The following is a 214,013-nucleotide window of genomic DNA, read 5'->3' as shown; positions in this document are numbered from 1 at the left end:
ATTATTAATTCTGAAGCAGCAATGTTAGAGCAGCATTTTACTGTTGTAGCTTAACTAGTTTTAAATACTCTATAATGTACGCTGGTTTAGTCCAGGGCTTCTCAACTACATTTCTCAGAAATGACATTTCAAAATCACTGTACAACAAACAAGCAGAGAGTTTCCTATAAATAACAAAATGCATTATTCTTTGTCTCTCCCACAGGAGCAACGCACAGTTAGATGGTGAGTCTCATATTTATTAATTTAATTTCTATGCAAACAGAGAAGAGTACGGGTTTCTGCCGGGGTCAGTGAGGGAGCAGAGGAGGAGCCACCACTGGTTTCCTCTGCTCTCAGGACAGGCAGTTAATTATGAACTTATTTTCTTTTTGACAGCATTAACGCTCTGAATGCTGGATATGCTGCGGTGACTCTCCTGAGTTAAGCATTTTGTGGATTTCGATTTCTCAACGGAGGTTACAAACACCTCTGCCATCTGATTTGAAGTTCAATGATAGTTGTTGTTTCTGCTATTTTCGAATATTTCATTAACAAAAACGACCAAAAAGCAGCGATTAAAAGCCATTTAGCTTGGCGAGATGATAAAAGTGGCATCGGTTGGAGTATTTAGGATTTTCTAACCTGAGATAAGAGAGGATGAAGTAAGATAAGATAGGATTCCTAAAGTTAGTTCGGATTGCTTCTGTAATACCAAATTGAGAAAAATCCTATTGACTCTTAACTTAAGACTTAAGATAGGAACTTTCTGTAATACGCCCTGGTCGTAAATATTTTCACAGTTTTTACTCTTCAGACCTTTTCCTCTTTGGCTGTTTCTCAACCATTTCTCTTCTGGACAGAGCCTAGTCCTAGAGCCCAGCCGTGAGTCCTGCATGTTTGAATGACCAGTGTAACGTTAGAGAACTCTCCTCTCCCACTGCTCCTGTGCACGACCACCACCAATGTTGCTGTCCCTTTTAAGTGTTTCACTATGTGCATTTTGCAATAGTAATGCAGCTACTCCTGAAGATTTCCCATCATTTTATTAGAGCTCTAAGTGTAGTGTGCATTTGTACAGTCAAGGGTGCCTTACATTAGTAAAAAGCGCCTCTATACAGACAACAACCATTTCTACAATTCCACAGGAGAAGAGAAACTTGGCAGCACTGGTTTGTGTTCAGCATGCCACAGTCTTACAGACCGCATGGGCTAGCAAAAGCAGCATACTAGTCATAGTCAAATTTCTGAACACAAATGCGAAACAACTACAAATACAATATGACCCACAAACGCAGACAAATCATTTTTGCATTTATTCAAATTCTGTTTTTTAGTGGTGTCTTGCGCTGTAGTACAGGTTACTCATTTCTATTTGTGGATCAAGAAGAGTTTCTTTGTGGATTTCAAATCTATCTGTTTCTATTTTTGTTTACAAATTGCATTGTATTATTTGTGACCTAGTCTGTATTTACAATAATATTGGCATTGATTTTCCCCCATAAGGATGCCACTAAATCTTAGTGGACCTTTAAAACAGAAACATAGTCCACACATGACAGACATCCAGACAGATGATAGCACCCAGAAAGAAACAATACAGCAACAAAAACAGCACCTGCCTGCAGCGGTTACATGAATTCTGTCTCCCTCCAGTTTGTGGCACTGCGCCGCTGAACACCAAGATCGTAGGAGGGGAGGATGCTGTTGCGGGGTCGTGGCCTTGGATGGCCAGTCTGCACTGGAGCACTGGATCTCATTTCTGTGGAGGCTCGCTGATCAACAACCAGTGGGTCCTGACTGCTGCTCACTGTTTTGAAAGGTGAGCTCTGATCCTGTCACATGACTCAGCACCACATTGAGCTTGTATAGTGTAGAGCTGTGATTTCTGAGACTGAATTCTGACTTTTCATGAATTTAAAGAAACAACAAAAACACTTTATTTTTAATCAAAGATTATTGTCATTCTACAGTGCACTGTAGGAAGAAATTACGTGCAAAGTTCAAAGATTATGGATGGATGGATGGATAGCAGCAAATAATAAACCTATTGATGATCTTAAGAAAAAAAGGCGATTCATAAATTGTAAAATGATTTAGAAAATGATTTAAACCAGTACGTTAAGTGGAAGAAAACAGGTGCCAGGACTCTCCAGTATCAGCTTCAACAATTCAACCGTTTCACAATAAAAACCGTTTTCTGATATTAAACCACTGTGGTTAAGGTTTTAGTAGGGCTAAACTTAGTGTATTCATTATAATTTCCGATAATATTTTAGACTACTATATATCTTACCACTGCTACAACATTAATTCCAGTTGGAGAAAACAGTCGTTTCATTTTCAGTGTTGTTTTCATTCATTAAATTATTGTGCAAAAAAAAAAGCTCTACATGGTGGTCAGCCTCTGATCTGTTCATGCTGAGTGCTAACTGTCAATAATCATAACATTTAGACGATAAGATTTTAAAACTATTTGGCAGAAATAGTCAGTGCTGAAATACACGAGTGGGGGTTCTGGGTGTCCTCCCCCAGAAGATTGGTGAAATGTCTTTATTATATGAAGGAAACACAAAATGGCAGGTGACAATTCAAAATATAAAAATATATAACAGAACTTTTTCAGAAGTTATTTGTGTCATTTTCCTCAGCAAGTCTTAATTTCACAGCGGGCTCTGACATTGCTACACTGACATTATGAAATTGGGACAATAACAGCACAAACTGAAGAATAATGAAAATTTAAAAAATGGTAATTTTATAATAACACAATGAACTCCAATAAAACTTTCTTACAGAATAAAGAACGAGAAAATGTTTACAATATTTCTCATGGTGACATATATACATTTTGTTAATAATCATTAACAGTCAAAGCAGTGTATATTATACATATATTAATATTTAATCATGTTTTATTTTCTGTTTCTCAGCACCAGCACATTCGGCCTCATCGTTTACCTCGGACGTGACTCCCAAAAACTCCCGAACCCTCACGAGGTGTCCCGGACTGTGTCCAAGATCATCAAGCATCCCAACTATGATACCAAGACGAACAATAACGACATAGCCTTGCTGCAGCTGTCCTCACCTGTTGCCTTCTCCAACTACATCAGACCCGTGTGTCTGGCGGCGGACGGCAGTGTCTTTAAAGCTGGGAGAAACTGCTGGGTTACCGGATGGGGAGACATCCGATTTGAGGGTAGAAGTCATGATTTTTAAATACGTTGTTAATTGTGAATGATTTTATGGATTAATTACATTTTTATTCTTGTGATTTGCAAATGACACCACAAATTTATATAAACCAGAACCACTGCAGAGGAGCAACGAGATGACCTCATTAAAGTAGCCCAAGTATAACCCAGTGGTGAGGCGTACTCAGACTTTAAGATGTTAAGTAAATATACAGGACTGACACAACATCATAATGGCCATTTTATAATAAGTTTAAAGGTCTGTAATTTTCTTTTTGTCGACAAATCTCCCGAAAAGACTCAAACCAAAAACATGTCAGTCCATCTCTCAGTACTGTCCTACTTCCTGTCTGTGGCTCTCCGGTCCGAGCCCATTGGTACCAGCTTCTTTCAAACGACCTTACAAACATACAGTGTAGTTTATTTTATTTACTTAAAAGTTACAATGTGCATTAACCATCATGAGTAAATGTACCAGATTTAGCCATACAAGCTCATTTTCTTCGGCACTCCCTGGCAGGTTGATGACATGACAGAAAACATTAAAACATACACAGGAACATAAGCACAGCCAGAAAACTCAGGAGCATAGATAAAACCACATAAATTCAGAGCACATGACAACACATACAGAGCACATGACAACACATACAGAGCACATGACAACACATACAGAGCACATGACAACACATACAGAGCACATGACAACACATACAGAGCACATGACAACACATACAGAGCACATGACAACACATACAGAGCACATAAAAACACATACAGAGCACATAAAAACACATACAGAGCACATAAAAACACATACAGAGCACATAAAAACACATACAGAGCACATGACAACACATACAGAGCACATGACAACACATACAGAGCACATGACAACACATACAGAGCACATAACAACAAATACAGAGCACATAACAACAAATACAGAGCACATAACAACACATACAGAGCACATAACAACCAATACAGAGCACATAAAACAAATACAGAGCACATAACAACAAATACAGAGCACATAACAACACATACAGAGCACATAACAACATATACAGAGCACATAACAACACATACAGAGCACATAAAAACAAATACAGAGCACATAACAACACATACAGAGCACATAAAAACAAATACAGAGCACATGACAACCAATACAGAGCACATGAAAACAAATACAGAGCACATAACAACACATACAGAGCACATAAAAACAAATACAGAACGCAAAAAAACAAATACAGAGCACATAACAACAAATACAGAGCACATGACCATACTGATGTCTCCTATTTGTCAGAACAATATGACACACAAAAGATATCAGCATATAAGGACACACAATTAGAAAAAAAACAACACAGAAGCACTGCTGCAAATTATGACATCATATTTGATTATCCAGTAACTACTGCTTTATGGCTTTGGGGAAGGAGTTGAGAGATATAATGTTCCTTAGTTTTGTGGGTATAGTGTTCCCAGGTATGTGCTGCTCGACAGGAGAAGGCTGACTGCCCAAAGGAAGTGTTTCTATAAATATTTTGCCTGCAAGTAAGTTTTCAATAATGACATGAATTTGATTTTTATCCAATGTTTTCAAAGCCTGAGGCCCCATCTACACTACTCTGTTATAGCTTAAAAACTGAGTTTTAAAACCAATACCATCTCCGTCCACACCAGCATTTTAGCTGAGCTGATCTCAGCCTACATTAAAATGACTGAAAACGCACATCTAGCAGCCGTTCACGTACACTGGGCATGCACGTGCTGGTGTAAACATGAAGCAGATTGTCTCTTCCGTAGTTACAAAAGATTTGACGAAAGAATAAAGTACTACAGACAAAGAATCACACCAGATTTTTTTTGCATGGACCAATAAAGAGCTGGGACTGTTACTGAATGTAACACGGGAGTTTAAAGCGGCCGTGGCGGCGGAAAACAGACTGGGAGTTGTCGCAAAGTAAATACGCTGACATGCACAGTACAAGTGTAGGCAGATAAGTGTTATTTGCACAGTAGAGAATATTTTAATAAAAATACCAATGCAAAAACTCGCATCGTGTTTCTTATGAGACCACAACAGAGAGCAAGTCCTCCGTTTTTGCCCGTCTTCACTAAAACGTCCTCCGGAGTTTCAAAACGAAAAACAGGGTCGGCAGCATTTACATACTTCTCCATTTTAGGTCTTTGTTTTCGTCTTTTTAGTCTGGACACTAACGTGCAGCTTCTTCCTGGACGCTGTGAGGTTTATATACTCCCTGGCTAAGAGCTCCTTTGTCCTTTGCTCTTTTGGACGGCACAAGGCACTTTAATGATGCTGTATGGTTTTAATTATGTGTTTATTATAGTTTTAGGTTATTTAAAATATGTTATAATAGTGTTTATCTTAAATTGTTATTTTTTCTGTACGCTACTGGACTGGGAAACGAATTTCGTTCCTTCCTGTCTGACATGGTAAATGACAATAAACTGAACTGAAACAAACAGAAGGAAATAGTGCATTAGTTGGGGACTATTTTCAGCGGTGGATGAATCCACATGTGGTGCTGTAGTGAGTTTTTGGGGCAGTAGGACTGTGTATGTGGGACTAAATCAGAATAAACTAGTGTGTTCATAGTGATGAAGGAACATGTGACCCAATGCAGCAATGAGGCACACTGATGGGTTTAATAGTATCTGGACAAGAATGGAGCTCTATGGCTCAGAGGAAGAAGAGTCACACACAGTGACAAAAAGAAAATTACAGATTCAGCTTTAATACTCTCTTTTTCATTTTCAGTTCCACTTCCTTTCCCAGAGAAGCTGCAGCAGGTGAGTGTTCCCATCGTGTCCTACAAGGATTGTAATGATGTCTACGGGATCATCACAAGCAACATGATGTGTGCCGGTCAGCCCCAGGGAGGAAAAGATTCCTGCCAGGTGAGTCTGTCTGCCAAACACTCCTCAATCAACTGATAACACACGTTTAAAGCTGCACTAATCAATAGATCTGTCGCTGGTTGCAGATGTGTTTATCCCCATCTGTATCCACGTTAGTCTCAGTCCCATGGTACCTTGGGGCTAAGTTGAAATCTCTCTCATGTCTGTTTGTCAAATACATTTTGCAGCATTTTGTATTTTATACACTGTGGTATTATTATTTACAGTGCCTTGCGAAAGTATTCGGCCCCCCTGGAACTTTTTGACCTTTTGCCACATTTCAGGCTTCAAACATAAAAATATAAAACTGTAATTTTTTGTGAAGAATCAACAACAAGTGGGACACAATTATGAAGTGGAACGAAATTTATTGGATATTTCAAACCTTTTTAACAAAGAAAACACTGAAAAATTGGGCGTGAAAATTACAGTTTTATATCTTTATGTTTGAAGCCTGAAATGTGGCAAAAGGTCGAAAAGTTCAAGGGGGCCGAATACTTTGGCAAAGGCACTGTAAAGGTTTCATATTAAACAAAATCTACTATTTCATATCTTTTCAACTTAAATATGTGTCCCCGGTGTGTCTAAAGACCCCAAACTATAAGCACAAACCATCCTCTATCTTCTGCTCCTGCTCAGTCTTTCAGTTAACCTGTGTGCTAGCATGCCACCATATGAATGGGGAGCACTGGCACCGATTTATTTCCATTTTCAAGCACTGCCGGCCGCTGAATTCAACGCTCTGAGTCGACCTGTTTAACAACACCAAGCAGTCGCTCCATCGCTGAGATGCAGTTTGTTCAGTGTGTCTCAGAGAGAAGGTGCTTTAATGGTTATGAAGCAAGGTTTTTATCGTTAACGACTGAAATAACGTTGAAAAAACTTTGTCGTTACTGAAATAAAAATAAAAACAAGGCTTTACAAAAAAACAATAACTGACTTAAACTGTATTGTAGGTTTGCAAAACTACCTGAAATAAACTAATGAAAGAGTAAATGTCTTTAGTTTTCATCTTTGTCAGTTTATTTCATACGGCCTACATAAGGCTATATTGGATATGTGGATATGAAGCTGCCTCCTGTACGCAGGATAAGCGGTTGACGATGGATGGATGGATGGATGAAGCCGGGTGCTTATGTTGAGGGGCAGGTGGTCTGGTCGGACTGTTCAGCGGTGCGGGCAGCGAGTAGCTGATAGGCTTTGTACAATTGTACAAAATAATACAAATGCAACAAATGTATAGAGTTAGCTGGTAATATGTTTTATTTAAAATGGGTTGCAGGTAGTGTGGCACTGCCTTAGTGGTTTTCTTTTCATTGCATTGTTTTTTCTGGTTTAGTGCTCATCCTTGTGATGAACTTGCCCCTAGTATATCGACAGTGAGCTCCCAGGTAAACGTGTCTGCTGGTCATTATATTTACTGCATGTCAGCTAGTGTGTGTTTTGTGGGGTCATTGATATCTCAGCCAAACTGTCTCTTTGTGACATGGTGCAGCGGCAAAGACTAAAACTAACACTGAATCTACATAAATATATATATACACATACATATATACATATATACACATACATATATATATATATACATACATACATATATATATGTGTGTGTATGTGTGTGCACATAACCTTTAAAATTGTACTTAAGTACGATTAACTAATTATAGTTACTCTCCACCACTGTTTGCTGGTGATATAACTGACATGTCTGATCTCCGCAGGGGGATTCAGGCGGCCCGATGGTGAGAAAAACTGGTGCTCAGTGGGTCCAGGGTGGAGTTGTGAGTTTTGGATATGGCTGTGCCCTGCCCCAAACCCCAGGAGTCTACACCCGAGTATCCGAGTATCAGTCCTGGATCAACAAACAGATCAGCAGCAACAAGCCGGGCTTCGTCTTGTCTGGAACCGCTCACCTGGTTTCCCTCTCGGTTCCTCTGCTGCTGTCCATCATATATGTTCCCTTCTCCCTCTTTGTCCTTTCATAGGACGTTTAATTAAAGTACTTTTAACTCATATGCAGAATTTTCACTTTAGTGGAAACGTTACAATAAGTAGAAAACTTATTGGAGTCGACCATCTTTGACGTGCTAAAATTTAACAATTAAATTATATGTATGAAGCCTGGAGTGTCATTCTAAGCTTTTCAATGTTTAATTATAAGCAGTTAATAAAATTAAACCTTTTAAAAAGCAATTAATGACTTTAATTAATGCTTTAAACTTGAAGCAAAAAAATACAACAAAAGATAATTAAACTGACCAGTTAATGACTCTATTTACTTATTTTGTATTTAATGATACATTTATAATTGAAATGCAATTGCAAAATTCATTTTAAAAGGCTTGTAAATTGAACTAATTGAACTAATTGAACAATATATAATCTCACAGTTTATTTGTTTCCTTTCTTTAATATTTAGTTTCTATTTTTGTGATCGTTTAGATTTACAGTCTTTAAAAGAAAGATCTGTGAGCACCTTAAAATGAATGTTATTTTACTAAACAAATTAAGTGTAAGGTTGTAATATGTTTGGCTGACACATTAGTAAAAATAATATTAAATTTGAAAGCCTTAATATTCTATATTAAAATCAAATTATTAATTCATTATTTAAAGACAGAATGAAATAGCATTATTAAATCAATGTTCTTCTCTTTTTACACTGCATCATTTAAATATTATTTTAACAAATCAATTTAACAATGTTGATCAATTTAACTTTGTTAAAATGTAACTTTGTTGAAGTCTTGGATTTATTAACATGGTTATGATTAAACACTGAAAGTTTATAATTACTCCAGACTCCCATCAAAATCTATTAAAGTCAATACTGATCAAATATATAAACAATAATGGTTCTTTCTTCAGTTTGTACGTGATTTATTTCTGTAAGTTTGTATTTTCTGTATTTATGAACTCAAATAACATTTTCTCTGATGTTGAATATCAGAACTTTAAAAACTTGAACGTGGCGATGTGGCAGGAACGACGATGACTACATGTTGCTTTTATTCATTTGTTATTAATTCATTCCTGTAATTAATGCCTTCACTTTTTTCACACTGAGCACCTGCAACTGCGATTTACTTTTTAAGGAGAGGGTACATGAAGAACATTCAAATTATATTCACAATTACGAACATTTTCACAATTATACATTTGCATTAACGAGGTTAGTCAAATGTTAGAAACACCTTTCAGTGTGTTGGGTTCAATAAGACAGGATTTATAGCAGAGCTGTGTAACTGGATCACATTGTACAGGTGTTATATACTATTACTGTATACAATATACTATTACTATATTCTGAAATATGCGTGTTATGTCAGACTCCTTTAATACCTCCACCTCCATGCTGCTCTCTTATTATATGTTACCAGACAGACCCCTTGTTTCTACCTACAGAACATGTTTATATAAGGATGATAACCGTTTAAGGTTAAAAGGAGAGGGTCTTAAGTAAGTTGAGGATGCCATGAACTGTGTGTAAACTGTGAGAATTTGACTGTAATTTGCTGGTCTGCTTCCCAGCTGTAACAATAAAATCTTGGGTTGGACTCGGGCGCGTTCAGTGTTCTTTCTTTCTTTCTTTCTTTTGTGCATCGGCACTTATCACAACCTGCCGGTACTTGGAGTAGACGGAGTAGGGAAGAGATCAGGTGCCGATGCACATGCCAACATGTGAATGGGAAGCTGTGGTCACAGAGCTGACAAATGAATGCTGGTAACCATGGACATTTGTAACACATTAAAGAAGTGTTACAACCCACCCCACCCCTGTCAGCCACTGTTTAGCAAGCTTTTTTGGCATAGTGATTTGAAATAATGAGGGTAAAAATGCATCACATGTTGCCTATGAAACTACATTTTTATCTGATATAAGTCAAACAATTTTATCTGCAATAGTATGGATACTAAACAAAATATAGTCTTGGTCAAAAAATGACTTTCTCACCTCAAAATCTGTTTTTACGCTATATATTCTGAATGTAACTGTTTCCAACCACCATGCCTGATCGGGGATGAAGTAGGAAAATACTGAAACGATCACATGACTCCTGCTTGAAGTCACCAATGACCTTTTAATGTCGGCTGATAAAGGCATGTGCTCAGTCCTGGTACTCCTGGACCTTAGTGCTGCTTTTGACACCATTGATCACAACATCATGTTAGACAGACTGAGGCACTGGGTGGGGATCTCTGGTACTGCCCCAGAATGGTTTTCATCCTACCTGTCAAATAGGAAGTTTTGCGTGTCTGTAAACAACTATGTCTCCTCATTCTGTCCAGTTAAATATGGTGTGCCTCAGGGGTCGGTCTTAGGACCCATTTTGTTTTCCTTGAATCTGCTTCCCCTTGGACATATTATCCATAAACATGGCATTTCTTTTCATATTTATGCTGATGACACACAGATGTATTTGCCCGTCAGATCCACAGACCCTGGAATGCTGAGTTCACTTAACAACTGCCTTTGTGAAGTTAAAAATTGGATGTCAAATAATTTCCTCCAGCTGAACTCAGACAAAACAAAATCCTGGTCATCGGGTCCCAGCAGATGGCAAATCAAATACTGCCATCTGCTGGTTCCCTAGTAAATCACATTAAGCCTGTGGCAAAGAACCTTGGTGTTTGGTTTGATAGTAATTTAAATTTCGAGCAGCACACCACAAAGCTTGTTCAATCATGTTTTTATCAACTTAGAAATATAGCAAAAATTCGATCTATGTTAACTTTTAAGGACACCGAGACCATTTTACACGCCTTCATCTCATCACGCCTGGATTATTGCAGCAGCCTTTTCACCTGTTTAACCCAAAAATCTATTGATCGACTCCAGACTGTCCAGAACTCAGCTGCCACGCTTTTAACCAGAACAAAGAAATATGACCACATTACTCCTATTTTAGCTTCATTACACTGGCTCCCAGTATGTTTTAGAATTGACTTTAAAATTCTATTGATCACTTTTAAAGCTCTTCATGGCCTCTCGCCTTGTTATATTTCTGACCTTTTAGTCCCATACGCACCAGCACGTACCTTGAGATCCTCGGGCAGAGGTCTGTTGTCTGTTCCAGAGTCTCGACTGAAAACTAAAGGGGACAGAGCGTTTGCTGTCAGGGCCCCGAGGCTCTGGAACAGCCTGCCCGAGGAAATCAGGTCGGCTGAGTCAGTGAACTCTTTTAAGTCCCTTCTTAAAACATACTTTTATAGGAGAGCCTTTCCCGATCTTATTTGACTTTATTTATCCCTTTTATTTTATTTATTTTATATTTATCTTAAACGTGTATTTTAGTCTTTTCAATGTTTTCATGCTTTTATCTTGTATTGTTATTGTATTATTGTCTCTTGGGTATTATTGTCTTTACACTTGTTAAAGCACTTTGCCCTGGGGACGCCGAATCAGGGAGCAGACCTGCTGTTGAGGCAGGGGCTGAGGCCCGGGGAATGGAGACTTCACCCCGAAGTGGTGGAGCTCTTGTGCGAAGAGTTCGGCCCCATAGACGTGGATCTGTTTGCATCTCAAGAGACTACGCACTGCCCGCTATGGTTTCTCTCGTTCCTCCAGCCCCGTTGGGTCTGGACGCCATGGTACATTCGTGGCCGAGGCTACGTATGTACGCTTTTCCCCCAGTCGCTCTGCTCCCGGGGTTCTGGAGCGGGTCCGCCAGGACTATGTCGGCCTACTGCTCGTAGCCCCGTTCTGGCCAACCCGGGTGTGGTTCTCGGACATCATGTCGCTCCTGGACGGCCTGCCGTGGCGGGTCCCTCTGAGGAGAGACCTGCTGTCCCAGGCGCAGGGCCGGGTTCTTCACCCTTGCCCCGCCATATGGCAACTGTGGGTCTGGCCCCTGAGGGGCACAGTACCTAGAGGCGGGTCTAACAGCCGGAGCAGTCGAGACCCTCCTGAGCTCCAGGGCCCCGTCCACACGTAGGATGTACGGCCTGAAGTGGAGTGTTTTCTCCACTTGGTGTAGGGAGCGGTCGGTGGACCCTGTTACCTGCCCGGTGGTTCAGGTACTTGAGTTCCTCCAGGACCGGTTTTCTGCTGGTCTTTCCCCTTCCACCCTCAAGGTGTATGTGGCAGCTATTTCATCTTTCCACACCCCTCTGAGGGAGGGGTTCTTGGGGAAACTTCCCTTGGTTGTACGTTTCCTCCGTGGTGCCCGGAGGATGAGACCTGCGACTCGGTCCAAGGTTCCCACTTGGGATCTGGCAGTGGTTCTTGGGGCGTTGGCTGAGGCCCCCTTCAAACCCCTGGAGTCAGCTGAGGCTAAGCACTTGACCCTCAAGATGGCCTTTCTCCTTGCTATCACCTCTCTGAGGAGGGTGGGGGAGCAGGGTCCACAGTGCTGCAGGCATTTCATCCTCCACCTCATGTGACGGCGGAGGACGGGAGACTTCATCTGCTCTGCCCTGTCAGAGTATTTACACTCTGAGGTCCTCCCGTTGGAGGAAGGCTGACCAGCTGCTAGTGTGTTTTGGGTCTCCCAGGGCCGGGCTCCCTGCATCCAAACATACTATTAGCAACTGGATTGTTCAGACTATTTCCCTGGCCTATCAGGTGCGCGGTTTGCCTTCACCTGTGGCTGTGAGGGCTCATTCTACCAGAGGCAAGGCGGCCTCTCGAGCCCTCCTTTCCCTTTCCGGGGCCTCTTGCAGGATGTTGTTTAGCGGCTGGCTGGGCCACTCCGCACACATTTATTCGGTTTTACAGTCTTGACCTTCCTTCGGCACCTGGCACTCGTGCGCTCTCCTCTTAGTTGTGCCACTTTATTGCACACAGGGGCAGGCGGGGTTTTCGGCACGGTTTAGTGGGTATCTCGTTCCCATAGTGTCGTAACCGACGCAGTTCGAGTTCCCTCGAAGGGGAACGTCTCGGGTTACGTATGTAACCCTGGTTTCCCTCGAAGCGCCTGCTTCATAGTTTAAGCTAATAATGAGTGTGTACAGGTGTGCTTTATACTCCTCCGGTTATTCCGTCATACCTTACCGTTCTAGCAACAGGCCAATAGGATTGGAGTGATTTCATTCACGTTCAGACCTGCTTCGCCTAGAGGCGTTCCCATAGTGTCGTAACCGACGCAGTCTCTCGTTCCCCTTCTCGGGGAACCAGGGTTACATACGTAACCCGAGACGTTCCCTCCTAAACGCCTGGTTCCTGAATTATTAAATTAAAAGTTTGCAGCCCTGGTGAAACCAGCTTCCATTATGAACATGTCTGAACGGTTCTAGTCTGGAACCGGCATATCCAGTTTGCAACAAGTAATCTGTTACTGGACTAAAATATCCCTTTAATTCATCATTATGTTAAACTAACCTGTTAAGCAAACAGCTGTGTGAGAAGGTCAGGTCAGGTAATGGATACAAGATAATTTCCAAGTCCCTGAATGTCCCTTTGATTACAGCTCGGTCAGTCAGTAAGAAATGAAAAAGCACTGCATTAGTCACTGTGGGTAGTTACTTTTAGTTTTGATAATTTAAATACTCACTTTTGTTGCCAGTGGTTTACACATCAATCGCTGTGTGATGTGTTATTTTGAGGGGACAGCAAATTTACACTGCTCACTATTTTACATTGTAGCAAAGTGTCATTTCTTCAGTGTTGTCACATGAAAAGATATATTCAGATATTTACACAAATGGGAGGGGTGGACTCACTTTTGTGAGATACTGTAAATACCTCTAATCGAAGTGATGGATTTATGGTGTTACCAGTGTTTACTGGTTCATCTTGTTCCAAATTAAATTAATTTGTTCTCAGGAAGCCAGAGGCTGTTTAACCAGTTCGTTCCTGAGCAGGCAGCAGGAGTCTTCAATGTCTTGGTCCAGCTGTCAGTTTAGACACTTACAAGCATGGACTTCAGTAGGCCTATTTTAGGGGGGCTGAAACTACCCTAACATGATCCTAAGCCCCCCAAATAATAATAAAAAAGATAATTGTTAGATTGAGACAGTGCAGACATGTACTCAAAGAGAAACAAGAATATTGCTAAATATGATATGAATAATACAAATATAATTTGTATTTATTTATTAAAACAATCATTCTGGTTGTTTTTTCTGCTTCACAATTTAAATCCCTACTGTGAGGCACTAGCACCCTGAGAGAGGCTGCTTTTGTGTGGGGTGTTTTGTTTTTTTCTAACAACAGGCATTTGTTGGCAGATCTAGGCACCGGGGCAGAGCCTAAACTAAATTATTTCATGTAATTTATTATATTTGCTTTATTCTGACCAACTTAACTTTTTGTATTCATGCTGTAATAAGTTAAATAAAATGTAGACGTTGCTTAAATGTAGGTTAGGTTATACATGAGCATATACACACACATGAAAAATATAATAAAATGAATGCAATCATATATACATGCATCCATATAGTAATCACTACTCCAAATCTTTTATTTCTTCTGCCACCAGGTAATTAAAATCAGACAGTAGCCACTTTAAATAGGATCCTTATCAACAGCTTACGCATGTATGTTTGTATGCAAGCCAAACTACAGAGCAAAATCAAACTCTGATTGAACAGTGCAGTAACAGTAATTAGTGTAATTAAATAGCCTTTGGGAGGAATTATATGTAGCGCTCCTACCCTCTACCAAGTATGTACGGGCAGGGCCCTGAGTTCTTTAGATTATTGTTTCTTAATATCAACACTGAAACCCAGCGTCAACTATCTTAGCTTCCCTTGTAATCAACATGTGAAACCCAAATATGATAACTGGCTTTGAAATAAAATACTCGAACACCACTCTGGTATATGATTAACGAAGGTCTCTTATTATTTAGAAAAATATTAAATAAAATAAATGCAAAATAAACAATTGGTGCAATATACAATAAATCAAATATCCACACAAGATCCGCAGTGATTCAGTAGTTCTGTTACAAGATAATACCACACCACGAATGCACTTTAACTGCAACAAATATCAGTGGGCCCACACTATAACACTCACACATACAGCCGGCAAAACCACTTCAAACAACGATGCAGGCCTGATGCGTGGCTCGTGTACGTTGAGACCCAAAACCAAATGGTCGTTTCACTCAGTTTATGAGCAGAGAAATAAAAGGAATGAGTACCTGGTAACTGGTGCACTTCTGTGAGTTTGTTGTGAATGGGTCTACCGTCAGTCACTGTCTACTGGAGCGAAGCGTCGATTCCCGTGAGCGGGGACAGACTCCTCCGGAGCAAAAGAGATGAGCCTTCGGCGTCCTTTTCCCACGTGGCCAGAGGAACTCTGAGCAGCCTGGTAGCTCAGAGCGCTATCTGGTTTTCTTCAGCGTTTCCTCGTTGAAAACGTTGTATAAGTCCACTTGATTAGCTTTGCTAGCTAACTGAAGATATACTGTCCGTTCACTTTTCCAATGAATGTACTATGTAGCTTACTGTGCTACTTTATTTAGCTAGCATTACATACCCCCGTGAAACAGTCAAGCAAGACTCCTCGGTGGATTCTTCGACTTCCCACGAACTAGCAGACATAATCCCAGCACAGAATGTCGAGTAGACAATCCCGAAATTAGTCCACAGCTTGGTATGAACGTTAGTTAAGCCTTCTCACTTTACTTCGTCTGCAAAGCTAACACAGTTCTCCGAACTCTTTTTCCCTCGTCTCTGTCCATCACTCCGCTCACTCACTTCACCTCGCCCCTCCCGCACCTGCTCATGCACTCCCCTCATGCCCACTCGAATCACCCAATCAAAACCGACTCTTAGACTCCAGCACAATTACCACAGATAGACAAGTTGCATATACAACCCATTAACTCGTCATAACATGTTTTTTTAACTAAACAATATCTTTTAGTTATTTATCAAATAACATGTGCAACATACAACAGTTTTAACAAAAATACATCACCATATTTTTACCATCAATATTCCATGACTTTTAATATCAAATTTACTTATAATAAACTCTTTTAACCCAGTATACTATTTATTCTGGGTTACATATATATGGTATTTCTTCAGATAGCATTGAAGTCACAGCCTACAGAATAACTCAGTCTGACCTCAGTAAAACCCCCCCCTCAACAGAGGAGAAATGGAAGAAATAACAATTTTTGAAACTATATACTATTTTTGCAAAACTCCAGACACTCACCATAAAACCGTACCCCAAAAACATTACACAACTCTTAAAAATTGTGTTTTTGCATAAATACATTACACACAAACGTCTTTGAGTAAGCACACAAAGCAGCCGTTATACACTGAAAGTAAAAAATAAGAAACACTTGTGGCTTTTGCTCTTTCTGTGTGTAAGGCAGAGCAGTTTGCAATAAAGATTTGTTATGCATATAGTGCAGTAAAACTCACACACAGGTGCCCAAATGTGTAAACTATGGATGCGTGTCCCTCATTTGTTTTACACAAATTAAGTTTATTTTGAGGGTGGCTTTTCTGTGTGGAGTTTGCATGTTCTCCTTGCGTCTTATTTAAAAAACATTGTCCTTAGGTGTGAGTGTGAGCATGAGTGGTTGTTCATCTACGTGTGGCCCTGCGATGGACTGGCGACCTGTCCAGGGTGAACCCCGCCTTTTGCCCGATGTCAGCTGGGATTGGCTCCAGCCCCCCGCGACCCTGTACGCAGGATAAGCGGTTGACGATGGATGGATGGTTTTACAGTAGTGACAGATCCTTGTCTTTACAGTACATATTACTGAACCAATACAGCACCTATACAGTTATTTACCGCTTCTCATTTCAAAATAACCAGATGATACCTGCAACAGTATAGCGGCTCAGATTTGGTTGAATCTGTTGCCCAGCCTCCCTCAAGCTCATCCCGTGGTTGATGGGAAAATGGTCAACCGCAGTTGCTCTGATTCCATCAGTTATCATGTTCTTCTCCCCCATCCTGTTAGATCCTGCCCTCTCCTCATCTTACTTCTTTACCTCCTCATCCTCTTCTTCTTTCATTACATCCTTGTCCATGTCTTCCTCTTCCTCATCTAATTCGTACCCCTCTAAAGACTCCATTGTTGGTCAAACCAAATATTAACCCGTGGACACTTGTAGTGCTCAAGCTCCGATTGGTAAATGAACTAAAAATCTGTGTTTTCACACTCGTCAATATAAAATGCCAATGCAAATTAGTGAAGCAAAAAACAGTAATGTTTACAGTTTTGATAATAGTGTGTAATAAAATTACAAACTGAGTGTAAAGAAGAGAATTTGCATTCATTTTGGCACAGCTGGCTTCAGATATAACACTTCATTCCTGAGCAGGGAGGACTCCTCAGTGACTCGCCCCAGCTGTCATGGAAGGAGATAAAAGGTAAATCAGCTTCATTTAGCCGCTCTGCGTCATCTACAAGAACACACCTGTGGTGACATGACAGCCTCCCTCGAGCCCATGACACCTGTGGTGTGTTCTTCCTTCATAACTTTATGATTAATCAGATAAATAAATAAAAGCGGTGTCATCATTTGAAACTTGTATAGCAGCTAAAATTATCTCAGCCTCGATCCTCTACAACAGGGGTCCCCAAACTTCTTCTGTGAGGGCCAAATCATTTTTCCTTCATTCCTGTCACAAAGTCTCACAGACTGACTCAAATGCTCATCAGTGAGTCTTGATCTCATCTGGGTTTTCATCAGTTTCATGCGTGAAATGGTTTTCTCACAGATATACGTGCTTCCAACAAGTGTGGACATCTTCATTGCATGCCTTTTGATGTTTGGGTCTCGTCAAGGAGGGCAGAATAGAATTCAATGAGACTGTTGGGCTTAAATGTGTCTTTCACAACATCACAAGTCTGTAACTCCGCCAATTCAAACTGATAAGAAGGCAAGGCCTCATCAATGCCGGCAGCAAAGGGGTTCCGGAAAAGCCGGATTTCTTTAGTGTGGACATGTAGCTCATGGAATTTCACATCAAACTCCGCCTTCAGCCTTTCCAGCACGTCCACGGACTTTTCAGCTGGGAATGGGGCCACTGGTTTCTCAGCTGAGAGGCTTTGGGTAGCAGGGAGATGGGTGGAGTCTGTACCGGTCCCACGAGCAGTGCTAGTTTCATCTCAAATGCTTTTTATGTGGGAATGCATGTCACATATTAGTTTCCCCTTGCCTTATAGCTGCAAATTGAGGCCGTCAACATTTCTGTTAAAAAGGTGAGGTCCCGTTTCCATACTGTGTTGACAGTTTTGCCCTTTGTCAAAACAAAGGCTTTGATTTTGAGTAGCAGTATGTAACAACGCCTCAAAACTCTGCTGCGGCTTAAACATCTGTGAGCAGACTCAAGCTCGGAGAGGAAGGCTTGGAACTGCCTGTGTTTAAGTCCGACTGCTCTGATGAAGTTTATACATGACACCACCACCTTCATGACAAATTCCCACTTAAGAACTTAGCAGCACAGTGCTTGCTGGTGAATCAGGTAGTAGACCTGTAACGGGGGAGTGACAACTCTCTCCTCCATTTCAATTCATGCGTCCTATAAGCCCCCTCGACACACCAATCATACTAGAAACCCCGTCAGTCGTGATGCTGACATGTTTAGACCAGTCTAAATCCAGCTTTCCCATCGTTTGGCACACTTCATCAAAAAATCCTCTCCTGTCGTAGTACCTTTATGACTTTGAGGGATCGCCAGCTCCTCGGACACTTCAAAGTCTGACCCCTTTAGCGTTGTTTTTTGACGTTTAGAGTTCCGCAGTCAAGTTAGAAATGGTTAGCAACAATAAATATCCAACATCCGGTGAAGTTTGCAACAATAAATATGCAAAGTCTGATAAGACTTTCAAAGTAAAACGTTGCAAAACATCACCATTTTGAAATGGCACATTGTTAAAAGTTGTGAAAAATTGCAATTTGGTTAGGTTTAGGCAACAAATGTACCTGCCTAGTAAAAGTCTGCGTTGATAAATATCCAAATTATAGGCTAATTATGGGAAACACTGCTTTCCCTACCATCCCACTTCACCCCCAAACAAAGCATCTGTCCCGAACATCATATCCATAACAGCAGCAAAGAGTATGGTTTTTACAAAGCATATAGCCTAGGCCTGACGTTTCTTAACGCCACCGGCTGAAATAAAAGAATAAAGCAAGTAAATCCCGACTTTTAAAAAGCGGTTTTACTGCACATGTAGCCGTTTATAAGAGCAGTATACAGTAGTTACAAAACATTGCATTAACACCACTCTTTCCTGACGAGTCCAAGCATCAGTGACAGCAGGTCCCAGAGTTTCTTTCTGTATGTTTCACGTTGCTGTGCTGCTTCAGCAGACACTTCAATAAATCAGATGTAGAATTGTTCGCAGTTGAAAGCTTTTTGCTGGTTGCACAGAGTTTACACTAGACAACAATGTTCTTTACATCTTAAACTGGGACACAATAATGTCAGCAGCTACTTACAGCTGTGGACAGAACGCCTCTCTCCCTCGTTCTACTTTCTTCATTTAGTGTTTTGCTATCAGCGGACTTGAACAACAAAGTCAGGTGCCGCTGAGCTGTCATGGATTTACGTCAAGGATGGTGCATTCAGTTACTAGTAATGCAGCGTTACTTGCCTTAGTAACTAGTAATAATATTACCGTTTTAAAAAAGTACACTACTACATAGTTACTGGGAAAAGTAATATTATTACAGTGCCCAACACTGTTAAACACAATTCATGAAATTATGCCTCCTTATCTTGAAACTAAACACATGTGGATAAGACCTTGCCTTTGGTGTGAAAGACCCGGGTTCAATCCCCCGCTGTGACCCATCCACCATTGTGTCCCTGAGCAAGTCACTTAACCTCTAGTTGCTCCAGAGGCGTGCGACCTCTGACATGAATAGCAATTGTAAGTCGCTTTGGATAAAAACATCAGCTAAATGAATAAGTTTAAAAGTAAATGTCTCACCCAATTCCCCAAACATCCTAATTTCAGGTCAAAATGAAGCTCTCCACTTAAAACCATTCAATCTTGCTGAAAAACCAAACTTTTCCCTCAGACATAACACACAACCCCTCTAAAACACAAGCACTACAACACAGTTTTACACACTGTTGAGATAAATTCAAAACAATACCAAAAGGAAAAATGGTTATTAGTAACGTTGCTTGTGTTTTTCCCCCTTGAACACATTTTCACAAACACAACAAAGACACAACAAAGGTTAACATTTGCACATTTTTTATTCCTTAATGTACTGTATAGAACAATTCACCATAAAACAAATAAAAAAATCATTCTGCTCTGGCACCATGTCTTTTGTCTGGGACAGGCCAGAGAATCTCGTCCACCACCTCCTGTATCCATTGTTCCAAAACTGAATGAACTGACTCTGGACCTTTAATCTAGCTATTGAAGCTTCTGATTGGTGTATTGTCAATTATGACTATGTGTTTCCACCTGGGTAGTTGTGTGCTAATTGAGCTCAAGTTTGCTCAACTGAGTGAACAATATTGAATGTTAATGCTTTCTAAATTACCACATGGTGTAGGCAATGAGAAATGAAGGGATTTTTGTGTAGCGTTTAGGGAAATGGGTGTGCATTTCGATAAATGGTGTTATGGTTTTGAAATTTTAGTTCAAAAGCCTGGTTATAGTGTTTAAGCAATTGAGAAAAACTGTAACTTCACTAACAGAGACCACGCCTGCGAAGATGTAGATTTAAGATGGTTTATTGCTTATAGCAGAGCTGAGATGGGATTGTACGAAAAGAACGGTTAGAGTGCCCGGAGGGAGAGGGTTGAGAGATGAGGGGTAGGGGTCGAGGTGTGGTAGATGAAGGATCGAGGGGAAGACAGGTGAGGGATGAAGGGGAGGAGTCGGATCCATAGCTGATGGATGTGGGAGTGAAGAGGAGGCCGGTGTCTGCTGGCAAGAAGGTGTTTGGGAACCGCTAGGAGTTGAGACTCTGAGTGGGGAATCGTCTCTTTGTCGACGGACGTACGGAAACCCCCAAAAGAACTTCAGGTGGAAAAGTGTTTGTGGGTGTTTCTGATGTCGTTTCGATCGTTGCAAATGTAGGTGAGGTATGCTGGCGAGGACCAGCGGCCAAGGATTTTGATTATGTTGTCTGGGATTCCTTTCCTGGAGGCAGTGGAAGCGGCTCCGATGTGGAACGAATGCTGAGAGTACAGATATTCCAAATTTGGATAAAATTTGGTGAAGGTGTTGGTAAAACCAGAAGCGTGTGGCTACTTTCCTGTCTCTGTGACGATCTTGAGGGGAAGCGTGGCAAAGTAGCTCGAGTCCAAATAGAGACATATGGGTTCATACGTACTGTGGTAAGAATTGAGTCAGAAGAGGTAGATGGTTTGTGGTAGACCAGACTGGTTGGTTTTGCTGTGTTTGAAGTGATAAATGAGTGTGTTTGCGGATTGTATGGACGGCCATGGTTGCGTTTCGACTCGGATGTTAGTGGAGGCTGAAGGCGGTGAACTCTGAGCATCGCAAGAAGCCAGAAAATGCCAGTAGAAACATGGATTCTACAACTAATCTGGATTACAGACACATTACAGGCCTTCATTTAACTCCTGCCACCTGTTGGTAGAAAGGGGAAACAGCTTGGTTCATTACAGTGGGAACCACATTAAATATTTATTTAATATTAAAAATATAGCGCTGACAGCTCTGCACACACAATCATTTCTTAGGTTAACCTATATTAGCCTACCAACTATACTGCACCAAACAATGCGCTTAAAAAAATGTGACTCTTGCTGTTTACATGAATAAATGCACAATATCATAGTGCATGCAATCAAATGCTGTTGCGTATTTGTTTCGGTCCAGGTTTATTTCTTTTTAACTAACATCACCCTGGTATAACGTTAGTGCTGCATAATGCTACAGATCTGACCGTTCTAAAAGCTTGGCTTTCATTTTAATATCTGTACTCTTACTTCCGGGTCACCTGGCCCACCGGTCTTTTTTTTCTTAACGTCTATCTTCAAAATGAAAATGAAAACAGGAATTTCATAAAACCAAAATCGGACCATGATTTGAAATTGGTTTAGTCGTTTTTCGTTTATGGATTTAGAAACCAAAAACAGGAGAACGGCTCTTTTTTCCGTTTCTTTGTTTTTGGTTTGAAACGAAAAAACAAACTATCAGAACGTACACGGACCGCCTACCTTAATGACCTTGAAGGAGTATGGGGCTTCAACAGATAAGTGATATAGGCTCCAGCTAGTCCATGAAGGACTTTAAAAACAAACAATAGAATCTTAAAATCAATCCTAAAATTAACAGGTAGCCAGTGAAGAGAGGCAAGAACAGGGGTGATATGATCTTGCTTACGGGTTCCAGTAAGGAGACGGGCGGCAGCATTTTGAACCAGCTGTAGTCAAGAGAGGGAGGCCTGGCTAATGGCTACATACAGAGCATTACAATAATCAAGGCTTGTTGTGATAAATGCATGTATGACCCTCTCGAAGTCGGTGAAGGATAAAAAAGGCTTAAGCTTAGTAAGAAGCCTAAGTTGAAAGAAACTTGCTTTCACAACAGAATTGATCTCCTTCTCCATTCTAAAATCACAATCCATTTTAACTCCCAGGTTTGTTACAACAGACTTAACATAAGGTTGCAAAGTGCCCAGGTCTATTTGTGAGACATCAGAGGTGCCATTGGGTCTAAAAACCATAACCTCAGTTTTACTTACATTGAAGTGTAAAAAATTGAAGGCCATCCAGGCTTTAATATCATTAAAACAGTCAACCAATCTTTTTAAAGAACTACCATCTTTTCTTTTGATGGGGAGGTAGATTTGCGAATCATCTGCGTAGAAATGGAAGCTTATGTTATGTCTTTTTAAGATTGATCCAAGGGGAAGCAAATAGAGTGAGAAAAGAATTGACCCGAGAATCGAACCCTGGGGAACTCCACATGTGAAGGATAAAGAAGATAAAATAGAGCCACCAAAACAGACTCTAAAGTCTCTGTCCAACAAGTATGACCTAAGCCATTCTAAAGCAGTTCCCTTAATCCCCACGCCATGCTCGAGGCGAAAAATGAGGATGCTGTAGTCAACTGTGTCAAATGCTGCTGTAAGATCTAAAGGCATAAGAATTGCATAATCTCCAGAGTCAGTTGAGAATAAAAGATCATTTAAAAACTCTAAAAAGTGCGGATTCAGTGCTATCAATTGTCTTAAAACCTGACTGGAACACCTGAAGAACACCATGTGTATCTAAACTGCAACTGTAAAAGAACTGCTTTCCTAAAAACTTCAAGACAAAAGGGAGTTTAGAGATACGCGATAGTTTGAAAGTACTGACCTTTTTGATGAGTTTCTGCACCACTGCTTGTTTAAAATAGGCTGGTACAGAACCTGAAGTAAGGCTGCTATTTATAATTTCTTGGATGTTAGGTCCAATAGTGTCCCACAAGGTGAGACAATATCTGTGGGACAAACTGAGGGTTTCAAATGTGTAATAACAATATTTTTGAGAGTAGAGATAGATACAGACTCAAATTGGGTGAAAACAGAAAGCAGAAAGTGAGATGCTTGCTCTAATTGAGGCTATCTTATCCACAAAAAAGTGAAGAAAATTTTCACAGGCCTCTGAGGATGCTACGTGATAGACGGATTGAGGAGTATTAAGAACAAAGTTAATTGTTTTAAAAAGAACATGAGGTTTGTGGCAATTATTCAAAATTAAAATCTGAGAGGTCTTCTCAGCTTTAACAGTTCTCTGATAATTGTGCAAACTTTCTCTAAGAACGTCATAACAAACCTGCAGATGATCTTTTTTCCATTTGCGCTCAGCTTTCCTACACTCTTGTCTAGCAGCCCGAGTTGTCATTTATCCAAGGTTCAGATTTGGGTTTTAAAAACATGGATTTAAATGGTGCAATGATGTCAAGAATGTTGCAACAAGTGGATAAAAAAGAAGAGATTAACTCCACTGCATTTTGACAAGCAGAGGATTACATAGCCTCCCTAGCTCCCTAATATTAAAAGCAGAAATGCACCATCACTGTCTTTGGCAGGCTGAACTTCTTCAGCTGCTGCAGGAAGTACATCCTCTGCTGGGCCTTCTTGGTGAGGGAGGTGATGTTCAGCTCCCACTTGAGGTCCTGGGAGATGATGGTGCCCAGGAAGCGGAAGGAGTCCACAGTGGTGACAGGGCAGTCACACAGGATGATGGGGGAGGGTGGGGCTGGGCTTTTCCTGAAGTCCACGACCATCTCCACTGTCTTCCGAGCGTTGAGCTCCAGACTGTTCTGGCTGCACCAGGTCACCAGATGGTCGATCTCCCACCTGTAGACGGACTCATCCCCACCTCAGATGAGCCCAATGAGGATAGTGTCGTCTGCAAACTTCGGGAGCTTGATGGACTGGAGGTGCAGCTGTTGGTGTAAAGGGAGAAGCGAAGGGGGGAAAGAACGCAACCTTGAGGGGAACTGATGGTCCTGGAATCAGAGGTATGTTTTCCTAGCTTCATGTGATGCTTCCTGTCGGTCAGGAAGTCTGTGATCCACCTGTAGGTGGAATCAGACACGTTCAGATGGGAGAACTTGTCCTGCAGCAGGGGCCTGGATGATAGTGTTGAAAGGAGAGCTGAAATCCACAAACAGGATCCTGGCGTAGGTTCCTAGGGAGACCAGATGCTGTAGCATGAAGTGAAAGGCCACGTTTACTGCATCATCTGCAGACCTGTTGGCTCTGCAGGCAAACTGCAGGGGGTCCAGGAGTGGGTCTGTGATGGATTTAAGGTGGGACAACACAAGGCGTTCAAAAGACGTCATCACCACAGAGGTCAGGGCAACGAGGTCTGTAGTCATTTAGTCCTGTGGTCCTTGGCTTTTTGGGGACAGAGATGATGGAGGAGGCTTTGAAGCAGTCTGGCACATGGCATGACTCCAGTGATGTGTTAAAAATGCCTGTGAACACCGGAGACAGCTGATCAGTACAGTGCTTTCAGGGTGGGAGACACAGTCCGGCCCAGCTGCTTTGCGGGGTTTCTGTCTCCTAAAATATAATAATAAATAATAATAATAATAATAATCCTTATTTGTAGAGCCCTTTTCAAAAACAAGTTACAAAGTGCTTTAACAAGTGTAAAGAATAATACAAAAAAAAGATAAGAGCATGAAAATTTAATATAAAATGAGTAAAATACTATAAAATAAAAGGGATAAAATAAAGTCAAATAAGATCGGGAAAAGCTCTCCTATAAAAGTATGTTTTAAGAAGGGACTTAAAAGAGTTCACTGACTCAGCCGACCTGATTTCCTTGGGCAGGCTGTTCCAGAGCCTCGGGGCCCTGACAGCAAACGCTCTGTCCCCTTTAGTTTTCAGTCGAGACTCTGGAACAAACAACAGACCTCTGCCCGAGGATCTCAAGGTACGTGCTGGTGCGTATGGGACTAAAAGGTCAGAAATATAACAAGGCGAGAGGCCATGAAGAGCTTTAAAAGTGATCAATAGAATTTTAAAGTCAATTCTAAAACATACTGGGAGCCAGTGTAATGAAGCTAAAATAGGAGTAATGTGGTCATATTTCTTTGTTCTGGTTAAAAGCCTGGCAGCTGAGTTCTGGACAGTCTGGAGTCGATCAATAGATTTTTGGGTTAAACAGGTGAAAAGGCTGTTGCAATAATCCAGGCGTGATGAGATGAAGGCGTGTAAAATGGTCTCGGTGTCCTTAAAAGTTAACATAGATCGAATTTTAGCTATATTTCTAAGTTGATAAAAACATGATTGAATAAAGCTTTGTGGTGTGCTGCTCGAAATTTAAATTACTATCAAACCAAACACCAAGGTTCTTTGCCACAGGCTTAATGTGATTTACTAGGGAACCAGCAGATGGCAGTATTTGATTTCACAAAGGCTGTTGTTAAGTGAAATCAGCATTCCAGGGTCTGTGGATCTGATGGGCAAGTATATTTGTGTGTCATCAGCATAAATATGAAAAGAAATACCATGTCTCTGAATAATGTGTTAATGGGGAAGCAGATACAAGGAAAACAAAATGGGTCCTAAGACCGACCCCTGAGGCACACCATATTTAACTGGACAGAATGAGGAGACATAGTTGTTTACAGACACGCAAAACTTCCTATTTGACAGGTAGGATGAAAACCATTCTAGAGCAGTACCAGAGATCCCCACCCAGCCTGTTGACTTCCCCCTCTGTGATGGAGAGAAGAGGGGAGGGGGCATTTGGTTTACTTTCTTTTCAAACAGTGGACTCCAAATTAGTACCTGGGTCATCCCATCTTGTGTGTGTGTGTCCCCCTCCAGCCAGCAACGTCACTACTGAAGAGGGATGCCCCTTCCTGCAGATCGGTTATAAAGGGTGGAGCTCCGGTGTCCCCTTTCCTCCGGTACACAAGCGTTGTGTGAAAGTGCGTTTTTTACCCACCAAACAACTTCAGCTTTAACAAAAGGAATGTCAGGTTCACACTGAGTTAAATTTCGCTTTGTAGCTTTTCTGTCATGCCTTTTCTTCATGCAGTCAATACGTATTATTATTAATGAGGGGCGTTTCACTGACCATTTATAGGCAACTATCGACGTTTGAAGGTTCGGACATGGAGCTCCCTCAGATGCGGCACATTTCAAGTTGAATGTGATTTATAAAGGGAACTTGCATACAGATTTACGTACCTGTGGTTTAATGAGTCTGAATATTTTTGGTGTACGCCATTTTTGGCTTTTGGGTGTACGTACACTTTTAGTGAGGATTCTCGCACAGTTTTATAAACTACAGCCCAGGTCCTTTAGCCTGAGTACAGTCGTTTAGCTTCTCGCACCTCCTTGCTAAACCTGTACTTTAACGCCCTGCACCTGGTTTGGTCCCCACTTCTAAATGCCTCTTCCTTTTCCAACCATAGCTGTCTGACTTTGGCTGTAAACCAGGATTTGTCATTGTTATATATTGGTCTTGACCAATACTTCAGAGACTAATGTGTTATATTCTCTACTCTCTGTCCTATACTGCAACTTTTTAGGGTTTTTAATACATTCCACCTCAACACAATCAGTACTCATTATTATTTCTACTATTTATCATTACAATTCAATTCAAGTCATATACTGTAAAGTAATGTATTTTTCACACTTTTATTTATAATTTTTTATTTCCATATTTCTTTAAATCCTACTTACCAACTTTCTATTATCCTTTACTTTTTCTTTGAATGTCTTCATGTGAAAAGTGAGCAACTGGGACACAATAATTTTTCCTGTGCAGAGATGAAGAATGTTGCCAGGTGAGTTAAAGCCTGCAGGCGTTGTTTCTGTCTTTGGGAAGGGAAACGTCAGACTTTTTAACATGAGTAATTCTAAGCTAAATGATCCTTCCTCTTTATTTCAGCAAGCTGGAAAAGAATGTCAAGATTGACTGATGTTTAAATAAAACAATGGCATTAATTTAATTGTTTGAACTCCTGAAATGGTTTAAAATGTAGGGGACAAGTAAAAGCACTAATACAGTAATTAACCCTGTAAGAATCACTTGCAAAATGCAAATAATAGTCAGCAAAATGTACATAAAGTATCAGCAGTAAAGTACGTAGCTCTGCAGTACAATGTCTCCTGTGACAGAAATCTGATTCTATCTGAGATAATCAGACTGATACTGAAGCACATTTTTATCTTTAACTAGTTTTAACTAGTTTAAACAATTAGCTAGTTTTAACTAATTTATACAGTTAGCTAGTTTTAACTAGTTTAAACAGTTTTAACTAGTTTATACAATTAGCTAGTTTTAACTAATTTAAACAGTTAACTAGTTTTAACTAGTTTATACAGTTAGTTAGTTTTAACTAATTTAAACAGTTAACTAGTTTGAACTAGTTTATACAGTTAGCTAGTTTTAACTAGTTTAAACTCGTTAGTTAAACTAGCTAACTGTTTAGTTTAAATAGTTAACTAGTTTTGACTAATTTAAATAGTCAACTAGTTTTAACTAGTTTATACAGTTAGCTAGTTGTAACTAGTTTAAACAATTAGCTAGTTTTAACTAGTTTAAATAGTCAACTAGTTTTAACTAGTTTATACAGTTAGCTAGTTGTAACTAGTTTAAACAATTAGCTAGTCTTAACTAGTTTAAATAGTCAACTAGTTTTAACTAGTTTATACAGTTAGCTAGTTGTAACTAGTTTAAATAGTTAACTAGTTTATACAGTTAGCTAGTTTTAACTAGTTTAAACAGATAGGTAGTTCAAACTAGTTTAAACATTTAACTAGTTTTAACTAGTTTAAACAATTAGCTAGTTTTATCTAGTTTAAACAGTTAGCTAGATATACACAGTTAGTTTTGAGAAATCTCGTCACACCCACAGTCATGATTGGATATAAAAATAGCATTCGCCAAAGGTTCACTCTTTGCAAGTAAAGAAGGGTCGTGGCTCACCTCTTTTTGCCAAAATAAATAAAGGGTTACAATTCCCAATGCAAGAGAGAGAGAGAATTTAGGTCTATCAAAATCAACTGTTCATAGTATGTGTGGGAGCTGCCAACTCCCACGCATTGAGAGTGAGACTCACCCAAGTCACACTTTTCACACACACCTTATCAGCAGAGCAATAACGCAGGCTAATCCACCACACATTATATGGCAGTTAGACTTTTACAAAACACTATGAATTAAATGATGACATTATTCTCAACTGTTTTCTCGACATGTCAGAGAACACAGATAAGTGTTTTGAATTTGCAGAATGTTTTGAATATGAACAGAAAAGATGCTGAAATACAGGAGTTATTTGGAGCAGCCTGTTCTTATCTCAGGCGTCATATACCCACACTTGACAAGCATAGTTATTTCATACAAAACGTTGATTCAGCGTATGCAGGAGACGCCCCAGGCGTGTCTGTATACCTAGCTAGTGAAGTCACTACGTGAGCGGCAGTGTCACCCGATGCTGGTCAATAAAACACACTTGAAATGTGAAACCTACAAACAAAACAGCTGTTGTTTGTTATTATAAAGAAAGCAATTATAAATACAAAGAATAATGGTGAAAGGATGGATTAGCACACTCAGGTAGCAGGGATTGAGTCAGACACTCTGTCTCTAAGTCAGTAACAGAACTTGTTGTGCAATACTTCAGAGACTAATGTGTTATATTCTCTACTCTCTTTCCTGTGCTGCAACTTTTTAGGGTTTTTAATACATTCCACCTTAACACAATCAGTAGTCATTATTATTATTATTACTACTATTTATCATCTAAATTCAAGTCATATGCAGCGGCCGTGTCACCCTACGCTGGTCAATAAAACACAATTGAAATGTGAAACGGGAAATGACGGAACCTACAGACAAAACAGCTTTGTTATCATAAAGAAAGCAATTATAAATACAAAGAATAATGGTGAGAGAATGGATTAGCACACTCAGGTAGCAGGGATTGTCTGAGCTACAGAGAGAGCTGGAGGGGAGTAAAAAGGGTTTTGCGGTGAAAAAGTAGCTGCCTGCTCTCATTGGCTGGATGTGGATGTAGAGTTGGCCGACTTCCCCAGATATTTGGCATGTTAAACTCAGATAAAACTGAAGTTATTGTTCTGGGGCCTAAGCACCTCCCTGACGCATTATCTAAAGATATAATTTCCCTTGATGGCATCGCCCTGGCCTCCAGCACCACTGTGAGGAATCTTGGAGTTATCTTTGATCAGGACATGTCGTTTAAGTCTCACATTAAGCAAATTTCAAGGACCGCCTTTTTCCACCTACGTAATATTGCGAAAATCAGGAACATCCTGTCTAAAAATGATGCAGAAAAACTAGTCCATGCATTTGTTACTTCTAGGCTGGATTACTGCAATTCCTCATTATCAGGCTGCTCGAAAAAGTCCATTAAGACTCTTCAGCTGATCCAGAATGCTGCAGCACGTGTTCTGACAGGAACCAGGAAAAGAGATCATATTTCTCCTGTCTTAGCTTCTCTGCATTGGCTTCCAGTAAAATCCAGAATAGAATTTAAAATCCTTCTTCTTTCCTACAAAGCTCTTAATGGTCAGGCACCATCTTATCTTAAAGAGCTCATAGTACCTTACTACCCCACCAGAGCACTGCGCTCCCAGAATGCAGGGTTACTTGTGGTTCCTAGAGTCTCCAAAGTAGACTAGGAGCCAGAGCGTTCAGCTATCAAGCACCTCTCCTGTGGAACCAGGTTCCAGTTTGGGTTCAGGAGGCAGACACCATCTCCACATTTAAGAGTAGGCTTAAGACTTTCCTCTTTGATAAAGCTTATAGTTAGGGCTGGCTCAGGTGAGTCCTGAACCATCCCTTAGTTATGCTGCTATAGGCCTAGACTGCCGGGGGATTTCCCATGATGCACTGAGCTCCTCTCTCCTCTACTTTCTCTCCCTCTGTATGCAACCTCATCCCATTATTGCATGTTACTAACACAACTTCTCCCCTTTCCGCTAGTCTTGTGCTTTCTCGTCCGTCTCCTTCACCCCCAACCGGTCGAGGCAGATGGCCGCCCACCCTGAGCCATGGTTCTGCTCGAGGTTTCTGCCTCTTAAAAGGAAGTTTTTCCTTGCCTCTGTCTCCTAGTGCTGCTCTTGGTGGGAACTGTTGGGCTTCTGTAAATAACATCACAGAGTACGGTCTAGACCTGCTCTTTTATGAAAAGCGCTGTGAGATAACTGTTGTTGTGATTTGGCGCTATATAAATAAAATTGAATTGAACTGAATAGATATCAGGCAGACATCGGCGATGTGTCAGAAATGTGTCGGGGAGCCATTTTGATGCATCGTTGAGTTGTTCACACATAACGACTGGCGATCGCCGATCGCCGATCAACAGCTGATTTACTCCCGATCATAGCCTAACGGTCGCCAAGCTCGCTGAGCAGCAAATCAGGCTAAAAATCGTGTTGTGTGAACTAGGCTTTACCCTAACCTTAACCAAGTTTGTGGCTAAACGTAAGTCAGTAAATATACAGTCCCCTCCAAAAGTATTGGAACATAAAGGCAAATTCCTTTGTTTTTGTTGTTCACTGAATGAGACAAGAGTTCAGAATTTCAGCTTTCATTTCCTGGTATTCACATGTAGGTGTGTTAAACAACTAAGCACATATCACCATTTGTATTAGACTACAGCATTCTTAGGTGAGCAAAAGTTATGGAACAAATAATCTTAAAGTAAATAACATTTAATATTTGGTGGCATAACCTTTGCCCAACATCGACATCACCAAACTGTTGCATTCTTCATTTGTGATGCTATTCCAGGCTTTTACCACAGCTTCCACTTTTTTCCCCTGATGAAGTCCTTTGTTTTGTTGGCAGTGTGCTTTGGCTCATTGTCCTGCTGCATGATAAACTTCCTCCCCATTAGTTTCAATGCATTTCTCTGTAAATTGGCAGAAAAAAAGTATTTATATTTTTTTACTTAGTGTTTCAGCCCCTATGTACAAGCTTCAGATTAAAAGGGTTGAAAGCTTAAAAAGGGTGTCATTCTTTGTGAAAAAACTAAACTGAACTGAGCTTGGCATCCTGCAGCAACAAAGACTAAAACTAACACTGAAACTAATTTAATAATGTAATTAATGTAATTTGAAAAAATTACTAACTAAAAACTTTAATTTTCAAAATATACAAACTAATTTAAACTAGCAAAACCAAGTTAAAAACTAATTAAAACAAACCTGACAATGAAAACAAAAAGTCAAACGATATAAATATAAGAACTTTGTACCTTGGTAAAAAGTCTGGAGGAAAAGTCTGGTAGAACTGATGACTACTCACAGACATCTGACACATACAAAGAGACTTCTGTGTTTAATCTGTAACAACTCATGTTTGTTTTTAATTTGAAGTCCTAAACTAAAACATTACCTGTTCATACAGGTGTTAAATGTAAAAGGTACAACATTTCCCTGTAATATGTTGTACATAAAGTGTAGAAGTATGAGGTAGCATGAAATGGAAAACCTCAAGTACCTCTATATTGTACTTAAGAATAATAGCAGCTTACTGAAGGAAGTAGTAGTGCAGTGTTACGCTGGCATGTTGTGTGTCACCTGTGAGCACGTGGTAGGTGAGGTGTTGGGCTTCATTGGAAAGGTGTGTTTGTGGTGGAGGTAGACAAGGAGGGAGGAATGGGAGAAGAAGAGTATTTAGGCAGGTGCATTTCTGAGGATCGCACCTTATGATTCTGACTTCAGTGATGGCTTTCTACAAAGTGATCTGTGTGGCCACTCTGCTGACTCTCCTGACACAAGGTAAGAACCCTCCCCAATGGACACACCTGCCTAATTTACAACTTTACCGGGATGCATAAAAGTGAAATAACGTACTGTACATTTGTGACATTGCCAACGACCGCTTCTCTGTAATTGTCGTACGATATTAAATAACTTTGTTCTATTCATAGCTGATTATCGCAAGCACAAGAAGCAGCTGAGTGAAATATCTGCATTATTTCCAATCACTGTTTGCATTAAGAGCGTTTTTCCATTTAAAATCATTTTCTACATCATCAAGTTTCAACATTTCCGGAATCAGCCCAACCCTTAGCTCTTATTTAACAACTTACTGTGAAAATTATAATGAGGGATATTCGAGCATTAAAAAATTACTATGAGCTTTGTCAGCCCAACGAGAAAATACCCGGTCCTCCCAATGGCCAGTCCGCACTTGGATCACAGCAACTGTAACATTTTTATTTTAATGTTTAAGGTTTTAATGTTTAATGTTGTTGTACCAACATTGTGTGACTATAGATTTTCACCATCTTGGCTCAGACAAAGATGTACAGCAAATGTGTTTCAGGTTAACATGGAGCAACAAATTGTTATGTCCCTGAATGCAAAACCTTTATTGGAGAGAAGAACATCTGTTCACTGAACAGTTAGTTTTCCAAGAGTAGAGGGAGGCGTCCTCCATGTTGCATCAAATCATTTTGTGGCTGATTTTGGCAAAAATTGTGGAAAACGAGGACTCAATCAGGTCATTCGTTTAGATTCTACAAATCTGACCAACATAAACATTTACCAAAATCATTCAAGTCAAATCTAAAACAGATGCAGGTCAATATACACACCAATAAATGTTTTATTTTATATATGATATATTTGATATGATATGGAACTGTTTTGTTATTCATATAAAATAGGCTATTTACTTATACTTTTCATCAATTAAGTAAGAAAGTTTTACAAACATTATGGTTAGATATCAAGGGCACGGAGAGACTTTTCAATTTATTCATCCATAAAAACATGGGAAATATAAACATAGAATATAAATAAACGCAAAGGAGAACCACCTGTAAAAACAATAAAACTATTTTCTTAATAAAAGCACACATCCCAACAACATGAAGCAGATGAAGGTTAAAATAAATTAAAATCCAAGTTTACATCCTCTATATAAAGTTGTGGTGTTGAATCTGGAAGAAACTGCTGCTCGTTGATCTGGGAGTAGAACCAAAAACCTTCCCATCACCAGCCGACTTCATTAACCTTTAATCCCTCTTTTTACAGAGTGACTTCAGCTGATCCATTTCTAAAGACTTTGTTAAAAAGCAAACATTGTGATGTGTTCACTTCATGTTGTACGTAGTAAAGTGCATTTGAATAATTATAACTTACATACTTATATAAGCCAGTAGTTCAAGAGGCTTAATGCAACCCATATTTACATTTTTTGTTAGGCTGCGACCCCTAGTGGTCATACGACTGTAACGGAGGAAGTCAGCTGACATTTACATTTTAGTCATTGAAGCCTGTCTTGGTCATAATGATTTCTGGGAATAAGGAAAACATCTGAAAACTTCTTTTCTGTAACTGGAAAAGGATTTTATGTTAGCTGAGAGGGGGGCAGGATTGAAAGTGTTTCACTTATCAAAACATTTTGTGTTTAAATGAGTTTATTAACAATTTTAGAGACAACCACACATTTCCTCCCATGTAAATATCACATGTCAATACAGCACGAGCCATCAGTAAATATAAATACTAAATTTTAGTTTCAAATGATTGTTTGTTTTCTATTTTCAGAGTCTCACTCACAACTAGATGGTAAGTCAAAGTTTTATGCTCACTTTTTTACTTCCTGTCCATTGGTAATTTTAGGACATAAACATTTTGTTTATAATTTCATTGTCGATAGTTTTGCTGTCAACCCCAGGAGCTCACTCTGTCTTTATTGTCTCTGTCCTCAGTGTGTGGTCAGCCTACCCTCAACACCGAGATTGTTGGAGGACAAGAGGCCTCTCCAGGCAGCTGGCCCTGGCTGGCCAGTGTGCAAATCTATGGGTCAACCTTCTGTGGAGGATCTCTCATTAACAATCAATGGGTGCTGACTGCTGCTCTGTGCTGCTCCAGGTAAAAAGTGAGCGTAGGTCCGTGACAAAAAACAACATGCCGCACAGTGGCACAAACAGCCTGGCTAAGACAGTGGTTTCCAACCGAGGGGTGGGATAAATCTGAGGGGTCTCGAGATGATAAACAAAATCTGTGTTGTTTCAACCTGTGATGATGGGTAGAAAGCAGACAATGCTTCATTTAGAGGTATAAAAATGGTTGGGAACTACTGCTCTTAGAGGCAGATGAGAAAATGGCTGTCTAGCAAAGGTTTAGTGGTCATTTTGGCCCCAAGTAGATCTAGAGCTTCTCACAAGAGTATCTGAGTGGACCAAGAGCCCCTCTGCTGTGACAGGGGGCACAGACATATCCTGGATAAAGCTGCTTTAATTGTTATTTTCATAATTAAATATGTAAAAATGTGTGACAATACTGACAATCTGAATAGTGTCTGGAAAGTATAGTAGTGACTTTGTGATCTGTCCGGCCACAACTTCACTGTTCTGGTTCACTCTCAGTGCTCTCATAACATAAAACAGAGTTTCTTTCAACTGTCATAATAATCACATCATTTTTGTATTTAAATAAGAGAGGATTGAAATGGTTTAGTGATCACTGTGAGTTGTGGAAAAGGAATATAAGTAAAGCTTTTGATACGTTTGTTGAAAGTAAACAATGGAGAATAATTGTGTTAACTCTGGATCAATTAGTCTTTAACTGAACTGAATTGAAAGCTTTCGGTGAGTGATTTTTAGTAGTGAGTCGAAAACCTATAGGCAACAATAAGAAGTAGAAAACTAGTAAGGAGTCAGATTCGAATTGATGAAAGGGATGTCTGGAGAACTCTTTAGCAGAGAGATGGGAGGTAAATTCAGGGTCCTGACTACATCAGTGGCAGAGATGCTCACAAGTCTTTGAGCTCGAGTCCAAGTCAAGTCTCAAGTCTCTCGTGGTTATTACGAATGTTGGATCACCTGCTGCGTTCAATCCAGGTTGCTAATAAAACTTCATAGCTATAAGGAATACTGTTTTGAACTTATAGAGCACAACCATGTAATGTGTAATGCAATTACTGACAGCTTATTAAATACTGTAAGTCTGTGACGTTGCATAATCAACAAAAAATCTGTCTCTAACTCGAGTCCCCATCTCTGATCAGTGGCCGACTGCTTTAAAACTGTGCAATGTTCTTGTGTAAAATTTTCACAAGTATTTTCCAGCTCTCATTATCATAGAATAAAGTTTCCATGTTGTGGAAAGAATTTATGGTGGTTCCAGTGGCCAAGGTTCCATCACCAAAGGGTCTGAACAACTATTGCCCCGTCTCGCTTACTTCAATATACATGAAAGGTTTTGAACAAATCTTGAAAAGGAGTTTACTGGCCAAGACACAGACTGTAACTGACCCACTCAAGTTTGTTTATCAAGCAAGGAAGGGTGTAAGGATGTCACAGCAACACTGCAGGATTCTGCTGTTGGGCACCTGAAGGACAAGAAAACGCGTGTGTGCTTATGTTTTGTTGATTTAATTATCAGTGTTACGTCCCAGCTCACTAGAGGAAAGGGGACGTACGCATAAACCAGATGTACTTGGTATGGTGGAAATTCATACACACACACACACACACACACACACACACGAGAGTTTACAAGGTTTAGACAACTAAAGTTGGGCAAGTGGGTGCTGCAAAAACATAAACACAAGATAACAAAAAAAGATCCCTCCATATACAGGGATTACGAACTCAAAAACCAAAATGAAAACAAAACCTCTCCATTTTGGGTTTCTCAAACAAAACACAGGGAGCGCAGCACCCCTAACCTAATGTGCTAAACAAAGGGAAATCCTAAACATGTAGAGAGGGTGTCAGGATTTACTCTAAAGCCTAGACCCATATTCTAGCTCACAGGTTTTCTGGAATATCTGCCATTGACTTTAGCAACTTACAATGAAGTCATAGAGAATCGGTGTTAATGACACTTTGTCTGAGGCCCTGACGTGTTCTACACAATCACCCTGGGGGTGCGTCTTGTTGTCTTTATTATTTGTGCTTTACACCAGACCACTGGCTCTGACTTGATAACTTGAATGATCTTGACCATGTTTATAAAGTGAGAGCCACTCAGAGGTCAAAGGTCATTCCGGCAGATCCTCACCACCCTCTTCTTGCAGAGTTTTGACTTGCTGTCAGAGCATAGGTACACTTTCCAAAGGAGGCTCCAATCACACAGATATCTGAGCTCATTTGTTCTGTCAGCCTTTGGGTTTTTAAACAAACTGTAAGTCTATTTGCTGTCTCCTTACGTGCCGCCAGGATTGGTCAGGATCTAATGTAACGGTAGGGTTAAAGATCCATAGAGGTGCATATCTCTAAATCTGATAAAATAATTAGTTTGGGTGGGTGCTGGGTGGAAGATCGATGCGTACATGCGGATTCAGATAATAGTGAACCAATCCGTTAAAATCGATAGCGCAAACAGCTGCTGCTGTCAAATTGTTAGGCTGTAATATCATAACGCTGACATAAAGCTGTTACTGTGATCCAACGAAGGTTAAAGGCAGGGAAACTCAGCTTTTTAACCTCAGTGTTGTCGTTTGCCAGGATCATCGATACCGCTGGTTCGTTAGTGTTCCTTGTTGCTGTGACGACAGTCGTTACAGTCGTTAAAACTACCTGTGGCCAAGACTGAACGACCATCGTTGGCATCTTCACCTGAGGCCAATAGGTTACCTTTGTTGAGTTTCCTGGGAAGTGATGAAAGGACAGCATTGTAAGTGGGGGATAAGTGGTGGCGTAGACCCCCTCCCCTGTTCAATGACGGCTTCTCAACCCTGGTGTAGATGCTTCCTTGACACCTCTTTCAAACCATCCATCTTCTCTGTCTAAAATGTGCACCTGGTGGTCCTCAAACGAGTGTCCTCTGTCCTTCAGATGTAAGTAGACTGCAGAGTCTTGACCTGAGGAGTTGGCCCTTCTGTGTTGAGCCATGCGTTTGTGTAGTGGTTGTTTAGTCTCCCCAATATACAGGTTATATACAAGTTACTGTGATGTAGAGACAGTTAAAATGTTACAAGTGAAAGATCAATTCCTTACAAATTTACCACTCTTGCTCCAGTCTGGGTTGTGAAGCTGGTTGGGGAACATGTACAGTTGAACCAAAGCCCTGGTTCCCGGCTACTCTGCTTCTGATTGGCTATTAGTCCTTAACTAGGTACTGCGCATGTGTAACTCCCTATAACGATCGAAGTGAGATGCTTCACTCCGTAGCTAAAACGGAGCGTTCAACACACACAGGGTGAGAGAGTTGCCAAAAATGTGCAGTATGACATAAATACGGACCTCATTATTTTATAGGCCTCTACAGCCCTGGCTCTAGTACCTACTGTAGAAGCTGTTGAGGTGTCATATAAACCCCTATGTATAAGGGCAATTGCAAAGGTTTGTGTTGGCTGTTATTGGAGAACGTTATATATCTGCTGTCCAATTCCCATTCAGCTTTTACGTGAAGATCTTTATTGTACGTTAGGCTCACAAGTAGCGGAGGCAGAGTAGAGAGAAGATCGGGTGCATAAAGTTGCTCAACAATGTCACTTTTCGCAAACCAACCAATCACAACCTGGATGGGGCGGGACATTAAAAAAAAAGGTTGACGGGTACTACAGCAAACTTTCAAAATTTTAATTTTGTTACGCATAACTGGCTATTATTATCGACAAGTTAGCACTAAGCATCAACAAATTAGAGACTAACCACCATGTAGACCATTTTCTTGCACAAGGATTTAATGAATGAGAAGAACGTACCATAATGGAACTGTTCTAACTGGAATTGATATTATATTAGTGGTAAGCTATATATGATACTATTATCTGAAATTATGCTAATATTGGCCCTAAACAAATCCTAAGCCTGGGCTCTATTTAGCCAGAGCCAGGTTGCCAGTGTACGAATAACTGCTCCTTTTTCCCACATCTATCAATCTCCATACAAACTAGACTAGACGTGTTCTTAAAATGGACTTAGTGTCTGCTAAAGTACTCTTGACTACAGTTCTGCTTTTGATGTATTTGCATTGTTTTGTTTCTCTTGTCATTACCTCAGCACAGACACAAACAATCTGACTGTGGTTCTGGGTCTCCAGAATCAACAGGAATCAAACCCCAATCAAGTGTCTCGGACGGTAACACAGATCATCATTCATCCCAACTATAGCAGTTTAAGTTCTGACAATGACATCTGCCTCGTGGAGCTCTCCTCGCCGGTAAATTTCACAAACTACATCCAGCCTGTCTGCCTGGCAGCTCAAGGCAGCACCTTCAACAATGGCACTGTAGCCTGGCTTAACGGCAGGACAGACCTTGGAGGTGGGTCTATTTAGCACTAAAAAAATACAACGTCAATATTTGGGTTAAAAACAAAACAAAGAAAACTCATGTAAAATTCCATTCCACGCACTTTACAACCTAATACTACATAGTTATTTTAGACCAGGGGTCCTCAACTACTTTTTGTTCAAGGGCCAGAATTTCTCCAAGCAGACACCGCAAGGGCCGGACCAAAAAAAAGTTTTTGTTTAGGCTTAATTAGCATACTAGTGACATACAGTGGGTACGGAAAGTATTCAGACCCCTTTAAATTTTTCACTCTTTGTTTCATTGCAGCCATTTTCCAAAAATCAAAAAAGTTCATTTTATTTCTCAGTAATGTACACTCAGCACCCCATCTTGACAGAAAAAAAACAGAAATGTAGAAATTTTTGCAAATTTATTAAAAAAGAAAAACTGAAATATCACATGGTCATAAGTATTCAGACCCTTTGCTCAGTATTTAGTAGAAGCACCCTTTTGATCTAATACAGCCATGAGTCGTTTTGGGAAAGATGCAACAAGTTTTTCACATCTGGATTTGGGTATCCTCTGCCATTCCTCCTTGCAGATCCTCTCCAGTTCTGTCAGGTTGGATGGTAAACGTTGGTGGACAGCCATTTTCAGGTCTCTCCAGAGATGCTCAATTGGGTTTAAGTCAGGGCTCTGGCTGGGCCATTCAAGAACAGCCACGGAGTTGTTGTGAAGCCACTCCTTCGTTATTTTAGCGGTGTGCTTAGGGTCATTGTCTTGTTGGAAGGTAAACCTTCGGCCCAGTCTGAGGTCCAGAGCACTCTGGAAAAGGTTTTCGTCCAGGATATCCCTGTACTTGGCCGCATTCATCTTTCCCTCGATTGCAACCAGTCGTCCTGTCCCTGCAGCTGAAAAACACCCCCACAGCATGATGCTGCCACCACCATGCTTCACTGTTGAGACTGTATTGGACAGGTGATGAGCAGTGCCTGGTTTTCTCCACACATACCGCTTAGAATTAAGGCCAAAAAGTTCTATCTTGGTCTCATCAGACCAGAGGATCTTATTTATCACCATCTTGGAGTCCTTCAGGTGTTTTTTAGCAAAATCCATGCGGGCTTTCATGTGTCTTGCACTGAGGAGAGGCTTCCGTCGGGCCACTCTGCCATAAAGCCCCGACTGGTGGATTGCTGCAGTGATGGTTGACTTACTACAACTTTCTCCCATCTCCCGACTGCATCTCTGGAGCTCAGCCACAGTGACCTTTGGGTTCTTCTTTACCTCTCTCACCAAGGCTCTTCTCCCCCGATAGCTCAGTTTGGCCGGACGGCCAGCTCTAGGAAGGGTTCTGGTCGTCCCAAACGTCTTCCATTTGAGGATTATGGAGGCCACTGTGCTCTTAGGAACCTTAAGTGCAGCAGAAATTTTTTTGTAACCTTGGCCAGATCTGTGCCTTGCCACAATTCTGTCTCTGAGCTCTTCAGGCAGTTCCTTTGACCTCATGATTCTCATTTGCTCTGACATGCACTGTGAGCTGTAAGGTCTTATATAGACAGGTGTGTGGCTTTCCTAATCAAGTCCAATCAGTATAATCAAACACAGCTGGACTCAAATGAAGGTGTAGAACCATCTCAAGGATGATCAGAAGAAATAGACAGCACCTGAGTTAAATATGAGTTTCACGGCAAAGGGTCTGAATACTTATGACCATGTGATATTTCAGTTTTTCTTTTTTAATAAATTTGCAAAAATTTCTACATTTCTGTTTTTTTCTGTCAAGATGGGGTGCTGAGTGTACATTACTGAGAAATAAAATGAACTTTTTTGATTTTTGGAAAATGGCTGCAATGAAACAAAGAGTGAAAAATTTAAAGGGGTCTGAATACTTTCCGTACCCACTGTACATGGTACATGGTAACAAAAGAAAAAATAAGGGCTAACGCTGCTAAGGATGCATGGGAGATTCAGCTCAGAATAACAGTAACAATATAGCTATACAATAAGATAGTTTGGCCTCTCTGCACTCCGTATGCCCTCACAATTCACCTTCCTTACAAAGCTATAATCAGATGTAAAGAGGTATGCTATGACAGTCCTGTAATAAAATTGGAATAGACTGTGTGGGCTACACACATTTCATCACTTGTGTTGTTTACTAAACTGAATTTGTTTCTCTTTAGAGGCACTTCTAATCCCAGAAAACCTAACGGAGGTGGAGCTGCTGATTCTGGGGAACAGACAGTGTGATTGTGACTACACAAATGGCAGTCTCACAAGCAGCATGTTGTGCGGCAGGGTAAATGATGGAGAGGAGATCTCCTATCAGGTGATCAATTTTACGCCTTTGTATGATTCAGATTTGACCTTCTGCAAAGATTCCTTCTCCTAAATGTTTCTCTCTTTAAAGTTGTATATTGGAGATCCACTGGTGAGCAAGCAGGGTGGTCGCTGGATCCAGGATGGAGTAAGTATTTTGACTTTTTTTCCTCAGCCTAATTTCCCAGCATTGTTCACCAGAGTTTCCCAGTATCAGTCGTGGATCAACAACCAGACCACCAGAAACCAGCCAGGCTTCGTCACCTTCATGTCCAATGGGACTGACAGTGACCTCAGTGTCAGCTGTCTTGTGGTGCCACCTCTTCCAACAATCCTTGCTCCAACCATCCTCTCTTCAACCAGCTTTACTACGACAACCCTCAATTCAACAACCCTCACTTCAACCAGCCTCCCTCCAACAACCACCCTCGCTCCAACAACCCCAGCTCCAACCACCCTCACTTCAACAACCCCAGCTCCAACAACCCTCACTTCAACAACCCAAGCTCCAACCACCTTCACTTCAACAACCACCCTCACTCCAACAACCCCAGCTCCAACCACCCTCACTTCAACAACCCCAGCTCCAACAACCCTCACTTCAACAACCCAAGCTCCAACCACCTTCACTTCAACAACCACCCTCACTTCAACAACCCAAGCTCCAACCACCCTCACTTCAACAACCCCAGCTCCAACAACCCAAGCTCCAACCACCTTCACTTCAACAACCACCCTCACTTCAACAACCCAAGCTCCGACCACCCTCACTTCAACAACCCCAGCTCCAACAACTCTCACTTCAACAACCACAGCTCCAACAACTCTCACTTCAACCACCCTCACTTCAACAACCCAAGCTCCAACCAGCTTCACTTCAACAACCAGCCTCACTCCAACAACCCAAGCTCCAACCAGCCTCACTTCAACAACCAGCCTCACTCCAACAACCCAAGCTCCAACCACCTTCACTTCAACAACCACCCTCACTTCAACAACCCAAGCTCCAACCACCTTCACTTCAACAACCACCCTCACTTCAACAACCCAAGCTCCAACCAGCCTCACTTCAACAACCAGCCTCACTCCAACAACCCAAGCTCCAACCACCTTCACTTCAACAACCACCCTCACTTCAACAACCCAAGCTCCAACCAGCCTCACTCCAACAACCCAAGCTCCAACCAGCCTCACTTCAACAACCACCCTCACTTCAACAACCCAAGCTCCAACCAGCCTCACTTCAACAACCAGCCTCACTTCAACAACCCAAGCTCCAACCACCTTCACTTCAACAACCACCCTCACTTCAACAACCCAAGCTCCAACCACCCTCACTTCAACAACCCCAGCTCCAACAACTCTCACTTCAACAACCACAGCTCCAACCAGCCTCACTCCAACAACCCTCACTTCAACAAGCCCAGCTCCAACAACCCTCACTTCAACAAGCCCAGCTCCAACCAGCCTCACTTCAACAACCCCAGCTCCAACCAGCCTCACTCCAACAACCCTCACTCCAACAACCCCAGCTCCAACCAGCATTACTTCAACAACCCAAGCTCCAACCACCCTCAATTCAACAGCACAAGCTCCAGCCACCCTTAGTTCAACAACTCGAGCTCCAGCCACCCTCACTTCAACCAGCCTCGCTCCATCAACCCTCACTTCCACCAGCTTCGCCCCAACAATCCTCAGTTCAACAACCCATGCTCCAACCAGCCTCACTTCAACCAGCCTCACCCCAACCACCCTCACTTCAACAGCTCTCGCTCCAACCACCCTTACTTCAACAGCTCTCGCTCTAACAACAACATCCCCACGTAAGTGCCTGTCATGCCCAGACTTTGATTACTCAACCTACATTTCATTTTGGAAGGCTTGAACATTTTATATTTTTCTTCCACACAGTATAACAGTTTCATATATATTATGTAACAGCTTGTTCCAGCTCTTCATTGAAGCTGTATGAATTTTACAATGATGAAAATATTCAAACCAAAGACTGTCTATTCTTTATTGCTGCACTTTTTCATCAGGATGAAATATCCCAGATGTGTTTTGTATCATTTTGTCCAAATGTCCTCAAACATTCAGCCTGCCTCTCCACTATAAATATAATAAGGTTATGTAGGTTGTACAAAGGTTGACTAAACAACATGACGTAATGCTGGATCAACAGTATCTGGTCTGAGATTATAAGGCTTTACACTTTGGATTTGATTGTCTACCTTTTGCTTTTCTTTCCAGCTGTAGTCTGTGGCCAAGCCCCACTGAATTCACATATTCTGAGAGGAAGCAAATTGGCGACAGCTGGTGTTTGGCCATGGATGGCGAGCCTACGGAACAATGGAAGTCATGCGTGTGGTGGGACTCTGGTGGCTTTGGACTTTGTTTTGAGCAGCGCCAACTGCTTCTCAAGGTGAGACACCTGCAGTGATATAATGGATGGCATAATTCTGTTTAATGGTTGAGCCATTTAAGAACAGAAGGATTTTTTAAAAACACTCAATAGGAACAAGACTTTCAAGTCAACAGCCAGCAGCTCTGAGACATTGTACTTTGAGCTAAACGCTAACATCAAGATGCTACCATGCTCGCAATGATAATGCTAACATGCTGATGTTTAGCCAGTAATAATGCTATGTGCACCATTTTATTTTAGCATTTTAGCAAGCTAGCATTAGCACTAAACACAAAGTAAAATTGAGGCTTATGCGAAAGTTCTTTCTTTTGCAGTATGTTATCTGACACAGGAAGTTTTTAAGAACTGTCCTCTGGGGAATGTAAATATCCGTTCATCTACTAGATGTTGAGAAACTGTGCACAAGATAAGTGGGAAGTTTGACCTGCTGGTGGTGTTAGAGGAAAAGAAAGAACATGCCCAAAGTTGAATTAAGTTTGTTTGTTGTTACCTCTGGGAACCGTGAATGTCTGAACCAAATAACATGCCAATCCATCCAAGAGTTGCTGAGATATTTCAATCTGGAAAGCCAAGCTCAGCCCATTCACTTTTAACATAAACATGCTGTTGTCATGGAAATCATATATTTCCCAGTGCAGAATTGAAGCAAACCCTTGTCATATGGTTGATTTTTTTAAAGGAGAAAACACAGAGGAGTACATGAAAACAAAAACTCAGCTGGGTCAGTGTACCACCTAGGGCAATATCAGACATCTGGCCCTGAGCAGATGCCAACATAAAATTTAAAGCAGGAAGACTGCTCCCTAACACTGTGACCTTAAGAACTCCACTTCCCATTGGAATGGAGAAGCATAAGATCACAGATGTTCATAGACACAAATCCCGGAATGTCCTAATGGAAAGTATAATTTCAGAGTCACCATGAACACACACACTTTAGATTAATCTCGGTCACACATACACTGCCCTGCTGCCCCAAAATACTCACTAGAGCACCAAATGTTGATTCATCCGCTGCTCAAAATAATCCCCAATAATTGTACGATTCTGGTTTGTCTGATAAAACCTACAGTAAGTGACTGAGCCACAGATAGGAAGTTAGACAATGTTGAGAGAAGGACTAACATGTTGTTGGTTTGAGTCTAAACAACAGGTTATTGTTAATGAGAAACAGTCCAAGGTTCAGTCCTTGTTTTAAACTAACCAGAGATTTTAACGTTTTGAGTTCTCCTCAGTCCTTATTAGTTATTTCATCTCCCACAGTTCACCCATACCGTCTGAATGGACTGTTGTTTTGGGTCGTTTGAATCAGAATGGATCCAACCTCTTTGAGGTGACATTAAATGTGACAAATGTCACTCTGAGCCACTTCACTGGGTCTAATGTAGCAGTGCTGCGTCTGGCAACCAGACCCACCCTGTTCAACTACATCCAGCCCATCTGCCTGGACAACGGACAAACCTTCACTGTGGGCTCGACGTGCTGGGCTGCTGGCTGGAGCGCCGGGCAAGGAGGGGGTGAGTCCATAACACAGTTTGACACAGTAATGCTAACTCTGCATCATTTCACCTCTTTAGATTAAACACTGAGGTCATCGCACATTTGTTATGGCACTAACAAATTGGTAAAAGTACGTTTGCCCATTTAGTTTAGGTTCTTGCTATCTAGGCTTGATTCAGATGTTTCACTTTAAGTCATTTTTTTATTTTTCCAAACTCTAGTGGAACAAGTTCTGCAGGAGGTCCAGACCTCGGTGGTAAACTGTGGAAACGCATCAACAAGTGACAGCATTTGTACGAGCTCTTTCACACTGGGGCAGGTGAGTAATGAGAGCAGGAGCTTATTCTACTTTCATGTGGCTTTCTATTTTATCAAGGTGTTTGTGGATCCTTTAACATTAGAACTTTTATTCTTGACCTTTGAATCAACAGTTGAGAGAACAATCTCAAAACAAGCTCCATTTAATAGCTGCTCTGAAGCTTTAGATTATAGCTATTTTTGTGAGACTTCTCGTCCATGTTCAGACATACTGTATATGCATGAGTATATGCTTTCCCCTCTCACCTTTTACTTGATGTTGCAATCGCATAGTATTGCTACATCACTACTGCTTTATTCTGCAGTTTGTCTATCATCACATGATATCTGGTTGGTTAGCCATCACCAGTTTGTCAGTCTGGATCTTGAAGTCCCACAGGATCTTGGCTCGGTCATTCTCAACTACCTTAGGAGGTGTCTTCCATTTTGACCTTGGGACTTCCAGCAGCCGGCATACTGGCATTCATGGAACATGGATCATGTCAGGGCCTGGTGCTGTCCAGCTCCTCATACCTGATTCTTTCTTGGATGTCGGCCATTATAATTGTTACTGGACTTGGTGTCTGAGTGTGGAGATGATGAAGACATCTCCCTGCTGACATGTCGTCCTGGCTTGTTGTACCTCATCAGTCTCTAGTTGTGATAGCAGTTACCGCTTGTGGATGTTAGAACAATGAACTAGGAGTTGTTTCTTTGTCAGTGTGATGGATTTTGAAGGATCCATATATCCCACAGTCTCTAACCGGGATTGTTTGTACATCCTAATAGTTAAATTATTTTTCAGTTTTCAGATAAGTCTGAAAAACTGGTTATTAGGAAACGAAAGGATTGTGGTGACCATGGAGGAGCTGATGTTAGTAAAGCAAGTTAGGGATGTAAACTACTACTGAAGAGAGGTTTCTTTTGGATTTTAATGTACAAATTAAATGCTTAGTAATTATACATAAAGGGGTGAATGAATATGCTGATACGTAACATGTTACTTATTTTTTATGTTACTTTCTACAGATAACTGTCAAAACCAATAAATTAAGTAACTAAAAAAAGGGCCACTTGAATGATCCAATCAATAATGATTCTGAGGTCATACTAACAGGGTTGTCCCTGCCATTATGAGGTTTAGGTGGTGAAGCCCAAAACAGTTTGTGTGCTGTGCCATGAATGTAAAATCAAGTGTAAAATTGTAACTTGAGCTTTTGAAATGCCGCTTCTAATCAGCAGCATTTATATTTTTACCAATCTGTTTATTTTTAAGGGACAATGAACATCGATCAACATCACTTTAATTGTGGCAGTTTTAGCTAAAAGGCAGATTTTCATCCCATAGCCACAAGTTAAATTAGCCATTACATTTACGAAGCAAACATGAGATAGGTATCAAATGTCTCATGTCACTCTTAGCGAGACAGTGAAAAAAACAAACGACCCTTTTAAGTATTCCTATCAGCCATAAGGATTGTCTGTAAAGCACATTTGGTGAAACTTAGAAAAATAGAACATTACTTTCTGTAGTTTCACGAGAAGTTGGACTTGAACATTTCCGTCTTGCTTGTTTGTTCAGGGTGATGCTGGCGGTCCAGTGATGTGTAAGCAGGGCGGCTCTTGGTTCCAGGCAGCAGTGTTGTCAGTTGAAAACAACAGCACCAGTCAAACACAAGCAGATCCAGTGATGGTCTTCACCAAACTCAGCCGCTTTCAGACCTTCCTGGCTCAGACAGTGGGGACGTTCTTATCTCCAGCCTCCAACACCAGCAGCACCACAGCTGCCACCAGTACTCTCACCACCAGCAGCACAACTGCCACCAATACACCTACTACCAGTGGGGGCGCTCCTGCTCACTCCCCCTTCTTCATCTTCCATCTCCTCATCTTCTCTGTGTGTCTCCACCTCTTCTTATAGATGCAACAAGCACAAAGTAATGTCAACAAGCTTGAATTTAAGAGACCCTGTAGGCTTAAAGCTGCATTAACTAATCTATGACTTGATTCTGACTCTGTTGGTGACCACTGGAGATCAAAACATGGATTATGGACGCTAACTAATTTTAGTTAGTTAACTCTTGTGCTTTTTCTTTACTTTTTAAATAAATGCTTGTGTATATGTCACAGCCTCCCTTTAATGACCCCTCCTATGTGACAAACTGTGAGTGTTTGTTTTTTTTTTTTTCTTTGTGTATTTCTGTTTTGTCTGGTTTGCTCTCTCTCTGATCAGACGCCCGTTCCCCACTGGATCCTTAAGACATCTTGTGAAGAGTTGTGAGCTCGGATTTGGTATCATCTGCCTAGCCCCTGCCCTCTGACTCCATGCTTATCACTCTACTGAATCTCTGACAGTATATACATGCTGGGATGAATATATTGCTGACCTCTTCTACATAGAACTCCAAATCCTTTAACACACTATCTATTAATATTCATTACATTTTTAAAAAGAATTCCAGACAAAAGTTTAGTATATTTAATGAAAAGGAATTAGGTAAATCAGTTTTGTCTTGTTTCAAGAGTTGTGCCCTGAGGTGAATATAACTTTAAGTTATATTCTATTATTCATTATTAATATAATAATAATAATTACATTTTTAATATAAATCTTGATGTCATTTGAACCCTAATCTCAAGCACTTCTTCTAACCACCTGCTTATTGGGCATGACCTCGTGTTGTGTTCTTTTTTTCTTTTTTCAGGCTTAGACTCTGACCCTGACTCTTGTACACCTTTTTCTGTTCTGGGCCCTTTTCTGTTCCACCAGTTCCACCAGTGGGCGCAGTTTCCCAACACATCTCCTGCCATGAGCTTCTGTGGAGCAGCCAGTTCACCCTGTCCTCTCTAACCAGGCACTTCCTCTTAAACATTCTAATGATTGCTATGATTTTTCCTATGGTCTCTTTATTATTGTATTGTATTGTTCTCCATTTGTTCTATTATTGCCAAAAGATCTTCATTGATATCTACACTGACCCTGTTTTGTTTTTTCCTAAGATTTTTTTCTACTACTAGTCCTCTTCTGGAGTCTCTACAGAAATGCCAGCAAAGCTTCCCACCAAAGGTTTGTGCTACCTCTGTTTCAAAACCTCGTTCTTCCTCTAACTCAGTTAATCTGTTGAGGAAAAACTGGATGTTTTTCTGAAGTTAGTGGTTCTTATGATGATGCTTTTCACCAGAAATATGTTTTGTCCTGGAGAGCTTAACTGCTTTACAAGTTCTGCTTAGCCATTCACTTTTAGCAGTGACTAATGTGTCTTATGTGTTACGGCTATGTCCACTGTTTCAATCCCACATTGCACTTATGGTTCATTCAATGTTGTTATCCTATTTTTTTTATTTACAGAGGGGAGGACTTCACCTCCTCTCCTCACAGCCAAGGTTATTCTTTTCACTTCATTCCTTCTTTCCTTTCCTGCTTAGAGCCCAAATCTGTGTTTGACTAATCTCCACCACAGGTTGAAATGGCTGTCCCCACCACTTTTTTAAAGCGTAATTTGTTAAAAAGAACATTCTGAAATATAGCTCGCAGTTGAACAAATGAAAATGCCCTTAGAAAGGTTTATTTTCACAATAAAAAAACATGTAGTGCAATTAAAATATAGAAGAATCAAATGTGCATTGTCCAAAAAAAGTAACTTAAGCTAAAAAAAAAAACACAAGCTACTGATTATAAGATGACCCAAAACGTGCAACACCGATCAGTAACTTTAGCAACTTCTATTTGGCCAAGTTTTCCGTTCTCTCCCTGTGAACATGACAAAAGAGGAGGGAAGACTAAATCGTGCCTACACGTGTGTTGCCTCAGCAGGGATGATATTACATGAGAAAAGTTGATCTACAGGAGAAACAGACCTGAAAGCAGCACAGAATGACTGAGAGCTGCACTGACTCAGATTCTGTTATATTTATATATTTGGAAATGTCACCTGCTACCTGAATTTTGTGTTTCCTTTTACATAAATAAAAACATTTCCACCATAAATAGGTGCAGAAAATTTCACCAGAATGCAGGAAATCAAGTGTTCAATGATCCAACACCATCCAACTGACTGGCAGGGAAACTCAGCTATTTAACCTCAGCAGGGTCGTTGGCCAGTTGGTGTTCCTACTGAACGACCATCGTTGGCATCTTCACCTGAGGCCAATAGGTTACGTTGAGTTTCCAGGGAAGTGATGAACCAGCGGTATCGATGACCCGGGCCAACGACCCACTGAGGTTAAATAGCTGAGTTTCCCTGCCAGTCAGTCAGAACTGAAGAAGTCCTTTGGATGAGGGACGAAACGTCTTCCAGTATCTTCAACCAAGTCCAGTTGCCCTTGATTGTAACCTTCGTTGGATTGGTGTTCCTGGTTGCTGTGACGACAGTCGTTACAGTCGTTAGGACTACCAGTGACCAAGACTGAACGACCATCGTTGGCATCTTCACCTGAGGCCAATAGGTTACGTTTGTTGAGTTTCCAGGGAAGTGATGAACCAGCGGTATCGATGACCCTGGCCAACGACCCACTGAGGTTAAATAGCTGAGTTTCCCTGCCAGTCAGTCAGAACTGAAGAAGTCCTTTGGATGAGGGACGAAACGTCTTCCAGTATCTTCAACCAAGTCCAGTTGCCCTTGATTGTAACCTTCGTTGGATTGGTGTTCCTGGTTGCTGTGACGACAGTCGTTACAGTCGTTAGGACTACCAGTGACCAAGACTGAACGACCATTGTTGGCATCTTCACCTGAGGCCAATAGGTTACGTTTGTTGAGTTTCCAGGGAAGTGATGAACCAGCGGTATCGATGACCCTGGCCAACGACCCACTGAGGTTAAATAGCTGAGTTTCCCTGCCAGTCAGTCAGAACTGAAGAAGTCCTTTGGATGAGGGACGAAACGTCTTCCAGTATCTTCAACCAAGTCCAGTTGCCCTTGATTTTAACCTTCGTTGGATAACTATGACCTGGATGACTGAGAATCTTCATAGACAAATGTTCAATGATCAAAATTTCCTGGGGGAGGTCCCCCCAGACCCCTCCGCTAATATCTCAGCACTGAGGATATCTTTAAAATGCTGTTTAAGAAACTTTTCGTCTTGTTCTCGTGAACCTAATATCGCATATCATGATTTCTCGCAAGCTAAGTGTCTCTTCACACCCCTAATCTGAGCCCATATGTCCTCACAACTTTTCAACACAAAGTGACACCCTTGATCTCCACAATATTCCTGTGAACAACACCAGGAATACTAATGCTGCGAAGCTCTCTCTAGTGGCCGTACAACGCGAACACATGACAAAAACGGTCACGTCTTAAAAAATAAATAGCCTGAATTTTTTTTTCGGGGGTGGTGGGTAGGGTCGATGTATATAGTAAGTTAGCTGCTTTTCACCCAGGAGACTGGCATTCAGTTCCCATGTGAAACAAGACTGATTTGTTTTTTAATTAATTTACGTTGTAGCATTAGCTATGTTAGCTTTGTGGAGTTAGAGCTTTTGCTTCACAGGGGTGTGTGCTTAAACGCAAGTTGACTGGCCGGCCGGCTGATTATCTCCCCCCCGCCAGCGGCTGGTGAGCTTCTCAACTCTGAAAACTTCTGAGCAGATTTTCGATTCGCCATCAATTTTCGTAAAACTGCAAATATTTGAAATCGAGTGAATGCACTGATGCACTCAAAATCACAAGTGTAAATATGGAAGGGTACAAATTGAGACACACCTCTAGTCTTGCATAGCAGGCCTTGATTCAGTCAGATTTAGCATGGTGAAAATAGGCCCCGTCCCTCTACTGTGCTTGGGGAAGTTGGTCAAAGGAAGTGGGCTTTCAGGGAGGGGGTCTTAAAGAGACAGGAGCTAAAACTAAGTGTTCAGAAAGAGGATGAAAAGAGGTCCAACGAAGTTTAAAGTCAAGGGCAACTGGACTTGGTTGAAGATACTGGAAGACGTTTCGTCCCTCATCCAAAGGACTTCTTCAAAGGTCCCAAGCGCCCAAGCCAGAGAGGAGGAACAGAACCAACTGAAGGGGGCACTTACAGCCTGTGGATACCCTAAATGGACCTTTGTGAAAACAGCCACAAGATCCAGGAAGAACAAAACTACAGGGGAGGAGGAAAAGAAGGTCAAACGCAACAACATTGTGATTCCATACGTGTCTGGAGTATCAGAGAAACTCAGGAGGATTTTCAACAAACATAACATCCCTGTGTTTTTTAAACCCAAGAACACACTAAGACAGATGCTGGTCCACCCCAAAGACCGCACACCCAAACACAAGAAAAGCAATCTAGTGTATGCGGTCCAATGCAGTGAGGAATGCACAGACCTGTATATTGGGGAGACTAAACAACCACTACACAAACGCATGGCTCAACACAGAAGGGCCAACTCCTCAGGTCAAGACTCTGCAGTCTACTTACATCTGAAGGACAGAGGACACTCGTTTGAGGACCACCAGGTGCACATTTTAGACAGAGAAGATGGATGGTTTGAAAGAGGTGTCAAGGAAGCATCTACACCAGGGTTGAGAAGCCGTCATTGAACAGGGGAGGGGGTCTACGCCACCACTTATCCCCCACTTACAATGCTGTCCTTTCATCACTTCCCAGGAAACTCAACAAACGTAACCTATTGACCTCAGGTGAAGATACCAACGATGGTCGTTCAGTCTTGGCCACAGGTAGTCTTAACGACTGTAACGACTGTCGTCACAGCAACCAGGAACACTAATGAACCAGCGGTATCGATGACCCGGGATAACGACCCTACTGAGGTTAAATAGCTGAGTTTCCCTGCCAGTCAGTCAGAACTGAAGAAGTCCTTTGGATGAGGGATGAAACGTCTTCCAGTATCTTCAACCAAGTCCAGTTGCCCTTGATTTTAACCTTCGTTGGATAACTATGACCTGGATGACTGAGAATCTTCATAGACATGAAAAGAGGTGCTAAAGTAATTGACAGTATGAGAAAATAAACTTTTTTCAAGTAGAAACCCTAAATACAAGTAGCAACATCAAAATATGTTTTCTACTGTACCTTTAAAAAGAATGTTTACATATTTACCATTAATTGCCAATTGACGATGATGTCTGCCTTCCTTCCCAGTCTGTAAAAAGAGGTAGAGTGTGTGAAATGTGCATCATACATACTGGTCTGATAAATTTGGTATAATGCTCCAGAGCCGAGGGTGATAGTTAGAAGTGATAGTAGTTTGCACCATATTCACTGCAGCAACTGAAGCAAAAAATGTCAGCATATGAGTTTTATCACGTGTGATCCGTAGAATAGGTTTTGTACACCTGCAATGAAGAATTTGAGACTGACATATCTGAGCCTCACAGAAACACCTGTCAGGATTGCTTTATAATGTTTCTATTATTTTTTCCACCCCATTTATGTCAATGAGGGTAGGCTACAAAAACCCCTCAATGTATAAAGTAAAGCAGTTCAAATGGAATCACAAACAGTTGAATCAACACATCTCCAAAGGTCTTTCAATAGAAACTGAACATCATAACCGTCAGAAAGGAGAATTTACTGCAGGTCTGTTGGATTAGACTGTTGCCCCAACTAACACAGTCCAATCAGAATTGTAAAGTCTTGCCTATGGTCGAATGATCGTCAAAGTTATGTCCCCGACATTGACTTGTTATGGAGTATTTTTACACTGTAGTATTGTTACTTTTACTTAAGTAAAGGATCTAAGTACATCTTCTAAAAGCGATGGATGCACAGGGATTGCGATAAAAAACTGTGACATTTGGCCTTTATGGTGCTGACATCGTTTCTGGTTCAACTTGTCCCAATTCAAGTTCATTTGTTCACAGTAATCCTGAGGCTGTCTGATCAGTTCATTCCTGAGCAGGGAGGACTCGGTGTCTCGGTCCAGCCATACGTGTAAATGGATGGATTCTGATTGGCCATTGTCTAATGTGTTTACCAGGTTGCTGCAGGGATAGGTCTGCATGTTCCTTTGTGGACGTGACCAGCTTTTTCTGCCTGGAGCAAATGACCATATTTGGAAATCCGGCTCGGAATGATACCAAGCCATTAGTAGAAAAAAAACAGTTCAAAACAGAGTGTTTGGATCAGGGGGATATCTGAGGGTTTGGCTCACACGGATTTCTTTTTAAATCCTTTTACCTCATCATTTGAAACGTTGGTCATGTTTAATATGAACATCTGTCTTAGTGCTGATTTATGACACTTTGCTGGGCTGCAAACAGGATTTTGGATGACGATGTAGCCAAAGACCAATCACTGAATAGATATTCTCAGATAAATTCACATTGAATGGTGAAAGGAGTTTATATTCAACGCACATTTAACAATAAAGAATATTCAAGAGAATACATTATGATATAGGCCTACACTTTAATAAATGAAAGATAAAAAAAGTTTCTTTATATGAGCGCCATCAAATGCGCCTACCACTCCTGTGAAGCCGGCTATTTGCATGAACTGTGTTTGCTTCTGTCGGATTACGGAGGGTGTTGTTGGGAAGTCGATGAAACGCGTGACAATGTGTTGAACTGTAGCCTAAGTAAATAATCGTTTCCATGACTATTCGGCTTATTGATGGTTATGACAGGCCAAAATAATCAGCATTGCTGCATTTGTCCTGTGGCAAAGAAACCCACTCATAACCCCACAGGGCATTGGTTTTTGAGTCCTGCAACAAAACTGCACCTGCCCCAACATGACTAGCGTCAACCTCCAATTTAAAACGCTGGTCCAGGCGTGGGGCAGAAAGAACAGGAGCAGCGCACAACAGAGTTCTCACATTGTCAAATGCCACCTGACAGAAAGCAGACCAAACAAACTTTGCTGAACCCATCAGAAGATCCGTCAAGGGTGCCACCAATGTTGAAAAGTTTTTACAGAAGGCACGATATTAACCAACCAGACCACCGGACGAACTTGCCCCTGTCCAACAACTCGACCAAGGTACGTCACCGTTGCCTTTGCAAACACACTTAGCCAAGTTCACCGTCAGATGTACCCCAGCCAAGCGACTGAACGGAGGCTCAATGTATTGAATGTGAGCAGGCCATGCATCACTAAACACAACCACGTCATCAAGATAGACGCAACCCTCCAAACCTGCTACCACCTGATTCATCAGGTGCTGGAATGTTGCAGGCGCATTATGTAGGCCAAAGCTCATCACTGTATACTCATACAGGCCAAAAGGTGTAACGAATGCTGAAATTTCCCAGGCCCACTCTGTATTATTCCAAATTTTTTCTAATTCCAGAAGCTTCTCAACCTCAAGCTGCCTTTCCTTCTCTCTATCCTGCTGACGAAGTTTTTCAATTTCCAATTGCATAACAAAAATCTCCCGCTGTTCAAATGACAAACCCGACATTTTAACCGTTTCTGCACAGACATAGGCTCCTCTGCTGCCGAGTCACTTTTCTGCAAGACCCCCTGCTCAAAGAAAGATGATAGTATTGATCTGCTATCTTGGCTAACTGCTCCTTCTTACAACCATTCATAAACGCTGCTGTAGGCGCACCAAAAAAACAAAGTCAAAGAAGCCATACCTACTGCTTACCAATCAGACAGTAACGTTAACTGCAGATACACACCGCCCCAAACAGGAACATTTCCCCCTGACTGCCTAACACAAACTACTTCTCACCCCTAGTCTTCATGCAGCTTGTGGTGGGTTTTATGCACGCAAAACCAGCAGATCTGTGGAGCAACCTGCACGTAGGCACCCAACAAAATCACACGGATGTGCCCCCGAGACAGCTTGTCTGAAAACAGCTGACACTAACCACATCGCCACAACTATGAAAACAACAAACGACTAATGACTAATCAGCAGTGCAGTGACACCAGGCACCCTGATGCACCAAAAAAGTTTTACTGCACTAATTTTTAGACGAGCCCCCATTTGTTATGACCTGGCTCAAAAGGGAGACACACCAAGGTAACCGGTTAACATATGTTTATTTAACGAAAGTAAGCCAAATCAATATTTATGGTTACTTCAAATTAACATAATTAGACAGAGAGAGAGACACCACACCCACTCATAACCCCACAGGGCATCACAGTCAGCACATTTAATCCACATTTTGTGCGTGGTAGGTTAGTTTTGTTTAATGGAATTTGATTAAAATAAAAACAGAATATCACCTGACTTATTCTGTATTGTTAGAAAGTGTTAAAAGTGATTAAATAAGCTTTGTGCTGTTATTTTACTTATTTTACTGCTTTTGAAATGTGTATTCAATTCTGAAATGTTTTCACATTTAATCTGTCAGTTTGAGTAAGTATCTTTATACTTTTTAAATGACGATTTCCATGTTGTTATTTAATTGTCTCTCTTCTTGTGGTGTTCTGTTCAAACTATTGTGGTTTTAATGTTTTAATTGTTACAGGCTCTGGTCCAAGATATATTTAACTTAAAGATGTTGTTCTCTAAATAAAACACATGCAGCCAATGTGCCACACTAAATTAAGGTTTGTGAAATCATGGCTGTATTTTTGCCCTTTTTTGTCTGACGCTGGGACTTTATGGCACCACTTTGGTCCACACTGAAGCATTTCAGCAACAATTGGATGTATTGTGATGAAATGGGGCATGAAGTGTAATGAGCACCTCTGACAGAGGAATTTGTAGTAGTAGAAAAAAGTCACATGTGTACCAGTAAATTTGAAGTCACAGAGAAAAATACTTTTTACACCTGCTTATTTAGCATTGATTGAGTTATCAGTCACAGTGGGTGTGGTTAATTTTAGTTTTGGTAATCAAAGTACATTTAACTGATAATACTAATGTACTTTTATTTAGAAGTGCAGTAGGATTATGAATAGAGGATTTTAACTTCTAATGGAGAATTTCTTTATTATAGTATTGGTACTTTTACTAAAGTAAAGGATCTAGTATTCCTTCCGAAAGTGATGGATGCACATGGGGACTGACATAAAAACTCTGACATTTGGCCTTTATGGTGCTGACATCATTCCCTGGTTCATCTTTTTCCAATTCAAGTTCATTTGATGGCTGTCTGATCAGTTCATTCCTGAGCAGGGAGGACTCCTCAGTGTCTCGGTCCAGTTGTCAGTGTAAATGGTTGGAGATAAAAGGTGAATCCATTTCAGTCAGCAGCTCTGCATCACCTACAAAAACAGATCCGGGGTGAACATTTCCTTCATACCTTCATGATGAAGCCTCTTGAAGATACAAAAGCTCATTATTTGAAACATCCGTGTGCAGGATCCTACCCAACAGGATATACTGCAGTTCCACCTCAACATTAAAAAGCTGCTTACAACTTAATACATCACTAATAATAACCCAATAATATAATCTACTGTTGTGACTGTGCATAATGAGTAGCCTACATTAACTTTTGATTGCATTTTAGTATTTTTAGTATAAAGTTATTCTGTTACTGCCATCAGACGGCCTCCCTCTGTAAAGTTAAAAAGTACTGAACAGTAAACTACTACTATCCCGCTTTCGCAAGTTGAAGGCTGTATTAAAGTTGCTGCTGGCAGGTTTTTTCTGCCATTGTTCACTATCTTTAAATTTGACTCTTTCATACCAAATTATTCAGTAGGCGCTGGTGATATGGATGAAGCCCTCTATCACGGTATGTGTATCATGATATCTACAATGTATATGCTGATACATTTTCTGGAAGATTAATTGAGTTAATGGATGAACTAATTTATTGGCCAATCTAGGAATTTAAAAACCTGACAAATCAAGGTATTTCTAGAAACTCAAGGGATTCAATGTGACCATAAAACAGTTCTGCTCATTGACTTGCAACATTGCCCTCAATGGTCTAATTCCCAAGGAGATATTAAAGCATTAAATACCACATTACATTAAGACGCTCCCTGTAAACTACTATTATAATAATATTATATACATTACACAAAGTACAAAATTGTTAATATCTCTGTACTTAATGAAGAGCCAGTTTGGGGTCGAAACATTGTTCTTTTTCTAATGTAATGAAACAGTTATTTCAAAGGGAGCGTTCTTCAGAGCTGTTTATGAGTACATGAACGAGAAAGTTGTGTGTGTGTGTTTAGCTACACGATTGCTTAGATAACACAGTTAAATCTCTGAACTTTGACAGATCGCCTCACAGATTATATTGTCACATCACACAATCCCAGTTCCAGTGTTTAAATTTGTCACAGAATGATTTAGAGGCTTTTTGTTTGATATCTTTTATTTTTAAGAAATATTGAAATTGACTGCAGCTTTCAGTTTTCATATCAACATTTTTTAAATTGTCACCGAACACTAAAACTCAACATAAAACTAAAAAAACATTTCAACACCGCCTGTTGTGTTGTGTAATTGTGAATATAAGGCTTTTTGTATATCTTTTTATTTTTGAAGAAACTGACTGCAGCTTTGTTTCACAGTTGTTTCATTTTCACTTTAAACCAGTGTGATCAAACTAAGACGTGGTTTTCTTAAAGATCAGGGCTGGTGTTTGTTTGTCTGACTTCCTGTCTGTGGCCATCAGCTCCAGGTGGCTCCTGCTGAAGACATAAATCTGTAAAAACAGCTCACAAATATATAGTTTCATTTTTAAATAAAATTCAGTAATTTCCTAAAACAGCTGCTCACTGTGGTTTATCAAACATTACAGGAGGGGATTGTGCATTTGTTGGGGTTTTCAGCTGTGGATTAATCCACATTTTGTGTGTGGTAGGTTAGTTTTGTTTTATTGGGGAATACTGTTTAATGGAATTTGACTAAAATAAAAACAGATTATCACCAGTCGTATGTTAGAAAATGTTGTACATGTAAAAATGATATTTAAGACATTCTGTTTTTTTAAAATTTGCATTAATGTTTTACATTTTGATCCATCAAATCTTTGGTTCCTTTGGCTTCAGCTATTTTCTAATGTGAGAGACTTTTAACTTTATAAATTACATTTTACTTATTGTTATTCTGTTTACTGTGTTATTAATTCTGTTCAAATAATTGTGCTTTTAATGTTTTAATGGTTACAGGCTCTCCCCAAAGAAGCCTTTAAGATGTTGTTTTCTATACAAAAACACATGCAGCCAACGTGCCTCAGTAAAAACAGGTTTGTGAACAGGTTTCTGTTTTATGCCCTACTGACGCTGTGACGCTCCACCACTTTTGTGAGCATTTGTTTACAGTCTTTAAAGTACAGAGTTTGTAAGAAGTGCTGTAATGTGTTCCAGATTCAAAAAGAAAATAGTAACGGTTTAAAAAAAAAATCTCCTTACCGTAAAACGTAAAACCAGCCCATCAAGCAAGCAACTCTGTGAGTCAGGTAATCAGTCACAGTGGGCGTGGCTACTAGTTTTGATAACTTAAGTACATTTAACTGATAATACTAAGCATCATCTAAGTACTTATAATATTTCCATCATACTTCTTACTTCATGATGAATCTGGAAAAAGCTGTATCATTATTGGAAACATGTGCAGGGTTCTTCCCAGCAGGATATAAAGAAGTTGAAATTAGCTCCACCTCATCCATCTACAACATTTTAATTCTGCTTACATCTTAATACATTAATAATGGAATTTAGTGCATTTTACTAGTAGGTATTCTGTGGCAGTTCCCATCACAGGGGCCGGGGTCATCACTCTTTAATCCTCAGAAATTTTGCTTAAAAAGTTGAGTGGCCACATTCCCAATCTTAAAATTGGGAATGTGGACACTCAACTTTGATTGGCTTGGATGAAAAGCTATGCCAGTTATCACGATGGTGATGCCAGTTATCACAATGGTGATGCCAGTTATCATGATCAGATCAGTGTGATCAGCACACTAGCCAACCTCCAGACATCATAGCCTAAATTGGTAGACCAAACCTGACTTGGTATCTGGGAGTGAAGCTTATCGTTTAACAAAGAAGGGAAGGGGACACTTATTTGGAGTGGGGTTTGGGGCACTCTCCCAGAAATTCTTGAGCATTAAACACCTAATTTTACAAAAGAAAAGCGTGGTAACTTCATGGACAGTCAGCAAGTTTTAACTACTTTATGTTCAATCAGCTGTTTTTTTTTTTTTTACTGCTTTAACTTGTTTTAAGTACTTTATATTCAGTTAGCTAGTTTAATTAGCAAATTTTAACAACTTTATATACAGTTATATCTGCAAATATACAGTTGAATCTGGGGGGTCGGGAGATGATTAATGGGAGAGGAAAGATAAAAAATCTAAGTTATGATAATCAAATCTGAATTTTCTCCAATTTATGACTTTAAAAAATAAATTGTCCTCTTTGGGCCTCACAGTTATTGAAATGAAACCATGTGAGAACTTTAGAGGGGAAATGTCTGGTGGAACTGATAACAATTCAGAGACTGAATGGTGACAAAGAGACTAAATTCAGATTTCAGTAAGGGTTCACAAAACAAAAAAGTTGATTCACCGCAAAAAGTATATTTTAATGTTTGTTTTTAGTGTAAAATCTTAATCTAACAAAGTTACTAGTTACTACAGGTGTTGAATAAATGTAAAAGGTTCAACATTTCCCTCTAAAAGTTAGTAAATCTGATATTCAATATAGTAGCACGAAATGGAAATACTCAAGTACTCAAGTATTGTAGGACAAAGTGTAGAAAGTGGAAGTGTAGTGTTAGCTGTAAAACAGTGAGATGTTGTATGTCCCATGCTGTGCACAGGTGATAGTTGAGGGGTTGGGTGTATAACTGGACAGGTGTGTTGGAGGTAGACAGAAAGGGAAAGAGACAGAGGGAGGGGTGAAGAAGGTTATTTATGCCGTTGCAGATCTAATGGTATGTACTTTCAGTTATGGCTTTGTACAAAGTGATCTGTGCGGCGACTCTGCTGACTCTCCTGACACAAGGTAAGAACCCTCCTCACTGCGCACACCTGAATCAATCATGTTTGAGATCTGATGACTGCTGTCTGAGGAGGAAGTAGAATCTTTTAGATAATTAAGAGTAGTTTTTAGAGTAAAATTGTATCAGATCCTGCATTCAAATTAAACTTTACAAAACTGTAGCAATAAAATATACAAAAAGCAAAGTGCTCGGTGGATCCTGTCACACTGAGTCAAATGTGCATGAATACAATTTATAATTAGGAGAGAAGAAGAAATAAAGTAAGATAACTCTTGTCCTGCAAAGTGAGCAGTAACTATGGTCATCAGATAAACGTAGCAGAGCCTGATTTAAAGCGAGCATGAAACATACTCAAAATCTTCCACTTGCAGAACCTGCTTAAACAAATATGAAATAGTTTTAAGTTGATCCAGAGCTGAGATGTGCTAGTAAGTATGATTATAAGTTAATTTAAATGATTAACAATCTCCCCCTTTTTATACCTCCTTCAACTAATTCCAAAGAGGTTTGGCATTAATTAGTTTATTTGAATGAATATGTGGTTTGCAGAAACTAACTTAATGTGACAAAAACCATTCAGTCGATCCAGGAAACAGAGTCAATGAATTGTGAAAAAAATAAGATTAACATGAAGGTGACATGTGAATGAGATAAGTCACTATAATGGGTATAGTTGTATAATTTACCTACACACTTTTTTGTTAACCGCTGCAGAAACTCGCCCACTCGCTCACCTCACTTTGCTGATACAAGATGCATGAAATGTATGGCATGCACATGTACGTGCTGCTTTAAATAGAGGAGGCAGGCTTTAAGTTGTTGATGTCGACATGAGCAGCAACGTTTTTTCATTTACCCAGAGAAAGATCTGGCTTGTGGTTACCAGTCTCCTCCTCCAACCTGTTTACCCCTATTTCCAGGAAAAACGTCTAGAATAACACACCCGAAATGAATCAGGATTAACTCTTAAACCATTAGGCCTAGATGCATAATTCTCCTTTTATCAGAAGCCAAGTAAGGAATATTAATCCAGTGTTAATGAACTTATTTATGTTGCCATTACAATGTAAATAGAGATGCAATAAAGGAAAACATGACATTTTAATCCTAGTACAAAATCAATATTTCAAAGCCCATATCACCATCATAACCATCATCTTGCAGATTATAATGCAACTGAATATCTTCTACTAAACCTGGACTACAATTGTAACTGTACATTGTGATGAAATTAAACTAAAATACAAAAATAAGGATACAATTTATAAAGATAAACCTAGGCGGTGTCCATCTTTTGGCCATATTTACTGGTTTACATGTTGACTTTTTCTTCAAAACACTTTATTTTCATACAACCATATTAAAAATAACATGAATAGATTAATAAATACAATGAATATTGATCAATATTCCTACAGCTGAAGAACTGTTTACAGCAGATGGGTTTCAGGTTAACATGGAACCTTTTGTTACTGAATGTGCCGCAATTTGTGGAAAATGAGGATTTATTTTAGATTAAAGTTTGCAAATCTCCAGAATGATTTAACAAAAAGTTAAAACAGAGTCAATATACACAAAAAAAATCTTTATTTTTATATGATTTTATAGTATTTACTAATATTTTGAGTAATGAAGTGTTGCACGCTTACTCAAGAAAGAAAGTTTTACAAACATTTCTGCCCTCTATCAGAACAGAGAGATCAGCAGGTTTAGGGGACCTCTGCAGTGGTGATGAGGCAGAGACATGGTTCAATTTATTCATCCTTAAAAACATGGAAAATATAAACATACATGTGGTCCTGATCAAGCAAACATAGGAAAAAAAATATCCACAATATAACCTTCGATAAAAACAACATAAAAACCTTATTTCATAATAAATAACTGCATAAAAACAATACATCCACAAAACATAAAGCAGACTAAGGTTAAAATAAATTAAAATCCCAGTTTACCTCTATATAAAGTTGTGGTTGTGCTGTAAACATGCGTTCACTTACTGAAGTCCATTTGAACCTAATGCGGTCACTTACATACTTAAAAAGCCTGATTGTTCATTATTGAAACCCATATTTACATTTATTGTTAGGCTGCGACCTCTAGTGGTCATAGGACTGTAGTAAAGGAAGTCAGCACACACTAACATTTGAGTATTGGAGCTTGTCTTGGTCATAATTGTTTCTGAGAATAATGAAACCAACTGCAAAATCCTTTTCTGTAACTTGGAAAATAATTTTCCAGTCTGCCAGCTGAGAGAGAACAGGGTTAAAAAATTTAAAAACTATTTGTGTTTGAATGAACAATGATTTAGTTATAAATGTTAGAGATAATCACAACTTAATTAAATATCCAATGTCAATATAGCATGAGAGATCAGTTAATACAAAATTGTTGTTTCAAATATTTGTTTTCTATTTTCAGAGTCTCACTCACAACTAGATGGTAAGTCAAAGTTTCTATGTTCACTTTTTTTACTTCCTGTCTGTCCGTCATTTAAGACGTTTTAAACATGTTTTTGGGAGGTTTATAGTTTTATTATTGTGACTATTAACCCCGTATTGTTCACTCTGTGTCTTTACGGTCTCTCTCCTCAGTGTGTGGTCGGCCTCCGCTCAACACCAAGATTGTTGGAGGACAGGAGGCCTCTGCAGGCAGCTGGCCCTGGCTGGTCGATCTGCGATTCTCTGAGGTCCACTTATGTGGAGGATCCCTCATTAACAATCAATGGGTGCTGACTTCCGCTCAGTGCTGCTCAAGGTAAACAGTGAGGGTCAAGCCGCGCCAAAAAAACAAAATGCCACATAGTGGCATAAAAACACTATCTGAAGAAGTGGATCCCAACCCGGGGGTTGCAGGATAAATAAGATGGGTCTTGATATGATAATCAAAATCTGTTCTGACCTGTGAGGATGGGTCGGAAGCAGACAATGCTCCATTTTGAGGGGTCACCAGCCAAAAAGGTTGGGAACAAGAGCCCCACTGGTGTGACGGGGGAACAGACATATTCTGGTTAAAACAGCTATAATTTTTATTTTCATAAGAACAAATGTAAAACTGTGTGAAACCACTGTGATAAAGTGAATGGTGTCTCTGAAAAGTATAAGCTGATCTGCAGCTCCCCTCAGCTTTATGGATATTTATATTGAATTTCAGCTCATTGTTTATCTATCCAGCCACAATTTTACTGTTCTGATTCACTCTCAGCGCTCTTATAGCGTAATTTTCAGAGAAAAAGCTGTAAAAAGCCACTGAATGCTACCTGCTCAGCAGCAAACAGCAGACGAACACAGAGACGAGTTGGTGAAAGTAGTGGACCATTTAGCTGCTAAAGAGACAGATATTTATATCAGGTAAAAAAAACAAAAACTACTTTGACACTCAAGAGGTAACAGAAACTAATGTTTCAGGAAAAAAACACATGCTCTTTTACTTACTGTACTTTTAAATCACTTAATTTGTTCCTTAAACTTAATCTCTACAAACAGATATCCTCATATGAATGCAGAATCTGTAGGCAAGATACAGGTTTTGGGTATCGGAAGAGTTCTGGTTTCCATTTGTAATCCAACTAGTATTAATCTCAACTGTAAAAACAGTTTGGGACTGAGACACAGGGTTAGACCTCATATTTTGGCTGGGGAAAATATATTGTTTTGCTGTAAAAAACTACCTTGGATGAAATTGGGCATTTGTGGTGTGCCATTACGCGTTGTGAAATGCTGTGCGGGGACCGCTTTATTAGTTCTCTGGGCAGCTGGTTCTGTGCTTGGTGGTACCATATGGACCCAGCGTGGCACTGACTAACCCACTAGTGACAGCCTATTCAATTCAATTTTATTTATATAGCGCCAAGTCACAACAACAGTTATCTCACAGCGCTTTTCATAAAAGAGCAGGTCTAGACCGTACTCTGTTATTTACAGAAGCCCAACAATACCCACCAAGAGCAGCACTAGGCGACAGAGGCAAGGAAAAACTTCCTTTTAAGAGGCAGAAACCTCGAGCAGAACCATGGCTCAGGGTGGGCGGCCATCTGCCTCGACCGGTTGGGGTGAAGGAGAGAGAGGGCGAAGCCTGTACAAAATAGAATGATGTTATTTTCTGTAGCATAGGCGCAGCCCTCTAAGCTGTGGGCCTCACTAGTGCCCAGAATGGCTGAAGAAAAAAAGTGTTTTGGGAGCCAATGGTCAGGTCTCACTCCCATTGATACACAAGGTAAGATCATGGTTGTGGCCGTAGACAAAGCGGTCTTCAGTGCTGAAAGTGCAGGACACAGCCTATAGTGACAGCCTTAGAGGGCTGCCCCTATACTCATAAAAACTGGAGTTACAGCACGTAACTATCTTTTTTCCCGCATCATTTTGAGACAGGATGTGCCTTATTTTTGCAGAACTACATGGGTGAAAAAGGTGGTCCTTGTTCAATTTGTTTAAAGTGGAAGTTAAAAGGACATGTCCTGATCAAAGATAACTAAGAGATTCCCTACAGTGGTGCTGGAGGCCAGAGCAATGCCATTAGATAATGCATCTCGGAGGTGTTTGGGACCAAGCACATTAAGTTGTCTGAGTTTAGCACCGATTTTTGAGATTTTGACTCTAACACATTTAACTGGGTTGAGTTTAGAGCAGCAAAACTGCATTACTAACACACAAACACCGGAAATGAGTCAATTCACTTACCGCAGCTCATCAGCACACAGGGAATGATTTTTAATTTACTGAGGATACTGTTAGTTTCAGTGCGTGGGCTGAACGCTGGTAACAAGATCTTGGACTCAAAAGCAGACACGGAGATAAAACAGGTAGAGAATTACACACACAGGTGAAAACACTGAGATAATCAGACAAGCACAGGAAGTAAAACATGACAACACTACAAGCAGACTTAACTACAAACTAAAACAGGAAGTAAAGCTCACTGAATACAAATTGATACAAATGACTAACTTGTGGGAAAGATATCTTCCTGTTGCTAGGAAGCTCCATACATACAAGACTAGATATGGTCTTAAAATGGACTTGCTCAAGCTCTCTTGACTACAGTTCTGCTTTTGATGTCTTTGCATCGTTTTGTTTCTCTTCTCATTACAGCGAAGGTGTAGGCCCAGACAATCTGACTGTGGTTCTGGGTCTCCAGAATCAACAGGGATCAGGCTCCAGCCAAGTGTCTCAGACAGTTACACAGATCATTGTTAATCCCAACCATATCTCTGGAAGTTTTGACAATGACATCTGTCTCGTGAAGCTCTCCTCACCGGTAAATTTCACGAACTACATCCAGCCCGTCTGCCTGGCAGCGCAAGGCAGCACCTTCTACAACGGAACCGACTCCTGGCTTAGCGGCTGGGGCGACACTGCAACTAATGGTGGGTCTATTCAAAACAAAAACAAAAATACAAGGTCAATATTTGGGTTAAAACATAAAAAGAAAAGTATACTTCCATTATTCCATGCACTTTACAGCCTAATATACTGTACATGGTTATTTTAGACACCAACATTTTCAATGTCAAAGATTGATCACTGCTTCCATCACATAAATTAAACGCTTTTGTGGCACAGAAGTGATCAGCTGAACTCACAGAGCCTCCGGCTGCAGCTGCTTCAGGTGTAGTTGGTTTGATCAGCCTCTCTTTTCCTCTGTTTGTGTGTCTGAAGTTTTGTTAAGTGACTTGTTTAAACAGACTCCTTTCTCGTTTTATACTTGTGACTGTAGTTTTTTCTATAGGAAAAACACTTAACAAGATAACGAGATTGTCGGCGTTCACTTCACTTCACCTGTCAGTGGTCATAATGTTATGGCTGATCGGCGGAAATGTCCAGTAAATAGTGAAGCAAAAATCCAGCAAGCAAAAAGGTCGATGAAAAAGAGGATTGCAAACAGGCAGATCACAAACAGGTTGAACTGACAATAGGAAAGAAAAGGGACCAGGTATATGTAACCTCGTAGCCATGGGTGGGCCCAATCAGAGAACTTCCTTTTTTACTGATCAATCATCCAGTGCAGTCAACAAATTTAGTTTCTTCCTTCTTTTTTGCTATTTGATGATGATAGGTCAGATATTTTGAGTGGAAGTGTATTTGCTCAAATTTGTCACAAAAAGACTTTGTGAGGAGCAGGGGTAAGAGATTTCTGCTCAAGTTCAGCCACCATTTTCATCCCAGATACCTACTCCTGCGCCAATTTCTCCGCAACAATTTCCAAGTAGTCGCCATACACTAATTTAGACTTTCCACCGACAGCAGCACCACTTGAGTTTCTAACCACGGCATCAACCAATCCATGTCAAAGTACAGGTAGGCCTAAGTACAGTGCTGAGGAAGTACCAGTCCCATCAGACCTTTCCAGTATACAGCACACACAGTTTAACACCCAGTAGCACATGTGTGCTCCACGGCGGCCTGTAAGATCCACCAAATCCCTTGAAAAAGCACTTATTATTCACCTAATTGAATGGTAGCCGACGAGCCATGGCTTTTAAACAAAATCCACAACAAGCTTTGCAACTCCCTCCTCCTGTTCTTTTGTCTCCTCTTGCAACCAATTTTATGTTTGGGTAGCATGACTGCTAGCTTTGCGTTTCAACTAGCGGGAGTCTTGTCACAGGAACAAATAGAAACTTAAGATCGGGCAACATATACACATTTTACCCAGCAATCATCATTGCACATGTAGGCTTAGTGACACAAATACCAAAGAAAATAAGAAAATATTTATTGTTTGCTACAGACTGTCCGTCAGTGGGCCTTTCCAAAACTGCTTGCTCCTCCCTCTCTCTACCTACTTCCACTCCGTTGGCGCGTTCATGCGGAGGGTCCTCCACATTGAGTACAATCCGAAACCAATGAGGGTGGAGTGGTAGTGGGTTGTTAAACCCTCCAATGCTGACTGAGCACCGATGTCAGCTTGTTGAAGGTGTGTAACACCCTTTGCTGCACGATGGGAGACCTTTCTTTCAAATGTGAGTTCCGTGTGACTTCGCCGATTAACTTTCCAAAACTACTTCCTAACAACATTCCTATTCACATTTTAACAACGTCCAAAGGTTATATTGTGTTTAATAAAAAAACACTCTTGTCTGATAAGACAATACAAACGTTTTTATTGAATCATAGGCTATTCATCTCATAAAAAAATCTTCAGCCAAAACAAAATAGCCTACAGTAAACGACAGAATAATAGAACATGGCACAACTAGATACACAGGGGGACCACGTAACAAGCAACAAGGGCATTAAAGAAAAATAATTAAGTCTTTATAAATTTTAACTTTTAAATTCTTCAGAATATATAATAATTCAATATAATGTTTGATTCATTTGTGAATGTAATTTTTTTTCATATAAGATAAATGGGTTCAAATATAGACTTTTATTTTACAATGAATATCAATCTTTTCATGAAATAATATACTATTTCTTCATCTCCTCTAATCTTAAAGAAATATTCTAAATCTAACCTCAATAATTTGGTTCATAAACAAACACAAAAGAAATGATTTCAGTTTCGTTATTGCAAAAAACAAAGTTTTCCTCAACATCAGTCCTGAATCTTCATACAACTGTTTCATACGTATTACGGAAGTAAGGAACGTCAGATCCTATTTAGGCTGGGGAGAGGGTAGTTTGTTCGAAAGTCGGCCGCTGTATTTAAACCCCACGCGGGTTAGAGAGCTCGATTTCGCTCCAACCAGAGTTCATTCTGTAATGGAGTGGAAGTGACGAGGGTCTAGTTTTCGAAAAGGCCCTATAACTCCGTCCTTGGCAAGAGACTGATGAAACTGTGAGAGGGGTGAGTGTGAAGTAGAGGCGCTGTTGGGCTTTCTTCGCCACTGATGCAGCGTTCATTGTCCAGGAGAAGTCCTCTGTAATGTGCACACCCAAACATTTGACACTGCTAACGCTCTCCACAGTAGAACCATTGATGCTCAGCGGGGATGTTGTGTGTGTGTGTTCTCCTGAAGTCAATTACAAATATCTTTTGTGCTTTCCACATTTAAGAAGAGATTGTTGTCGCTGCATCATGTGGCCAGTTTTTCCACCTCATTCCTGTAGTTTGTCCCATCATTGTAGTTGATGAAACCCATAGTTGTGTCTTACGCAAACCTAATGAACACGTTGGTGTTGTAATTTGATGTATAGTCATGAGTCATATGCCTCACTTATGTTTGACACATCTTAATTCTGCATTTTTGTACTCCCTCACCAATTCACCTCCCATTTAAAGGTATTATAAGATGTAAGGAGGTATGCTATGACAATCCTGTCACAAAATTGGAATTATGTGGGTGGGCTGCCACTTGTGTTGTTTACTAAATTGAATTTGTGTCTCTTTAGTGTCCTCAAATTCCCCAGGAAACCTAACAGAGTTGGAGCTGTTGATTCTGGGGAACAGACAGTGTAATTGTAGCTTTGGAAGGGGCTTACTCACAAGCAACATGATTTGCGCCGGGTTAAATGCTGGAGGGCAGGTCTCCTGTCAGGTGATAATTTTTATGCCTTCGTTTGCGTCAGATTTTACCTTTTGCAAAGATTCCTTCTCCTAAATTTTTCTCTCTCTTTAAAGGGGGATTTAGGAGGTCCATTGGTGAGCAAGCAGGGCGGTCGCTGGATCCAGGAGGGAATTGTGACTCTGGGAAATGACTGTACTGGGCCTAATTTCCCAGCATTGTTCGCCAGAGTTTCCCAGTATCAGTCCTGGATCAACAGCCAGATCACCAGCAACCAGCCAGGCTTCCTCACCTTCATGTCCAATGGGACTGACAGTGACCTCAGCTTCACCTGTCCTGTTCCGCCACCAACAACCACAGCCCCACGTAAGTGCCTGCCAAGCCCAGACTTTGTAAACACTGATTACTAACCCTACATTTCTTGTTGGAAAGTTTTCTTCCACACAGTATAACAGTTTCATACATATTCTATATCAGCTTGTTCCAGCTCTTCATTGAAGCAGATGACACTGAGGGAAATATTCAAATTATAGACCACATATTGTTTTATGGCTGCATCATTCCATCAAGCTTAAATATCCTAGATGTTTTGTGTATAATTTTGTCCAAATGTCCCCAAATATTTAGTGTGACTTCTTTGGTGTGTTTGGAAACATTGAGATATCCACTATAATTTAGAATAAAGCTCTGTGGTTTGAACAAAGTTTGACTAAACTATGTGATGTTGTGATGGTGGGTCGTCAGTATCTGGTGTGAGATTAAAAGGCTTTACTTAAAATTTTTTTTTTGACTATCTACCTTTTGTTCTTCTCTCCAGCTGTGGTCTGTGGCCAAGCCCCACTGAATTCACGTATTTTGGGAGGAAGCTCTGTGGCGACAGCTGGTGTTTGGCCATCGATGGCGAGCCTACGAAACAATGGAAGTCATGTGTGCGGCGGGACTCTGGTGGCTTTAGACTTTGTGTTGAGCGACGCCAACTGCTTCTCAAGGTGAGAAACCTGGAGTCTGGAGTGGAACCTGATGTCCTGGATGGCATGAAGTCTGTCTAATGTTTGAGCCATTTAAGAACAGAAGGAAATGTTTTTTAAACACTCAATAGGAACAAGACCAGGTTCAGACTGCAGGCTAAAGAGACCCAAATCCAATTTTTTTGCCCATATGTGACCCAGATCTGATCTTTTTATGACAGGGTGAACAGGCCAAGTCACATGGAATCTGATCTTTTTCTGGTCCAATTTTGGCCTCGTGTGTGGGCCAAATCCGATACAGATCGGATCTTTTTAAATGCGACCTCAGTCTGGATTCTCAGGTCGGAATTGATGCGACTTTGACGTCACTCTAGAGCAGCTGTTCTGCTGTAGATGGAGTCGTGGTGAATGAAAAAGCTCCACAAAAGCCATTATTACACATGTTGCTCTCTTCCTCCTCTACCTCGCTATCATCTCACAAAGATGCGAGCTTTCTTCTGAGTTGTGTGCATGCTATTTGTCCGAGCGGACACAGTGGGGAGAGAGAGGGGAGGGAGTGAGTTGTGGGGCAGCGCCAGAAACCGTAATGAAAAGAACAGAAAGTTGTGAACACTTGTCATAATTCAGGTGAAATGTGACCCGTGAGTGGACAATGAATGTCAGTTCTTCTGACAACATCTAGTAGATGCTGAGATGTTGCACTGGATCAGTAGAAACTTTTCATCAGTGCTATTTTGCAGCATCTGTTGGCGTCACTTGGGCATTGTTTTGAACACACTTTTTCATTTGTATGCTCTTATTCACGGATTTTTCCAAAACTGTTTTATCAAAATTTACATGACATGTGTTTACATTAGGCCTTTAACTTAAAAGTGTTCATTCTTTTAGACAGTTAAATTTACTCTTTACTCTAAGACACAATTATATCTTAATGTTTACATTATTAAAAGTTAGGAGTGTCTGATTACATTTTAGCTGAGAGCCACAGACAGGAGGTGAGAACTTACTGAGAGATGGATGTTGTTGGTTTGAGTCTGACCATCAGATTTATTGTTAATGAGAAACAGTCCAAGAAGCTGAATCTGTAAAGGTTCAACCAGAGATTTTAAAGTTTTGATTTCTCCTCAGTCCTTATTCAGTTCATTTTATCTCCCACAGTTCACCCATAGCGTCTGAATGGACTGTCGTTTTGGGTCGTTTGAATCAGAATGGATCCAACCCCTTTGAGGTGACACTGAAAGTGACAAATATCACTCTGAGCAACTTCACTGGGTCTAATGTAGCAGTGCTGCGTCTGGCAACCAGACCCACCCTGTCCAACCACATCCAGCCCATCTGCCTGGACAACGGACAAACCTTCACTGTGGGCTCGACGTGCTGGGCTGCTGGCTGGAGCGCCGGGCAAGGAGGGGGTGAGTCCATAACACAGTTTGACGCAGTAATGCTAACTCTGCACCATTTCACCTCTTTAGATTAAACATTTAGACTGTTGCTTATTGGTTTTAGCACTAACAAATTGGTAAATGTGTATTTGCCCATTTAGTTTAGGTTTCTGCCATCTGGGCCTGATTCACATGTTTCACTTACTATATACTAATTACTATAAATTATTTTATCATTTTCTTATTTTTAGTTCTGCAGGAGGTCCAGACCTCGGTGGTAAACTGTGGAAACGCGTCAACAAGTGACAGCATTTGTACGAGCTCTTTCACTCTAGCGCAGGTGAGTAATGAGAGCAGGAGATTATTATACTTTCATGTTTCTCTTTGTTTTATCAAGGTGTTTTTATATCCTTGAACATTAGAGACTTGTTTTTTTAAAACATAAATATTATCCTAATTATATAGAACAGATGAAATAAAACATCCTAAATAGGATTTGGGAAAAGAAAAAAAGAAGAAGAAACTTGAGTTTATTCTTGACCTTGTAAATAACTGTTGAATAAACTCAAATCTCAAAACAAGCTCCTGCTGCTCTAACACTTCTAGATACTACTGCTACTACTAGATCGTATTGATTTTATTTGAGATCAGAAGGACGTCTCGTCCATGTTCAGATATACAGTATAAACACTCTATTAGGTACATCTTGCTAGTACCTAGTTGGACCCCTTTTGCCTTCAGAACTGCTGTAATTCTTCATGGCATACTTTCAACAAGGTGGTGGAAACCTTCCTCAGAGACTTTGGTCCATATTGACATGATAGCGTCACAAAGTTGCTGCAGATTTGTCGGCTGCACATCCATGATGCGAATCTCCCGTTCCGCCACATCCCAAAGGTGCTCTGTTGTATTGAGATCTGGTGACTGTGGAGACCGCTGGAGTCCAGTGAACTCATTGTCATGTTCAAGAAACCAGTTTGAGATGATAAACTAAAATGTACAGCTCTGACTTGTACACAGACTGTACATCCTGATCCTGCTTGGTAAATATACAGAACGATGTTAATAAATATGCTTGTTCTTATAATTTGCCTATTTTTCATTTCCACAGATAAATGTCAAAAGAGTAAATTAATTACATTAAAACAGAATGATCCTATCAATAATAATTCCCTGCCATTATGAGATTTAAGTGGTGAAGCCCAAAACAGGTTGGGTGATGTGCCATGAATGTAAAATCATTGTGGAGCATCAAAACTAACTGGATGACATTTTCCAGATCTCTATTGTAATTCCTCCCCAGACAAATTCTTTATCATTTGCATATGTTTTTGCAGGGCGAAACGAAGGTCACTCCAGCTCCGCTGCTACAACTCCACAACACCATAGAGGAAACACTAATATATATATTTTTTATTATTATTACTACTACTACTAGTACTATGTGATATCCTTTTTGTTTAATCCATAAAAAAACTGAAGCGTAACCTGAGCTTTATAAGTGGATTTTAATTACTTTGGACAGAAGCCAACTTTCCCTGTTTCCATGCTTTATGCTAAGCTAAGCTAATCAGCTTTTGGCTGTAGCTATATATTTATTTTATTTCATCAATTTATTGATATCAGCCATAAGGAAGTATTGTCTGTAAAGCACGCTTGGTGAAACTAATAACAGTATTTTACATAAATTTGGACTTGAACATATCTGTTTTTCTTGTTTGTTCAGGGTGATGCTGGCGGTCCAATGATGTGTAAGCTGGGCGGCTCTTGGTTCCAGGCAGCAGTGTTGTCAGTTCAAAACAACAGCACCAGTCAAACACGAGCAGATCCAGTGATGGTCTTCACCAAACTCAGCCGCTTTCAGACCTTCCTGGCTCAGATATTGGGGACGTTCTTATCTCCAGCCTCCACCAGCAGCAGCACAGCTGCTACCACTACACCTACTACCAGCGGGGGCGCTCCTGCTCACTCACCCATCTTCTTCTTCCATCTCCTCATCTTCTCTGTGTGTCTCCACGTCTTCTCATAGATGCAACAAGCACAGATGAATGTAAACAAGCTTGAATTTATCAGTGGAGGCATAAAGCTGCATTAATTAATCTATGACTTGATTCTGCCTCTGACGGCTAGAGATCAAAGAAGAACTTCTTGATGCCAACTGCTTTCCGTCTAAAATGAAGGGTGTAAAATGAATAAAAATTGATTGTTTAAGCAGCACTGACCAAATGTATGTACATGTTTCCAGCAGTTTTCCAGCAGTTCATGGTTTTGAAGCTGTATAGACCAAAAGGACATATGTACCTGTTTAATTTTTTTTCATTTAATACAATATGTGAAATAATAAAATACAATATGTGAAATAATAAAATATGTGAAATCTAATCTACTAAATATTTTTTTCCAAAATGAAGATTATTTTTATGAATGGATGATGTTAAATGGGCTCCCTAAAGTGCACTCATTATGTCATAGTAAAAAAAAAAAAAAGTATGCATGTAGAAATTATGATTTTTCATTTACATACTCTATGGACTTTTGGGTAGGTTACCGCTGAAATGGTAGGCTTCCGTTTCAGCAGTTACCTACCCAAAACTCCACAGTGATGGCTTCTGCCCCCCGACCACTTAAATTAATTAAATCAGTAGTAGTGTTGCAGTTCTCGAGAGCGGTCTTCACACTCCCGCACCTGTGGCCTCTTCTCTCTAACAAGGGGGCGTAACCCCACGCTGCTTCAAAACAGACATTGACGTCCCCAAAGTCACCCCTCTGGCAATAACAGACAACTTAAAAAACCTTCACTGGAGTTGGGTTTCATTTGCAGAAACAAGAAGAAGAAAAATCATCTTTCAAATAAATGCTACCCTTTACATACAGACATAGAGCCAGCACATTTAATCAATAATTGTGTCCAAGCCCTCAGTATAAGTTTGTGGTTCAAAGGCATGTTAGCCTAAAAGCAAAATAATTAAAACTTTATAATGCTGATAACAATTTATGTTCTAGTTTACAATGCAAATATGGCTCAAGCTAGAGTCCTCACTGACTTTCAATCTAAACTGCTGATATTAGCTTAAAGAGGTAACTGCTTTTTGGCTTTTCACCCCAAAAGTAAAAAGAGTTATAAACCTTTTTAGTGCATGTACTAGGTTTGCAAAGTGAAAAAGTCCAGCCCAAAGGGAGTTCCCGTCTCCCACAGAAAACTCTGCTCTGAACTGCCTGAAAACAGCTCGTTTGTAGTCCAGCAGCTTCCCTTTTATCCCTGTGACGACACAGTAAAATGCGCATCATAATGCTTGCTGAGCGACTAGTCCGACACGCCCTCAAAAACACTGGTGGAAAAACACACTGAGCTTCAGCACAGAGTGACAAGACGCTCGCCTGCTGCCTCTCCTCTCCCTTCCAAACACTAGCAACCCTCCAGGCAGTCGATGGACATAAAGTTGTTCCTGTGATGTAGAGACAGAGCTCAGTTAAAACTTTATGGATGAAAGATGCTTTTGTTACAGATTAATAACTCACCACTCTGAAACTCTCGCTCCAGTCCATGTTGCCAAGCTGGTAAGTGCAACTGAACGAAGCCGTGTTTACCGGCTTGTCACGACCCGCCCTTCTCTGCTTCTGATTTGGCTAGTAGTCCTTAACTAGGAACTGCGCATGTGCAACTCCCAACAAAGATCTTGTAGAGGCAAGATGTATCACTCCATAGCTAAAACGAAGCCTTCAACACAGGGTGAAAAGAGGAGCTGCAGCAATGTGCAGTATGACACATGAGTCGTGTTTTTTGAAAATGAAACCACATAAACCTGTTCTGGCACAACCCCTAAATAAGATTTTGAACCTGAAAATGAGCATAATATGACTACTTTAAACCATTCTTTAACTGCTAGTTGTGCCCACTTTTCTTTTGAAATAAATTAAGTAGCAGTTGTTTTCCTTCACTTTTCTTTTTTTCTTTTCATTTTTGGTACCTTGATTTCCGTTATGGGCATGTTGATGCTCCAGCTTCAGCAGTCACTCTGCTTGATTAGCCCATTCAGAAATGAATCTTAGGGCAGGGCGGACTAAACCATTTAGCATCTGGGGGGATACAAAGTTCAGTATCTCAACCAAGTATGTGGGAAAATTTCACTACTGTTACTACAAAACTAATCACAATTGTAAAACAGCCAGTCTCATTCAAAACTTGCCATTTTGCATTCATTTGGATTGTAAACATCTCTCACCACAAAACCATTGATTCAAAATAGAGGTTTCTCATGAATTGTCATGAGAACATGTGGTGTAATCACCAAAACAAAACATACTGATATCTTTTACCAAGGAATCCTATAACAATTCAAGGTCAAGGTCAAGGTCAAGGTGTCTTTATTAGTACCCGAGGGTAAAATTTTTGTGCAGACAGGAGACTTTCGGCAATCCATACATCAAAACATCAAAACAAACAATAAGCATAAAACATTATAAAATATCCAAGGCATAAAACTAGCACAAAACATAAAAACAATACAAGACAAATGTTTCAAATCACCTTAGAAGTGCTGAAAGCAGAATGCTACAGTACTGTAAAACACAGATTACAGTTTTCACATTAGGCAATAAACTTACATTACCCAACATTTGCAGAATCTATCAGTTCCATAATATCTATCCTATATGTAAGTCGAGTCAAGATCAAGTTGTGATCAATGAAGACATTCTCTATAATCGTATGGGACAAATTTATTTTTATTTTTCGAATATAATATTACAAAATGTCTACTCTCTATGATGAAATGTACACAGTTACAGTAAATAAAACAAATAATAATATTTAGCACACATTACATTAATTTGAATCAAGCCTGTCTTGAGCATTTGGCCATACATTCTTGTCTACATTACAATGAATCTTGTCATTGTTCGTGCACCTAAAGAAAAACCTTTTGGCATGTCGAATCCATGCTTGACATTGGTCTACACCTCATCCGTGACCTGAGGGACAATGGGGTGTAATGGGTTTGGTAATCATAGACCTTCCACCTCCATGCTGAAAAAAACTTCATCAATAGGATTGAGGCATGAGAATATGGGGGCAGGTAGAGGACCATGAATCGGGGGTTGGGCGGAAACCATGCTTGAACCACCTCTGCACGGTGAAAAGAGACGTTGTCCCACAAAGCGTGTGGGAAGATGACCACTTCACCTTCACAAAACGGCTTGATTTCATTCAGAAACTAAATGAGATTTGCTGTGTTGTAGGAGCCAAGTAATGGCCTACGTCCTGCCACACCTTCTTCAGAGATAGCTGCACACAGGAGATGTTTCCTCCACATTGTCGGGGCACCTGGACAGTCGTCCGTTGGCCAATGAGGTTCCACCACAGCGACGAGTTTTGGTCAGATTACAGCCAGCTTCATCAACAAATATATATATAATAAATATATTTTCATTAGTTCTTTTTACAGTGTAGTAATAATATACATCAGTAGGCTTTGCATCAAATAGTAACATTAATACAGTATATAGTGCTGTAGCTGAATAATTATGACATTTTTATTTAAATCTCGATGCCATTTGAAACCTAATCCCCAACACCTTCTTCTGACCTGCCTATTGGGTGTGTCCTCTGTTAACCTTCTTAATTCTGCCTCAGTTTCTTTCAGGGTTTTTTAAAATTATTATTTAGGCTGAGTATCAATCTCATAATCCCCTAAATAGCTTTTTCATTACTGTGAGTTGCAGTATGATGGTGACTTGCCCTGCTTATGTATTTATCTTCTTTGGTTGCTGCTCTTAGACTCTCACCCTGACTCTTTTACACCTTTTTCTGTTCTTTCTGTTATCATTGGGTTTATGTTGTTGTTTTTTTTGTTGATCATGTCTCCCTCAAGTTATGCTGATTTTCTAGTAAGTTTCTCTCTCGTTCATAGGATAATTCTTTGATCTTTTTTTGCCACCAGTGGGTCCTGTGGCCTTCTGCCATGAGCTTTTGTGGAGCAGCCAGTCTTCCCTGTCCTCTCAAATCAGCCATTTTCTCTTAAATATTCTAGTTATTGCTATGATTTTTCCTATTGTCTCTGTATTATATATGATTAAGGCACTTCATACTGATAAAGGTAAGGTGTTTTACATTCCCATCAGTTCAGATCACAGGCAGTTCCTTGGGTTTGCCTTTCAGGGCAGGGCCTACGAGTACAACGGCATCCCTTTTGGTCTGTCCCTGTCACGTTCACAAAATGCATGGTTTGCTGCACTTTTCCTCTGTGGCCGAAGGGCATTTAACTATGTTCAACGACTGACTGGTGTGTGCTCTATCAGAGTTTCTGGCACGAAGCCACACAGAAACTGTGTTGGCACACCTGGCTGCTCTCAGGTTTCGTTTGAAAGCAGTAAAGAGCCGCCTGGCTGTCTCTTGTTATGTCTCTGTTTTGGTCGATGCCGAGTGCTCGCCCATGAGTTTGAGCACGGGCAGGAGCATGCGCTTGGAAACATGGTTGCTACCTGAAACCTCACCGCTAGAGGTCACTGAAAACGGCCCCTTAAAGCATAAGGCTGGTGTTATTCCAGGGCCAGGGTTGGTAGATTAAATTGGTGCATACATTTTGAAAATCTTCTGCACCAATTTATGGTTTATCTAAAAGGAAACACAATATTCAGGTGACAATTCAAAAAATAAAAAAATTATAGAATATAATGCAGTAAGGTTCTCAGGCATTCTGTAGCTATTGCTTTTAAATATGTTTTCTCCTGTAGATCAACTTTTCTAATTTAATAAAATCCCTGCTGAGTCAGTACACATGCTTAGCCTTCCCTCCTCTTTTGAGTCTCTGCTTGGGGAAATAACCTCTTTAAATACATGGCATCTTTTGACCTCAGTGATAAATTAATTAATTTTAATTCAGTAAAATAATAAAAATAAAGTCCAGTAATAAATTCCTGGACTTTAATAGCTCCTGTGTTTCAGCAGGTTTTCTGCTCATGTTCAAAACAGAAACGATTGCGATCGAAATATTATGAGACCAACATCATCATTTAATGAGAATTGATAATATTTTTAATTCTACCTGCCCTATTTCCTACTCTGTTGTGCATTACATTATTGCTCCAGAAGGCTATCCCCTTTAGACCGACACAGTTTGGGACTGCGAGCTGCATATGAAACTGAAACCAACCAAAAACACGTGTGATCAGGTAGAAATTTCACCAAAAATCCACACGTTAACTTCAGCAGCTCAAGTAAAGTGCAGCTCAAAGTCCCAAACAGAGCAAGGATGCGCTTCAGTTTTTAGATTTTTATACTGCAAAACTCTACCAGTTACTCTACCAATATTCAATATTCCAGTATAGAGCCAAACCTACAGTCCGTCTGTCAATACTTTCTGACCTCCTGTCTGTGGCTCTCAGCTTCAATTGGCTCCTACTGAGAATGTAAATCTATTCAGCTCACAAATATATAGTTTCATTTAAAAAAGTATGGCCTAAAACATCTACTGAGCAGCAGATTGACATTTGGTGCGTGGTAAGATCAAGTCATGTTTGGGTCTTTTCATGGAATTTGTTGAATAAAAACAGAATATTTACCAGACTTATTCTATAATGTTAGAAAATGTTGTACATGTAAAAATGACATAGCTTTGTGCTGATATTTTGTGGCAGTTAGTAGCCATGCTACCGCTGTGGCTTTGTGGTTGACAACGTTAGTTCCTCCATCATGATTACGATTACGATTATTTAACTTAACGTCTTCTGACGCAGAGAGTACAGAGAGGAAGGGGAGGGGCTGGCCCAGTGAGAGCTGTAATTATGCCAGCCATTGTGTCATTATAGAAAATTAACCATTGGCCTATGTGGTCGTTAGAAATAAAAAAAATATATATATTGCCATGTTACTGGCCCCCAAGGTGCCTTGGCCAACCGGGGAAATGTTCACAGATGGCCTACTCAAATAATTTGTCAACATCACCAATACTGAATCTCACTCCTAATGAAATGGAAAAGTTTGCAGCCCCAGTGAAACAAACTTTCATTATGAACGTGTCTGAATGGTTGCAGGCTCTAGCTGGCAGATCCAGTTTTTAACAAGTAATGTGTTCCTGGAAAAAACACAAATAGTAACCCCCCTAAAAAATCCCCTTAACTATTACGTTAAACCAGACCGTCAAACGAGCAACTGTGTGAGTCAGGTAATGGATACGATACCTTGTAGTACAGCTCAACCAATCAGTAAGAAATGGAAGGACGGCATCAGTCACAGTGGGAGTGGTTACTTTTAATTTTGATAATTAATGTACATTTAACTGATAATACTTCTGTACTTAACAAGTAGATCCGTACAAATATAGACTTTAGTATGTAATGGAGTCTTTGTACATTGCTGCATTGGTACTTTTACTTAAGTTAAGGATTTAAGTACTTCTTCTGTAAGTGATGCACAGACTGCAATAAAAAAAACTTGACGTTTGGCCTTTATGGTGTCGACACTGTTTACTTGTTCATCTTTGTTCATAGGGAGCCTGAGGCTGTTTGACCAGTTCATTCCTGAGCAGGCAACAGGACTCCTCAGTGTCTCGGCCACAGGACACCTCAGTGTCTCGACAGCAAGACTCCTCAGTGTCTCGGTCTTGCTGTCAATGTAGATAGATGGAGATAAAAGGTGAATCAGTATCATTCAGCTGCTCTGTGTCACCTACAAGAACTCGATTTGTGGTGTATGTTTCCTTCATAACTTCATGATGAATCCTAGGGAAGAAATAAAATATGTGACTTTCAACTTCCGTGTGCAGGGTCCTACCCAACAAGATATAAAGCAGATAAAATTAGTTCCACCTCGTCCATCTACAACCTTAAAAGCTCAATAATATAATGTGTATAATAATATAAAGAATATGATTCTGCATATAGAGGACTTTTACTTTTGATACCTTAAATATGTTTAGGTAAAAATACTTCTGTATTTGAATGCACTTTTACTTGTAATACAGTATTTTAAACTGCTATCAATAATTCTGCTTATTAAGAAGGGTTCTCCTTCTACTGGTATGCAAATCTGAAAAAAATAAAATCAAACATCATGTTGCTGAGTTTTACTTAATTTTAATTTAAATGAACTGAAATCAAAAACTACCTTGGCGTGAGAGATCAGTCTAAATAGTGATGTCTAAGTGATGCTTGTGATAGATGAGCCAGAATACATGTCACTCCTGTAAGGTGACAGGAGGTTAGTTACTAAAAGTAGTCAAGTAATGTAGCCTACTCTATTACAATTGTCCTTTATTCAAAATGCTAAGAAAGGTCAGCTAAATGTACCTCAATACCTCAGTATCAGTAGTTAAAGTAGTGGTTACTGTAAGATGTCTCCTGAATCTGTCATTAGATTGTTAATACTGATGTATCTTTTTACACAGTCAGTTAGTTTTTACTACTTTATAGAGTTAGCTATTTTTAACTACTTTACATACAGTTAACAAGTTTTAAGTACTATAAATGGGCTGTTTAACTACTTTATCTAATTTTTTCTACTTTATGAAGATAGTTAGCTAGTTTTTTTTACTACTTTATTTACAGTTAACGTATTTTAACTACTTTCTATCCAGCTAGCTAATTTTAACTAATTTATAAGCAGTTAACTAGTTTTAAGCTAGTTTTAGCTACTTTATATAACTAGTTATAACTACTTTATATAGTTATCTAGTTTTTACTACTTTATATAGTTAGTTGTATTAGCTTTTAACAACTTTATGTACAGTTAACTAGTTTTACTTTAAATACAGTTAGCTAGTTTAACTACTTTATACAGTTCTCTAATTTATAGCAAGTTTTTCTGCCACTTTATTTACAGTTAACTTGCTTTAACTATATATACACAGCTAGCTAATTTTGACTCATTTATATACCGTTTTAACTACTTTATACAATTAGCTAGTTTTAACTACTTTATATACAGTTGAGTTTGCTAGTTTTTAGTACTTATTATACAGTTATATGTACGGCCCCTCCAAATACCAAATAAATCTGAGGGGTCATGTGATGATTAATGGGAGAGGAAGGAGATTGTTTTCTTTTTTTGTTTTTTTTCCCAGTCGACTTTTCGTTTTTCGACTTTTTCTGATCTTTGACTTAAAAAAAAAATTGTGGGTAATTTGACCTCTTTGGGACTCAATTATTCAGTTGTTGAAATGAAACCATGTGAGAAGTTCAGAGGGGAAATGTCTGGTGGAAGTGATAACAACTCAGAGACAGGCAAGGAGACACAACTAGATACAGATTTTTGTAAGAAGTCACAAGACAAAAAGGTTTAATCTGTACCAATGCATAGTATTAAACTTGTCATGTTTGTTTTTAATGAAAAATCTAAAATGTTACTAGTTACGACAGGTGTTAAAGGTCCAACATTTCCCTCTAAAGGGTGGTGCATTTGGAGTACAAAAATAAGATAGCATGTGATAGAAATACTCAGGTAAAGTACCACAATGTTGTGCTTAAGAACAGTACTTGGCTTAGAGATGGTGTCATGTTTGATGTACTGTGAAACAGCTGATTGGTGAGGTGTTGGGTGTGTCACTGGACAGGTAAATACAGAGAAAGGTGTCTTTGTGTTGCAGGTAGATCGATAGGGGGAGAAAGAGGGAGGGGAGAAGAAGGTTATTTATGCCGATGCAGGTGTGATGATATGGACTTTCAGTTATGGCTTTGTACAAAGTGATCTGTGTGGCGACTCTGCTGACTCTCCTGACACAAGGTAAGTACACACCTGAACCATTCCTGTTTGAGATCTAATGTAGTATGAGGAGGAAGATAAGTATGAGTAAAGGAAAAATCTCATAAAAGTGCAAATCCTTCATAGAAATTTTTTAGAATTTTTACAAAATTCTTTCAATAAAATGTACAAAACCAAAATGCTTAGTGTGTTCCATCACGCTGAAAATATACATGAATAAAATTAATGAAAATGATCACATCTAGGAGAACAGAAATGAAATAAATAAACACAACCATATATATGTATTGAATGTTTAAAATTAAATCAATAGGCAAAGTGAGCAGTAACTTTAGACGTCAGATAAATGTAGAGGAATAAAAACAGTTTTGCACTGAACTAATGGGTTCATTTAACCTAATTTACAACTTTGTTGCCAATAAATTTTCACTGTAATTGTCGGACATATGACAATATAACTACTCTGCTGCCTTCTGGGAAGAGATATAGAAGTTTCTGCTGCTGCACCACCAGACTGCAGAGCAGCCCCCCCCCCCCAAGCCATCAGGCTCTTAAACTCTAATTCATCCTCAGCACTGCTCCAGTGATAATAGTTAATTTCTGTTTACCATTTTTCATAGTTGATTTTTTATTAATGTAAATTCTCTGCTATGACAAACAGGCAGTCTCTAGCCGTTTCTAGCTCAAACCTGTGAGAAGTGACATTATAACACCATATTTGAAAATGCATATAGGCTTGTGGGTCTCGGAGAATTCAACTGTACAGCCTCTAATTTTGTCCGTCACTATGAATCACAACATCCTACACTGTATCCACACCCTCAATAGCTTCACACAGTCAATCATGTTTTTAAGAGATTTGTTCATGACTTGGCTAAGAATTTGGCAATTTTTTGACTTGACAGGTAAGAAATCGAAAAGAAAATGTTTTACTTCAAATTTGATTTGCATGTGTGTTGTTTCTTAACCTCCCTGTTTAGTTTTCTGAACATCATGTGCAGCCTATTGGATGGCTTAAATGTTCTGTAGTCATTGCAAGACTGTGTGTGATGTGATTCTAATTTAGTTTCACCACAAAATGTTTATGGAGCTTTATCTACATACCCTATGTGATTTGTTCTTGTGACTGATGAGGCAGCATGAAGAAAGTATTGGTTGTTTAAAGTAAAATGGTTTAACATGAATGTGTTCCCCCCTTTTATATTCCTACATTCCCTATTCAAAGAGGTGTGGCATTAATTATTTAAAGGAATATGTGGTTTGCAGAACTAACTTGTGTGTTATGTGAAGATTTAGTCAATCTAATGAAAAGAGTGCATTCATTTTGCAACTTAAAGCCACCTTAGAAATTACATTAACATGAAGGTGACATGTGCATAGGATAAGTCACTTGAATGGGTATAGTTGTGTAATTTGATCCTAATTAGACCAAAAGGAAACTGTCCAATTCTGTTCAGTCTGTCCTTGTAGCAAGCAAATTTGTGGATTCAATCCAATAAAGTGAACTTTTCATTTCTATTCAGAAATATTGATTAGATAGAAGGATGGATCACAGAAACTTTAACCTGTTTTAAAGTGTTTTAGTTTTAGTGGCATCTAGTGGTGAGGGTTGCAAATTGCAACCAAAGGCTCAGTTACTGCTCATTCCTCTCTTTCCAAGCGTGTACTAGAAGCTACGCTCGGCGACACGCTCTGTCGGCTCTTGTGGTCCTCCATTTGTCCAAATTTCACTTCTCGTCTTACTTCTAACAAACCAGACTACTACTTCTTCCATGTAAGAAGACCCGCGGTGTATGTAGATGGAAATGGCCCATTCTAAGGTAAAAAAAACATAACGGTTCATTACGCAAGGTCTTTATACACCACTGGAAACATATTTATGGATATTATATTGCATTTCTGTCGTGAGATCCTCCTAAATGTTGCACACTGGACTTTTAAGGTGTACAGCTGATGGCTTTCAAGTTTAAATGGAGCCCAAAATGTCCTAATACATAAACGACAAAATAGTTTGTTTAAAAAATGCTTTCCGAAACGACACATTTGAGTGTTTCATGTACCAGTTCAGTGACTGGACCTTAACTATGTTGCGCAACTCACAAGACCTAAGTCACATGAAAAAAAAAAAACAGGAAACAGTCACATTTTGGTTAGGTTTAGGCAATGAAACAGCTGGATTGGGTTTGGGAAAACGCTGTGATTTGGGATAAAGAAATCAACTTAATTCATGTGACAGATTCAGTAACAGTATTTAACTTAAAACCAACTCAGTATAACTCAACATTTGCTTGGTGTTCCTCCCATGTAAAGGGGACACAGCAGTAAATGTGAATACAAAATTGTTATTTTTTGTTTGTTTTCTATTTTCAGAGTCTCACTCACAACTAAACGGTAAGTCAAAGTTTAAATTTTTAACTAGTGCTGGTGTGTAGTGTGTGCTGTCAACCCTGCATTGCTCACTGTGTTTTTTTGTCTCTCTCCTCAGTGTGTGGTCAACCTACGCTCAACACCAAGATTGTTGGAGGACAGGTGGCCTCTGCAGGAAAATGGCCCTGGCAGGTCAGTCTGCAAACCTATGGGTTCCACTTCTGTGGAGGATCCCTCATTAACAATCAATGGGTGCTGACTGCTGCTCACTGCTTCGCAAGGTAAGCACTGAGGGTAGGGCGATGACAAAGCAGCGGCTTTTAACAGCCTGTTTAAGGCAGTGGTTCCAAACACAGAGGGGTTGCAGGATAAATGTGAGTGGTCTCAAGATGATTGACAGTACTGGAAAGAAGAAAAGTCGCTCTAGGGCCCAAGGGCCCCTCTGGTGTGACAGGGACCCAGCCATTTCCTGGTTTAAGCAGCTATAATAGTTATTTTCATTATACCAATAGTAAAACAAAAATTGAGAGAACACTGTGACTCCATTACTCAATCACTGTACCTTTGAATCATTTAAATGGTTCCCTCAACCTAATCTCTATAAACAGATATCTGCATATGAATGAAGAATCTGTAGGATCTGGAAGAGTTCTGTTTGCAGCCCAAATAGTTTTGGCTAATCACATTTGAGCAGGCTTTGGTTGCATGCAAACAGTATACAGTCCCTGTGAAGAGCAAAAGAGGTAGCACACATTGCCGTTAATGGATATATGGATAAATTGATATACTGTATGCTGGCCACACCAGAAGGACTGAAACAGTGGCCGTTGGTCCCAGAGGATAAATCATCGTCAGAAGATGGCCGCTGGGTTCCGAGATTGCCTGCAACCTAACAAGTTGTGTCCATTAATCAATCATACCATCCAATTAATACATTTGTCTTTGTTCCCTCTCCTTTTTGAGCTAAAACCATTTGGACTGAGATCCAGTGATAGACCCCACATTTGTATTATCTTTGACATTTATGCTGGGACGATTGTTTTGCTGTTAAAAAGAATTTACTTAAAGTGGACTTCGTGTCTGCTAAAGTGTTCTTGACTACATGTCATGTTTTTCATGTTTTTGCACTGTTTTGTTTCTCTTCTGATTACAGCACAGGCATAACCACACGCACTCTGACTGTGTCTCTGGGTCGCCAGACTCTACAGGGATCAAACCCCTATCAAGTGTCTCGGACAGTATCACAGATCATCATTCATCCCAGCTATAACGCCTACAGTAGTGACAACGACCTCTGCCTCCTGAAGCTCTCATCAACGGTGACGTTCACTACCTACATCCAGCCCGTCTGCCTGGCAGCCACAGGCAGCACCTTCTACAAAGGCACTGAAGCCTGGGTCACCGGCTGGGGCACCACTGGATCTGGAGGTGGGTCAGAAAGCACCTTGATTACATTTTCAGAGATAGTGTGTCACGGCCTGGCAACGGTACCATTAATGTATTTACAACAACTTAAATTTTACATTTACTTAACATAATTACTCAAAATAAGGCAGTGAGGTATTGGCAGTGTAGTATGGTAATCAGTAAGTCAGTAGTGTCCACATGTTTGCATGGATGAAATTATGAGTGCAATGATGTGTTAATAAAGAAAGCACAATAATGAGGAACGAGGACTAAAGGGAACTGTGTTTCCCTCCTCTCTATCTCCTAAAGTGCAACAGGTAGAATCTGCTTTACATAGGAAGAACACCGGGCCCCAGGTGGCTCCAACACCAAACCCGCCTACTGACACCTACAACAGAACACACATGAACACTCAGCAACCTGACACAAGGACTTCTCGGGGACGTCACAAGCGTGACTACAACGGTGGCAACAACTGTGTTTTCTCAGCAAAAATACTGCTTTACCCATCAAAAGCAGCATCAAAACCTTTCCATTAACTTCCTCTGTGTAGGGATACTTTTATCAGTCTGCCTAGGACATTAGCGAACAAACAGTTTTGTAAATAATTTATATTTTATATTACACCCCACAATACAAACATGTTTGACAGAACAACGTAACAGTAATTGATCTTTTCTTGGAGCTTTTGTGGTAAGCAGTTTATTTTGATGATGGCGCCAGGGGAAAGGTCATTAAAAGTGACATGTGGAGTTTTCTTTAAACAAAGAAAAGTTAATTTACATCAAGAGTTTATTAACATTAACAGTTTCTCACCAAATAACATTGTGTGTATCCTTCAGTCCCAGCAAATGTGTTGAATGTGTATTATTCATCATAAAACATTTGCAAAGCAGATTTTTAAACATTTTAAATTACGCATTGTTTAAAACCACGTTTGGTTGCTAGCATTCTTCTTCTTCATTGTCTTTGTCGGTGCATTTCTACACTAGGGGCCTAGATCAGTCTGCCAAAGCTCAGTATAGAGAGGACATCTCAGTCACTGTGCAGTTCCATCCTCACCACCAGACTGGCCTTCTTCACCAGCTTTCCCAGTTTGTTGACCGCAGGATGGTGCACACATTGAAGGACCTGAGCCTCCTCAGGAAGAACAGTCTGCCCTGTCCTTTTCTGTAGAGGGCCTGTGTGTTATCTGTCAGTCCAGATGGATGTTTAGTTGCACCCCGAGGAATTTGTAGTTTTCCAGCATCTCTTCCCCCAAGAGAGACCAGACAGTCCTGAATTACCAGCAGTTGTCCCGACTCATGTCCTGTTTGTCCCAAACATTAGACTAAACAGGAGTTTTGATTAGTTATGGTCCAACCATCCATCAGCAACCGCTTATCCCGTCAACCACTTATCCTGTGCACAGGGTCGCAGCCTATTATTATTATTAGACTATTTATTATAGCCTAATAAAACATTAAATTCTGATCATTATGAAACATTATTTTGGTGTTGCCCACAGATGGTATTATTCCATCGGCTGCAGCAGCGACAGGGTATCATGAATATGAGTCAATGGAGTTGTTATAGCTGCAAAGTAACACACGTGCTCCTTTCCCGCAAGGACAGGGGAAGTATAGCTGCAGGCAGCCACAGAGAAGGAGAAGTCTGATACCGGCGTTTGGCAGACAGATATAACAATGTCACTTGTGTTGTTTACTAAACTGAATTTGTGTGCCCCTCAGTGCCCCTTCCTTACCCAGGAAACCTAATGGAAGTGCAGGTGCCGATTGTGGGGAACAGACAGTGCAACTGCAACTACAGAGTGGGCACAATCACAAGCAACATGATCTGCGCCGGGTTAAGTGCTGGAGGGAAGGACTCCTGTCAGGTGATCATTTTTACCTGGGTGTTTGTGTCAGATTTCACCTTCTGCAAGGAGTCCTTCTCCTAAATGTTTCTCTCCATAAAGGGGGATTCAGGAGGTCCTCTGATGAGCAAGCAGGGCGGTCGCTGGATCCAGGAGGGAATTGTGAGTTTTGGAATAGGATGTGCCCTGCCTAATTTCCCAGGGGTCTACACCCGAGTGTCTCAGTATCAGTCCTGGATCAACAGCCAGATCACCAGCAACCAGCCAGGCTTCCTCACCTTCACGTCCACTGGGACTGACGGTGACCTCAATGTCACCTGTCCTGGCCTGCCACTACTAAAAACCACAGGCTAATGTAAGTACATGCCACGTCCAGACTTTGATTTTAACCCTACATTTCGGCCTACAGGCCTAGGTGTTCTTCTGCTCCAGGTGTCACAGCCTAACGGTGGATTGTCGAAGAATTTGCATCCTCTGTGGACCGATTGTTTCTGTAATCAAACTGTAATCGATCTAGGTTTGCAGGGAGACAGTTTTTGATATGCCGCATGACCAGCTGCTTGAAGCAGTTCATTAAGATGGGTGTTGTCGTTAAGGCAAGCTGGGTTTGGCTTCTTTGGGATTGGAACGATGGTAGCGCATTTAAGTCACCTGCGTACTGTTGCCATGCTGAGTGAGATGTTAAAAATGCCTGCAAAAACGTCTTTCGGTTGCTCTGCATATTCCTTTAAGACACGTAAAGGAATGTTGTCCGGTCATGCTGCTTTGCGTTGGTTGACACTGGCAAAGACCGTTTTCAGTCCAGCTGCAAACAGCTGGAATACCTGGTCTCTGGACAATGGCAGGGGACTCTGTGTCTGGAAGGTGTTTTTGGCCTCAAAGCATGCATTAACATTGTTTAGTTAATTTGGTAGAGAGGGGTCATTCTGACATATCCCTGTCTTTTGTGAGGTGGCTGTTTTTGTGTATACAGCCTCTTTACTTCCTTGATCCCCTTGGTAAAACTAAGGGAAAAAAGAATATTATTGTCTGTATTTTCACAAAAAGTCTGACTTGAGCATATTTGTCTTGCTTGTTTGTTCAGTTTGATTCTGACGATCCAATGACGTGTGAGCAGGGTGGCACTTTCAAAATAACCCCGCCAACTCACCACCAGTCGACCACGAGTTGACTCATTATTAGTCTACACCAAACTGAGCTGCTTTGAGGCCTGACCGGCTCAGACAGTGGGGACGTTCCTATCTCCAGCCTCCACCAACATCACCATCAACAACTCCACCTGTACAGCTGCCTTCAATATTCTCACCGTCAGTGGCAGCGCTCCTGCTCACTCCCCCATTCTTCTTCCATTTCCTCACCTTCTCTGCGTGTGAGATTCTGGACACCAGCTACTGTCTCCCTAAAATTAAGTGTGTAAAATTAAGAATTGTTGAAGCAGCACTGTAGCCAGCATGTCATGGATTTTGAAGGATATCTGCATCTGTTTTATTATGATTCTCTGTTTTCAACACAATTACACAATATGTGAAATCAAATCTATTAAATAATCTTACAAACTACAGACTATTTTGATAAGCGAATGTTAAATGGGATCCCCAAGTGACACTCATTATGTTATAGTTACAAAAATATGGATCCAGAAATTATGGACATAATTTAAATGATGATTTGTCATTTACCTAAAACTTCCCCCTCAAAAAAAGGATGGATAACTGGAATGGGTATTTATTGATCACATTAAATATTGGACTAAACTAATATGATGGAATTTCCTACAGTGGTTAACAAAACTCAAAGAAGCATATATTAGAGGTCTGAGGAACAGTGACATGATCATCTTGTTCATCACCTACCTCATATTATCAGAGCTGCAGTACCATAATGTACATTTCTTAATATCTGAAATGACCACACAGCATTTGTTCCAAAAAGATGCACTTTACATTGATAATAATTTGATGAGAAAGAAAAGAAATGTCTTTCAGTCTTATGGATTTGCCATGAAATACTGTCCTGTAGATGTGAAAGTGCTGAACAACTTCCACCTTTGTCTTTTTGTCATAATAACCTGCTTTTAAATGAAGTAAAAATCCTTTCGGTCTACTTGTTCCTTTTATGCTTTAAGCATATGTGCTACTGCTCTCAGTTGTATTTCTACAGCTCACATTATTGGTCATTAGTTGTTCTGGTTAATATCTACAAAATTAAAGAGACGGAAAATGTATTGTATGTGTGTTTTCCCCGGTACATAGCCTGCATTTTTACAGTTGAACCTGCAAAGCATGAATGTAGCGTCTACATACAGCCAGTTCATTAGATCCACCTAACTCAAACTAATGCAGTCTAATCCAACTGTTCAGAAGTAAATCCTCCTTTATGATGGTTATAATGTTCTTGTTGAAATAATTTTAGAGACGTTGATTCAACTGTTTTGTTAATTGCACTGTACTGTATTGCTTCATACAGAAAGGTGTTTTTGTAGCCTTCCACCATTGATATAAATGGGGTGGACAAAATAATAGCAGAAAACTGTCGAAATGTTGAACTTGTGGTTCTGCATGAATGAACATGATTATTGACTTACTTAGAATTTACCACGTAGAACATTTTTTATTGCACAAGGACTGAATGAAAATAGCCTAAAAAATTTGGCTGTTTTCCAACTGGAAGTATACTATTATCTGAACATGCCAACTTGTGAATGGGGAGTGCTGGCACCTGTTTTTTTTGCGCTGCCAGTCAGGTTTGAACTAAATAAATTTTTCCCTGTCAGAATTCCCAGATATGATGTGAGATTTCTGACAGTTAAAGGTGTCTTCTCAGATCGAGACAATGCAAGTAAGCAAGTGGGCAAGTAATATATTTCAATGACTTCAAAAAAGCCTTTGATTCCATCTGACATGAGGGTCTTTTCTATAGACTACTTGAAAATATCATTAGGGAAAAACATATGATTTGATAAAGGACATGCATACAAAAAGCAAATGTGCTATATAGGTTAGAAAATATTAAACAGTTTCCTTCCCCTAGGGCCAGGGAGTGAGGCAGGGGTGCAATCTCAGCCCAATTCTCTTCAATCTATATATCAATAAATTTGCAAACCAATTAGAGCCTTCCACGGCACCTGGCCTCACCCTAAATGACACAAAGATCAGAGTTCTGCTGTATGCAGATGACTTAGTGTTGCTTTCACCCACTAAAGAAGGGTTGTAGCAGCACCTTAATCTCCTGCAGAGATTTTGTCAGACATGGCCCTGACAGGAATAACATCAAAGACCAAGATAATGTTCTTTCAGAAACAATCCAGAAACCAGGTTAACTGTAATGAGTCTGCTGTTCTCCTCCCTGTGTCTATGTTCCTCTCCGTCCCAGTGTCTCCTGTTAGTCTCCCTGTCTGTCTCTTTGTTGTCTGTGCCGATCTGGGAGTGGATTTCCACTCCGGCCCTGGCTCTCCACCTCCACCTGCACACCTGATCCGCATTCCACTCATCAAGACTCTGCAGTATATCAGCTCGCTCTACATCTCACTCTTTGCCAGATCGTCAGCTTGCTACAGTGGATCGCTGCCTGCCTGGAGATTAGGCCGACTGCCACGTCCAACTACCTGGAAATTCCCTCGTTGGTCTTCACTCCCTGGCCTGCCCTCTACTCTGCTGGTGCTCCAACACCATTTCAATAAAATGTATATTCCTGGAATAGAATGAGCTCTGAGTCTGCTTTTGAGTCCAGTCACCTAGTCGCCATAACATTAACAGATACAATTTAAATTTAGACACCACTCAATTACAACAAAAAAAATACACTTACATGGCTCTGAAAAATCTGAGTGACAGGAGAGCTTTCTATGCAATTAAAATAAACATTAAAATCTATATTCCAGTTAATATCTGGCAAAAACATTTGTACTAAAACCAATTATTCTATGTGGCAGCAAAATTTGGGGACCAAAACTAAATAATGAATTTGATGGGACAAAACAAGTGAAGACAAAGTGAAACTAAATAAAAAATAAACACTAAAATAAGGAAGGAAATTACCTAAAATAACTAGGAATACACATTGGCTATGTTATAAACCGCTCCGACCCCCACTCCACCGGCCGCTACCTCCACTGTCATTATGAGAATTCAACAGTCAGGGGAACAGGTGTGTCGCGGTTGTGTCCCTCAGAACCGGGAGAAATGAAAAGTATGGCATCAGTCACATTGGGCATGGTTACTTTTAGTTACAGCTTTTATTTCTTCTACAGCATTCATCATAAAGTGTCAATATTTGAATCTTCCGTATGCACAGTTCTTCCCAGCAGTTTAAATTAGCTTCACATCATCCATTTACAACAATAAAAAACTGCTTACATCTTAATACATTATTAATAATAACCCAATAATATAATGTTATTTCATAATATAGAAGTGATTCTACATAAGCAGAAAAGACGATGAGTACCCGGATGGTGTGGAGTGCGGGACACTTTTCATCCTCAGTGGTTGTCATCATAGCTATAGATCGGAAGGGAGAGGTAACTTTATTATGGGTCAGTTGCTGTGTACCCCCCACTGTACAAATCAATGTTACACCCTTGCGGTGAGTGCCACAAATGGGATGATCCCAACCCCTGTCGTGGCGGGGTAAAGTCACAGATGACGTTAATACTTTCATTATGAACATGTCTGAATGTTTATAGATTCTAACAGGCAGATCCAGTTTGTGAGAAGTCATGGAACAAACACAATCGGAATCCCCCCTACAAATCCCCATAACTATCACATTAAACCAGTCCTGCCTCACCAGAAAAACAGAACAATAGGTCAATTGTGCAGCAGCTTATTACGATCCAATTATACCCTTTGTCCTTATAACTACTTTAACAAAGCCAGCAACTGTGTGAGAAGGAGATTAAAAAGTACAGGTCATGTAATGGTAACATTTCCGAGTCCCTGAGCATCCCTTGAAGTACAGCTTAATCAATCAGTACATCAGTCACTGTGGGCCTGATTACTTTGAGTTCTGAAATTTAAGGACATTTAACTGAGAATAGTTCTGTCCTTTTACTTGGAGTATTTTTAACTTGTAATATTTATTACTTAAGTAATTTGGTTCTTTTTGTGAAAGTTATGTATATACAGAGATTGTAATAAATTCTGTGTGATTTGGCCATTATTGTGTTGACAGTTTGTTCATCTTGTTATAATCAAGTTCATTTGTTGCCAGATAGCCTGGGGATGTTGGACTTATTCATTACTGAGCAGGCAGCAGGACGCCTCAGTGTCTTGGCAGCAGGACTCGTTCAGCTGCTCTGCGTCACTGCTCACAAGAACAGATCTGTGGTGCATATTTCCATTGTAACTTCATAGTGAATCCTATAGAAGAAATAAAAGCTGTGTCAGTATTTGAAACTTACGTGTGTAGGGTTCTTCCCAACAGTTTAGAAGCTGTTATCTTGTCCATCTACAACATTAAAACGCTGCTTACATCTCAATGCGTCAATACTAAAACCCATGATATAACATTTATAATAATATATGAATGTAAAAGGGTTGATTAATGATGGGATGCATAATGAGGTTGCATTATTTCCCCTTCGCTCTACTCCCTGTACACCAACAACTGTACCCCCAGCCACCAGACCGTTAAGCTCCAGATAAGCTCCTGAAGTTTGCAGATGACACCACCCTTATTGGACTCATCTCTGATGGGGCTGAGTCCGCCAACAGATGGAAGATTCTGGTGACCTGGTGCAGCCAGAACTAGTGGAAAGCACAATGCTCTTAAAACAGTGGCTTCACCCTGACTTCACAATCCACACTGTGGACTCCTTTAGCTTCCTGGGGACCATCATGTCCCAGGACCTCAAATGGGACGTAAACATCAGCTCCCTCAGCACTAAGGACCAGCAGAGGATGTACTTCCTGTGGCAGCTGAAGAAGTTCAATCTGCCAAAGACAATGATGGTTCACTTCTACACCGCTATCATTGAGTCCATCCTCAGCAGACTGCAGCGTATCATTCACTCTGCTAAGAAGGGGATTGGCTGCAATCTTTCATGCTTTCAGGACTCCCCAACCCCCTTACAATACATACTGTAAAAGGTTGTACAAAAATTATGATCATCCAACGAAGGTTAAAATCAAGGGCAACTGGACTTGGTTGAGGGATACTGGAAGACGTTTCGTCCCTCATCCAAAGGACTTCTTCAGTTCTGGTATCTTCAACCAAGTCCAGTTGCCCTTGATTTTAACCTTCGTTGGATAACTATGACCTGGATGACTGAGAATCTTCATAGACAAAAATTATGATGAAAATATTTTGCATAACACTGCACAAACTGCCATACTGCACATATTCCGTATTATTCTTTTATATTTTACAAATAAATAGTGATCTCTAAGACAGTAGAGATGAGTTGTGATGGAGCAAAAATGCATACCGGTATGTCAAAACTGTGAGGTGACAGGAGGTTGGACGGGTTTCAAATTCAACCAGACTGTGCAGAGATGTAGAATGTTGCCAGGTGAGATTCAGGAATGTCGTCTGTGGAAGCCTGCCAGTGTTTTTCCGGTTTTCTAGAGGGGTAGTCTGAGACTTGGACTTTTTTAAGCTCAAAGCCAGTGTTTGAAGTGGAAAAAATACCCCCCCTTCTCCCCCCGCACTATCTTCAACCTCAAGATGAAACTTGTAAGTATTATAACATTAACTACTTTGAGCATTAAACCCTTAATTTCCTGCATTCTTAACACATTTTCTGCACCAATTTATGGAGGAAATGTCTTTATTTATTTAAAGGGAAACAAAATTAAGGTGGCAGATGACAATTCAAAATATAAAACATATAATGTAATACAATGCAGTACTCAGCTTTTGGACAATGCACAAATGCACATTTGTTTCTTCTATATTTAAGTTGTAGTGCATTAAGTTGTGTTTTGTTTGATTTGTAATTTTTATAGTAACATTTCTTGTTGCTGTTTTTCAGAACATTTTTAAGAAAAGCTTTCAAACAGTGATGGAGACATTCTGATTCTGACCCATCCCCAGTGTCCTCAGTGTAAAGGACAACTATCTGTCAACATTTTTTAATGTCCCGCCCCCAACCAGGCTGTGATTGATCGGTTCACCAAAACTGACACTGACGAGCTGCATTCAGCACACGGCTGCTTGAAAGGCAACCAAGCTTCTCTTCTCCCTCGTCTCTCTCCGCCGACAGATATTAGAAGGCAGGTGAGAACTGGAGCAGGTGAGCATCGGCAGCTTGGGAGTATGCAAGAAAATGTCCCGGTACGCCGAAGAGTAAAATGTTGAGGTGCTGGTTCAGCATACCGGACAGTGGTGGTTCTAGTCCAATTTTATTGAGGGGGCCAGACTGGGGCCAGTTGTTTTGTCAGAGGGGAACATTAAATCCGGGGCAAAAGACTTATTGCAAACTATTTGCATCCCACTATAATATTTGCTAGGAAAACAGAAACTTCTCCATATTCACCCCTGTTATTAGTCATGATGTGAAGTGCACAAAATTAAATATTTGATAGTAGGCCATCATCTGTGGATTATGGACAGGGATACATATTTTGGCAGACTGCATGTCCAGCCTGGTAGGACCAGTAGGCTACTGTTATTGCTTTTTTTGTGTTGTGCTGTTTAAATGCAATGCATTATTAAATTGTTATGATAATAATTTACCCTATAAGGAGGGGGACTGAGAACAATTTCCAGCAATATTTAAGCCTATTCATGCAATAGAAACATAGACTACAAGGACAAAATATTGTCTACAATGCTGCATTCAGTTTAATGTACATTTCGGCGCAAGGAAGATATATTAATATTACAGTAGAGCAGGGCTACTGAATTACAAATTCAATTGGGCTGGATTTTAAAACCAGGATACAGAGATGAGCCAGAAATTTTCTCACGAGTTGGGATCATTAAGATTTTATTGACAAACTTGTATTGCTAATCCTTATACTTTATTAACTTATTTATTAACTAAATGCTGTTTCTAGAGCAGCAACAGGATTTACAACAGCAAAGTCACTAATATCTCACTGGAAACAAATCTAAAATGTCAGTAAAATAAATCCTATTCCTGACATCAACATACTGAGTAAAGTTTAGAAATAATGAACAACCCAGTCCCTCCCCTCCTCCTCCTCCCTCTGCTGCTGCTGGTAGAGCCACAGGTACCGGAGCGTATCGCCCCACTTCAAGAACTGCTCAAAGCCAAATGATCCTCCCCATCCATGGCTCTTTATTTCAACAAACTGGAAAGACATGCCAAGACTAACCAATGTTTAAATCAGTAAACACAAGCCGTGAAACATTAACTTTATAGTTTGAACTCCTGTTGTGGTTTAAACAGTTGTGGAAGAAGTGTGTAGATTATTCAGGCTATTGAAGTACTAATACTCCGTAAGAGTCCTTTATTCAAAATGCTAATAAAAGTCAGCTAAATGTACAGTATCAGTAGTTAAAGTAGTCTCCTGTGACTGATATCTGAGTCTATCTGACATGCTTTACTAATAAAGTTAGCTAGCTTTAACTTCTTTATACACAGCTTGTTGTTTTTTCCTGCTTTAACTACTTTATAATCAGTTACCCAGTTTAATTAGCTAGTTTTTCAGAGTCTCCACATAAATCTGAGGGGTTGTGAGATGATTAATGGGAAAGGAAAGAAGAAAAAACAAATTTGTTTCCAGTTTTTGGATTTTTCTCTCATCTTTGACTTATGAAATAAAGTGGATGACCTCTTTAGGCCTCAAACAATTATTGAAATGAAAAAAGTTTACAGGTTTAGAGAGGAAATGTCTGATGGAACTGATAACAACTCAGAGGCATCATTCAGAGGAAATATGAGGACACACAACTACATTCAGACTTTTGGAAGGTCACAAGACAAAAAGTGTGAATAAGGGAGCAATCATGTAAAATCTTAATTTAAAAACATTACTAGTTCCTACAGGTGTTAAATAAATGTAAAAGGTTCCAGGTACATTTGGAGTGGAAGTATAAGTTTGCATGAAATTGAAATAAGTAAAGTACCCCAATTTTTTTACTTAAGAGCAGTGTAGAAAATAGAAAGAGGAAATTGTTGAGGTGCTGGGCGTGTCATTGGACAGGTGTGTTTGTGTTGGAGGAGAGAGAGTCAGGGAGGGGAGAAGAAGGTTATTTATGGTGGTGCAGAACTGATCATATGGACTTTCAGTTATGGCTTTGTACAAAGTGATCTGTGTGGCGACTCTGCTGACTCTCCTGACACAAGGTAAGAACCCTCCTCACTGTGCACATCACAATTGTGTTAGAGATATAATGACCACTGTATGAGGAGGAAGTAGAATCTTTTAATTAATTAAGAGTAGCCGGAAAGGATCAACATGCAAATCCTTCATTAAAATTTAACTTTTTACCAAACTTTAGTGATAACATATACAAAATGTAATTACTCTTGGACTTTGTCACACTGAATCAAAATATGTATGAATACAATTTACAAAAATCATCATAATTAGGAGAGAAGGAGAAATAAAGGAAGATAAATCTTGTCCAGTTTGAGTAAATTCTCTAAAAATCATTGTGCCATCTGAGAATTTTTAGTTGGCATAAACAACCAACTATATTTACTGAATATTAATAGCATAACATATTTCATAATCAAAACTGCTAAAGGTAAGTATATAGATTAGTATAAATCATAATTGAAATCTTCAAGACGATAAAGAAATAACATACAAATTAAATCATCAAGACATACTGCGCAGTTCTTTTATAAATGACACACACTAAAATGATCAAAGTCAGTTAATAATACTCAGGAACATGTTATTAATCAATGAACTGGTTTTCAGAGGGGAAGTAGCTGGGTTTTTGTACAATAAAGTGAACACAAAGGAAATCAAAAACCCCACCTCTAAGAAACTTTTTGGCAGTGTAATTACAGAGCGATGCAGACACCACTGCACAAGTTTAAAAGCTCATAATGGCAGAAGTTTAAATTAGCCATAAAGAGGTGGAAGGATGTGTCAAACAAACACAGGACTTTCACCCAGTAAAACACTGAGCAAACAAGTCGTCAGTTAAATAGCATTACTGACTTATGTGAGTTAAGTCACATGATTTACGTGACTTACATAATGTACCCAAACCATGATCTTTTCCTAAACCAACAATTTCACAATGTTGACCATGTGTTTGATGTCACTTGACAAAAATATACAGCATGGCCCCCCATAACCCATAATACAATTTTGGATTTATTTACGCACTTCAATATTTATTGAAAGTTTTATTCTTTTTACATGTTTATTTACATCATTAAACGTTGAAATGTATATTGTAATAGGCTGTATATTAACTTATTGGGTGAAAACTGGTAGTAATCAGATTTTGAGCACCCCCATATCGCCAAAATGGCCTGATCCTTGTTTCACTGCGACGCTTCGACTGTGAGATTGACAGTCGAATCAGGCTCCGCCCATCGAAGCATCGAATCTTCGACTACTGGGGGTCAGCCCTATATTACTATAAATAAAATGTATTATTATTAATATTAGTTGATCCCATAGACACTAAACATTTGAGCCAAAATAGCCTAATGTTGCTGTTTGATATAACTTCTGACTACACCAAATAGTTTTAAAACAGGTCTGTTCTAAGGCATTTATTAGTTTCTGACTCTGATGGGGAAAAACAGTTCCCAAAAACTACTGTATCTCTGAGCTCTCACAAACGTGGGCTATTCTATGTGATCTCCTTTTGATAACAAATTTGCAATAAGTAATGCAATATTGTTTCACCTCCATTCACTGAGCCTCCCCAGTAAACTGTTCGGAGCCCCCCTAGGGAGGCCCACCTCACACTTTGAAAACCCTTGTAGTATGTCATTTTAGGAGTTACTGACAACCAATCTATTTCGTTGTTCAGGTATGAGGACATTTAAAAAATGTAAACTCTGTCAGTCAGTGATGTTGGTGTTCCTGTCAGGCCTGAGATACCTGTCAGCACAGGTCCCAGCGGTCTGCTGACATTCCCACATCACATCTATCACCAGACACGATGACAGAAAAAGAGCATGTCTCCTTGGGGGTGGCTCTAACAGCACTCTGTTTTCCTGATTAACTTAAATTCACATTTTTGTAAACAACATAATACCACATAAAAAGAAACAAATTAACACCTAAGGAACTAATTAACACTTTTAAGGAAATTTGAAGGAAAACACAATAAATTGTCCGGTTTCCAGAATCTCTTATATCCTGTATAATCACATCTTCATAACAAAGGCTACACCTTTAAAACATTGCTGGGAAGTGTAGCGTAACAATTAGAGCTGAAATGATGGGCTGATTAATTCATCAGCTGATTAACAGAAAATGTATCTGCAACTATTTTTATGATGAATTTTTTTAGCACAAATACCAACATTCAATGCATCCAGCCTCCAAGCTGTGAAGATTTTGCTGGTTTTCTTTGCCTTCCATTATAGAAAACTGTACATGTTTAGATTTTGGAGTGATGATCAGACAAAACAAAACATTTGAAGTCACTTTGGAGTCTGCAAACTCCTTTTCTGTCACAGGAAAAAGATTTATTGATCTGTTAGCTGAGCGAGGACAAAAAAATTCCAAAAATCTTTGTGTCTGAATAATTTTATTAATAAATGTTACAAATGATCATAAATTTCATCCCATGTAAATATCACATATCAATATAGCATGAGACATATCAGTAAATATAAATACAAAGTTGTTGTTTTAAAAGTGTTGTCTTTGTTTGTTTTGTGTTTTCAGAGTCTCACTCACAACTAGATGGTAAGTCAAAGTTGTTTTTGTCTGTCAAACATTTTGTGGTGACGTAAATGTTTCATTATTGTTCGTATTTGCTATTAACTCCAGAATACCAGACATAAGACTGCAAGTAAAAGACATTAAACATCTAGACTAATTATGAAATGAGACAATGATGTTGGCGAGTGTGGTGGCGTAGCTGCAGCTCCTTGAGTCTCACTCCCACGACTTTTGTGAATGCTATTAATTTGATTATGGCTGCTAGAGGAACTCGACTAAATCAGAAGGATCAATATGCAGGATCGGCTGCTACTGATGAAGTTACCAGTGAGCTTAATGTGGCGACTCTTTCTAGCCTCCTGGATGATCTCAGGAAATCAATCGCTGTGGATTTTAAAGCTTCTTTTTCTTCGCTCGAAACTAAACTTGACTACTTGCAAGAGACTTTGTCTGATCATGCTCAGAAAATCTCAGCACTTGAGACCAATGTCAACCTACAAGACGAGCGTATTTCAGTTTTGGAAACTTCCTGTGCTTCATTGTTGGCAAATAACGCTAAATTGCTGGCTACAGTGGCTGATCTGGTATCACGTAGTCGCCGCAATAATATTAGGCTACTCGGCCTGCCTGAATCCATTGAGGGCGGCCAGCCCACTTCCTTCTTCTCGGGGCTTCTGATGGAAGTGTTCGGTGAGGGTGTTCTGGGTTCTCTGCCGGATTGTGACATGGCTCACCGTGCTCTCATTGCTAAACCGAGCGCAGGTCAGTGACCTAGGCCAGTTATTATACACCTTCGAAGGTACCAGCAGAAAGTGACTATCACACGTGAAGCCAGAGCTAGAAGAGGAGGGCTTCAGTACCATTGGACATCTATCGCGATCTACGAGGACTACACTCCCGAAGTAATGGAACAGCGATCAAAGTATTGTGAAGTTATGTCGGACCTCTAGAAACTTGGACTTAAGCCTGCGCTACTATTTCCTGCAAGACTTTCCATCAATGCGAAGGAGGGAGGCGGGAAAATGTTCTCCTCAGCTGATGAAGCCAGAGACTATGCAGCATCACTCCTTCTTGGTTGCTTTAGTCCGAGGCCTGATCTGGTTTGTCCTTTTGCTTATGAGTAGCTAGTGTGAGTCTTTAGTTTGGGACTCCAGAATTGAATAGTCTATTCATAGTCTATTTATGTGGGTTTTGAGACTCCCTGAGTAATTTCTTCTTTATAGTTAATGATCGCTGAGCAATTGTGCTCAGTTGAAATTTGTTGGTTTCTTGTATGTTTAACTTGTTTTTTGTTTCTGTGTCTTTGTACATTTTTTCTCTTGTCTGTTGCTATAGCGGCTTTTTTCACCCTCCCCTTCCACACTGTTCAGTATGGTACCCTGACATGTTCTTCTTTTCCGTTAAAGGTATAAAGGTCATTCACATTAACATCAGGAGCCTTGCTTCAAAAATTGATCTTCTCAGAGTCAGGGTTACTCAGAACAAACCTCACATTATTACTATCTCAGAAACCTGGCTAAACAATACAATTTCTGATAGTGATATCGAAAACAATGATTATGTACTGTACAGAGCCGATGAGGAGGTGGGGTGGTCACATATGTTGATGCAAATCTTATTTCTGAATGTATTACTCCTGAAGTAGATCCAGTTAACTTTGAAAGTCTTTTTATAAATAGTTCATGTAAATAAACATTTAATTATTGGCAATATTTATACGCCTCTGTCATCCCCTTCAGATTCCAAAAAGTGAATTTTGTCTACAATTAATTCATTAGGTAGGTATAAAGAATTAATTATTCTTGGCGATTTCAACTGCTATTGGCTTGATTGTTCCTCCGCTGGTGATAAAAACCTATTTAGTAGTGTTAATCTCAGACAGCTTATTAAGGAACCCACTAGAGTGGATAGCCGGTCCTCATCTTTGCTTGACTTGATACTGGTCTCTAATTCGTAAAGGATTAGAGACCAGTATCACCACAGTACCACCACAGCTTTATAGAAGTTCACCAATGACGTTTTCTCCGCCTTCGATAAGGGACAGCTAACTGGTGCTATTTTATATAAAACTCATCATTGTGTAATGTATGCATCACTAAATTGGCTTCAGCTTAATTCAAGAAGAGACTTCCATTGGTTCCAATTTATTTTCAAATGTGCCTACTTCGATTGTCCTTCATATCTGAAAGAACTCTTGGTTCTTTGTAGTTCTATGTATCCACTTTACTGTACCAGGAATCTTTTCAGCTGCTGGACGTAAAGCTTTTCATTATAAAGCTACTTGCGATTGGAACAATCTCCCTCTTTCCTTGAGATCCATCTCATCTTTTCGCAGATTTAGGTTATCTATATTTCAATATCTTAACAATGTGTGTGCATGTTACTGATGCTGGACTAAACAGTATTACTTGTAATTGCATTTTGCTTCATGTAATTGTCTAATTGATTTACCTCCTGTGGATTCGACCTGTTTATGTGATACTTTTTCACACTGAATCTTTTATGGGTTCCAATTGTGTGATGACATAAATGAGATATACTTCTTGAGCTAGCTATAACATGTCTGAGCTATGATGTGTCTTCGGTCTGGGGTGAGCGTGTAAGCTGCCTAGTAACTCAGTTGTTTTGAGCATTTGTTTTTTGTTTGTTTGTTTGTTTTTCCTAATGTATTATGTATATCTAAGGGAGGGAGAGTATTGCTCACGCTGTGTCTTTATTGTCGCTCTCCTCAGTGTGTGGTTGGCCTACGCTCAACAACAAGATTGTTGGGGGACAGGTGGCCTCTGCAGGCAGCTGGCCCTGGCAAATCAGTCTGCAGACAAATGGGTTCCACTTCTGTGGAGGGTCCCTCATTAACAATGAATGGGTGCTGACTGCTGCTCACTGCTTCTACGGGTAAGAACTGAGTGTAGGACCGCGACAAATAACAACATACCATGCAGTTCCGTGATTGTCCAGAACCTAACAAGTTGTGTCCATTATTGATAGAATTATTTTCTTCCATTATTCTTCGTTCCCTCTTTTGGAGTTAAAATTGGAGGTCTCCATAGCAACAGATGCACAGGAGATGGGCTAAATATGCAGACTGAAGGGAAAATTGAGGAAACAACTAAATGTAAATAAAACTTGAGGATACATCACTAACTTGTGGGAGTGATATCTCCCTGTTGCCACATCTATCAAGCTCCATACAAAGTAGACGTGGACTTAAAATAGACTGAAGTAATCTTGACTACAGTTCTGCTTTTCACATCTGCACTGTTTTGTTTCTCTTCTGATTACCTCAGCACAGGCATACCCCCAAACACTCTGACTGTGGTTCTGGGTCTCCAGAGTCGAAAGGGTTCAAACCCCAATCAAGTGACTCAGACAATCTCACAGACCATCATTCATCCCGACTATAACCCCAATAATCATGACAACGACCTCTGCCTCCTGAAGCTCTCCTCACCGGTGACTTTCAGCATCTACATCCTGCCCGTCTGCCTGGCAGCCACAGGCAGCACCTTCTACAACGGCACTGTAGCCTGGGTCACCGGCTGGGGCAGGATTGCAACTGGAGGTGGGTCAGAAAGCTCCTGGAGTAGATTTATTTTTTGGTCTGATTACATTGGCAACAACTGCATTTTCTCAATTCCAAAACATAGTTGTTCCTTTATCCCATGGAGCATCAAACCCTTCCTGTAACTAACTCTGTGTAGGGATACTTTTATCATAATCTGTCTATGACATTAGCAAACACACAAACAACAGAACAAACAACATAAAGATAACAGATCTTGTCTTAGAGTTTTTGCAGTAAGCAGTTTGTTCTGATGATGACGCTAGAGGAAAGGTCATTAAAGGTGACCTGTGGATAGAAAAGGTATGTTTAAATCAACAGTTATGTTTTAACCACATCACATTGTGTGTATCCTTCAGTTCACGCAAATGTGAATGTGTATTCTTCATCATAAAACATTTGCAGAGCGGATTTTAAATATTTTAATCTATGAATTGTTTACATCCATGTTTGGCTTCTAGCATTCTTCTTTTTCAGTGCCTTTGTTGGTGCATTTCTACACTAGCTTGTGAGTTACTGCTAGTGGTCAACCAATACAAGTTTTTCAGATGCCCATATTTAGAGAGCAGTGCGCTCTATAACATGATATTGTGGCTTTTTAAAAAATAATTTATTTAACATTAAAAATACAAGGTCAGTATTTAGGTTAAAAACTAAAATAAAAAAAACAAAAGTCGTGTATTATTCCATTATTCTTTGCACATTATAATCTGTTTAAGGTGGCATTTTTAGTAATTAATGAAATGGAAAAATTCTTTGGGTTATGACATGAAATTTAGGCAAACGTTTACAGACGGGTGCATGAGAGTTATAGTACAGAGCCCACCACCATCTGTGTGACCCCACTTGTGTTGTTTACTAAACTGAATTTGTGTCTCTTCAGTGTCCCTTCCATCCCCAGGAAACCTGATGGAGGTGCAGGTGCCGGTTGTGGGGAACAGACAGTGTAACTGTAACTACGGAGTGGGCAGGATCACAGACAACATGATGTGCGCCGGGTTAAGTGCTGGAGGGAAGGACTCCTGTCAGGTGATCAGTTTTACATTTTGTTTGTGTCAGATTCCACTTTCTACAAAGATAACTTCTGCTAAATGTTTGTCTCCTTAAAGGGGGATTCAGGAGGTCCGATAGTGAGCAAGCAGGGCGGTCGCTGGATCCAGGAGGGAATCGTGAGTTTTGGAAGAGGCTGTGCCGAGCCTAATTTCCCAGGAGTCTACACCCGAGTGTCCCAGTATCAGTCCTGGATCAACAGCCAGATCACCAGCAACCAGCCAGGCTTCATCACCTTCACGTCCACTGGGACTGACGGTGACCTCAGCGTCACCTGTTCTGACCTGCCAGCACCTCCAACCACCCCCAATTTAACAACTCTCACTCAAACAACCATGGCCCCACGTAAGTGCCTGACATGCCCAGGCTTTGTTAACATTGATTTTTCACCCTATACAGTTTATATTTATTCTGTATCAGCTTGTCGTCCCAGATGTTTTGTGAATAATATTTTCTAAATGTGCTCAACAATTCAGCTTGTTTGGTATATTTGGAAACTTTGGAAACTTCTTTAATGTAATTTAGAATAAAGTATTGTGGGTTTGAACAAAGTGACTAAACTATGTGATGTTGTAATGGTGGCTCGACAGTATCTGATTAAAAGGCTTTAGAAAAAACTTTTGTCCCTTTTGTTTTTCTCTCCAGCTGTGGTCTGTGGCCAAGCCCCACTGAATTCACGTATTTTGGGAGGAAGCTCTGTGGCAACAGCTGGTGTTTGGCCATGGATGGCGAGCCTACAGAACAATGGAAGTCATGTGTGTGGTGGGACTCTGGTGGCTTTGGACTTTGTGTTGAGCGACGCCAACTGCTTTTCAAGGTGAGAAACCTGGAGTGATGTCATAGATGGTATACAAGGTACAAGGTACAAGTTGTTTATTAGTCATTATACAGCACAAGGCTGCATAAAGAAATGAAATTTATTGTTCCTGCACGCTACAAAAAGAATAAGTATAAAGTCTGTTTAATGTTTGATCATTTAAGAACAGAAGGTAATGATTTTTAAACACTCAGTAGGAACAAGACTGAAAGTGTAAAGCTAGCAGCTCTGTAAAGCTTTGATTTAAGCTAAACACTAACATAAGCATGCTACACACGCACAACATTGCTAATATGTTGATGTTTAGTTTAGCATGTTAGCATGATAGAATTTTATTAATTAGCACTAAAAACAAAGTATGGAAAGATGGAAATGTCATTAGTTTTGCAGGTATTGGTCATAAATAACTCCTGCACACAGGATCACCAAAGTTATTAAGAGCTGTCCTCTGGGGAACATATTGCATGGGATAAGTGGAAACTTTGACCTTCTGGTGGCGTTTGAAGAAAAGTAAGGACATATCAAAAGTTACTATATAACCACGAGCGGCAATGATCGGGATCCAAGGCAGTCGCGATAAACGCAACATTTGACATTTTCAGAGGAGAAGAACAGACGCAGACGAGAATTTGGACTTTGATATTATTGCGGAAACGCAAACTTAATTTGTGTTATTATATTTACCCAACTACTGGGTGAAATGTTCAACCCACCTGCGACATTTTGTGTTTCCAAGATTTAAAGTTTAAGCTGTACAAACACTTTTAAGCAGAGAAAAATAAGATTAAAGTGTCACGGGATCCAAATAAAATAGACAACTGCTTTGATCAGAACACCGCCAGTGTCAGCAAGTCTGACTCGGTCAACTGGGGATGTGAACTCTGGACCTGCAGATTTCCAGAGCAGGTGACTTACTGACTGAGCTAGTTGTAAGAGGCTGCTTTGCCACACCTTCTCACAAGTTGAGGTGGTGATGTCACATGTGCCAGCGGCGGATAGTTTTGTCAGTCAACAGTCAAGATGTAGGTAAAATAATTCTGAAAAACATCACACATCATTCTGCTGGTTTTGGGTGTGTTGTTAATTATTTTAGTGGCATTTGATCCAAAACTGAGTTAAAAAGAAGATGTTGTTCATACTGCACAAGCTATAGCAAGATACTGAATATCGCTGTAGCCTCACCGTTTGACCCATCTGAAAACCCTTTGAAACACTTGATATCGGCCATCTTGAGAACGACTCTGTCGAGTTCGGTAGTGTTTTGAAGAAAGACTTGTGGAGATATAGATGTTAATTGAATTAGTATATTCTGAAAAATATAGAGTGACTGACTTCTGAATTTACCATAGGTTGCAGTGAGGCAAACCTTAGTCACAAATCAGTGGATGTGCTGAAAAAGTTTCAGCTCTCTCGGACTTACAGATAATGTTCTTTGATTTTTTGAAGTTAGGAATGAGAAATGTCAAGAAATTTAGATGGGACATAAACACGTTTAAGAAATCAGGAGAGCATGTCGGAGAAAGTCAGCTGGTGTAAATCTGTATTTTTCTTAACTTTAAACCTCATGCACAGAGTCAAATGTTCCTTCATAACCATGAACACACACACTAGTTTATTCTGACTCAGTCCCACACACACCATCCTGCTGCACCAAATGCTCACTACAGCACCACATGTGGATTCATCCGCCGCTGAAAATAGTTCCCAACAAACACACTATCCCCTCTGAGCCTTTTTAAACATGAAACTATATATTTGTGAGGTATGAGGAAGATGTATGTCTTCAGTAGGAAACAATGGGCTTGGAGCTCAGAACCACAGACAGGAAGTCAGTGTTGAGAGACAGACTGATATGCTGTTTGAGTCTGATCAACAGATTAATTGTTAATGACAAACAGTCTAAGAAGCTGAATCTGTAAATGTTCAGTCCTTGTTTTAAACCAGCCAGAGATTTTAAAGTTATGATTTCTCCTCAGTCCTAATTCAGTTCATTTTATCTCCCACAGTTCACCCATAGCGTCTGAATGGACTGTCGTTTTGGGTCGTTTGAATCAGAATGGATCCAACCCCTTTGAGGTGACACTGAAAGTGACAAATATCACTGTGAGCAACATCACTGGGTCTAATGTAGCAGTGCTGCGTCTGGCAACCAGACCCACCCTGTCCAACCACATCCAGCCCATCTGCCTGGACAACGGACAAACCTTCACTGTGGGCTCGACGTGCTGGGCTGCTGGCTGGAGCGCCGGGCAAGGAGGGGGTGAGTCCATAACACAGTCTGACACAGTAATGCTAACTCTGCACCATTTCACCTCTTTAGATTAAACATTTAGGCTGTTGCTTATTGGTTTTGGCACTAACAAATTGCTAAAAATATGTATGCCCGTTTATTACCTGCCATCTAGGCCTGATTCAGATGTTTCACTTTATTTTAGTGTATGAAGTTCTGCATCAGTTCCAGACCTCGGTGGTAAACTGTGGAAACGCGTCAACGAGTGACAGCATTTGTACAAGTTCTTTCACACTGGGGCAGGTGAGTTATGAGAGCTGGAGATTATTATACTTTCATGATTCTTTCTGTTTTATCAAGGTGTTTGTTGATGTTGAAACATCAGAAACTTGAGTTTTTTATTAACAATCTCAAAACAAGCTCCATTTAGTAGAATATATATATATATATATATATATATATATATATATATATATATATATATATATATATATATATATATATATATAGCCAGTTAGCTTAGCTTAGTGTACAGACTAAACTCCCCTGTTTTTAGGGGAAAAGAGCTAGCCTTACAGTCAAATGGGAACAAAATCTACCTACCAGCTCCTCTGAAGCTCAATGATTAATACATTACATTCTTTTTGTTTAATCTGTAAAAACTAAAGTATAACTTGAGCTCTAGAGGTACTGGCAGGTGAATTTTGCTACCTTTGGACAGAGCCAGACTAGTTGTTTCCCTGGTTCCAGTCTAGATGCTAAACTAAGATAATCTGTGTACTGGCTGTTGCTTTATATTTATTTTATTTGCTCAAACTATTTATTTTCAGGGACAATGCACATCGATCAACATCACTGTAAATGTGCCAGCTTTACCTAAAAGGCACTTTTTCAACTTGTTTCTCCGGGCCAGACGGTAAATTAGTCATTATATTTACCAAACAAATATGAGAGGTATCAAACTTCTCAGGTACCTCTCAGCGAGAAAGTGAAAAAACATTTGTCACTTTTCACTGTAGTGATGATGAAAACAACATTATTTTCTGTAGTTTCACATAAAGGTGGACTTGAACATATCCGTTTTTCTTGTTTGTTCAGGGTGATGCTGGCGGTCCAGTGATGTGTAAGCAGGGCAGCTCTTGGTTCCAGGCAGCAGTGTTGTCAGTTAAGAACAACAGCACCAGTCAAACACGAGCAGATCCAGTGATGGTCTTCACCAAAGTGAGCAGCTTTGGTACCTTCCTGACTCAGACAGTGGGGATGTTCTTATCTCCAGCCTCCACCAGCAACAACAACAGCACAGCTGCCAACAATACTCTCACCACCAGCGGGGACGCTCCTGCTCACTCCAACTTCTTCTTCTTCCATCTCCTAATCTTCTCTGTGTGTCTCCACCTCTTCTCATAGATCTGACAAGCACATAAAAATGTAAACAACAACAATATAGGCTTAAAGCTGCATCAACAATATGACATGATTCTGCCGCGGTGCAGTACTCTAGAGATCAAAGTAATAAAGGGTATAAAACGAATGAAAATAATTGTTTTATCTGCACCGAACAAATGTATGTTAATGCAGGCAGCAGTATTACAGCATGTTTTTTGAAGCTATGTGGACCATAAAGATATCTGCACCTGTTTCTATTATGATGTGCTAGTGCAGTGCCGTTCGCAGGGGCCAATGTGACACTTCCCTGCGGTATTTGTTTGAAATGTGCATCTCACATAGGTTTCAACAGCACCTTTCAGCTACAGCAGTGTCGACAAGAAGCTGGCCAAATAAATAAATAAATTAAAACTGCAAGTATCGCTGGGCGGGCCCTCGCGCTGTGGCGCGTATGGGGTGTGTGACGTAGAATGTGTGAATTAGGGATGGGGTCAACAGGAAATAGCAGAGGAAAACACCAACTGTAGAAAGCAACAAAAGAAAAAAAACAATAAACAGCTGACATAAGACAACAACTGATATGGGAATGAAAAGGAGAAAAAGTCAAGCAAAATAAATAAACAACACAGCACAGCCATGAGAGCTGGAATAATAACAATGAATTTAAATACTGTAAGTAACTTAATGAAAAGCATAAAGAATATTTCTACCTGTGATCACCAGGGACAGCCTAAATTTGTTTGTGTGTGTGTCTAAGTGTGTGTGTGTGTGTGTGTGTGTGTGTGTCTAAGTGTGTGTGTGTGTGTGTGTGTGTGTGTGTGTGCGCATAAGCCTGTCGCAGAATGTAGTTGTTGGTGAAAGTTGGATGCCACAACCGCTGTGCACTGACCTCAGCGACAGGAAGGCAAGAACCCCAGTAGCCAGGGCACCCCGAGACCACAAGCCCCAGGGACAGACCCACCCCGCCCCCACGGGAGAACAGCGGAGAGCTGTGCCGGGGAGCCCCTGCTGCCAGGGTGCGAGAACGTGGGAGAACTAGGACCGATAGTCCCCCAGCACAGCCAGAGGCCATCCCTCCCCGAGAATAGGGTTAGAGCTCTGTGAACCCGAGGCTAGTCCTGATCCAGCCCCCCAGGAAGCCACCCCAAAGGAAGAGGGCCAAAACCCACCTTGACAACACTGGTCATATGCCTCCGGGACTACCGCACGCCCCTATTGTGAGGGAGCCGGCAGGGGGAAGCGGTGGGGGTCCGGCGAGGAGAGGAGACAATGGATCCCCAGGTCCAGGAACACGCCACCCGCCCCAGACATGAGCAAGGACCTGAAGCCCGATTCCCCAGTCCCCTGGGTCGAGAGCGACCCCCACACCAGGCCAGACAAGGCGGACACCAACCCCACGGCACCCCCGATGCCCCTGGACTCCAGGGACAAGACACAAGGCCAATGAGACCCCACCAACACGTTCAACCCCCCCACCTGCCTCTGTAAATGTATTGTGTTGGATGCATATTATGGTTAGTGAAGTTATTTTGTCTAATAGCAGCTGCTAGCGGTTCTATAAAAACAGCGAATAGTGAGGGAGAGAGTAGGCAACCCTGCCTGGTACCCCTCTGAAGACTAAAGCTTGGAGAAGTATGATCATTTTCCTGACAGAAGTTCTGGGAGATGATTTCTGTTTTGTCGGGGTGTATCATACCAGGAATGACTTTCTCTAGCCTTCTTGCTAGGATTTTGCAGATAATTTTAAGATCTGCGTTAAGAAGCGATATTTGGTGATAACTGGATAGGAATGTGGGATCTTTGTCTGGTTTAGGTAGCAGGCTGATATTAGTAGAGTTCATTGTTGGAGGCATCATGCAACTCCTAATTTGCATTACCCTCCTATAGAATGTGAGCACAAGTAGAATTCCCAGAATTCCTTGTAGAATTCAGCAGGAAAACCGTCTGGCCCAGGGGCTTTATTATTTGGCATTTGTAAGAGGGCTTCATGGAGTTCAGCCATTGAAACAGGAGAATCCAGAGCCCTGATCTGTTCATCATCTAACCTGATGTTAGAGCTAGATGGATCAATTTGTGATGTATTTAATTTTTATTAAATTCTCTAAATGCATTGTGATTAATAAATGAGTTATGAGTCAGATTCCCAGCCGAGTCCTTTAAGGAGGAAATTGTTATTTTTTCTTTATTCAATTTTAATTTGTTGGCTAAGAATCTTCTGGATTTATTGCCATGTTCAAAGTTCTCCAAGCGTAGTCTTTGCAACTGAAGTTGGGTCTTTTTTATCAATAATTTCATTTAATTCAAATTTAAATTTTTCTCAGATCATTCAGCATGTGTTCCTGTTTGGAGGCAGCTTCTAATGTTTGTATTTTTGGTTCTGGCTCTAATTCTTTTTTTTTGTGCGATGAGTAGGAGATTATTTTACCTCTCATGACTGCTTTTGCTGCCTCCCAAAGAAGACACTGTGTATATATTACCCACTCCTTTTTGCAATAATCGGGTAGCACATATTTTCATAATCTAGACCGCACAGAAAAAAATTTAGGTCGATCAGATTCATTCTCTAGGAGGAGTTTGTTAAAGTACACTATATTGCCAAATGTTTTGGGTTCCCTGCCTTTACATGCAGATGAGGGTTAATGACATCCCATTCTTAATCCGTAGGGTTTAATATGGAATTGGCCCACCTTTTGCAGCAATAACAGCAGACAGCTTCAACTCTTCTGGGAAGGCTGTCCACAAGGTTTAGGAGTGTGTTCATGGGGATTTTTGACCCTTCTTCTAGAAGCGCATTTGTGAGGTCAGGCATAGATGTTGGACGAGAAGGTCTGACTTACAGTCTCCGCTCTAATTCATCCAAAAGCTGTTCTGTCGGATAGGTGTCAGGACTCTGTGCAGGCCAGTCAAGTTCTCCACACCAAACTTGCTCATCCGTGTCTCTATGGACCTTGCTTTGTGCACTGGTGCGCAGTCATTTTGGAACCATCCCCAAATTGTTTTCCACAAAGTTGGGAGCATGACCCTGTCCAAAATTTCTTGGTATGCTGAAGCATTAACATTTCCTTTCACTGGAACTAATGGGCCAAGCGCAACCCCTTAAAAACAACCCCGCACCATGATCCCCTTCCACCAAACTTTACACTTGGTGCAATGCAGTCAGGCTAGTACCGTTCTCCTGTCAGCCACCAAACCCAGACTCATCCATTGGATTACCAGACAGAGAAGCGTCTCCACTGCTCTAGTGTCCAGTGCTTTACACCACTGCATCCAACGCTTTGCATTGCACTTGGTGATGTAAGGCTTGGATGCAGCTGCTTGGCCATGGAAACCCAATTCCATGAAGCTCTCTACACACTGTTCTTGAGCTAATCTGAAGGCCACACGACGTTTGGAGGTCTGTAGCTATTGACTCTGCATAAAGTTGGCGACTTCTCCACACTGTGCGCCCGTGCTGACCCCGATCTGTCGTTCCCAATCGCTTCTACTGTTACGGTAAGTGGTGGTGAGGCAGGTTGGAGGACCCAAATGCAGGACTCAAGGAAGAGGAGGAATGGTTCAAAAGGTGATTTATATAACAAACAAAAAGCGAGCACACTTACACACCCCGAGTGGCTGAGTCCAGAAAAAGCCAAATGAGAAACGAAACAGAAATCCAACACAGGTAATCCAAAACACCAAGGGCAGGAAAAATGCAAGACGAAACACTGGACGAGACTGGAAGACTGAAGCCACAACTGACAGGGGGTAACACTAACAAGGGCTGAACAGAAAGACCACATATATATACCAGGGATAACGAGCAGGGCGGGAGCAACACAGGTGACAGACATGAGACTAACGAGGGAGGCAGAGTGAGAGCAGAGGGGAGAACAGAGAGACAGTCAGGCAGAGGGATACTGGAGGGAACAGACATGACACAGGTTACTGAACACATAACAGACTATTTAACTGATACTGGACACAGGACAGAACCCAAAACACTAAGACAAAGAACTAAAACACAGGTCCAAGAGCTAAGATAAAAGACAAGACATAAACTACTAAGGACAAGGAACGAGAGAAACAGGCAAATAAACAGACAAATGAAACAATGAACTCAGAAAACCCACAGGACAAAAAACCTATGACGGTACCGCGCTTAAATTCACTGAGCTCCTGAGAGTGAACCATTCTTTCACAAATGCGTGTAGGACATTGCTCTAAGAAGCTTGTTTGTGGGACTTGCCATGAGGCATGTGCCGCATCTATTGACAGAAATGCAACATAATATCCATAACTGGGTTTTCAGTGGCATATAAAGACCTTACATAATGAACCGTTATGTTTTTATTATCTTAGAATGAGACATTTATATCTACATAACCACGGGTCTCCCTTACATGGATGTTGCCATGTTGCGCTGCCATGTTTCTACAGTAGCCCAAACTGACAGCTTTCAAGTTTCATTACTACATTGAATACTTACGACATGAAATTTGGACAAATAGAGGACATTAAGTATTATTTAGCACAAGAGCCGACAGAGTTGTAGTTTCTCCTACGGTGCCTGTTGGTTGCAATTTGCAACCGTCACTACTAGATGCCACTAAAACCTACACACTGAACCTTTAATGACCTGCTTTAAAATGGAGTGAAATCCTCTCTGTCGGCTTCCTTTACGCTTTGAGCATGTGTGCTACTGCTTTCTATTTTAGATCTAAAAAGCTGCACACGATTATTGGTCAGTAGTTGTTCTGGTTAATATCTATAAAATGAAAAACATATACAGAAAATGTACTGTAATGTTAATTATAATAACAATACTAATAACAACAGCAAAGGGTGTCGAGCAGGAACACGATGGCAGCAGGTGACCCGCAACCACAGATCCAGACTCCACAGCTCCAGAGCCAGAAACACATGCAGGAAGTGATAAGAGGAGAGAGGAGAGGGACGAGAAAGCACAAGACTAACAGAAAGGGGAGAAGTTGTGTTAGTAACATGCAATAATGGGATGAGGTTGCATACAGAGGGAGAGAAAGTAGAGGAGAGAGGAGCTCAGTGCATCATGGGAAATCCCCCGGCAGTCTAGGCCTATAGCAGCATAACTAAGGGATGGTTCAGGACTCACCTGAGCCAGCCCTAACTATAAGCTTTATCAAAGAGGAAAGTCTTAAGCCTACTCTTAAATGTGGAGATGGTGTCTGCCTCCTGAACCCAAACTGGAACCTGGTTCCACAGGAGAGGAACTTGATAGCTGAACGCTCTGGCTCCTAGTCTACTTTGGAGACTCTAGGAACCACAAGTAACCCTGCATTCTGGGAGCGCAGTGCTCTGGTGGGGTAGTAAGGTGCAGTGGCGTAAGGCAGGGCTGGACTGGCCATCGGGCATTTCGGGCATTTGCCCGATGGGCCGACGTGCTTTGTGGGCCGGTACATACTTTAATTAATTTTTTTTATTTTTTTTATTTATTAATTTTTTTGTCTGAACGGCCTATAAAACTCGCACATCGGGAATTTTCTTCCTTTGTGGGCCGATGTTTTTTTTGTTTTTGTTTTTGCAACGGTATAAACTATTAAAGGTGGTGGATTGGCCAATTGGTCATGATCGACTCTGGGCTGGACCAATTATAGCCGAGGTCGTCATATGCACCCTCCCCCTTCAACGGATCAGCAATGAGCAATCACATATTATTGCTGCTGAACAAAAAACGTAAAGGAGGCGCCGAAAAAAAAAATGCTGCCAAATGTGCTAAAATATCACAGTTTTTGGTGGTGGCTATAGTGGAGCTTCCACTTCAGTAAAATTAGCAAGTGATGGAGGCCAGCAGGTTGAAGAGGGAAAGGGGAAGCAGGAGGAGGAGAGACCCGAGGCGGCCGCCGGTCCAAGTGGCAGAACTGAACTTGAGATAAGAAGTTATGAGCTGCAGTCTATATCTGGGTCAGATTATAAACCAAGGTTAGGTGCAGCCTCTCTCAACCCGTAAATAAATGCATCCATCGATGATTCTAATCCGCGCTCATATAGTTTTTTTCTCTCTCTCATCAAAACCGAATATGTTCATCAGTGGTACAGACAGTCTACATCAAGCAGAGACACGTTTGTGTGCATTTTATTTTGTGATTTCACCGGAACGAATAGAGTCTCCGAATGCGATGAAGCGCGCGTCCGAGTGAAGAATGTGCGCGAGCCACAATGAGTAACTCACTATTATTAACTAACAAGAAACTCTGATTAACTAGTAAGTAATAGCGCACAGGTGAAAGTGGTACTTCACTATTAATTAACTAATCAATAACTACTATTTTTTAATACTTCTGAAAAAGTTTATTAACAATCTAGTAACTACTATTAACTAAAATGAAACTCTGATTATGAATTAGTAAGTAATAGTGTGCAGATGAAAGTGTTACTACATACTTCTGTTGGAATTACTAATTATTTGGATCCGTATTATAAAGTGAAGATCACTGGAACTAACTAGTATTGACTCAAGTGTTACTACATGATCTAGTCATGATTTGTGCAACCAAACACTAAAGTCATTTCAAGTGTTTGAGATTTTTGGTGAACTTTAGTATACTTTTAGAAAATGTCTTTAGTAACACTTGAGTCATTACTAGTTAGTTCCCATGGTCTTCACTTTATAATAGTAAGTAAGTAAGTACTGTATATGATGTCAGTATTTTCCAACATTTTCTAAATACTGTACCAGTACTGTGTAAAATGCCATCAAAAAGTCAATTAAGTGTTATTCTTTTTCACCTTTCTTTCTTTGTCTCCTTTCACTTTTTAAAGGCTGCCATGTTCAAAAAATATTTTGTGCTGCCATGCTGGTTGTTGATGTGGTAAATAAATAGTTTATGAAAATACCACTAAATCTGTCATTTATTAATTTTAATATTCATTAATGATCATGTCTCACCTCTAGTCTTCTCTGTCTTAATTTCAGGTTTCCACCATGTGTTGTAGATAGTTCAGGAGGAGGTTAACTTGACCAAGCAGTCTTTTGTTTTCCGCTAATTACTGTTTAGAATACCAGAACAGGGAGGATGATGTAGGTTTAAGTTTATTAGATTGATACATGTATACCAACAAGAAAGTGTACATCGCTGTCAGAACAGCGTTTGTTTTCATTCAAAGGCTTTATGGCTTTGCCAATAATACTTGGTGGGCCGGTCTCTAGTCAAAATTCCCGGGCCGATTTTTTGTCCCAGTCCAGCCCTGGCGTAAGGTAATAACAACGGGCCCGAGTGCAGGCAAAAAACAAAGCACATGCACACACACACTGCGTTTGTGTCTAGAAGGGAACCCTAAACTGGCAAATTTGTGTGCCTTGTTTCCTTCGTTTCCACAGTTTAAGATCTGATAAGATAAGATGCAGTAAATATCTAATTTAAAGCTCCTTTAATCGATTTCTTTCCATATTAACACATTAAATTCAATGGATCTTTTTTTGCATCTTTCTCCAACACACATACTGCTGCAGCAGGTGTGTTGAGTGCGCCATCAAGTACCATCATGTGATGGATTATATTTGCAAAGTACAGAAGTTTCAAATTTAGCATGTGAAAGTACAAATTACAAAATTGTGTGCACAGTGGGGAAGCACTATAAAAAAACGTTTTAAATGCAAATTCGGAAAGTATTCATTATTGATCACTTGATAAGCACACGGTCTTGTTATGTGTCACTGTTAGCAGGTCACTATTAGTTTTCCACCAGGGCAGTATTCAACAGAAGTTTAGCTGCTGCTCTGAGCTTCCATGCTGTAACCATTTTTTTGCCAATAATATTCATCAGTGGTTTGTCTCAGGAAGGTAACTTCTGTCCACCTTGCAAAGCCATAACAGAGCGCTGTAAATACAATCCAACAACCTACTTTTTTGCCAGTTAGTGGCCAGCTGATTGTCTCGCTAATGTAACCGGACAAGCCAAACCACAGCGCTGGAGAGCAACAAGGCTACATGAAATGAATCCAACAAGATAAGACATTGACAGGGGAAACGCACCACGGCTCTCTGTGATTATGGCCAGCTTCTAGCTAAAGCTGTCAAACAACAGCTTTCATTTGCATCGCTAAAGTCTGACAAACTTAAGTTAATTACCTGTCCAGCCGAAAACAGACAACTTCAGCTCCACTTTGAAAACATCTGTCCCACATCATCGCCTTCCATCTGGGAAAATCCACACCAATTATTCTGCCGTCATATGTCTGCATCTGTGTGACTCTTCGTGCTTCATGGTATAAAGATCCACAGGCTGTCAGCTCTCGTGCTAAATAACATATGTGCTCTTCATTTGTCCAAATGTCACTTCTCTTCTTACTTCTAATAAACCACAGGACTACTCAGAGTTTATTATTATTATTATTTCCTCTTCTTCTTCTACGGACACATTTAATGTAGTGATGCTGTCTACACTGCTGGAATACAAGGATAAGAAGAATGCTGTGATGAAGAAACACGCTCTGTACCGCTGTTATATGATATGATGATCAATAGTATCAACTGCAGCCCTAAGATCTAATAAAACTAGTACAGTCCTTTGTCTGATACAACTACAAGATCAACTGAGGTAATTTGGCATATCAGACTTTTATGGTGTCCGAGAAAATCGCTGTGTTTTATTCATCCCGGGTTTTAATCTCCCCTACTGTATTTACCATCCAAATTCTCCCAAGTGTCTAATTTTTCAATGCCCCGTTTTTCTCCACATTTCAGGCAACAAAATTCTGCATTCAGCTTTAATAAATTCACTAGAATGAAGTTGAAAAAGTCTCTGAAATCAACAATTTTTTGGAAAAAAGATCCACAGATACTATAATGATTATTCAAGGTTCATAATGATTATTGACTTACATTGTGAATCTGGCTGCTAAACTTTTTAAACTAAACTTCTGAGGGTTGAGGAGTGATGACCCTGCTTCTGCGGTGCATTGCGTCACAGACGGCCTTCTCAGAAAATGCACCAACTAAACCGAAACTGAATCTCACTCTAACAGCAATGGAAAACTTTGTGGCCCTTGTGAAACCTACTTCCATTATGAACGTGTCTGAATGGTTATCTCTTACTGGCAGATCCAGTTTGTAACAAATAATGTGTTCCTGGAAAAACACAATAGTAACCCCCACTGAAACAATATCCATTTCATTAAACCAGCCCATCAAGCAAGCAACCGTGTGAGTCAGGTAATGGATGCAAGACCCTAAACATCGTGGTTACTTTTAGTTTTGATAATTAAAGTTTTACTGATAATATTTTTGATGATTTTGAAAAGAGACTTTGACTTGTAATGGAGCACTATTAAATTGCGGTATTGTGACTTAAGCAATGTCTCGGTCCAGCTCTCAGTTTCATTCAGCTGCTCTCCGTCGCCTGCAAGAACAGATCTCGTAAATATTTCCTTCATAACTTTGTGACGAATCTTATAGACAAAGTAAAAGCTGTCATTATTTTAAATTTCCACATGCAGGGTTCTTCCCAACAGGATATAAAGCAGTTTAAATTAGCTACACCTTGTCTATCCACAACATTACAAAGCTGCTTACATCTCAATACATCACTAATAATCACCCAATAATATAAGGTGGCCCATATAATAATATAAAAGGGGTGATTCTGTATAATGAGTCGAATGGACTATGAGCATAATGTGGAACGTTGTACACTTCTCAGCCTTAATGGTCGTCATTTTGACAATGTAGCGGAAGGTGAGGGACCACAAACCTATTTTAAAACTTGGGTAAATGGTGGCAGCTGTTGTGATTCCACACACACGCAAGTAAAGTAAAAAGACATTTGTTTTTATTAATTTTTAATAAAATTGAATTGGAGTCAAGTGACCAAGCAAGCCGTCAGGTATTTTGGAGAATGACAATTGCGGCCAAATGTTGGCAATAACGATCTGCCCAGTAAGTTTATTCATGGATAACCCCTTGAGATGAACCATCTCCTTTTGGAGGGAGTCCGATATAAAACCTACAAATGGTTCTACAAACAAACACAATAGCAAGTGACACACGAAAAACATACAATAATACAAAAAAAAAGAAAAAGAGGCTCTCAATTACCAACTCTCCTGCACAACATTCAGAGGTACATACAGAGGAGCAAAGGAACAAACAACAGGAACAAAGAAATAATGATAATTCAGGGAAAGCTGAGTTAGAACGAAAGAGAGGAGATACAATGTTGAGGGGATGTTTAAAGGACAGTTACAGCCCAGTTACAATTCGCCATTAAAAATAAAAAGCGGTCTAATGTTGCAGAACCTAAATCAACATTTGCATGAGGTCACCATGTTGTGGCTCTTTGTCACATATGAAGGAATGATTCATCACATTTTCGACTGTGTAATGTTTCTTGGAACGAACAAGGGACCTCAGGAGGGGGGCCTGCAGTTGGACCCTTCCCCGTCTCATTTTTCCAAGCCTCCTTGGAGTATGACGGTAGCTTAGCAACATAAGGCTCTGAATCTGATCTGTTTCTGAAGGACTATGAGTTATCAGTTTGAATCAAGGCTGACACAGACAGCTTACTCATAATACTTTCATTATGAACATGTCTGAATGTTTAAAGTCTAATTGGCATATCCAGTTTGTGACGAGCCATGTGACAAAGACAATAGTTAGCCCCCTAAAAATTGCCTTAACCATTATGTTAAACCAGCTGCCTGCCAAAAACATAGCCATGTGGGTCAATTAGCTTATTTTGACCCAATTTTTTCCATTATGATTATTTCAACCAAGGCAGCAACTATGTAAGAAGTTGATTAAAAAGCACAGGTCCTGTAATGGATACAGGAACGTTCCCACGTTTCTGCCCATCCCTTGAAGGACTCCTCGATCAGTCAGTAAGTTTAAGTACATTTAACTGATAATACTTTTGAATAAATGACTTTGTTAATGAGAATTGTTACAATGTAGTATTGTGATGGATGAATAGAGACTGTGATATAAAAACCGTGACATTTGGCCTTTACTGTGTAGACAGTGTTTACTGGTTCATCTTGTTCCAAACCAAGTTCATTTGTTCCAGGAAGTCTGAGGCTGTTTGACCAATTCATTCCTGAGCAAGCAGCACGACTCCTCATTGTCTCGGCCGCAGGACTAATTCAGCCGCTCTTACAACAAGAAATCTGTTGTGTATTTTTCCTTCATATCTACATGATGAATCCTGTTGAAGAAAAAAGCTTTGTCATTATTTGTGTGCAGGGTTCTTCCCAACAGGATAAAGCAGTTTAAATTTCACCTTGTCCATATACAACATTAAAAAGCTGCTTATATTTAAATACAGCAATAATAATAACCCAATAATACAATGTATATAATAATAATAAAGTGGTTTCACATAACGAGTACTTTTAATTTGTTTATACTTTAAATATATTTGATTATACTTCTGTATTATGCAGGACTTTTACTTGTAACAGAGTCTTGTTACACTTAAAACTACTTCATATTACTAAAAATGAGCACGGTTCTCCTTCCACTGCTGTGTAAATCTGACAAAAATAACACCAAACATGATGTTGCTGTTGATTTTTAATAGAAATAATAATAATCAAAGACTACCTTGAAGGAGGAAACCATTCTAAATATTGAGCTCTAAAACAGTAGGCTGAGCAAAAATACATATGTCACACCTGTAAGGTTACGGGAGGTTGGACGGGTTTCAAATTCAAGCAGACTGCGCAGAGGTGATTCATGAATGTTGTGTTTTCCTGTTCTCTAGAGGGGTAACCTGAGAAGTCCAAAGCCAAATGATCCACCCATGGCTCTAATTTCAACACACTGGGAAGCCATGCCAGGATTAACTGTTGTTTAAATCAATAAACTTAAGCACTGAAGCATTGATTTAAATGTTTGAACTCCTGTAGTGCTTCAAACAGAAGTGTGTAGATTATTTAGGCTATTTAAAATACTACTCCGTAAGAGTCCTTCATCCAAAATGCTAATCAAAGTCAGCTAGATGTACCTACAGTATCAGTACTGGTTCTGCAGTAACATGTCCACTCTGACTGATATCTTATTCCTTTATTAGATTCTTATTACTGATGCCTCTTTTGATACAGTATTAAAGCAGCATTTTGCTGTTGTAGCAGCTCGAGGTGGAGCTAGTTTTAACTATATACGTTATTTTTAACTATTTTATATACAGTTTTTACTACTTTATATATGTTGAAGAATTATTGTGAGCCAGGTTCAGATGTGAAGGTTTGGAGACTGATGAAGACTCAACATAGCACAGTTTATTGAGCCCAGCCGAGGAGATACTGCGCCAGAACACAACATGTGAACACATCAAATGCCAACACCAAATCTGAAGGATAACATCTTCTGGTCCCTTTTATGTTTCTGTCTTCCCCTTAGTGTAGTGGTCGGCAATAGGCGGACTGCGGGCCAGAGCTGGCCTGCCAGCAATAATATCTGGCCCCCGGACAGATTGCTTTGGTGACAGAAAATAAATAAATAAATAAATTGATGTGGCTGGTGCTGAAATAGATTTGTCATGACAGCAACAGTTACCTACATAATCACTTCCTATTAAGTGATTGTGCCTCCAAAATAAAAGCATGAGGAATGTTTTTTGCAGCAATGCTTTATGTCGATTTTATTGAGAGCTTTTACTTTGAAAAGTTCTGAAGGACATTCAAAATGGCTTAACCATTACGGACGCTGAAGAGTATCTATGGCGTAAAATAATTACGCTTTGTCACGCTGTGTGACAGCATTGGTAATGACGAGATGAGAATGTGTTGGTTTGCTAGTTTTAACTACTTTTTACACAGTTAGCTGGTTTTATACGCTAGTTTTCACTGATTTTTAAACCGTTAGCTAGATCAGTCCAGTCATTCCCAACAGTCATCAGATAAAGCTGAGTGGTTGTTCTGTTTTCAGATGGACTTTGGAGAGAGTGGATAATTTGACCTCTTTGACCTCAGTTATTGAAATGAAACAATTTTTAGAAATCCAACAAGATTCACATTTCAGAAGACAAAAAGATTTATCTGTAACAACGCGTTGTATTTTTTAAAAATTCATCATGTTTGTTTTTAATGTAAAATCAAAATTTATAAAAAATATCAGTTACTACAGATTGAATAAATGTAGTACATTTGGAGTACAAGTAAGGCCTATAAGGTAGCATGAAATGGTAATACTCAAATAAAGTACCCCAATATTGTACTTAAGAGCAGTACTTAGTGTAATATTAGTGTAGTGTTTAATGTAGGCTGCTTAGCTTGGAGAAGGTGACATGTTCTGTGTCACATGCTGTGAAACAGGTGATAGGGGAGGTGTTGGGCGTTTCATTGGACAGGTTTGTTTGTGTTGGAGGTAGACAGAAGGAGGCGAGAGTGAGGGAGGGAAGAAGAAGGTTATTTATGCAGGTGCAGATCTGATGATATGGACTTACAGTTATGGCTTTCTACAAAGTGATCTGTGTGGCGACTCTGCTGACTCTCCTGACACAAGGTAAGGACCCTCCTCAACACGCACACCTGAACCAATCATGTTTGAGATATAACAACCGCTGTATGAGGAGGAACTACAGTTGTCATATCAGTGTAATGGAATAAAAATAGTTTTGCACAAAACTCATGGCTTCATAATTTACAAATTTGCCTGGATGCATGAAAGTTAAATAACGTGCATTGATGACATGCTTCACTGTAATTGTTACATATGACAATAAAGAACTGTACCTATTTTCTAATCATGGCAGATAATCATTGTAAAGGAATTTAGAGTGAAATAACGGCTATCTTTCCTGTCAATCAGTTTGCTTTTAGCCTCTGAGACCTGCATCTTTCCGTTGTTGCATACATTTTTGTTTTGCCTTGTAAAGTATACATTTTTTACAGCGTTATCAAGTTTCACTGTCCCCAGAATCAGCACAACCTCAGCGAATTTTATACATCACTCGATAAAGACTTCTATACACTAAAATGGTGTTTATAAGCCCATAAAAACTTTGTCATTACCTCCATGTTTAGCCTTCTGAACTTCACACGCAGCCAATTTAATCTCTTAAAGTTTCTGTTTTAATTGCAAGACTGTGTGTGATGTGATTCTAATTTAGTTTCGCCACACAATAATATTTATGAAGCTTTATCTATGTCACACCTGTGATTTGGTCTAGTAAAATGAATTTAAAAAAATGTATACCTCCTTTAACTAATTTCAAGTGGTTTGGCATTAATTCATTTATTTGAAGGAATATGTGGTTTGCAGAAACTAATTGGGTGTGACGGAAACTTTCACTCAATCCAAGGAACAGTTCATTAATTTTGCAACTTTAAAAATTACATTAACATGAAGGTGACACTTTAATAGGTATAGTTGTGTAATTTGATCCTTAATAGACCAAAAGGAAAACCTTCACCAAACCTTCTTATTCTGTTCAGTCTGTCCTTGTAGTAAGAGTCTTTATTTAGCAAACTAAGAAAACTATTTGTGGATTTAATTTTTAGCCATTTAAGTGAATTTTTCTATTTAATGGTATGTAGATAGATTAGACAGACAGGTAGATCACAACAACTCAAACCTCTTTTAAGGAATATTTGAGGTCACTGCACTGAGATCATGTGACAACAGATTTACACCATCTTGGCTAAGAGAAATGTTTACAGCAGATGGGTTTCAGGTAAACATGGAGCCAAACCTCGTTATGTCCGATTGCAACTCCATCCAGGAGCAGAGTGAGCCAAGTCCCAGTTAATAATTTAGTAACTGAATATGGCTGAAAATGAGGAACATTTTTTCAAGTTATGCAAATCTCTGACAAACATAACCCACAATTACTAAACCCAAACTTAAAACAGAGCAATAGACACATATATATAATATTTACTCATTTTATGATATGAGATGGAAATGCATGTTTTTTTAATTTTGTAATTAATATAAGTAATAGTATTTTCTAAAAGAATGAAAGGTTTACAATCATTTCTGCTCACCACCACAACACACTGACCAATGGGTTTAAGGGTTAAATGCCTTGTGTTCAGGAGGCAGAGACGACGTTCAAGGTTCAATTTATTCAACTATTAAACTTGTAATATACAAACCTGCCGTGCTAATCAACCAACACTGATTACCAACACATAGGAGAGAAATACCCACAACATCAAATCATATTTGATGAGACAAACTACTAAAAAAAGTCTAAACAACATAAAGCAGACTATTTTAAATCCCAGTTCTCTACAGAAAGTTGTGGTTGCTGTTATATTCCCTTTGGGATGTAATGCTGCTCTCTGATCTGTGAGTAGAACTAAAAACCTTCAGCGCACTTCACTGACCTTTAATCCCACATATTACAGAGTGATACGCTTGGTTTATAAGTAAACACAAAACCAGTCCAGGGCCACAGCGTGTGTGTTTGTGTGTCTGCGCATTTACTGTAAGACTGCAGGCTGATCATTGCTTCCTTGTTCTCTGTTGTATTTGGTTTCACATGTCCTTGTGTATTGTCGCTAGCTTTACTTCTTGTTTTATTTTCAGTTTCACAGTGTGTGTGTGTGTGTGTGTGTGTGTATGTGTGTATTGCCCTCAGTTCTGTTCAGTCCTCGTGGTGTCATCTTCATATGTTGAGTGTTCTGCCTCATGCTCTGTGTCCCTGGATTTGTGGATATTCCCTGTGTTTGGATTACTTTAACCTGTTATTGGATTTAACCCGCGCTGGTCGGCCTTTGTTGGATTTTCCCTTTTGTTTGGACTCTCGCCGTGATCTAAGAAGTAAGCCTGTTTTGTTAGTAAGCCTGTTTTGTTTTCTTAATAAACCGTTTTGAACTGCATCCACCCAGCCACTGTCTTAATTTTGGGCCCACACTCCTGTTTTCCTGCCGTAACACTCAGCTATTACTGTAATAAATACCATTCAGGTCCCACAGATTAGTATAAATATTCTATAGCTGAAATAAGACAAAACAGAAATACCATCAGATTTTGATAGCTAATACATACTGCACAGTTCTTTTATAAATGACACTAAAATCATCGAAAACAGTTAATAATGATCAGAAACATGGATTTAATATATGAACTAATATATATTACTTTTTTACAGTAAAGAGAACACAATGCAACACAGAAAACCAACACGTATAAATGCTCGCTGCGGCTTGGCAACACGCGTAGACTCGACAAAGAAATATAAGTCGGCCTTAATGATGTGGATGGACTTTCCAGGGTTTGAGCACTGTGTGAATCAAGCAACTACTGACTTATTTAAAGTTTCAAGTTAAATAGCATTACTGACTTATGTCATGTAAGTGAATAATAATAATCTTTATTTATAGAGCACTTTTCAAAATCATTAACAAAGTGCTTTTCACAAGAGCAAAGACAATAAAACACATCAACCAAAAAAGATACACGGTAAAAGCAGGAAGAAACACAAGAAATTAAAATACAGTTAAAAGAAAAATAAATTTAAATCAGCTAAAATCAGGAAAGGCTCTTCTATAAAAGTATATTTCTAAAAGGTTCACTGCAGGGTTCAGTTACGTGGGAGCTCAGGGTCTCAGCTATGACTGACAGGATGGCTGCACTTCTCCACCATCAGCCACTGTCTGCGCAGTTTTGACCCAACAGGTTGAGTCTGCGACCCGCGAACTTGAACAACATGTTGTTTTGTACTGTTTTTGTTTGTGCTCATTTGTTTAGTATTACTGGCTTTATGATGCATCCTCCAATTAATACAGTGCTACATATGATAATATGCTTGCTACTGTGTGCTGGTGGCCAGCAGTAAATAATAAATAAAATAATAACACTTTAATATTATACCTACCATGAAAGGCGGATTTGCGGTCTCTCCTTGAGCAATAGTCTTTGATGGCATTTTTCAGGCTAGGACAAGTAGTGGACTGCTGTGTGTGTGTTTGGGTGTTTGTGAGAGACAGAAATGTTGAATCATGTAATAAGCAATGACTTCTAAGTGAGAAGGCTTTTGCAGTAATCCAGGCTTTATGAGACAAAGACGTGGAAAATGGTCTCATTGTCCTTAAAAGTTAACATCGATTGTATATTTGATATATTTCAAAGATGGTAAAAACAACAAAGCAACTTTTGGTCAAGAAGAAGAGGAAATGATGATCCACAGTTCTTGACATTTTTAACATTCTTGGAAACAGAAAATCAAAGTATCAGTTACAGAAAGTTGAAATGTATGGAAGTTTTATTTAGCTAAACATGTGTGTGTATAGTCCTCAGAATCAGAATCAGTTTTACAAGAATTGTTCCTGTCAGAATGATGGCTTGTGGGAAGGACACATAACCTCTGGCACTTTTGTTGCCAGCAGTTTAGACATTAACGGCTGTGTGATGTGTTCTTTTGAGGGGAGCAAGTTTACACAGTTAAACAAGCTGCACACTCACTACTTTACATTGTAGCAAAGCGTCATTTGTTCAGTGTTGTCACATGAAAAGATATAATTAAATATTTACACAAATGTGAGGGGTGAACTCACTTTTGTGAGATACTGTATATGCTGTACAGGACATATTTGCTGTATAAGACATTTGAAGTGACTCTGGACTCTGCAAACTCCTTTTCTGTAACTGGAAAGTTATTTGTTGATCTGTTAGCTGAGAGAAGACATAGTTAAAAGTGTGTCACTTTTCAAAAATATAGTGTTTTAATCAGTTTAGTAATAAATGTTACAGATGATCACAAATTTCTTCCCATTTAATATCACGTGTCAATATAGCATGAGACTTATCAGTGAATATAAATACAAAGTTGTTGTTTCAGAAGTGTTTTTTGTTTGTTTTCTATTTTCAGAGTCTCACTCACAACTAGATGGTAAGTCAAAGTTTCTATGCTCACTTTTTTGATTTCCTGTCCGTCTGTTCGGGACATTCTAAACATGTATTTGGGACGTAAACATTTTGTTTATAGTTTCATTATTGTTAGTATTTGCTATTAACTCCACAATACCACACATAATACAGCAAATAAAAGCAATGAAACATCTATACTAATCATGAATGGTAAATAAAACACAGCACAATCCCGGGATCATAATCTTCAACCAAGAGTTCAGGTTTATAATCCTGAAGGAGTGAACAGGGCAAACAAGGAGGGGAGAGTATTGCTCACTCTGTCTTTATTGTCTCTCTCCTCAGTGTGTGGTCAGCCAACACTCAACACCAAGATTGTTGGAGGACAGGTGGCCTCTGCAGGCAGCTGGCCCTGGCAGGCCAGTCTGCAAACCTCTGGGTCCCACTTCTGTGGAGGATCCCTCATTAACAATGAATGGGTGCTGACTGCTGCTCACTGCTTCTACAGGTAAGCAGTGAGGGTCGGGCTGCAACATGCCATGCAGTGTTGTAAACAGCCTGGCTTGGGGTGGACCAAACCAAGGGGTCGCAGGAAAAATCTGAGAGGTCTCGAGATGATTAAGAGTTAAAAAGTTAAAACATCAGATATTGAAACACAATGAATTCATCCATCCATCGGCAACCGCCTATCCTGCATGCAGGGTCGCGGGACATAATGAATTAGTATTTTTAATTACATTTGTCTTTGTTCCCTCTCCCTTTGGGATAAAACAGTTTACAATTGGAGGTCTCCATGTCAACAGATGCAAAGAAGACTGGAAAATTATTAATGCACATGAACAACTAAGTTGAGGGAATGATTTGTAATATAATGAGGATACAAATTACTCACTTGCGGGAATGATTTCTCCACATCTGTCAGGCTCCATACAAACTACACTAGATCTGGTCTTAAAATGGACTTAGTGTCTGCTGAAGTGCTCCTGATTACAGTTCTGCTTTTCACGTCTTTGCACTGTTTTGTTTCTCTTCTGATTACAGCACAGGCATAGACCCAAACACTCTGACTGTGTCTCTGGGTCTCCAGACTCTACAGGGATCAAACCCCAATCAAGTGACTCAGACAATCTCACAGACCATCATTAATCCCGACTATAACCCCAATAATCATGACAACGACATCTGCCTCCTGAAGCTCTCCTCACCGGTGACTTTCACCATCTACATCCAGCCCGTCTGCCTGGCAGCTCCAGGCAGCACCTTCTACAACGGCACTGGAGCCTGGGTCACCGGCTGGGGCGACATTGCAAGTGATGGTGGGTCAGAAAGCACCTGGAGTACATTTATTTTCAGTGTGATTACACTGGCAACAACTGTGTTTTCCCAGATATGTCGATTCCAAAATGTAGTTGTTCCTTTATCCCACCTTTAACTCTGTTAGGGCTACTTTTGTCATAATCTGTCTACGCAATAAGCAGTTTGTTCTGATGATGCCACTAGAGGAAAAGTCATTAAAGATTCTTTAAACAAAGAAAAGTTTTATTTACATCAACAAGTTTTCACCAAATCACATTGTGTGCCATTTAGTTCTAGCAGATGTATCGAATGCGTATTCTTCATCATTAAACAGTTGCAAAGCAGATTTCCAAACATTTTAAACTATGTATTGTTTACATCCATCTTTGTTTGAAGGCATTCTTCTTCTTTGTTGCCTTTGTTGGTGCTTCGACCGATGCCAATATTTAGAGAGCAGTGAAGCTGATATCATGATGTTTTGCTTGTTTTTTCAATGATCTGATGAATTAAAGAAATTTACTGGGTTATGACTGAGGAAATTTAGGCAAACGTAAACAGAGTTATATAGTGCAGGGCTTGAAAACTATCTTTGAGATCTACCTGTGCGACACCACTTGTGTTGTTCACTAAACTGAATTTGTTTCTCTTTAGTGTCCCTTCCATCCCCAGGAAACCTGATGGAGGTGCAGGTTCCGGTTGTGGGGAACAGAGAGTGTAACTGTAACTATGGAGTGGGCTCAATCACAAACAACATGATGTGCGCCGGGTTAAGTGCTGGAGGGAAGGACTCCTGTCAGGTGATCATTTTAACTCCTGTATTTGTATCAGATTTCATCTTCTGCAAAGATTCCTTCTACTAAATGTTTTACTCTTTAAAGGGGGATTCAGGAGGTCCGATGGTGAGCAAGCAGGGCGGTCGCTGGATCCAGGAGGGAGTCGTCAGTTTTGGTAACGGCTGTGCCCTGCCTAATTTCCCAGGAGTCTACACCCGAGTGTCCCAGTATCAGTCCTGGATCAACAGCCAGATCACCAGCAACCAGCCAGGCTTCATCACCTTCACGTCCACTGGGACTGACGGTGACCTCAGCGTCAACTGTCCTGGACTGCCACCACCTCCAACCACCTTGGTGCCAACAACTCTCACTTCAACAACTCTCACTTCAACAACTCTCGCTCCAACAACCACAGCCCTGTGTAAGTGCCTGCCATGCCAGCACTTTGTAAACATTGATATTTAACCCTATTTCTCTGTGGAAAGCTTTAAAATTTGATATTTTTCTTCTACACAGTATAACAGTTTCATATATATTCTGTATCCTGTTTTGTTTGATATATTTGGACACTTTGGGATCTCCACTAAAATTTATCATGAAGTTCTGTGAGTTTCAACAAAGTTTGATTAAAACAACATGATTATGGACTGAGATTAAAAGGCTTTTTAAAGAAAAGGTTTCGATTATCTACCTTTTGTTTTTCTCTCCAGCTGTGGTCTGTGGCCAAGCCCCACTGAATTCACGTATTCTGGGAGGAAGCACGTTGGCGACAGCTGGTGTTTGGCCATGGATGGCGAGCCTACAGAACAATGGAAGTCATGTGTGTGGTGGGACTCTGGTGGCTTTAGACTTTGTGTTGAGCGACGCCAACTGCTTCTCAAGGTGAGAAACCTGGAGTGATGTCCTGGATGGCATAAAGTGTTTTTTGAGTGTTTTTAAACACTCGATAGGAACAAGTCTAAGAGTGCACAGCTAGCAGCTCCGAGACACTGTACTATGAGCTAAAAACACTAATATCAAGATGCTACCAGACTTGACACAATGATAATGCTAATGTGGCGCCTACAACTGTTTTGTCATGTTAAATTGTTTTGTGTATTGGTCAGTATAATGGATTTCAGTAGTATTTTTAAGGGTGCAATTGCTCAATTGTGCCATAAGGGGGAGGGTCCACTTATGCAAATGCTAGTAGGGCTGCGTGATGCTTCTGCTCCTCAAACAGAGACCAGACTGCTGAGCAGTCACAAGTAACATCTCCTGTCTCTGAATTTCCTGTTCAAAACAGGTTAGCAGTTTGTTACAGTTTGCTGCTATACATTTCTAAGGACTTTAAAAGCCGTCATTATGTTTTTCTGACAACGTTTTATGTGTAAAACAGAGGTTTATTCAGTTGAGAGACTTTGAATTGAAGTGTAGCTAGCTCCCGTGTAAAAAGTTCAGCCAACATGGCGGCCTTCCTTATGTTTATGCCTGTTGCTCCTGGACGCGTGCACCTTTCTCTGTCTTTGTTAAAGCTTAAGCTTATAAAGTACTTAAAAAATATCTAATCTAGTCGTTTGTTAAAGTCATGTCACCGTGATGAAACTGATGTAGTTTTTAATGTGTCGTAAAGGTTCAAGAGATATAATGTAGGCCTCTGTATTGTTTTTCTATTTTGTTTTATCTCCCACAGTTCACCCATACCGTCTGAATGGACTGTCATTTTGGGTCGTTTGAATCAGAATGGATCCAACCCCTTTGAGGTGGAATTGAATGTGACAAATGTCACTCTGAGCAACCTCACTGGGTCTAATGTAGCAGTGCTGCGTCTGGCAACCAGACCCACCCTGTCCAACCACATCCAGCCCATCTGCCTGGACAACGGACAAACCTTCACTGTGGGCTCGACGTGCTGGGCTGCTGGCTGGAGCGCCGGGCAAGGAGGGGGTGAGTCCATAAGACAGTTTGACACAATAATGCTAACTCTCTGCATCATTGATTAAACATTGAGGCCTTTGCACATTGGTTTTGGCACTAACAAATTAGTAAAAGTATGTATGTCAGTTTAGTTTACGTCCCTGTTATCTGGATCTGATTCAGATGTTTGACTTTGAATTTTCTTATTTTAGTTTATCAAGTTCTGCACGAGTTCCAGACCACGGTGGTAAACTGTGGAAATGCTTCAACGAGTGGCAGCATTTGTACAAGCTTTTTTACTTTGGGGCAGGTGAGTAATGAGAGCAGGAGGTTTTACTTTGAGGTGTCTTTCTATTTTATGGAGGTGTTTGTGGATCCTTGAACATTAGAAACTTGAGTTTATTCTTGACCTTGATAACTGTTGAAACATACCAACAAGCGCCAAAGCCAGAGAGAAGGAACAGAACCACCTGAAGGGGGCACTTACAGCCTGTGGATACCCTAAATGGACCTTTGTGAAAACAGCCACAAGATCCAAGAAGAACAAAACTACAGGGGAGGAGGAAAAGAAGGTCAAACGCAACAACATTGTGATTCCATACGTGTCTGGAGTATCAGAGAAACTCAGGAGGATTTTCAACAAACATAACATCCCTGTGTTTTTTAAACCCAAGAACACAATAAGACAGATGCTGGTCCACCCCAAAGACCGCACACCCAAACACAAGAAAAGCAATCTAGTGTATGCGGTCCAATGCAGTGAGGAATGCACAGACCTGTATATTGGGGAGACTAAACAACCACTACACAAACGCATGGCTCAACACAGAAGGGCCAACTCCTCAGGTCAAGACTCTGCAGTCTACTTACATCTGAAGGACAGAGGACACTCGTTTGAGGACCACCAGGTGCACATTTTAGACAGAGAAGATGGATGGTTTGAAAGAGGTGTCAAGGAAGCATCTACACCAGGGTGGAGAAGCCGTCATTGAACAGAGGAGGGGGTCTACGCCACCACTTATCCCCCACTTACAATGCTGTCCTTTCATCACTTCCCAGGAAACTCAACAAACGTAACCTATTGGCCTCAGGTGAAGATACCAACGATGGTCGTTCAGTCTTGGCCACAGGTAGTCTTAACGACAGTAACGACTGTCGTCACAGCAACCAGGAACACTAACGAACCAGCGGTATCGATGACCCGGGCCAACGACCCCACTGAGGTTAAATAGCTGAGTTTCCCTGCCAGTCAGTCAGAACTGAAGAAGTCCTTTGGATGAGGGACGAAACGTCTTCCAGTATCTTCAACCAAGTCCAGTTGCCCTTGACTTTAACCTTCTTTGGATGTTGAAACAATCTCAAAACAAGCTCCATTTAGTTGTACATAAATACTGTAAATATTTATATGTACACACACAGAAATATATCTATAGCTAGCTGCCAGTTAGCTTAACTTTGTGTACAGACTGAAAACAGCTAGCTTGACACTGTGAAATGGTAACAAAATCCAGCCCCTCTGACGTTCACTCACTCAGCTCCTTTTTGTTCTTGAGCTGTGGAGATGCTGGCAGGTGGATTTTGTTATCTTCGAACAGAGCTGTTTCCCTGTTTCCTATCTATATGATAAGCTAAGTTAACCTGTATAACACATTTGGTGAAGCTAAGAAAAAAAATTTCTGTAGTTTCATAAAAATGTTGGACTTGAACATTTCCGTCTTGCTTGTTTGTTCAGGGTGGTTCTGGCGGTCCAGTGATGTGTAAGCAGGGCAGCTCTTGGTTCCAGGCAGCAGTGTTGTCAGTTGAAAACAACAGCACCAGTCAAACACGAGCAGATCCAGTGATGGTCTTCACCAAACTCAGCCGCTTTGAAACCTTCCTGACTCAGACAGTGGGGACGTTCTTATCTCCAGCCTCCAACACCACCACCACCACCACCAGCAGCAGCACAGCTGCAACCAATACTCTCACCACCAGCAGGGGCGCTCCTGCTCACTCCCCCTTCTTCTTCTTCCATCTCCTCATCTTGTCTGTGTGTCTCCACCTCTTCTCATAGATGTGACAGGCACACTTGTCTTAATTTTGCTTCGGTTGAATGAATGCTAGAGATCAACATAGAGATTCTTGAACTGTGTTTCAGTGTAAAATGAAGGGTATAAAATGAAAAAAAATCAATAGTTTAAGAATCACTGAACAAACGTATGTATAAGTAGCAAGCGGTATTCCAGCAGTTGCCATTTTTTAAAGCTCTATGGACCATAAGGATATCTGCACCTGTTTTTATTATGAATGGATTTGTATTTAATACATTTTCAAAATATGTGAAATTTAATCTAATATACGATTTATAATAACTGAAGATTATTTTGACGAATGAGTCCTAAATGGGATATGACAAAAAAATGTATCCAGATATTATGCACATGACAAAATAATGACTGCACAGATAAAAACATAAAGAAAAACATATTTTAGAGGTCTGAGGATCAGTGACAATCTGTCCATCATCTACCTCATTATCAGAGCTACTGTACCATAATGTAAATTTCTTTCTGAAGTGAAGACAGCATTTGTTCTACAAAATACTGAATCTGCACTTTAATAAATATTTGGTCTGAAAGATAAATGCCAACTTTAAATCTTGCCAAGAAATACTGTCCTGTAGATGTGACAGTGCTGAACAACTTCCGCCTTTGTATTTTTGTCTTAACCTGCTTTTAAATGAATGAAATCCTTCCTGTCAGCTTCCTTTATGCTTTGAGCACATGTATGCTACTGCTCTGTTTTCTTTAAAAAAAAAAAGCAGCACTCTATTATTGGCTCTGTGTTGCTCTGGTTAATATCTTCAAAATTAATATACAGAAAATGTATTGTATGTGTTTTTCCTAGTACATAGCCTGAGTATATACAATTGAACTTACAAGGCATGAACGCAGCAGCTGCATACGCAGTTGCCAGTTTATTAGGTCCACCCAACTCAAACTAATGCAGTCTAATCCAACTGTCCTGCAGTAAATCCTCCTTCATGATGGTCATAATATTCAGTTTGTGTTTAAATGGTTTTAGAGACATGTTGATTCAATTGTCTGGTCATTTTGGAGGCTGCAGTTTGTGACGCCATTGATCTGTATTGCTTCATACAGAGATTCTGTTTGTAGCCTACCCTCATTAATATTAATAGGGTAGACAAAATAATAGAAACAATAAAATGCATTCCCCCCACGACCCTGTAGGCAGGATAAGCGTTCGACGATGGATGGATGGATGGATAATGCATTCCAACAGGTGTTTCTGTGAGGCTGCACAGATTGCTTTGAGCTGAACCCCAACATCAACATGCTAACAAGCTTATAATGGCAATGCTAACATGCTAATGTTAAGCTGGTATAATGTTACCATGTTCATCATTGTAAAGTTTAGCATGTTAGCAAGCTATCTAGCTGAGACTCATGGGAATGTCATTAGCTTTGCAGGTAATCCACAATTCCAAATTACAATGAAAACAAAAATCACCAGTACTATGTGTAGGTATTATGTAATGTTGATTCTGAAAGACCTAAATTCTCTGCAGTCTTGCATTGAGAAATCCAAAGAAGGTTAAAGGGAAGGGCAACTGGTAGTGATGTGTCCGTCCGTATCGAGGCTGCGAAGCGTGTGTCGAGTAATACAGGATGATTTTTGTGAAGCGCGTATCGAGGCTTGTGTTGATGACATATGTGGTGACGTTCGAAGCCTCGCGAGCCGGCCGTACGTGACTGATTCAGGAGATTCCAAAGGAGCAGCAAAATGCAACGGACCCTCCTCAACATTTTGTGGACTTTTGATCTTGAACACAATTAGATTTTATCTACAGCTCATTTTAAATGACTAAAAAAGTTGATCAACTTATGTCAGAATTGCTTTGATCAAGTAACTTCAAAAATTGTGATGAAACAGAGGAAAAGAAAGTGTTGACATTTTGTGGCTTTGGTAAGAATTAAACTCATATTATCATAATAATAATTTTCTAAAGCAGGTAAAATCATCTCCAAAAAAGAAACCACCTGAAACACTGTGGAAGGGTTATTTTTAAATAAAGATGAATAAAATGTTGTCTCTATTATCTAAAGTCACAAACCAAGTTATCACAACCCTCTCCCTTGTTTCCACTTTCCTTCTGACCCTGTCATTCTATCATAACAGACAGACACCTTATTAAAAAGTCATGTATTGGCATCACAAACATCATTCATTAATTTATTCAATTCAAAGCTTCACACACCAAAGCCGTGTTCCCGTTATAATCACTCTGCCTGTTTCACATTTATTGTCCACTTGATGGCACAGTAGAGCAAACGAAGCACCGTGAAGCTTCGGCCCATGAGTGAACCAACTGGATGGAAAGCTTCAATGCTTCATAAAGCTTCATCTCGCCATCACTAGCAACTGGACTTGGTTGAAGATACTAGAAGACGTTTCGTCCCTCATCCAAAGGACTTCTTCAGTTCTGGTACACTGAAAAATATTCCACTTGAATTGACTAACAATTTTTTCACAAAGGGGTGAACCGAGACCCGTTCTTACTTACAAAGACGGTGCCTCTGTCAGATGCTTCTTTTATAGCTAATCATGAAATCTCACCTGTTACCAATTAGCCTGCTTATTGTGGAGTCTTCCAAACGGGTTTTACTTGAATGTTCTGTGCACTTTAATTTTAACTCTGTCCCAACTTTTGTTGAGTGTGTTTATATTTACAAAATCCAATTTCGCTGGTCAGTGAAACTATTGAAAATATTTTCTTTGCACTTTTGTCTGTTAAATAAAGGTTCATATAAATTAACAAAGCAGAGATTTTTGTTTTTATAGCATTTTTAGAAAATATCCCAACTCTTCTGCAAATGGGGTTATTATTTGGGGGGGGGGGGCACAAAAAGCAATCCACAAATATATTGTAAAATCCACAAACAAACTCTTCGTGATCCACAAATACAAATCAGTAACTTGTACACAGACTGTGAATTATACAAGGCACTGAAGGATCACTGAATTAAAAAAAAATAATAATCTAATTAAACCATGGGAATGAGGTAGTACTTTGTGGCCACAAGGTAGTATGTCATTCCCATATTTGAATTACCTTAATTACCTCGTACCCATTTTTTTTCATTGTGACGCCCCGAGAGGTCTTGGTGTTGGGCCTCTGTACTGTGTGCTGTCTGTGTTTCTCCCTGCAGGGAATTAAGGAGATTGGGAGCATCTGGCCAGTAAGATCAACCTATTTAGGCCTGCCCGCCCAGACGCCAGCGTCGGTGCTTGCGCCTTCCACACCGCTCTGCCACATTGTTCTTTTGTTTTGTATTATTTTAAATACATTTATGTTATTCTTTGTTTAACCTGAGTTGCATCCTCCTCCTTTGTTGCGGCCATGAGAGCCGGGGTCGTAACATCATACAGTGATCCTTCAGGGGCTCCGTATCCAATGACAATCAGGGCAATCAACTTTTTTTCCAGGTCGTAAAGGTAACCTAGTTCAGCGCAGTTGCGTGCGTCAGTGAACCAATAATAATTATATATATATAATTATAATGCTTAAAATATCCTTGCATGTTAAACGTAATGTCTGCAGTCTGTAGATGATGATAAATCAAATTCATTACACCAGTTTATGGGTGCCCCATAACACACAACAACTTTTGTAATCAGGGGTCACCATGTATTTTAGAGCAAAACTGCCAGTAAACTGAAACACCGACCCACAAAAATGATTGCTGTCACTTTACAGCAAGATTTGAACAGTATTAACCTGTTATTTCTAAATACAGCACTTTACTGGTAATACAAAAGAAAATCTGTTGAACTACACTCTATTGATGTTTTTTTTTTTCGGCACCATGATGTATTTCTAAAATACAGCACTTTACTGTTAATCAACGAGTATCTTAGGTAACTGTATCATGCAATATTTTTTGCATTTTGGATCTGCACATGTAAAGCTGGATGCATTCTTTTCTTCATCTATCCCCAACTTACTATGTTTTGGGTGAGTCACAATTTTTATTTGTTCATAAATCAGTATGAAGTCCATCAATGATGTTTCCATGTTTGCATTGATGAATATGTGCATTTAGCATGTGAATTCAGCAGCTAGCTAGAAATTTGCACACAACACAAGGCTCATTTTAATTTCAACATATCTAAGTTGATGTGTGGACACATTTGGTTATTTTGTCAGTGCATTTTGTAAACCTTTTACAGTAAGCTATATAGAAGTAACTTTAATTAACAGTTTAAGTAACATTAAGGCTTCAGTGCATGCTAGTTATTGGGTGGTAATTCAACAGATTCAAAATTTACCTGCTCTTAACCATGTGCCTTAATAGAGCCTGAACATACAGTTAATTTCATTCATTCGTTCATTTTTCCTGCCAAGTCAATATTTATTTAGGTAAACAAAAAGTTTATTATAACACAAAAATAAATAAAACAAATGAGTTAACTGTAAGATACTGCAAAAAACAGCCATAGATTGTTTTTTAAACAAGTAAATGAACTGTAAAATACTGTGAAAGTAATCAAAAACCAGTTCATACTGTTTTTTTTAGTTAACAGTACAATATCGTAAATCTTAGTGACAGTAAAAGAACCTGGATTTTAACATTTTTCAATTACCAAGCCAGGTAAAACTTCCAATTTCCACTGTAAAAAGACTCAGAAAAGACTTAAAATTAAGTAAAAAAAAACTATACTTATATCAAAATGTATCTCTACAATAACATCCACTGGCACAGGTGCTCAGTTGTTTTGCTCCAGTAATAACTTCATACTCTGCATGGATGTAATTTGATCGTACAGAAAACAACCAAGCATCTTGTATGTACTGTATATCTGCAAAATTCACGGAAGAGGAAAATAAGGTGATGCTTTTGGAAAGCTTAAATATCTGTCAGGTTTGAACTAAATCAGGTTTTCATGTCAAAGTTCCCAGATATGATGTGAGCTGTCTCACAGTTAAATGTGTTTTCTTGGAAATGAACAATGCAAATAAGCAAGCATACTTCCTTTTATCCATATAACATTCATGAAATATCTCCTCAGCTCTACTCTTCTAGATGTAGTTACATTTGTTGCTCCTGTTCCACAGGTGTTGCCTACTTAGTGGGCTTGCCATCCCTCTCCCAGCAGTGCTGATGATTACATGATCGTCCTGGGGATTGGGCTGTGGATCCAAATTCAAAACAAAAGTTATCTTATTGCACTTTTAAATAAATGTAAATGTAAATAAAAATAAAATTAAAATAAAATATGTTTACTGAAACTTGCACTGAACGTAGAAGCGCATAGGAAAATGTAAAGTAGATGCTGACCTCCAGTTTATTTATAATCAGGAACATCAACGCTTATGAAAAGTCTTGTTTTTTTGCACCATCTGGTGTTAGAAACTGAGGCAGACAGCACCGGATAAAACATGCCTTGCTGAGATCCATTTTTATTTATTTTCTTCTTGCTAGTCTGTTGATCTGTTTAGATTGCAATACTCCAGGAAAGTTGTCTGAGGTTATTTAACTTCTTTCTCAGGTGTGATTGAAATAATTTGGAGAAAAGGCAGGGTACATGATTGGTTTATCATCACTTGAGTTTTTGTCTTATTTTTCTGTAAACTTAATGTTATTCTATCAGGATCCTTCAACAGATGTTATAATCAAACTCATTCACAGCATGGCTTTTAGGTTTTAAAATAGATTACCCATGTTGACAATACAGGACAATGACAGGACAATGATTGATTTACAATATATTATTGGTGGCAATGAATATCAAACTGTATGTCATCTATTGCACTTTCTTTTAATAGTTGATTCATCTGTTTGTTCCAAGGGCAATTTAATTAAATTTAATGTCTAAACTTTTTGTAATTTCTACAAACAGTTCCAACTCAGTCATGATTTCAGGGTAGCAGATTTCCTTTTTTATTATTGCATTTTAATCAAAAACAAAGATCACATTTCACAATTACAAACAGTTACAACTACATATAGTTAGACAAACAAATCATCCATACAAAAAACCCTCACACCATATTGCTGAGTAATAAGCAAAATATTTCAATTTTCCCCTCTTAAATGTGACATAGATATGCTTTATATTATCGGAAATGAATGACTATCACCTGCCTGCCCTGCGCTCATGCGTGGCCGAGTCGTGCCCTTCTACTGCTGTAAGTAACCTCTGAAAACTCTTATTTCTGTCTGCTTTAAAAATTAAACACGGATAGAACTTCGTTGTCCCAACAGAGCAGGGCATTTGTCTTTGTCTCATGAGCTTGCAAACACTTAAATTCTTTAGTTCCTTCGGCTTGAACTATTTTCTAATTTGGGACAATTTATACTTTTGTATAACACTATAATTTTGTTATACTCTGTTCCCACAGTTGTGTTTCTAATGTTTTAATGGTTACAGGCTGTAAACAGGTTTAGGGAATCATTTCTATTTTTAGCCATGCTAGCGTTGTGGCTTTCTGGTTGGCAACGTAAGTCACTCCTCCACTTTGGTTTAGACTGAATCATCTCAGCAGCTGTTGGATTGATTGTGATGAAATGTGGTTCAGACATTCATGTTCCCCTGTAATAACTTTGGTGATCTATGAAAGTATTACTGGAGCAAAACTACTGAGCACCTCTGCTCTGAAAGTGGAATTTGTAGTTGTAGAAAATAGTCAGTAAATTCACAGAGTCACAGAGAAAATCAACTGCTTTAGGAATTGGATGTAATTGGGCCAACCTGAATGTGTCTGAATAGTTATAGTCTTTAACTGGCAGATCCAGTTTGTAACAAGTAATGTGTTCCTGGAAAAAACACAAATAGTAACCCCCCTCCTAAAAAAATCCCCTTAACCATTACGTTGAATCAGCCCGTCAAGCAAGCAACTGTGTGAGTCAGGAAATGTAAATGCTCTGTATTTGTATAGTGCCTTTTCAGTCTTTACAACCACTCAAAGCACTTTTTACAGCACCGTAATGTTGCAACATTTACCAGGTGTAGTAGCCTAACCAACAAAACGAAATGACACAGACGAAAAGGGGGCTGAAGAAGAACATTAAAAGAACAAACTTGGCGGTCCAGTATAGTGTCTGATACACTGCCAGATCTTCTGGTCCAGTAATCAAATTTCACCCTGGCCTCTTCTTTCAAAGAGGTGGTATTATGCTTTGTGGCTTTTTCCCTCTCCTTTATTGAGTTATATCTCTTTTTTTGTGCGTGTAACAGGTTTGCAAAGTGAAAAAGCCCAAAGTCCAGCCCAAAGGAAGTTCCCATCTCCCATAGAAAACTCTGCTCCGATTCTTGTTCCAAGGGCAATTTAATTAAATTTAATGTCTAAACTTTTTGTAATTTCTACAAACAGTTCCAACTCAGTCAAAATTTCATTTTTTTTTATTATTGCATTTTAATCAAAAACAAAGATCACATTTCACAATTACAAACAGTTACAACTACATATAATAATAATAATAATAATAATCCTTATTTGTAGAGCACTTTTCAAAAACAAGTTACAAAGTGCTTTAACAAGTGTAAAGAATAATACAAAAAAAACAAGATAAGAGCATGAAAAATTAATATAAAATTAGTAAAATAAAATAAAATAAAAGGGATAAAATAAAGTCAAATAAGATCGGGAAAGGCTCTCCTATAAAAGTATGTTTTAAGAAGGGATTTAAAAGTATATAGCATATAGTTAGACAAACAAATCATCCATACAAAAAACCCTCACACCATATTGCTGAGTAATAAGCAAAATATTTCAATTTTCCCCTCTTAAATGTGACATAGATATGCTTTATATTATCGGAAATGAATGACTATCACCTGCCTGCCCTGCGCTCATGCGTGGCCGAGTCGTGCCCTTCTACTGCTGTAAGTAACCTCTGAAAACTCTGCCTTCATAAGAAAGGTTTTAGCGCATTAACCACAAATCAAATCCTGTATTTCTGACATCTCTGACCATTTAAGAAACATTTCTAAGGCAAATATGGGGTTAACTTTATTTCTGTCTGCTTTAAAAATTAAACACGGATAGAACTTCGTTGTCCCGACAGAGCAGGGCATTTGTCTTTGTCTCATGAGCTTGCAAACACTTAAATTCTTTGAGTTATTTTGAGCTATTTTCTAATTTGGGACACTTTATACTTTTAAAAATCAATTTTGTTATACTCTGTTCCCACATTTGTGTTTCTAATGTTTTAATGGTTACAGGCTGTAAACAGGTTTAGGGAATCATTTCTATTTTTAGCTTGCTAGCGTTGTGGCTTTCTGGTTGGCAACGTAAGTCACTCCTCCCCTTTGGTTTAGACTGAATCATCTCAGCAGCTGTTGGATTGATTGTGATGAAATGTGGTTCAGACATTCATGTTCCCCTGTAATAACTTTGGTGATCTATGAAAGTATTACTGGAGCAAAACTACTGAGCACCTCTGCTCTGAAAGTGGAATTTGTAGTTGTAGAAAATAGTTGTAGAAAATAGTCAGTAAATTCACAGAGTCACAGAGAAAATCAACTGCTTTAGGAATTTGGATGTGATTGGGCCAACCTGAATGTGTCTGAATAGTTATAGTCTTTAACTGGCAGATCCAGTTTGTAACAAGTAATGTGTTCCTGGAAAAAACACAAATAGTAACCCCCCTCCTAAAAAAATCCCCTTAACCATTACGTTGAATCAGCCCGTCAAGCAAGCAACTGTGTGAGTCAGGAAATGTAAATGCTCTGTATTTGTATAGTGCCTTTTCAGTCTTTACAACCACTCAAAGCACTTTTTACACTACAGCACCGTAATGTTGCAACATTTACCAGGTGTAGTAGCCTAACCAACAAAACGAAATGACACAGACGAAAAGGGGGCTGAAGAAGAACATTAAAAGAACAAACTTGGCGGTCCAGTGTAGTGTCTGATACACTGCCAGATCTTCTGGTCCAGTAATCAAATTTCACCCTGGCCTCTTCTTTCAAAGAGGTGGTATTCTGCTTTTTGGCTTTTTCCCTCTGCTTTATTGAGTTGTGCATGTAACAGGTTTGCAAAGTGAAAAAGCCCAAAGGGAGTTCCCATCTCCCACAGAAAACTCTGCTCTGAACTGCTTGAAAACAGCCCGTTTGTAGTCCAGCCCTTCACTTCCTTTACTTGTGACATCACAATGAAAACGCGTCATAAAGCTTGCCAAGCGGCTAGCGGGGTCAGGCACGCCCTCAAACCAAGCTAGTCTGAGCGGAGGCCCTTTGGCTCGACTCACCTTTGTTTGGTTTCCCATTGTAGAAATGTTGCACCTGTACCTGCTTCCAGGTACTTTTTTTCATATCACCTCACCTCCGTCGAGGTTCCAAGCGAGCTGAGGGAAACTAAAATGTAACGTGAAAACACGACAGACGGCTGATTGATCAGAGAGAATATTCACTATTCACTGCATCATCATTGCTGCACCAGACAGAGGCAACAGAAAGTTTTATATTTTACAGTTTCTGTATGTAATTTCATCAGTAAATCCACTTCTGAGAAGCTTTGAGGTGAGAAATCAGCTGTGTAGATTTCCAATATTTACAGTTTTACGAGAAGTGATGGCGGCAACCCGCGGGAGGAGCGTGTGAGGCCGGCCAGCCGCCCGCTCACAGAGCCCTCTGCTCCCGCCGTCACACAGACCGCTGCAGCAACAACGGCAGAGGAAAACACAGCTGGAAGCTTTTCATACCGCTTATCTGTCTTTGCATTCTGAGGAAGGTTGACACGTTTTAACTTAAAAAAGAGAAAGCTGTGTGGATCGCTGGTGTGTGTGTCGCACTGAACATTACGTTGCGGCAGTTGAGTGTGGCGTCGCTATGACGACAAGCTACGTACTATCTCTGGGTACTATCAGCAATGGAAAACAGAGCAGGGCCGAGTAGAGTCGAGTCTAACGATTTGCGCTATGGTCGCATTTTTCGGCAAGGCAGCATAGATCGTCAGAACACCGGCAACAGTTCAACGTTTAGTCCTAAAAGACGACGCAACTCCGACTCTGTTTGGGCCTGTAAATCCACAATCACAACCTGTAAGTATGCTTTATTGGTTGTGAATTATATTTATAATACACATGGCAATGTAACTTCAGACTGTTCAAGTGCAGAGTTGTTATAAATGTTGGCTAACATATGGTGAGTTGAAATATGGTGATTTTTGTAGTGGTTTATGGTAAGATGTGGAACAATGATGTTGTGTGGTTGTGGACTTAACTGTTGTGAGTAACTTATACCATCTGCTGGTTACTGAAGCGGCTTTGATTTGGATCACACTACCTTGTTTCTTTCAACCTGCCCTTCTCTGCTTCTGATTGGCTAGTAGTCCTTACCTGGGAACTGCACATGTGCAACTCCCAACAAAGATTTTGTACAAGTAAGATGCATCACTCTGTAGCTCAAGAGCAGAGCGTAACACACACAGGGTGAAAAGAGGAGCTGCAGCAATGTGCAGTATGAGGAAAATATGGTGTTTTTTGAAAATGAAACCACATAAACCTGTTCAGGACAAACTCTAAATAAGATTTTGAACCTGAAAATGAGCATAATACCACCTCTTTAAGTTTGTTCGACATAATTCCTTATTAACTCAATTTAAAGTACATGCACTACGTGAGTAAGTACATGGTGTACACAGTGTACTTCTGTATATGTTAGTGTACTAATGGAAGTATCCAAATTGAGACACAGCACCTAAACACAGATCTGGGGTTCTGTCTATTGCTTTTTCAACCCACATGCCTAAGTCTGTATGATGAAAGCCTCGGTGGTTTATGACCAGGGGCTACACATAAAGGCTGTGCAGTTCCCAGCTTAAGTTACACATGAATCTGCTCACATCGGACTTTCAGAGGAGAGAACGCAAGTTTACCCGACTGACCTCCAGTGCTCTGGGTTTTGCTGGGCTGGCTGACAGAACTGAGTCAGGGGTCTGGGCTTATGGTCTGAGGTTGAAACAGAGAAAAGAGTGAATTAACAACAGTTGCTGGCTGGCTGGCTGAGATGAGTCTGGGTGTGCAGGCAGAAGCAGAAGCGACCACGTCCACCAGCTGCATCCAGAGCACGAGGATAGAGCAGAACACAGAGACAGACACCAAACAAATCCACCAAGCACTCAGCAGGCACACCAAAAGAGCAAAACAAAGAAAAAACACATTCCTACACATACCATCAAGCCGTGACGGTTCCCTGATCAGTGTCCAGACTTGGGGAAACACATGAAGCACGCTGTTGGAAGAAATGAAAATATTGTGGCCGCAATAACTGAGAGCGCCGCTGTTTGCTGACAGAGTTTTGAGTGGTGGAACATGGGAGGCTACAGGGACCGGTAGAGGTGGGGTAAAATGCAAATGGCAAAGCCGATCCATGCATTACACCAATTCAGCTGCTATAATCATAATAATCAAAACAAAACGAGTGCAAACTGCAGCTGCAATCAGCAGTCAACTGCTGCATTTTATGTTGTCATATAGTAATAATAGTGTCCATTATGTGGTCTGTACATGTCAGTCCTGTGATGTCATTTCTTACAGGGACAGATGAAGAAACTTCCCTTGAAGCTGAGGGCTGGAATTATCTCCAGTTTAAAGGCAAAAGGCGCAACACCAAAAATTCAGTAGACTTCTGTGTAGGCTACTGCATGATAGCTAACATTGCTGGGGCCACTGTACCGAAATCTTAGCTACCGAAACCTTGACTTTTAGCCCCAGTGCTTAAAACAACATGTAACATAAAAACATGGCCTAAACTACATACCAGTATACTAAGATTACTCTGTTGTATTTGCACTACTTGGTCATAACTTGTGTGTCTGTATCTCTTATGTTAGTGAACCAAGAAGTGCGGACAAAACACCAAGAGGAAGAGCCTGTTGTTAGTGTGTTCTCCAACCAAACGCAGTGCTTTGCCCTCTGCCCCTTGTTAATTTATAAACCCTGGTACGGCTCTGCTTTGTGTACAGCTCAATCACAAAGAAAGAAATCAAAAGTATGGCATCAGTTACATTGGGCTACGTTACTTTTAGTTTTGGTAATTTAAGTATATTTAATACCTACTTCTGTACTTTAACTTAGAGGTTCAGTAGAATTTTGAAAACAAAGCTTTGACTTCTAATGGAACATTTTTTACATTGTAGTATTGGTACTTAAGAAAGGGATCTTAGAGATTACAATGAAAGCCGTGTACCATGACATTTGGCCTTTATGGTGTTGACAGTGTTTACTGGCTCATCTTGTTCTAAATCAAGTTCAGTTGTTGCCAGGAAGCCTGAGGCTGTTTAACCAGTTCCTTCCTGAGCAGGCAACAGGACTCGGTCAGGCTGTCAGTGCAGATGGATGGAGATTAGAGGTGAATCAGTAACATTCAGCCGCTCTGTGTCACTTACAAGAACAGTGGTGTAAGTTTCCCTGATACTTCTTACTTCTTTCAACTTCATGATGAATCTATGGATGAAACTGTGTCACTATTTGAAATGTGTGCAGGGTTCTTCCCAGCAGGATGTAAAGCGCTTTAATTTAGCTCCACCTCGTCCATCTACAAACATTTGAATGCTGCTTACAGATTAACACCTCAATCATAACAACTCAAAAATATAATGTATATTTTAATAGAGAAGGGATAATTCTGAATAATGAGTACTTTTACTTTTGATACTTTAAGTGAAGTACTAATCGTATATAATAGTACACTGCTATTACTAATTCTGCATTTTAATGAAAAGAGGAGGGTTCTCCTTCAACAGCTGTGTAAATCCGACAAACGTAACACCAAACATGATGTTGCCGAGTTTCAGTTGATTTCTAATCAAAAACCACCTTAAAGGTGGAAATAAGTCTAAATACTATCTCTAAAACAGTACACATGAGTTGTGATAGAAAAGCAAAAATACATGTGTCACACCTGTAAGGTGAGAGGAGCTTGGACGGCATTCACAGAGAATCAAATTCATTCACTTCAACCAGACTGTGCAGAGATGTAGAATGTTGCCAGGTGAGATTCATGAATCTCGGTCTGTTGAAGCCTGCCAGCCTTGTTTCTGTTTTCTAGAGGGGTAATCTGAGACTTGGAAACTTTAAAGTAGCTCAATGCCAAATTCCTCGTTGTTGGCTCTGTATTTCAACAAACTGGAAAAACATGTCAAGATTAACTGATGTTTAAATTGATAAACACGAGCACTGAAGCACTAACTTAATTGTTTGAACTCCTGTAGTGGTTTAAAATGTGTGTAGATTATTCAGGCTATTGAAGTAAAAGTACTAATCTGTCATTCAAAATGCTAATAAATCTACCTACAGTATCTGCAGTAAAAGTACCAGTTCTGCAGTAAAATGTCTCCTGTGGCTGATATCTGATTGTATCTGGCATTAGATTGTTAATACTGATGCATCAGTGTTAAAGCAGCATACTGTTCATTTTACAGTTCGCTAGTTTAACTACTTTATATACAGTCTAGTTTAGTCCAGTGGTTCCAAACCTAGGAGTCGGGCCCCTCCAAAGAATCACCAGATAAATCTGAGGGGCACTGAGATGATTACTGGGAGAGGAAAGAAGAAAAACAAAGTGCTGATAAACAAATCTGTTTACAGTTTTTGGACTTTTCTTGATGGTGGATAATTTGACCTCTTTGGGCCTCAAAAGTAAGTCAAATTTAACAATGTGAAACGTTTAGAGAGGAAATGTCTGGTGGAATTCGTGACAAGGAGAAACAACTACATACTACTACTAGATACAGATTTTTGTAAGGGGTCACAAGATAAAAAGGTTTAATCTGTAATTACACAGTGTATTTTTTTTAATCCTAAACTAAAGAAGTTAGTAGTTACTACAGGTGTTGAATACATGCAGTACATATGGAGTACAACTATAAGTGGCATGAAATGGAAATACTAAAGTAAAGTACCCCAATATTGTACTACACAGTACTATATAGTAGTAGTGTCGTGTTAAATGTGGGCTGCTTAGTTTAGAGACGCTGAAATGTTGCATATGAAATGCTGTGAAACAGGTGATAGGTGTTGGGCGTGTCATTGGACAGGTTTGTTTATGTTGGAGGTTGTAAGTGAGAGAGAGAGAGAGAGAGAGAGAGAGAGAGAGAGAGAGAGAGAGAGAGAGAGAGAGAGAGAGAGAGAGAGAGAGAGAGAGACAGGGAGGGGAAAAGAAGGTTATTTATGCCGGTGCAGATCTGATCATATGTACATACAGTTATGGCTTTCTACAAAGTGATCTGTGTGGTGACTCTGCTGACTCTCCTGACACAAGGTAAGAACCCTCCTCTCTGCACACACCTGAGTTAATCATGTTTAAGATCCAATGATCGCTGTATGAGGAGGAAGTAGAATCTTTTAATTAAGTAAGAGTAGTTTTTAAGAGGAAAAAGTATCACAATCTGTAGCAATAAAACATAGTAAACCGAAGTGCTCGGTGGATCCTGTCCCACTAAATCAAATCATCATAATTAGGAGAGTCTCTAAAAGTCATTGTGCCACTCATTAAGTTTTGGGGGGGAATTTTTAAATGGCAAAAACATCCAACTAGATTACTTGAATGTTTATAAAGAAATCAATCTTTAAAGTGAGCAGTAACTACAGAATAAAAACATTAAGCCTAATTTACAACTTTGCCTAACAGTGAAATGACTTACATTCAGGACATTGCCAAAAAATGCTTCACTGTAAGTGTGACATTGGATAATAAAGAACTGTAACTATTTTCTAATCATGGCAGATAATCATTATAAAGGAATTCAGGAAACAGCTGAGTGAAATAAAAGCTATCTTTCCTGTCAATGACTGTTTGCATTTAGCCTCAGAGACCTTTTCCATTTTTGCCTTCTTTTTTGTTTTGCCTGTAGTATAATTTAGTATAAGTATAATTTATTAAAACTATAATAAAGTATAATTTCTTTACAGCGTCATCAAGTTTCAACACACCTAGAATCAGCACAACCTCAGCTAATTGTATCGGTCACTTCATAAAGACTTCTGTACACTATAAAAAACATAGTCATAACCTCCCTTTTTAGTCTTCTGAACTTCATGGGAGCTCTTTTGAGTTTCTGTATTTATTGCAAGACTGTGTGATTCTGATTTAGTTTCACCCCACAATAACATTTATGAAGCTTTATCTATACGATCTATGTCACACCTGCAATTTGTTATCGTGACTGACAAGATGGCACGAAGCGAAAAAAGTCTTCCATTTGCAGAACGTGCTTTAATAAATATTAATTTTGTTTTAAGTTGATCCAGAGCTAAATGTAAAATGATTTAACATGAATGTTTTCTTCTTCCCCTTTTATGCCTCCTTTAACTAAGTTCAGAGAAGTTTATGGAATATGTGGTTTGCAGAAACTAACTTCATGTGAAAAAACGCATTCAGTCAATCCAAGAAACAGAATCCATTAATTTAGCAAATTAAAGCCACCTTAGAAAAATAAATTGAACATGAAGGTCACATGTGCACGGGATGTTGTGTAGTTTGATCCTTAATAAAACCTTCTTATTCTCTTCAGTCTGTCCTTGAAGTAAGAGTAAGCATGCAAATTAAGAAATATTTGTGGAACCTGATAGATCACAGCAACTTTAACCAGTTTGAGGTCACTGCACCAACACAGTGTGATTACAGATTTACAGACTCACAGAAATGTTTACAGCAGAAATGTTTCGGGTTAACATGAAGCCAAACCTCGTTGTTTTGTCCCTGATTGCAGTGAGCCGTCCTCCATGTCTCAGCAAATGCTTTTGTTACTGGTCAAAATAGTGGAACATTAGGACTCAGTCAGGTCCGGTCTGATAAACAAAACTGTTTTCAGTTTTTGGACTTTTCTGGTTAGTGGATCATTTGACCTCTTTCGGCCTCAAACAGTAATTCAAATTTAACAATGTGAGAAGTTTAGAGAGGAAATGTCTGGTGGAACTCTGAAACGTGACAAGGAGAAATAACTAGATACAGATTTTTGTAAAGGGTCACAGGTTAAAAAAGGTATTATCTGTAACAACACACTATATTTATTTTAATTTCTTAATCTAAAGAGGTGTTAAATAAAGGCAGTTCATATGGAGTATGTACTACCGTGCAATCTCAGTCCCAGCTGTGACACCACGATGGTGGAACGAGCTAACACGCCATCAGAGCAGGGGCGTCCCTTCAAAACTCATCTCTTCTGAGACCACTTCTTCTTATAGCACCTCTAACCTGTAACCCCTAACCTCTAACATGCAGACCTTGTTTTGTCCCTGATTGCAGTGAGCCGTCCTCCATGTCTCAGCAAAAGCTTTTGTTAGTGGTCGAAATTGTGGAACATTAGGACTCAGTCAGGGTGATTTTTTTCGATTAAAGTAATTCTGATGAATCTTAACGTTTACCAAAATGATTTAACCCAAAGTAAAAAGAGATTTTTAAAGACATGGCTGCTGATTCTGGTGAAAGAGTTGCATTATGGGAAATGTAGGATCCAGTGTCTTTGGAGTTTGACCCACACAAAAGACTAAAAGATATCTCCATTCTGTTTCTTCAGTATTCATCATTATATTCTTAATGTGTTTCTTGTGAGTCCCCCAACTTTATGGCAGCACCTAAATATACTAAAACGGTTGAGTGTCCATTTAAATAGTCAGACAGCTTCTGGTCAAAGAAGAAGAAATGATGATCCACAAAGTTCTTGACATTTTTGAAATTCATGGATACACAAAATAAAAGTTTGCCTCAGTTACTAAGTTTAGTAAATTTAAATGTATGGATGTTTTATTTAGCTAGAAGCAAAACATGTGTCAGAGCCTTCTCACTTAATTTTAGTATAATCAAAGGTAATTTTTTGATTTTTGATTTTAAGGAAATCTGAGTGAAAACACAAAAACACATTTGTCTATGACTTGTTTCTAGAATCTTTTATATCTTGTATGTCGAAGGTTACAGCGTTGGGAAGTCATCAGCTTGATCGGATAATCATTTGAATTAATTTTAAAAGCAAAATGCAAACATTCGATGCTTTCAGCCCCCCAGCTGTAAATATTTCTTGTTTTTTTTGCCTTCTATTATAGAAAACTGTATATATTTGGATTTTGGATTGATCGTCAGACAAAACAAGACATTGGAAATCACTTGTGGGAAATGGGCTCTGCAAACTCCTTTTCTGTAACTGGAAAATCATTTCCCTGTCTGTTAGCTGAGAGGGGACAGGGCTAAAAGCGTGTCAATTATCAAAACTCTTTGTGTTTGAATCAGTTTAGTAATTCCCTCTGCTCAGGGACTACAGATGAAAATTAGCTTGAAGCTATCTCTGTTTGTGTAACATATTTGTTGTGCAAAGTCCCTGTCAAATAAATAAATTAAAATATATTTATATATATAATGTTACAGATGATCACAAATTTCCTCCCATGTAAATATCACGTGTCAATATAGCATGAGACTTATCAGTGAATATAAATACAAAGTTGTTGTTTCAGAAGTGTTTTTTGTTTGTTTTCTATTTTTAGAGTCTCACTCACAACTAGATGGTAAGTCAAAGTTTCTATGCTCACTTTTTTACTTGCTGTCCGTCTGTCATTTGGGACATTTTTTTTTTATAGTTTCATTATTGTTAGAATTGGCTGCCAACCCTGCATTTCTCACTCTGTGTCTTTATTGTCTCTGTCCTCAGTGTGTGGTCAGCCTGCGCTCAACACTAAGATTGTTGGAGGACAGGTGGCCTCTGCAGGCAGCTGGCCCTGGCAGGCCAGTCTGCAAGACTCTGGGTTCCACTTCTGTGGAGGATCCCTCATTAACAATGAATGGGTGCTGACTGCTGCTCACTGCTTCGCAAGGTAAGCACTGAAGTAGGTGGTGGGGGGGGGCGGATAAATTTGAGGGGACTCGAGATGATTTACAGTTAAACATTAATTACCAATCAGAGGCAGAGTTGTTGAAAATATGGTGGGAAATAAAATAATGTAACCCCTAGAGGCTACATTGTAGTTAGACAATTGCCGATGGGTTCAGAGACTGCCTTCAACCTAACAAGTTGTGTCCATTAATGAATCGTGCCATCCAATTAAAAGAAGAATTGTAATATAATTATTACATTTGTATTTGTTCCCTTTCCCTCTGGAGTGAGATACAGGGTTAGACCGCACATTTTGGCTTTATTATCTTTGACATGTACACTGGCAGAATGTTCTGTTTTTTGTTGTTTGTAGTTTTCTGGAGGTCTCCATGGCAACACAGACATAGAACATGGACTGTATGTGTGACCAAAGGGGAAATTATTTATCGGAGGGAAAAATTTCTGAGGTCATACTGTAGGACACAAATTACTGACCTGTGGGGATGCTATCTCCCTGTTGCCACAGCTTCATACAAGTTAGACTAGATGTGTTCATAAAATTAACTTAGTGTCTGCTAAAGTGCTCTTGACTACAGTTCTGCTTTTCATGTCTTTGCACTGTTTTGTTTCTCTTCTGATTACCTCAGTTCAGGCGTAAGCACGAGCACTCTGGTTGTGTCTCTGGGTCTCCAGAGTCTACAGGGATCAAACCCCAATAAAGTGACTCGGACAGTATCACAGATCATCATTCATCCCAACTATAACTCCATCACTAAAGACAACGACATCTGCCTCCTGAAGCTCTCCTCTCCGGTGACTTTCACCACCTACATCCAGCCCGTCTGTCTGGCAGCCCCAGGCAGCACCTTCTACAAGGGGACTGTCTCCTGGGTCACCGGCTGGGGCACCATTGCAACTGGAGGTGGGTCAGAAACAGAGGTGGAAAGCGTAAAAAAATATTCTACTTATGTAAAAAGTTACTTTGAAAACAGTTACTTTGATGAACTTTTACTAAAGTAAAAGTAAAGTTACTGGTATAAAAATCTACTCAAGTAAAAGTGTAAAGTAGCTCATTTAATGTTACTTACTTTTTAAACCTCCTAAACTTATTTATATTGATTTAATATCTTATACTTGTTTTACTTATTTAATTAAATTGCCACTCTTTTACAATTTGACAAGGGGAAAAGCCATGTGGTGCTTTCAATTTTAGTGTGTTTGACAGACACTTTAGTGTATTTGACAGAAACAGTGACATTTAATGTTATAATGAGAAGTCTGAGAATGTTTTCACTTCATTAAGAAACTGCGGCGGGACAGATTAGACTCCGGCGGCGGCATTGGACTGTATATGAAGTCATATCCCTATTTACATTCAAACTGGTGGTAATTTTAATGGGATATCATAAGCGTTTGTATAATAAATAACTAGTTACCAGCAAGTTGCTAATGCCAATTGTCATGCTGCGATTTTTGGATATTTGGATCAAAGCATCTTACCAAACTATGAAAACTTATTTTTAACCACCAGTGGAAGTAGGCTATTATTTAAGTGACCTACATCAGGGGTCCTCAACTACATTTGTTCAAGGGCACAAATGTTTCTAAGCATACACCGTGGGGTATTACTGTTTAGTATTTTCAACTTTCGCAAAATTTTATTAGCTTATATCAGTGAGAACAGACTCCTAAAAACATGGTAGGCCTAAATCTATAATGATAAATCTAAATAGACGACATAGGCCTGCCCAACTGGAAAATGCTCTCAGACTGCAGCAAAGGAGGCAGTTCACAAGGAGTGATGGTTAAAATCTGTAAATGTAACTTTGATAGGCATGATATATTAATCAACCGGTTTTGAGGCTATGCAGCTGTGCCATTATTGATTATTGTGCACGACACACCTGTAGTTACTGGTGGTAACAGCAGATGCCTTTTGATACCACTGTCGCCTGCAGCTCTTTATCTCACAGCTCACTGTGTCTGCTCCTGACTGTTGCATTACTCACTGCAATATTTCAAACTGCTCCGCTGTTAGAAAGCTGTTGAAAATGATGGTTTTCTTATTGTGTGGCCGCATTTTTGATGAATGAGAGCGGTCAGCGCTGATCTCACTTACAAAAAGAGGTTTTTCCTTGCACTTGTTTTTTTTTTTTTTTACACAATAACGGATGTGAATTACAATAATTTAAACAAAACATACTGAAGGAAAAGTAAAATTACTGATTTAAAAAACTACTCAATTACAGTAATGTGAGTAATTGTAATTCATTACTTTTCACCTCTGGTCAGAAAGCACCTGGATACATTGACTACAATGGCAACAACTGTGTTTTCTCAAATATTTTTATGCAAAAATGTACAGTATATGCTCTTTTACCCAGCAGGGCAACCAAACCTTCCTGAAACTAACTGTATGTAGGGATACTTTTATCACACATTTTGTATATTTTATATTTCACCCTACAACATAAAAGTGTTGGACAGAACAAACAACATAAAGATAATTGATTGTTTCTTGGAGCTTTCGCAGTAAGCATTTTGTTCTGATGATAGCGCCATTGGAAAGGTCGTTAAACTGTGGAGTTTTCTAGAAAAGTTTGATTTACATGAAGAGTTTCTCACCAAATCCCATTGTGTGTATCCTTTAGTTCTAGCAAAACTGTTAAATGTGTATTCTTCATCATAAAACAAAGCAGATTTCTAAATATTTTAAACGATGTATTGTTTACATCCATGTTTGGTTGCTAGCATTTTTCTTCTTCACTGCCTTTGTTGGTGCATTTCTACACTAGTTTGTAGAGTTACTGCTAGTGGTTGATCGATACGGGTTTTTCAGTGACCAATGGCCGATATCTAATGCCAACATCATTTTGGATGGATTTTTTATTGATGAATGAAACATACATTGGGTTCTTCAGAGCGTGGCTGGTGTTTAAGGGACTGCGGGGTACAGTTTGTCAGAAGTTACGTCATTCAGCTGCATTATTCCTACAGTATAACTATTTAAGAAGTAACAACAATGTGATAGATCAGAGATTCTGCTGCTTACATCGCTCCACAGCAGCCACACTGACAAAGCTGCCTGCAAATGTGCCTGGAGACAGTTTTTACTTAAATCGGCCTTGTGAGCGCAGGCATTGAGGTGTGCCGCAGACCAACTGATGTAGTAATTATACAGTTTTGTGTAAAACCATTTTAAACTACATTTCACCACTTATGTTGTTTACTAAACTGAATTTGTGTCTCTTCAGTGCCCCTTCCTTCCCCGGGAAACCTGATGGAGGTGCAGGTGCCGGTTGTGGGGAACAGACAGTGTAACTGTAACTATGGAGTGGGCTCAATCACAAGCAACATGATGTGCGCCGGGTTAAGTGCTGGAGGAAAGGACTCCTGTCAGGTGATCATTTTTACCTGGGTGTTTGTGTCAGATTTGACCTTCTGCAAAGATTCCTTCTGCTAAATGTTTGTCTCTTTAAAGGGGGATTCAGGAGGTCCGATGGTGAGCAAGCAGGGCGGTCGCTGGATCCAGGAGGGAGTCGTCAGTTTTGGAATAGGATGTGCCCTGCCTAATTTCCCAGGAGTCTACACAAGAGTGTCCCAGTATCAGTCCTGGATCAACAGCCAGATCACCAGCAACCAGCCAGGCTTCATCACCTTCACGTCCACTGGGACTGACGGTGACCTCAACGCCACTTGTCCTGGCCTGCCAACAACTCTCACTCCAACAACTCTCGCTTCAACAACTCTCGCTTCAACAACTCTCGCTCCAACAACCACAGCCCCACGTAAGTGCCTGCCATGCCCAGAGTTTGTAAACATTGATTTTTAACCCTACATTCCTCTTTGGAAAGCTTAACAATATGATTTTTCTTCCACACAATATAACAGTTAAAATATATATTCTGTATCAGCTAACAACTCCATATATTTTACGACTTCGCTATTCCCTCTAGCTGAAATATCCCAGATGTTTTGTGTTTAATTTTGTCCAAATGTCAGCCAGTTCTTTCCAGTATAAATTTTAAATTCTGTGGGTTTAAAAAAAGTTTAACTAAACTATGTGATGTTGTGATGGTGGATCGACAGTATCTGGTCTGAGATCATAAGGCTTTACATTTAAAATAAAAAAACTTTCATGATCTGCTTTTCTCTCCAGCTGTGGTCTGTGGTCAAGCCCCTCTGAATTCACGTATTCTGGGAGGAAGCACGTTGGCGACAGCTGGTGTTTGGCCATGGATGGCGAGCCTACGAAACAATGGAAGTCATGTGTGTGGCGGGACTCTGGTGGCTTTGGACTTTGTGTTGAGCGACGCCAACTGCTTCTCAAGGTGAGAAACCTGGAGTGATGTCCTGGATGGCATGAAGTCTGTTTAATGTTTGAGTCAGAGACAAGAATCTACAGCAGCTCTGTGAGGCTGTACTACACAGCTGTGCCCAATGATATAACATGTTGATGTTTAGCAGGCATAATGTTTACTATGTTCACCATTTTAGTATAGCATGTTAGCAAAGTAGCATTTGCCAAGTAGCACTAAACAAGAAGTAGCCTACAGCTGAGGCTGATCAAAATCATAATCAGAAATGCATTATTGATCTCTGAGGGGAAATTCATGTGATACAGTTGCACATATTGCACATCAAGGCAAAAAGAAATAGAAAAATGCTAGAAATTTGGTAAGTAAAGAAATATATAAATATAAAATATAAAGAAAAAATATAAAGATATGGAAAAATATAAAGGTGTATGTATATATATATATATATATATATATATATATATATATATATATATATATATATAGTACAATATTTACATTATTAACAGAATTGTAATGATGAATGAATGAATGATGTAGTGAATAAATAGAAACAGAAAATATTACACATTAAGTATTAAAAGAGATAATGTTGCACAGAATGTGAAGTGTTGCACTATAATGTCCAGTATAATAATAACTAACTGTGTGTCAGACACCTAGAGGGAGGAGTTAAAGAGTATGCAGGCAGCAGGCAGGAATGACTTCCTCCTTTCTTGCACTGAAAGTGCTCCTGTGTTTGAGCAGCACGTAATGGAGTGAGTGGGAGACATTGTCCAAGATGATATGTAGCTTAGACATCATCCTCCTCTCTGACACCCCTGAAAGAGAGTCCAGATTCACTTCCACAACGTCACTGGCCTTGCAGATCAGTTTGTCTGTTGGTATCCGCTATTACCTCAGCCTGCTGCCCCAGCATGCAACAGCAAACAGGATAGCACTGGCTGCCACAGACTCATTAACAACGCTCTGTTTTCGGCTTTCCGTTTATTTCATCTTCTGATATCCTTTAACGCTACTCCATACATTTTTATTTGGATTCACATCACACGATCAATCATATCAATCCAACTATTTGCAGCAGCGCTTTCATTCATACATTTCATCAGCTGATTTTACTCACTGGCTGCTTTCAGAATTATGCGATTGTTTAGATCAGCTGGATGTGCAGGCTTTTCTCCCCTGCTTCTTCAGAGTCTTCCGTGCATTTCAGTGACTTGTTTAGTCTAACTCCTTACTAGCTTACTACATTTTAGTGTCGTCTATTTGGACAGAACACTCACGAATGATCAGTTTAACGCATAGGTGTCATTTACACTGGAGAGGCTGGGGACATGTCACCACCACTTTTTGAAAGCATTTGTTAAAAATAGCCTGCAACAAGAAATATTAAGTAACAAATAAAACTGATCATACAGTACATCAATACAATCATACAATGCAGTGTGCAAATAGAAGAAACAAATGTGCATTGTCCAAAAAAGTAGCTTAATCTAAAAAAGACAAGCTAATGATTACTGCATTATATTTATTATATGTTTTTATAGTTTGAATTGTCACCTGCCACCTTAATTTTGTGTTTCCCTTTCAACATTTCCACCATAAATTGGTGCAGAAAATGTCTTCACAATGCAGAAAATTAAGTGTTTGTTTCCATCTCCCATTTAGCGAATTCACATTTTATGAAAACGACAAAAAACAGTTTTTTCAAATTTTGCCATTTCCATCAGTCTTTTCTTATGCGATACTTCAAAATGTGAATAAAAAATGTTGACGGAAACACCGCCACAGACAGGAAGTCAGACATTGTTGAGAGACTAATGTTGTTGGTTTGAGTCTGCACAACAGATTGATTGTTAATGAGAAACAGTCTAAGAAGCTGAATCTGTAAATGTTCAGTCCTTGTTTTAAACCAACCAGAGATTTTAAAGTTATGATTTCTCCTCAGTCCTTATTCAGTTCATTTTATCTCCCACAGTTCACCCATAGCGTCTGAATGGACTGTCGTTTTGGGTCGTTTGAAACAGAATGGATCCAACCCCTTTGAGGTGACACTGGCTGTGACAAATATCACTCTAAGCAACATCACTGGGTCTAATGTAGCAGTGCTGCGTCTGGCAACCAGACCCACCCTGTCCAACCACATCCAGCCCATCTGCCTGGACAACGGACAAACCTTCACTGTGGGCTCGACGTGCTGGGCTGCTGGCTGGAGCGCCGGGCAAGGAGGGGGTGAGTCCATAACACAGTTTGACACAGTAATGCTAACTCTGCATCATTTCACCTCTTTAGATTAAACATTTAGGTCATTGCTTATTATTTTTGGCACAAACAAATTATTAAAAGTAGTATGCCCCTTAAGTTTAGATTCCTGCACTCTGGGCTGGATTCACATGTTTCACTTGAAATCATTTTCTCATTGTCCTCATTTTTCCAACTTTAGTTGAACAAGTTCTGCAGGAGTTCCAGACCTCGGTGGTAAACTGTGGAAATGCTTCAACGATTTGACAGCATTTGTACGAGCTCTTTCACACTGGGGCAGGTGAGTAATGAGAGCTGGAGATTATTATACTTTCATGTATCTTTCTTTTTTATCAAGGTGTTTGTGGATCCTTTAAACTTGGGTTTATTCTTAACCTTGAAAACAACTGTTGAGAAAACAATCTCTAAAACAACCTCTGTTTAGTAGTACAATCATAAATATATATTTACATACACACACACAGACTAGCTGTTTCTGTACACTGTACATGTGCCAGTTGTAGCTGAGGTAATTGGCAATTGGCAAACTGGTGTCTCTGGGCCAGATGTTAAATTATCCTTTAAATTCACCAAACATTGGAGCGGTATCAAACCTCTCATCAGGTGAACGCTAGTACCAAGGTTAAAAAACATGTCACTTAAAGAGGTGGTATTATGCTTTTTGGCTCTTTCCCTCTCCTGTATTGAGTTATATATCTTTTTTGTGCATGTAATAGGTTTGCAAAGTGAAAAGTCCACCGCAAAGGGAGTTCCCATCTCCCTTAGAAAACTCTGCTCTGAACTGACTGAAAACAGCCTTTACTTCCCTTTCTTGTGATGTCACAAGAAAAAAGGGGTCATAATGCTCACCGAGACACGCACTCAAAAACGGTGGAAAAACACTGAGCTGCAGCACACACCTCTCATCTCCCTTCCAAACACCAGCTACCCTCCAGCAGTCAGTGGACATAAAGTTGTTCCTGTGATGTAGAGACAGAGCTCAGTTAAAACTTTATGGATGAAAGATACTTTTGTTACAGATTAATAACTCACCACTCTGAAACTCTCGCTCCAGTCCATGTTGCCAAGCTGGTCGGCAACATGTAGCCTACAGCTGAATCGAAGCTGTTTATTGTCTTTTCGCTGACCCGCCCTTCTCTGCTTCTGATTGGCTAGTAGTCCTTAACTAGGAACAGCGCATGTGCAACTCCCAACAAAGATCATTTAGAGACGAGATGTATCACTCCATAGCTAAAACGAAGCCTTCAACACAGGGTGAAAAGAGGAGCTGCAGCAATTTGCAGTATGACAAAAATATGGTGTTTTTTGAAAATTAAACCACATAAACCTGTTCTGGTACAACCTCCTAATAGGATTTTGAACCTGAAAATGAACATAATACCACCTCTTTAATTTATCCTTTCAGGGTTATAACACATTTGGTGAAACTAAGAAAAAAACAACATTATTTTCTGTAGTTTCACATAATGTTGGACTTATACATACATACATTGAACATATCTGTTTTTCTTGTTTGTTCAGGGTGATGCTGGCGGTCCAGTGATGTGTAAGCAGGGCGGCTCTTGGTTCGAGGCAGCAGTGTTATCAGTTGAAAACAACAGCACCAGTCAAACACGAGCAGATCCAGTGATGGTCTTCACCAAAGTGAGCCACTTTCAGACCTTCCTGGCTCAGACAGTGGGGACGTTCTTATCTCCAGCCTCCACCAGCAATAACAGCACAGCTGCCAACAATACTCTCACCACCAGCGGGGGCGCTCCTGCTCACTCCACTTTGTTCTTCTTCCAACTCTGTATCTTATCTGTGTGTCTCCACCTCTTGTCATAGATATGACGAGCACAAATTAATGTCAACAACCTTAAATTAGAGAGCTAGTGTAGGCTTAAAGCTGCGCTAACTACTCTATGACTTGATTCTGCCTCTGTTGGTGACGGCTAGAGATTCTGGACACAATGTGTTTTCAGTCTAAAATGAAGGGTGTAAAATTAATGCAAATGAATTGTTGAAGCAGCACTGAACAAATGTATGTATATGTAGTAAGCAGTATTCCAGCAGGTCGTGGTATTTGAAACTATAAAGATATCTGCACCGTTTTTTTTTTTGTATTTGATACAATGATAAAATATGTAAAATTTTTACTAACTGCTGATTATTTTGATGAATGAGTCTTGAATGGAATTATTACGTTGCTGCAAAAAAATGGATCCAGATATTATGCACATGATACAATTATGATTGCACAAATGGATTTTAAAAAAAACTTGAAGAAGGATATTTTAGAGGTCTGAGGAACAGTGATTGAACAGTGAACAGTGAAGAACAACTATCTGTCCATCATCTACCTCATATTATTAGCACTACTGTACCATATTGTACATTTCTATCTGAACTTAGCATGTGGAATTTGCTCTAAAAACAATGAAGCTGTACTTTACATTAATAATTATTTGGTTTGAAAGACCTTTTGTTTTTAAATTGAGTGAAAATCCTTCCTGTCTGTCTTTTATGCTTGGAGCACATTTGTGTTCCTCTGCTCTCAGTTTTATTTCTGAAAAGCAGCACATCCTTAGATGTTCTGGTTAATATCAACAAAATTAAAGACACAAAAAAGTGTGTGTGTGTGTGTGTGTGTGTGTGTGTGTGTGCGCGCTGTTTCCCTATTACATGACTCCAGACTGTCCAGAACTCGGCTGCCAGGCTTTTAACCAGAACAAAGAAATATGACCACATTACTCCTATTTTAGCTTCATTACACTGGCTCCCAGTATGTTTTAGAATTGACTTTAAAATTCTATTGATCACTTTTAAAGCTCTTCATGGCCTCTCGCCTTATTATATTTCTGACCTTTTAGTCCCATACGCACCAGCACGTACCTTGAGATCCTCGGGCAGAGGTCTGTTGTCTGTTCCAGAGTCTCGACTGAAAACTAAAGGGGACAGAGCGTTTGCTGTCAGGGCCCCGAGGCTCTGGAACAGCCTGCCCGAGGAAATCAGGTCGGCTGAGTCAGTGAACTCTTTTAAGTCTCTTCTTAAAACACACTTTTATAGGAGAGCCTTTCCCGATCTTATTTGACTTTATTTTATCTCTTTTATTTTATTGGATTTTACTAATTTTATATTTATCTGTATTTTAGTCTTTTCAATGTTTTCATGCTTTTATCTTGTATTGTTTTTTGTATTATTGTTTTTTGGTTATTATTGTCTTTACACTTGTTAAAGCACTTTGTGACTTGTTTTTGAAAAGTGCTCTACAAATATAGATTATTATTATTATTATTACAAAGCCTGCATTTATACAGTTGAACTTACAAGGCATGAATGTAGAAGCTACATACACTCAGTTGCTAGTTTATTAGATCCACCTGTCCTAATGTGTCAAACGTAGACTTTAGGGATGGGACCAAAATGCCAAGTTTGCTTACATCAACTCAAGATTTTTAGCTAGCGGTTACATCTCTGGCAAATTGTGCACTACTCCACAACTTTGCTAACACATTAAACATGAGATTAAACACAAGAGCAGCAACACAAGGTGCTCTACCCCATTTTCAGCTTCAGGCTTCAATGGGTATTCTGGTATCTAGATAAATCTATAGCGAGCTTTTACACTGTGATAACTGGTTGGGCTGGCCTACATCTGTATCATGTTGGGACCTTAGCAGTGGGAGAACCTTCTGTAACATATCAGCTCATCTGTGGTCAAAATTAAGGCTTCCAGAGTTTTGTAATGGGAATTTCATGAGAACCATCTTTAAAACACTGCCGTGTAACTAATCTCACTAGGGGCCTCCAGCCTCTTGAGTATGGGGTCAATGGAAGGTAAATGTGTGTGATGCTTTAGCAAATGTCAGAGTGTCAACAGGTCAGGCCTGGGGCCGCTGTGTGAATCGGCAAAGCTTTGTGTTAAAAGTACTATAGTCAAGAAATCACTGTTAAGTGCAATTTATACTGCTGCGTCAAACCGACGGCGTAGGTTACGGGGCTACCAGACGTGCACCTCCTCAAAAAACTACATGTCGAGTCGACGTGGACCGTAAGCTCTGTGATTGGTCGGCTGGGTAGCCTCGCAATGGCTTTGAAGTAACATTTACTAGTGGCCAAAACGGCGGGTGTAACACTGAATCAATATGTATTTGACCGTCACAACCCGAGCGAAATGACTTGTTTTGCTATCAGAAAGTGATCCATTCGGTCTGTAACAGGTGCAGGAGGTCGTGCATATTCCGGGCCTCGGGGTCTGGCATCGAGAGGACCCTGTTTCCTGATGGTGGTCTTCCTTGGCCTCGTCCTACACACTGAGGCGGATGCTGGAGTTGGGGCCAGAATTGTTAATCACTTGAAAGGCAGGGGGTTTCCTTCAAGAGATTCATCAGTCTTTCCACATCCATGTTATAACATTGGACACATTGGACATAATTTCCTTTGTCCAATAGGGACATCTGACAAAAGGTTAATGCTTCTGGGGAGGTCAGAAACAGGTCTGCCTGTTTGTGTTCAAATGTGATTGGTTTGCCTTCTTCTAAGCACCTGCTCACTGGGCATGCAACTTCTGCTGAGTTCTTCTGTCAGCCTTCTTAATTATGCCTCAGTTTCTTTCAGATAAAAAAAGTAGGCACAGTCTCAATCTCATAATCCTATGCTATTACTATCTTTTTCATTACTGGGAGTTGCAGGGAGTATGGGGGTGACTGTTCTGTGTCCTTCCCTGTGCTTTCTCTTTTGTCTCCTTTATTAGTTTGTTAGTCCCTCAGACCACTTTGTAGCTGCTTTTCTGGTACGTTTCTCCCATTTACAGGATATTTCATGTCTTATCGGATCTTTCTGCCACCAGTGGGAGCTGTTGCCCAATCCATCTTCTGTCATAACCTTCTGTGGAGCTTCCAGTTGGCCTTGTCCACTAAAACTCTGAGGTCAAACTCTATGGTTTTTCCTACAATCTCTGTATTATTACATTGTATTGTATTCTCTGCGAGTCAAGGCCAGACTTGCTTTGTACTGTTACTGCTAAAATATCTTCACTGATATCTTCACTGAGCTCTTTTTTGGTATAATATATATATATATATATATATACACACACTCTATGGAGTCTCTAAAGAAATTCCTCCCACCAATTCCTTTGTGTAAAAATTTATTTCTACTTATTTTTTTTTATTACCAAAAAGTGTTGAATATCTCCTTTCCTCTTGCTCACATTGACTGTGAATGAAATGTAATCTGCTTTCAATAAAGCAGCACCTGGTTTTTAACATTTTTCAATTACCTAGCCAAATTCCAGAGTGAAAACAAATGGCCTGCTTACTGTAAAAATACTCACAAAAAATTTAAAATGAAATAACAAACTATATTTATATCAAAATGTATCTCTATAATAACCAATCCTAAATTCACTGCTCATGTCTAAGCACCAGTGTTACATTACATACATAACAATTACATAAAATACAACATTTTTTAGTATAGTAATGAAATGCAATCCTAGAAAATATTCTACAGCTTTCTCTCTGACTTCAAAGATACTAACACACATGTGTGACCATTTTCTACAACAACCACTGTCACAGGTGCTCAGTTGTTTTGCTCCAGTAATGCGTTCATAATTTGATTGTACAGAAAGCATCTTGCATAGGCTATAAACATCTGTCAAATTCACAGAAGAAGAAAATTGCTTTTGGAAAGCTTAAATACTTCGTCGTCAGGTTTTAACTAAATCAGTTGTTTCCCTGTCAGAATCCCCAGATATGCTTTAAAATGAGTTAAAGGTGTTTTCTTAGAAAGAGACAATGCAAATAAGCAAGAATACTTTTATCTTTTTATCCATATAACATTAAGGAAATGTCTCCTCAGCTCTAATAGCTCTACTCTTATTCGATGCAGTTATATATTACATTGCTCCTGTTGATCAGGTCTTGCCTGTTTGGGGGCTCTCCAGTCGTGCTGATGATTACTCTGAGTCTTTACATGATGGTCTTGGGGATTGGGCTGTGGAGCCGATCTATCCTCAAGGTTAGTGCTGCTGGCCCGGTCGCTGTTACCTACAGAGCAAGGAGCCCTTTCTCCTCACTGCAGCTTGTAAAAAATAGAATAAATTCAATTCAATTGTGTTTGTAGAGCTCCAATAAAAAAAAAAAGATAGCTCATTGCACTTTTTAAATAAATGTAAACGTAAAAAAAAAATGTGTTTACTGAAACTTGCACTGAACTTAGAGTCACAGATGTAGAAGAAAATGTAAAGTAGATGCTGACCTCCAGTTTGTTTATAATCAGGAACATTTTTTTGCACTACCTGCTGTTAGAAACTGAAGCAGACAGCATCGCATAAAACCTTGCTGAGATCCATGGATTCATTTTCTTCTTGCAAGTCTGTTGAGCTGTTTAATTTGCACTACTCCAGGAAGGTTGTCTGAGGTTATTTAACTTCTTTCTCAGGTGTGATTGGAACATTTAGGGGAAAAGCAGGGAATTGGCTTATAATCACGGGTTATTTTTCAGAAAACTAAATGTTAACCCATCAGAATCATTTTACAGATGCTATAATCAAACTTATACACAGCATGGCTTTAAGGATTTAAAATAGATTACAGATGTTAATAATACAGGACAATGATTGCTTTAAAATATATTATTGGTGGTCCTGAAGATCAAACTGTACTTTTTAAGTTATAGATTATTCATCGATTTGAAGGGCAATTTATTTCAACTTAATGTATAACATTTTGTAATTTCTACAAACAGTACAAACTCAGTCATGGTTTAAGCAGATTTCCTTTTTATTACTGCATTTTAATCAAAAACAAAGATCACATGTTACAATTACAAACAATAACAACTACATAAAGTTAGACAAATAAATCATCACTACTAAAAAAAAGTGAAACAAGATTAGATCTTTCTTGTCCCAACAGAGCAGGGCATTTGTCTTTTACTCACAAACTTGCAAAGACTTTGGTTTCTTCAGCTATTTTCTAAATTTTAATTTTCCATTTTCTGTGTTTTTTGTTATACTCTGTTCCCATAATTATGGTTTTAATGTTTTAATGGTTACAGGCTCTGCTCCAAGATAGCTTTAACTTCAAGATGTCGTAGCCAATGTGCCCCACTGAACAGGTTTACAGAATCATGGCTATTTTCAGCCATGCTAGCGTCGTGGCTTTATGGTTGAATCATCTCAGCAGCTGTTGGATTGATTGTGATGAAATATGGTTCAGACATTCATGTTGTAGTTGTAGAAAATAGTCAGTAAATTTGAAGTCATTGAGAAAATCAACTGCTTTAGGAATTGGATGTAATTGGGCCAACCTGAATGTGTCTGAATAGTTATAGTCTTTAACTGGCAGATCCAGTTTGTCACAAGTAATGTGTTCCTGGAAAAAACACAAATAGTAACCCCCCTCCTAAAAAAATCCCCTTAACCATTACGTTGAATCAGCCAGTCAAGCAAGCAACTGTGTGAGTCAGGAAATGTAAATGCTCTGTATCTGTATAGTGCCTTTTCAGTCTTTACAACCACTCAAAGCACTTTTTACACCACATTGCATTCACATTCATTCAGTGAGCTGTTCAAACAGATGGATACGATCCCTTGGAGTACACCTCAATTAATCAGTAAGAAATGAAAAGTATGGCATCAAGTTCAATCAAGTTCATCTGTCCCCAGGAAGCCTGAGGCTATTTAACCAGTTCATTCCTGAGCAGGCAGCAGGAGTCCTCAGTGTCTCGGTCCAGTTGTCAGTGTAGATGGATGGAGATAAAAGGTGAATCAGCAACATTCAGCCGCTCTGCATCACCTAAACGCAGGACTGGAAATTAACACCTGCCAAGTGCCAAATGCAAGTTGATTTTCCATTTGGTGACTAAATGTTGAAAGTTTATCCATCACATTGGCGAGTAAATGTATTCAGCAGGATTTTGCCATATAATACATGTAGCTATTTGATCGTAGATAGCAACAGACGGGCGTTTTTGTTTGTTGTGTTTCGCACTTAAAGTGGCCCCCGCTGTATCCGGGGATCTAAAATTGTGTAACTAAGGGATTAAGAGCGTTCATTGGTTGTTGTTTATGTTAATTTCAGGTAAGGAGGTGGGTGTTAGGGGATTGGAGTCGTGAGGGAAAGGGATCAACACGGCCAATTTGCCACATTCACTCATAGAAGTTTGCGGCATAATCAGACCTGCAAGCCGTGGCTTTTCAACAGAAATGGTTCCTTCTCTGTTACCACCAACATTCCCGGCTCAGAGGGGGATGAAATCGGACCGGCTCCGTACCTTTTATACAGTGCAGTGAGCCAGCATATTGCCGTAATAAAGAGAGTACGAAAGTTGCGCTTTGAGTTCTTGGACTGATTTTAACATTTAGCTAGCTGGCTAGCACGGTAATGTTGCAACATTTACCAGGTGTAGTAACCTAACCAACAATGACACAGAAGAAAATGGGGCTGAAGCAGAACATTAAAAGAACAAACTTGGCGGTAAGATCCATAGACTGTATAAAAAATTGATTGATCCTACAAAAGCTGTGATGCTGTGGCACCAGGACTCTGTCAGAACCAGGAAGCCAGAAGAGGGTGATTGTCAAAAGTGAGTATATGTATGTATGTATGTATGTATGTATGTATGTATGTATGTATGTATGTATGTATGTATGTATGTATGTATGTATGTATGTATGTATGATGAAAGCCTTGGTGGTTTATGACCAGGGGCTAGACATAAAGCTCTACAGGGGCCCAGGCCCCGACATCCCTCATGTACATTTTTGTGTATGAAATGTGTTAGTATGTGCCTTACCAGCTTTCCTTGCTTAGCACTTTAATATTAAGGAATATGACCGGAGCATAAGCACACATACCTATTTTACGTATGCTGTTAAGTGTAATTTATACTTCTGTGTCGAATCAACGGTGTAGCCTCTGCGTAGCTTTAAAACTGTCTGTCTCTGTAATAAGCCTGAATGGAAACCTCGTCTAGAAAAATCCTCTAAAAATAAAGTTTGTTAAGACTGCTGCTTGCTGCACATCTCTGGCTGTGCTCGTGCTGGCTGAGGCTGCCTGTATTTCACCTGGGTCTGTGTGACCTGCTAAAGAGGTCTGGACTGGGTCTGTGCTGGTACTGGATTTGGATCAACTGTGGTCATACTGGCTTATGATCCAGCATGTCTTGTTTTAAAATTATGTGGACCTATGAGGAGTGCTATCACATCTGCGTGCTGACTGGATCAGTGCCACTAATGTTGTTGCTGGAATGCAATAAGGTCCGGATGCGGACAGTAGCACTGCTCAGCCGGATGCGCTAGTTTTATTTTATGCATGAGGCTAGGCTAAAGCCGGGTTTCGACCAAAAGTCCCGGGAACTTTTAAATCCTACATTTAATGCCAACATTTGATCACAGGCGGACATCAGGGAGACTTGTGTAGCTATCTCACTGTTGATTGAGATTTATTGGTTTGCAAACAGCCGTGGAAAAGAGAGGAGCAGTAGCAGAAAGAAAGCTGACATGCTCGATTTAAAGCCAGTAGCCTCTACTCGGCCATTCAGAAAGCCCCTCCCCCCCAAAGTACCGGTGCTTTCGGAAAGTACTACCCCTGAGCAGGGACTTTTTGGGGGGTAAAAAAAAGATCCTAGAACTAAATTTAGACCCTGGTCCCTTCTGTGGAAACGCAGTGAGTTCTTCCAAAGGTTCCTAGTTCCTACAGTAGTTCCACAAGTTTACCTGACTGCTGTTCCCAAAAGTCACTCTCACAGAGTTATTTTCTCTTCTTGTGCCCAGAAGGATAGTCCCTCTCTGTTCTCTCATCAACTTTGTAAACACTCGCTTTCAACATTAAATTGTTTTTTGCGACGTTGCATATCATTAACAACGTGCCTTTTCACATTAACCAGTAGTTTTATTTTTGAAAGTGTGTGCTACAAGTCATAACTGCCGAGATATGGACTTACGTAATTAGTCTATATGTAGGCTAGAGCAGATCAATAAAAAAAAATCTAATAAAAACCATTGATATCACAATCAACTTAAATGAAGGCTTTAGGACAAGCTAGTTTCACTGTCAGAACCATCATTTCAACTTGAAAAGCTGTTCCTGTCAGGACCGTTGACCAGAACCCAGATGCAGACCAGAGTGAGGTTTTCAAACAAAAAGGACTATTTTTTGAAAATAGAGCACAAACACAATGTGGGCTCTGGGTTATAGTGAAGAAAGAGTAAATTAACAACAGATAATTTAACAGGTAGATCTAGATTAAAGCGCTAGTACGTGCCAGCTGGCGTGTACTCATACAGGATGATCCAACGATCCGGCAGGGACTGGAAAGTTGGTCTGGCTTAAATGGGTAGAGCTGATGGCAGGATGTGGAACAGGTGGTGAGATGGGCCTGGGTGTGCAGGCAGGAGCAGAAGCGACCACGCCCACCAGCTGCATCCAGAGCACGAGGATAGAGCAGAACACAGAGACAGACACCAAACACAAATACACCAAGCACTCAGCAGGCACACCAAAAGAGCAAAACAAAGAAAAAACACATTCCTACACATACCATTGAGCTGTGACGGTTCCCCGATCAGTGTCCAGACTTGGGGAAACACATGAAGCACGCTGTTGGAACTCAGGGACGTGCACAGACATTTTGGTGGGTAGGGGCTCAAGTGGAAAAAAAGGGCATTTTTTTTAAACAAGACAAATATATTACCTCAACAACATTTTTACTTTTCTACAAAATAATCAGTTCCCACAGAGACCACGGTCTTCTTTATATTCACTAGATTTATCACAGGAGCAGGCAACAGCAAAGGAAACTATGCCACAATGTGCATGTTCTCTATGCTACTAGTTTCAATATATATATATATATATATATAATAATATTTATGACATAGTTTCATTAATAATTTGTTTTTCACACAATAAATCGTTTCAATTCTTACACTTCACTAATACTTAACATAAATCTCCACTAAACTGTTGCATTGGGCTGCAGGCATAATTAAAATAAATGTTATTTAAATACTTTTTGTTTCACAAGCAAGATGCCAAATAAGTAAAGATAACCTTCAGCTTCACACAGCCAAGCAACAGAATACTGAATTGCCTGAATACATTAATGTATTGATACAAATACATTATTATCGCTATTATATTAGACACACACAAAAAAAAAATTACTTATGGTGACATGGACTTAGTTTCACATTTGAGGGAGGGCTGTCTGTATTATATATAAGGATCTATCAGCATACAACAAACTAATAGAATGGAGAGTTATTAGATGAGGAGCCGACCATCAAAACTATGAAGTTACTCTTTAAGGCAATTTTTTCATGGAGTGGTCAATTTTGAGACTTTGATCTATTTTGCTTCCATGTCTTCTTTTACTAGTTGGTTGGTTGGTTTATTAGTTGGTGGTGTTGGTTTTAAGTCTATTTGCATCTGTAGATTTATTCTATATTAACCAAAACAAGCTAATCTGCATATTTACAAAGCACATTTCAGAGGAAAATACTCTTGATGTAAGTCATTAACTGGGGAGGTTCTGTGGTGATATGCTTTAGTTATTATCCCATTTACCTGCAGTGACTTGTCAAATGTGTGCAAATTGGAGCATTTTAATTAGTTAACGCCTAATTTGCATTTCCACACAAGCCAAGAAAACCACTGCTGGGAGAGAAGCTGGAGGGGAGAGAGAGAGAGAGAGAGAGAGAGCGAGCGAGCATCAGAACTCCAAAGTCTCATCTTCCAACCTGATTTTAGATTGACTGACTATTACTCTTGACTATTTAGATTTTTTCCCCAAAAAAGATATTTGTTTGAGAGGGAATCTGTTGGAAACGGGAATAAATATACTGTATATTCATTTATACATTTTTTTTAAAAAGCATCCCAGTAAAAAGGGCACTTTCTCTTGAGGAAGAAAAAGGGCAGGTGCTGAAGCCCCTTTTGATGTCTATGTGTGCACGTGCCTGCTTCCACTGCGATCAGCAGTCAACTGCTGTATTTTATGTTGTCATATAGTAATAATAGTGCCCATTATGTGGTCTGTACATGTCAGTCCTGTGATGACATTTCTTACAGGGACAGATGAAGAAACTTCCCTTGAAGCTGAGGGCTGGAATTATCTCCTGTTTAAAGGCAAAAGGCGCAACACTAAAAATTCAGTAGACTTCTGTGTAGGCTACTGCATGATAGCTAACATTGCTGGGGCCATTTCTACTACAATGTGAAACATAAAAACATGGCCTAAACTACATACCAGTATACTAAGATTACTCTGTTGTATTTGCACTACTTGGTCATAACTTGTGTGTCTGTATGTCTTATGTTAGTGAACCAAGAAGTGCGTTCAAAAGACCAAGAGGAAGAGCCTGTTGTTAGTGTGTTCTCCAACCAAACGCAGTGCTTTGCTTATAATATTAATATATTATAGATTTGGATATAAAGCACTTTAATTTAGCTCCACCTCGTCCATCTACAACATTTAAATGCTGCTTACAGATTAATACATCAATCATGACAACTCAAAATGTTGATGTAGAATGTTGCCAGGTGAGATTCATGAATGTCGGTCTGTGGAAGCCTGCCAGCGTTGTTTTAAATCAATCAACACGAAGCACTAACTTAATTGTTTGAACTCTTGTAGTGGTTTAAAACGTAGTGGAAGAAGTGCGTAGATTATTCAGGCTATTGAAGTAAAAGTAATAATCTGTCATTCAAAATGCTAATAAATCTACCTACAGTATCTGCAGTCAAATGTCTCCTGTGGCTGATATCTGATTGTATCTGGCATTAGATTGTTAATACTGATGCATCAGTGTTTACAGTTTGCTAGTTTAACTACTTTATGTACAGTTAGCTAGTTTAGTCCAGTGGTTCCAAACCTAGGCCCTTCCAAAGAATCACCAGATAAATCTGGGGGGTCGTGAGATGATTACTGGGAGAGGGAAGAAGAAAAACAAAGTGCTGATAAACAAATCTGATTTCAGTTTTTGGACTTTTCTGGATAGTGGATAAATAACCTCTTTGGGCCTCAAAAGTTAGTCAAATTTAAGAATGTGAGACAACTATATACTACTAGATACAGATTTTTGTAAGGGGTCACAGGTCGAAAAAGTTTTATTTGTAACACACTGTATTTATTTTAAATCTTAATCTAAAGAAGTTAGTAGTTACTACAGGTGTTGAAAAATGCAGTACATATGGAGTATCTACTACCATGCAATCTCAATCCCTGTTCTCATCTGTGACACCACAATGGTGGAACGAGCTACCACACGCCATCAGAGCAGAGGTATCCCTCTCTAACTTCAAGAAGCTCTTGAAAAACTCTTCCGTGAACCTCTTATAACGCCTCTAACTCCCAACATCTAACATGCACTTCCTGTGCTCTTCTTCTTCTATCCCCTTACATGTCTCCTGTATTGATTGCACTTTTTTGTTAACTTTTACTTCTTTCCCTAGGTATTTACCCCATTGATGCGATACGTGCTAGTAGCTCTTACTAGTATTTATTGCTGCCCTTACTCGTATGCATTGTCAGTTGTAGATCTCGTTCTGTATTTGATAGTTTGTTGATGCTTGTATGTTGTTCCTCAAATGTAAGTCACTTTGTTGTTGTTTATGTTGGAGGTTGTAAGTGAGAGAGAGAGAGAGAGAGAGAGAGAGAGAAAAGAGAGAGAGAGAGGGAGAGGGGAGAAGAAGGTTATTTATGCCAGCGCATATCTGATGATATGGACTTACAGTTATGGCTTTGTACAAAGTGTTCTGTGTTGCAACTCTGCTGACTCTCCTGACACAAGATAAGAACCCTCCTCACTGCACACACACTTGAGTTAATAATGTTTAAGATCCAATGATCGCTGAATGAGGAGGAAGTAGAATATTTTAATTAAGTAAGAGTAGTAAGAGTAGAGGAAACAATATCACAAATCTGTAACAATGCAATAAACTAAACCAAAGTGAGTAGTAACTATAGTCGTCATATAAATGTATTGCGATAAACATAGTTTTGCACTGAACTCATGTCTTCATTTAGCCTAATTTACAACTTTGCCTCGATGCATAAAAGTAAAAAAAAACAAAACTTACATATATGAAAATGTTTCTCTGTAACTGTTGTACATGTGATAATAAAACACTGTAACTTCTTTCTAACCGTGGCAGGTAATCTTTCTAAAGGATGTTACAGCCGCTGGTAGCAGCCTTGTGTTTGGTTTCTGTCAATGTGTTTTCCCAGTATGCTAAGCAGGCTGTGCAATCCCCGGCTGAGGATTGGCTGTCGGTGAGGATCTGTCTGCTCCAGCCTACTGCTATCCTGATTGGAGCAGTCCCGAGACCGTCCACCAATCCCGAGTCTGGGAGCTGTGGTTGAGGCCTGCAGCTACAAAAGCCACCATACTGCTGTGCAAGGACCCCCTCGCCCTGAACTGTTTTGTCTCTGTGCCGACCGCTGCTTGTATTGAGCCTAAAATGCATATGTATTGTTGTCGGTTGCAGCAGCTTCACTTCAGTGGCTTGTTTGTTACTGTTACTGAGAGTCAGTATTTACCCTGTTAAGAGTAGTCTTTGTTAAATGTGTAGCTAAAGGCTCTGTTGCAGCAGTATCTGTCACTACTGAGAGTCAGTATTTACCCTGTTAAGAGTAGTCTTTGTTAAATGTGTAGCTAAAGGCTCTGTTGCAGCAGTATCTGTCACTACTGAGAGTCAGTAGGTGTTGATTTATGTAAAGACCCACCTGGGTCTAGTTTGTGTTTTACTGTGTGTCTGCAGAGCTGGGCCAGGCTTGGAGTAAGTACTGACATCCAACCTACACATAAGATTTTTCCTTGTTTAGCAACACTAGGTTTAGGGGTGCTGCGCTCCCTGTGTTTTGTTTTGAGACGCCCTAAATAGAGGTTTTTGTTTTCACTTTAGTTTTGAGTTAGTAATCCCCGTTTTGGAGGAATCTCCTTTTGTTTTCTTGAGTTTATGTTTTCGCAGCACCTACTTGCCCCAACTCTAATTTGTTAACCTTGTCAAAACTCTCTTGTACAAATAAATACCTTTTCCACCCTACCGAATACATCTGGTTTATGCGTACGTCCCCTTTCCCCCTAGTGAGCTGGGACGTAACAAGGAGTTCAGGAAACAGCTGAGTGAAATAAATGCAATCTTTCCTGCCAGTCACCGTTTGCATTCAGCTTCTGAGACCTTTCTATTTTTGTATTCCTTTTTGTTTTGCCTGTAAAGTATAATTTCTTTAAAGCATCATCAAGTTTCAATGTCTCCAGAATCAGCACAACCGCTTTACTTCACTATAATGGGTATTGTTGTGTGATTTGATCCTTAATAGACCAAAAGGAAAGTTTTTGTAAGCATGTAAATCTATGTGAGAGCAGATGCTTTTGTGACTGAATGCGGCAGAAATTGTGGATAATGAGTACTCAATCAGGGTGAATTTTTTTTAGATTAAAGTATGCAAATCCTTGATGAACATTGCCAAAATGATTTAACCCAAAGTTAAGAGATGTGGGCCAATACACACACAAATAGATTATTTACTTTCTATATGACGTGACATGGAAATGTATGGTTTAATGTTAGTACACATTAGGCAGAATAATTTAATAATTTAGTTTATTTATATATACTTTGTGTGATAAAGTGTTAAATGCTTAGACAAGACAGACAGTTTAACAAACATTCCTCCCCAGTGTCACAACAGGCTGACCAGCGGGTTTAAGTGTTAAATGCCTTGTCAAGGCGACCTCTGGTCAAGAGGCAGAGACGAGGTTCAAGGTTCATTTTATTCATCCATAAAAACATAGAAAATACAAACCTCCCATCCTAATCAACCAACACGGATTACCAACACACAGGAAATAAATACCCATAACATTAAACCACATTTCACAAGACAAACTGGCAAAAAAAGCCCAAATCCAAACTACATAAAGCATAAAGATTGATTGAAATAAATTAAAATCCTAGTTTACATCCTCTATATAAAGTTGTGGTTGCTGTTGTATTCCCTCTGGGATAAGATGCTGCTTACTGCTCTGTGAGTAGAACCACAAAACTTTAATCTTTTATTTTACAGAGTGACGTCAGGTCAGTCTTTCCTAAAGGCTTTGTTTATAAGTAAACACAAAACCAGTCCACTGTAAAACTGCAAAAGTCAAGATGGATTACATGGATTAAAAAGTATGTTTGATTACTTTAATACAGGCTAACCAGCGTTTACTAAATCCAATTAAGGTCCCACAGATTAGAATAAATATTCTATAATTGACATCTTTGAGACAAAATGGAAATCTTATACAAGTTTAGAGACAAAATAATCAGGTTTTTACAGCAAAGATATACTGCAAAGTCATCATCAAAGCCAATAATTAATAACCAAAAACATGGAATTAATCTATGAACTGGCTTTTGGGGGGGAATTTGTTGTTTTTTTCAGTTTTAATTTAAAGTTTTTTAGACTGTAAAGAGCTGACAGGAAATAAGGCGAGAGAGTTGATGGATTACATGCAACAAAGCCCTCAATCAGACTCAAAAAAGGTGATTAACTTAATTTGTACATACTAAAGTGCATCTGAATGGTGATGCGTTCTCTTACTGTTGTCACTGTCAGAATTTCATCCATTTTGTTACATAACATTAGAGCTGCAAGATTAAATAATTGTAGCCCCGTTCAAGTTAGCGGAGGACTAAACCCGGAAGTCAGCCGACTCGGCTGGTGGAAGTCTACACAAGGGAACATTTAAAAACTGGGGTTTTGGATGTGTATTTGCAGAGACATCAACACACAAGTATAAATGCTCATTACGGTAGGGCTACATCTTTAGACTCAACAGAGAAGTATAAATTGGCCTTGTATATTGTTATGGACTTATGTCATGTGAGTTAAGTCACTCTACTTACTTAACCAAACTGCAACCGTTTCACAGTCAGTGATCATAAGCGTACCTGTCAGGCCTGAGATACCTGTTAGCACAGTTACAGGTACGCTGCTCCGTCTGTTGACATTCTTTCATGTCCATCATCAGACATGATGACAGACTAAAAAAGTGATTTATGCTTTACGAGAAATATGCTCCCTGTGGTTGGTAAAGTCTCTCAAGTATTCTCTATTGTTTTTTTCCCGGTGAACTTAAAAAAAAAACACATTAAAAAACAGTTCAGTTACAGTAAATTTAAAGGTATTGATGGCTGATTTATGGCCAAACAAGTGTCCGAGTCCTCTCAAGTAATTTATACATTTTAAAGGAAATCTGAGGGGAAACACAAGAACTTACATCCATTTGTTTCCAGAATCTTGTATAATAACACCTTCATGACAAAGGTTACACTTTTAAAACACTGCTGGGAAGGGTAGCATAAGAATCAGAGCTGAAATGATTGGTTGAGTAATTTATTCATTGATTGACAGAAAATGAATCTCCAAAGCAGAAATATCAACATTCAATGCTTTCAGCTTTAGACCAGTTGTGATTTTTTGCTGGTTTTCTTTGCCTTCTATTACAGGAAACTGAATATGTTTGTAATTTGGAGTGATGTTTGGATAAAACAAGACATTTAAAGTCACCTTGGGTTCTGCAGACTCCTTTTCTGTAATTAGAGAAGGATTTCACAGGCGGTTAGCTGAGAGAGGGCAGGGTTGAAAGTGTGTCAATTCTAAAAAATCTTTGAATCTGTTTATTAATACATTTTACAGGTGATTACAAATATCATCCCATGTAAAAATCACATGTCAAAATACCATGAAACATATCAGAAGATGTAAATACAAACTTGTTTTCTTGTTTCAAAAGTGTTTTTTTTCTTCTATTTTTAGTGTCTTACTCACAACTAAGTGGTAAGTTAAAGTTTTTATGCTCACTTTTTTACTTCCTGTCTGCCTGTCTTTGTGAGACATTTTAAACATGTTTTTGGGACATAAACGTTTTGTTTATAGTTTCATTATTGTTGTCAACCCCAGATTGGTCACTCTGTCTTTATTGTCTCTCTCCTCAGTGTGTGGTCAGCCAACACTCAACACCAAGATTGTTGGAGGACAGGTGGCCTCTGCAGGCAGCTGGCCCTGGCAGGCCAGTCTACGAAGCTCTGGGTTCCACTTCTGTGTAGGAACCCTCATTAACGATCAATGGGTGCTGACTGCTGCTCACTGCTTCGCAAGGTAATGAACAAATTGTTTTGCTAAAAAGAAAAAGATGTTTTTCAGTTTATAAAAATGAATTAAGGATTAAGGATATAAATTACTAATTTGTGGGAAAAATATCTCGCTGTTGGCACATCTATCAGGCTCCATACAAACTAGAATAGACATGGTCTTAAAATGGACTTAGTGTCTGCTAAAGTGCTCTTGACTACATTTCTGTTTTTCATGTCTTTGCACTGTTTTGTTTCTCTTCTGATTACAGCACAGGCATAACCACGAGCACTCTGACTGTTTCTCTGGGTCAAAACCTTCCTGTAACTGTGTGTAGGGATACTTATAATCTGTGACATTAGCAAACACTATAATAAGTTACAATACAAAGGATGGACAGAACATATATATATATATATATATATATATATATATATATATATATATATATATAAACAGTACAGCACATAACAGCAGGGGCGTAAGATGCAGGCAGGAAGTGCGTACATGGAACGCCATAACCAGGTAGCTGTCATAGTGTACAGGAACATCTGCCATGAGTATGGGCCGGAAGTCCCAAGGTCAAAATGGAAGACAACTCCTAAGGTAGATGAGAATGACCAGACTGACAAACTGGTGAGAAGCTTGAGATATATCAAGGGCTGAAAGAGGAGCTAGAAAAGATGTGGAAAGTAAGAGCAACAGTGGTGCCAGTGGTAATCGGAGCACTGGGGGCCGTGACCCCCAGACTGGGAGAGTGGCTACAGCAGATTCCAGGTAAAACATCAGAGGTCTCTGTCCAGAAGAGTGCAGTCCTAGTAACAGTTAAGATACTGCGCAGAACCCTCAAACTCCCAGGCCTCTGGTAGAGGACCCGAGCTTGAGGATGAGACATACCACCCCGCAAGGGGTGAGAGGGGGATATTTATATATATATAATTATAGGAAAAAGAAGAACTGTTCAGTCTCGCCTAATGACTTTATTGAACATTTTAAAAGACTGGTATGTGACAACGATCGAGCTGCCTAAAGTTGACAACATACTGCATGTATTTTATACATTTACATTTATTTATTTAGCTGACGCTTTTATCCAAAGCGACTTACAATTTCTATAAATGTCAGAGGTTGCACCACTCTGGAGCAACTAGGGGTTAAGTGTCTTGCTCAGGGACACATTGGTGGAAGGGTCTCTCACACCAAAGGCATAGTCTTATCCATTGTGCCATCGCCACCACGCCTCTATATGTTTCCCTGTTTAACAACATTTTGGATTCTGCATTTATTCCCTTATAATTTATTAGAAGAAAGGAGGCATTGTTAAATGTAACAACTACAGGGGCATTACACCTTTGAGTTTTATGGGTAAATTGTTGACAAATGTGTTGAACACAAGATTATGAGAGTTCTGCGAGATTCAATTGTATTCTGAGGGAAACCCAGACAGTATTTAGAAGAAGCTATTAGATATTTATATATAGATCATATGTTCTTGTTGAAGAATATTGTAGATCTGTATGGTGTTCTTTTGTTAACTATAGTTAGGCATTTTAAACAGTCTGGAGTGATGCACTGTGGCATAAATTGTTAAAAGTATGCATTAATGGTAAATTATTTTATGTAGTAATGAATATGTACAAAACTATCCAATCTTGTGTATTTGTTGATGGCTCTCAGTCTGAGTTCTTAAGAGAGGAGTAAGACAGGGTGAAAACGTATCACCACTTCTGTCTGTGTTAATTACCATCGACCTAGAGGATTATATAATACAAAATGACTGTCAGCCTGCCTCATGGTACTGATGTATGACACAATGTAAGACACAATAATTATTTCCCCTACAAAAGAAGGCCTACAGAAAGCAATAGATCATTTGCGTGACTTTTGTGAAAAGTGGAAGTTACAGATTAACAATGACAAAACTAAGGTTATAGTTTTTGGTTGTAGAAAAGCTGACACCAGCATATTAGAGTTTACATTTAATGGAGAAAATTTTGAAATCGTCCATTGTTTTAAATATCTGTGTGTCATTATGAATTATAATGAGTCATTTAACGTATCTGTTCGGCCAGCATAAACAAGCCTCCTGTGCAATGTTTGCCGTTCTTGGCAAATAAAGGAAATTTGATTTACCTGATAACATCATACTGGATTTTTTGGACAAGTTAGTTACACTGGTTATGTTGTGTATGCGTGTGAGGATTTGTAAATATAGATTTACCGGTAAAACTGCACCCCAAATTTAAAAAAAGGCATCCTAAAAGTTAAGATGACGAGCTGCAATAATATGGTATTTGGGGAGCTGGGGAGAAAACAATTCTGTGTCTCAGTGAAAACGACAATTATTGGTCATAGGGGGAAGCTGGTAAAAGGCAAAGAAAATAACCTCAACTGAATAATAAACAACTATCTGCTGAACCTGCATAATGCAGGTGTATATGCATCACCACGGGTACTGCACTGGATGACTGGATGTGGTTTGTCTTTCCTTTGGCTTAGCCAAAAGTGTAACAACATTAACCGGTTGAAACTAACTGTCAAACAGAGACTGAAAGATCAATTTACGCAAAAGTGGCAAAGTGAGCTTAGAATTATAAGACAGGCTATTTGTAATTTCAAGGTGAGTAATACTAGAATTGCATTGGAAATCATCAAGGACTGGATAGAAACCAGATAATTTGCAACCTTTGTAATGATAACTGTCTAGGAATCGAGTATCATATCCGTTTTACTGTAAGAAAGTAAGCATAATGAACTTCCGAGAAACTTATCTACCAAAGTATTATGTAATGTAGCTATTTATGTACAAGTTAATTCTATTGCTGCAATCAGACAAAACAAAAGTTACTGGCAATCTGGGTGTCTTTCTGAAGTAATATTTTAGGTTTCTTGTTTACCAAGCAGTATTCCATCATTTTGTGTTTTTGTTATTTGTTATTTGTTAGATTTACGCTCCATACCATATGATTATGGTCAATCTGTATGCAGACATTAGCCAAATTAATGAATTAAATGAAAATTTTAATTAGTTAAACAGTCCATTATGTGTGAAACCATTTTAAACTACATTTCACCACTTGTGTTGTTTACTAAACTGAATTTTTGTCTCTTCAGTGTCCCTTCCTTCCCCAGGAAACCTCATGGCGGTGCAGGTTCCGGCTGTGGGGAACAGAGAGTGTAACTGTAACTATGGAGTGGGCTCAATCACAAACAACATGATGTGCTCTGGGTGGGAGGGAAGGACTCCTGTCAGGTGATAATTTTTACACCTGTGTTTGTGTCAGATTTGACCTTCTGCAAAGATTCCTTCTCCTAATGGGTTCTTTCTCAAAAGGGGGATTTGGGAGGTCCGATGGTGAGCAAGCAGGGCGGCCGCTGGATCCAGGAGGGAATCGGGAGTTTTGGAATAGGCTGTGCCCTGCCTAATTTCCCAGGAGTCTACACCCAAGTGTCCCAGTATCAGTCCTGGATCAACAGCCAGATCACCAGCAACCAGCCAGGCTTCATTACCTTCACGTCCACTGGGACTGACGGTGACCTCAGTGTCACCTGTCTTGGCCTGCCAGCACCTCCAACCACCCTCACTTCAACAACTCTCGCTTCAACAACCCTCACTTCAACCACCCTGGCTCCAACAACCACAGCCCCACGTTATTGCCTGCAATGCCCAGACTTTGTTAACACTTTCTCCCTCCATTTGATGCCAAAATTGGCCCCAAAGTGTCAATATTTTGTGTGGCCACCATTATTTTACATCACTGCCTTAACCCTCTTGGGCACGGAGTTCAGCAGAGCTTCACAGGTTGCTACTGGCGTCCTCTTCCACTCCACCATGACGACAGCACGGAGCTGGTGGATGTTAGAGACCTTGTGCTCCTCCATTTTCCATTTGAGGACGCCCCACAGATGCTCAATAGGGTTCAGGTCTGGAGACATGCTTTGCCAGTCCATCACCTTTACGCTTAGCTTCTTTAGTGAGGCAATGGTCGTCTTGGAGGTGTGTTTGGGGTCATTATCATGTTGGAATACTGCCCTGCGGTCCAGTCTCTGAATGGAAGGGATCATGCTCTGCTTCAGTATGTCACAGTACATGTTGGCATTCATGGTTCCCTAGTGCCAGCAGCACTCATTCAGGTCCAGACCATGACATTCCCACCAGGCTTGATTGTAGGCAAGACACACTTGTCTTTGTACTCTTCACTTGGTTGAAGCCCCACACGCTTGACACCATCTGAACAATATAAGTTTATCTCGGTCTCATCAGACCACAGTACATGGTTCGGGTAATCCATGTCCTTAGTCTGCTTGTCTTCAGCAAACTGTTTACGGGCTTTCTTGTGCATCATCTTTAGAAGAGCACTCCTGGTTCAAGCACTCGGCAGGATGAGAGGAAGTTTTACATTGATGATGTTTCCCAAATGTCAGACTGTTTATTGTGAAGATGAACCTTATTATATTATCATCTGGTTGCTGCCTTTTACATTCACCCCAGATGCAAATTCAAAAAAAGCACTGTGGAATGTTTGTGTGGGTGGGTGTATACATGTTTGTATATATGTGTATAAATAACTGTATTGTTTTATTTCATTTTATGTTTTAATACAGGCCTACACTTAATTATTTGTTGTGTGTGTAGCATGAAGGAACTACAAATTTAATTTCATTATGCAGCCTTGTGCTGTATAATGACTAATAAACAACCTTTTGCCTTGAAGAGGCTTCCTTCTGGGATGACAACCATGCAGACCAATTTGATGAAGTGTGCGGCGTATGGTCTGAGCACTGACAGCAACCTTCAACCTCTGCAGCAATGCTGGCAGCACACATACGTATATATCCCAAAGACAACCTCTGGATATGACGCTGAGCACGTGCACTGAACTTCTTTGGTCGACCATGGCGAGGCCTGTTCTGAGTGGTTCCTGTCCTGGTGAACTGCTGCATGGTCTTGGCCACCGTGCTGCACTCAGTTTCTGGGGTCTTGGCAATCTTCTTATAGCCTCGGCCATCTTTATGTAGAGCAATCATTCTTTTTTTCAGATCCTCAGAGAGTTCTTTACCATGAGGTTCCATGTTGAACTTCCAGTGACCAGTATGAGGGAGTGTGAGACGATAACACTAAATTTAACACACCTGCTCTCTATTCACACCTGAGACCTTGTAACATCCTTGAGTCACATGAGACAGGGGAGGGAAAATGGCTAATTGGCTTTTGTTGCCAACGGTTTAGACATTAATGGCTTTGTGATGTGTTATTTTGAGGGGACAGCAAATTTACACTGTTATACAAGCTGCACACTCAATGACAGAAATACAGTAAAGCTCTGTGGGCATGAACAACGTTTAACTAAACAACATGATGTCGTAATGGTGGATCGACAGTATTTGGTCTGAGATAAGGCTTTACGCTAAAAAAAAAATTTTATTATCTACCATTTGCTTTTCTCTCCAGCTGTGGTCTGTGGCCAAGCCCCACTGAATTCAGGTGTTCTGGGAGGAAGCATGTTGGCGACACCTGGTGTTTGGCCATGGATGGCGAGCCTACAGAACAATGGAAGTCATGTGTGTGGTGGGACTCTGGTGGCTTTGGACTTTGTGTTGAGCAACGCCAACTGCTTCTCAAGGTGAGAAACCTGGAGTGATGTCTTGGGTGGGATAAAGTCTGTTTAATGTTTGAGCCATTTAAGAACAAAACATTTATTTTAAACACTCAATAGAAACAAGACTAAAGTAAGACATCCCCAAAGCTGAATTAGGATTCATCCTGTGGGAACCATTAATGTCTTTTACATGTTTACACCAATTACATGTCTGTCCTTCCAATAGTTAGCCTAGACATTTCCATCCCTAAACCCACATAACTAGTGTAATGGAAGCCAGCAAGGCAGTGCAGGGAGTAAAACTCACTCCCCAACATCTTAAGAGATGCACTGGCAACTGATGCCAGAGGCCATGGGTTTTATGTTCCTTTCAGACCAAAAACGAAGCGAGCGTTTGGGGCGATGAGTTTACAGTACATACAAAGTCAATGCAAACACGCGTAGAGCCGCGATTTCCTGTGGCGCAAAGTGACGCAAAGGGGGCGATGCGAATGCAGCGCGAAGGAATTTCGCATGACGTTGAGTCGCGATAGCCTGTCAACGTTGAGATTGTCCTTACGTCACCGACAGCTTCAGAGCGTTGCGCGGAGAGGGCAAGGCAGAGCAGGCAATTGAAAATCTGCAGACCGACTGAGAGCTGCTAAACTTGGGAGAGAGAAGCAGGGAGCTGCGCACCAGCTTTTGGACAAATAAACACCTGTGGTCGGACTGGATTATGCACTGACAACTACAACATTTGCACGAGGGAGAAACTCGGAGCAAATTGTTTATTAACTTAGCTTTTTACTTCAGTTTTTGGGATTACAATGTTGATTTACCTTTACTGGCGTTTCTCAGCAGCTAGATTCTGTGCATATCCGGATCCAGTGTTGTTAGCGTCGTTTGGCACTACTTCATATAAAAACCAGACAAAACTGGACATTGCTGGGAGAAAAGAAAGCGAGGAGGTTGAACTACCTAGTGAGTTCAGAAAACATGTGTATGTAACTTTATTCCAGCTATCGTTGTACTTTGCTGTGACCAAGTTAGCATAGCATAGCCCTGATCGATCCAAACCCCATTCAGAAAACAAACATTTTAGAAGTTGTTGTCCTGCTGTCTTGCTGACAGACCTGACAAAGCATGAATTCATATATTTAACAAATCTGCAAAATATTGTAGTTATTCGGCATCAGTTTGAGGCGTTTATTAATCACAGCAAAATTTTTACTTTGGGTTCATACAGCTGTAGTAATGGCAAGTTTATTCGCGTTATCGCGTTGTGTGTGAACACTCCAGGTATGCCCAGAGGAAAGCGTTGCGTGGATTATTTTTCTGGCACCCCAGCTGCCGGAATATTTCTGTATTTTTACGAGTTGGTTATTTACTGTTGTTTCATGGTATTTTTCTGGGGGCCCAGCTGCCGGAATATTTCTGTATTTTTACGAGTTGGTTATTTAGTGTTATTTTATTGTATTTTTCTGGCGCCCCAGCTGCCGGGAATATTTCTGTTTTTTCACAATTTTTGTTTTAACAGTGCACAGACAGAAAGTTAGATAGTTTTGAGAAACGGACGAACATGTTGTTGGTTTGGTATAAATAACAGTTTTATTGTTAATGAGAAGAAGCTGAATCTGGGAAGCCTGAGTTCTTTTTTTAAACCAATATTTTGAAGTTTTGAGTTCTCCTCAGTCCTTATTCAGTTCATTTTATCTCCCACAGTTCACCCATACCGTCTGAATGGACTGTCGTTTTGGGTCGTTTGAATCAGAATGGATCCAACCCCTTTGAGGTGACACTGGCTGTGACAAATATCACTCTGAGCAACTTCACTGGGTCTAATGTAGCAGTGCTGCGTCTGGCAACCAGACCCACCCTGTCCAACCACATCCAGCCCATCTGCCTGGACAACGGACAAACCTTCACTGTGGGCTCGACGTGCTGGGCTGCTGGCTGGAGCGCCGGGCAAGGAGGGGGTGAGTCCATAACACAGTCTGACACAGTAATGCTAACTCTGCACCATTTCACCTCTTTAGATTAAATATTTAGGTCATTGCTTAAATTTTTTAACACAAACAAAGCAGTAAAAATATGTATGTTCGTTTAGTTTAGGTTCCTGCCTTCTGGGCCTGATTCACATGTTTCAGTCGAAATAATTGTCAAATTTTCTTGTCATTCCCAACTTTAGTGCAACAAGTTCTGCAGCAGTTCCAGACCACAGTGGTAGATTGCGGAAACACGTCAACGACTGACAGTATTTGTACGAGCTCTTTCACACTGGGGCAGGTGAGTAATGAGAGCAGGTGATTATTATACTTTCATTTGTCTTTCTATTTTATCAAGGTGTTTGTGGATCCCAAAACATTGGAAACTTGACTTTATTCTTGACTTTGGAAACAACTGAAAACAGTCTCAAAACATACTGACTGCTGGGTGTGGCTTCATATTTATTTTATTTTATTAATCTATTTATTTCCAGGGGAAATGCACATGGATCAACACCACTGTATATGTGCCTGTTTTGACTAAAAGCCAATTTCCAAACTGGTGTGCCTTGGCCAGCTGTTTAATTATCCATAAGAATGACCAAACATGAGAGAGAAATTAAAACTGACATGTAACTCTCAGTGAGAAAGTAAACAAAACATATGTCATATGTCAAGAAAGTATTGTACATATAGAACATTTGGTGAAACTTTGAACATTATTCTCTGTAGTTTCAGGAAAAGTTGAAGTTGAACTTTTCCGTCTTGCTTGTTTGTTCAGGGTGGTTCTGGCGGTCCAGTGATGTGTAAGCAGGGCGGCTCTTGGTTCCAGGCAGCAGTGTTGTCAGTTGAAAACAACAGGACCAGTCAAACACAAGCAGATCCAGTGATGGTCTTCACCAAAGTGAGCCGCTTTCAGACCTTCCTGGCTCAGACAGTGGGGACGTTCTTATCTCCAGCCTCCAACACCACCAGCAACAACAGCACAGCTGCCACAAATACTGTCACCACCAGCGGGGGCGCTCCTGCTCACTCCACTTTGTTCATCCTCCATCTCCTCATCTTCTCTGTGTGTCTCCATCTCTTGTCATAGATACGACAAGTACAAATAAATGTCAACAACCTTGAATCTGAGAGACAATGTAGGCTTAAAGCTGCATTAAATAATCTATGACTTGATTCTGCCTCTGTTGGTGCATGCTAGAGATCAAAGAAGAGATTCTGGACGCCACCTGCTTTCAGTCTAAAATGAAGGGTGTAAAATACATGAAAGTGAATTGTTTAAGCAGCACTGAACAAATGTATGTATATGCAGCCAGCAGTATTCCAGCAGTTCATGGTTTTAGAAGCTATATGGACCAAAAGGATATCTGTGCTACTCATATAGATGCATAAAAATGGATCCAGATAAAATGCACATGATGCAATTATGATTGCTTAAGTGGTAAAAAAAAACTTGAAGAAGCATATTTTAGAAGTCTGAGGAACAGTGACAATGATCAGCCTGTCCATCATCTACCTCATATTATTAGCGCTACTGTACCGTATTGTACATTTCTATCTGAACTTAACACGTGGCATTTGCTCTAAAAATACTAAAGCTGCACTTTACATTAATAATTATTTGGTTTGAAAGATTCATGTTAAGTTTTGCCAATCTTTAATCAGCCCCTTTGTCTTTTGGCATAATAAGCTGCTTTTAAGGTAGTTAAGTTAAGTGAAAATCCTTTCTGTCTGCTTCTTTTATGCTTTTTGCACATTTGTGTTTTATGCTCTCAGTTTTATTTCTGAAAAGCAGCACATTATTAGATGTAATAAAAAACATGTGTGTGTCTGTGTGTTTGCTGTTTCCCTATTACTTAGCCTGCATTTATACAGTTGAACTTGCAAGGCATGAATGCAGCAGTTACATACACTCAGTTACTATTTTATTAGATCCACCTGTCCTAATCAGTCAAATGCAGACATTAGGGATAGAACCCAAATGCAGGACATGTAGAACAGATTCAGTCTTAAGAATTTTTTAATGATTAAAAAAAGGGGGAGTTGGCTTATGTGGAGATGAGGCAGGCAAGTGTCAAAAACCAGATAAGCAGTTCAATGCAAAGGTAAATAATCCTATGGAGAGGGTTACAACAAGTCCTGGGCCATCCACCCTTACAGTCAAGGTGGTCCAGGTGTGGGTCTGTGATGGATTTTAGGTGGGACAACACAATACGTTCAAAGGACTTCATAACCACAGAGGTCAGGGCGACGGGTCTCAAGTCGTTTAGTCCAGTGTTCCTTCGTTTCTTGGGGACAGGGATGATGGAGGAGGCTTTGAAGCAGGCTGGCACATGGCATGTCTCCAGTGAGGTGTTAAACATGTCTGTGAACACCGGAGACAGCTGATCAGCACAGTGCTTCCGGGTGGATGGGGAGACAGAGTCCGGCCCAGCTGCTTCGCAGGGGTTCTGCCTCCTGAAAAGACCGTTGACTTCCCTCTCTGTGATGGAGAGAGGAGGGGAGGGGGTGGAGCTGGCCAGCTTTGAGGAGGGAGGGGAAGAAGTGGTGGACCGAGGCGGAAGCTGAGCGGAGGAGTCACGGGGGATGGTGTCCAATTGACTCTCAAAGCCGCAGTAGAACAGGTTCAGCTCATTTGCCAGGCGAGAATCGTTTATGGAGTGGAGGACTTTGGGTTTATAGTTTGTGATCTGTCTGAACCCCCTCCAGACAGAAGTGGCGTCGTTTGCAGAGAACTGAGTTCTGAATACAGTTGTTTAGCTTCTCGCACCTCCTTGCTAAACCTGTACTTTAACGCCCTGCACACCCGGCCCTGTCACCACTCTTAAATGCCTTCTCCTTTTCCAATCTTATTTGTCTTAGTTTAGCTGTAAACCAGGGTTTGTCATTGTTATAACTCACCCTGGTCAGTGTTGGAATGCAGCTGTCCTCACAGAAACTGATGTAGGACTCATTCAGATTGTTGGTAGCCTTCTTGAAAATGTCGCAGTCAGTGCAGTCCAAACACGCCCGAAGATCCTCAATAGCTTCACTAGTGCACTTCTTTGATGTCCTCACTACAGGTTTACAGAGCTTTAGTTTTTGCCTGTAAGCAGGAATCAGATGGACCATCACGTGATTAGAGTGTCCCAGTGGAGCGCATGTGACAGCGTGATAGCACAGCTAACTGTGGTGTAGCAGTGATCCAAAGTGTTCCCCTCTCTGGTTGGACACTTTATAAACTGTCTGTATTTGGGGAGTGTTGGACACCTGTTAAAGTCACCGAGAACAATAACAAGGGAGTCCGGGTTTGTCTGCTCCACACACAGTATCTGGTTGGCCAGCATGCTCTGTGCGTCCTGAACGTTGGCCCGGGGCGGAATGTAAACTCTGACCAGAGTGAATGAAGCAAACTAATGGGGGGAGTAAAACGGTTTACAGTTAATGATAAGAAATTCCAGATTAGGAGAACCCTTCTGCTTTGAAGGTATTCCTCTGTATTTTATTGTTCGTAATCTGATGCCATGTTCATATAACTTTCTTATATATTCTCTAAGTAAAAACGTTTAACAGCCAATTAAATTATCCAGGAAATATTTAGTCAAGTATTTAGGGATCATCTGCTGTGATCCCTACGAAATGTTTTAACTATTATGTATAACGATTGACAATAACTTCCTTTCCTTTATCAAATGCTTAAAACTAACAACGGTATAACTGTTTGTGACATTTAAGGTTTGATTGTGGAAGGTATTTGATTAAAAACACGCAAATAGAACATATTAAAGTTAAGGCACAAAAGCCTCAGAGGAAACAAGGCCCTCCTCCTAGGAAACACCCCAGGTAAGCGTTTAAACAAAACAAAGCGCCAGACACGCGCTGTCCCTCTTCCTCTTTTTGTCTCGTCGCTTTGCACGCTTAAGGAGCGTGTTTAGTGTCTAAGCAAATTTTCTTTGTCTTCCAGCTGTACTTAGCTATATTCCAGCGAACCTTCGTTGAATTTACTTTGTTTTGTTTTGTTTGTTAAGAGTTATCAGATCGCAAGTCAAGCAACTTTGAAGTCAGGAACAACCAAGTTCCTTTTAGCGTTATTTTAGTCGAATTAACTTCTGCTGCTCCGATCGAAGTTTGGACCCAGCCATGTGGGTCCGTTACGCCAGCAGTAATCTTGAGGACATCAAACCAACGAACTAAACCTGGGCTGACTTACCGTTACTGCGAGCGTTTTATGAATGAATATATCCAAATATTAATATTCATAATTTTATTAACAGTAGCTTATGTAGGTTCACTACATATTGTAACAATAAACCTACCTACCTACCTTTAAAGTGCCTGTCTCATAGAGTGTGGCTACTTCTTATTTCAGGGCTTTCCTTTCTGTACTTGCCTAATGCTCTAAGGATTTCTCCTTTATTATATTATAAAAATAGACTTATAAATTATTCTACTCAAGCAGTCTCACCCTGGCCATTAGGGAGCAATATCATAGATCGTTTGAGTAATATGTAACATCACGTACCACTCCTTGGGCTGATGTCTGCGACTTTGCTGCAGGGGAATAAATACACACGTGACTGAGTTTACTTTCTATTGTGATAGTTATTGTAACACCTCTTGTTAGGAGGATCAGGGTCCAGCCTGGACAGCTCTTCCTCTAGTGAGGAGGAAACTTTGATATGTAGTGGCAGAAACTTGTTTCCATGAGATGAGATCAGGCATTTCTCTCTCTCTCTCTCTCTCTCTCTCTCAGACCTATTGTCATCAACGTTTGAGTTCCCCTTCGAAGGAACTCGAACTGCGTCGGTTACGACACTATGGGAATGCCTCCAGGCGTAGCAGGTCTGAACGTGAATGAAATCACTCCAATCCTATTGGCTTGTTGCTAGAACGGTAAGGTGTGACGGAATAACCGGAGGAGTATAAAGCACACCTGTACAGGTACAGTTCAAAACCCGCCCTCCAAAATTCAACGGGGTGGTTTGGACTGTGGTCCGCCCGGAGCAAGGTCCGGTGTTGGGACAGGAAGTTCGTACTCCACTGAGGAAAGGTGCCGTGGAACGTGTCTCCCCCCCAGACAGAGACGCCAGTTCTACAGCCGGTACTTCATAGTCCCCAAGAAGGAAGGAGGGCTGCGCCCTATTTTGGATCTGCGGGTTCTAACCGGTCTCTGAGGAGATTCAGGTTCAAGATGCTCATCATCCCCGCCATTGTGACACACATCCAATCCGAGGATTGGTTCGTCACGATAGATCTAAAGGACGCCAATTTCCACGTCTCCATCTGTCCTTCTCACAGGAAGTTCCTGAGGTTCGCCTTCAGGGGTGTGGCTTACCAGTATCGGGTTCTTCCATTCGGCCTGGCACTTTCCCCTCGCACATTTACCAAGTGTATGGATGCAGCACTGGCCCCGCTGAGGCTCCAGGGCATCCGGATTTCAACTACATCGACGACTGGCTCATCCTAGCCCAGTCTCGAGAGTTGGCGGTTCGGCATCGAGATGTCGTTCTGGCTCATCTGCGGCGTTTAGGGCTGAGGCTCAACGCAAAGAAGAGTGTGCTGGCGCCCACCCAACGGACTACGTTCCTAGGGGTAGTATGGGATTCGACAACGATGCGGGCACAATTGTCTCCGGCACGTGTCGACACCATTGGCTGCCGTGAAAGGGGTGAAGTTAGGCCACGCTATCACTATAAAACACTTTCAACGAGTGTTGGGTCTCCTGGCGGCTGCGTCCAGCGTAATACCATCTGGACTGCTGCACATGAGACCCCTGCAGTGGTCGCTAAGGACCAAGTGTTTTTCCCCAAGGGGAAATCCTTTCCGTCTGATTTGGGTTACGCGCAAGTGTCTTCGTTCCCTATCAGTTTGGAAGGAAACTTGGTTCCTGTCCCAGGGGCCCGTGCTGGGAGGGTCTTGTCGCCAGCTGGTCATTTCGACAGACACCTCCCTCACGGGCTGGGGCGCGGTCATGGACGGCCACTTTGCAAGGGGATCCTGGCAGGTGCATCAATCCGAGTGGCATATCAACTGTCTCGAGATGTTGGCGGTGTTCCAGGCTCTAAGGAGTTTCCTGCCCGATTCTCCTATCTGAATCACCAGGGCGGTCTGCGCTCGCACCCTCTGTACGTCTCAAGATACGCACAGCCCGCTATGGTTTTCTCTCGTTCCTCCAGCCCCGTTGGGTCTGGACGCCATGGTACATTCGTGGCTGAGGCTACGTCTGTACGCTTTTCCCCCAGTCGCTCTGCTCCCGGGGGTTCTGGAGCGGGTCCACCAGGACAATGTCGGCCTACTGCTCGTAGCCCCGTTCTGGCCAACCCGGGTGTGGTTCTCGGACATCATGATCGCTCCTGGACGGCCCGCCGTGACGGGTCCCTCTGAGGAGAGACCTGCTGTCCCAGGCGCAGGGCCGGGTTCTTCACCCTTGCCCCGCCATATGGCGACTGTGGGTCTGGCCCCTGAGGGGGCACAGTACCTAGAGGTGGGTCTAACAGCCGGAGCAGTCGAGAACCTCCTCAGCTCCAGGGCCCCGTCCACATGGATCCTCCGTGGTGCCCGGAGGATGAGACCTGCGACTCGGTCCAAGGTTCCCACTTGGGATCTGGCGGTGGTTCTTGGGGCGTTGGCTGAGGCCCCCTTCGAACCCCTGGAGTCAGCTGAGGCTAAGCACTTGACCCTCAAGATGGCCTTTCTCCTTGCTATCACCTCTCTGAGGAGGGTGGGGCATCTCCAAGCGCTTTCGGTTTCCCCGCAAGCCTGGAGTTTGCCCCGGGGAATATTAGGGCTATCCTGCACCCTCGTCCAGGATACATCCCTAAAGTGCCTTCTTGTGCGGCAGGGTCCACAGTGCTGCAGGCATTTCATCCTCCACCTCATGTGACGGCGGAGGACGGGAGACTTCATCTGCTCTGCTCTGTCAGAGCACTGAATATTTACACTCTGAGGTCCTCCCGTTGGAGGAAGGCTGACCAGCTGCTAGTGTGTTTTGGGTCCCCCAGGACTGGGCTCCCTGCATCCAAACATACTATTAGCAACTGGATTGTTCAGACTATTTCCCTGGCCTATCAGGTGCACGGTTTGCCTTCACCTGTGGCTGTGAGGGCTCATTCTACCAGAGGCATGGCGGCCTCTCGAGCCCTCCATTCCGGGGCCTCTTTGCAGGATGTTTGTTAGCGGCTGGCTGGGCCACTCCGCACACATTCATTCGGTTTTACAGTCTTGACCTTCCTTCGGCACCTGGCACTCGTGCGCTCTCCTCTTAGTCGTGCCACTTTATTGCAAACTGGGGCAGGCGGGGTGTCGTAACCGACGCAGTTCGAGTTCCCTCGAAGGGGAACGTCTCGGGTTACGTATGTAACCCTGGTTCCCCGAGAAGGGGAACGAGACACTGCGTCGGCCCGCCGCACCTCTCTCCCCGCCTGAAGCGCCTGCTTCATAGTTTAAGCTAATGATGAGTGTGTACAGGTGTGCTTTATACTCCTCCGGTCATTCCGTCACACCTTACCGTTCTAGCAACAAGCCAATAGGATTGGAGTGATTTCATTCACGTTCAGACCTGCTACGCCTAGAGGCGTTCCCATAGTGTCGTAACCGACGCAGTGTCTCGTTCCCCTTCTCAGGGAACCAGGGTTACATACGTAACCCGAGACGTTGTTTAGGTTGCAATGTTGCCAGAGCACAAATTCACATATAAACAATGAAAAAAAAAGTATAAACAATGAAATGACATTATAAAAACTAGAGAACAAGCAATAAAGAAAGAACAAAAATACATTACATTAAAACTATGTCTTGCTTATTGACAAACAGTAGAATTTTTCAAAGGAACAATTTATAAAAAGAAGAAACAGTATTACATGACATACACATATACATGTATACACATGACAATGTCATAATTAAGTTACTTTATTCAAACAACAATGACTCTCCATTTGTTGCATGAGGAAATACATTTAGCTGTAATGATATGGCACTAAGTAGGAGAGTTTCTGTGTGTCTGATTTAGCTCTCTCTCTCACACGCACACACACACTGGAGCAGGTTTTTAGTCTTTCTTCTTTTGCTACTGTGGAATGAAGTTGGTTCAACATAAATTAGGCCTACTGTCTGTGTGTCTGTGTGTGTGTGTATGTGTATGACCTAACTATAAAATATTAAAACATTTAAAGTAGCTTAGATGTAACTACGCTACTTTTGCCACATTGCTGTAGCTTAGCTTGCTACATTTAAGTGGGGGGGTAGCTTCTGTGTAGTGAAGCTTCATTTAATGTAGTGTAGCTAGTAGCTTAGCTCACTACATTTTCCAAGTAGCTTTCCCAACACTGTAAATAAATAAGAATCCGCTCTGACAGACAGTGTTTTCAGTTTGCGGCATGTACAGACACAGATTTGTGGTAAAGGGAGCCATTGTTTGTGAGAAGCACACGGTCAGCTAGGAGCAGCTAAATCTGGAGTGCACATGTTTTCGACTCTGTATGGTAATTTCAGCTTTAACGGGGCACAGCGAGCTGACAGGCTGGGTTAGAGACTTTTTTCTGTCAGATTCTCTCTTTACAAAGACAAATATTGCAGTTATACTGTACAGTATTTGTGGACAGATACACCCTGGATTTCATTGACAGTGTCTACAATGAATGAGCATTCAATAGTGATCATCGACAGATGAATTGTCATTTACCATTTCACCCTCAAAGACACCTTGGATGTAAAGACAACTACTTTACTATTAATGAAAACTAAACTGACTCATAATCATCTGATTTAGCAGTCTCATTTTGTTTAAATACAGCTAATCCAGATAAAGAGAAGTGGCACTCGAGCTGAAAATGTGCAGTTAATGACACTATTTATACAACAAATACAACTGTTTGATTACGTTCTCTCCTTTTGGTTTGGCAATATGCAAGTATTAAACTTAAAATTCTGGGTACCTACAGGTCACAGTGCTGGTAAACAGAACTGAACAGTTGACAATAAACCATGACATCATCTGACAGCTATTAATTCATTGTAGTATTTTTCTCAATTGTGATGTTCAATTCAATTCAATTTTATTTATATAGCGCCAAATCACAACAACAGTTAGCTCACAGCACTTTTCATAAAAGAGCTGGTCTAGACCATACTTCACGTCAGCGGTAATGACTCCCGGTTACACCAATCGGAGGACACTAAGATTAATGTTGAGTCGGTGTGTACATATGCAAAAACAATGTCGGACACCGTAGTTTTCTCTGGACCCCTGCCAAATCTGACCAGTGATGACATGTATAGCTGCATGTCGTCATTCCGCCGCTGGTTGTCGAGGTGGTGTCCAGCAAACGATGTGGGCTTTGTAGATCATTGGCAGACCTTCTGGGGAAGACCTGATCTGATTCGGAGAGACAGCATCCATCCATCCATCGAGAAAGTAGGAGAGAGAGAGGGAGAAGGAGAAGCCATCGCTAGCTGCTAAGCTGCTAAGCTAGCGATGGCTAACTGACTTACTTACTTACTTTTGCTAAACCATCAACCTGCCTCTTAGACCCCATCCCAACTAGGTTGCTTAAAGATGTTTTACCCTTAGTCAGCACTTCTGTACTAGATATGATCAATCTATCTTTATCAACAGGCTATGTACCACAGTACTTTAAAGTAGCTGTAATTAAACCTCTTCTGAAAAAGCCCAAACTTGATCCGGATGTTTTAGCCAACTATAGACCTATATCTAACCTTCCATTTATCTCTAAGGTCCTGGAGAAAGCAGTTGCTAAACAGCTGTGTGACTTTCTACAGAGCAATAGTTTATTTGAGGATTTTCAGTCAGGATTTAGAGCTCATCATAGCACAGAGACAGCACTGGTGAAAATTACTAATGACCTCCTTATTGCATCAGACAAAGGACTTGTCTCTGTACTGGTTTTATTAGATCTTAGTGCTGCATTTGATACCATTGACCATCAGATCCTATTGCAGAGACTGGAACATTTCATTGGCATTAAAGGAACCGCTCTAAGCTGGTTTAAGTCCTATTTATCAGATCGATTTCAGTTTGTACATGTTAACGATGAGTCCTTCATGCATGCCAAAGTTAGTCATGGAGTTCCACAAGGATCTGTCCTCGGACCAATCCTCTTCACTTTATATATGCTTCCTTTAGGCAATATTATCAGGAAATATTCCATAAACTGTCATTGTTATGCAGATGATACTCAGTTATATCTATCGATCAAACCAGATGAAACTCATCAGTTAGCTAAACTTCAAATGTGCCTTCAGGATGTTGGATGACCTGTAATTTTCTAATGTTAAACTCAGATAAAACTGAAGTTATTGTTCTGGGGCCTAATCACCTCCGTGACGGATTATCTAAAGATATAGTTTCCCTTGATGGCATCGCCCTGGCCTCCAGCACCACTGTGAGGAATCTTGGAGTTATCTTTGATCAGGACATGTCGTTTAAGTCTCACATTAAGCAAATTTCAAGGACTGCCTTTTTTCACCTACGTAATATTTCGAAAATCAGGAACATCCTGTCTAAAAATGATGCAGAAAAACTAGTCCATGCATTTGTTACTTCTAGGCTGGATTACTGCAATTCCTTATTATCAGGCTGCTCGAAAAAGTCCATTAAGACTCTTCAGATGATCCAGAATGCTGCAGCACGTGTTCTGACAGGAACTAGGAAAAGAGATCACATTTCTCCTGTTTTAGCTTCTCTGCATTGGCTTCCAGTAAAATCCAGAATAGAATTTAAAATCATTCTTCTTACCTACAAAGCTCTTAATGGTCAGGCACCATCTTATCTTAAAGAGCTCATAGTACCTTACTACCCCACCAGAGCACTGCGCTCCCAGAATGCAGGGTTACTTGTGGTTCCTAGAGTCTCCAAAAGTAGACTAGGAGCCAGAGCGTTCAGTTATCAAGCTCCTCTCCTGTGGAACCAGGTTCCAGTTTGGGTTCAGGAGGCAGACACCATCTCCACATTTACGCGTAGGCTTAAGACTTTCCTCTTTGATAAAGCTTATAGTTAGGGCTGGCTCAGGTGAGTCCTGAACCATCCCTTAGTTATGCTGCTATAGGCCTAGACTGCCGGGGGATTTCCCATGATGCACTGAGCTCCTCTCTCCTCTACTTTCTCTCCCTCTGTATGCAACCTCATCCCATTATTGCATGTTACTAACACAACTTCTCCCCTTTCCGGTAGTCTTGTGCTTTCTCGTCCCTCTCCTCTCTCCTCCTATCACTTCCTGCAGGTTTTCTGGCTCTGGAGCTGTGGAGTCTGGATCTGTGGTTGCGGGTCACCTGCCGACCCAGTGTTCCTGCTCGACACCCTCTGCTGCAACGACGATTGTTACTAGTCCTATTGTTATTGTTATTATAATCATTAACATTACGATTGTTATCATTAACACTACTATAAATATCTGTACCATTTTTCATTTAGTCTATAGCAACATCACCTTTACTGTCTGTACCTCTGTGTGTGTATATTGTGTAGGCTGCCTCCCTCCCCTCTCTCTCTCTCTCTCTCTCTCTCCTCCCTCTTGTCGTCTCTCTCTCTCTCTCTCTCTCTCTCTCTCTTGTCGTCTCTCTCTCTCTCTCTCTCTCTCTCTCCTTCACCCCCAACCGGTCGAGGCAGATGGCCGCCCACCCTGAGCCATGGTTCTGCTCGACGTTTCGAGCCTCTTAAAAGGAAGTTTTTCCTTGCCTCTGTCGCCTAGTGCTTGCTCTTGGTGGGAACTGTTGGTCTTCTGTAAATAACATCATAGAGTACGGTCTAGACCTGCTCTTATGAAAAGCGCTGTGAGATATTAGTTCATTTACTAGTACACATTTAGAAGAGTAAGATGTGATGTTTAAGAGTCCACAATGAACTCTAAAGTTTGCTCTTGTGGTTTTAATTTTCATGAGGTTTTTATGCACAGCTCCTCTTCTGTTTATCTTTGATTTAAATAATTTCGATGGTCTGGGGGCAGACACCGTCACTCTAGGGTTTTTTGTGTGGGTGCTACACATTGGTGGTGCTTGAGGTGAGTCTCCCCCACTTAACTGTGAAGTGCTTTGAGTATCTATGATAAAGCGCTATGTAAATGTAATTCATTATTATTATTATTATTATTATTATTATTATTATTATTATTATCAGTTTGAGTCAAGCATTGAGGCAGTATAATGTATAGCTCTGGCGTGAAGTCCAGAAAGCGGGTTTATTAAAATCTGAGTTTGTTTATCCTAACATGACATAACACCTGTGACTCTACAGGGTGTTTTTTAGTCATTTACCATCAGTGCTTTAGATGATGAAATGCGGGGGGAGGGGGGGGGGGGGGGGGGGGGTTATGTCACAGGCGGCCTACTCATAATACTTACATTGTGAACATATTTAAATGTTATTACTGTCAAAATGGCAGATCCAGTTTGTGACAAGTCATGGAAAAAACAGCACAGTAACTATGTGAACTATGTGAGAAGGTGATTTAAAAGCACAATTCAAAACTGCAGCTGACGTCTAATTGTTAGGCTGTAATCAGCTCGAGCATCCACTGCGATCAGCAGTCAACTGCTGCATTTTATGTTGTCATATAGTAATAATAGTGCCCATTATGTGGTCTGTACATGTCAGTCCTGTGATGACATTTCTTACAGAGACAGATGAAGAAACTTCCCTTGAAGCTGAGGGCTGGAATTATCTCCTGTTTAAAGGCAAAAGGCGCAACACCAAAAATTCAGTAGACTTCTGTGTAGGCTACTGCATAATAGCTAACATTGCTGGGGCCACTGTACCGAAATCTTAGCTACCGAAACCTTGACTTTTAGCCCCAGTGCTTAAAACAACATGTAACATAAAAACATGGCCTAAACTACATACCAGTATACTAAGATTACTCTGTTGCATTTGCACTACTTGGTCATAACTTGTGTGTCTGTATCTCTTATGTTAGTGAACCAAGAAGTGCGGACAAAAGACCAAGAGGAAGAGCCTGTTGTTAGTGTGTTCTCCAATCAAACGCAGTGCTTTGCCCTCTGCCCCTTGTTAATTTATAAACCCTGGTACGGCTCTGCTTTGTGTACAGCTCAATCACACAGAAAGAAATCAAAAGTATGCCATCAGTTACATTGGGCTACGTTACTTTTAGTTTTGGTAATTTAAGTATATTTAATACCTACTTCTGTACTTTAACTTAGAGGTTCAGTAGAATTTTGAAAACAAAGCTTTGATTTCTAATGGAACATTTTTTTATATTGTAGTATTGGTACTTAAGAAAGGGATCTTAGAGATTACAATAAAAGCCGTGTACCATGACATTTGGCTTTTATGGTGTTGACAGTGTTTACTGGCTCATCTTGTTCTAAGTCAAGTTCAGTTGTTGCCAGGAAGCCTGAGGCTGTTTAACCAGTTCCTTCCTGAGCAGGCAACAGGACTCGGTCCGGCTGTCAGTGCAGATGGATGGAGATTAGAGGTGAATCAGTAACATTCAGCCGCTCTGTGTCACTTACAAGAACAGTGGTGTATGTTTCCCTGATACTTCTTACTTCCTTCAACTTCACGATGAATCTATGGAAGAAGCTGTGTCACTATTTGAAATGTGTGCAGGGTTCTTCCCAGCAGGATATAAAGCACTTTAATTTAGCTCCACCTCGTCCATCTACAAATATTTAAATGCTGCTTACAGATTAACACATCAATCATAACAACTCAAAAATATAATGTATATTATAATAGAGAAGGGATAATTCTGAATAATGAGTACTTTTACTAAGTACTACTAAGTGAAGTACTAATCATATATAATAGTACACTGCTATTACTAATTCTGCATTTTAATGAAAAGAGGATGGATCTACTTCCACAGCTGTGTAAAACACAGAGTTTCAGTTGAGTTTTAGTCAAAATAAGTCTAAATAGTATCTCTAAAACAGTACACATGAGTTGTGATAGAAAAGCAAAAATACATGTGTCACACCTGTAAGGTGAGAGGAGCTTGGACGGCATTCACAGAGAATCAAATTCATTCACTTCAACCAAACTATGCAGAGATGTAGAATGTTGCCAGGTGAGATTCATGAATCTCGGTCTGTTGAAGCCTGCCAGCCTTGTTTCTGTTTTCTAGAAGGGTAGTCTGAGACTTGGATACTTTAAAGTAGCTCATTGTCAAATGAACTTCCCCGTCCTTGGCTCTGTATTTCAACAAACTGGAAAAACATGTCAAGATTAACTGATGTTTAAATCAATCAACACGAGCACTGAAGCACTAATTTAATAGTTTGAACTCTTGTAGTGGTTTAAAACGTAGTGGAAGAGGTGTGTAGATTATTCAGGCTATTGAAGTAAAAGTACTAATACGGCAATTTACTCTATTTTAAGTAAGGCAGGGCAAGTTTATTTGTGTAGCACATTTCACCAACAAGGCAATTGAAAGTTATTTACATAAAACATAAAAGCAACAAAGGGAAATTGAAAAAATAAAACACATTATAAAAACAGGATAAAAAACAGGGTTAAATATGATAGTAAAAGTTACAGTGCAGTGTACAATCAGGGGAACTGAAAATCTAAAAACAAAGAAAATGAAGACCAGACGTTACAGTGCAGTGAAAGGTACCAATCTATGGCTTTAATTTAATTGAATTAAAAGCAGTGGTTGAAAGAAAAGTCTTCAGTCTTAATTTCAAAGAACAGAGAGTTTCAGCAGACCTGCAGTTATCTGGGAGTTTGTTCCAGATATATGGAGCATAATAACTGAACGCTGCTTCTCCTTGTTTAGTTTTGACTCTGGGGACAGAAAGCAGACCTGATCCCAGACGACCTGAGAGGTCTGGATGGTTCGTAACGAAGCAGAAGATCAGAAATGTATTTTGGCCCTAAACCATTCAGTGCTTTATACATTCATTTTACAGTTTGCTAGTTTAACTACTTTATATACAGTTAGCTAGTGGTTCCCAACCTAGGCCCCTCCAAAGAATCACCAGATAAATCTGAGGGGTCGTGAGATGATTACTGGGAGAGGAAAGAAGAAAAACAAAGTGCTGATAAACAAATCTGTTTACAGTTTTTGGACTTTTCTTGATAGTGGATAATTTGACCTCTTTGGGCCTCAAAAGTTAGTATTTTCTACAGGTGCATGCAGTACATATGGAGTACAACTATAAGTGTCATGAAATGGAAATACTAAAGTAACATACCCCAATATTGTACTACGCAGTACTATATAGTAGTAGTGTCGTGTTAAATGTGGGCTGCTTAGCTTAGAGATGCTGAAATGTTGCATATGAAATGCTGCGAAACAGGTGATATGTATGTAAGAGAGAGAGAGAGAGGGAGAGAGAGGGAGAGAGAGGGGGAGAGGGAGGGGAGAAGAAGGTTATTTATGCAGGTGCAGATCTGATCATATGTACATACAGCGATGGCTTTCTACAAAGTGATCTGTGCGGTGACTCTGCTGACTCTCCTGACACAAGGTAAGAACCCTCCTCTCTGCACACACCTGAGTTAATCATGTTTAAGATCCAATGATCGCTGTATGAGGAGGAAGTAGAATCATTTAATTAAGTAAAAGTAGTTGTTAAGAGGAAAAAGTATCACAAATCTGTAACAATAAAACATAGTAAACCGAAGTGCTCGGTGGATCCTGTCCCACTGAATCAAATCATCATAATTAGGAGAGTCTCTAAAAGTCATTGTGCCACTCATTAAGTTTTGGGGAGGAAAGGATTTTTAGACGGCAAAAACAACCAGCTAGATTTACGTAATGTTTAAAAAGAAATATGTATAAATGCATAAAAGTAAAAAAACTTTAAGTTGTGAAGAAGTGTTCTTCTTCCCCTTTTGTGCCTTCTTTAATTAATTTCAGAGAAGTTTGGCATAGATTCATTTGATTGCAGAAACTAACTTAATGGTACAAACACATTCAGTCAATCCAAGAAAGTCCATTCATTTTGCAACTTAAAGCCACCTTAGAAAATATATTTGACATGAAGGTGACATGTGCACGGGATGAGTCACTGTAATGCCTATAGTTGTGTAATTTGATCCTTAATAAAACCTTCTTATTCTCTTCAGTCTGTCCTTGAAGTAAGAGTAAGCATGCAAATTAAGAAATATTGTTGGATTTTATTTTAGCCATTTAAGGGAACCTGATAGATCACAGCAACTTTAACCTGTTTTAAGGAATATTTGAGGTCACTGCACCAACACAGTGTGATTACAGATTTACAGAAAGTTTTACAGACATCACATTCCAACAGACTGACCAGCTGGTTTAAGGGTTTAATGTCTTGTCAAGGTGCTCTGCGGTGTTCAGTAGGCAGAGACGACAGTCATGTTCAATTTATTCTATTAAATTATATCAATTTAACTATTAAAGATGGAAAATATAAACCTGCCATCCTAATCAACCAACGCTGATTACCAACACACAGGAAATAAATCCTCACAACATTAAACCATATTTCATAATAAACTCTGCTAAAAAAGAAACGCACACATCCAAACAACATAAAGCAGACTGAGATTACAATGAACTAAAATCCCAGTTTACGTCCTCTATATAAAGTTGAAGTTGTGCTGTTGTTTTCCCTTTGGGATAAAATGCTGCTCATTGATCTTTGAGTAGAATCAAAAACCTTCCGGGCACCAGCTGCCTTCACTAACTTTTAGTCCCTTACATTACAGAGTGCTGTCAGTGTGTGTGTGTGTGTGTGTGTGTGTGTGTGTGTGTGTGTGTGTCCACATACCTACTGTAATTCACGATGGACCATACAGATAAAAACAAGCTACAAGGTTAATTTATTTGTCACAATACAATGAAATTCAGTTTGTAACTCCTTTCTGCTACGTAGCAGACAGTAAGGATGCCTCGATGACTTTAATGTAGACAAACCTGCTCTTACTGTTAAAAGTACCATTCAGGTCCCACAGATTAGTATAAATATTCTAGAATTGAAATCTTTAAGACAAAATGAAAATAATATACATATTTAGAGACAAAACAATCAGGTTTCGATAGCTAAGACAGTTCTGCACAGTTCTTTTATAAATGACACACATTAAATCATCAAAGCCAATTAATAATAATCAGAATTAATCTGTGAACTGGCTTTTGGGGGGAATTAGTTGTTTTTTTTAGTGATGAGATGAGAGGAAATAAGGGAAGAGAGGTGACGGATTACATGCAACAATCTGGATTAAAAACAGATGATTCTGGCTGGCTTCACTTTCCCTCTTGGTACTCAGGTGCGTTTGTCCGATGATGTGTTCACTTACTGTTGCACATTGGGAAGTGCATTTGAATGGTGATGAGTTCACCACATCGTGGCGATGCAAACTGTGATTGGTCGACTTGATAGAATTGCAAATCCTCCAAGCCCCCAGGAAGTGCATTCTACTAGTTGCTAAATCATTTCCCTGTAGACTTTCACTCTGGAAGAAGCAGTAGTAAAACAGTGCACTGCCAAAAGTATAAATGCTCATGGACGGCGTGGCTACATGCGTACACTCGACATAGAATCGGCCTTAAGGAGGAGGACGGACAGACAGATGGGTCAAACACAGACTTTCACTCAGCAGGAAGACCAAGTCAACACATTTAGAGCGTTAAAATAAATAGCGTTACTGACTTATGTCTTGTAAATTCAGTCACATGATTTACACGGCTTACGTAACGTATTTTAACCCAAACCATGATCTTTTCCTAAACCTTACAAAACTATTTCACAGCTTAACCATGTGTTGAGCGTCACGTGACTTATGATACTTTCCAGCGGTGATCTCATTTTGGGAGTTACTGATAATCAACCTATGATGTTGTTTAGGTATTAGGACACGTTAAACAGTTAAACTCTGCCAGTCAGTGATCCTTAGATTTCCTGTCAGGCCTGAGATACCTGTCAGGACAGATTCAGGCAGAGTGCTCCATCTGCAGACATTCCTTCTTGACATTTTTGACATTCATGGAAACAGTTACAGTAAATTTAAATGTATGGATGTTTTTTTTAGCTAGAAGTAAAACATTCATCATAGTCCTCTCACCTAATGTTAGTATAATGACAAGTAACATTTACACATTTTACGGGAATTGAAGGGAAAACACAAGAATTACATCTCATATCTTCAATGATAACATCTTCATGTCGAGGTTACACCTTTAAAACACTGTTGGGAAGTGTAGCCTAAGACTTAGAGTGGAAATGATTGGTTGATTAAATCATCAGCTGACATAAAATGTATCTGCAACTGTTTTGTTGATTGGATCATTGTTTGAAGTCCTTTTAAAAGCCAAAGACAAACATTCAATGCTTCCAGCTTCCCAGCTGTGAATATTTGCTAGTTTTCTTTGCCTTCTATTATGGAAAACTGTATATGTTTGGATTTTGAAGTGATGGTCAGACAAAACAAGACATTTGAAGTCACTTTGGGCAAATCATTTTCCTGTCTGTTAGCTGAGCACGGGGCTAAAAGTCTGTCAATTATCAAAAATCTTGTGTTTGAATCAGTTTAATAATAAATGTTTCAGATGATCAGAAATTTCCTCCCACGTGTCAATATAGCCATGGAGACATCACTAAATATAAATACAAAGTTGTTGTTTCAAAAGTGTTTTTTGTTTGTTTTCTATTTTCAGAGTCTCACTCACAAATAGATGGTAAGTCAAAGTTTCTATGCTCATGTTTTACTCCCTGTACTTGTACTCCTCTGTCATTTGGGACATTTTAAACATGTTTTTGGGACGTAAACATTTTGTTTATAGTTTCATTATAGTTAGTATTTGCTGTAAACCCTGGATCTCTTACCCTGTGTCTTTATTGTCTCTCTCCTCAGTTTGTGGTCAGCCTAAGCTCAACACCAAGATTGTTGGAGGACAGGTGGCCTCTGAAGGCAGCTGGCCCTGGCAGGCCAGTCTGCAAGACTCTACAGGGTTCCACTTCTGTGGAGGATCCCTCATTAACAATCTATGGGTGCTGACTGCTGCTCACTGCTTCGCAAGGTAAGCACTGAGGGTCGGGCTGCAACAAAAGACAACATGCCATGCAGTGGAATAAACAGCCTGTCTAACGGTGGTTCCCAACTGAGGGTCAGATAAATCTGAAGGGACTCGATATGATCGAGAGTTAAACAACTTCCAGTCAGAGGCATGGTTCTCAAAAATCTGGTCGGAAAAAACAAAACGTTACCACAAAGGCTACATTGTCGTCAGACAATAATTATCTTCTATTTTATTTTATGGCTGATGGGTTCAGAGATTGCCTTCAACTTACCAAGTTGTGCTCATTAATGAATCGTGCCATCCAATTAAAATAATTATTATAATATAATTATTAATTACATGTGTATTTGTTACCTCTCCCTAGACCACAAATTTTGGCTGTAATATCTTTGACATGTACACTGGCAGTGCTAAAATTAAAATCATCTTTAGTTTTCTGGATGTCCTCATGGCAAAAGAGACAAAGATCATGGACTGTATGTGAAGGCTGCAGGGGAAATTATATATTGGAGGAAAAAACTTCCGAGGTCCTGAAAAAGTATTTTGAGCACATAAACATCAACATATAAATTAGACTAGACATGGACTTAAAGAAAAACGGCGAGGTAATGCAGTGGTTAGCACTGTCACATCACAGCAAGAAGGCTGTGGGTTCAAACCCCGGTTGCCCTGGTCTTTCTGTGTGGATTATGCATGTCTGCGTGGGTTCTCTGTGGGTGCTCCGGCTTCCTCCCACCATCCAAAGACATGCAGGTTAGGTTAATTGGTGTCTCTAAAATTGTCCTTAGGTGTGAGTGGTGGTCTGTCTATATGTTGCCCTACGATGGACTGGTGACCTGTCCAGGGTGTACCCCACCTTTCGCCCAATGTCAGCTGGGATAGGCTCCAGCCCCCCTGGTTGACAATGGATGGATGGACTTAAAGGTTAAGTTAGTAAGTTTTAGTGACATCTAGTGGTGAGGTTTGCGAGATTTGGGAGGGTTGGCTCATCTAGTCTAACATACCAAAGCAAATGACAGATGACAGGAAAATGTAAGCCTTACTCACCACCACACTTCATTATAAACCCTCCACTAAATTATAAACACTCCACTTTGTTCAATAGACAAGCAATCTGTAAATCTTACCAAAATAACTCGTTAAATTTTTGAAATACAATAGAAACACAAAGTAGTACTAATAGCCATAATTTTACCTTGTGGTAAAAACGGTGCAACGTTTAACATTTTTAATGGGCATTTACCATGTGAATTATCAAAATACACATTTGTGTGCACAGCAGCAAAGCAACACGAACAAATAGGTAAGATTTTTTTGATGCAAATTCTGAAAGTATAAGCATTATTGGTCACTTGATAGGCACACCCTCTTGTTATTGTAACACTGTTCGCATTTAAAAAAAAAAAAAAGTGTTTTCCATCAGGGCAGTAAAATGTTTAGCTGCTAATCTGAACTTTCATGCTGTACAGTTTTATTGCCAATAATACTTCTCAGCTGTTTGTCTCACGAACGTGGTGGCATATTTCTGTCCACTTTGCAAAGCAAAGACACAGTGATGGAGAATAGATATAAAATGAATCCAACTGTTTCAAAGTGAAACATGTTACTTCTCTGTGTGATTATGGTCAGCTTCTGGCTAAAGCTCTCAAACAACAGTTTTTGTTTGCATTGCTTAAGTTGGACTTAATTACCTGTCCAGCAGAAAACAGGTGCTTCGCAAACACTTGTCCCGCATCAACACCTTCCATCTGGGAAAATCCACATGGATTAAATCCCTAATTTCTGCTGTCATCTGTCCCGACTTCGTCTGGCTTCATCGTGTTTTCACTTCATTAACGACGAAGATCCACAGGCTGTCGGCTCGTGCTAAATAATGAGTTTGTCCCCCATTTGTCCAAATTTCACTTCTCTTCCTACTTCTAATAAACCAGATGACTACTCAGAGACTGTGTTTATTTATTTCTTCTTATTCGCTCTTCTTCTTTTTCAATGTTGTGACGAAACTCGCTCTGTAGCGCCGTTTGTCCGTTTTCAGCTACTGTAGAAACGTGACGATGCAACATGGGGACCTCATTGTAAGAGGAACAACATAACGGTTCATTATGTAAGGTCTTTACACACCATTAAAAACATGGATTTTTTATTGCATTTGTGTCAATAGATCCTCAGAAATATTACACACTGAACCTTTAAAATTAACTTAGTGTCTGCCGAAGTGCTCTTGACTACATTCTGCTTTTCATGTCTTTGCATTGTTTTGTTTCTCTTCTGATCACCTCAGCACAGACCCAAAGGCTGTGACTGTGGTTCTGGGTCTCCAGAGTCTACAGGGATCAAACACCAATAAAGTGTCTCAGACAGTATCACAGATCATCATTCATCCCAGCTATAACTCTGGAACTAAAGAAAATGACATCTGCCTGCTGAAGCTCTCCTCACCGGTGACATTTAACACCTTCATCCTGCCCGTCTGCCTGGCAGCCCCAGGCAGCACCTTCTACAACGGCACTGCAGCCTGGGTCACCGGCTGGGGCGACATTGGATCTGGAGGTGGGTCAGAAAGCACCTGGAGTACATTGACTACAATGGCAACAACTGTATTTTCTCAAATATTTCAATGTGAAAATTCTCCTTTACCAAGCGGAGCAACCAAACTTTACTGAAACTAACTGTCTGTAGGGATACTTTTACCTTATCTGTCTGTGACATTAGCAAACACACAGTCTTGTGAATACGTTTGTATTTTTTATATTACACGCAGCCTTTTGACTGTTCTCGCGGTGAGATCAGTTGTTGTTCTAAGCTCACAGGCGCAGTTTTAATACTCTGCCTCTGCAGTCGCCAGCAGCTCATGTTTAACTATCAAGTCGGCGAAAGTCAGCCGCAGTCATCTCGAACATCTTCCTTGTAAAATTGTTCCATAGTGTTACTATGGAACAAAATTTCCACAGGGTACCATTCAAATCAAAAGGGTTTATGTGATGGAGCATGAATGTGCTCATGGAAAACTGCTGAATACATTTTAAAAAAAGAAATGTTATTTTTTTTTTACAACCTTTAGGCGTGACGTAAACTGCTTAAATAACTTTAACAGCACCAGAACATCAATAATAGCATTGATTTTACTTGATTCTAGTGTTAGTCCCTAATGTTGAGAGTACTTGAGGTTTGCCGCAGACCAACTGATGTAGTAATTACACAATTTTGTATAAAAAAAGTTTTAACCACATTTCACCACTTGTGTTGTTTACTAAACTGAATTTGTTTCTCTTCAGTGCCCCTTCCTTCCCCAGGAAACCTGATGGAGGTGCAGGTGCCGGTTGTGGGGAACAGACAGTGTAACTGTAACTATGGAGTGGGCAGGATCACAGACAACATGATGTGCGCCGGGTTAAGTGCTGGAGGGAAGGACTCCTGTCAGGTGATCATTTTTACCTGTGTGTTTGTGTCAGATTTGACCTTCTGCAAAGATTCCTTCTGCTAAATGTTTGTCTCTTTAAAGGGGGATTCAGGAGGTCCGATGGTGAGCAAGCAGGGCGGTCACTGGATCCAGGAGGGAGTCGTCAGTTTTGGAAGAGGCTGTGCCCTGCCTAATTTCCCAGGGGTCTACACCCGAGTGTCCCAGTATCAGTCCTGGATCAACAAACAGATCACCAGCAACCAGCCAGGCTACATCATCTTCACGTCCAATGGGACTGACAGTGACCTCAACGTCACCTGTTCTGACCTGCCACTAACTACAACTACTCTCACTTCAACAACTCTCGCTCCAACAACCACAGCCCCACGTAAGTGCCTGCCAAGCCCAGAGTTTGTGAACACTGATTTTTAAACCTCCATTTGTCTTTGGAAATATGATAGTTTTCTTGCACACAGTACACCAGTTTCATGTATTCTATATCAGCTTATTTCAGCTCTTTATTGAAGCTGTCTGATGTTTACACTCAGGGAAAAATTTTAATTAAAGACTCCATATTTTTTATGGCTGCAATTTTTCATCAGGCTAAAATATCCCAGATGTTTTGTGTATAATTTTGTCCCACATGTCCCCCAAAATTCAGCTGGTTCTCTCCACTATAATTTAAAACAAAATTCCGTGGGTTTGAAAAAAAGTTTGACTAAACTATGTGATGTTGTGATGGTGGGTCGACAGTGTCTGGTGTGAGATTGAAAGGCTTTACGTAAAAAATTTATTTTTGGCTATTTACCTTCTGCTCTTCTCTCCAGCTGTGGTCTGTGGCCAAGCCCCACTGAATTCAGGTGTTCTGGGAGGAAGCTCTGTGGCGACAGCTGGTGTTTGGCCATCGATGGCGAGCCTACGGAACAATGGAAGACATGTGTGTGGCGGGACTCTGGTGGCTTTGGACTTTGTGTTGAGCAACGCCAACTGCTTCTCAAGGTGAGAAACCTGGAGTGATGTCCTGGATGGCATGACGTCTGTTTAATGTTTGAGTCAGAGACAAGAATCTACAGCAGCTCTGTGAGGCTGTACTACACAGCTGTGCCCAATGACATTGCTAACATGTCAGGCATAATGTTTAATGTTCATCATTTTAGTATAGCATGATAGCAAGGTAGCGTTTGCGAGGGGGGGTGAGGGCGAGGGCGAGCTATAATATTTGGTAAGAAAAGAAATAGATCAATATAAAAAGTATAAATATAAAATATAAAGGAAAAATATAAACATAAGTAATAATATAAAGGTAGACCAAAATGTACAATATTATTATTAATAGAATTGTAATGATGAACATAGTATAAATAGAAGCAGAATTGAAGCACTACTACATTACACACTACAGACTATTACACATTAAGTATTAAAAAAGATAATATTACACATTAAGTATCACATAAAGATAATAAGCGACAAATAATGGAATTGGAACAGGTGCAACTAATGAAGGCAGGGTGGACATTTACACAGGGGATTAGACAGGGGCAGAAAGTGAGGTGATCTGAAATGAGGAGAGTTGAGTGACAAAGTAAAACCAGGGAACAGAATAAATATTGAAATCATGAACCAAGATAAGCCTACAGATGACTCTCTCTCTGTAATCATCACAGTGAGCATCATGTCTGCCATTAAATCAAAATTACATGCTGTATGACGCAACACTGACATTCAAATTGATCTGTATTCAGATATGATGCTTACTGCTCAGACTACTGTTGATGAGCATATTTGAAGTCATGCTGTAGTGAAATGAATGAAAGCCAGTGGCTTCCCAGACATCTGTATTTTTCTTCTTCAAATCACATGCACAGAGTCAAACATTCCTTCACCACCATGAACACAAATTGTCCCTAACAAATGCACTATTTCCTCCTTTTTGTTTAATAAAAAAACACATTACACACTACATTGAGCGGCTATTTTTGAACATTACTTAGTCTTTTGAAACATACAGCTATATATTTGTGAGGGCTTTTTCAGTAGGAACCTGTGAGCTTGGAGGTGAGAGCCGCATGCCACGTTTTTATCTGATTGTCATGTGAAATTTAAGCGAGCTTTTGAAATGTCGCAAAAAAACAAAACAAAGCGAATTAGGTGCGTTTCCATCAGCTGGTTTGCAGCAAAAAAAAAAAGGCAAGGGGCAAAAGGCAAGCGTAGTTACGTCGGTAGTTGAATTTACACATGGCTGTAATAAACAAGAACTATGGGTTGCAAAGCGGAAAGAAAACCAGTTGCAAGTCTATGCATGGACCTGAGGACCAGGGATCTGAGAAGAATGAAGAAAGTTTCCACACATTGTGAGAACGTCCAGGAAGACGCTGACAACATCAGTCATGAGTTACATGTTCGCTACATCAGAACTCGTTTCCATCTACCATTTAGCGGATTGACTTTTTTTCAAAAAAACCTTTTCTGATGCGATACCTCAAAATGCAAATAAAACAGACAGGAAGTCAGACATTGTTGAGAGACTTAATGTTGTTGGTTTGAGTCTGCACAACAGATTGATTGTTAATGAGAAACAATCTGAATCTGTAAAGGTTCAGTCCTTGTTTAAAACCAATCAGATATTTTGAAGTTTTGATTTCTCCTCAGTCCTTATTCAGTTCATTTTATCTCCCACAGTTCACCCATACCGTCTGAATGGACTGTCGTTTTGGGTCGTTTGAATCAGAATGGATCCAACCCCTTTGAGGTGACACTGAATGTGACAAATATCACTCTGAGCAACCTCACTGGGTCTAATGTAGCAGTGCTGCGTCTGGCAACCAGACCCACCCTGTCCAACCACATCCAGCCCATCTGCCTGGACAACGGACAAACCTTCACTGTGGGTTTGACGTGCTGGGCTGCTGGCTGGAGCGCCGGGCAAGGAGGGGGTGAGTCCATAACACAGTCTGACACAGTAATGCTAAATCAGAATCAGCTTTATTTGCCAGGTATGTGTACACATACAAGGAATTTGACTTTGTACATTGCTCACGATGTGCTTACTCATACAATAATACTATAAAAAAAAACTATAATAAAAACAAACACAGGCTACAGAATAGAGAACACAAATATACACACTATAAACAAAAATAGAAAAATATAGACGGATTGACAAATACTGTATTGAGCGGAGTGCAAAGGATGCAGGAGTAAATTATTATAATCATTATTATTTCTATATAAACCTCTTGTCACTTTCTGCCTGTCGGCTATGTTTAAGTTTAGCTCTCTGTGAGTTTTTGTTATTTGATCAATTCAGTATCTTTGTCCTGTGTCCAGTCTGGTAGTGTTTATTGTGAGCTCTGCCTGATTTGTTATCCATTTGGTTATCATTCTGTGTTAATCTGTTTTGTTCAGCTATGCTTCCTCTACCTGACATTATTGTTTATCTGGTTATGATCTGTCAGCTGGTTTTTTGGTATTTTCCTTATTTCCGATCTGTTCCATGTTTAGTGTTCTCCTGTTTCCTAGTTGGTCCTGTCTCTGTTCCCTACCCCGTTCTGTTTGTCAGTTGGTCCATGTTTCCTGTTTTGGGGTTTAGTTCCTGGTCTTGTGTTCTCTGTTTAGCCTTGTGTATTTCATTGTTCATTTGCGGGTTCTGTTTAGCTCACTTTGTACCTGTCTGTCTTGTCTCTTAGGTTTAGCCCTGCATTTTAGTTCTGTGTCTTAGTTTATGTTTTTGTATTTACTCCTAGTTCTGTGTTTGCATTATTTCGGCTTTGTCTGCTCTGTGTTCTGTTTAATCCTGGCGTCTGTCTGTTTTCCCTGTTGGTTGTAGTTTATTGTTGATCTGTCTGCTGGTGTCTGTATTAGTTTGTTATTTATATTAGTATATTTCTGTGGCGCAGTGGTTAGCACTGTCACCTCACAGCAAGTTGGTTGTGGGTTCAAACGCCGGTTGCCCTTTCTGTGCGGAGTTTGCATGTTCTCCCCGTGTCTGCGTGGGTTCTCTCTGACATGCGGACTAGGTTAATTGGTGTCCTTAAGTGTGAGTGGTTGTACCAGGGTGCCTTGCTCGTTAGTCCCTGGTGTATACATACATGCTTGTGTGTCTGGTCATTGTAGTGTGATTACGCCCTGTTGTGTTATGTGTGAAGCGTCCTGCCTGTTTCTCTGCTGTCTTGGTATGTGGATTTTGGATTCCTCAATTGCCTGTAACTCTGAGATCCTGCTTTTGTTTGTGTTAAAATCCGTGAACTGCATCTCCGATCCTTTGTCTGGCATTTGGGCTCTCGCTTGCTTTGCGCTCACCTTCAAACCGTGACACCTCTTTAGATTAAATATTGAGGCTGTTGCTTATTATTTTTGGCACTAACAAATTTAGTAAAAGTAGTATGCCTGCTTAGTTTAGGTTCCTGCCATCTGGGCTGGATTCTCATGTTTCACATTTTTTCCAACTATAGTTGAACAAGTTCTGCAGCAGTTACAGACCTCTGTGGTAAGCTGTGGAAACGTATCAACGAGTGACAGCATTTGTACAAACTCTTTCACACTGGGGCAGGTGAGTAATGAGAGCAGGAGATTATTATACTTAAGCTCTATTTAGTACTACACAAACAGTTTTTTGTTTCCAGTCTTCTAAGCTGACTGACTGCTGGGTATGGCTTCATATTTTTTTTTATATTTCATTATCAATCATATATTTTCAGGGGCAATGCACATGGATCAACATCACTGTACATGTGCTAGTTGTAGCTAAAAGGCAATTGGCAAACTGGTGTCCCTGGGCCAGATGTTAAATTATCCTTAACATTTACCAAACATTAGAGAGTTCTTGTAGTAAGGGGGAAAAAACATGTCACTTTTAACTTAAGGAAGTTCTGTATGTCTAACACATTTGGGGAAACTTAAAAAAAGAACATTATTTTCTTGAACATATCTGTTTTTCTTGTTTGTTCAGGGTGGTTCTGGCGGTCCATTGATGTGTAAGCAGGGCGGCTCTTGGTTCCAGGCAGCAGTGTTGTCAGTTGAAAACAACAGCACCAGTCAAACACGAGCAGATCCAGTGATGGTCTTCACCAAACTCAGCCACTTTCAGTCCTTCCTGGCTCAGACAGTGGGGACGTTCTTATCTCCAGCCTCCAACACCACCAACACCACCAGCAGCAGCAGCACAACTGCCACCAATACACTCACTACCAGCGGGGACGCTCCTGCTCACTCCCCCATGTTTTTCCTCCATCTCCTCATCTTCTCTATGTGTCTCCACCTCTTTTCATAGATGTGACGAGCACAAATTAATGTCAACAATCAACAACCTTAAATTTGAGAGCTAGTGTAGGCTTAAAGCTGCTTTAACTACTCTATGACTTGATTCTGCCTCTGTTGGTGACGGGACGCCCTCTGCTTTCAGTCTAAAAATTTCTTTAATACAATGATAAAATGTGAAATCAATTCTAATATGTTTTTTAACTAACTGATTATTTTGAATGAGTCTTAAATTGAATCCTAAAGTGCCACTTATGTTATAGTTGCAAAAAATGTATCCAGATGTTATGTACATGATAAAATATGATTGAACAAATGGCTTAAAAAAAAAAACTTCTGAGGTCTGAGGAACAGTTACAGTATGCCCATCATCTACCTCATTTGATTAGTGCTACTGTACCATAGCGTGTATTTCTCTGAACTTAACATGTGGCATTTTCTCTAAATACTGAAGCTGCACTTTACATTAATAATTATTTGGTTTGAAAGTTTATCTATTTGGAATAATGACCTGCTTTTAACCCTTCCTGTCTGATGCTTTTATGCTTTGAGCACATTTGTATTCTGTTTTGTTTCTGAAAAGCAGCACATTATAAGATGTTCTGGTTAATTTCTACAAAATTAAAGACAAAGAAAATGTGTGTGTGTGTGTGTGTGTGAGTGTGTGCTGTGTCCCTATAACATAGCCTGAATTTATACAGTTGAATTTGCCAGGCGTTGTGATGGCCTAGTAGATAAGACACATGCTTTTGGTGTGAGACCCAGTTTCAATTCCCCACTGCAGCACATCAACCAATGTGTCCCTGAGCAAGGCACTTAACCCATAGTTGCTCCAGAGGTGTGCGACCTCTGACCTCTGGCTTTGGATAAAAGCGTCCGCTAAAATGAATAAATGCAAGGCATGAATTCTATGGAGGGATTATTGGGTCAGATTGAAAACTAAAAGTCTAAATCCAAAAGTAGAAGTCAAATTCGAAAATGAACTTGGTATTTAGGATTGGGCATTTAGCCATTAATAAATTGGCTAGAGGGAGGACTATCATCATTTATCATTTATAATACCATAACTAAAAGCTTACAGCTTTTCTGTCTATATGGCCTCACATACAAAGTCAACAGTGAAAGGAGCGCTAACCGTCTGAAAAAAAAGCAGCGGACAGTACAGCAGGTAAGATATGTCAACATTAGCAAGTTAGCTATATTAGGCTAACTGTTGCTGACATGCATGAGTTATGTTACTGTCTGTACATGCTGTTTTTTTTAATGCGGCTATTAACCCCGCTGTGGGCATATAAACTGTAAAAATAAGATGTACAAGCTATGTTTGAGGGGAACCGTACCATGCTGGGCAGGTGACAGGTGTGTGTTTACAGTATTTGTGTGCTCTGAAAAATATAACAGCTATAAAGTCTCAGCCGGCAGACCTAGCATAGTATTATTACTACATACACATATGGATGTAACATTTAGGCCTAATAGACATCCGCTACTCAGAAACAGAAGACACTACCTGCATCACTGCCGATGTCATTTGATCAAGGGATGAATGGTGATTAATGCGATTGTCATTGGTGTTTTTCTGGTGTCTCCTTTTGTTCTTTCACTTCACTGTGTTTCGAGTGTTCCCGTCTGTCTCTGTGTTTGTTTTTGCCCCATGTTCAGCTGCAACTACACACATGCACTGCTTTGCACTAGCTCTGTAATATGTGAGGTAATGGGTTCATAGGTTTATAACACAAGCACCTCCATACATATCGTTTAGGGTGTAGCAATGGTTTTGGGTTTTTTTTTGTTTCTTCATGTATTGTTTGGTGATACTTTTGCTTCTTGGTATTGTTTAATTATGTATTGTGCTAAAGTGTCCTGTACACAATCAGGGCATTGTTAAAAAGTAAGCGTTAGATCCCACTTTTACCAAAAGAGAGTTTAATGTTAGTGAGTTATGTTATGTTATGTTATTATGCATTGCTGTAACGTGAGTCTGAACAGACCATGCTGATAACAATGTATGCAATTTGGATTACAGCCAGCAGTAACAAATATATGAATCAAACAACAACAAAGAAACACAACCACAGTACAACATTATTTAAATTTGAATTTACAGGGTACTATTAACAATGGGGATAACAGCTGGTATGAACGACCTAATCTACTTGTTCGTGGCAGACTATATCTGCGCCCTGATGGCAGCAGCATAAATTCACCCCACAAAGGATGACTGGGATCAGCCAGGATAGCTCTCGCCTTCTTCAAGTATCTGACCTTATACAGGTCATGTAGGTCATCTAAGGGTGTGTCCGCAATTTTGCTGCGTACCTTCACAACACCTGGCATGTGATTTTTCTGCTTAATAGAAAGTGAGCCGTGCCAGCAGATAAAAGAGAAAGTGAGAACTGATTCAATAAAACAGGAATAAAACATTTTCAGAAAAACAGTGTCGACATTAAAACTGAGTGCGCTGATGAGCTTTTTTACACACAGCATCAACCTGGGACTCAAAGCACAGTTTACTGTCGATCACAGTCCCAAGATATTTGTACTGCTGCACTAGTTCAACTGGCTGGTTGTCCATTACAACAGGGGAAATGACTGCGGGGTTTCTACTGAAGTCTATGCACATCTCTTTCGTTTTTGCCACATTAAAATTTTAAAAAGGATTTACATCAATCAATAAAATCATTCACTACAGGACAGTGTTCAGGGTCATCACTACTGAGGAGGGACACAATGACCGAGTCATCCGCAAATTTAATAATGTGGCGCCGTTCATGATGGCTTTGGCATTTATTTGTGTATAAAACAAATAAAAGAGGGGAGAGGACGCAGCCCTGGGCAGACCCAGTAGAAGATAAAAGGGCATCTGATAAAACACCGTTCACTCTCACCCTTTGTGACCTCACTGTTAAAAAATCCATCAGCCAGCAGATCAGTCCAGTATCAATGTTATGAGTGTTCTTCAACCTGTCTGCTAAAACATGGGGCTGAATGCAGTTAAAAGCGGAGGAGAAGACAATAAATAGTAGATGGACAAGTGAGTGCCCCCCTCAAGATGTTTAAAAACCATGTTTAAAAGCGTCCCTGTTGCATCATCCACGCCTCTGCCCGACCTGTAGGCGAAGTGGAGATGGTCTAACTTATCCTGTACAGTGTCCAAAAGTGCATCCTTCACTAACCTTTCAAAAGCTTTCATGACAAGAGATGTGCCACGGGTCTGAAGTCATTGAGGGTCTTAGGAGTTTGAATCTTAGGCACAGGAACAATTATTGAGTTCTTCCAAAGACAAGGGACCTTATGCAGCTGTAAGGACAACTGGAAGATGAAGCAGATGATGTCTGCCAGCTGGACAGCACAGTTTTTCAGAACCCATGGACATTAAAACAATTATAAAAAACATTCAATTCATTAGAAAAGTCCAGGTCATTTTTCCCATTCTGAGTAATTGAAAACTTTTTGGACAGCAACCCCATCATGGTTTTCATGCCTACCCACGCTGGACGTGAATTGCCAGTACGCAGCAAGTTTTCCACTTTGTCTTTATATATGCATTTGGCAAGCTTGAGTTCCTTCTTCACCTGTTTAGATAGTGCCCTTTGCCGTATCAAAATTTAAAATGAGACAGCTGGAGTTACAGGTTAATGTTGACGCTGCTCGCCCCGTTACTTCTGCCAATGTGTTGTCTTCACAATCTGCCGGTGGTCATGATGTGGGCAAATATATTGCCCTGGTTCCTGTTTTCCGCGAGGCCGAAGTCGAGGCTTATTTTGGTGCATTTGATCGCGTTGCTGGAGCGCTGTGCTGGCCTAAAGAGGTGTGGGCCATCCTACTCCAGTGCAAACTTACCGGTAAGGCCCAGGAAGCATGCGCAGCAATGTCGGTGGAGGACAGGCTGAGTTACGACCACGTTAAGAATGCGATCCTGAGGGCTTATGAGTTGGTGCCGGAGACATACAGACAGCGTTTTCGGCGACTTCGGAAGACCCCTGGTCAATCGTTTACGGATTTTGCTCGCGAAAAGGGAGTTATTTTTGATAGATGGTGTGCAGCGTGTAAAGCAGATGATGTGGCCTCTATGCGTGAGCTAATCCTGCTTGAGGACTTTAAGAACTGTCTGCCAGATTGTACTGCTGTGTATCTGGGTGAACAAAAAATTACTACTTTACAGCAGGCCGCCATTTTTGCAGACGAGTTTGCCCTACTGCACAAGGCCACCTTCACCAAGCGTGATGTTTCTTTGCGGGTAGGGTTTCAAAAGACAGAACAGCCAGAACATAATCCCCCAGGCAAAAGGCTGACAGATTCTGCTTCTTTTGCCGCAAGCCTGGACACTTGATTGCTGAGTGCAGGGCTTGGAAGAGGGAGCAACCTAGCCCAAGTCAAAAGCAACCAAAGGGTGTGGGGTTGATTAGAACATCTCCCCGACCCCAGGGGCTAGAGCTTGAGAGGCGTGAGACAGCTGACGGATGTTTTAAACCTTTTATCTTTGACGTTTTTTTCTCTCTGACAGGGAAAGCAGCAGACCAGCGACGGGTGAGAATACTGCGGGACACAGCCTGTTCGCAGTCACTGATCCTGTCTGGCATTCTCCCCGTGGGCAACCGGGCTGA

At 40.1% G+C, this 214,013-nt stretch overlaps 6 protein-coding genes, 1 long non-coding RNA gene and 2 pseudogenes across 10 annotated transcripts in view; 8 read left to right on the top strand and 1 right to left on the bottom strand.

Moving 5' to 3' along the window:
- Positions 1-9,380, top strand: part of LOC119918048 (serine protease 27-like) — a 14,762-nt gene extending 5,382 nt beyond the window's left edge. The window contains exons 4-8 of the mRNA XM_038738566.1: positions 206-225; positions 1,636-1,801; positions 2,913-3,181; positions 5,974-6,113; positions 7,835-9,380. Coding sequence (XP_038594494.1) covers positions 206-225; positions 1,636-1,801; positions 2,913-3,181; positions 5,974-6,113; positions 7,835-8,098 — 859 coding nt within the window. The 3' untranslated portion in view covers positions 8,099-9,380. The remainder of the gene's footprint in view (positions 1-205; positions 226-1,635; positions 1,802-2,912; positions 3,182-5,973; positions 6,114-7,834) is intronic.
- A 33,776-nt stretch (positions 9,381-43,156) lies between these two features.
- LOC119896574 (serine protease 41-like) lies at positions 43,157-47,345 on the top strand. 3 transcript variants are annotated; one of them, XM_038710062.1, is made up of 4 exons: positions 43,157-43,420; positions 44,736-44,940; positions 45,145-45,242; positions 46,803-47,345. In XM_038710062.1, the coding sequence occupies exons 1-4, from the start codon at positions 43,325-43,327 to the stop codon at positions 47,139-47,141; spliced, it is 738 nt and encodes a 245-aa protein (XP_038565990.1). In that variant the 5' UTR covers positions 43,157-43,324; the 3' UTR covers positions 47,142-47,345. The 3 variants fall into 3 exon arrangements, with proteins under 3 accessions (XP_038565990.1, XP_038565989.1, XP_038565988.1); XM_038710061.1 differs by having other exon boundaries at positions 44,687-44,940; positions 45,154-45,242; XM_038710060.1 differs by having other exon boundaries at positions 44,687-44,940.
- Positions 47,346-59,914: 12,569 nt separating this feature from the next.
- LOC119896551 (polyserase-2-like) lies at positions 59,915-73,218 on the top strand. The gene is made up of 10 exons (XM_038710022.1): positions 59,915-60,039; positions 62,459-62,479; positions 62,632-62,794; positions 65,128-65,402; positions 68,374-68,519; positions 68,603-68,852; positions 69,304-69,475; positions 70,613-70,866; positions 71,088-71,176; positions 72,563-73,218. The coding sequence occupies exons 1-10, from the start codon at positions 59,985-59,987 to the stop codon at positions 72,863-72,865; spliced, it is 1,728 nt and encodes a 575-aa protein (XP_038565950.1). The 5' UTR covers positions 59,915-59,984; the 3' UTR covers positions 72,866-73,218.
- Positions 73,219-81,498: 8,280 nt separating this feature from the next.
- On the top strand, positions 81,499-106,692 carry LOC119918041 (transmembrane protease serine 9-like). Its single transcript, XM_038738553.1, has 15 exons — positions 81,499-81,553; positions 83,903-83,923; positions 84,018-84,180; positions 85,053-85,327; positions 87,037-87,182; positions 87,264-87,495; positions 88,420-88,442; positions 90,739-90,779; positions 100,581-100,588; positions 101,671-101,833; positions 102,226-102,500; positions 103,384-103,529; positions 103,610-103,895; positions 104,196-104,367; positions 106,374-106,692. Exons 1-15 carry the CDS (start codon positions 81,499-81,501, stop codon positions 106,690-106,692), a joined length of 2,325 nt encoding a protein of 774 aa, XP_038594481.1.
- A 919-nt stretch (positions 106,693-107,611) lies between these two features.
- LOC119896582 lies at positions 107,612-111,716 on the bottom strand. Its single transcript, XR_005443248.1, has 2 exons — positions 111,585-111,716; positions 107,612-108,006 (listed from the first exon to the last, which is right to left on the bottom strand). It is a non-coding gene; the product is annotated as an uncharacterized LOC119896582 (long non-coding RNA).
- Positions 111,717-121,308: 9,592 nt separating this feature from the next.
- Positions 121,309-132,529, top strand: LOC119896544 (transmembrane protease serine 9-like). Of its 2 annotated transcripts, none has more exons than XM_038710014.1 (10): positions 121,309-121,440; positions 125,756-125,776; positions 126,100-126,262; positions 126,796-127,070; positions 127,702-127,847; positions 127,929-128,244; positions 128,534-128,705; positions 129,496-129,749; positions 129,932-130,029; positions 131,452-132,529. In XM_038710014.1, exons 1-10 carry the CDS (start codon positions 121,386-121,388, stop codon positions 131,770-131,772), a joined length of 1,821 nt encoding a protein of 606 aa, XP_038565942.1. In that variant the 5' UTR covers positions 121,309-121,385; the 3' UTR covers positions 131,773-132,529. The 2 variants fall into 2 exon arrangements, with proteins under 2 accessions (XP_038565942.1, XP_038565941.1); XM_038710013.1 differs by lacking the exon at positions 121,309-121,440 and adding an exon at positions 123,325-123,705.
- A 13,340-nt stretch (positions 132,530-145,869) lies between these two features.
- Positions 145,870-158,602, top strand: LOC119896546 (annotated as a pseudogene).
- A 7,876-nt stretch (positions 158,603-166,478) lies between these two features.
- Positions 166,479-182,924, top strand: LOC119918033 (annotated as a pseudogene).
- Positions 182,925-197,168: 14,244 nt separating this feature from the next.
- LOC119896547 (prostasin-like) lies at positions 197,169-212,024 on the top strand. Its single transcript, XM_038710017.1, has 10 exons — positions 197,169-197,223; positions 200,385-200,405; positions 200,582-200,747; positions 203,029-203,297; positions 204,023-204,168; positions 204,250-204,535; positions 204,975-205,146; positions 206,830-207,083; positions 208,602-208,699; positions 209,099-212,024. The coding sequence occupies exons 1-10, from the start codon at positions 197,169-197,171 to the stop codon at positions 209,417-209,419; spliced, it is 1,788 nt and encodes a 595-aa protein (XP_038565945.1). The 3' UTR covers positions 209,420-212,024.
- The last annotated feature ends 1,989 nt before the right edge of the window (positions 212,025-214,013 follow it).

The sequence above is a fragment of the Micropterus salmoides genome, unplaced genomic scaffold, assembly GCF_014851395.1.
Source record: "Micropterus salmoides isolate LMB-PRFRI ecotype aquatic unplaced genomic scaffold, ASM1485139v1 Ms_hic_scaffold_10, whole genome shotgun sequence".
Taxonomy (NCBI): domain Eukaryota; kingdom Metazoa; phylum Chordata; class Actinopteri; order Centrarchiformes; family Centrarchidae; genus Micropterus; species Micropterus salmoides.
The sequence above is the reverse complement of the archived record's forward strand: the minus strand, read 5'-3'. Positions and strand labels throughout refer to the sequence as shown.

What these genes read in the sequence shown, in the direction of transcription:
- LOC119896544 (XM_038710013.1), top strand. Translation starts at nt 123,555, where the DNA reads ATGTTGAGTGTTCTGCCTCATGCTCTGTGTCCCTGGATTTGTGGATAT. An exon ending in CTCTCGCCGTGATCTAAGAA is followed by an intron (nt 123,706 to 125,755) that starts GTAAGCCTGTTT and finishes TTCTATTTTCAG; the next exon opens with AGTCTCACTCACAACTAGAT. An exon ending in GACGCCAACTGCTTCTCAAG is followed by an intron (nt 128,706 to 129,495) that starts GTGAGAAACCTG and finishes TATCTCCCACAG; the next exon opens with TTCACCCATACCGTCTGAAT.
- LOC119918041 (XM_038738553.1), top strand. Translation starts at nt 81,499, where the DNA reads ATGGCTTTGTACAAAGTGATCTGTGTGGCGACTCTGCTGACTCTCCTG. An exon ending in GGGCACCACTGGATCTGGAG is followed by an intron (nt 85,328 to 87,036) that starts GTGGGTCAGAAA and finishes TGTGCCCCTCAG; the next exon opens with TGCCCCTTCCTTACCCAGGA. An exon ending in GGGCAGGATTGCAACTGGAG is followed by an intron (nt 102,501 to 103,383) that starts GTGGGTCAGAAA and finishes GTGTCTCTTCAG; the next exon opens with TGTCCCTTCCATCCCCAGGA.
- LOC119896551 (XM_038710022.1), top strand. Translation starts at nt 59,985, where the DNA reads ATGGCTTTGTACAAAGTGATCTGTGCGGCGACTCTGCTGACTCTCCTG. An exon ending in ACCAACAACCACAGCCCCAC is followed by an intron (nt 68,853 to 69,303) that starts GTAAGTGCCTGC and finishes TCTTCTCTCCAG; the next exon opens with CTGTGGTCTGTGGCCAAGCC. An exon ending in GACGCCAACTGCTTCTCAAG is followed by an intron (nt 69,476 to 70,612) that starts GTGAGAAACCTG and finishes TATCTCCCACAG; the next exon opens with TTCACCCATAGCGTCTGAAT.
- LOC119896574 (XM_038710060.1), top strand. Translation starts at nt 43,329, where the DNA reads ATGGCGAGCCTACGGAACAATGGAAGTCATGCGTGTGGTGGGACTCTG. An exon ending in AGCGCCAACTGCTTCTCAAG is followed by an intron (nt 43,421 to 44,686) that starts GTGAGACACCTG and finishes CATCTCCCACAG; the next exon opens with TTCACCCATACCGTCTGAAT. An exon ending in GCTCTTTCACACTGGGGCAG is followed by an intron (nt 45,243 to 46,802) that starts GTGAGTAATGAG and finishes TTGTTTGTTCAG; the next exon opens with GGTGATGCTGGCGGTCCAGT.
- LOC119896547 (XM_038710017.1), top strand. Translation starts at nt 197,169, where the DNA reads ATGGCTTTCTACAAAGTGATCTGTGCGGTGACTCTGCTGACTCTCCTG. An exon ending in GCTGACTCTCCTGACACAAG is followed by an intron (nt 197,224 to 200,384) that starts GTAAGAACCCTC and finishes TTCTATTTTCAG; the next exon opens with AGTCTCACTCACAAATAGAT. An exon ending in GTCTCACTCACAAATAGATG is followed by an intron (nt 200,406 to 200,581) that starts GTAAGTCAAAGT and finishes CTCTCTCCTCAG; the next exon opens with TTTGTGGTCAGCCTAAGCTC.